At 51.3% G+C, this 243426-nt stretch overlaps 4 protein-coding genes, 1 long non-coding RNA gene and 1 pseudogene across 37 annotated transcripts; 3 read left to right on the top strand and 3 right to left on the bottom strand.

Moving 5' to 3' along the window:
- The first annotated feature begins 11232 nt into the window (after positions 1 to 11232).
- Positions 11233 to 41045, top strand: LOC129014548 (cholesterol side-chain cleavage enzyme, mitochondrial). Of its 2 annotated transcripts, XM_054452038.2 has the most exons (9): positions 11233 to 11632; positions 30797 to 30952; positions 33607 to 33806; positions 34856 to 35059; positions 35695 to 35855; positions 39053 to 39219; positions 39492 to 39570; positions 40039 to 40236; positions 40703 to 41045. In XM_054452038.2, the coding sequence occupies exons 1-9, from the start codon at positions 11364 to 11366 to the stop codon at positions 40832 to 40834; spliced, it is 1566 nt and encodes a 521-aa protein (XP_054308013.1). In that variant the 5' UTR covers positions 11233 to 11363; the 3' UTR covers positions 40835 to 41045. The 2 variants fall into 2 exon arrangements, with proteins under 2 accessions (XP_054308013.1, XP_054308014.1); XM_054452039.1 differs by lacking the exon at positions 30797 to 30952 and having other exon boundaries at positions 11265 to 11632.
- Positions 16724 to 17350, bottom strand: LOC129014550 (peptidyl-prolyl cis-trans isomerase A-like; annotated as a pseudogene).
- Positions 41046 to 42685: 1640 nt separating the features above from the next.
- Positions 42686 to 143119, bottom strand: CCDC33 (coiled-coil domain containing 33). 13 transcript variants are annotated; one of them, XM_054452027.1, is made up of 20 exons: positions 142674 to 143119; positions 135563 to 135726; positions 117073 to 117206; positions 112868 to 112977; positions 111199 to 111315; positions 106826 to 106917; positions 105732 to 105852; positions 98498 to 98627; positions 97791 to 97924; positions 96740 to 96811; positions 82618 to 82812; positions 48068 to 48233; positions 47671 to 47759; positions 47313 to 47444; positions 47129 to 47222; positions 45580 to 45746; positions 45103 to 45204; positions 44455 to 44541; positions 43742 to 43855; positions 42700 to 42902 (listed from the first exon to the last, which is right to left on the bottom strand). In XM_054452027.1, the coding sequence occupies exons 1-20, from the start codon at positions 142692 to 142694 to the stop codon at positions 42774 to 42776; spliced, it is 2370 nt and encodes a 789-aa protein (XP_054308002.1). In that variant the 5' UTR covers positions 142695 to 143119; the 3' UTR covers positions 42700 to 42773. The 13 variants fall into 13 exon arrangements, 11 of the variants coding, with proteins under 11 accessions (XP_054308004.1, XP_054308003.1, XP_054308006.1 ...); XM_054452030.1 differs by lacking the exon at positions 42700 to 42902 and adding an exon at positions 43210 to 43330 and having other exon boundaries at positions 142674 to 143089; XM_054452029.1 differs by lacking the exon at positions 45103 to 45204 and having other exon boundaries at positions 42686 to 42902; positions 142674 to 143101.
- A 24442-nt stretch (positions 143120 to 167561) lies between these two features.
- STRA6 (signaling receptor and transporter of retinol STRA6) lies at positions 167562 to 202057 on the top strand. 19 transcript variants are annotated; one of them, XM_063652752.1, is made up of 20 exons: positions 167563 to 167659; positions 169315 to 169445; positions 179268 to 179396; positions 183717 to 183783; positions 184112 to 184197; positions 185387 to 185526; positions 185860 to 185883; positions 186067 to 186233; positions 187612 to 187734; positions 190014 to 190081; positions 190264 to 190340; positions 190605 to 190666; positions 192239 to 192401; positions 196468 to 196543; positions 197537 to 197670; positions 199067 to 199184; positions 199265 to 199366; positions 200070 to 200233; positions 200591 to 200746; positions 201280 to 202048. In XM_063652752.1, the coding sequence occupies exons 3-20, from the start codon at positions 179284 to 179286 to the stop codon at positions 201441 to 201443; spliced, it is 2004 nt and encodes a 667-aa protein (XP_063508822.1). In that variant the 5' UTR covers positions 167563 to 167659; positions 169315 to 169445; positions 179268 to 179283; the 3' UTR covers positions 201444 to 202048. The 19 variants fall into 19 exon arrangements, with proteins under 19 accessions (XP_063508827.1, XP_063508822.1, XP_063508824.1 ...); XM_063652754.1 differs by having other exon boundaries at positions 167566 to 167659; positions 169335 to 169445; XM_063652753.1 differs by lacking the exon at positions 167563 to 167659 and adding an exon at positions 168271 to 168327.
- Positions 202058 to 204584: 2527 nt separating this feature from the next.
- On the bottom strand, positions 204585 to 207727 carry ISLR (immunoglobulin superfamily containing leucine rich repeat). 2 transcript variants are annotated; one of them, XM_054451452.2, is made up of 2 exons: positions 207418 to 207727; positions 204585 to 206586 (listed from the first exon to the last, which is right to left on the bottom strand). In XM_054451452.2, exon 2 carries the CDS (start codon positions 206576 to 206578, stop codon positions 205292 to 205294), a length of 1287 nt encoding a protein of 428 aa, XP_054307427.1. In that variant the 5' UTR covers positions 206579 to 206586; positions 207418 to 207727; the 3' UTR covers positions 204585 to 205291. The 2 variants fall into 2 exon arrangements, with proteins under 2 accessions (XP_054307427.1, XP_054307428.1); XM_054451453.2 differs by lacking the exon at positions 207418 to 207727 and adding an exon at positions 206783 to 206887.
- Positions 207728 to 226267: 18540 nt separating this feature from the next.
- Positions 226268 to 228583, top strand: LOC129014259 (uncharacterized). Its single transcript, XR_008494181.1, has 3 exons — positions 226268 to 226339; positions 227315 to 227798; positions 228180 to 228583. It is a non-coding gene; the product is annotated as an uncharacterized LOC129014259 (long non-coding RNA).
- Positions 228584 to 243426: the final 14843 nt, after the last annotated feature.

Here is a 243426-nt window from a genome sequence, read left to right as displayed (position 1 = left end):
GCCTTAGCCTCCCGAGTAGCTGGGGTCACTGGTATGCACCATCACGCCCGGCTAATTTTGTATTTTTAGTAGAGACGGAGTTTCTCCATGTTGGTCAGGCTGGTCTCAAACTCCTGCCCTCAGGTGATCTGCCTGCCTTGGCCTCCCAAAGTTCTGGGATTACAGGCATGAGCCACCAAGCCTGGCCTAGGAATCTTCTAATATGAAAGGCAGGGATCAAAACAAACAGAAAAAGGAATTCAGAGGAAACAGACTATGCAGAAAGTGAAAGAAAACTAAACGAACAAAGATAAAAACGATGTTTAATATCTTCAGAGAATTAAGAGAAGCTGTTACATCCATATTGTGTCCACATCCAGACATAAGAAAGGGCTGTAGGAAATTAAAGAACAGATTGTGGAAATAAAAATTGCAGTGGAAAGGCTGCAAGCAGCTGGGCGCGGTGGCTCATGCCTATAATCACAGCACTTTGGGAGGCTGAGGCAGGCAGACCACCTGAGGGCAGGAGTTCGAGACCAGCCTGACCAACATAGAGAAACCCTGTCTCTACTAAAAATACAAAAACTAGCCAGGCGTGGTGGTACACACCTGTAATCCCAGCTACTCAGGAGGCTGAGACAGGAGAACTGCTTGAACCCAGGAGGTGGAGGTTGCAGTGAGCTGAGATTGTGCACTCCAGCCTGGGCAACAGAGTACGACTCCATCTAAAAAAAAAGGTTGGAAGCTGAAGTTGAGAATTATTTGGTGGGACAAAGAAATGGAACATGGGAGAGAAAATAAAACAATAAAGATAAAATCAAGAGGTTCACGTATGAACCATAGGAATTCCAGAAGTAGGTAAGAGAGAAAGTAGAGGGGAGAAATTATGAAATAAATTATACAAGAACATTTATAGGGATTTGAGAACTTGCATTTCCAGACTGAAAAGACTCACGAAGTCTCTTGCCCAAGGACTGATGTGACAAGGTGCATTGTGAGATTTCAGAGCAGCCAGAAGTTCCTGGGAGCTACCAGATGGGAATAAAAAGGATAAATGCAGGGATACAGGAATCAGAATAGCCTTGGACTTCCCAATGGCAATTCCGGAAAGTGGAAGACAATGGAGCTATGCTTTCAAAAATTACTTTAAAAGATTGAAAATTATTTTCAACTTAGAATTTTATATCCAGCTAAACTCTTGATCAAGTGTGAGGGCAGAATAAATGCATTGTCAGATAAGCAAAGGCCTCAAAATGAAGCCTTTCATGCACTCTTTCTAAGCAAGTACTGAGAGGTACATTCAAGCAAAACAGGAGAGACATGGGGTAGGTAGAGAGGCAAGAAAAAAGAAATTTCCAAAATGATGGTGAAGGGAGGATAAAAGCTGTGCACAGGCTTAGAGATAAGCAGCATGAATCAGGGAACGCAATGGCTGGGAGATGCTTCTAAGAAAAAACAAATGGATGGGAACCTGATTGGTTAATTGTGGAGAAGAGATTTCCATTTCCCTCTGGGAACTGGCATCAGGAGTAGGGAGGGCTGGGGTTGGAGCGGGGGGTTGCTCTCTTTCCTTACAAGTTTAGTAATCCTGTTGATAGTCAGTTTTATGTGCAGTTTTATGTATATTCAGTAGCATTGACTGATAGTTTTGTGTGCCAACTAGACTATGGCCCCCAGTTATTCAATCAAACACAAATCCAGGTGTTGCTGTGAAGGTATTTTATAGATGTAATTAAAATCCAAAATCAGTTAACTTTAAGTAACGGAGATTGTCGTAAATGATCTGGGTGGGCCTGGTTCAATCAGTTGAAAGGCCTTCAGAGCAGGGCTGCAGCTTCCCTGAAGAAGAAATTCTGCCCGAGCAAAGTGGCTTCAGCCCATCCCTGAGAGTCCCAGCCTGCCCTTCCTGATGGGCTGCCCTACAGATTTTGGACTTGCCTAGCCAGTCTCATGATTTTATAAACCAATCAATGTCTTGATACATATCTCCTACTGGTCTGCTTTTCTGGTTGAGTCCAGACTGATACAAGAACTACTTGAATTTTTCAACCACCTACATGGATTATTTTGATAAAACTACACGACAAGGAAAAATGAGTAAATATTTTATTTATTTATTTATTTTTTGAGACGGAGTTTCACTTTTGTTGCCCAGGCTGGAGTGCAATGGCGTGATCTTGGCTCACTGCAACCTCCGCCTCCTGGGTTCAGCTGAACCTCCTGCTGCAGCCACCTGAGTAGCTGGGATTACAGGGGCCCGCCACCACACCTGGCTAATTTTTTTGTATTTTTAGTAGAGATGGGGTTTTACCATGTTGGCCAGGCTGTTCGCAAAGTCCTGACCTTAGATGATCCACCCACCTAGGCCTTCCAAAGTGCTGGGATTACAGGCGTGAGCCACCGTGTCCAGCCAGAGTAAATAAAATTTTAACCTCTCAGAAAATAAAGCAAAAAAATTAATAAGAATTAATTAGAAATGAGATTAGAAAAAGGACTAGAAGGAACCACACCAAAATATTTTTAACACTTACCTAAGGGGGTAAAACTACAAGGAATACAGTAGCAGTCCCTTTCACACGCGTCTCGCGTGTCCGTGTGAAGAGACCACCAAACAGGCTTTGTGTGAGAAATAAAGATTTTTAATCACCTGGGTGCAGGTGGGCTGAGTCCTAAAAGAGAGTCAGCGAAGGGAGATGGGGTGGGGCCGTTTTATAGGATTTGGGTAGGTAGTGGAAAATTATAGTCAAAGGGGGTTTTTCTCTGGCTGGCAGGGTGGAGGTCACAAGGTGCTCAGTGGGGGAGCTTTTGAGCCAGGAGAAGGAATTTCACAAGGTAATGTCATCAGTTAAGGCGGGGACTGATCATTTTCACTTCTTTTGTGATTCTTCACTTGCTTCGGGCCATCTGGATGTGTACCTGCAGGTCACGGGGATACCGTGGCTTAGTTTGGGCTCAGAGGCCTGACATTCCTGTCTTCTTATATTAATAAGAAAAATAAAATAAAATAGTGTTGAAGTGCTGGGGCAGCAAAATTTTTTTGGGGGTGGTATGGAGAGATAATGGGTGATGTTTCTCAGGGCTGCTTTGAGCGGGATTAGGGGCAGTGTGGGAACCTAGAGTGGGAGAGATTAAGCTGAAGGAAGATTTTGTGGTAAGGGGTGATATTTTGGGGTTGTTAGAAGAAACACTTGTATAGAATGATTGGTGATGGCCTGGATGCGGTTTTGTGTGAATTGAAAGACTAAATGGAAGACACAAGGTCCGAATAAGAGAAGGAGAAAAACAGGTATTAAAGGACTAAGAATTGGGAGGACCCAGGTACATCCAACTGGAGAGTGCCTAAGGAGGTTCAGCAGAGACCTGCCAGCAAAGATTATTTATTTACTTTAAGAGGGAGGTAAGAGTGGCGGTTTGGGGATAGCACCAGGAGATATCAGCTGTGATGGCTTGGAGAAACAGTGTAAACTGGCAGTGTAAACGAGCAGGGTGTAAACAAGAGAACGGTGACTAGGAGTATGACTAGACAGAAGATAGTAGGGATGACAAGTTTTTGGGGCACAGTCCAAGTTGAGCTGGTGTCTGGAATGAGACTGGGGCCTAATAAAAGGAACATCCATACAGGAGCTCAAATGGGCTGCACCCTGTAGCATTCTGAGGACAGGCCCAAATTCTGAGAAGGGCAAGTAGTAAAAGTATTGTCCAGTCCTTTTTAAATTGGTGGCTGAGCTTGGTGAGGTGTGTTTTTTAAAAGACCATTAGTCTGTTCTACCTTTCCTGAAGATTGAGGACGGTAAGGGGTATGAAGGTTTCACTGAAACTGCCTGGGTGATTTGATTAGTAAAGGCCGGTCCGTTATCAGACTGTATAAAGGTGGGAAGGCCAAACTGAGGAATTATGTCTGACAGAAGGGAAGAAATGACCACAGCGGCCTTCTCAGACCCTGTGGGAAAGGCCTCTACCCAACCAGTGAAAGTGTCTACCCAGACCAAGAGGTATTTTAGTTTCCTGACTCAGGGCACGTGAGTAAAGTCAATTTGCCAGTCCTGGGCAGGGGCAAATCCCTGAGCTTGATGTGTAGGAAAGGGAGCGGGCCGGAACAATCCCTGAGGGTAGTAGAATAGCAGATGGAACACTGAGAAGTGATTTCCTTGAGGATAGACTTCCATGATGGAAAGCAAATGAGAGGTTCTAAGAGACAGGCTAGCGGCTTATAACCTACATGGAAGAGGTTATGAAATGATGACAGAATAGAATGGGCCTGTGAGGCTGGAAGGAGACATTTTCCTTGGTCTAAGAACCATTTGCCCTTTGCCTTGTGTGGGGAGAGATTGTTAGGTGGAAGTTTCAGTGGGGGAGTAGGTTGGAGTGACCAATGAGGAGAAAACCTGGCCGTGAGGGACAGAATTTGGAAAGCTAGATGCTTCTTTAGCTATCTTATCAGCATAAGCGTTGCCCTGAGCAATGGGATCTGATGCCTTTTGATGGCCCTTGCAGTGAATGACTCCAGCTTCCTTTGGAAGTAAAGTGGCCTTGAGAAGAGTTTTTATTAAAGAGGGATTAAGATGGAGGACCCTTGTGTAGTGAGGAAACCTCTTTCAGCCCATATAACAGTATGGTGGTGCAGGATATGGAAGGCATATTTAGAATCAGTATAAATATTGACATGTAGTCCTTTTGCAAGACTGAGGGCTTAAGTTAAGGCAATGAGTTTGGCTAGCTGAGAGGTAGTGGTGGGGGGCAGAAAGCATATGCATCAGGTGTGAGGAAGAAAATAGATTTTGGAAGTTATGAGAACTGTAGAGAGTGAGTTGAGCACAGTTTGTGATTTTGAGGGCCTCTAAAAGCATTAAAGCAGTGACAGCCGCCACACGCAGACATGAGGGCTAGGCTAAAACAATAAGGTCAAGTTGTTTGGACAGAAAGGCTGCCGGGTGCGGTCCCAGCTCTTGTGTAAGAACTCTGACTGCACAGCCCTGTGCTTCAGCTGTGTGTAACAAAATGGGAGTGATGAGTTAGGGAGAGCTAGGTGGTAGCTCTTTGTAAGGAATGGAAAGGGGATTGGGAAAAGGATTTAGGATCTATGGGGTCAGCCAGATTTATTTAGAACAGAATAATGGGTTGTGGAGGGAGGTATTGAGGATAGGAGAGTATATGGGTTTGGCACCATGGGGTGGATAGGCAAAACAATTTGGTTGATAAGGCACAGATCCTGCACTAACCTGTAAGGCTTGTCCAGTTTTTGGACGGGTAAAATGGGGGAATTGTAAGGAGAGATTATAGGCTTTAAAAGACCATGCTCTAACAGGCAAGTGATAACAGGCTTTAATCTTTTTAAAGCATGCTGTGGGATGGGATATTAGCATTGAACAGGGTAAGGATGATTAGGTTTTAATGGGATGGTAAGGAGTGCATCATCAGTCACCAAGGAGGGGGTAGAGGTGTCCCATACCTGTGGATTAAGTTGGGGAGATACAAGGGGAGGATGTGAAGGAGGCTTTGAATTGGGGAAAAGGGCAGCAATGAGGTGTGGCTGTCCAGGAATAGCCGGGGAAGCAGATAATTTAGTTAAAATATCTTGACCTAATAAGGGAATTGGGCAGGTTGGGATAACTAAAAAGGAGTGTATAAAAGAATATTGTCCAAGTTGGCACCAGAGTTGGGGAGTTTTAAGAGGTTTGGAAGCCTGGCTGTCAATACCCACAACACTTATGGAGGCAAAGGAAACAGGCCTTTGAAAAGAAGGTAATGTGGAGTTGGTAGCCTCCATATTGATTAAGAAGGGGACGGACTTACCCTCCACTGTAAGAGTTACCTAAAGTATTTGTGATGATCCAGGAGGCTTCCGAGGTGATCAGACAGCATCAGTCTTCAGCTGCTAAGCTGAGAAGATCTGGGAAGGAGTCAGTCAGAGAGCCTTGGGCCAGAGTTCCAGGGGCTCTGGAAGTGGCTGCTGGGTGAGTTGGACAGTCCAATTTCCAGTGGGGTCCTGCACATATGGGACATGGCTTAGGAGAAATCCTGGGCTGCGGGCATTCCTTGGCCCAGTGACCAGATATCCAGCAGTTGAAGCAAGTTCCTGCTGGAGAAGTTCCTGTAGGAATGCTTGACTGCTGCGGCTTAGGCATGTGCAGCTTAGGCATTTTGAAGTTCTCATGTGCTGGAGGTGCGGCTGGGGTTTTGTCTCACAGTGGAGGCAAGTAATTGTAACTTTTCTCTATTATTGTACACCTTGAAGGTGAGGTTAATGAAGTCCTGTTGTGGGGTTTGAGGGCCGGAATCTAATTTTTGGAACTTTTTTTTTTTTTAATGTTAGGAGCTGACTGGGTGATAAAATGCATATTGAGAATAAGACGGCCTTCTGGTCTTTCTGGGTCTAGGGCTGTAATGCCTCTCAGGGCTGCTGCCAAAGGGGCCATGAACTGGGCTGGGTTTTTCATATTTGATGAAAAAGAGCCTAAACGCTGATTTGAGAGAGGTCGGATAAAGAAAAAGGAACATTAACCTTGACTATGCCTTTAGTTCTAGCCACCTCTTTAAGAGGAAATTGTTGGGCAGATGGAGGAGGGCTAGTCGTGGAACAAAACTGTAAGCCGGACTGGGTGTGAGGAGGGGAGGTGATAAAGGGATTATAGGCTGGGGGAGCAAAGGCTGAGGAAGAATTGGGACCTGGCTTGGCCTGGTAAGGAGCAGCCTGGGGAGGAGGGGAGAGGTCAGATGGGTCCGTAAAAGAGGAAGATTGGAAAGACTCAGCAACACTTGGGGTTGGGACTGAGGGGACAGGCGGGAGGGAAAGAAGGAAGATTTGGGACGAGTTGCATTGGGAACAGAGACTAGGGAGGGACCAATGTGTAAAAGAATGCCTGGACATCAGGCATCTCAGACCATTTGCCCATTTTACAAGAATTATCTAGATCTTATAAGATGGAGAAATCGAAAGTGCCATTTTCTGGCTATTTAGAACCATTGTTAAGTTTGTATTGGGGTTAAGTGGCATTGCAGAAGAAAATAAGGCATTTAGGTTTAGGTCAGGTGTGAGTTGAAGAGGTTTTAAGTTCTTGAGAACACAGGCTAAGGGAGAAGAGGCAGGAATGGAGGGTGGAAGGTTGCCCATAGTGAAGGAGGCAAGCCCAGAGAAAAGAGAGGATAGAGACACGGAGGGAAGGTGTGGGGGGTGCTTGCCCCCCAGGAAAGTGGAGAGAAAAGGGAGGGTAGAGACATGGAGAGAAGGGGTGGGAGGTGCTTGCTCCCCAGGTAAGTGGAGAGAAAAGAGAGGGTAGAGACATGGAGAGAAGGGGTGGCGGGTTGCTTGCCTCCGAGGAAAGTGGAGAATGGGTGGGGGGTGCTTGCCCCCCCAGGAAAGTGGAGAGAAAAGAGAGGGTAGAGACACGGAGAGAAAGGGTGGGTGGTGCTTGTCCCCCAAAATACTGGTACTTGACACTAAGGGTGAAGGATCAAGGCAGGCATTACCACGGTGATCAGACACCTCTGAAATGTGGGGGAATAATCAAGCAGGCGTCCCCGCAGTGATTAAACACCAAGGGAAAACTGTCTTGCTGAGTCCGTGACCAGCGCCAGAGTTTTGGGTTCACGGATAAAACGCATCTCCTCTGTCTCTGCCAGAAAAGGAAAGGAACTGAAATTAAGAGAATGGAGAGATTGAAAGATGCTGCCAAGATTGAAAAGAGAAAGAGGTTGAGGGATAGTGAGGGAGGTTGGAGAAGACAGTAAAAAGAGGCCACTTACCAGGTTTAAAATTGGTGAGATGTTCCTTGGGCTGGTTGGTCTGAGGACCCGAGATTTTAGGTGGATCTTTCTCACGGAGCAAAGAGCAGGACAGGGGATGGATCTCCCAAAGGAGGTCCCCCGATTCGAGTCATAGCACCAAGTTTCACGTGCATCCGTGTGAAGAGACCACTAAACAGGCTTTGTGTGAGCAATAAAGCTTTTTAATCACTTGGGTGCAGGTGGGCTGAGTCCTAAAAGAGAGTCAGCGAAGGGAGATGGGGTGCGGCTGTTTTATAGGATTTGGGTAGGTAGTGGAAAATTATACTCAAAGGGGGTTGTTCTCTGGCTGGCAGGGGTGGGGGTCACAAGGTGCTCAGTGGGGGAGCTTTGGAGCCAGGATGAGCCAGGAGAAGGAATTTCACAAGGTAATGTCATCAGTTAAGGCAGGGACTGACCATTTTCACTTCTTTTGTGGTGGAATGTCATCAGTTAAGGCAGGAACTGGCTATTTTCACTTCTTTTGTGATTCTTCACTTGCTTCGGGCCATCTGGACGTATATGTGCAGGTCACAGGGGATACGATGGCTTAGCTGGGGCTCAGAGGCCTGACAGTCCGCATAACAAACCTTTTGCCCTCCTTTCCATCAAGTGACAGTTTGCCGTGAGACTTTCTCACTTTGGTTCCTAGACTGTCCCCTTAAGGAGTTAAAGCCTGTAAATAAATTAAAAGTAGGATTATCTGAGCTGGAACAAAATGTTTGGAGTAAGTTTGGAATATAAGAGTTTGGATAAGTTTGGAATATAAGAGTATGACAGGCCAGGTGCAGTGGCTCACGCCTGTAATCCCCGAACTTTGGGAGGCCGAGGTTGGCGGATCACCTGAGGTCAGGAGTTCGAGACCATCCTGACCAACATGGAGAAACCTTGTCTCTACTAAAAATACAAAAAATGAGACGGGCGTGGTGGCACATGCCTGTGATCCCAGCTACTCGGGAGGCTGAGGCAGGAGAATCACTTGAACCTGGGAGGCAAAGATTGTGGTGAGCCAAGATCACACCATTGCACTCCAGCCTAGGCAACAAGAGTGAAACTCCGTCTAAAAAAAAAAAAAAAAAAAAAAGGAAAGAAAAAAAGAGTATGACAAACTCTTAGCAATATAGTTAGTTGTTTACTAGGGTATCACTCACAGTTCTTAGTTGTTAACAGCAGATGTAGTAGCTAACATGTAGTAGGAAAAAAATGTATCAAGGGGACTATGTCGCTCACCAAATCTCTAGGAGGGTCAATAATCAGGCTTGGATGCCAAGGTTTCAGGAATATCACTCAACTCACATCTCAGAGCTGCCCTGGTGCCCACCCACTGAGCCCCACAGGGCTCAGGTGCTGCAGCTGTCCCAGGGTGGAGGTCCCTGCCACCCCATATGTCAGACTGGGTTTCACATGGTGCCTGCTTCATCATGTTGCTACCTTCTCAACGAAGATTTCATGAGGGTGCATCTGATTGGTAGAGCCCAAGTCATCTGCCTGCATCCCAGTTGCAAGGGATGCTGGGAAAGAGAGTTTCTGGCTTTTTGCCTTGAGTTGAGGCATAGAGTCATTAGCTAGATAATTTCCAAAAATGCTTTGGGAATTTGTGCCTGGACAACCCAGCCCCAGATGCCCAGCTGTTTTGATAAAAGCCAGGACCACATTCATTGGCCTCATAAACAGAGAGAGTCCAATGGCCATCACCTGGGTTACCAGGATGACTGTTAGGTGTGATGCTGCCACCCTTGCTGGGACCCACTGAATGAACTGCTGCCCCTTCCTTACCAGATGGCAGTAAGCGCAGAGCTTCTCAGGGCCGCTGGCTTCTAGTACCCGTCTCCCTGTTCTCTTCACTGTGTCAGGGTGGCCCATGTTCTGCCTGCAGTGACAATTTGATCTCTCAGGAGTCAGGGACCTCCTTCTCCTTCCCACAGAATCTGAGGAGGAGGAAACCTGCACCAAAGCTTATTTGGGGCTTTTTCCTACTCAATGAGTCTGTGTCCTCTCTCTAAAGGTCATTGTTTTTAATACAGGAGAAAGGATTACCTAGGCAAAGATGCAGATTTTTTATTTACATTTTTATTGAAGTAACTTATATTTAATAAAATGAAACAAATCACAAATGTACAGTTCAGTGAATTTTTACATATGTAAACACTCAGCTTAAAAAGAACATTTCCAGCACTCCAGAAAGTTCTGTGGTACCTCCTTCCAGTCATTACCCCACAAGAGAAACACTTCTAACACCATAAATTAATTTTGCCAATTCTTGAACTTCATCAAAATGGAATCCAACAGTGTGTATTCTTTAGTGTCTGGTTTCTTTCATTCTAACATTAATGACCCACAGGATTTTAATTTTCTTATTTGGCCTTTTCCTCAGCGTTCTATAATGAACAAATACAACTGTAATTTAAAAAATAATAATAGCAACACTTGCCATTTACACAATATTTTCAGAAAATATATGGTATTTTAAAATCAGGGAACTATATAAAACAGTTTATAATCACATATATATACAATCACGTGCTGCATAATGGCATTTTGGTCAACTATGGAACACATATAAACTGTGGTCCCATAAGATTATAATACTTTATTTTTACTGTACCATGTCTGTGTTTCGCTATGTTTAAACAGATACTTGTGTTTGTGTTACAATTGCCCACAGTATTCAGCACAGTACGTGCCGTACAGGTTTGTACTATCCCATGTAGCTTAGGTGTGTAGTAAGCTATGCCATCCAGGTTTGTGTCAGTGAACTCTGGGTTGTTCACACCTCAACGAAATAGCCTAAGGAAGCCGGGCTCAGTGGCTCACACCTGTAATCCCAGCACTTTGGGAGGCCGAGGCGGGTGGATCACCTGAGGTCAGGAGTTTCGAGACCGGCCTGATCAATATGATGAAACCCCGTCTCTACTAAAAATACAAAAATTAGCTGGGCATGGTGGCATGTGCCTGTAATCCCAGCTACTCGGGAGGCTGAGACAGGAGAATCACTTGAACCCGGGAGGCAGAGGTTGCAGTGAGCCGAGATCGCGCCACTGCACTCCAGCCTGGGCAACAAGAGTGAAACTCTCTCAAAATAAAATAAAATAAAATAGCCTAAGGATGCATTTCTCAGAACTTATCCCTGTTGTTCAATGATGTGTGTCTATACAGTGGGGCCATAACTAAGATGTATGTCGCCCAAGCTGGCAAGATGGCTCTGACCTTCTCTTGGGCCCCTTATTTCCCCCAAACACAGGTTGTCTGCAGTCTTGACCAATGGCTGCCAGGGCATGGACTCCACTGCAGGGGCCAGCGGGAGGCCCCAGCTCAGGCAAAGGCACAGGCAGATATTTCAGGAGTCTTCTAGGGCTGGCACTGAGGGCAGAGACAGAGGGGTCTCCCTGTCCTTTGGAGAACCTCACGCTGCAGAAATTCCAGACTGAATCTTCATACCGAGTAGGGGAGGAGCTGTCTGTGGGGTGGAGCCTGCAGCAGGAGGAAGGACGTGAACGTTTTATCAGCTTCTGGTATGGCCTTGAGCTGGTAGTTATAATCTTGGCTCTGGTGGCTCAGGGCTACAGTCATCCTGGCAGTCCCCGCTGAAGTGGAGCAGGTACAGTCACAGCTGTGGGGACAGCATGCTGGCCAAGGGTCTTTCCCCACGCTCAGTCCTGGTCAAAGGCTGCCAGACCTTTCTGAGTGCCCCCAGGGAGGGGCTGGGGCGTCTCAGGGTGCCCACTGGCGAGAGAGCTGGCATCTCCACTCGCAGTCCTCGCCCCTTCAATGAGATCCCCTCTCCTGGTGACAATGGCTGGCTAAACCTGTACCATTTCTGGAGGGAGACGGGCACACACAAAGTCCACCTTCACCATGTCCAGAATTTCCAGAAGTATGGCCCGATTTACAGGTAAGCCTGGCAGAGGGTGGGAGCCGAAGGGACAGGGAGGAGGAGGGGCCCGGGTAGCCCTGCTGTGCTCCCCACTCCCCCAACAGGCTGTTCTCCAGTTCCAAACTCCTGTCTAACTTCTTTTTTTTTGGTAATACAATACAGAAATATATCAGGGATATTTCAAAATTCAACATTTGAATCTGTGAATGTCTTAAGTACTCTAAACCAGACATCTGCTTTTGAAACAATTGGTGGCAAGACCACCAGCCATCTGTAAGGAAGCTCTTTAATGGGTCCAAACCCCAGGTCTGGCCGGCCATGGTGGCTCACACCCATAATCCCAGCACTTTGGGAGGCCGAGGTGGGCGGATCACTTGAGATCAAGAGTTCGAGACCATCCCGGCCAACATGGTGAAACCCCGTCTCTACTAAAAATACAAAAATTAGCTAGGTGTGGTGGCAGGCGCCTGTAATCCCAGCTACTCGGGAGGCTGAAGCAGGAGAATGGCTTGAACCGGGGAGGCAGAGGTTGCAGTGAACCGAGATTACGCCATTGCAATCCGGCCTGGGCGACAGAGTGAGATTCTGTCTCAAACGAAACAAAACAACCTCCTCGGTCTGAGGAGGGGCGACTGGTGAGGCTAAGTTTTGAATTCCTGGCCCTGTAGCTGTCAGACCAGGCAGCGAGTTTTAAAAATTGGGGGAGGGCCGGGTGCGGTGGCTCACGCTTGTAATCCCAGCACTTTGGGAGGCTGAGGCAGGCGGATCACTTGAGGACAGGAGTTCGAGATCAACCTGGCCAACATGGTGAAACCCTGCATCTACTACAAAAATAAATAAATAAATAAATAAATAAATATAAAAAAAATTAGCCGGGCATGGTGGCGGGGGTCTGTAATCCCAGCTACTCAGGAGGCTGAGGCAGGACAACCGCTTGAACCCAGGAGGTGGAGGTTGCAGTGAGCCGAGATCATGTCACTGCACTCCAGCCCTGGGCAACAAAAGTGAAACTCCGTCTCAAAATAAAAATAAAAATAAAAAAAATTGGGGAGGGCGATTTGAAGTTCAGAGCACAGAGTGAAAAGGTCGCAGCGTGGTCGTTTGGCGCTAGCGACAGCCCCAGCATTCCTCCCAGCGCACGCCGCCGCCGGGGCCGCGCTATTCCGAAATTGGGTCCGCCCTCGCGTCGCCCCGGGCCTGCTCCTACGCTCTTCGCTGGTCCCTCACCTCCGCCTCCCCCCGACGCAGCCCGAGCCCATCCGCCCCCCAGGTCGACCCGCGTTGACCTCAGGGCGAGGTCTAGGCGCTCGGCCCCACCGCAGGTTCCTAGGTCCCCGTCACTCTGCCGCCAAGTTCCCCAACACGGACTCCGTGCGCTTTGAGGTGTTACGGGGGCGCTGGAGCACTGGCTCCGCTGGCCCTGCCAGGAGGCGGGGGCGAAGCAGGGAGCGACCCGGGATGCGTTCCTCTGGCCGGCCTGCGCCCCTGCAGCATCCACTCCTCGCCTCTGCTGGCCTCGGCCCTCCCTCACTGCGTTCACCTGAGCCCACCCGAGCCGACAGTGGCGCTCTAAGGTGACGCCCGCGCGGCCGGACCTCTCCTGTCCAACTTCTGATCTTACTTCTTCCAGGCCTGGATGGTGGTGGGTAAAAGGGAAAGTATTCTAGTTACCAGGCCTGAGGCCTCAACCTTCCCCAGATCCCACTCCCTTTGAAACTCTCGGAGAGAGGCTGTCAGAGAACAAGCCCTACTAAATGCCTCCCTACATCCGTTACCCTCCTCACACCTTGCAAGCGAAGTTTGTTGTCCCCACGGTCAGAGGAGGAGACTGAGGCTCAGAGAGGTGACCCAGCTAGATTCCTGTCCTGCTGGGGTGCTGATCTCACCCTTGGCCCTGAGGCTCTGAGTCTGTCCCTTCCCTTTCCCAAGAATCGGGCTCGCCTCCTGCTAGGCGGAAAGGCCTTTTTTTTTTTGTCTTTGGGCCTCTGAGCCCCCAGGGCTTGTGGCTTTTTCCTGGGAAAACTGCTAAAGCTGTTTCTACGGTGGGCAGCCTTTCAGCCACACCTGGGTTCTTTGCTAAGAGTCCGGTTGAGAGGGAAGGGAGGTGGCGTGGGGGTGGTTGGGGGCTGGGAGGGGAGACCAGGAGGGACAGTACGTTTTCCTTTAAGTGAAAGGTCCTTACAACTCAGAGCATTCCAATGGGTCAGTCACGAAGCATTCCAATGTGTTGGCCGGCTTGATGACTGGGCTGGGGGTGGGTGGGAGGGCAGGCTAATTTGTGTTGGGGCTTCAGCTGCTCCCTCCCTCCCTCTCTCACAACTCCTTTAAAGTCCAAACTGCCCCTTTTGATAGCTGGTTGGTGGCAGGGAGCTCCCCCTACCCCGCACCCCACCCTATTCAAGGTTGGGTGCTGGGCTTGGGAGGTTGCTCCCCGCTGGGTCTCTCCTTCCTCCCCCTCTCTCCTAGGCCTATTGGTGCTTCTGTCCCGTGCTCACTTCACATAGATCTCTAGTTATCCTTGCTTCCTCCTCTCTTCCCTTTTCACCACTTCATAGACCCTCAGTAGCAACTCCTTATTTTATTAAGCCCCTTTGTTACCAGTGGAGGGTGTCCAGGTTCTTGGCGTCTTGAACAAAGAATTGGACAAAGTAAGGAAGGAATGAAGGGATTTATTGAAAATGAATGTACATGCCACAGTGTGGGAGCAGGCGGGGCGTAGGGGCTCAAAGGCCGCGTTACAGAATTGTGGGGCGTTTACCCCCTAGAGGTTTCCATTGGTTACTTCAGATACACCTTATGTAAATGGAGAGGATGAAGTATTCAAGTTACATAGTCATACACCCTATGGAGAGGATATTTCCTGTTATAGCTGAAGTGTGAATCGATCTTATGTTCCCTGCCTCCAGACCCTATTTTCCTGCCTCATTTGCCCCTTCAAGAGATGTGATCCCCATAAATCTTTATGGGAGGCAGAGGGACCGATGGTCTTTTTTCTGTAACTGCTTCATGCCGGCTTGGGGCGTAGTCCCTACCTATTGGGGATCACGGAACTCTCACCCTGCTCTATCTAGTGGAGGAAGGGTAGCTTCTTGATGTCCAGGGGTGGTGTCTTCACTTGGAACTGGCTGGAACCTTTGTTACATGATCATCTGAAGCTTGATGGTCTCTAGGTGAGAGGAAATGAATTTGGTTAAAAGATTTAATGGAAACTTTAGGGGGTGGATACCTATACTGTCAGAAATGTTTGTTAGAGAGATTTGCAGAAGAAAAATCAAAACCTAGTCTTTTCTAGAATCTGTGTGTTTCCTTAAAGTCTTGGCATGAGTGGTCCCATTTTGGTTTTGTTTGGTTTGTGGGGGCCTAGTGCATAAGTTCAGTCCAAAACAACGGCCTCCCAGAATTTTGTTGAAAAAATTCCCTTTTTGATCAGGTTTTCACTTAGGTGGGAGTGTGACCAAAACCTAGGGCCTCAGTGCCACTCTCAGTTATCATCATTTTGGGTTTCTGGTCTCAGCATGTCATTTATAGGTTATGGTGCCCTCATGGTTGCATATTTCTTTGAGCTCCTGTTATTCCAGTTGAAGAGAGACCATATGACATTCTAGAAATGGCTCATGCAAGCATTTAAAACCTTTGAGAGCATACAGCGCATCAGGGAGACCATTATTATGGCTATTGGGAGGATAATACCAAGAATTTGGGATTATACTCCTTACCCAAGGTCCCCATAAACCAAACCTCCTAAAATCAAATGGATCAAAGAATGAGCTAGATACAGAATTTACTCACGGCCGGGTGAGGTGGCTCACTTGAGGTCAGGAGTTCAAGACAAGCCTGGCCAACGTGGTGAAACCCCATCTCTACTAAAATACAAAAATTAGCTGGGTGTGGTTGTGTGCACCTGTAATCCCAGCTACTTGGGAAGCCGAGGCAGAAGAATTGCTTGAACTTGGGAGTCAGAGGTTGCAGTGAGCCGAGATCACGCCACTTCAGCCTGGGCGACAGAGCGAGACTTGACTAATCAATTTCTTCATCAATCTCCTACCACTGAATTTCTATAATCTTCATTTGATGTATTTCTGTATAGGCCACAAGTGCCAGCAGCTGCACAGATACTTCTCTGTTTAGCCAATTCTATTATAACTTTCACAAGAGAATTTAGAGTCTGTAGCCTTTAGAGTAGAATTTGCTATAGAACCTATCATGAGGGATACATTTCTAATCATTGCTGCTTTTACTTTAAACCATGGAAAAAGGACCTAACAAATGATGCCCTTTTAGAAGAGTGAAGGACTTCTGGCAATGTTCTCTTTAACCCACTATGTGGGTTATGTGGAGTGAATCAATTTTTTGTTTTTGATTGATTATGAGCTAACACATCTACCATTAAAGTTTCTTACATACATTGGGCCTTTATCCATGTATAAGGCTGGCTGCAAACGCCTTCACAAATAAAAGTGTTCCCCATAAGTGCACATAACAGACCCCTTTTCCACTTCTATTGTTCATAGAAGGCATAAGCAAGAAAAAATATTCAAAGGTAAGAGTTTCATGATAGTAGAAGTCTTAATCTGTGAACTTGGGAAAAGATGTTCACATCAATGATGCCATCTTCTTCTTGGGAGAAATTTTCCTGGTCAGTTTTACCTTAAGTGTTCCAGTGGGTGCACAGCTCCAAGAGCATGGAGGGACCCTTCTCAGTTGTGAGATTATGAACCCAAAGTTCAAGGTCCTGAAGTTTTGTTATAGTGTAGATGGCAAGGACAGTCTTTCTCTGATGTTTCCAGCAGATTCAAACCATAAAAAACTTTTTTTTTAATCTGGTGAAAATACACTGTAGCGTAATAATCTACTGTTATAACATCAGCCCTCTTGCATGGGAAAGCTTTTCTACAACCAGAAAACATGCATGGAAAATAACAATGGAGTGAAATCCCTTTATAAAATGTTTAAATGGCTGACCAGATGACCAAATGTACCTGAAGCTTTAATTGTTTTCCCAGGAATATGGGATCAAGCACTGGTTATAAACAATTTTTTGTTGTTGTTATTTAGTTTTTATTTCATAATCATAAACTTTAACTCAACTTTGCAATCCAGCTAGGCATGGAAGGGAACTGCAGCGAGAGCACAAAGATTCTAGGATACTGCGAGCAAATGGGGTGGAGGGTGCTGTCCTGAGCTACAGAAGGAATGGTCTGGTGGTTAAGATAAAACACAAGTCAAACTTATTAGAGTCGTCCACAGTCAGCAATGGTGATCTTCTTCCTGGTCTTGCCATTCCTGGACCCAAAGCGCTCCATGGCCTCCACAATATTCATACCTTCTTTCACCTTGCCAAAGACCACATGCTTGCCATCCACCACTCAGTCTTGGCAGTGCAGATGAAAAACTGGGAACCATTTGTATTGAATCCAGCATTTGCCATGGACAAGATGCCAGGACCTGTATGCTTTAGGATGAAGTTCTCATCATCAAATTTCTCCCCATAGATGGACTTGCCACCAGTGCCATTATGGCATGTGAAGTCACCACCCTGACACATAAACTCTGGAATAATTCTGTGAAAGCAGGAACCCTTATAACCAAATCCTTTCTCTCCAGTGCTCAAAGCATGAAAGTTTTCTGCTGTTTTTGGAATCTTGTCCGCAAACAGCTCGAAGGAGACATGGCCCAAGGGCTCGCCATGACAGCGATGTCAAAGAACACGGTGGGGTTGACCATGGCTGATAGTAGAGGGCTCCTGGCGGCAGTGATGGCATCTGCAAAGTGACAGGTTATAAACTATTTTAAACAATTTCAGTATTCGCTGGTTTAACACGAAAATCTTTTCTTGATATGTAATTAACTTTTTGTTGTTGTTTTATGTGGGTTAGTAGCTTTATACAAGAAAATTTGGTCATTTTTTGTGGTTTACAATAACTTAACATAATTATAATTGTGACTGGTAACATATACTTAGACATTAGAATTTTAGAAATTCCATACAATTTTGGAATATATTATTCACAAAAATATAACCTAAAGAAGATTGAACATCATTTTGGCAATCCCATGTACCTTAATATGTCAAATAATCCTGTTTACCTCTTTTCTGGATGTTTTCAGGGGCCCTTTGATTCATCTAGAAAGCCAGGCATTAGGAAAGACAATTTTGAAATTGAAGTTTGATTTTGGAATTCCAGATTACCGTAAACTATTTATTTTGCCAAAATGATGACTCAGAAATTTTAAAGAAGCAAAAACCTTTTATAACCTTCCACACACACACACACACACAAAACCCAACACTTTCTACTGTTCTTATACACCTTGCATGTAAAACTGTTTCTAGTAGTCTTAATTGCATGTTATAATGATGAATTTGTTTTTTTTGAGACAAAGTTTCACTCTTGTTGCCCAGGCTGGAGTGCAATGGGATGATCTCGGCTCACTGCAACCTCTGCCTCCTGAGTTCAAATGATTCTCCTGCCTCAGCCTCCCCAGTAGCTGGGATTACAGGCATTCACCACCATACCCAGCTAATTTTGTATTTTTACTAGAGATGGGGTTTTACCATGTTGGTCAGGCTGGTCTTGAACTCCTGACCTTAGGTGATCCACCTGCCTTGGCCTCCCAAAATGCTGGGATTACAGGTGCGAGCCACTGCAACTGGCCTATAATGGTGAATTTTAACATAAAACCTGGTAAGTTAGGCCAGGCGCAGTGGCTCACACTTTTAATCTCAGCATTTTGGGAGGCTGAGGTGGGTGGATCATGAGGTCAGGAGTTCAAGACCAGCCTGGCCACGATGGTGAAACCCCATCTCTACTAAAAATAATAAAAGTTAACCAGGTGTGGTGGTGGACGTCTGTAATTCCAGCTACTCAGGAGGCTGGGGCAGAGAATTGCTTGAATCTGGGAGATGGAGATTGTGGGTGAGCCGAGATTGCGCCACTGCACTCCAGCCTTGGGGACAGAGCTGCACTCCAGCCTGGGGGACAGAGCGAGACTCTGTCAAAACAAAAACAAAAACGAAAAAAACTGGTAAGTTCTGATAAAGTTTCTGATAAGGTTTGACTACTTCCAGCACAGCTAGGGGCATGGCCAACTCCACATGTCCCCAGGCTTTACCTAGCTGGAAAGCAGGCAAGTTAAACAATTTTCAAAAGCCAAAGAAGCAGCTTATGACATTAAAGGATTTAGCAAACCTAGTATTTGAACATAATGTACACCACATGTTTACATTTTGAAGACAACTATTTTCCCAATAATCTTGAAAACTCTTTATTTCCCAAATATTGCTAAAGTCACATGAACCAAAAGGCGTTACACTTTCCACTTTTCTGACAAAATATTTGACTTAAGCTCTTATTATTATTAAACCAATTAATTAAAAATTTTACAGAGGAGATATACAGTGACTTTTACTTTATATTTAACCAGTTTGCACAGAGGGAAAGAGCTCAGAGACTGACTCATAAGAAATTCTTATCCTTTCACTGGCATGCCAGATTTCTGGGTTCTCTCTTTCATGCGTGTCCCTGTGAAGAGACCACCGAACAGGCTTTGTGTGAACAATAAAGCTTTTTAATCACCTGGGTGCAGGTGGGCTGAGTCCGTAAAGAGAGTCAGCGAAGGGAGACGGGGTGGGGCCATTTTATAGGATTTGGGTAGGTCGTGGAAAATTACAGTCAAAGGGGTTGTTCTTTGGTAGGCAGGGGTGGGGGACGCAAGGTGCTCAGTGGGGGAGCTTTTGAGCCAGGATGAGCCAGGAGAAGGAATTTCACAAGGTAATGTCATCAGTTAAGGCAGGAACAGGCCATTTTCACTTCTTTTGTGATTCTTCAGTTACTTCACGCCATCTGGATGTATACGTGCAGGTCACAGGGGACATGATGGCTTAGCTTGGGCTCAAAGGCCTGACATTCCTGTCTTCTTATATTAGTAAGAAAAATAACATAAAATAGTTTGAAGTGTAGGGGCAGCAAAAATTTTGGGGGTGGTAGGGAGAGATAATTGGCAATGTTTCTCAGGGCTGCTTCAAGCAGGATTAGGGGCAGTGTGGGAACCTAGAGTGGGAGAGATTAAGCTGAAGGAAGATTTTGTGGTAAGGGGTGATATTGTGGGGTGGTTAAAAGGAACATTTGTCATATAGAATGATTGGTGATGGCCTGGATGCAGTTTTGTATGAATTGAAAAACTAAACAGAAGACACAAGGTCTGAATAAGAGAAGGAGAAAAACAGGTATTAAGGGACTAAGAATTGGGAGGAGCCAGGACATCCAATTAGAGAGTGCCCAAGGGGATTCAGTGTAATTACTTGTTTGGTTGGTGAGTTTTTGGGCTCTATTGTTGACAGAGTCCTTTCTTTAAGTTGGAGGCTGAGTTTGGTGAGGTGTGTTTTTAAAAGACCATTAGTCTGTTTTACCTTTCCTGAAGATTGAGGACGGTAAGGGATATGAAAGTTTCACTGAATACCAAGAGCCTGAGAAATGGCTTGGGTGATTTGACTAGTAAAGGCTGGTCTGTTATCAGACTGTATAGAGGTAGGAAGGCCAAACCGAGGAATTATGTCTGACAGAAGGGAAGAAATGATCGTGGTGGCCTTTTCAGACCCTACGGGAAAGGTCTCTACCCATCCTGTGAATGTGTCTACCTAGACCAAGAGGTATTTTAGTTTCCTGACTTGGGGCATGTAAGTAAAGTCAATTTGCCAGTCCTGGGCAGAGAGGCAAATCCCTGAGCTTGATGTGTAGAGAAGGGAGGGGTCCTGAGGAGTAGCAGAATAGCAGATGGAACCCTGAGAAGTGATTTCCTTGCAGATAGATTTCCATGATGGAAAGGAAATGAGAAGTTCTAAGAGGCAGGCTAGTGGCTTGTAACCTACATGGAAGAGGTTATGAAATGACGACAGAATAGAATGGGCCTGTGAGGCTAGAAGGAGATATTTTCCTTGGTCTAAGAACCATTTGCCTTGTGTGGGAAGAGATTGATAAGTGGAAGTTTTAGTGGGGGAGTGGGTGGGAGGGACCGATGAGAAGGAGAAAAACTGGCCATGAGGGACAGAAGTTGGAATGCTAGCTGCTTTTTAGCTACCTTATCAGCATAAGCATTGCCCAGAGCAATGGGATCTGATGCCTTTTGATGGCCCTTGCAGTGAATGACTCCAGCTTCCTTTGGAAGTAAAGTGGCCTTGAGAAGAGTTTTTATTAAAGAGGCATTAAGATGGAGGACCCTTGTGTAGTGAGGAAACCTCTTTCAGCCCATACAACAGCATGGTGGTGCAGGATATGGAAGGCATATTTAGAGTCAGTATAAATATTGACGTGTAATTCATTTGCAAGAGTTAGGGCTCGAGTTAAGGCAATGAGTTTGGCTTGCTGAGAGGTAGTGGAGCGGGGCAGAAAGTATATGCATCAGGTGTGAGGAAGAAAGTAGATTTTGGAAGTTATGAGAACTGTAGAGAGTGAGTTGAGCACGGTTTGTGATTTTGAGGGCCTCTAAAAGTATTAAAGCAGCGACAGCCGCCGCACACAGACATGAGGGCTAGGCTAAAATAGTAGGGTCAAGTTGTTTGGACAGAAAGGCTGCCGGGCGCAGTCCTGGCTCTTGTGTAAGAATTCTGACCACACAGCCGTGCACTTCGGCTGTGTGTAATGAAAAAGGGTTGGATGAGTTAGAGAGAGTTAGTGTGGGAGCAGCTTCTAGGGCTGTTTTTAAGGAACAGAAAGAGGAGTGGTGAAATAATTTAGGATCTGTGGGGTCAGCTAAGTTTGCATTTTTAAGTTTATATAATGGTTTAGTCAGGATGGTAAAACTAGGTATCCGAAGGTGGAGTATCTAACCATGCCTAGGAAGGAACGGCATTATTGCTTTGTAGAAGGGGTTAGGATTTGCGAGATTAGCTGGACATGATCAGCAGGGAGAGCATGTGTGTTTTCATGAGGAATTATGTTGAGATAGGTAATGGATGAGGAAGAAATTGGGATTCACTGAAGTAATGGGGCCTGTCCATGAAGCCTTGCAGCAGTACAGCCCAGGTAATTTGCTGAGCCTGATGGGTGTCAGGGTCAGTCCAAATGAAAGCAAAGAGAGGCTGGGATGAAGGGTGCAAAGGAATAGTAGAGAAAGCATGTTTGAGATCCAGAACAGAGTAATGGGTTGTGGAGGGAGGTATGGAGGATAGGAGAGTATATGGGTTTGGCACCATGGGGTGGATAGGCAAAACAATTTGGTTGATAAGGCACAGATCCTGCACTAACCTGTAAGACCTGTCTGGTTTTTGAACAGGTAAAATGGGGGAATTGTAAGGAGAGATTATAGGCTTTAAAAGACCATGCTCTAACAGGCAAGTGATAACAGGCTTTAATCTTTTTAAAGCATGCTGTGGGATGGGATATTAGCATTGAACAGGGTAAGGATGATTAGGTTTTAATGGGATGGTAAGAGGTGCATCATCAGTCACCAAGGAGGGAGTAGAGGCATCCCATATATGTGGATTAAGGTGGGGAGATACAAGGGGAGAATTTGAAGGAGGCTTTAAACTGGCGAAAAGGGTGGCAATAAGGTGTGGCTATAGCCCAGGAATAGTCAGGGAAGCAGATAATTTAGTTAAAATGTCTCGACCTAATAAGGGAACTGGGAAGGTGGGGATAACTAAAAAGGAGTGCATAAAAGAATATTGTCCAAGTTGGCACCAGAGTTGGGGAGTTTTAAGAGGTTTAGAAGCCTGGCTGTCAATACCCACAACAGTTATGGAGGCAAAGGAAATAGGCCCTTGAAAAGAAGGTAATGTGGAGTTGGTAGCCTCCATATTGATTAAGAAGGGGACAGACTTACCCTCCACTGTAAGAGTTACCTAAAGCATCTGTGATGGTCCAGGAAGCTTCCAAGGTGATTGGGCAGCATCAGTCTTCAGCCGCTAAGCGGAGAAGATCTGGGAAGGAGTCAGTCAGATAGCCTTGGGCCAGAGTTCCAGGGGCTCTGGGAGTGGCTGCTGGGTGAGTTGGACAGTCCAATTTCCAGTGGGGTCCTGCACAGATGGGACATGGCTTAGGAGGAATCCCAGGCTGCGGGCAATACTTGGCCCAGTGACCAGATTTCCAGCACTTGAAGCAAGATCCTGGGGCAGGCGGTCCTAGAGGAATGCCTGGCCGCTGCGGTTCAGGCATTTTGAAGTTCTTGTATGCTGGAGATGCAGCTTGGTTTTGTCTCACAGCAGAGGCAAGTAATTGTAACTCAGAAATGTGTTGCTGTCTGGCTGCCTCCTCTCTATTATTGTACACCTTGAAGGCAAGGTTGATTAATTCCCATTGCGAGGTTTGAGGGCTGGATTCTAATTTTTGAAGATTTTTTCTAATGTCAGGGGCTGACTGGGTGATAAAATGCATATTGAGAATAAGACAGCCTTCTGACCCTTCAGGGTCTAGGGCTGTAAAGCGTCTCAGGGTTGCTGCCAAATGAGCCACGGACTGGGCTGGGTTTTTATATTTGAGGAAAAAGAGCCTAAACACTAACTGATTTGGGAGAGGTCGGATAAAGAAAAAGGAGCATTAACCTTGACTATGCCTTTAGCTCCAGCCACCTTTTTAAGAGGAAATTATTGGGCAGATGGGGGAGGGCTAGTTGCAGAACGAAACTGTAAGCTGGACTGGGTTTGGGGAGAGGAGGTGATAGAAGGATTATAGGGTGGAGGAGCAGAAGCTGAGGAAGAATTGGAGCCTGATTCAGCCTGGCTGGGGAGTGACCTGAGGAGCAGTCTGGGGATGAGGGGAGAGGTCAGATGGGTCGGTAGAAAAGGAAGATTGGAAAGACTCAACAACACTTGGGGTTGGGACTGAAGGGACAGGTGGGAGGGAAAAGAAGATTTGGGATGAATTGCATTGGGAACAGAGACTAGGGAGGGACCAAAGAATGCCTGGATGTCAGGTACCTCAGACCATTGGCCCATTTTACGACAAGAATTATCTAGATCTTGTAGGATGGAGAAATCAAAAGTGCCATTTTCTGGCTATTTGGAACTATTGTCAAGTTTGTATTGGGGTTAAGTGGCATTGCAGAAGAAAATAAGGTGTTTAGGTTTTAGGTCAGGTGTGAGTTGAAGAGGTTTTAAGTTCTTGAGAACACAGGCTAAGGGAGAAGAGAGAGGAATGGAGGGTGGAAATTTGCCCATAGTGAAAGAGGCAAGCCCAGAGAAAAGAGAGGGTAGAGACATGGAGAGAAGGTGTGGGGGGTGCCTGCCCCCCAGGAAAATGGAGAGAAAAGGGAGGGTAGAGACACAGAGAGAAGGGGGGTGCTTGCCCTCCAAATTAGTGGTGCTTGCCACTAAGGGTGAAGGATCAAGGCAGGTGTCCAGGCATCCCCGCAGTGATTAAACACCAAGGGAAGACTGTCTTCCCGAGTCTGTGACCGGCGCCGGAGTTTTGGGTTCACGGATAAACGCGTCTCCTCTGTCTCTGCCAGAAAAGGAAAGGAACTGAAATTAAGAGAAGGGAGAGATTGAAAGATGGCACCAAGATTGAAAGGAGAAAGAGGTTGAGAGATAGTGAGAGAGGTTGGAGAAGAGAGTGAAAAGAGGCCGCTTACCGGATTTAAAATTGGTGAGATGTTCCTTGGGCTGGTTGGTCTGAGGACCTGAGGTCATAGGTGGATCTTCCTCATGGAGCAAAGAGCAGGAGGACAGGGGATTGATCTCCCAAGGGAGGTCCCCCGACCCGAGTCATGGCACCAAATTTCACATGTGTCCGTGGGAAGAGACCGCCAAACAGGCTTTGTGTGAGCAATAAAGCTTTTTAATCACCTGGATGCAGGCAGGCTGAATCCAAAAAGAGTCAGCAAAGGGAGATAGGGGTGGGGCTGTTTTATAGAATTTGGGTAGGCAATGGAAAATTACAGTCAAAGGGGGTTGTTTTTTGGCTGGCAGGGGTGGGGTCACAAGGAGCTCAGTGGGGGAGCTTTTGTGCCAGGATGAGCCAGGAGAAGGAATTTCACAAGGTAATGTTATCAGTTAAGGCAGGAACAGGCCATTTTCACTTCTTTTGTGATTCTTCAGTTATTTCAGGCCATCTGGATGTATACGTGCAGGTCACAGGGGATATGATGGCTTAGCTTGGGCTCAGAGGCCTGACATTCTCTCCCTGAGTGGCCCCAGGGACCCTGCTTGACTGTGTGCAAACAAACACATTGCAATGAATTAAGAATATTCATAAATAGTTCACAAATTTTGGAGAAACTAGGCAGAGAGAGAAATATGACTAAAATTCTATTTGTGAGAGTATACTCAACACACTTAAAGTATCAGGAAGCCTAAAATCCAAAAAGTTAGTTTAAGGATAAAAAAGCTAGTATGCTCCATTAATTCCTGCAGGCCCAACAAAGGTAGCTTGGGAATTCCAGAAAAATGGAATGAATGATGACTTGCTAGAAATGCATAGGAACACAGAACTAAATGAAAACCTTCCACTAGGAACTAAGAAAAATCATGGTTTTTATATACATGCATACACAAGCAAAGTCAGAGGAGAACAAATGGCAAACAAATGAAAACTAGAAGCAAAAACAAATAAGCAGGAAACCAACCCTAAATTTTCCTATTCAATTTACCCTGGAGGCTACAGTGTTACACAGGGCCCCCAAAAACCCACATAATGAATATTTTATTCCTGATACACAATTCAGTATCCTTAAGTTCACTAATATTATCATACATCCTGTGCAATTAACAAATTCACTTTAGGCATATGATCAATAAGTACTCCAGCACTATCCATGCAAAACAGTAAACATAGTGTGAAGCAATGCAAGCATGTATGTGGAATTTGGTTCCACACTAAATCCAGCTTCATGCTTAACTATATTAAAAAAAGAGTTGCCAAACTGCCAATGCATTTTTACAATACTTCTTACTTTAATCAAGACTAAGAGCTTTAACTATAAAAATGTTAATTAGCCAAATGTTTCCAATTCTTTATCAGATTTTAAAGAATATTTTATTATTTAAACTGTTCCTCATCCTTCTCCCCTACTTAATGGTTCCTTACTACATTGTTTCATAAATAACCTTTTCAAAACTGTAACTTGAACTAACTTTTAGATAACTTCTGAATTAGACACAATTATTCTTTCCTTTTTTTACTAATAACCCTTTCAGGCACATTTTGTATACAGAATTACGTGTTAACTAGAAACCTTATCCTTAGTAATGTAAAATTTTAGTGAAACCCTAAGAAGCAAGAAATCCTGAAATATCAGATATGGGCATTTATAGATAAGAACAATTCCACAATTTTAGAAACATATTTCCCCATATCACAACCCTTTCTTACTTGGAAATGACCCAGATATTAAATGAGTGCCAAAAGTAACTTTAAGGTTTTAATTTACACAAAAAGTTTACCTAAAGCATTTATCCCATTCGCTGTACTCAATTTTTACTTTTAACAAGGGAGACATGAGACACTAATTAACATATGTAAAATGAACATTGGTTTGGTCCTGAAAGGTGGGACCACTCAAGGCAAGGAGTGGGCTTGGAGGCTTTCAGATCACAGGTGAGAGACAGATGTTTGCATTCTTTTGAGTTTCTGATTAGCCTTTCCAAAGGACCCAATCAGATATGCATTTATCTCAGTGAGACTTTGAATAGAAGGGGAGGCAGGCTTGCCCCAAGCAGCTCCCAGGTTGAATTCACTGACATTTAAAAATATCTAGTGGTGGCTCACGCCTGTAATCCCAGTGCTTTGGGAGGCTGAGGCAGGCAGATCACGAGGTCAAGAGTTTGAGACCAGCCTGGCCAATATGGTGAAACTTTGTCTCTATTAAAAAATTTAAAAATTAGCTGGGCGTGGTGGCACGTGCCTGTGGTCCCAGCTACTTAGGAGGCTGAGGCAGGAGAATTGTTTGAACCCAGAAGACGGAGGTTGCAGTGAGCCGAGATCGCACCACTGCACTCTAGCCTGGGTGACAGAGTGAGACTCCGTCTCAAAACAAACAAACAAACAAAAAATAGCAAAGGCAAACATAAAATTCAAACAAAATGTATACTGGTAATACTGAAGGCATTTCTATTTTTATTCCACCAATAATTTTAAAGCTAGCTTGTTTAGTAAAGTTATACTTTAAGCCACGTGAACTTGAAAATTGTTTAGACTTATTTACTTAATTTATGAGTGCTCATTTACTTATAAGGCAATTTGGTAGACACAACATATAACAATGTGTACATACAAATAAACACATCTAGACATGTATACACACACATAAACGAAGATTCAATAGCTTGGAACCTTACCCATGAGATAGCAATACAAGCTTGCCAGTTTTTGCCCCAATAGATAATCCAGTGAAGGCTGTGAACCAAAATTTTGGCTAAAGCAGTCTCCATGGCAGTTTGATTTTTAAAGACCAAACCTCCCAAGACTTCAAAGGAGGGTGTCACATGTTAACCAGGCCCCCTGCTTAGAGCTGCAGCACAAAAGCCTGGATACATGCAACTCTATTCCACTTTCCAATTCAACAGTAAACTTCAGATACCAAACAATGTTGGGGCCAAACAGCATTGCAACTGTGGAGAGAAAATTCTAAGGAGGGCTAGACCTCAGAACCTCTGCCAAGAGCATCCTCTTTGGAGTGGCTGGGGTCCGCAGGACCCACAGAGCTTCCTCCTGTGGGGTCCAATCTTAGGGTCCCAGATGTCTCTGGCTTTAGGTGGGCATCACATGCAGGTTTTCCCCTCCGGAGCATCCTATGAGCTTTATAAGAGTAGCCATGAACTGTAATGTGAACTGGATGCCGTGTGGGCTTTTTTTGTCCTTAGCTAGTTGAGTACTATAAGGGAAGAATTTAGCATAAGAAAAGAAGGTTTAAGCCCCCAGAAACATGTACGAGTTTGCTCCGAGCAGCACCGCATGTAGGGATCAGGAACCACAGGCAAAAAAGATTTTTAAAAAAAGTCCCTCCCGCTTTGGGGCAGTGCAATTATTCCCTTTCATTCCTAGACCTTCAGGCAGTACTGGTGACCCCAGCCTCAATTTCCAAGGAGCTACTAGGAAACAGCCACTGAAAGACTGAAATAGAAAGAGACGAAAAAAAGAAAAAAAACATAAAAAAGACCCAGGTCCCTTAAGCAAACCGGGCGGTGGCAGTCAGGCTGCTTCTCCACATGGAAACCCCTTAGTTTCACTGGCCATGGTCAGAAACCTGCAGTTGTCTCCGTGTTTAGGTGGGGCCCAGCAAGTGTCCCAAGTTGGAACAGAAAAGAGAAAGAGGGAGCCCCTGTATGGAGCAGAAAGGAAAGGGAGAAAAACGAATCCCAAACTTTGGGCTTACCTCTTCCTCCTGGCTGGCTGGCCAAAATATATGTTACTGGTGGAGGGTGTCCAGGTTCTTGGCGTCTTGAACAAAGAATTCGACAAAATGCACAAACAAAGCAAGGAAGGGATGAAGGAATTTATTGAACATGAAAATGCACACCACGGTGTGGGAGGGGCCTGAGTGTGGGAGCTCAAGGGCCCCGTTAACAGAATTTTTGGGAGTTTAAATACCCCTTAGAGCATTCCATTGCTTAATTCAATATGCCTTATGTAAATGGAGAGGATGAAGTAAAGTTACAAAGTCATTTACAGCATACGTCCTATGGAGAGGATATTTCCTGTCACAGCTCAAGTGTGAATTGGCCTTATGTTCCCTGCCTCCAGACCCTAATTACCTTTCTGTTTTCTGAGTCACTTCCATCTGAATCTTGCAACATATTCCTGTAGTTACAGATGGGGAAACCGAGGCCCAGTGAGAAGAAGGGTCTTGTCAATGTCACACAACTCATGAGAGCAAAGCCACGGTGGGAACTGGAATTGTCTGACTTCCAGATCTGTGTGTCATTATATTTGAACTTATAGCTAATAAACAATAAACTTGTGAATAAATGTGAGGAATTTAAGATACAACTTTTGTGGGTTTTTTTCCTAACACAAAGGCTGTTCTTGTTTTATATAGAGCAATTTAGATAATACAGAGAAACACAAATGAAAAATTGAAGTCAGATACAATCAATTCCAATTGATTTAACATTTAAGTATCATGAAGTATGTGAATATACTGTATATGCTGCTTATGTTGTCTCAAAACAATATATCAAGGACTTCTTTCCTTTTCTCTAATATAAGATTATTTTATATTTTAAGAGAAAGTGCTGTTCAGTGGTCCTCAGACTTTTCTGGGGAAAGATCTCATTTAGTTTATTTATGTCTTCTTCCTTTTTCTTGATCTATCTTATTAATATTTATTTTTTTTGAAGCAGGGTCTTGCTATGTCTCCCAGGGCGGAGTGCAGTGGTGCCATCATAGCTCACTGTAGCCTTGAATTCCTGGGCGCAAATGATCTTCTCTCTCCCTCCTCAGCCTCCCAAAGTACTGGGATTACAGGTGTGAGCCACTGTGCCCGGCCTGTAATATAATTTTAAAAGGCAGCATAGTAGTTTACAGTATGGATTTTTTTTTTTTTTTGCTGGTTCTTTAAAATGAACATACAACCTACTCTTGACTTTTTTTGCTGTTAAACATGAGGCTGTAACGGACATCCTCATCCATCAAGCATTGTTGCTGATGTCAGATCACTGCCTTGGGCTAGATTCCCAGAAGTGGAATTGATCATAATAGTAGTTCAAGGGCTTGGCTGAACTGGGTTAGGGGTATGGAGCTAGTTAGTGCAAAGACACATGGTAGCTGGAAAAACACTGAGGGGATTTTCTGGGAGGCCACAGAACAAGTGAAGGCCTGAAACTCGTCAAGGTAGGCCCAGGCTTTCTGGCTCAGTGGTTAAAGCAGCACTATGAGAGGAGAGAGAGAGAGAATGTGCACACACATGAGCACACTTGGCACACTTGGCTTGTATCTCCATGTTTTTATGACATTTTGCCTAAAAGTATATCTTAAATTAATTTTCTTACACAAAAGGCAGAGGCAAGCAAGAAGTGGAATTTTCTGTTGTTTTTTAGTAGTTGTATTTTTATTTCTTATTTTTTGCTTAAACAACAGAATTAATTTTCTGGCAGTTCTGGAAACTAGAAGTCAGAGATCAACATTTTGGCTGAGTTGCTTGCTTTCTTCTGAGGCCTCTCTCCTTGGAGTTAGATGCCATCTTTTCCCCGTGTGTTGACATGGTCTTTCCTCTTTGTGTATCTGTGTCCTCATCTCTTCATGTAAGAACACCGGTCATATGTAACAGTTGCATTTGGCTAGGCACAGTGGCTCACACCTGCTATCCCAGCAATTTGGGAGGCTGAGGTGGGAGGATCTCTTGAGCTCAGAAGTTTGAGACCAGCCTGGGCAATATGGCAAAACCTCATCTCTACAAAAAACACAAAAATTAGCAAGGCATGTTGGTGCCTATAGTGCCAGATACTTGGCCGGGCTGAGGTGAGAGGATCGCTTGAGCCTGGGAGGTCAGGGCTGCAGTGAGCCGTGATCACACCACTGCTCTCCAGCCTGGGTAACAGAGACCCTATCTCAAAACAACAATAACAACAAAAACCCAGTTGTATTTAATAGAGACTGTCTGCAAAGTGATTTGCAAGCCCGTCTCTCCTGCCTGTATGTTGCGGCTTGATGTTTCACCGAAGTTTTATTTTAATAGAGACAAAGTGTGTTGCTGGGTGGCCTCTGACTCTTAGGGGCAGGGTGGCCACTCCCAGAATTTCAGCTGTAGAGTCTGACAGGGATTTGGCCTGGAATATGTGGTACCTTGCAAGCTACAGTGAGTCACTCTAGCAGTGACATGAAAGTGTGCCATGATTCTGAGCTCCATGGACGGGTGAGAAGCTGGGGCTGCTGTGGTTGTGGACACAGGAAGAATGCGCGAGAAGCGGAGGACTTGCTGGTCCATGGAAGGCTGGGGGGTGGCTTTGGGCTGGCCCTGGGGATGTGCTGGGGATAGCAGCAACAGTGATCATAAAGCTGTCACTTGTAGAATGTTTAACAAAGGTCACATCCACATACTTCCTATCATATTGTCCTTCAGCAACGCTGCGAGACAGGTACTGTATTTGTCTCCATTTTACAGAAGAGGAAACTGAGACTCAGAGGGGTTAAGGGCCTCGACTCAGGTCCCACAGTCAGCAAGTTGTGGAACTGTGAGGCAGCTGTGCTGAGCCTGTATCCATAGCTCTCCTCGGATCCTTCCATCAGCCCCTCTCCCCCACCCCTCCAGGGAGAAGCTCGGCAACGTGGAGTCGGTTTATGTCATCGACCCTGAAGATGTGGCCCTTCTCTTTAAGTCCGAGGGCCCCAACCCAGAACGATTCCTCATCCCGCCCTGGGTCGCCTATCATCAGTATTACCAGAGACCCATAGGAGTCCTGTTGAAGTGAGTCCTGGGCCATCTCCCAGGGACTGGAGGGAGGTGGTGGGGAGCTGTGGAGAGGGCAGAGGCTGGGGGTGAGGGGCTGAGGCCAGGCTTGCTCTGTGCCTCCTAGCAGGGCCTCTAGGTGAATCCCCATCATTTTCCTGCCTCCCTAAAACAAATGATGGTGATGAAGGTGGTGATGATGATGATGATGATGATGATGAATTGCTCTGCCAGCCTTCAGGGAAGTGGTCATGCTGAAGATCCTAATGAATAATTAAAGATCTGGCAAAGTTCTCACTGATTGGTTTGCTCACTGAGTCCCACCTTACTGAGCATCCTCGATGAATCAGGACTTGTGCCAGGAACTGGAGATACAGTGACAAATAGAGCAGAGAGACCTGCCACCGTGAGTCCCATACAGGCTAAAGGGGCAGTGAGACATTTGTCCTACATGGGGACAGATCAGTGTATTTAAGTGTAGTGGATACTGTTTTCTACCAAATTGTTCATAAATTTTTTTTATTTTGAGATGGGATCTCATTGTGTCATCCAGGCTGGAGTGCAGTGGTTTGATCATGGCTCACAGCAGCCTCTGCCTCCCTGGCACAGGTGATCCTCCCACCTCAGCCTCCCAAGTAGCTGGGATTACAGGTGCGTGTCACCACACCCAGCCAATTTTTACATTTTTAGTATAGATGAGATTTCGCCATGTTGCCCAGGCTGGTCTCAAACTCCTGGGCTCAAGCAATCTTCCCGCTTCAGCCTCCCAAAGTGCTAGGATTCTAGGCATGAGCCACCACACCCACCCCATCAAAAATGTAAAATGCGGGGCAGGGCGCAATGGTTCATGCCTGTAATCCCAGCACTTTGGGAGGCCAAGGCGGACAGATTGCTTGAGCTCAGGAGTTCAAGACCACCGTGGGCAACACAGTGAGACCCCGTCTCTACAAAACATAAAAAATAAAAAATTAGCCGATGTGGTGGCACATGCCTGTGTTCCCAGCTACTTGGGAGGCTGAGGCCAGAGAACTACTTGAGCCTAGGAAGCAGAGGTTGCCGTGAGGAGAGAGCGCACCACTGCACTCCAGGCTGGGTGACAGAGCTGGATCCTGTCTCAAAAAAAAAAAAAAAAAAAAGAAAAGGTAAAACGTAACCATATCAAGTGTGGATGAAGCTACAGAGCAACTGGGGCTCTCATCTGTTACTGGTGGGAGTGTAAACTGGAGCCACTACTTTGGAAAATGGTTGGACATTTTCTCCTGAAATGGAATATTTGCATACCTGTGACATAGCAGTTTGATTTCAGGGATATACTCCAAAGAGTATCCCTGCTTTGGGGGAGGTGTAGTAGAGTGTTTGCAGTGGTACCGTTCATGGTATTAAAAACCAGAAAGCTACTGAAATGCCCAATAGGATTGTAAGTGAGTGAATTGTGGTACACACCAGTCAAAATGAAGGGACTCAGTCTCCCACAGCAATACAGGTGATACTTGGAATGGTACAACTAAGTGAAAAAAGCAAGTCTGACAAAGCATGACAGCTTTTCTTTCTCTTTTTTTTTTTTTTTTTCTTTTTTTGGAGGTGGAGTCTTGCTCTGCCACCCAGGCTGGAGTGCAATGGCGCGATCTTGGCTCACTCCAACCTCCACCTCCCGGGTTCAAGTGATTCTCTTGCCTCAGGCTCCCGAGTAGCTGGAATTATAGACGCCCGCCACCATGCCCAGCTAATTTTTGTATTTTCAGTAGAGATGGGGTTTCACCATGTTGGCCAGGCTGGTCTCGAACTCCTGACCTCAGGTGATCCACCTGCCTGGGCCTCCCAAAGTGCTGGGATTACAGGCGTGAGCCACCACGCCCGACTGACAGCTTTTTAAAAGAAGTTAAACACAAGTATATATTTTGTAATAGTACCTTTTGGGAATAAATGGAGATCAGATAAAATTAGACACAAATGAGAACAAGGGATTCTGGTGGGTGGTCTCCTTAGAAAGGAACGAAGGATGTGGAAGGACCAGGAGGGCAAATGTAAGTTACTGTCAAGTTCCTAGTTTCTATGGTGGGTGGTAAGTTTATGATAATATTCTTATCAACGAAAACACCCCCAAGTCACAAAGAGGACTTTGCATGGATTGATGAATTTCAAGAGTGTGCATGAATTAAGGTTTATTATGACCAGCCCAGTTCGGGGCACCTGAGGTACCCCGACAGAAGTGAGTAATGGGATGTGTTGGGGGTGCAGAGGAGGAGAGGCTGGTCAATTTTGTTTGTGCAAGAGTCAGAAAATGTTATATAGAGAGGCCCTGGAGTGTCAAAGGTGGAAGTGGGGGTGGCATGGAAGGCATGCCTGCAGCTGAGGCAAAGACTGGAGAGACTGAAAGTTATGCAAAGCGTTCTAAGAATATCAGTTCCTGGTCCTCAGCAGAGGGAGTGGAGGGGAGTTGAAGTTTTGTTCCCCTTCACTCTCTTTTTTCCTTTCTCTTCTCCCAGCCAGGCAGAGCAGGGAGGAGGTGAGAGGCAGAGGGTGCTTGGAGAGGTGAGGGCAGAGGCCCTGGTGGGAGTGCTGGATGCTGTGAGCTGTGACTCAGCTTCCTGGGAAAACTGAGTCAGTCCCCTCTGTGTTCGCCAGGCCTGGGGTCTGTGACCATGAGGGCTTGTGGGCCCATGTTTTCTCAGGAAGTCGGCGGCCTGGAAGAAAGACCGGGTGGCCCTGAACCAGGAGGTGATGGCTCCAGAGACCACTAAGAACTTTTTGCCTCTGTTGGATGCCGTGTCTCGGGACTTCGTCAGTGTCCTGCACAGGCGCATCAAGAAGGCGGGCTCCGGAAACTACTCAGGGGACATCAGTGATGACCTGTTCCGCTTTGCCTTTGAGTGTAAGGGGCTTGCACCAGGCTGGCAGCGGGCATGGGGTGGGAGGACTCAGTGTTCACTCTCTTACCTTTAGGTTCAGTACAGACCTTGCAGAGGCATTGAGACCGGCTTCTGAGATGAGCCGCTGGTCATATCCTCCACTGCCTGCTACTCAGAGGCAATTTAAGACCACCCTGGGCAACAGAGTGAGACCCCTTGCTCTGGGGTTCTCTCATCTGGCATTCTCTCTTATCTGGCATTTGTGCTGTAGGAGCAAGGGTCCCCAAAGTACAGGTCCCTATTGCCACCATCCTCCAAAGCCAGAGCTTGGCTTGGACCTTCATTCTGCAAGTCTCCACCTCCTGGGCCATAGACCTTTGGAGTGTGGTAGGGTAGAGGAGAGTTCAGTGGTTAATCTGAGGTAGGCATTGAAGAATCTGTAGGAGTTATCTGGATGGGGTAAGGAAGTCAGGCAGTATAGGTAGAGGAAACTGCACATACAAAGGCCCTGTGGCTTGATGAAGATTGTGTGGTCACAGCAAGAGATTTGGGGTGCCCAGAGCTTTGTATGAAATCAGTATTAAAATTACTCACCTGGTAGGTGGGGAAAACTTGAGGCTGTTGTAACTTCTTAGGTCCAGCAAGACTAGGTCCTGGATGGTTAATTATCCAGGGATTTATGATCTTCAGTCTCCTTTCTGACCTGTTTCAGAAAGTATTTAGCCAATTCAGCCAATTACAGATGAGGAATCTCTCTTGGTGGAAGCGTGGGCAGAGCAGTTGCATCTTGGGCTAGGCCCTCTCTCAGCTCTGCTGGAGACTCTGCTTCCCACCGTTCAGGTCCTCCACATGCCCCTCTGCAGGACCTGTGTGGTTGCCAGAGGTCAGCTTTCTCAGCCTTGCATCTTAGCCCTTTGGGACTCAGGCCTCAATTTATTTACTGAAGGAGGCTGAGGGTAGGGGCACGAGATCCTTTGTGCTGAGGGAGATGAGGGTGGAGGAGTCCCTAGGAGTTGTGGCTCTCAGATGGCCCTGTCAGAAATGGCTCCTCAGCCTCTGCCTCTTCCTGCAGCCATCACTAACGTCATTTTTGGGGAGCGCCAGGGGATGCTGGAAGAAGTAGTGAACCCCGAGGCCCAGCGATTCATTGATGCCATCTACCAGATGTTCCACACCAGCGTCCCCATGCTCAACCTTCCCCCAGACCTGTTCCGTCTGTTCAGGACCAAGACCTGGAAGGACCATGTGGCTGCATGGGACGTGATTTTCAGTAAAGGTGAGGGCTTCTCTGGCTGTGCTCTCCTCCTCGGAGCCCCAGGCCTAAGCCGGCTCCTTTGTCCCACGCTATGTCAATGGGCGCTGACTTGACTTGTAAGAAACCCACACTGTGGTGGGCAGGCGTGGGTGTCAGGAAGGCCCTGGGACCCCTGGAAATGGCGGATGGAAGGCTGGCTGTTGGGGAGGAAAAAGAGGAGCAAAGACGTCTGTGATCTTCTTCAAAGGAGCTCATGCTCCCCAGAGGGCAAAGGGCCAGTGTCTGAGCCACGGCTGTGCTGGATGACAGGGACTTGGATGGGAGAGATGGGGAAGGTTGGGTGGAGAAGGCTGGTCAGGGTATGGCAGAGTCAAATCCCACCTCTGCCCCTTACACCCAAGTGACCTTGGGCAAGTGACTATCTTTCTGCACCTCTGTTATCTGTAAAATGGGGATGATGTCACATACCCCAAGAATTCGATGAAAAAACAGATATGAAGGGCTTAGTACAGAGTAAGTGCTCAGTAAAACGGCAGCCTAAGAAGCACAGGGCTCTGGAATCCCTAGGCCCTTGGTGCCACCTTTCACCACAGACTGCCCTCCTTCCCACCCGCCTAAGGGAACCTCACTCTTTTTTCTTTCCTCATTCTGCACAGCTGACATATACACCCAGAACTTCTACTGGGAATTGAGACAGAAAGGAAGTGTTCACCATGATTACCGTGGCATCCTCTACAGACTCCTGGGAGACAGCAAGATGTCCTTCGAGGACATCAAGGCCAACGTCACGGAGATGCTGGCAGGAGGGGTGGACACGGTGAGGTGGCTGTAGGGGCAGCACCTTGTTGCCCCCGTGCCCACATGCCCCTTCCCCACCTGGCCCCTCGTCTGAAACCCTGTTGTTCAAGGCGTTCCTACTCATGTAGGATATGTCTTCCTCCTTGCCTCCATTTCCAAAGCGCTAATCTCCTAGGATGGTGAGGTCAAAGTCAAGTCACCCGGGGCATGATTTGAGGCTGATCAGCCATTTTTCTTTGCCTGTGAGAGAGGAGTGGCCGGGCATGGTGGTGAGGTCCAGGTTCCACGTGGAGTCTCCACAGGAGGAGGTCCCCTCTGGAGGCTTGCTCTGTCAGAGCCCTGCTGATGGAGGACAATGCCCCCAGCTCCTGGTGGAGAACACACTCACTCAAATCCAGGGAAGCAGGCAGGAGCCCGGAAACATTGGGAGGCCCAGGCATTTGCTGTGGGCTCTGCCTTCCAGGGTCTTTTTGTTGTCCTTCCTCCTCCCCTTTCCAGCCCTCAGTACCCTACGGTGCCCCCAACGCCCAGAGGCATCCCTAGTGCTCTTTCCATAGCAGCATGGCACCCTAGAAACTTCTTTCTTTGGATATTAAGAATGATCAGTCCTGGCCGGGCGCAGTGGCTCACGCCTGTAATCCCAGCACTTCGGGAGGCGGAGGTGGGCGGATCATGAGGTCAGAAGTTCGAGACCAGCCTGGCCAACATAGTAAAACCCCATCTCTACTAAAAATACAAAAAATTAGCTGGGCCTGGTGGTGGGCACCTGCAATCTCAGCTACTCAGGAGGCTGAGGCAGGAGAATCACTTGAACCTGTGAGGCAGATATTGTGGTGAGCCAAGATCACACCACTGCACTCCAGCCCAGGTGACAGTGCGAGACTCCACCTCAAAAAAAATATAGTAGACCTCAAATGTCCTCACATGGCTCAGAGGGGAGGGGTGTACTGGTTTGCTAGGGCCGCCGTAACAAAATCCCATTGACTGGGCGATTTAAACAACAGACATTTATTTTCTCACAGTTCCGGAGGCTGGAAGCTCAAGGTCAAGGGGTTGGCAGGGTTGGTGCGTTCTAAGGCCTCTTTCCTTGGCTTGTAGATGGCCGTCTTCTCCCTCTGTCTCACATGGGCTTCCCTCTGTGTCTGTGTCAGAATTGTCTCTCCTCATGAGGACACTAATCAGAACTGGATTAGGATCCTCCTCAAGGACTTCATTTTGCTTTAAAATCTTTAAAGGTTCTATCTCCAAATATAGTCACATTCTGAGGTTCTGAGGGTTAGGACTTCAGCAGGTGAATTTTGGGAGGGGGTCTACAGCTCAGCCTGTAACACGGAGGCAGCGATGTGAACGGAGGAATAGCACACTGCAGTGACGGAGGCAAGCACCCGCCACTGACAAAGCTGAGAGGCGGGGAGTGGCTGATGTGGCCGTGAAGGACACGGAGAAGGCTCCACAGAGGAGCTAAAATTCAACGTGCGTGTCTTGCAGGCTGTTGCCAGGAGGAGAGAGAAGGAATAGCATTTCAGGACTAGGGAGAGGCACATGTCAATCCCCCTGGGTGAATCACTTTCGTTCCCAGGTATTATATCTGTGTTACACTTTGATGAAGGAGTTTCCATCCCTGAGATAGGCTGCAGATGGAGCCTTTGAGCATACCTTAAACATAGTTCATTGCTATTACATAGAAGACATCTTCAAAAATCACTCACCGGCACCAAAGAAACGATTACTGTGAGGTCACATTTATTAAGCACATACTATATGGCAGGCAGGGTCCTAAGCTGTTTACGTATGTTACCTCATTTAACACTCACAAACAACACTCAACTTTTTCAGATGAGGAAACTAGAGCACAGAGAGGTTAAATAACTTGGTCAAGGTCACACAGCTAGTAACATAGTTAACCACCTTATTAAATCCCAAGTACATCTCTATGGCAGGCCTTGGCAGTACTGAGATGAATACACACATTTGATTAGAGTCTTGCAGAGGGAGCACATCCTTGCTTCTTAGGTGGGGAAGGGAATTCCAGGAAGAGGACCTAGCATAGGGAAGACTTCTGGGCTTCAGGGGCTGTGTGCCACTCCATGTAGCTGGAGCACTAGGTGTGTGTTGGAGAGAGGTGGGGAGTGGGGGATTGGACAGCAACAGGCAGGTGTTGAGGGGCCCTGTGGCTCAGGCCTGAGCCTCTGTATTTCATCTGGAGGCTCTAGGGAGCCAGGCAAGGATTTTAAGCTGAGAAGGAGCTGTGTGTTGTTTCAGTTTCCTCATCTGAAAAAGGGGGATGATGGTAACATACCTTAGATGGTTGTATGTGAGTATTAAACAAGGTAACATATGTAAACAGCTTAGCACCCTGCCTGCCATATAATATGTGCTTAATAAATGTGACCTCACAGCTTGTCATTGTTGCCCCTGCCAGGAGGAGGGAGGAGGGTGTCTAAGTCTGTTGGACAAAAATATGATCCTTGGTAAGATAATGTGTCAACAACCCATGTCCTAGTCCCCAGGAGGGAGGGCTGCTCCAGGCTAGAGTCCCAAACGGGCCTGGTTTGTCATCATTGAGGAATCTGGGACTGTGGGGTTTGATGAGGGTCACTCAGATCTCTGGTGAAGGGCTAGTGGTCACAGCCTCTGGCTTACGTTGAGATTAGCTGATTAATTTCAACACACACCACACCCTAATTGCAACACTGATAGGAAACATCCGGCTGGTCTGGTTTCAGCCTCTTTGAGCCTTACTTGAAGCCATGCTGCTATAGGTGAAGGCTAAGGTTTTAGGAAGTTCTACTGGAAAGAGGGGTGGTTGTTTAACAAGGCATTTCAAAAGGTATGGCAGTCATTCTGGAGTGCAATCATTACAGAAGGATTTGGCCTCTAAGGGCCTCTGGAATTCTTTGGAAGAAGGCATTGGCTGTGTAGCTGACACTCTACTCGCTGGGGACATGGGTGGGTTTTTGGTGACATGAGGGACGAGTGCAGGGACAAGTGCTGCCCTGAATGTTCCTGCCTGGCCGGCAAGAAAGCCTTCTTGGACATTTGCCTTTTAGACAATGGAATGTGTTTTGCTTTTGCAGAGGATGGTCTTGGAGACTGGGATGGAGGTGGGGGAGAAAGAGGTTCTTGGAAATGAAAATTTAGCATGGGGTCAAGGACCTCAAGGGGCCCCAGAGTGACAGGCCCTCCTGGTCTTCTGTATACCCTACTCCCCACCAGACGTCCATGACCCTGCAGTGGCACTTGTATGAGATGGCACGCAACCTGAAGGTGCAGGATATGCTGCGGGCAGAGGTCTTGGCTGCGCGGCGCCAGGCCCAGGGAGACATGGCCACGATGCTGCAGCTGGTCCCCCTCCTCAAAGCCAGCATCAAGGAGACACTAAGGCAAGCCCACATCCACCCATGCTGCCCCCAACTCCAATCCCTGGGCAGGGCCAGGGAAGTGCCCGGGGAAAGGGTTATGAGGATGGGCTGGTGGAGGAGGTTGAAAGCAGGAAGTGAAAAGTCTGGAGGAGAAAGAAATAGAGCCAGGGCCCTACCCCCAGATCCCCCCAGGCTGCTGCCACTGGGGCTGAGATGCCACACAAGGTATGGGGCTCTGGGGGGCTGTGTCCAGCCTTTGGGGCCATCAGTTTCTGAGGGTCCTCCTCCCACAGACTTCACCCCATCTCCGTGACCCTGCAGAGATATCTTGTAAATGACTTGGTTCTTCGAGATTACATGATTCCTGCCAAGGTAGGTGTAGCCAGCAGGCTGCAGGCTCTGCCAGTCAGAGAGGGCTGGGGCAGGCTGGAATTGCAGACAGAGGGTGGCGCTGGGGCCCTGGTGGGGCCCTTGATGGCAGCAGTCCAAGTCTGAGTGAAGGGCAGAGGTAGTGGGTATGGTGGGTGGTGACCTCTAGGATGTTATTGGAACCCAGGGTTAGGAGGGAGACTTTATGATTTGCCTGGGTCTGAGGAAAGGGTGAGACAATCATCCTGGCCTTGGGTCTTCAGCTATCCCCATTTGGTGGGTAAGGATCACAGAGGGGCGGGGCCTTGTTCAAGGCTGCACAGTGGGCAGAATGTCCTGCCCTGGAGAGCCGGGCAGCCATGCTGGGGAGTGGGAGTGGTGGTGAGAGGGCAGGGGACTGGGGAAGGGGGTTTTGTGCTCAGGGCTGTTGGGAAGTGGGGCTTACTCAGGCCTCTGATCACCTTGCCCCAGACACTGGTGCAGGTGGCCATCTATGCTCTGGGCCGAGAGCCCACCTTCTTCTTCAACCCGGAAAATTTTGACCCAACCCGATGGCTGAGCAAAGACAAGAACGTCACCTACTTCCGGAACTTGGGCTTTGGCTGGGGTGTGCGGCAGTGTCTGGGACGGCGGATCGCTGAGCTAGAGATGACCATCTTCCTCATCAATGTGAGTCAAACTGGGGACATGTAGGCACCGTGGGCTGGCCCTGGCCCTAATGGAGGCACCAACCTTCCTCCTCCCATCTCTGTCCAGAGCCCAAGGATGTCAGTGCTGGGGCACATCTACCTCCAGTTACTTGCTCTCGCTCTCTCCCACAATTCCCTGCTGCCCCCTCTTTCAGGCTCAACCACTCATCACCCACTGATGCCCCTGGCCATCCATTCCCATGGTGGTGATGGGATGGGATAGGACTGAGGTTTGTAGATGAGTTAAGGTCTAGGCCTAAATCAAGGGAATGCAGCACTAAGGATGCATTATCAGGCACTGTGCAGGGTTACACCAGGAGCTGGTGGTGAACTCCTTGGAACTCCTCAAATCACACTCCACAGGCACTGCCTATGGGTGAATGGGCCTGGCTAGGGGGACAGATCCTCCCCTTCCCTCCCCTAAACCTACCATCTGCCTTTCTCAGATGCTGGAGAACTTCAGAGTTGAAAGTCAACACCTCAGCGATGTGGGCACCACATTCAACCTCATCCTGATGCCTGAAAAGCCCATCTCCTTGACCTTCTGGCCCTTTAACCAGGAAGCAACCCAGGAGTGATCAGAGAGGATGGCCTGCAGACACATGGGAGGAAGGCCCAGGGGGTGGGGCCCATGGGGTCTCTGCATCTTCAGTCGTCTGTCCCCAGCCCTGCTCCTTTCTGCCCAGCCTGCTGAGCAGGTAGAATGGGTTCTCAGTGGTCACCTTCCTCAGCTCAGCTGGGCCACTCCTCTTCACCTACCCCATGGAGACAATAAACAGCTGAACCATGTGGTGTCTTATGTTCCATCAGACTCATTAGGTGTTCATCACTCTGGTGGAGATGCTTCCTGGGTTAAAGCAGGATCTGGGGCATGCTCGGGAGACCCCAGGCAGCCACACTTGAAGCCACCTCTGCTGGGACCCCCTAACCCATGGCAGTTCAGGAGCCAGCAGAATCAACTCCAGGCTCCCTGGGGCAAGGGGTGAGGCAGAATTGGGGCAGAGGAGGGGAGGCAACTGCCACTGTGCCAGGAGCTACAGAAGCATCAGGCAGAAGGACAAAGGAGAACTGGGGAGTTCTGTGGAGAGAACAGGGTGGCCCCAAGAAGTGTGGGCCAGTCCTGCCTTTCTGAGTGGACCTGCCCCACAGGAGTAAGGCTCGCACAGGGCTCTGCTTGGGTGAACTCTGGGTGGGAGTTCCCTGTGGGGCATGAGGACTTCCTGCCAAGGCCCAGCCAGAGTCCTGGGCATGGCAAAGGCTGAGAACTGTGGGTGAGAACCCCTGCTACTGAAGGGCTGGTGTGAGGTGGCTGACTGGGGATGAGAGGCCAGCCTGCTTCCTGTACCCTTCCCGGGCCTCCTCTGGGCTTGCTCCAGGCCTCATGTTCTTGCTCTGGGGGCTTGTGCCCCCTTGTCCAAGGGTGGGAGGTGGGGAGACTATTCTGCAGCAGAGCCGCTGGTTTGTTATTTGGACTGAACGACACTGGTCTCGACTTCTGCCCCCTAATCCCTTGGGGTCTCACAACTCCTGACCTGATTCCTCTTGGCCCTAGGCTATCCAAATCTAAGTCCTGCAGGCAGGTCGGGGAGCTAGTCCAGCTGAGGCCAGTGGTCCAGCTGGCCTGGCCTCTCCTGCCCGAAGCTGTGGGATCTGGATCCACTCTTGGAGCCCTTCTGCTTTCCCCACCACACAATCCTCTTCCCTGTTGTCTTTGTCTCTCCTTCCTGTGTCCTTTTTCTTGTCTGGTCCTGAGTCAACTTTGACTCAGAAATGTTATAGCTGGAAAGAGTCTTACAGCCAAAGAGGTGAAGCTCTGCATGGAATAGATGGGGAAACTGAAGCCCAGAGAGGTTGCTTGGGTCCCTTGAGGTCACACAGCATGCTTGCCCCCAGAACCCGGGCCTCCTGACTTCCCGTAGGTGCCTCCTTCCCCTGGCCCAATCTTCTCTCATGCCCCTGGCTACCTTTGGACACATCATTTCCAGCTCAGCCTAGTGGCTTAATAGAGTATTTCACAATGATACGTGACTGCCACAGGAAGGCTTCAAGGCTTCAAGTCTCCAAGTATTTCCCTTTCCAAGAGACAGACAAACCAAACTTGAAAGAAGGAATGTCAGACACGATAGATGTTTTGGGGCAGATGAAAAAGACAAGCCTCCCTCATATTTCCCAACAGAGCTGGTCTCTGGTGGCCTTGCTTCTTCTCTGGGTCTGGAAGGGGCCCGTCTCCCTGGCCCCTGCTTTGGAAGGCCTCTTCTCTCCACCCTCCTGGGTCCACTGTGGCCCTTGGCTTTCCAAAGATGCTGGCTCCTGGGGCAGGCGAGAGGCTGTAAGGCTGCAGCAGAAGGTCCAGGCCCAGGCCCAGAGTGAGGTCTAGGAGGAGGAAGCAGGGCCCCCAGGCTGCCCTGCTCCAGGAAAGAGGCAAATGCTCACAGAGCTACAACATTTAATAAAGTCATTTTTAGGGGGCGGGGATGAGACTCCCCAGCACACAGGGAAGGAGGCCTGCTCCGGGGCTCAGGTCTGCTGAGAGTTAGCGGTCTCCTTCTGGGGGTTCGAGGGCTTGTTGAGCTTAGTGTCTGAGCTGGGCAGCAGGGGCTCCAGGTTTAAGGGCTGCTTGAGGTCCGTGGAGTGAGTGAGGGCACTCTGTGGTGTGCAAAGCGGGGTGCATGAGTACCCCCCATTCCCAGGGGGTGACCTGCTCAAGGGCATATTGCCTGACAAACCAGGCCTCAGAGTATCCAGAACCCAGTGGGCCATGACCTCTCAGAGATTTGTAAACCCATTTTGCCACAGCAGGTGACATCTAATTTCTCCAAGAGTCCCCAGGGCTCAGGTGAGTGTGCAAAGGTTGCCTTTGTTCCTTGCCTGTTCCCTCATCCTTTCCAGGCCTTTCCCAGGAGCCGCTGCTGAGCCTCTGGCCGTGGGCAAAGCACAGCTGGCTCAAGAGCAGGAGAAGTCAGGGTCTTTGCTTTGCGGGGCTGGGCGGTCCTGGGGTTGAACTTGAGGGGCAGTTGTGAGCAGGCCTGTTTGTTCTCGGGAAGTTGGCAAAGTGGAGCCTACATCGTGGCCATCTAAGAAAGGTGTGCTAATTTGAGAATCTTAGGCTCTATGGAGTCAGGGGGTGGGGCCACAAGCTACTCTGCCCATGAGCGCAGCCAGTCCTAAAGCACACTCAGTGTCAGGGCATCCCAGAGATGCCTGCATGGCCCCCTCATCCACAGTCATCTCCTTGAGTTTCACAGCACCCCGTGGGGAAAAGGATAGTCTTGGCAGGGGTTTTCTGTTCCCCTCAGACAGGTGGGGGAATTAAGACCGAGCCTTCGGTTGGTAATGGAGCAGGAATGGGAGCCTAGGACTCCTGACCCCCAGCCCTGGAGTTGGCCCCACAATGGTTTTTCTCAGGGCCCGGTGACTTTGGGGGTGGGGTGGCTTCCTGCTCCACCACCTGAACTCCCGGGAGCGACTCCAGGGGGCTCACTCACGGGTTGTTCTATGACGATGGAGTTCGAGGGGTGCCTGAAACCTTTTTCTTGCTCCTGCAGCCGTGTGGCCAGATCCTGCTTCTCCCGTCCCCAGCGTCGAGCTGAGTCCTCTAACTGCAGACACAGAGAGGGACAATTGGAGGACCATGGACTGCAGGGCTAATCCCTGATGGCCAGGACAACCAGGGCCTGAGCCTGCTGTCCAGGCAGAAAGCAAAGCTCTGGGCCATGTGGGCTTGACACCTTCCTGAGACCTCAGGGGTGGCGGGGTGAGGGTGAGGGGGCCAAACAGTCAGGCAGCCTGACCAAGACACAGATGGACATTTCAACAACATACTGAGCTCTGATCCTGAGTCCACACTGATCACTGATTCTGGTCATAGACAGAGCCTGACCCTGGTCACACACTGAACCCTGACCCTGGTTGTACACTGAACCCTGATCCTGGTCATACACTGAACCCTAACCCTGGTCACATACTGAACCCTAATCTGGTTGTACACTGAACCCTGACTCTGGTTGCACACTGAACACTAACCCTGGTTGTACACTGAGCCCTTACCCTGGTTGCACACTGAACCCCGACCCTGGCCACACACTAAGCCTTGATCCTGGTCATAGATTGAGCCTAGACCCTGCTCACACACTGAGCCCAGGTTATAGGCTGGGTGGTGAGCCTGGTCCAGCCTCATCAACTCCTGCATCTCACCCACCTGGCTTTCCAGGGACAGGATCCGGCTCTGAGCATGTTCCAGCTTGGCCAGGAGGTTGAACTTGTCTGAAGTACCAGAGAGGAGATCCTGTGGGCAAAGCACAAACTCACATTTGGCCCCAGCTAGGGGCTGTGGCAGTGTGAGCTTGGGAAACCGTAAGGTATTGAGGAAGAAACCAGTCAGGCCTGAGTTCAGACTGAGCTCCCGAGGCAGAGCGTCAGACCTGGGCCGAACCGTCTTCTGGAAGTTCAGAACAGGGTCTGGCATGTGCTTTTTTCACAGCTGTTTCCCACACAGATTTTGAGAATATGAAGTTTTGACATAACTTTTTTTTTTTAATGTAAAATGCATTAGGGAGCCCCCTATAATTAATGCACTGGGAGTCTTTGAGTGAAGTGAAGAACCTGTGAGACAGTTGACCTCATCCCTCACACTTTACCTTGGATGTCCATGAGTCAGGTGTGCTTTCAACAGAACTCACCTCTGGCGAGTCCTGGGATGGAGAGAAAACTCTCCTGTGCCCCTGCCCTGCCCAATCTTCTGTGATTCCAAATGTTCTGCTTTGGGGTTTATGTAAAGCAAGGGGCCCCTGAAGCAGCTTCAGAGGTGGAGCAGGGCCTGGACATTTCTGGGCCCTGGGCCACCCACCTGTGCGGGCAGGGTCTCTGTGCACTCTGAGTGGCCTGGGCCATGCGTCTCTCGCAGCCTCTCTGACAAGTCTCCTCCTGCTCCCAACTCCCCGGGGTCCACCTGGGATGGAAAAGGGCTCTCCAAGGCTGCACCAAGACCAGGGAATGCTCCAGAAGGGAGTTTTGAGAGGCCTGTGTAGGGTCCAGGTGGAGGCCAGCCAGGTGAAAAAGGGGTCAGGGTTCAGGGGCCAAGGGTCAACAAGGGGCTTGCTTTCTCCTGGGATGCTAGATGAGGTTAAAGGTGAAGTGTTCAGGGACACACATTCCGCAGGAGAAAAAGACCAAGGCCTGAGAGCTGATTCCAGGAGCCTCCAGGCAGACTGGAGACCCTGGGAAGCTTAGCTCCTGGTCTTGATCTTCAACTTGGGTTGTACCATGGGTGATTTCTGGGCACCCAGTGACCGGCACAGGCAGGCCCAGGTCAAGGGCCTCTTACCGGCAGGGCCTGTTGCTGCAGAATGATGGGGGCCTGCTGGTGGCGGTTCTTATCCAGCTCTGTCCGCAGCTTCGCGTTTTCTGCCAGCAGCACCGAGTAAAGTTCAACCGGCAGGTTCTCTCCCATAGAACCCAAGGGAAGGCCAGAGGCTGAGAGCACAGGGAAGCCTACAGACATGGCCACAGATGTTGGTGAGATGGGCTCTCCTGCTTCCCATGTCCCTGTTCTGATCTGCTCCAGCATTTTGCTTCAGTCTGCCACCCCTCTCCTCTACTCACAAGCCTTCAATGGCTCCCTGCTGCCAGTGGGATCAGGTGCACACAGGCTGTCCTTCTAGGCTCTTTAGAACCTGACCCCAATGTTCTCTCTAACTCCTCATTTGTCTTCAGTGTATTTCAGCTCCTCACCTCTCTCTCTTCCTCCCTTCTCTGATCCTGGAATTCTTCTCACTCCCTGGGCCTTTGATCTGGCTGTTTCCCCTCCCTAGGTTGCCTTCTCAGTCTCATCCAGACTCCTGGATGACCTCAGGCTTCCTGAAAGGCCAGCCCAGCTTTCATTGCTTTCTAAAGGCCCCTAGAAACACCCTCCTGCCCCTGAGACCCTCAGTGGTGAAGGCCAGGCACAGGGCTGGGCGCACAGGGGCCCTGGGTGAGGTTGCACAGGCAGGCTCAGGGAAATCCCTTGCTTTGGGCTGGCCTGATATGGTGTTACCTGGTCCTTTCTGCTTATCAGAGGCTGATTGGCAGTTTTAGGTGGCTTTTGGTTAATATCAATGGGGAAGAAAACCTCCAAATCATTTATTTATTTATTTATTTCTAGATGGAGTCTCCCTCTGTCACCCAGGCTGGAGTACAGTGGCACAATCTTGGCTCACTGCAACCTCTGCCTCCTGGGCTCAAGTGATTCTCCTGCCTCAGCCTCCCAAGTAGCTGGGATTATAGGTGCCTGCCACCATGCCCAGCTAATTTTTGTATTTTTAGTAGAGATGGGGTTTTACCATGTTGGCCAGGCTGGTCTTGAACTCCTGACCTCAAGTGATCTGCCCGCCTTGGCCTCCCAAAGTGCTGGGATTATAGGCATGAACCATTGCGCCTGGCCCCAAATCATTGATTTAATCAAATTATTTTTGTTTGTTTGTTTTGCGGAGGCAGAATCTTTGGCAGTACGGGGAAATAATTCGATGGATCCTGGGGTTAGGAGCTGGGAAGTGTTGCCCCAGGTGGCCCTTCTTTTGGGGAAGGCCCTCTCTGCTGTGCTAGTCTGCAAGGCCCTCTTCTGGAGGTCCAGCCTCTTTCTAGCCTGGCTCACACTGCATCCTGATTGTGTTCTGAGGGGCTTCCAGGGAAGGAGGGAGCTCAGGGGATCTCTGGATGAGGCGCCTCAATGAGGAGGGGAGCAGGGCAATCCTGGGTCTCCCAGGCCCACAGACATAACTGAGTTCAGGGGACCTCTTCGCAGGTTCTCCTGAAGCTGAGAGGCTCCAAGAAGGCAGGGCCTCCAGGGGTGGAGCAGAAGCTGGGGAGCTGATCACATCAGGGTGTGGACCCACCCGTGTAGGGCTTTCCCTGCTGCCTGTTCAGAGGAGGGGGCTTGCTCCTGTCCTGTAGCCTGTCCTCCAGCACCCGCTCCATCTTCTCGATCACCTGGAGAGTAGAGCAGAGGCTGGGCTGGCCCAGGGGCTCCCTACTCTGCCATCATCAGTGGACCTCGGGGGCAGCCCCTCTGCCACCTGCCTTCTCCTGGTGCCGCACAGTCTCCTCCAGCGCCTTCATCTTCTGCAGCTTGCCCTGGTACTGCTTCAGCAGAGCAGCCGGTGGCTGCTGGGCCTGATACAGAAGGAGCAGCTCCTTCTCTCGATCATTCTTCTGTGAGATGGGGGAGGAGGGAAGGGGACAATGGGTGCCTGGGAGTCCACCTTGGCCCTGAGGGTCCACCTCGGCTCCTCTGCTGAGTCCTCCACTGGGCTGGTCCCCCTTTCTTCCTTGCTTTCATTCCCTCTGTGCCTGTTCTCCCTTCTTCTCCCAGACTCTTCTCACCCCAATGCTCCCCACCATAGCTCCCTCCCCTCTGCCCCCACAAGCCCCAGCTCACTCGAATCAGCTCATTCTGCAAATACTGCACCCTGTCCCTCAGTTTCTTCATATCCAGCTCACTCAGCAGCAGTTTCTGCTTCATGGACACTGTTAGGTGGGTTGGGGAGCCGGCTCAGGGAGGAAGCCTCTCCCAGCTCAAATCAGCATGGTCAGTAGCAGGAAGGCAGATATCCCTTGGCCCCAGGGCTTGGGACGGGACTGGATTCTCTGTTTCCCATCCCTGAGAGGACCCAGCTGGGCAGGGACTGTGTGAGCGTCTGTGGGCGAGGGGCTCCTATTTGCCAGAGTCCAGCAGCATGCACATCTGGGAGAAGCTCCCAGCCACCCTGTTGCACAACCTGGAGCCTGGGCCCAGGCAGGAGCCCGGGTGCCCTTGGTGGCCTGCACATCCTCACCCGTGTTCTGGGCCTCACTGGCTTTGCCCTGCCTCTCTTCCTCCTCCTGCTGGACCAGGCGGCTCCTCAGTATGTGGTTCTCTCCTTCCAGGATGTTGGTCTGTCTCCGCAGAGACAGGATGTCCTCTGCCATCTTCTGCATGGCCCGCCGGTAGTTGTTCATCTCCTGTGGATCCCAGAGTCCAGAGCTGAGCCCACTGTCCCATAGCAACCCTGGTCCCACATCCACATCTACACTTGAAAGTCAGTGGGTCTCCCCCAAGGCCAGTGAGCACCAGGAGCCCCAAGCCATGGCCCTAAGTCTTAGCAACTCCCTGGAGGGGTGGTTATGACTTGATCCTCACCCATCCTGGCCATGTGAGGGCAGCCACACTAATGTTCTCTCTCCGGGGCCGCATCACGTCCTGTGATACCAACTCAGGGGGAAACCCCAGGTGTGGACACAGGGGAGGAGGCCTATGGGCAATGGAGACTTGAGAAGATCCAGGGCCAGGTTTGCAGGGTCTGGCTCAATCATAGCTATTTCTTCACCTTTTTCCTCCTCCTTCCCCCTCTTCTAATTCCTCTCATCCCTCACGTCACTGAGAACCCAGGGAAGAACCTCTCAGAAATCCCACTGGATGCCACTTGAAAGGCGACTGGGCATCAGCCCTCCAGACAGCTCAGTAGTCAGATGACCCAAGGTCACCCTGGGAGACCCAGGTTAGAACTCGGTGGAGGCTAGGATCCAGCTACAGGATGTGGGGTACGAGGTGGGGGCTGGGGGGCTGGAGTCAGCCATGAGGTCAGGAACAACAGCAATCCTAATGTCTGATGCTCATTGAGAATTCAGTGTTCCAGGCCTTCTTCTAAGCTTTTTGTGTGCCCTCCCTCAGGCCTCTCATCAGACCTGCGTGGATAGGTACTATTATCCCCGTTCTACCAATGCAGAAACCAAGGCCCAGAGAGGTGAGTAACTTGCTCAGTTACAAGACTGATGAGTGATAGAGCCAGGGTCTGAAATCCAGGCCTGCAGGGACTTGAGTCTGTGTTCTGAAGAGCCGTGCAATTCTGCCATGAGGCCTCCATACATGGACACTTCACAATACGCTGAGAAGCGATAAAAGCAGGCTGCAAAAAGGAATGATCAGTGCAATCCCTAACCGAGAGAAAAATTCATGCCTGCCCATGTGCGTGTATATATATATATATATGAAAATTAATAGGCTATATTTATATGCATTTGTTTTATAAGCAGAAATTCCCTACTGTTATTTATAAAGTTTCACAAAGGGAGTTTCTTAAATCTGAACAGCACAAAATAGAAAAGGATCGTGCAGTGGCACCATCATAGCTCACTGCAACCTCGATGTGAAGCCAGAGAGGTCTGGATGGAGGAACAGCAGGTGGGAGCTGGGATGGGGGAGGAAATGGGCATGGGGAAGTGAGTTTGCTCCTGAGTTTGCTGAGCCCTCGTGGCTGTGGGCTTCCTGAAGTTGTGGGAGGCTGTGTACATACGAGTGGGGACTTACACCTCCGGGAAGCAGAGCTCGGCTCCCAGCTCCCACCTGGGCCTCATGCTGACTGTGGATATGGCCTGCCTTCTCAGCCACTGCCTCCCACCTGCTGCACGGCAGGCCATGGCTTTGAGAGCAGGGGTCTACTGGCAGCAGGGGCCCACCAGACACCACTTGTCACCTGCCACTGTCTAGCCTTCTGGCTAGGCTCCCTCTAATTGCACCAGTGCCAGGTCCATCTCCCCAGCACTTGCCCCTGTTGAGTTCCAGGTCTTGGCTCCTCCAGATCTGCCCATCTGGTGTCCTCGGACAGCATTGTTAATGGAGAGACTCTGTCTAGAGACCACACACACATAGGGCTTTGCAGTCAGGCCCAGATCAGCAGGCCAGCTTGGCCACTCACATGCAGTGTGAGTTCAGCCAGGCCCCTTCACCTTTCTGAGCCTCAGAGTCCTCACACAGAGATGCCTGGTGTTGCTGTGAGGCTCAGAGTTGGTGCGTGAAGCCCCTGCCCAGGCAGGTATAATTTGGAGGCCGCGGCTCTCCTCCACACCCATTTCTATTCTAATCACTGCTTTAATCAACAGGTCAGACTCCTTCCTCTTCCTCCTTGCTGCCCCCAGAGCTCCCAGGCCCCTCCTTTGCTGTGCTCTAAATCTTCAATTTACAGCAGCCCGTTACTGATGGGGGACTGACCAAAGGAAGCACATGATATTTTGGCAAAGGAAATTTGGCCCCTTCTTTCTTTGCCCAGCCTGGTTCAAGCTCTTAGCATGTCTGCCCTGGACAATTACAGCAGCATCCAATACAGTGCGTGTTGGCTTCCAGCAAAACACGCACACACACATCCAGGAAAATGCATGCAGGGTTGCTCACTGCAGCACAGCTTGTGGTCTTATATGAGGACATGCTCAGTCTCTGGACCACAGGCCGTGGTCACAAAGGATGACCTAGATTTTATTATACTGACACACAGAGATGGCCACGCTCTATTGTGAAAGGAAAGTGCATGTGGCAAATTAATATGATCCTGTCCATAACTGGGTTGTGAGCGTGCTCATAGAGTGAGTCCTGGGGGAAGGGGCTGCCAGCTCCTCGGCCCAACCCATGGGTCTGATCACCCACTCTTCTCATTCAGAGGGTCATCTTTTCTAAGATGCTCCTGTTTTCCAGCTCAGCTGTTTTGGGGCATAAGCAGAGCTCTGTTATTTTTATTTTTGTTTCGTGACGGAGTCTCACTCCATCACCCAGGCTGGAGTGCAGTGGCACAATCTTGGCTCACTGCGATCTCTGCCTCCCAGGTTCAAGCCATTCTCTGGCCTCAGCCTCCCAAGTAGCTGGGACTACAGGCACGCACCACCACGCCCAGCTAATTTGTGTCTTTTTACTAGAGATGGGTGGGGTTTCACCATGTTGGCCAGGCTAGTCTCGAACTCCTGACCTCAGGTAATCTGCCTGTCTCAGCCTCCCCAAATGCTGGGATTACAGGCATGAGCCACCACACCTGGCCCAGAGCTCTGTTATTAACACCCTGCTTTGACAGACAAAGAAAGCTGGGGCCTGGAGCAAGGAAGGAGATGGAGGGAGAGCATGGCTTCTGGTGAGGCCACGTCCCTGTCTCAGTCAGACAGTCCCTGCTGGACTCCACTCCTCGGAGACTAGTCCTGTAGGCCTCCACAGGTGCCTATCCCCCTCCTCCATTGAGCCTGGCTGCTCTCTGAGAGAGAGGGCTCCTCCAGGGCATGGAGAGGGATCTCAGCCCTGGTTTACTCCTCAGTCTGTATCTTCTCTTCCCTCTACATCTGTGGGAACCTGAAGGACCTGCTTTCCCTCTTCAGCTTCCCCCACCCGCACAGCAGGGACCTTGAGCAGCACAGCTGGTCTGGGAGGACACTGCCTGCAGATGAGCGGCCCTGACCGCTCCCCACAGCGTGGAGCTGGGCCTCCCCAACCCCCAGGGCCATGCTCTGCGTCACAGCCCAGCCTTGAGAACAGGAAGGACACCATGGCCCAGATTCCTGTTGTGGTCCTGCTACCTCCCCTGCTCCAATCCCTCCCCTCCAGCCCCCTCCCCACTTTCCAGTCTGCTGGGGGAGGGTCAGGCATCAGCCATTTCCCTGTCTTGTCTCTAGGCTGAACCTCCTCTAGAAGGACCGACTCCAAAGCCATTGTGCCTAACCCTAGTGCCCACTGCATTCTCCTCACCCACTGACACTGCGCTTTCCCCAACCAAGACCCAGCTCTCAGATCCTGCCCAGGTGAGAAATGTCAGGTGTCCCTGGGTTTGAATTGCCCCACTGCTACTGAGAGCTGGTGGCCTTTGCTGCACCGACACCTTCGCTTTGGCTCTGGAAGGGCGGCTGTTCTCTGAGCCTCAGCGTCCTCATCCGTGGAATGGGAAAATCACCCCACCTCAAGGGGGGTTGCTGTGGAGAGAGAGGGGGCATGAACAGCGCCAGCCCAGGCTCTGGCACCCAGGGTGCCTGGCAACAGCATCTCCCTTTCCTCCACCACCTTCTGAGTGCTTTCTTGTCTTCCAAGATGGAGTCTCACTCTGTCACCCAGGCTAGAGTGCAGTGGCATGATCATAGCTCACTGCAACCTCGAACTTCTGGGCTCAAGTGGTCCTCCTGACTCTCAGCCTCCCAAATAGCTGGGACTACAGGTGTGCGCCACCATGCCTGGCTAATTTTTAAATTTTTTGTAAAGATGGGGCCTTGCTATGTTGCCCAGGCTGGTCTTAAATTCCTGGTCTCAAGTGATCCTCCTACCTTGGCCTCCCAAAGTGCTGGGATTATAGGTGTGAGTCACTCTGCCTGCCCCCGCACTTTTAGTGGTTCTTATTATAACCCTGGGCAGTGGGCACAGAAGATACGATGATGTGACTACTTCCATTTTATAGAAACTGAGGAGCAGTTTCCACGAAGGAGGAGGAATGGCGATTGTCTTTGTTTTTATGCTAGGAGTGGGGAGAAGGAGGAGCTGGGTTAGGGAGGGTGTGTTGGGGGTAAGGTACCTGCAGGTCCTTGGGTGCAGGAGGCCTAAAGAGGGTAATGCTTTACACTTACACCCCCGCAAAAATAAGAAGTGCTTCTGGCAGAATCTGAGGCACTGCATCCAATGATACCTGTGGCTACTTAGGCTCCTTATAAACTCATTGTAAAATGGGGAAGCTGAGATTGGAAGTAGTGTTCCCAAGGTCATAGAGACTCAGTGTAAAGGCTGCACTGGAAGCAGCACAGTCACCAGCAGCTGCTAAAGGCCATGTCCACACTGGGGCCATGGAGCCCAGTCCAGCCCAGACCATCCCTGCTTGTGATGGTCTCCCATCTACACCAGGGAGATGGCAGTGACATCTGTGACAGAGGAGAGCTTACAGGAGGCTCTTTTCCTAGCCCCAGGTCTAGGAAGCCTTCCTGGAGGTGGTGATAACCTGAGCTGACTCTAGGAGGGTGAGCAGGTGTTACCCGGGGCAGGGGAGAGGGCTCTTGGCAGAGGAGACACTGTGGCAAAGGCGGGGAGGAGGCAGAATGTACGATCAGGAACAAAGCCGGCGACTTCCTGGAGGGCAGAGGGCGGGTTGGGAAGTGAGTAGGGGTGCGGCCAATCTCGGGAGCTTGGTTTCCATCCTGCAGGCCACTGAAGGGCCTAAGCTGGAGGGGGGTTGTGGCAAGACCCCTCAGGCCACTCATGATGGACAGAGAAATGAATGGAGGCCCAGAGCAGGAAGCCAGGGACCCTTGCTGGGTGGAGGCAGACCAAGGAGGACTCAGCATGACAGAGTGAAGTGAACAACGAAGAGGAGGGTTGGGGATGGCGGGGCAGGAGGTTGGTGGGGGGGCTAGGGTCTTTGGGTGGAGGAGGTGCATGCCTGCAGTGTGGAGAAGGAGGAGGAGGTGGGGGAGGAGGGGGAGGATTGGGAGGAGTCTGGGGCCTTTTGGTAGAGGTGGACGCCTGGAGTGGGAAGGAGGAAGGGGGGAGAAGGAGGAGGTGGGGGACGAGGAGAGGAAGAGCTGGGGTCTTTGGGGGGAGGAGGTGCAGGTCTGCAGTGGGAAGGAGGGGGAGCTGGGTTGGGGGAGGAGCGTGTTAGGGGTGAGGTATCTGCAGGGCCTCAGGGGCAGGAGGCCAGCAGTGGCTGATGGTGATCAAGTCTGGAGTGAATCCTGGTGGGAGACAGGTGGCAGGACAGCCCTGGTTCCATTGGAGACTTGGGAAGGGAGCAGATTTTCAGTGTCTGGGAAGTGTGGAGTGAGGAGGGGGTTCAAGGACAAGGGGTGGTAGGAGAGGAGCTCTCAGAACTAGGGCAACTGCCAGAGAGGTAGGGGGAAAAGCGGCAAGAGCAGGCTGGCAAGAGGGCTTCAAAAGGAGGACAACCACCTTCTGCTTGAGTCTTGCGGCTTAGATGATGGAGATGAACCCGCCGCTAGAGATGGTCTGAATGGGACACAAAGCAAAACCCACCTTCATAAAAACATTAAAGAACTGGCGGGCGAGTGAGGAATTATGGGGCAGAGATAGGGGTAGGTGGAGACCCACACAGCGGGATACTTCAGAGCAATGAGAAGAAACCATGATGTGGGTGAACCTCACATACATCAAGGTGAGCAAAAGAGCCGTGTGCAAAGCAATGCGTATGTCATGGTGCCCTCTCCATGAAGGTAAAAATAGAAAATTTAGGCCAGAGTGATTCAAGAGGCATGCTCAGGTAGCGACAGTATAAAGAAGCAAAGCAGGTCAGGCACAGTGGCTCACACTTTTTTTTTTTTTTTTTTTTTTTTTGAGATGGAGTCTCTCTATAGCCTAGGCTGGAGTGCAGTGGTGCGATCTTGGCTCACTGTAACCGCCTCCCGGGTTCAGGCAATTCTCCTGCCTCAGCCTCCTGAGTAGCTGGGATTACAGGCGCCTGCCACTACGCCGGGCTAACTTTTTTTGTATTTTTAGTAGAGACGGGGTTTCACCATGTTGGTCACGCTAGTCTCGAACTCCTGACCTCATGATCCGCCCACCTCGGCCTCCCAAAGTGCTGGGATTACAGGCGTGAGCCACCGGGCTGGCTTAACCCTTTAATCCCAGCACTTTGGGAGGCTGAGGCGGGCAGGTCACTTGAGGTCAGAAGTTTGAGACCAGCCTAACATGGTGAAACCCCGTTACTACACAAAAACCCAAAAATTAGCCGGGCGTGGTGGCGGGTGCCTGTAATCCCAGCTACTTGGCAGGCTGAGGCCTGAGAATCACTTGAACCCGGGAGGCGGAGGTTGCAGTGAGCCGAGATTATGCCACTGCACTCCAGCCTGGGTGATAGAGCAAGACTCTGTCCCAAAAATAAAAAAATAAATAAAAAATAAAAAAATAAAGAAGCAAAGCAAGGACAGAAAGCTGGCAGAGTGATTACATCCAGGAGAGGAGGGTTGTGGCTGGGAGGGGCATCAGGGGCGTGAGGATGCTGGTGATGCTGTTTCCTGACCTGGGTGGTGGTTTCATGGACATTTGCTATATAATCATTTATAATAATTATGTTCTATATGTTCAATGCAATTTTTCTTAAATTGTGAAATGGGTTACATTTCACAATTTAAAAGAGTTTTGGAAAAGGGGGAGAAGGCTCAGCAGTTTCCAGATCTGCAGAGGGAGCCTCCTGGTGTGGCCTGGAGGAAGAGACCTTGGCCAGTGCTCTGAATGCTGGGTGCTGTGGGTAAGGTCTGAGGGGACAGTGAGGTTGAGAAGGGTCAAAGGTAGCTAGGAACACAGGGTCAAGGAGAGGCATAGCGGTGGAGAGAGAGGATTTCCTGGAGAACTAGAAGGTAAGAGGGAGGGATGCATAGGGGAGGTATGGGCTAGAGCAGGGGTAGGAGTGGGGAGGGGCTTCACTCTCCCAGGGAAGGAGGCCTGAGACAGGTTGCTGGGTCTGAGGCAGTGTGGGTGGCAGTCTGGCTGGTGTTGAAGTGGGTGCAGAGGGTGGGTTTGCTGGCCCAGGCACACACCCTCTCCTTTGTCCCCTTCCTTGGGCAGCCACCTAATCTCAGGGTTCCCCGGATCCCCAGGATCCATCGCTGGCAGGCCCAGGCCATCTGCATGTGGTTTGCCTTTGCAGTCGGCAGAGGGCAGCCGCCTCCCACAGACACCCAGCTTCAGCCTGTGGTGGGATGAGGCCAACCTGAGTGGCCTGCAGCTCATATTGTGGGGAAGGTGTGTGCGGGGCTGTCTCTCTCCCCAGTTCTAGGAGCACATGTCCTTCCTCCAGGCGGTCCAGCCAGCCTTCCAAGACCTCTAGCCCTGGAACCCCCATCTCAGAAGTTCTGATATTGGGACCAGAGAGGTGCAGAGATTTGCTTGAAGTTACTCAGTGAATCTTGAACCTGGGGCCTCTATCCTGGGTTAGCTCCAGGGAAGATGTTGGGGCTGAGTGGTGAGGACAGGGGCTTGGGATGAGACCCATCTTGCAGTAACCCCAATTCTTCCCTGCTAGCTGCTAATTTCTTGCTGCCCTGAGACTGTGAGGAAGCCCAAACTAAGTATATAGGAGAGGGCAAGGCCCACCCAGCCCTGGCTGCTCCCGCCCCTGCCTGTAGGTCGTCCCAGCTGAGGACTCAGACCTGCTGTGCCGTGGCTGAGTTCCTGACCCACAAAGCTATGAGATGTGATACTAAAAGAAAAAAATATCGTTTTAAATGATAACATTTTGGGGTAGTTTGTTATTGCAGTAGGTAACTGGAACATCCTCTCTGGCCTCCAGACCCCTCCAACAGCTCCCACTGGCCCTCATGGTAAATTTCCAACTTTGAATTTCCACCTCTCCCAGCACAGCTAGACCCCCTTTCAGAATTTAGCCCTGGCCACTCCACCCATGGGCCCAGCCTTCTGGGCCCCTATCTTCAAAGCCTTCCCTACCTCTGCCCAGAAGCCGTTTCTCGCCCACACAAGCCTGGCACTCCCCATCTGCCAAGGGCCACCCACATGCTTCCCCCTTCAGCTCCTGAAGACCTGGATGGCAGGGAAGGGCTTCCCTGCCTCCCTGCCTCCCTGCCTCCCTGCCTCCCTGCCTCCCTGACTTTCTCAGGCAAATCCTTTGACCCAGACCCTGCTCCTGCCAGATTTGCCAAACAGAACTCCTGCAGGTGTCCTTTGAATGTCAGAGAGGCCTCTCTTGGCTAATCTAAATTTCCCAATACTTTTAAAGGGAATTAACCACATTTCTTGGCCCGGTGCGGTGGTTCACGCCTGTAATCCCAGCACTTTGGGAGCTGAGGGGGGCGGATCACTCGAGGTCAGGAGTTCAAGACCAGCCTGGCCAACATAGTGAAACCCCCTCTCTACTAAAAAGACAAAAAGTACGCCGGGCACAGTGGCTCATGCCTGTAATCTCAGCACTTTGGGAAGCCAAGGGAGGCGGATCACCTGAGGTCAGGAGTTTGAGACCAGCCTGGCCAACATGGTGAAACTCCATCTCTACTAAAAATACAAAAATTAGCCAGGCATGGTGGTGGGTGCCTGTAATCCCAGCTACTCGGGAGGATGAGGTGGGAGAATCGCTTGAACTGGGGGGGTGGGCGGGGGTGGGGCTGAGGTTGCAGTGAGCCGAGATCGTGCCACTGAACTCCAGCCTGGGCAACAGAGCAAGACTCCATCTCAAAAATAAATAAATAAATAAAATAAGATAAAAAAATAAAGCGAATTAACCACATTTCTTTAAAATACAATGGAAAATTCAGCTTGCAAATTGATGCTAGCCTCCTCCAGTTCCAGAGACCAGGGAGCAAAAGCCCAGTTCTGAGGGGCCGTCTCAGGGACAAGTCGGGGAGGATGGAGGTTGTGCCTGAAAATTTGCTGAAAGGGACTAGTGTTTTCCCAGGGGCCAGGGCTCACCATGGCTAAGAAGTCCCCTTACTCGCAGAAACACACGGGCCAATGCCACTGGGTCCCTGGCCTCTCAGTTCTTTGCCACTGCCCACCCAGCCAAGCTCCCTTCCCACCCACTGAAGGACAATAGAACCCACTGGCCACGAGAACAAGCTTCTTTCTTTCCCGCCATTCACTTTGGAACCTCATCACCACCAGAGGGCAGGAGAGGGAGGACTGAGAGCCTCATTGGCCGGGCGGGATATCGAAGCGGCAAGACCATAGCCCAGTGGGAGAGGCTGCGCTCCTGAGACACAGAGGGCAGGGTTAGGGAGGTGAGGGCAGGGTGGTCTGTGCAATGGGGCATTGCCCTGGGGGTGGGAGCCTGGAGGAGGCAACGGCACTGGTGGGTCCCCTTCTCCACCTGTCACCACCCCAGGGTGGCCCCAGCTTCCCAAGCCCCATTCTGGACTCTGGCATATATCTCCCTTCTACCTCCTTTGTACCCCTAAGCTCAGTTCTGCTGGGGGTGGGGAGACCCCTGCACTCAGAGAGTTCCCAGTGGGAGGGAGGCCTTGTGTGGGACATGGCTCACACCCTAGGAGTGCAAGTCAAGGCCAGGGGTGGGGTCGGGGAGAGGATCCTGCAGGGGAGGGGTGGAGCTGGGCCTTTGAGGTGCAGGTGAGATTTGACTGGATTGGGTGGGACTTGAGAGGTGGGGAACACTGAGGGAAGGTGTGGAGGCCCATGTGGGCTGGGCTCTTTGGAGGCAGCAAAGTACACTGATCTGTCTGGCTAGAGAGCTGGAGCAGGCCCACCTGTTTGCACCAGCCAGGCCCGGAAGCTCTGCTTCTGAACAGAGCGCAGTGGGGAGTCACAGGAGTTTCTAGAACCAGGGCCCTGCTCACCCCAGGTCTCTGCTCCTGGTTCCCCTCGAATGTCATCTGGGCCTCCCAACCACAACAAATCTGTGCAAATTGCTGTTTAAAACAGATTCCCTGCTCCACAGAAGCTGCCCTCCCAGGGAGGGGAGGCAGTTGCTTCTTTGTTCAGCCCAAGGTTATGGCAAAGAAACAAAAGGAGTGAATTTTCCCTTTCTTCTGTTCTTTCTTTCCCTTCCTGCTGCAGCAGAGATGGTGTCTAGAAAGCTTTTGTGCTTGGCTTGGTGAAGCTTGGAGGGGTGGCAGGGCCTTGGCCGGCAGCTGACCTCAGCCCTTGTCTAATTGGCCCCTGCAGGAGCCAGGTGCTAATTGGGCCTGGCCGGGACAATGGAGACCGGCTGGGCTGGTGTGGGGGCGGGGCTTCCTGGAAGATGCTGGCTTCCCATTCCTACTTCCCCTCTTAGGCTTTTCTGAACCCTGTCCTACCCTCAAGGCTCCATTCTGGGCCCTCCTCCTCCAGGAAGACCCCCGGGCTATCCCAAGACAGGCCATCAGTCACTACTCCTTGGGTACTGGGACAGAGTCCAGCCTCTGCTGACAGCAGATTGGGGCCAGTCCTTGCTCTCAGCCCAGGGAAGTACAGGGCTGGGCATTCAGCGGGTGTTGAGGGGCAGACCCCAGTCCTGGTCTCAGGCCCTGTTCACTCCTCTACAAAGAACCCTTCCCCACTGGTCACCTCCTGCCAGAATCCTCCCTGGTTAGAACTTTGCTGCCTCAGGAATGCCCCACAGGGGGTGGGGGAAGAGCCCTGGCTGGAACCCAGAACCTTGGGTTCTGATCCAGCCTCTGCCCACAGCTGTTGAACGACCTGAGGCGAGGCTCTTGCCCACTCTGTGCCTGCTTATCTGCACCCTGTGGGGAATGATCCTTGTTGGGGTTGTCCTCTGGGATTCTTGCCAAAGGGGAAGAAGAAATGCTTTGGCAACTGGGGCCCAAACCAGAAAGGTTAGCACTTACTGGGGCAGCCCCAGCCCCTGGTCTGAGCTGCTGCTTCCACTGGATGCACCATCTGCCACACCCACTCCTCCTCATAGCTTGGCACCACACATGCACTACCAGCAAGCCTTCCCAGGCTAGCCCAGGCTCAGCCACTTTCTAGGATCCAAGGCTGGACCTCCAAGACACCAGCGGTAGGGCCCAGACTAGCAGGAGGCAATAGTCACTTTAAGGGATTTTCCCAGAAGCCCTTCTGTCCTCCCTCTCTGGGTTACTATGTGGGCTCAGGTGGCTTAGGCTGGAGCTGGGGGCCCTGCAAAAGATTCCTGTGACCACGGGCATCTAAGGGCCAAAGCCCTGGTCCTCTCCACCGTGCCTCCCACTTAAGAGGCTCTGGGAACACCTCTACTGGTTGCTGGGCAACACACCCCAACACACCTGCTGTTAGGCAAGCCAACCCATCCTCCCAGAACTAGTGGGTGAGGGGGCGACTTACAGAGACGCTGTCAACGAGGCCTGGGGCAGCCTTGGGGGCTGGAGGGGATGGGGGCCCTGGCTCCCCCATCTTTACTGCTAGCAGTCCTGTTCCCCAGGATGGGTCCCCAGGGACTGTTGCTACAACAAGTGCCTGCCTGGTGACCAAGCCCAGCCCTGAGCTGGAAGCAGGCAGGCCCATGGGGCCACTTCCCCTTTGTTCCAGGGTGGGGGGTGTCTGGGTGGGGTGGCTGAAATCATGCAAGGTTCACTCCTTGGCCTTAGAATTGTATGGAGACAGCAGGGCCGGGGAGGGCTGTGGGGCCCTTCAGGGCTCCGGCCTTCTGACTCCCCTGGGCCAGGCTGAGAATCCCTCCTCCCTCACCTGCCCTTGGCTACACCTTGGTTCCTGCCTCCCCCTCAACTCCCCCCTCTCTTCTCCACTTTCTCTGCCTCCTGGTTACTCCCATACCCCATCTCCCTTTTCTCTCCCACTGAGCCTCACCCTCTGTCCCTGAGTCTCCTCCTCCCCCTCCCCCTTAGTCTCTCTGCTCCCCGATTCCCCCTTGTCCCCTCAGGAGTCCTCCCACCCCGCAGCAGCACAAGCTGGGCTCACTCTCCTCCCTGCAGCTGCAGTGTGGCTTAGGGCCCCACGCCTGGCCCCTGGGGACCTCCCCTGTCTGCTTTCCTGATGCTCTGGACAAATTCCTTTCTCTTTAGTTCAGCAGAGGCATGGGTGGATCTTTTTGAAAGAAACTCACTGGGAAGCAAAGAAAAAACAAACCCAAACAAGCCAGCCCGCCACCTAGAAACGGCCCTGGTCACAAAGGCAGAACATCTGATATAACTGGCTTCAGCCTGGGTTGTAGAGACCCCCTCCTGGGGCATGGAGGGGCCTGCCTGCCTTTCCGCAGCTGAACTGGGTTCAGCCTGTCTGTCCCAGACAAGCTTGGTCCCAAAGCCTTTCATGATAGGGCCCTCCACCTGGACCTAGCAAGATGCTGACCAGCATTGGGACTTCATAAATATTTGTTTACTTGTTTAACGAATGAATGGATGACTGACAGTGTTCTTTGGGGCCTCAATGGTGGCACAATAATAATCCCTGACTGGACAAGCCAAGACAGTCACCTCTACCCATTTCAAAATCTCCACCCCTGCTGCTGGGTGCCCAGCTCAGCACTCTACACAGGGTTGGGGGCCTCTGGCCTCTGTCAGTGTTGCGGGGGGGCCCTTCCTCTTCTCATTTGCAGGCCTCATGTTTCATTTACTCTTTTTCTTTTTTCCTTTTTTTTTTTTTTTTTTTGAGACAGAGTCTCGCTCTGTCTCTTGCTCTGTCTCCCAGGCTGGAGTACAGTGGCGCAATCTTGGCTCACTGCAAGCTCCACCTCCCGGGTTCACACCATTCTCCTGCCTCAGCCTCCCAAGTAGCTGGGACTACAGGCGCCTGCCACCACGCCCGGCTAATTTTTTGTATTTTTTTAGTAGAGATGGGGTTTCACCGTGTTAGCCAGGATGCTCTCGATCTCCTGACCTCGTGATCCACCTGCCTCAGCCTCCCAAAATGCTGGGATTACAGGCATGAGCCACCGCACCCGGCCCACTCCACTTTTTCTTAATGGGGACACTTCCTCTGAACAATAGGGACAAGCAGGGGAGTGGCACAAGACAATCCTCATACTCCTATTAGTTCTTATTTGAGTGGGCCTGGTGAAGTGGAAAGATAGTGGGCTCTGTTACTAAGCAGCTGTGTGACTTTGGACAGGTCACTTAACCTCTCTGAGCCTGTTTTCTCCTCTGTAAAATGGAGTGCATCACTGTGCCCATCTCATAACGCTGTTGGGGATTAAATGAGGCTGTGAGTGTACAGCTCCGAGCAGCGTCTGGCATATAAGAGTGGCTCCAGAAATATTACTCCCTCCTCTGTGCGACTCTCATGAGGGGCTCTGGAGGGTCTAGCACCCCTCCAGGTAAATGAAAGGGAGGCCCGTGGTGGAGTCGGCCATCCTCCCTGGATGGCACCAGTCACTGGCTGGCACTGAGATGTGGGCCTTAGATCTTCCTGCTCCTGCCCCTCAGCCTCCCCACCACGGAAATGGGTGTGTGCCCCCTGCTATCCCCAAGATCCTGGGGCAAGAAGCCTCCCAGACCAGGCTTCACCACCCCTCCATGCAAGGGGCCCTGTCCTCCCCTGCCTGCTGTGCGCCAATCGATTGAGTCTGCTCCCATCCTCGGGCGTGCCATGAATTTTTCATCAAAAGCCTGTAGACTTTGGGAAACGCACAATTAGAAGCCCCATCAATAATGTACTACGCAGAGGCATGCACTGAGCTCAGCCGGGCCCCAGACATGGCAGTCTTCCAGCCCTGCTCTGGCGGGAGGCTGGAGGGGCGCCCGAGTGGACCCTCAGGGACCCATCACCGGACATAGAACAAGTGTGGGCTGCTGAGAGGGAGGGAAGCCGCACCCTTGAGGGACTTGAGCCTGCCCCTTGAAGCCAGCGAGGCCCCAGGGGCTCCCGCCTGGTCTCAGGCATTTCATCTATAAAACCGGTGCTAAAGAGCCCCCACCCCCTGTCCCTTGCCCACCCCTTATCACTGGGTGAGACACACAAGACAATTACTATGTGAAGACTAGGGCAGGGCTCTCTGGGGAGCTAAGGGATGTCCTCCTTCAGGGGGTCCCAGGAAACAGGGCAGGTGCCTGGCTGGGGTGGGGAGGGAGAGGAGGGCAGTACAGAGATGCCTGGTGGCATTGGGGCTTTATTCACACTTTCTTCCCCCAGCTTGGCAGTCAAGGTCCCTGTGGTCCTGCTCCTGTCCCCCTCCCCCTCCACACTTAATAGTGCAGCTCCCCTTGGACCAGCCATTCCCGCACCAGCCACTTCCTGCAGCCTCAGAACCTCTGGGGGAACAAACAGGTTCAGTGCATCCGGCCTCTGGGCCTTTGCTCAAGCAGTTCCCCCACCTACAGGATGGAGTCGCCTTCCCCCATCTCTGCAGATCCATTCTGCAAAGCCCACCTCCTAACAAAAGGCTTTCCTACTCTTCTTGGCTTCCTTTCTGAATTTCTAGAGCCTGCACCAGGCAGGTAACAAGAGCTCACCACAGGCTGGGCACTGTTCTAACTGCCTTAAATAGATTGGCCTAACTTCACCACCAGTCACCTGATGAAGTAGCCTTCTCCATGTCCATTCCACCGAGGAGGAGAGTGAGGCATGAGGAGGCTAGGGAAGTTGTTGGAGTGGGTGACCTGCTCCCACAGTCTTCACCACCACTCCGGACCCTGGGGCTGGCTCTCCTGTCCTCAACTGGCCTTGGCCTTGGAGTCCGCAAGGGCAGGGCTCATGCTTCATCACTCACAAGGGCTGGGATCTCCCTATTGCAGGGCCAGAGGCTCAGCTGAACTCAGGGTGGCGCATGCAGGATGTTGATAGCCATGCTTAGCTGCTGGCAGGAGAGGCCTCCCCGCAACTCGAGTTTGAAGCTGGCCTAGCCAGAAGGTCCAGATGCCTCCCTGGTCCCCTGCAACGGCCTCCACTGAGCCCACATCCCATCTCCTGGAGTCGCACGGCTGCTCTGCTCCCCCTACCCCTGCTGGCTCCAGGTCTGGCTCATACATTCTGAGGCTGTCATGAACGCCCTCACTGCCCGCAATAAAACCACCGCATCAGACACATGGGGGTGGGGGATGGGAGGCTCCTGGGGCTGAGGTGGTTTTTGCCGTTGCTTCTGGCAGGCTGTCAGACTTCTCTGGGCCCTGCCTGGCTGCGGCAGAGGGCTCGTTGGCACCTGGGGTTCTGTGCCCCTGCACATGGGCCGTGTGAGAGCAGAGGTGCCAGCTCCCGGAGGCAGGACATGTGCTGAGGGAACACAGCCCTCCATTTCCATTTCTAAAACTCTCTTCTGGCAGGAATGCTGCTGAGCCTGAAATACACATGGAACTGTACCCCTTCCTAACCCCCAAATCCCCACCCCAGGTGCTCCACCACAGCTTGGAGCTGTCTGCAGGAAAGGGCTCGTCATGATGCCAGTGATGTTCACAGAGGGGCCCTGGGATGTGTCCAGATTAGGGGGCTGGCAGGGGGAGGGTGGGAAGGGAGCTTGGTTAAAGCCCCCTGCTCTGTGCCCCCCACCCCCGAAGTGTGTGTTTGCATTTTGTCCTAACTGAATCCACTGTCTGCCTTGAGGTCGCCATGATCCTATAAGTGGGCAGCCAGGGTGGCAAGAGTGTGTCTCCTTCCATCTCTAGGGGAAGGGGTGAGCACTGCCTTTCCCCCACGCAGGCCAAAGACTGAGGTCCTCCTAGTTCAGGATACACTCTTTGGCAGGCCCTGTGGTGGGCGCTGGAGACACAGATGTGGCCAAGGCTTGGGGTCTCTGTCCCCAAGGAGCTTGTATTCTAGTTGATGTGACAGCAGGCAGTGTGGCATAATAAATCAGTATGGCAAATGCAACAGCGGGAGAGCCCCTCAGCCAGCTCCCTCCTCACCCTGGGGTGCAGGCAGGGGTGTATTGGAGGGCATGTCAGAGCAGGAGATGGATTTTGAAGGATGAGTAGGAGTTTGTCAGGTGATACAGGCATAAGGAAGGGACACAGTCCTAGCACAGGGAACAGCAGGAACACAGGTGTGGAGGTGAGCAGCAGCCTGGCACACTGCGGGAGTGCAGACAGGACACACGGCGAGGAGGGGCTGGTAGGAGATGAGACTGGAGCGGCTGCAGGGTTCAGTCACGGGACCTTGGATGCAAGTCTAAGGCCCAGCTGAGCTGGCAAGCCTGTTATAGGCAGGCAAAGTGGACTGGGCTGGGCCTGTATGCTGGCACCAAGCACGCTTGTGAATTCCCAAAGACCCTTCCAGAATAGGGTCTGGTTGCGTTCTAAAGAAATCCAATGTGCTATGCAGGACCCAGAGCCCAGACAGGGTAAGAAGTTGCCTAGCACTTCTGTGGCAGGGCCAGCTCAGCATTCATAGCCCTCTGGGGTTAGAAATCTGTGCTAGGCAAATCACCTGAGGTCAGGAGTTCGAGACCATCCTGGCCAATATGGCGAAACCCTGTCTTTACTAAAAATATAAAAATTAGCTATGCATGGTGGCGGACACCTGTAATCCCAGATACTTGGGAGGCTGAGGCAGGAGAATCGCTTGAACCCGGGGAGGCGGAGGTTGCGGTGAGCTGAGATCATGCCACTGTACTCCAGCCTGGATGACAGAGCGAGACTCCATCCCAAAAAAAAAAAAAAAAAAAGAAAAGAAAAGAAAAGAAAAGAAAGAAATCTGTGCTGGGGTTGGAAGGGACTGAGAGGCCTTCTGGAAGACCCAGAGAAGAGTAGGCTGGGATGCTGGCTGCCCAAAACCTCGGGATGGGGAGAGAGCCAAGGGAAGGCATCCTTGAGGTGCTGCCTTTTCTCAGTTATCTGGGTGGGCCACCTGCCCTGGCATCCTGGAGCCACCAGGCCATGACCCACCCCACTCTAGGAGCTGTCCAAGCCTTGGCCCCTGTACCACCCTTAACCAATGCTGCTCAAGGGAAACAGAGACCTCCAAGTGGCTTCTCAGCCCCTTCGCACTCTTGTGACTCAAAGATGTCACTGTTCTCGTAAAAAGAACCTGCCAAAGCTCAGGCTATGGGAGCCAGAGCGGGGACCAGAACCAACGCCCTGCCTCCCAGCACCTAGAGGTAGCCAGCCTTCCAGGGCATGGTTTGGTTTGGGGTCTGGGGGGCTTCCTCTGGAGGGCTGAGTCCCTGCCTGGTGGGGTCAGACTCAGAGGGGTTTGCTAGGGTCCAGGCCAAGCTTGGCTCAGCAGAAACAGAGGCTGTGGGCGTTGAGGGGGAGATGAAGGAAGATGAAGACTTGGCCTTGCCTTCAGGGGTCCTAGACTGAGGGGGGAGACAGTGTCCCACCCTGAGGAGCCCAGTCTGAGAGGGGAGATGTGAGCCTGCCGAGGAAGCTCCTATATGCATGAGGAGGGTTGCACTGTCACATCTGAGCAGGAGGCAGGACGCACACACTCCTGATAAGGACACATGAAAAGAACAGATGGCGCCAACAAGTGCAAATTAATTGAGCGAAGTCTGTGTACATAGGCGCTGTGAACAGGCAGGCTGATGGCTCAGGAGGGGTGGTGCGGGGGCAGGGCAGGGAGCAGGAAGAAGCTGTAACGAGCACTTATCGATGTCTCGCTGGATCTGCAGCCGGTAGCACAATTATTGACAAAGCCTGTCTATAAATCTCCCAGCCATGTCTTCAGAAACCTTAATTACGGGGCCTCATTACCCTTCACACCTCTAGGCATGGGGGACCCTCCTGGGCTGGGGCGGCTGCTGACACTGTGGCTGGCCTGCCACGGACAGGCTGAACCCCTTCAGGGAGATGTGCCTAGCGGGGGTGTCCAAGGGACACAATTCAGGACCACGTGGCTCCGAGGAGCGAGCAGAGGCTCAGCCTCTAGGCAAGGGCAAGGGGGTGAAAGGGACTTTGGAACCAAGGGGAACATAAGCTGGGTTTACATTCTAGTTTTGCCAGTCATTCTGGACTCTGATGAGCACCTTCCCTCTCTGAGCCTCAGTTTTCTCATCTGTACAATGAGGAGAGGGCTGTGGTGAAGATTACGTGAGCAAGGTCTGTCTAGTGTTGAGCACAGTGCCTGGCATGTGCTGTGTGAGCAACATCTGTCCCTTTCATCTCTTCTCGGTCACTGTCTGAAGCTACCAAGAAAGAAAAGCGGCCCCTGGTGGCCAGGAGCTGGCGGCCACAGCTGGACCCTGGTGTCATTCACGACATCATACCAGGCCACTCTCTGACCACTCTGTACAGTGTGTGAACACAGATAAAACACAGTCATTGTCCAAACCACAAAAATGACCAAACTCCCTTTCCTGGCTAATATGAGTGACTGCTGCTTCTTTATTAGTGACCATCATTCCTGCCTTCTAGATGAGAACTCCTATGATACCGACTCTTAGAATGCTGATTCTAAGCCAGCCTCCTGATATCATCTAACCCAGAGCAAAGCCTGTTTCCTCAAACCCTTCCCCAAATCCCCTAACACCAGCTTGAATCTGTGAAGTCCTTTCCAACACACTCTTTCCCAGATGCTCCGCAACTCCCATGGTTGCATCCCCCTTACTACAATGAGTCAATAAACCCACAATAACTCCAACTTTGTTAAACTGCATGTGTGTTCCTGGTTGTCTTCAGCTGGAGGGGTTGAGATCCTGCTATTAGAGCCTCGTCTCTTTAGATGACTGTGCTCTGCAAGCCTGAATCCTAGGCTCTCATTTTCACATTCTTCCCTCTCATTATTTTTGTGAAGCGTGTGCCCACTGTGTCCCATTTGTTGTCCTCACCCAGGCCAGGAGAGAACACACTTGGGTAGGGGGTGTGGAGGGGAGAGATACTGGGGGCACCTGCCACGTCTCTGCCTGGGGGAAGGAGCCCTGTCTGGACATTTGGGGCTCTTGGGGGATCCAAGGAGGCCTAGACCATCTTGAGCCTTGGGAGGGACCGTGGTTAGGGGAAGGGACTAGGGTGATGGGAGCTCAGTGTCACAGGGGAGCAGGAGGTGGGGTGAGACCACCCGTCCTGCCTCCAGGCCTGTGCTACAGGCCCCGTGCGCCCTGTCCAGGCAGATCACATTCCTGCCTCCAGCCCAGGCCACAAGCCTCCTCCCCAGCCCTGTGCTGCGGAAAACCACCTCACTGCTGCCAGGCTCCAGGCCACCCCAGAGCTTCACAAAGTGCTTCAGCCATCAAAACCCCAGTAATCCCTGTGTTCAGCTTTGCCTCTAGAGGCTTGAGCCTCAAGGCAGTTGGTCCTTTCAGAGCCCCCACCTCCCCTGCCTGTCACCCAGCCTCTTTTGGCCTCGGTTCCTCTCACGCCTCACTCTCCCTATCCCTGAGAGTCCCCCATGGGAACCTTCTCTACAGCCTGCTCAGCCTTGCCCACTGCCCAGGTAACGGAAATCCAGGGCCCAGACCTCACAGATGCAGGTGGCAATGAAGGGAGGGGGGCTTCCTGGGGGCAGCACTCCCACTGCTGGTGGGTACCCTCCCTACTGGCTCTCTCAGGATGCCCCCTGACCACCTCAGGCCCCTCAGAGTCAGTCTTAAAATTCAAATTCCGCCCCCCCCCTTTTTTTTTTTTGAGGTGGAGTCTCCTCTGTCGCCCAGGCTAGAGTGCAGTGGCTTGATCTCGGCTCACTGCAACCTCTGTCTCCTGGGTTCAAGCTATTTTCCTGCTTCAGCCTCTCAAGTAGCTGGGACTACAGGCATGCACCACCACGCTCAACTGATTTTTGTATTTTTAGTAGAAACGAGGTTTCACCATGTTGTTCAGGATGGTCTCAATCTCTTGACCTCGTGATCTGCCCGCCTCGGCATTCCAAAGTGCTGGGATTACAAGCATGAGCCACTGTGCCCAGCCTCAGAATTCAAATTCTGATGAGCCAGACCTTCTGCACCAAGTACATCTCCAGTCCTGCCTCCTAACCATCTTCCCAGAGTTGTTTTTTGTTTTTATTTTGTTTGAGTCAGGTTCTTACTCTGTCATCCGGGCTGGAGTGCAGTGGCGGGAACATGGCTCACTGCCTGCAGCCTCAACCTCTTAGGCTCAAGCAGTTCTCCCACCTCAGTCTCCCAAGTAGCTAGTATTACAGGCACATGTCACCATGCTTGGTTAATTTTAAAAAATTTTTGTGGAGATGGCATCTCGCTATGTTACCTAGGCTGGTCTCAAGCTCCTGGTCTCAAGTGATCCTCCTGCCTCAGCCTCCCAAAGTGCTGGGATTACAGGTGTGAACCACTGCGCCGGCTTCCCTCAGAGTTTTTAAGTTCCCCTCATACTTGAAGTCCAGGCTGTTCTGTTGAGATGGCTGGTGGAGGACTTGGGGGGTCTGGAATGGGTGGGGCACAGATCCATTTGTAGTGGATAGATTCCCTGAGGGAATGGCCAATAGTGGTGTAAGATGCGGGTCTTGGAGGGACCGAGAGAGATGGAATCTTATTCCCAGACCCTCTGCAATCTCCTACACTGTCCTCTTCGCTCCCCACTATGGAAAAACAAGGCGCCAGAAGCTCTTCATGGCTCACAGAGCCGCTCCAGGCACTGTGAGGTTTTCACAGCCAGCCTGGGGGTAAGGGCTAGCGCTGTCCCCCTTTCCCAGCTAAAGAGACTGAGGTTCCTGTAGCTGCTGGCCGGGAGCTGAGTAGAAGGCAAACACGTCTGTGATCCAGACCACCCCTGGTCCACCAAGCTGCTCAGGAAGGGGACTCTATGCACTCAGTGGACACACACTTACTGAGCACCCACTGCAAGCCAGGCACCTGGGGTGGAGGTGGGGCAGAGGTACAAGGTGGAGTGAGCCGGGAACACAGGCCTGGAGCTGGGAGGAGGCACCACTGCCATTGAGCTTGGGTAGAATATTCTGGGTTCAGGTAAAGGCTTGAGGCAGGGGCTTCAGAAGCCCCAGGGCCCATCAGGCTGAGGGACTCCTGTTGCAGGCAAGGGAACTATGTGTGGGTTCAGGGCGGGGGGTAGCATGTCTAGATTTGGGCTTGGGACAGGTCACCTGGTGGCTGTGTCCTAGGAGGAGGGAGGCTGAGGTGGGCAGGAGGGCCCCATCTGGACGGTCAGCTCCCAGATCCTGAGCCAGCTGTCTGAGTGAGCCCACTGGCCCTCCACAGGAGCCCCCCACCCACATACAGGAGAAGGCAGGAGGGTGGGGTCTTCATCTTAGCCTCCACAGGACCCTCCCTACCAGCGTGGCAGCTCCCTACTGAATGGCTCCCTACCCAGCCTGAGGAGGAAGAGTGAGATGTCTCCAGTCCCAAACTAGTCCTCTGAGAGGGTCCAGCTGTCATTGCCCTTCCTGGCCCTTCCAAATCCCTGAGCCCCTCTGCAGCCCAACCCCAGGGTCCACCCTGTGGAGGTGGATTTGCATATCTGAGAGTGAAAAAAATTCTGCTGCAGAGGCTCAGCGCCACCAGAGATGCTGAGCCCCCTTTTGTCTGTTTGAGTAAGAGCTGGCTAAAGGCTGAAGGATAATTAGTCCCCCGTGGGCAACACTGTCCCCCCTCCTTGAAGATTTAAAGGCACAGCCCACATGCTCAAGCCACTCGGGTCTCAGCCCCTTCCCCCACAGGCCCTCCCCGCCCCCTCGACTCCGCCCTAAGGAGGGGACGGCAGCCGCTGGCAGGAGCCGATGAATGAGCATTTTATCTGATTAAACTGGGAGTGAACTGGCTGGTCTCTATTATCTGCGGACTTGATTGGATATTTAGCACCAAATGTGTGTGTGTGTGTGTGTGTGTGTGTGTGTCTGCACACATGGACTGGGCTTTTCTAGCCCGTGTGTCAGGAGGAAATTGGATTGTTCTGAAAAACATTTAATCTGAACTCAGAAGTGCACCCTGATAGAGTCACCAAGTTAGGGGTGAGGGTTGGGGGAGGGACAGTTCTGCCTTTAGCCCTGGACAAGAGGGGCTCCAGCCCTGGGCCCCGTGGGTTGGAAGGTCCTGTTCTGGCCCTCATCGGGGCACAACCCTTCCCATGGGGTGAGGAGTTGGTGGTCCCAAGGGGGACATGCCCACCCAGAGCCTGTGCCCGCTTTAGACTTCACCCTGGGTAACTGGGATCCTGGCACTCCTCTGCTTCCAGGGCCTGTCCTCCTGAAGGTGGCAGTATACCCTTAAGCACTCGAAAGAGCCCGCAAATTCTCATAGGCGTGGGACTGAAATTGAGCTGTGTGAGAAGAAAAGGGGGCGGGTGGGGTTGAGGGGTGGGGGCCTGGGAGTGGCTCTCCCCACGCTGCCAGGGGCCAGTGTGGAAGCTGAGAATTCTTTGAGGTTCTTAATAAGGTGTATTTATTGAGGTAGAGGAATGGAACATATTTAGGAGTTTGCTAGCTTCTGCTTGATTTATATTTTGATTACCTGGGGTTTGGACATACGGTATGTAGGCCTTGCTTGTACTCTCAAATGTTCCAGGTGGGCCTCAGTAGGGGGTGGCCTGCGGCCACAGAGCTTGTCTTGGTGTTTACTAGGAAACTGAGGCAGCTCTTCCTCCCGGATAGGCTGGGAAGATGGTGAGTCAAGCTCACCAGGTTCCTGACTTCCGAGTCACCAGGCTCGGCCAAGGCTCAGGTGCTAGGCTGGAGACCCCCGACATGTGTTGGACCAAGACTCCCCCTCGGTCTCGTCTGGTGGCCCTGGGAGGGTTATTGTGCTATCAGCAGGTTCCTCTCCTATAAAGTGGGGATGATAATTGTATGTTCCTTTTCAGTCTGGAGCGAGGATTACATGAGATTATGACCAAAGTTCTGGGTGCAGAGTAAGAGCTCAGTGAATCTTGATGGGAACACTTAGTGTTATTAAAATGAGTGCTCAGGTTGGGCTGGTGCTTGCAGAGTGCAGAAGGGACAAGCCCCATTTCCCAGGTTAGCAACTCTTTCTCCCAGTCGCTCCTGGTTCTATAGTCCACCTCACCCTCACCAATCGATGATTCAAGCCCTCAGCAATTTATGGCCTCATCATCTTGGCTTTGGTTACCGAGAGCGCTCCACTCCTGCCTCGCTCACCCACCATTTAATTAAGGATGGACAGCAAGACCTGGCAGCACCGGCCATCTCACTAAGGAGCAGCGCCAGGAGGCTGTCCCGCCTCTGCCTGCCTTGTTTGCTGGGATGAAAGAGGAAATTGTCAAGACCAGGCTCCCCACTCCACAGGAGGGGAGACGGAGGCCGAGGAGAGGAGGAGTCAGTCAGACTGACTCCCCAAGTCAGAACTGACTCCATGTCTCCTGATGCTCCTCCTGCCCAACCCTCTCTGGGCAGTAAATTTTCTCTCTCTCTGGGTGGCCTCTGCCCGGAGTGACCTCGTTCTCATCTCCTCTGAGCCTGATCTTCTGGGTACTTAGGGCAGGCCCTGATTTGACCAGTCCACTACTCCACCCATCCCATCCGTTCTTTCCTCCACACCGCTAAGACTTTCTCATCCCTCACTGGAGGGAGGCATTCACTCCATTAATACAGATAGAGAAACTGAGGTCCAGACAGGGAAGGGACTAGCCCTGGGGCCCTACAATGCCTTTTGGTGAGACCCCAGCCAGGCCTGAGAGAGACAGGCACACATACACTAACTAGTAATTCCCACTCAACAGATCAACAGATTCCTCTTGCAGGAACAAGAGGAATTTCATTTCCCTTCCACCAACAAATCAAAGATCTGTTATGGTTTCATGCTAACCACCACTGATGCTTGGTTGGCTTTTCTCTCTTGCTTATCACAGTGACATCTGCAGACTACCCTGGCATTCTGTAGAAAGTGTGCCCTGCCTGGGGTGGGAGTTGATGGGGGTTAGGATTAGGTAGACCCCCTCTGTGCTCCCACAATCCCCTGAGGACCCTGAGCCCCAGTCCTGACCACATCCTCCTCCAGCCATTCTTGATGTGTCTCCCTGCTGAATTGGGACTTCTTGAGGACAGGGACCCTTGTACGGAATTATCTTTATGTGACTGTCACATATCTTGGAGGTGAACTTCTGGAGAGGGGGTCAGAGGGAGAGGCCTTGGGTGAGTTGTGCTGCCTCCTGTCATCCCCCTCAGTCTCAAGGGATCCCACGAACCCAATGACTATTAGTAAGCCTCCTGCAAAGTGCCAAAGTGGACAGCCCTTTACAGTTTCCAATGCATTGCCGTTCACTCTCCTGTTAGTCCTCTGAAAAGCCTCAAGAGGCGGGGAGAGTATTTCCTCTACTTAATAATGAAGAGACAGGATCAGAGAGGTCGAGTGATTTTTTCAAGGCCACACAGCTCTTGGGTGGTGGAAATGGGACTCATACCTGCTGGGGCTGCACAAGTGAGTGGAGGAATCTGTGGGGCGAGATAACCAGATTTGGCACAGAGTAGATGCTCAAAACCCTGGTCGAACAAATGAATGAATGCATGAATGAATGAGTAGGTGCATGTGCCAGAATACAAAGTCAACAGGGAAGGGAGAGACAGCTGGGGGTCTGAGGAGGTTGGGGGCACCAGACACTTTTGCTTCCTGTGCTCACGTGGCCCCTTCTTGGCTCTTGAAGCACTGCTCATCCTTGGGGTTTGAGTACTTCCCCCTTAGCCCCTGGGTGATGCTCCTTTTTATGCTGTCTCACTTCCCTTGGCCTTTGCAGACTTCTCCCCAGTTAGGCTGGGGGGCTTTCTCTATGGAAGCCTCCCCTCTCCAAGCCCACCCCTAATATCTGTAGTGCCCAGTACAAGAACAGAAATGGAGGCTTCCAGCATGTTCCCTCTGCAAATAGCCGTCGCTTCTTGGGCCTCAGGGTGCACCCCTGCAAAAGTATTCAACCCTTAGAAGTGTAGATTTAAGCTTGCATAGTCCTCAGAAGCAGGTTCAGGCCAGGCATGGTGGCTCACGCCTGTAATCCCAGCACTTTGGGAGGGCGAGGTGGGTGGATCACTTGAGGTCAGGAGTTTGAGACCAGCCTCGCCAACATGGTGAAATCTTGTCTCTACTAAAAATACAAAAGTTAGCCGGGTATAGTGGTGGGTGCCTGCAATCCCAGCTACTTGGGAGGCTGAAACAGAAGAATCACTTGAACCTGGGAGCGGAGGTTGCAGTGAGTCGAGATCACGCCATTGCACTGCTCCCTCCTGGGTGACAGAGCAAGACTCCGTCTAAAAAAAAAAAAAAAAAAAGAAGAAGAAGAAGAAGCAGAAGCAGGTTCAGGCCCATTTGGGGGTCTTGGGTACCGACAGAGTGTTCTAGAAGCTTGGAGCTTGGGATCTGGGGCACATTTACCTAGCCAGGTGGGGAGGGACAAGGTGGAGGAGTGCAAGTGGGCCCTCTAAATCAGCTTAGGTACCTGGCCAAGTCGGTTAGGAAGACAGGCCCACCCGAGTGGCCCATAGCTTTGCCTGGCAGAGCAGCACCAGGCTCCCCACCAGCTCCAGGGCCAGGGGCTGGGGATGGGAGGCGAGGCGCCCACACACATGTGCAGGGCGTGTGGAGTGGGGGAGGGGACTGGCCTGCAGGGGGCCTTGCTCAGCCGCTAGCACACACCAAGAGACAATAAATCGACAAACACTTAATCTCTCTGCAAATTGAAACGGAGCTGTAAATATCTGCTGCATCCCAGCAGCTGAGTTATGAGTCTCGTTTATTAATCTCTTTAGTCTCAGGTGATGGATGGAGGAGGAGAATGGCCCGCTGAGACTCGGAGGGATGGGGGAAGGAGGGAGGAGAAGTGGGTCAGGGGTCTGGGAACAGCCCTGCTGGAGAAAGGGTCAGAGGGAGAGGCCTGGGGGATTTTTGCTTCCTTTTTATTCTCAGCCTTGATCGCAGGGCCCCATGAACACATTGCAGTGACTATTAAGTCTCCTGCAAAGTGGACAGCCCTTTACAGTTTCCAACACATTGCCCCTCATTCTCTTGTTAATCCTCCCAATAGTCTCAAGAGGTGGACAGGGTGACAGTGTTCCCTCCACTTAACAATGAGGAGACAGGATCAGAGAGGTGGAGTGATTTATCCAAGGTCACACAGCTCCAGAGTGGTGGAGATGGAACACAAACCTGCAAGAGCTACGCAGATGAGAGGAGGGTTCTGTAGATGGAGGTAACAGACACATGTGAGATGTGATCCTTATTTCTTCCTTTCTACCCTTCTCCTCTCCCTCCCTCCCTTCTTTGCTAAAATGCTTGGTAAGCACTGTGTGCGATTGTGTTTAGGAATTGGAGAGAAAAAGGTCAGAGTTGGGGGAGGGACAGGAAGGGGAGAAGAGTTGGTGAGTGTTCTCAGCCATGGCTCAGGTCTGTTGCCCTGTCTTAAGTATTTATTTGTAGGACCCCCTCCAGCCCCTGTCAGCATGCAGTGCTTCCAGCTCAGGGCCTGCAGGAGTGCAGGGGAGGAGCTGAGGAGGGCTGGGGCCCTGAGAAGCCTTCCTGCCTGTGGGGAGCTGGGCCTGGGCGGGAGTGTGCTGCACAGAACAAGGATGCTTGGAGGGGTGACTGGGAGAGAGGACAAACCCAGCAAACGGGGCAGTCACGCTGGGCAGTAAAGTCAGGGGCTACGGAGACTGAGGGGGGACAGCAGGAAGGCTGAGGTGGCCAGTGTTTTGGGAACATGTCTTGTGGCTGGTGTGGGATGGCCTGAAGGGGACACTGAGTCAAGGGCGTCTGTTTGGAGGCTGTTGGGTGGGCCCTGGTTGGCTCTGCTCTCTTTGTCTCTGTCTCACTCTCTGTTTCTCTTGTAGTTCCTCAGCCTCTCTTGGTTCCAAAGGATCTGGGGCTTGGGTCCTCTTTTACTCCCAGGCCCTGGGTGACCCTGCTCCCAGGCTGGGCTTGGTGCCTGAACTAGTGGCCCTGGGGGGCCTGCTTATTCCTGCTCCTGGGGGCCAATCCCAGGCTCCCGGGGCTTTGCAATGTCACCACCCTAGGCTGATGTTCCTGCTGCTTGTTGCCACCAACGTGGGCAGTGTGCAGGGGTGCTCCAAGTCCCTTCCCTGGTGACTGCTGCTGGCAGCCTCAAAAGACTCCTGCTCAGAGTTCATCACCTGCCACCAGGTGGTGCTGAGGAGTAGAGGCTGGGTCTGACTGCTCTGCTGTCGGCCTCACCAGGCTGCAGACCCCATCCTGGGTGTGGGTCTCGGGGCAGGACCAAGGCTTCAGCCACAGTGCAGGAGCCTCAGGGCACTCAGGAACATCTGCTCCAACCTCCTGTGCTGTCAGAGGCAGGAACTGGGGCCCAGAGAGGGGAAGGAAGTTCAAGGTCGCTTGCAGGAGCAGTGGGGGCACTGTGAGTGCAGGGACAGCATGGAGCCGGGCCAGACTGGGCAGGGGGAGTGTGCCCTGTGGATGAGGGAGGCTGACAGGGTAGAGAGTGTGGCAACCTCCAGTGGGGCAGACCTGGGGCAGGGGAGGTTTCTGTGCCACGTAGGGTGGCCCCCATCCAGGTTTGCCTAGGACTGTCTTGGTTTAAGCACTGAACACCTCATAGTCTGGAAACCCCTCAGTCCTGGACAGGCAGCGATGGGTGGTCACCCCAGGGCCATGCCAGCCGGACAGAAAGGACTAGGCTCAGGTTGTCTCTGCTACACGGCCAGCTGCCCTTTCTAGGGGGCCTCACCTCTCCCATCTGATCTTGAGGGGCAGGTAGGGTAGGGTAAGCAGCATGCTAAGATGGAGAAACCAAGGCACATGGTCACCCAGCGTCCCCAGAGCACCTCTCTGCCTGCCTGCAAGGAAAGGGGTCCCTGTGCTGGGAGGCTTGCCTTTCTGAGGACCGAGCCCACCTCTGGCACACTGGGACTTGGGAGAGGCCACAGCTTCCCTGGTCCTCCTTCCTCTCTGCACTCATGATTTGGGGCTATCTCCGCTGAAGTCAACCTACACCTCCGGAGCAGGGTAAGTGGGGTGGGGACAGCTGGGGAAGGGGATTTAGAGAAACTGAGGGATTAAGGCTGAATCATTCTAGGGTCCAGCAGACTCAAGAAAGGAAGAGAAACAAAAGCGGTATGCTCAGAGGGGGAGGGGATGTGGAGGAGACAGGTGGAGGGAGGGGGAAATGCTTTCAAAGACAGAATGAAAGAAATGAGTTATTCCAGTGTAAGGAGGCTGGAAAAACTCCACTGAATCTTTTAACAAGCCTTGTCAATTATTCATCTCCTGGTATGAGGGCCCTCTGGTCTGCCACAAATCTCCTCTGAGCAAGGCAGAAGGAGGGAGGGAAACAGAGGAGGCAGAGAGAGAGAGAAGGAGAGAGAGGTAGAGAGAGAGAGGGGGGAGGGAGAAAAAGAGAGAGAAAGAGAGCGAGAGAGACAGGAAGAGAAGGGAAGCAACCCTGTGCTTGAATTTCTGTGCTGGAAACAACACTGAATACACACTTCTTGCATAGTAAATGAGCACATCTGCCTTTCTTTAATCAAAGCATAGCCTGCCTCCTCCAGGAAGACTTCCTTGCCTGCCTCTCCCCCTATCCACCACCTCCCCAACTCTCTCTCATTCACTGAGGGCTCACTAGGTGTGTCCAGGAGTGCTGGGTAAGTGTGGCAGTTAAAAAGCTACATTGTCCCAACCATGCCCCTCCTTTGCCTGTCCATCCCCCACCAAATATTTACTGTGTGCCTACTCTGTGCCACTAATCGTCTCCCTGGGTATGGCTTGCTCCTGTCCACTGGGGAATTCTCAGAGCTGAGGTCCTTGGCCTCTTTGTCCCCATGTCCCTGCCCCAGCTGGACACAGTGCTGGGCACATGGCAGGGTGGAGAGTTCTGGTTTTCTGACAGGCTGGAGGAATGGGGAGTCCAGGCACAGGGCAGGTGTTTCAGAAGCCCTTTGTGGAGGAAGTCGGTCCATCTAGAGGTGGCATGGAGCCCCCTCGCTTTACCTGCTCCCCTCCTGGCATCAGGAGACATGGCCTGGCTCCATGTGAGATGGGCTCAGGGTGCCCAGAGAGTGGAGGGCAGATGCTCGCAGGTTGTTGACTATTTGGAGAGTTGCCATGTTCAGGATAAACCTTAACACCTCACTCTTCACACTCACTTAAAGGCTCACCTTTTCCCAATGGCTTCCTGAGCTGCTCAGACGGGAGATAACGCTTCCTCTACCTCTGCCTGAGGCCCTACACTTGACCCAAGACCATACCCATGGGACCTTGACCTTGATGGGCCCACCCAGGACCAGAGTTTTGCACCATGTTGACCAAATGGAACTTGAAAGGCCTGCATCAAAACTAAGTGTTCCAAGGTGAGAAGAAGTGGTTGGGTTGCAGTCTGGGAATGGGGTAGATCAAGGGCACATCCAGGGCAGGGAACCACAGTGGGCTCAGTGAGCCATGGGGATGGGACAGGCAGGGCCAGGGGCAGCAGGCAGCATCACACAGAGAGGCATAGACCTCCTTTTCTCCACTCTCATCTATTCCCAAGGTGCTTTTCTCTCCAGAAAATGTTCAATTTCCTATTAAGCTGAAGTAGGATCTGAAGGGAATCAGAGATAAAATTGTTTTTCGGGCTCTGGAGAACGCATGATGAGACTGGATATAGACAAACACACTCTGGAAATCAGGGGAGGCCAAGAGGCTCAGCCGGAGACAACGGCCCAGCGTGAGGGAGGCGGTTCTTCATTTGACTACAACACAACCACTGCCATGTCGCTGGCGCCTGCTGCTCCAGCCCTGGGACCTGCTGCCGGCCACCGCTCCCTGGCCGCATGTCCAGGAGCCACACACACTGTGACCGTGCCATTGCTACTCAGTTGTGTCCCAGTGCTACTACTCTGTACGTCTGCCTACGTCTTCCACACTGTGCTCCGTACTCATTCCTATGATTGCGCCCTCCTGCAGTGCAGGGCTGTGTGACATGATTCTACGGCTTGGGTCTATTGTTATGCAACGACACTCCACTGCTCCACGGCCACGTTCGATTGCTTGTCACTGTGTCTCATGGTCGCTTGAGTTCATCCATTGCTATGTAATTTTGTTTGGTTGCTATGGAACAGTGACCCGTTGCTACACAGCTAGGCTACCTGTGCTTGTCATGGAGCCGTACACTGTTGCTACCCACCCCACATTCTATTGCCTGTAACTGGGATCTACCGGCCACGTGAACATGTGTGTCTGGGTCCTGCCATGATCCTTCTGGGCCCTGGCCAGTGGGTAGGAGCTGGGGCTGGGGGCTGGGTCTCTAGGCCCCAACTAGGGCAAAGTGTCAGAGGTAGAAATAGCCAGCCTGGTAAATCTGAGGAAAGTGAGAGAGTGAGAGCGAGAAGGCGAGTGAGAGAGGGAGTGAGAGAGAGAAATGATGAGTTGGGGGGCTGAACCAGGGGTGAGAGGATAAACAAGGATGTAGCCAAGAGTCAGGAACAAGGAGGGACGGGGTGCCTGGAACAGAGTGGGATGGGTAAGGGAGAGGGGCATACCCACTGCCCTGGATACTCTATGAGTCTCTGGGGGACCCGATGGTGCCAAGTCGACTGAGCATGCAGGCCTCTGTAGTGTCCAGTATTTCCTTGGCTGGATGCAAGGCAGCATGAGATTGCCATGTCGGGAAGCCTCGGGCAGGCCCATTCCTGCCCATCCCTGGGCCACCTCATTGCCACCCTTTGTAAAACGAGAGGATCAGTCTAGATACTTTCCAAGGTTCTTTCTGATTCTCTTGTTGTCCAGCCAGGGGTTCTAGTCCATTGCCCAACAAGCATTTACCAACATCTGTCTTGGACCAGGCCTGGGCAGGGCTCTGGAGCCCAGAGGCGAATAAGTCAGTGTGTTCTTTAGTTCAAGGGCTGGATGGTGGTGGCTGAGTGGCCCTAACCCGACAGCAAACCAGGGCTAGCCAGTCCTTAAAGCCTCACCAGGTGTCCAGCAAGAGGGAGGGTAGAGGGACCAGGAACACTCTCTCTGGGTGAATGAGCTACTGATGGGAGTGCTGGGGGTGATGCCCAGGGTGGGCATGCTTGAGTGAGTTCTCCATCAGACCCAGCTCACAACACCTCTGCAGTCTGTGGGTATGGGGTATCACTCAGAGCCTCCCAGAATCCCGGCCTAGCATGCTCAGGCTGCTTCTTTCTCTCCCTACTCCTCTGTCGCTCACAATGGTTACTGTTGCTCAAAAACACTTCATCCTGGCTGGGTGTGGTGGCTCACATCTCTAATCTCAGCACTTTGGGAGGCTGAGGCAGGTGGATAACCTGAGGTTGGGAGTTCAAGACCAGCCTGACCAACATGGAGAAGCCCCGTCTCTACTGAAAATACAAGGCGGGTGCAGTGGCTCACGCCTGTAATCCCAGCACTTTGGGAGGCAGAGGCGGGCAGATCACAAGGTCAAGAGCTCGGGACCATCCTGGCCAACATGGTGAAACCCCATCTCTACTAAAAATACAAAAATTAGCCAGGTGTGGTGGCGCCTGCCTGTAATCCCAGCTACTCAAGAGGCTGAGGAAGGAGAATCGCTTGAACCCGGGAGGTGGAGGTTGCAATGAGCTGAGATAGTACCACTGCACTCCAGCCTGGTGACAGAGTGAGACTCAGTCCCAAAAAAAAAAAAAAAAAAAAAAAAGCAAAATTAGCCAGGGTGTCGAATGCCTGTAATCCCAGCTACTCGAGAGACTGAGGCAGGAGAATCTCTTGAACCCGGGAGGCAGATGTTGTGGTGAGCTGAGATTGCACCATTGCACTCCAGCCTGGACAACAAGAGAGAAACTCCATCTCAAAAACAAACAAACAAACAAAAAAACCAAAAAACACTTCCTCCTAATGGCTAACCTTGACTTCTCAAGCTGCAGTCTGGTCCCATCTCTTTTGGTTTAATTCTTAAGAGAAAATCAAGACTGGCCCTCTACCCATGTTATTCTAATATTCTTTCAGATGTTGAAAACATTGTTTATATTGCCCACCTCTTAGATCCATTCTACATTTAAAGGCCATTTCTTCCTCCACTCTATTTTTTCCTCTCTGCTCCTCCTCCACCATCATCATCACCATCATCATCATCATCACCATCATCACCATCATCATCATCATCATCATCATCACCATCATCACCATCATCATCATCATCATCATCATCATCATCAAGTTTTATAAGTACAGTGCAAACTCCAACCCACCCCACCCCAGCAATTTGTGTCTCACTTCCCACAAACAAATCCATGGTATTAAGACATCTGTATCTGCTTTCTCTCAAAGACTCTCAGACCTAATGACCTCAGTTCAGACGTTGGATGCTTTACCCAGCAGACTCCAAATGAAGGACTGCCTGCCATGCCCAGTACTAGGAGCGGGGCTGGGTACTTTCCCTTCCTTGGTTGTGCTATGTCAGTGCCCAGGTGGCTGATGTGAGAGGCTTGTCCAGCCAGGAGGTGCTTGAGGTTCCTGCTCCCAGAGGTGGTATGAGTCAGGGGCTGAGGTCTGCATCCTTGGGGGAAGGTGGAGGCTTAGCCTGGGGAGGGCAGAGGGTTGGCTGGTTGGCCCCTCCTGGGCAGCTGAGCAGGAGAGGTTGCTCTGAGCCCTCCAAGGGCTGAGACCAGGGAGGGATGCCTTCTTTCTCCTCCATTCCCATGTGCCTTTCCCCGTGATGGCACCTTCCCTTTTCTTTCTTTCCTGGCCTGTTTTTTCTTTTATTTTGTTTTTCTCTCGAGACAGGGTCTTGCTCTGTCACCCAAGCTGGAGTACAGTGGCACGATCATAGCTCACTGCAGCCTTGACCTCCCAGGCTCAAGTGATCCTCCTGCCTCAGGTTCCTGAGTAGCTGAGACTACAGACATCACCAACATGTCCAGCTAATTTTTTGAATTTTTTGTAGAGACAGGATCTCACTATGTTGACAGGGCTGGTCTCAAATTTCTGGGCTCAAGCGATCCTCCCACCTTGGCCTGCCCACGTGGTGAGATTACAGATGGAGGCCATGCACCTAGCCTCTCTTTCCTTTACTACCTCTGCTTAGAGGCACAAGAAGGGGGAACCATGTGGCCAGGATGTGGAGAGGGCAGGAGGAAGTGGTTTATTCATGCTGCCCCAAATCTCCAAAGACAGGGTTTCTTTATTTTCAATGCAGTTTATGACTGAGCTGGATGTTGATCCCAAGGGCTGTTTCCCCAAGGGCCAGAGGTGACGGGAGGAAATTGTAAAGATGGCCTATGAGTGCTGTGGTGCCTGAGCAGGATGGCCCTGCTCCAGGGTGGGCAGGGGTGCTCATGTGGAAGAAACCTGGGCATGCCCAGCAGACAGCCAGCCTTCCTACTCGTCCGATGGGACATGTTCCAGAAAGGTGCAGAAGTGCCAGGGGAAGATGAGGAGGCTGTTGGTGGAGGAGGTCAGGTCCTGGGAGGAGGATGGCTTGGACTTCCCTATGGACTGGTGGCCCTGTCTGGGGCCTTTTCTCAAGATCTTCCAGAGCAGCGTTCCCCATGGGACCCGCTGTAGAAGAAGGGAGCAAGCCACCCAATAATTCAGTCATGGTTACTGGGTAGCACCTCCCTGGACTGTCTCTTTGGTAGCCCATTCTTTAGCTCTCTGCATCAAGGGCTGAAACCCAGCACTGACTCCTCAGCAAATTAGGATGTCACTTTGGCCACCTCCACCAGCCCTTCCGGAGCATCTGCTCAACCGGCAACAGGAAGACACAGCAGCTCCCATGATCAAGGACACAGACTCTGTCACCAAAATTGGTGTCCTCTTTTATTATTATTATTATTATTTTTAGAGATGGAGTTTCACTCTTGTTGCCCAGGCTGGAGTGCAATGGCACAATCTTGGCTCACCGCAACCTCCACCTCCTGGGTTCAAGTGATTCTCCTGCCTCAGCCTCCTGAGTAGCTGGAATTACAGCCATGCACCACCACGTCCGGCTAATTTTGTATTTTTTAGTAGAGATGGGGTTTCTCCATGTAGGTCAGGCTGGTATCGAACTCCCGACCTCAGGTGATCCGCCCCCCTTGGCCTCCCAAAGTGCTGAGATTACAGGCGTGAGCCACCGTGCCCAGCTGGAGTCCTCTTTTTTTGAGCCCCAGTTTCTCCTGTTATAAGCTAAAATGAATCTCTTAAAGGTGCTTCCCACTACCCAGTGGCCATGCACCTCAGGAAGTTCTGAGTTGATGCCTACACACGTAAATGGAACCCTGGCTTACAAGTGTTGCATGGGTTTGTTTTGAAAGAAATTACATGGGAGTTCCACTCAAAAGGTGAAGAGACCCTGCAAATGAAGAAGCCACAGCACCCAGCAGTTTGACTTTGGGGTAACTCACATGCAGAGTGTGCCTAAGGGGAGGAAGGTCTACTGGCCTCCTGAGGCATGAAGCAGTCCTGCAGATGGCAGTCAAGTCCCCTTCCCAAGGCCTCATCACTGCCCCGGCCCTTCCCACCTGGGGAGAGACACTCACTGTGTCGCGGGACATCTCAGGCACCAGAGGTTCCTCCTCTGCTTCCCGTGGAGTGGACGTGCTCAAGTCCACTGTGGAGCTCACTGTGTCCTTGGACCAGGACTCTTGGATGGTTCCCAGCTTCTCATCCAGGATCTTGGGGTCCAAGGTAGGAAGAGCCTTGCTGTTGTTTGGTGTCAAGAAGTTTTCTGGTCTCTGAGAAGAGACGGTGCAGAGAAACTTCAGGACAAGCCCCTTCTCTGTGCCCATCTACCATAAGCACACCTTCTACACCCCAAGCCTCTCCTCCTCATGGCTCAGGAGGTCCTGCATGGCTGGCCCGTGCACACCTCCTACCATCTGCCCCTTGCTCACCGGGCCCCCAATACACGACCCTTGCTGTTCCTCCAACAAGCCAAGCTCACTCCTGCCTCAGGGCCTTGGCATTTGCTGTTCTCTTCCTGGAGGTCCTCAGGGATCCTTACACAGCTGTCTCCTTCTTATCATTCAAGTCTCAGCCCAGATGTGATCTGCTCAGAGGGTCCCTGCCCTTTGAGATAGAGGCCCACTCTATCTAAAGTGATCCCACTTCCAAGGTACTCTCTATTCATTTATCCCATTTTACTGTGTTCATAGCACTTACTCTACCAGAAAATTTAAAAATGCATTTACTTCTTAACTGCCTCCCTTCTGCAAATGCCCATGCTAGGATGTGAGTCCCATGTCAGCAAGGAACCTTGTCTATCCCTAGTGTCTGGCTCATTGTAGGCACTCAATACATTTTTGGTGGAAGAATAAATGAATTATGCCATCTCTGACACCCACACTTGGTGCAGTAACAACAGCTTCTAAAATCCTACACTCTTTTGACACCCTTTGCTATGTAGACCTATTTTCCATTTCATCTCCTCTATCATCCTTCAATCTTACCACCCATTAAGCAGAGAGTCTCTCCTCTCTGTATATTCTGATGAGCCTTCGTCTCCCTCCATGTTATTTTCCTGTTCTCCTCCTTCTCCCTTGGCAGGATTATCACTCTCATGTGCCTAAAGTCTGATGCCACTCAAATACCTCCTGCACCCGCACCGCCCAAGGATGCCTTGATGTCTCGGCTCACACTGACTTGTAGGTTTTCTGGGTTCTTCTGGTCTAGCAGTTGGCTGTCTGTGCTTTCATGTTGCTCTCTAATTCCAGACTTGCCTGCTATTTTTGTTTTTCTTTTTCTTCTTTTTATTTATTTATTTTTTTTGAGATGGAGTCTCGCTCTCTCGCCTGGGCTGGAGTGCAGTGCCATGATATCGGCTCACTGCAACCTCCACCTCCCAGGTTCAAGTAATTCTCCTGCCTTAGCCTCCTGAGTAGCTGGGACTACGGGCATCCGCCACCACACCTGGCTAATTTTTTGTGTTTTTAGTAGAGATGGGGTTTCACCATATTGGCCAGGCTGGTCTCGAACTCCTGACCCTGTGATCTGCCCACCTCGGCCTCCCAAAATGCTGGGATTACAGGCGTGAGCCACTGTGCCTGGCTGCTATTTTTGTTTTTTTAATAAAATTTTAAGTTCCTTGGGCTTAGGGACATGTCTGTGCTCCCTTTGGGGAAGGGTTACTTTAAAGCCCTGTTGGAAATTCATGGTTATCTCTAAAACATACTCATTGTTCAAAGAATCATGCACTCCTAGGGTTTTCAGGGACCTCAAAAGTGAGCCAGTTCCACCCTGCACCAGCTGTTGGAATCCTCTCTTGGCTGCATAGCAGACAAATTATTCCGCTGTCTGGAGTCTTGTGCTAGAAATAAATAGAGCAATGGGCACACTGCCAACCAGTACAGATGCGCTCAGAGTTAGAGGTGCCCAGGTGTTTGACCCTGAACAACCAGAGAGGGAATGAGTGCAGGTGGGCCTCTTTTTAAGTGGTTCTTCTATAGGAAAGTCCATGCATACTAATTCAATGAATTGAGACAAGGACCCTTCACTTTACCACTGAAATTCTTTAAGTAATTATTCCTTTATGCCCCTTTCAAATAAAATTTGCTGTGCAGAAATTCATTAATGCAAAGACATTTCTGGCCATGTCTATAGAGTAAGGGACAGTCACATAAGTACACAGAGGCATTTGGCTAAGTCTGGGCTCTATATCCCCCGACTCCCCATCAAATGGGTGCAAAATAGACAACACCAAAGAAAAAGCAGCTATAACAAGACTCTTGGAATGGGAAGAGTGGGACACTGGGGGACCCCGAGGCTGACTTTGGCAGGCCACCTACTGCGCTTCATGACCAAGACTCATGGGCCTGTTTTGTCTGTGGGCATAAGGCCTGGCTCTCTCTCCCACCTGGTCCTCTCAGTAGCTATGGCTCACAGAGGGCAGGCTTCACTTGGAGGCTCCCCACTGACATGAAGGCACCCAGGGTAGCATCTGAGTGAGATGGTTTAGGGTTTTCTGGCCATGTGTTTTAGATAGGAAAAATTACCACATCTTTCTCCTTCTCAGAACAGCTGAACACTAGATTGACTGCAGAGGAAGAGCTACAAAATGCATATTGGATGGATGGATGGATGGATGGATGGATGGATGGGTGGGTGGGTGGATGAATGGATGGATGAATGCAGGAGAGAATGAAGGAAAGCATAAATACAGGGCAAAGACCACCTTCCCGTTGACCAGGTGGCCCCTGGGGCTGCGGTGAGATGCTGATTCAGGACTTATAATGACATTTCTGCTCATTTCCAGGCAGAAAGCCAATCTCCATGCCCTGGATTTCATAGACTGCCATCTAATCCAGTTAGGAGAGGAAGTAGAAGTAATGAAATCAAGGGAGAGGTCTCCAGAGGTGCCCCCATCAGTACTGAAAGCAGGGACAATTGCAAGGGAGTTCCCTCCCCCACAGCCTGTCTCCCTGACATCCACTCAGTGTGGCCCCAGCACCAGATGGGTCAATGCAATAACCCAGAGCTGACATTTACTGAGCCCCAGGTCAGAGCTGGGCACTCACTAGGTACTTTTATGTGGATTCTGAAATTTACCATGTATAATCCATTTAATTTCATCACAAAGTTAAAATAAAGGTGAGAACAACCCCTTAGTCCAGACAAGTGCCTTTACCCCAACAGTCTCTTATGGGGTGAGGTGGAGGTGGGCTCTGGGAAGGAGGGCAGGCAAGGCAGAGTACCTATGGACTTTAAGTCTATCCTGCCCGTCCCTGCTCCAGCCACCCTTCCTGTAGTGCCTTCCAGGCTCAATGATTTTGTCCTGCCCTACCCTGGAGCTGGCACTGGCCAGGATCTGTTCCCATGGCTGCTCCATGCCTGTACCTCCCCACCCTGCAGGTCTCTGCCCACCTTCCCATTCCCCTGTCCCATTCAACTTTGCCAGGACCCATCCTGGCCTGGGATTTGGAGGCAAGGTGGAGAGGTAACTTTTATAGTGAAATCTTTAGACCTCCAAACAGCACAGATCCTGCAGGGCACATCAGAGGGAGTTGCTTTTGTCACGTGAGGTGAGGGGCACCAAGAGATCCATCATGTCTAAATTCTCCCTAATAGTTCTCCCTTCTTTAGGGTCAGCATTGCCTCTCCAGACTCCACAGCTTCAATCAGCTTACATTTGGGGAAGGAAATTATGCCCTCACCCCCTTGCTTCTCAAGGAAGGGAGCTTGCCTGAGACCATAGAGAGGGCCAGGCTGCTCGAGACCATAGAAAGAGCCAACCCATAGGAGATGGTGAGTCAGGGTGGAGGATGGGAAGGGCCTTGGAGACTAACTCCTCCCAAGACTAGCTCCTCCTAATCAAGTCCAGCCTTGCCTCACTCTCCTTTCCTCCAGGTAAGGTGGGGGCTGCTGGCCCACCCCACAAGCCTACTTATTTGCTTCTGTATTTGACAAGCCTTGCCCTGCCTGCTGGGGCAGCTTGGGGCTGACAAGTGGCCCCTGTCCCCATGGCTTCGTGGCTGCAGCACATCCTGGTTCATTAAGACTATAATCGGAGATTGACTTTGAAAGCTCAAAGAGATGCATGGCCACGCACTAGCTCAGACCCAGCATTCAGCTCACTGCTCCCTGTGTTGTTGCAGCTGCGCACACCACATGTGAGTGCCATGGTTGGGGAGAAGCCACCCCTTCCTCACTCCTCCCAGCACTCACTGTTGCTAGCAGAGTTGGGTCTGTTGAGACAGACAAGGCCAATGGCATCACAGGCTTGAGGCTTCTTAGGTCACCTGTCTCCCTCCTCCCCACAACATCCTCTGCCTTCCTTCTACCCATTCCATCCCCTAGACCCCCAATCATGCAAAATGCAACAGTTCCAGCCTGCCCCGCAATTACAGACTAGCCAGGCTGCAGCTGCTGTCCTTGGTGCTGAAAGTGCCCGCCTTCCGGCCTGCCTGCCTCTCGCCCCTCCCTGAGCCTTCTTGCTGGAGCGCACATGCTCTTAATTCAATTAGCTGGCCCTGAACCCTCCCCAGGGGGCCTGAAGCGGAAACTGACAAATTCTGTTTAACAAAGACATTTGTCCCTCACCCCGCCGGCTTTGGGCTCTGCCCGCCTGTATCCCGCTCATTAGGTATCTAACAAAGTGAGTCCCAAGAAATCTGCTTCCAATCGCCAGTAATTCAGGAGGCCTGATGCAATTTTCTCCCTGATAAGGGTGTCTCGCCCACTGGCAAGCGCCATAATGAGCCCTGTGCAGCAGTTCCCCGATCAGTCACTGCTTTGTCATTTCCTGTGGCTGCAGTTGTAGGTTCTTATCTCTTCAGCTGTAGGCGAAGCTCAGACAACAGGCCCCTTCAAGAGGGCTTGCTGCCTCCCCTGCATATAGTGAGCCTCATTTATGGCATCCTGCGTGCTCTTGCAGCTGCAGTGGGGTTTGAAGCTCTGGGTCTGTCTCCCAGCCAAGAAGAGCCCCAGTGTTAATCCTTGGTGGGGCCATGATTCATTTGCCAGAAAGTGGTGTTACAGGGTTAATCCCAAAGCAAGTTGTGAGGCCAGAGGAGGGGAGCCACTGATAAGAATTTTTAAAAATTCTGTTGGGGATTTTAGTATGAAAGTCCTGCCTGTGGCTCAGTGATTTGACTGTGGGCTCACTCTTGTTACCCTGAAACCCGGCTTTCTGAATTTAATTTTTTCCCTTGGGGTTCCCCTATTCTCATGCAGAGAGACCTTTCCAACACAGATGAGATCACATCTTACTGCCGCTCCAAGACGTTTCTTAGTTTCCTACCACTTTATGATAAAGCCCTCACCCTGCACCCTAGCACCCAGGTCCTCTACAATCTAGACTTCATCTAGCTTTCTAGTCTCACTGCCCATTACAATTCCCATATGTCATGTGCTCCAGACACTGTCATGCCTCCATGCGTTTGCACATGGGGGTCCCTTTGCCTGAAGCACCCTTGCTTTGCCAGTTTCCAACCCACTATTTGGAACAGAGCTCAAACCATGCCTTTCTGTGATGCTTGCCCTGACCTCTGTATATTCAATGCACCAATCTCTCTGTATATTCAATGCGCCAATCTCAACCAGGACCCTTAGTAAGATGGGTCCTTAGTAAGATGGGTGGTAGTGATCTGTTGGGGTGCTTTACTGCTTGGCACAGGTTAGAAATCTAATAAACAGCTTTGGGAGGCCAAGGCAGGTGGATCATGAGGTCAGGAGTTTGAGACCAGCCTGGCCAACATGGTGAAACCCCATCTCTACTAAAAATACAAAAATTAGCTGGGCGTGGTGGCAGGCACCTGTAATCCCAGCTACTGGGGAGACTAAGGCAGGAGAATCGTTTGAACCCAGGAGGCAGAGGTTGAAGTGAGCCGAGATCATGCTATTGTGCTCCAGCCTGGGCAACAGGTTGAGACTCCATCTCAAAAAAAAAAAAAAGGAAAAGTAATAAATGGTTAATGAATGAATGACCTTGGCTGGGCCAGAGATACATCTTGGCTGAAGGCACTGAAGGGAGGTCTATGCTAAGGTGGTTGGATTTTCAGAAGGGGGGAGTCCCAAGACCAACTCTAATTTTCTGGGAAGTTTTGTCTAGAAGCTTCTGCCATGTCTCTCTCTATTCCTTCCCTCCCCCTTCTTCAACCTACCAATTATGCACTGGGCTCACAGGGAGAGCAGAGCAGGGGAGAGGAGTGTTCAATGTCCAGTTTCCTCAGTCATCTCTGCATTCTGACTTAATACATGCCATCTGCAGCCGGGAGTTGTAGGCTCACATTCTCAAGGCAACATTGGGTTCTGTGGTTGGTGAGGCATTTAAAAAAATAAATAAATTGAGACAGGGTCTCACTCTGTTGCCCAGGCTGGGGTGTAATGGCACCATCTCAGCTCACTGCAGCCTCAACCTCCCAGGTTCAAGCAATCCTCCTGCCTCAGCGCCCCCAAGTAGCTAGGACTACAGGTGCACACCATGCCTGGCTAATTTTTGCATTTTTAGTAGAGATGGGGTTTTGCCATGTTGTCCGGGCTGGTCTCGAATCCCTGAGCTCAAGTGATCTGCCCATCTTGGCCTCCCAAAGTGTTGGGATTATGGGCATGAGCCACTACACCCAGCCTGGTGAGGCATTTGAGATGAGCTAAAGCAGGTCTTCTGAATGACTAGCAATTGGAAGCAGTATGCCTCTCCATCCAGCCCTTCCCACTCTGCCCTGGGAGCTCCTAGGCTCCACAGCCCCCAACTCAGGGCAGGGTACATTGAGGACTTCAGCAAGTCTGGCTTCTGGAGAGATGGTTGTCTGTCTCTTCCCCCATTTCTTTATTCTCAGAAAATTGCAGCGAGACCAAATGTGGTGCTGGCGATGTTTATCTTCAGCACTTGACAAGGCCTCCTGATGTCCTTATGGATGCGAAGCTGGTGAAGCAGCTGTTATAAGGAGCAGGCACCGAGTGATGGGTTCGCAGGGCTCTACCACCTCCCCTCCCCCAGGAGCCCTGTCCTCATCCCTGATGAGTTCAGCATGTTTGTCAGAAACCTGGGTGAAAGACACTAAGAGATCCCTTTACTGAGCATCTGCAGGACACTGTGCTATGCACCTGCACGTGCTTCCTCATTCAATCTTCACTATGTTCCTGGCTGGTAGGGATTACAATCCCCTTTTATGGATGAGAACAGTGAAACTCAGGATGGCTAAGATCAAATGGAAGATCCAGATTCAAGCCCAGGTCTACAGGCTTACAAGGTGGACATTGTAGCACTTCAAGTGTCTTGGCCACCTCCACAGATGACCTGGAGCTTGGGGTTGGGGGTACAGATGGGGCTGTGAGTGTGTTGCATGATAAAATCAGGGTCCAGAATGATCTCAAGCTTAGAAGATGGGCTGAGATGAAAAAGGTGAAATACCACAGGGGAGAGAAACCCTGTCTAAGTTCAATATAGGACAGCAGGGAGGCAAGATGCAGACATGCTGCTTACTGATGTGCCAGAGTCAGACTCTGGCTCTAAACAGACCCTCACTGCTTTGATAAATACTAAAATAGAACCAAAGCTAGGCTGCAGCTGCACCAAAGGGGAGAATGTATTCAGAGAGAGGGAGTGATGTTCCTACTCTACCTCTAATGCTGATTGGGCCCCACAGTTTTGGGGGATACTTTAACAGGAATGTTGTCAAGAGGAGACAACCAGCAGGACGAGAATCAGAAACCAAGTGCTACAAAGAAGAAGAGGAACGAGAGTGGGTTCAGGCTGGAGATGCCATAAAAAGTTTGCAAATGTCAGTAGGGCTGACATGGTTATAGGCCCTGACTTCTCTGGAGCTGGCCTCTGGAAGGAAAAGGCAGGGCCAGGGGCAGGAAATTGAAGAGAGACAGAAGGAAGTTTAGAAGGGAGCTAGTAGAGTATGGAGAGGGCATCCTGGATGGTAATGAGCTCTCTGTCATGGGAAGTGACCAAGTAGAGTCTGTCAAACTCTGTGTGTGTTCCGGAGGGACTGTTTAGCTCCTTCTCTCTGAAGTGGGCAGCATGGGAGTTGCACGATCACCAAGGGAGGCCATTATTGTCCCCAAGGCAGGGAACACTATATGGGGATTCAGGCATTGTGGAAAGCAGGTAGGAGCCTCTGTCATGGCAGCGCAGGAGGAGAGGTGGGATGGCCAGCCCTGCTCCCACACACAGTCTGTGACCTGGGGGCCAGGTTGGCCTTGTGAAAGCATAGACTCTCATGTCTCTCCTGCCCCATCCTAAGCTTCCTTTGATTTGTTTGTTTGTTTTCTGTTTTTTGAGACAGTCTTGCTCTGTCACCCAGGCTGGAGTGCAGTGGTGTGATCTCGGCTCACTGCAACCTCTGCCTCCTAGTAACTGGGATTACAGGCTCCTGCCACCAAGCCCAGTTAATTTTTGTATTTTTAGTAAAGACGGGGTTTCTCCATGTTGGCCAAGCTGGTCTCAAACTCCTGACCTCAGGTGATCCGCCCACCTCGGCCTCCCAAAGTGTTGGGATTACAGGTGTACAGATTTTAATTTCTCCACAGCCACCATGCCCAGCTCTAAGTTTCCTTTGGATGGGATGGGAAGAGCTCTACACTGGACCTAGAACCTAAGCAGGTGAGGGAAAAGGCACCTGTGGGCAAGGGGTGGATCTGTCTCCTCTGCCTCCTGCCAAATGACCTGAGGCAATGAGAGGATAGGAGGGAGAGGCTTTAGGTGTGGGAGGGAGGGCAGTGAGGGATGGTGTGAGATGGTGGCAGGGAAAGGGTCTCTCTTTCTGGATCCATCCTTATGGTAGTGTTTTCAGAGATGGAGTCTTGGGGGTGGGAACAGAGCCTTCAGAGGGCAGAACCAGTGGAGGAGACTGCTGTGCTGCCCTGGGCACTGGCCCATTCAGGCCGCTGTGCTTGGGGAAGAAATGGAGGGAGGTTTGTGTTGCGGTTTCTCTAAGGACCAGCCCAGGGGTGTCAGGTGTGGCTTACAAAAAATCTATAAAAATTCTTCAAAAGCCAGCATGATGCTGCCTGTCCCCTGCCCTCTCCTCTATATTTGCTAAGTGGCCACTTGTCCTCACTCTGGGCTGGTCTCCAGAGAGATCTTTGTAACTAGTCTGAAAAGAAGCCACCAGAGTAGCATCAAAGACTTGCCCCACTCCCTCCCTATGAGGGGGAGAGGGAGGGGGAAGGTCAGATGGGACCGTGGCAGCTGCCCCTCCCTTTAGTGGTGACAGCAGGTACCACTGCCACCTCTCCTCAAATGCACCCTCTCTATACTCCCAGGAAGCCAGGGGGTTTCAAGTCATCCCAGCATCTCTGGGGTCTGTGGGCTGAGGAGGGTGTGGCCACCCATCTGAGAGGCCCTACTTCTGCCTGGTGCCCCATCTGGGCAAGGCGATGGATCCCAAATCTTAAACCCAAGAGGAGAAATGTTGCTGTATACCCAGATGATGATATGAACTTGTCCCACCTCATGGGGAGGTGCATTTCCAGGCAGAGAGGCAGGAACTGATGCAGTGAGCACCTACTGTGTGCATGCCAGGCTCCAATCCACAAGATCAGCCCAGAAAACCTGGGCAGTGTGGTCCTCACTTCAAAGAGGCTGGCTGCAAGCTGGAGGGCACCCAGGATGCTGTGGGATCTTGAAACCAGTTCATTAAGACAGCCAAGCTGCTTTGCCTGGGGAAGTGTAGACTCCCCAGGGACCACATCACACTCTTCAAAGAGAAGAGGCTGAGATCAGAGGGGGAATGGACAAGACCAAAGGTTTATGTGTGTGTGTATGTGGAGTAGCCATAGGCTCATGGAGTTTTTTTTGTTTTTGTTTTTGTTTTTGAGACACAGTCTTTCTCTGTTGTCCAGGCTGGAGTGCAGTGGCATGATCCTGGCTCACTGCAACCTCCACCTCCCAGGTTCAAGTTATTCTCCTGCCTCAGCCTCCCAGGTAGCTGGGATTACAGGCGCCCACCACCACACCCAACTAATTTTTGTATTTTTAGTAGAGACAGGGTTTCACCATGTTGGCCAGGCTGGTCTTGAATTCCTGACCTCATGATCCGCCCACCTCGGCCTCCTAAAGTCTTGGGATTGCAGGCGTGAGCCACCGCACCCAGCCAGACTCATGGATTTTTAGAGCCTAATGGACCTCAAAGGCCAGTCCCCACTTAATGTGCAATAAAGGGAAGTTTTCTGTGTATGTGTTTTTGTATATGAGTGTACATGTTTTTCTAGTTTTTGTGTGATCTGTGTGTGTTCATATATGTACTCACCTACACACACAAACCATCTTAAGGCAGATCACTTTAAGCAGCAAATGACTAGAGAAGTCCCACCAGAGGGTAAAAAATGAACCCATCACCAACCAACTACCTTCAAGTGCAATATTCCAAACCAGAGACCACCACCTCTTGCCATTCACTGAGACTGCAGGCTTTGTTATCTAGTCTGCCCTCAAAAGTGTTGGCTGACTATGTGATCTATGTAGGAGGCTTGCTGGGGTTGCCCTGCAGCCTCGGGGGCAAAGCCAGGAGCTTGGGGCAGAGGGAGGTCCCCAGGAGGCAGGTTGAGCTCAATGTGGGGTGGCCATTTCTATCACTCAGCCATGGGAAGGCCTGCTTCTGGAGGTAGTGAGCTCTCTGTCTTGGCAGCACAGGAGAAGAGACTGGGATGACCATGTGCTGCCAGGGAGATTGTTGTCCAGGGTGGGCTGTTGAGAGAGACCACTGCTGTCTCTGCCTATTTGCAAATTTCACCATGCTGGTTCTGAAAGCTCTGAGACTGGGTGATGTGGAAGTGGTGGGTGTGGGGAAGCTGTGTTCACCAAAATGTCCAATTATCCAGGACAGACTGTGCCCGAAACTCCTGGACATGGAGGCTCATGGGAAAGAGCCTATGTCCTCAGGCTGGGGCTGGGCCCCAAATAGGGCACGCGCATTCATTTCTTCTGAAGCGTTTCTGCTCTGTGACAGCACTGACCATGTCTGACCACATGCAAAGAGCTACCCCTAGGATGGAGTTGTTGACCATGTGAACGAGGGGCCTGAGAGGCCCACTATCACAAGCCTCGGCAGCTGGAGTGTCCACAGGACTCTAAGACCTCCAGGTGTCAGGTGGTGGCTTCTGGACCCATTATGCAACATTTGATTTAAAGGGTGGAAGAGTTGATGGCCCCAGCCCTGCTGCTGCCTTCCCAAAGTCTAGGATGCAGAGATGAATACCAGGTACCTTCCATGATGAAGTCGCAGGCAACACCTTAGGTGCAACAATAAGGGGGCAGGAACCTGATCTCTTTGTTGTAGCAGCTTAGCTCATCACTGTACTCAGCTACCACGAGGAGTCCAAATAGCCCCTTCAAGGACTCTGTATCATGTCACCTTGTTGGAGTTTCCTTAGACCCCTTATCATTAGCTGATATGAATTATTTGTTTATTGTGTGTTCCATACTCCCTGCTAAGAATGCAAGCTTTACAAAGACAGGGCCTGATTGGTTTTTTTTTTCTTCTTCTTCAATGTAATATTCCTAAAATCCAGAACAGCAATTGCTCATAGTGGGTGCTTCATAAATGTTTGCAGTTGCATAGAGAACAAGGATGGTATTGCAGTGAAGGTGGTGATGAGGGATGGAGAAGGGGATGGGCCCCTTTAGACTTAGCTGCAATGCCATCTGACCTGTTCATGAATTCTCAACGCTTTCCTGCCATTCCTTAGGGAGAAGGATGCCAAAAGGGCTCAGACACTAGAGAGCCATATCCAAGCCCAATGAAGGTGTGAGCTCAAATCAGAATGAGGTCCCTGCCAACCCCTCCTTCTCCCCATTTCAATCCACAATGGCAGTCAAAATTCTACTTCTTGCCTTGCATGGTACCTGACATGCAGTGACTCCTCATCAAATATACATGGAATAAAAGAATAAATGAATGGGTGCTGTGGCTGCAAGGACTTCATGGTGAATTTAACCACATTAGCACTTTATACTTAGGCTCCTAAATTGGTCTTCAAGATTCTAGAATCAAAGGGAGTCAGTTATTGGCCAATTCTCAGATAGTTTACGAAGAAATAGTTCCACTACAAAGAGATTTAGCTTCTGTGTGTGCCACTGCAGGTGTGAAAATGTCTGTGTGTCAGTTTGCATATATGTGAGAGCGTGTACATATGCATTAAGAGTGTGCATCCTTCTTGCCAAGGTATGTGCGCACACATCTGTGTGTCTGTGACCGTGTGTAGATATTCACACGTGATTAATGACAGCGTATATGTAGAGTGTGTGTGTGTGTGTGTGTGTGTGTGTGTGTGAATTCTTGGCTGCAGAATCTGAATTTCTGCTAGTACTATTTTCTTGGTACACACCCAATCCTGATCCCCTTTCTTTTCCTTTCTTCTCAGAAATCCATTACTAAAAGGTTTTTTACCCGCCTCCAGGGGGAGGGGGTTGGGGGAAGGAGACGCTAAAATCACAAGGCCCAGATCAAAACACTCAGCAGCTAAATGAATTCGGCAGCATTTTCCCGCATGACTTAGAGGGATAATTTAGCGAGGCCGCCAGCTGGAAGGAAAGGGATTAATTCTGCACTTAGCACAGCTCCAGTGAATAATTCATTACTGGAGACCTTTGTGCCCAGCCCCTGGGCAATGGGGAAACTGTTCTGCCCACCTGCCTGTTGCCTGCCTGGGCCCACTAGTCAGTCCCCTGACCAGGGGCACCTGACGCTCCTTTTAGTCCCAGGATACACATGCCCAGTGGAAGCAGCAGGAGGCAGAGGGAGGTGGGGAGGGGTTGGCAGTGGCCAGTGGCCACAGGCAGACTCTATACCTTGGGAAGAGGCCCCGGAGGGTTGGGCTCCAAACTGGGAAGTTTGTGACCTTTTTCTCCAAGATTCTGGTGCCTCTTTCTTGGGGTTTGTTGCTTCTACCCTTGAGAGGGCAATCTTGAACACCTATAGCAGGGAGTGCTAATAGGGTCTCAGGCCCTCTCCAGAGGCCTTGTAAAGGCACTTTCAGGCTGGTACCAGCCCAGATATACTCCTCATACCCCACACCATAGGATTCCCTGTGTTCTTCATGAGTGAGGTCACAGAGCCAAGTGCTACCCCAGAGCTGGTGGATATTTTTCCTGCATGGGAAGAAGGCAGGAGTGGGCTGGCGCGGACATTATTCCCTGCAAACACTTTCTGGGTTCATGGTCCTAAACTACCCACATCCCAGCACCACTGAGAGGAAAGGGGAAAAGTCCAGCGGGTGCCTGGCATGTGCGCTGCAGCCAAATGAGCGGGTTCTAATATGGGCTGAGGCCAGGTGTAGCTAGCTAGAGGGATCGAGGCTCATCCAGCAGGCAGGGTTTAGCCCTGGGTGTCTTCACATTTGGACCAACTCAGCTGTGGTAGACAGAATTCCAAAAACGGGCCTCCAAGATTTTACACCCTCATTCTTGGAACTCGTGAATATGATGATTGATCACTCCTGGGATTATGTTTGTTATATGGCACCGTTGACTTTAAGATAGGGAGATGATTAGAATGGCCTGACCTTATCACACCAGCCCCTCTAAAATCCCTCTAAAAGCACCTCTAAAAGTTTTCTGTGGCTGCTGACAGAAGAGGAAGTCAGAGTTTTGAGGTGTGACGGGGACTGGACATGCCTGCTGGCTTAAGATGAACGGGGCCATTGTGAGGGGGCATGTGGGCGTCCTTCAGGAGCTGAGAGCCGCCCCGGCTGACAGCCTGCAAGGAGACCGGGATGTGAGTCTGGCACTGCAGGGAACTGGATTGTGGCGGCTATCTGAATGAATTTGGAAGCGGATTCCTCCCCAGAACCCCAGAAAGGAATGCGACCCTGCCAACATCTTGATTCCAGCCACCCTGTGTCATGGGACCTACATATAGAAGTGTCAGCTAATAAATGGGCATTGTTTTAAGCTGCTAAGTTGGTTATAAAGCAATAGAAAACTGATATCCTATTTCACCCTTGCAGAACCTCGATCCCAGTGAGCCAGACTTGGCTTGGGCTTGGTCAGAGGCTGACTCCCAGGTCTGGGTGGCCCTCTGCTCACAACTCTCCTCTTCCTAATCCCAGCTCTCTCTATGTTTTTCTGGAGTCTCAAATCACCCTTAGACGTTTCTATCCAAAGTAGTAGTCCCATCCTCCCGGAAGTCCCTGAACAAAGCCAGCAATTGTGAAGGAAGTTGGATCTCACTGACATGTGCCTGCTGGCCCTGACCCTCCCCTGGCCCACAGCCTTACCTCAGAGGAAAGCAGCTGGAAGGAGAGATCCACTGTGGGGGCCTCACCATTGATAGTTTTCAGGCTGGTGTCCTGGGGAGGAAAAGGGAGCACTCAGACCACGCTGGCCAGGGCAGCTTCCGCCTCTGCCCCACCTACTGTTCCGGATTTCTCTGGAAGGTGTCACCTGGGGGCTGCACCCAGGAGGGTGGGAGGGAGGTGGGAGCTGGCCTCCTGCTTCTGCCTCCACAAACTGCCTCCACACCACCCCTTCTAACCCCTCTAGAGACCTGTGTGGTACTACCAGGCTCATCTGACAGAGAGATTCTCATTCATTGAGGTCTATTATGTCAGGATGGCCAGAAGTATTTTGGGAGAAATGATGGCATAGGAATAGAGAATGATAGTAACAATATTATTTATTCTTGTTGAGAACTTATTCTAAGTGCTTTCCATGGGTTTTCTCATGAAATCTCACAGCAACCCTATGAAAAAAGTGCTATCGCCATGTACCCATTTTATAGGCAAGGAAACTGAGGCATTGACACTTTCAGTAGTTTTCCCATGGTCATGTTAGCTGGTATGTGGTAGAACCAGAATTTAGACCCAGACAGTCTGGCTCTAGAGCCTGAGCTCTGAACTCTCTTGTTATACACAGAGATTTTGTACTTGGCATGCTGCTCCTGTGCTACAGATGAGGACTCTCGTGGTTCAGTAATGTGCCTGAATTTCCACAGTGAGGATGGGGCCAAGACAGGATTTGAACCTGGGTCTGGCTGGTTGGAAGCCTGAGATCTTGCACTGTCTCACAGGGTCACCCTGTACTTGTCTCCCAAGTTGCTCAGGGGCAATTTCTCTGGCTTGGTTCGTCATAGTCCCAGAGGCAAGACTGGCTTCTGGGATTCCAGGGAGCTCCTCACTCCTAGACTGGGTGGCTTCCCTGGTGGGTGCCTTGACAGAAGCTTCTGGAGAACCCAAATTCTCCTATGGAGGTGCGGTGAGGTGGGGCAGGGTGAGGCAGGGTGGGGCCAGGTGGGATTGCCAGGTGCCAAGCTCAGGGCAGGGGGCTCACCATGATGGGGAGTCGCTCCACGTGAAGCCCATCCAAGCCTTTCCCTGTCAGCATCTTCCGGTACAAACGGCTCTTTAGCGGCAACACAGAGATGCCCAGGGGCTGGTCGAGGGTCCACGGCTGGCTGCCTTTCACTGTGGGTGAGGGATCAACTGGGACTCCTGCCAAAGTCCCCACCTCAGCCCCATCCTTTAATATCTGACATCCAGTCCTCCTGTCTCCCGCTACCTGCTTTCCTGCCTCCTGGCCTTTCCCTGCACATACATCCTCTTCTCATCTTCAGGGCTTTGTGAACTCAAAGCCAACTCTAAATGTACTCTGTGTGTCAGAATTTATATACATCAGCCTCGTCTCCACCCTTTGGGGGCTTCAATCCCACAGTGCAGAAGACTGTGGATCAGCTGGTCTCTGAAGCCCATCTCCCTCACCCCTCTCTGTGAGTTCCGAGGGCTCCAGCCCTCCCCCATCACTGATGGGTGCAATAAAACAAAGCTTGAGGCTAAGACCTAGTATGGGACAGGCCCACGTGTCCTGGCCTGTGAACAAGGAATGCAGCCAGCTCTCCTCTGCCTGCACTAGGAAGCTGCCTGGGCACCTGGGAACCATCCATCCCTGTGGGAGGCAGAGGTGGGATGGTCTGAACACCCTTTCATAATACAAATCTCCTGAGGCATGGCCACCCTGGCGAGGCACCAGGGGTCACGTACTTGAAGTTGAGGAGTAGTACTCCAGCACCAGGGCTGTGTCTTCTGAGAAGTTGGTAGCTCCATCTCGGCCTTGGAAGAGGAAGGATTGATTCCATAGGGGCTGCTCTGGGGGTCCCCCAGGCTTGGACAGCTGGAGGGAGAGGGTAGGAGCAGGTGGTGGGGGCCACAGCTTCTCCCAAATCAAGGCATACTCAGATATTTGGTTGTGTGTATCTATATTTGTCACAAATCTTTCTCCCAATATAAAAGCAAGCTGGCCGGGCGCGGTGGCTCACACCTGTAATCCCAGCACTTTGGTAGGCCAAGGCAAGTGGATCACTTGAAGTCAGGAGTTCAAGACCAACCTGGCCAACATGGCAAAACCCCGTCTCTACTAAAAATACAAAAATTAGCTAGGCGTGATGGGGGACTCCTATAATCCCAGCTACCCAGGAGGCTGAGGCAGGAGAACTGCCTGAACCCCTGGGGGCAGAGGTTGCAGTGAGCTGAGATCGCACCACTGCACTCCAGCCTGGGTGACAGAGTGAAACTCCATCTCTAAATAAATAAATAAATAAATGCAACACACATGTAATAAATACATTTGGGAAAATGCAGAAAAATAGGAAGAAGAAAAACACCTCCTGTGTTCCTATGATAAACACAATAATTCATAAAACTGTGCTTCTTCCTAGTTTTTTTCTGTCTATATTTTGTGTATAATCACTATTCTAGCATCCTGCATTTTTCATCTGCCGGTAAAACCTAAGCATATCCACAACAGAAAACTCGTTACCCATGACTTGAGTAACTTCAGGATATTCTGTCATGTCCAAGTGCCCTGATTTCTTCCTTCCCATTTTTCCCTATAATAACACTGCATTGAACGTTCTCTGCTACATATCTTCATGTCGCAAATTACTTCCTTAGTACAACTACCTAAAATAGAATTGCTGGGTTATAGGACATGTGTATTTTAGGACACCTCATTCATTATTGGTAAACTGTTTTCCTAAAGTGTTGTACCCGTGTTCACACCCATGGCTGGTGGTGTCACAGATGCCAAGTTAGACATGACCTCTGTCTGTGTCACCAGCGCCTCTCTTTCCCACACAGTTTCCCCAGCCCCTCTCTTTCCCACACAGTTTCCCCAGCCCCTTGCAGAGGCCAAGACATCTCTGCAGACTACAGAGCCTCCGTGTGCCCGCAGTGTGGGCCAGTGGGCACTCGGGGGACTTGATGGCACCCTAGGCCAGCAGTTAGGGCACACACATGGGTATGATTTAAACAATGAAACAAGACAGTATTAACTGTAGCACTGCCCAATAAGAGAGCTATATGAAATATTCCCATGGGTGGTCAGAAAAGCCTCCTTAAAGGAAGCAGAACCAGAGAAAGGCTCTGAAGGAAGGTCTGGCTGGGTGAAGACAGGGATAAAGGTCTTCAGGATGGGAAAACAGCACAAGCAAAAATGTGGAGTGGCACTGAGCACACCCTGTGCAGAGGACGCCTGGAATGAGGAGAGACTCCAGGGGGAGGCCCAGCATCTGCCAAGGCCAGAAGGTGGGAGATGGGAGATGGCCATCGGCCTGTAACTCCCAGCCGGCAGCCCTGCAGGGTCCCAGCACAGGGCGGGGCTGTGGGTCGTTGCTACAGACCCACCAAGTGGCTGCGTTGCCTCTGTTCCCCAGCCAGGGGCTGTCAGCAACGGTAGCAGCCGCTCCCACCTCCTGCTCCCCCGCAGGAATCAGTCATTGCTCGAAAAGGTCAGCACAAATGCACTGCGGCTCCAGGAGTTATTGATGCAGGATCATGAAATATCAGCGTAGGTCCACTTCCCCACAGTGGCAGGGTGCTGACGACCGTCACACTAATGGGCCTGGTTTGTCCAGGCCCAGCCCGAGGCTCAGCTGTGTCTGCCCCTGCCCCTGGGGAGATGGGTTGCAATCACTGCAGGGCTAGGGTGCCCTGGACACCTGAACAGAGACTGCAATGATGGGAGCATACCACTTCTTATGGGAGCTTGGCCAACAGGTCTGGTGAGAGAAGTTGGTTGTGAGTTCTGTGGGGCTTGGGAGTGATCTTTCAAGATTGATCCCCAAACCATGTCCCTCCCAGAGTCACCCCATTCTCCTGGGTGCAGAAAACTCCACGTGGCTAGGACTGTCTGCCAGGCATTGGGGCACCTGTGACTCAGTCCCCTGCCGCCCATACCTTGCTCCTACCCTGGAAGAGGGTTATTTAGTAGATGCTAGCTGCCCTTTCTGGGACCTATTCATGTGTCTAAATGGAGCCTATGAAGCCAGAGGTGGTGAGTGGCTGCCTGCCCAATAAGGAACAGCCCTTTCCCTGAGTAGTTTCCCAGGGCAAGTCACCTAGGAAAGATCCCTTCAGACCTAGGACTGGGGAGGGAGGGTCAGCCTCTCTTGTGCATGTTCAGGCAGGAGTGGTGGGAACTCAAAGTTAGAAGACCTGCAGTCTGAGGCCAGAGCCCTGGTGAGAGTGCTGTGGCTGATGTGTGTGCAGGGTGGGGGCGGGGAGAGGCAGGCATCTCCTGCAGATGCTAATGGGAAGGGCCACAGCGGTAGTGGAATTACAGAATGTCATTAACCCTCAGCTGTGATCTTCAGCAAAGCCATTAACCCCCAGCCATGGAGGCAGACCTGCTTCCCCTGGGGACAGAGCCTTCATTCCATGGCCCCTCCAAGCCCGAAACCTCATTTCCCCTGGGCCCACCCACATCCACCTCTGCCTGCTCTGCCCAGGCATAGTGGCCGCCATCTGGAGGAGTAGCTGCTGGGAGCAGATGCTGGGCTGGGGTCTCTAGGGAGCTAGAACTCCCTGGCTCTGGGCCTGGGTCTGCCTCAACCTTGCCGTGTGGCCTTCAAGTCCCTTCTCCTCTTTGGGACCTACTTTTCCCATCATCCCATGGGGATATGCCTCAAACTCCTCACTTTGAAAGCCTGTTGTAAGGTTAAAGGAGACAATGGATGTTTTGCTATTAAGATGAAAGTTCAGCTTCACTGAACTCAGCAAATGTTGACTCTGGGGGACTTCTCCATGCCAGATGCCGGTGGGGTGCTGCTAGAGCCAGACTCTGCTCCCGACCCTGTAGCCCACTATCATCCAGGAGGATAGGGGACAGACAGACACACACACACAAACATGTAGAGTCCTAAGCAAGCTGTGGTTGTGGGAGCTGGGGTGTGCGAGGAGAAAGCCATGACTTCTGACCCCATTTCTCAGGGAGGACCTGAAGGACAAGGGCAGCAGGTAAGGAAGAAGAAGGCCATTCCAGGCTGCGAGTGCAACAGAGGTGGAGGCTGGAGGTGGGAAGAGGCAGTGTGGGTGTGGAGAACAGCAAGTCGTCCAGTGGGGCTGCAGAATGCCTGTAAGAGCTGGAGCCATAAGCCAGGAGGCTGGAGGGCACAGGGCCTGTGGACCTGGCTGAGAGTGGGACTTTGCCTTGTCGTGATAGCGACGGGGGGCCCAGGGGAAAGGCTAGGCAGGGGATGCCCTGGCTGCTCCTCAGAGAATGGATGGCAGGGGTCTGAGGGGAGGCCAGCAGTAGGGCAGGGTCTGTGGGGATGGAAGGGGCCCCAGGAGAGGTTGGGGACAGGCCAGCTGTGGGGCTGAGAGAGGAGGGGATGGTGGTGGGCACACATGGCTCCGGAGCTCCACTCCAGCTCTGTAGGAGACCAGAACAACAGGAGCAGCTTGTTGGGCAATGGGCCCCTTCCAAGGTGCTGGGGTAGGAGTAACTTACACGGCCCACCCTATGTTGGTTCCAGCAGGCTGGACCAGGTGAAGTCCGACAGGCCATCTACCCCTTAACTCACCAGTTCAGGCTTTGCCATCATCACCAGGCTCTACTGAGGGCCACCAAACCTACCACCATGCCCCTCCTTGCCTCATCGCCAGCAGATGGCCCTTGGGTTCGGGTGGCTCCGCCTCCATAACCTTCCACATTTATACCGGCAAGGCAGAGCCACACCCCTCCTTAGTGATTGGCTCAGGGAAGTGCATGTAACCCAATCCTGGCCAATCAGACAGGAAGGAGGTCTGCTGAGGGATGGCTGGGTAAGGTTGGTTTCCAGTTGCTCTTTAAAACCACCTGCAAGAACAGAGGCTGCGGCTGAGCACGGTGCCTCAGGCCCGTAATTCCAGCACTTCGGGAGGCCAAGGCAGGCGGATCACCAGAGGTCGGGAGTTCAAGATCAGCCTGGCTAACATGGTGAAACCCTATCTCTACTAAATATACAAAATTAGCTGGGCGTGGTGGCGCTCGCCTGTAATCCCAGATACTTGGGAGGCTGAGGCAGGAGAATTGCTTGAACCCGGGAGGCAGAGGTTGCAGTGTGAGCCAGGATCGCGCCACTGCACTCCAGCCTGGGGGACAGAGACTTGGTCGCAAAAAAAAAAAAAAAAGAGAGAGGCTGCCTCTTATCTGCTGGTCTTTCATTCTATCTGGGTGAAGTGCCCCCATGAGCCGTTAGCCAGCTGAAGATGGTAATTCGGGGTGTTGGAAAGATCCTGCGACCTCGAGGACGCTTCTGAACCTGAGCATCCACCAATTCTGGCAGCATTCTATGTCATGAGTTGATGTGGTGTGTGACAATAAATATACTTAGTATTTAGCCGATCCAAGTTGGGGTTTCTGTTACTTGGAGCCAGATGTGAAAAGGGCCGTGGTGAGGCTGGCCTCAGAGGGGACACTGGCACTAGGGGAGGTACAGCTCTGTTAAGAGTGGAACCCATTTACCTTGGACCCTGGGCCTGGACACTTTGCAAAGATTATCCTTTGAGTTCTCCTAACAGATTGGAATCAATGAGTCTGGAGAAAGGAGCAGCTTACGAAAGGTCATGCAACCAGTAAGTCACAGAGCTGGGGTCAAACCCAGGTCAAACAGTGCTTTTGCACGGTGACAGTTGGTAAGAAATCACAGCCCCCCAAGATGTCAGAGAGGGCAGGCCCTAGAAATTACCAAGTCCAATCCCACTCCCTCAACTGTAGAGATGAGGGGACTGACACTCAAAGGGGACAGGGCAGGGGTCTGTGTGAAGTCTGAGCTCAGGCTGCTGACTGGTGCCCCTCCAGGTAGGGCTCTGCCTGGGCAATCCCTACCCCTCCTTACCACAGCAGCCTGCTCCTGTTCTCTCACTGCTGAACCTGGGCACCTCTGTGCCGGCTGACAGCAAATTCCCAACCTGGACCAGCTGCCATGGGGTTGGGTGATGTTCAACAGGTGTCCTGCCATTGCTGGACCGGGTCCCACACATGCAAAAGGCATTGGGAACAAGTCTCCGTAGTGAGTGGCACCTCTCCCACCCAGACTAGTTAGGCAGCAAAGGCAGCCAGAGAAAGCCTGGGGGTGGGAGGGGGCGCACTCATTAAAGCAGGCAGTGCCTCTTGCCCCTTGGGACAGCCTGCTGATTGGTTCTTAATTTTCTGGGCAAATGCAGGGCCATGTGTGAGGTAACTCTGGGGAAATCAGGCAAAGGATTGGTTTGGGTTTGAAGCCTCTGTCCCCAGGGTCCCCCTTTGTCCCACTCCTCCCCACCACCATCACTCTACCCCATGTCTGAGCCTTCTTCAAATGTCTTTGCCTTTAAATGAAGCCTGGGTTCCAAAGGGGTGTCTTGTTCTATTTTTGCTATGCCAGACATGAGCACTGGTGGGCAGACAATAGGAGGGACCTCCAAAAATCCCTCTGTCCTCCAAGGCCCCTAGGAATGTTGGGACCATTGTGTAGGGCAAGTTGGCAGTGAAGCGCAGATAATGAGAAGAGACCAATCTGGCTATTCCCCTGAACCTAGCCATGGTCTGTGCGTGCACCCGCCCCCAACCTCATACTCAAACACATGGCCCTCCTGTCCGCCCTGACATGCGTCACAGCCTGCATGTCTCCACCTCACACTTGTGCTATTGCTGTGCCCAACCTGTACCAACCCTTCCTCTGTCAAAAATTCAAGACTACCCGCCGAGTGCGGTGGCTCACTCCTGTAATTCCAGCACTTTGGGAGGCCGAGGTGGGCAGGTCACAAGGTCAGGAGTTCGAGACCAGCCTGGCCAACATGGTGAAACTCCATCTCTACTAAAAATACAAAAATTAGCTGAGCATGGTGGCGGGTGCCAGTAATCCCAGCTACTTGGGAGGCTGAGGCAGGAGAATCGCTTGAACCTGGGAGGCGGAGGTTGCAGTGAGCCAAGATGGTGCCACTGCACTCCAGCCTGGGCAACAAGAGCAAGACTCTCTCAAAAAAAAAAAAAAAAAAAAAAAAAAAAAAATTCAAGACTGCCTTCCCTAATCCAGGCTTTACATCCCTCTCCTCTGATTAAAAGGAGGGTTTTTTTTTTTTTTTTTTTTTTTTTTTTTGCTGGGCGCAGTGGCTCATGCCTGTAATCCCAGCCTTTTGGGAGGCCAAAGCGGGTGGATCACCTGAGGTCAGGAGTTCGAGACCAGCCTGGCCGACATGATGAAACCCCGTCTCTACTGAAAAGATAAAAATTAGTCAGGCATGGTGGCATGTGCCTATAAGCCCAGCTACTTGAGAGGCTGAGGCAGGAGAATTGCTTGAACCCGGGAGGCAGAGGTTGCAGTGAGCCAAGATTGTGCCACTGCACTCCAGCCTGGGAGACAAGAGCAAAGCTCTGTCTCAAAAAAAATTTTTTTTACTGGGTTAAAATATACATAACACAACATCCACCATCGTAGCCATTTTTAAGTGTACAGTTCAGTGATGTTAAATGCATTCATTTGTTTATATTGTTGTGTAACCATCACCACTATCTATTTCCAGGACTCTTCATCACTCGAAACAGAAACTATGTACTCATGACCTGTAACTCCCCATTCTTCCCTTTCCCCAGCCCCTGTAGCCATTGTTCTACATTGACTCTGAATTTTCCTATTCTAGGTATCCCATATAAGTGGAATCATACATTTGTCCTTTTGTAACTTCTCTCCTCTGATGTGATAGCCCTGACAGGCCCCCCCAGTTTGTTATTAGATTATACATTATCTTGTGTTGATGTTCAACTTTTTCACCCACGTGACTCCCATCTTCACCAGACCAAGAGTTCCTGGAGGGCAGTTTCTCTGCCACACAGGCGAGCGCAGCCATGGGTATGCCGTGGGATTCAGTCAACTCTTACTCAATAGTCAAGGGAACTGCTGACTGACTCACTGAGTGAGTGAACAGTGACTGTGTGTGGGAGTTACAGGAAGCTGGAACCACTGGGGAGGAGACATACCTGAGGGCATCCATTCTGGCTGACGCGAGGCACATCAAAGTTCATCACGGACGGGATAGGGAAGGAGAGTGGGGTGATGGGCAGCCCCACGGAGGCCAGGTCCCTGTTGGCCTGGCTGACCCTGGGGAGGCAGGGAGACAGGGTCAGTGCTCTGGGTTCTGCACCTGAGCCTGGCAGCCCAGGGTCCCCGCTTTGACTCTGGGTTGATGCAGGAGAAGGGAGTTGCAGGGACCCTGCTTAGTTTGGGCCTGGACCACATGACCAGTGGGGACCACTGGGCTGGGCGTGCATCAGTCATCTTCCTTCCTCCAACAAGCAAGGGGGCTTCATAAGTCATAAAAACTCAATAGGAGATACAGAGAAGTAGGGGAGTCATCTTGGGCCATCAGGGCCAGTTGAAAGTGACCGAGACAGACCCTGACTGCCAGGAGTCGGTGCTATGGCAGACAGCACACGTTCATAGGGAATTTCCCACTGTGTGGCAAAGTTTGAATCTCCTCCTGAGGACTGTGACTCCAACAGACTCAAAAGGAGGTCTAGGGGAGGAGGGGATGAGTTGTGGCTGGGGCCAGGGAGACCTTCAGGATGAGGAGGAAGTAGACTCCGCCCAGCAGGGCTAAAGGCTGTGAAGTTCCAAGATGGCCTTTGGGGCCAACCACTGGCTGGAGCCTGTGGCCCTGAGCTAGAGTGGGAGGGGGAGTGGAGAGGTGATGGGTGTGAGGCAGGGAGGCCGGTTGGAGGGGCTGAGGTGCCCTGAGCAGGGAATGAGGACCCCTCTTGTTGTCATACCCACACTCTCTAGCTGTTAGGCCTGGTATCGGCACTCATCCCCACCACTGCCCTCCAGCCTGCTCTCAGGAGAGGACTGAGCTGCCCCTTTCCAGGGGCCTGGGCTCTCCCTGGGGAAAGAAAGGCATGGTCTGCTGCAGGAAGCTTACTGGGACCTCAGACCCAGTGGAGAGGCTTGAAGGGCCTTAGGGGAAGAGGGGTTGCCGGAGGTCCTGGAATCAGCCCATGGCAGCAATGCCAGCCTCACCCCCTCCTCTGCCCTCTGCTCTGCCCTCCTCACCCAGGTCCTCCTGGGCCCCACTCACTTGAATTCCTTGTAGTTGGGAACCACCCGGGCAATCACCACTATGGGGTTGGGGTTGTTGGCCAGGGGCTCATTGACTCGCCGGAGAAAGATCTGGAAAGGAGAAGAGAGGAGGCAGGTGAACACCATGTGGCCTTGGGACCTTCCAGAGACAGCCAGCCAGACTGCCCACCCTCTTTTTCCCCATCCGTGATCTCACGGCTGCCTCCACACTTGACACCTTCTCCTCCCTGTTCCCTGCCTTACTCGGTTCTTGCTTTGCACCAGGCTGCCCTCCCTCAGGAAGCCTTCTCTGCCTAGCTGAGGCAACTGCTCCTGCTTTCTGTCCTGGGATTTACCAATGGATCTCTTACACTAGTTTCTTTGGGGAGAAAGGGTGCGATGAGAGTTGGGGCCTGGGAAGGGAGGTTGTGTTCTAACCTCAGCCCCTCCACTGGCTCCTGGGGAGGGGTAGGGCCAGGGGTAGGGCTAGGTGTTCCAGCTCCTTGGTTTTTGTCAGTCAAATGAGGCTCCTCCCAGGGCTGTGAGGGGTCTCTGATTAGATCATTTGTGAGACAGCACTTTATAAACTGAAGACAGGAAGCCCAGGTCTAGTTTCTCCGACCATGCTGAACTTCCTGAGATCAGTGGCCACAGCCAGTCTCCCCTTGCCTCCCTGGTACCCATCACCCTGGTGCCTGCTCCACTGCTCACCCTGGTGCCTGCTCTCCTGCCTTGCTGGTTTCCCCAGGAAGTACTGGTTTGGAACAGGATCATAGCATCCGCATCTCTGGGCTCCTCTGTCTTCATCAGATCCCAGTTGTCACTCCCCTGACCGCCCTTGGTTGTTCCCTCCTAAGTCCTCTCTCACCCCCTAAGGGCTTCCCTGCCTCCCAGTCCTGACTGCCCTCTCCTCTCCTCCAGGCTTCTATTGGCGCAGCTTTCAGAGAGCAGAGCGGGGTCCCAACAGGAGGCTACAAAGCAAGAGTGGACAGCGTCACCTTGCTCCAACCCTCGCTGACCCCCTGCTTAGCCTGGGCCTGGGGGACACTGGAAGGCAGACAGGGGAGACAGAGAGTCTGTCCCCATGCACCTCTGCTGCCAGCCTAAGAGGCCCGGGTCTCCCGGACCCTGACCCTCACCCCATATCCACCAATGGCTCCCACTCTCCCTCAGCCCTCACCCACCTTCCACTCAGCTCTCATTCCTCTTGCACCTTTGATTCCTCTGCCTCCTCACTAGTCTCTCTGCTTCTGTTCCTTTCCCTAATCCATCCTCTTTCCCAGGCAATTTGACACATGATGGCAAAAGTGCTCTTGTTAAAAATGAATGGGGTCATGTTACCTCCCTGCCCGACACCCCGCAAGCCCCTCTGCCTCGTCTCCCGGCAGGCCCCCAGTCCCTGTCTTCTTGCTCCAGACTCTTTTACTCCTGCCACACACCTCTCTTATTTCTGCCACAGGGTCTTTGCATATGCTGATCCCTCTACCCAGACTCCCCGCAGCTCCCACCAACCCATCGTGGCTGGCTCCTTCTCATCCTGTAGCTTAAACGTCACCATCTCTGAGAAACTTCCCGTGACCATTCTTAATAAAGTAGCCCACCCTGTCCTCCCGATCTCAGTTGCTGGATTCCCTTTGCCATAGCACTCATCATAGCTTATGTTTATTCTAATTTATTTCTTGTTTATTTTCTGTCTATTTGGCTAGATCCCAAGCTCCACATGAGCAGGGACCATGTCTGTCTCATTCACGGTTGTCATCCTAGGTTTTAACAAAAGTGCCTGGCATGGAAAAGAGCTCAATATCTGTTTGTGGATAAATGAGGATCATATGAGCCAGGCGTGATAGCTCACACCTGTAATCCCAGCACTTTGGGAGGCCGAGGCTGGCGGATCACAAGGCCAGGAGTTCGAGACCAGCCTGGCCAATATGGTGAAACCCTGTCTCTACTCAAAATACAAAAAAATTAGCTGGGCGTGGTGGCACATGCCTGTAATCCCAGCTACTTGGGAGGCTGAGGCAGGAGAATTGCTTGAACCTGGGAGGCAGAGGTTGCAGTGAGTTGAGGTCACGCCACTGCACTCTAGCCTGGGTGACAGAGCAAGACTCCATCTCAAAAAAAAAAAAAAAAGAGGATCATATGAGTGAAGGAGAAAAGAGGGGAACAGTGGAGGAAAAGGTTTACCCTTCTTGTGTTTGTGAGCATGAAAGAAGAAGAGACAGAGAAACAGAAAGACCCAAGAGGAAGAAGGGGAGAAGGCAGGCAGTGGTTTGGGTGAGGGTCTTAGGGGATGTGTGGGATCCTAGTTCTATGGTGCTGATGGGAAGAGAAGCAGGAAGAGGAAGGGGCTCTGGACACAGCTGACGGACTCTGCCTCAGGTACAGCTTAGGGTGGGAAGAGGTCCTCACTGGTATATTCCAGCTCAGCCATTCACTCCAGCCGGGTCACATTGGCCAGTTCCTGCTCCACTCTGGGCCTGTTTCCCCACTTGTGCGTGGAAGAGTTGAACTATAATCTCCCCTGAGTTTCTAGCTCTGACTTTCAATGGGAGGAGAGGGCCCAGGAGTGAGGCTTGTTCTGGATCATTCTCCCTTTTCTCCCTCCGCACCCTCCTTTTAGGCTCCTCTTTCAATACCCATCTCAGCTGGTTGTCCCACCTCTAACCCCACACAGGTGTGAGCTGATGGGCACGTATAATAGTCCTTAGGGCCTCGCAGCTCTCACTGAGGGCTCTGGAACAGAATCCCTTCACCACATTCAAAGGATTGAATCTCTGATGGTACATTTCACACATTGGATGGGTCTGGGGTCTGGGGCTGAGGGATTTCACTGGTGGCTGGCAGGCCCTATTGCTCACAGGCTCCCCAGCAGGTGTAAAGCTGAAAAGGGGGTGGTGGCAGCTAATTTGCACCTGTTCTGTGTGGAGTCTGATCAGGTGTGAATGAGACAGCTGCCCAAGTACACCGCTCATGACAGCCTGGGAAACAGCAGAAGTTCCTGCTCCCGCCACGCACTCATCATCAGGAGCAGGCAGCTGCTCTGTGGCCATACCCATTGCACAGATGGAGAGGGCATCTGTGCTGGGGCAGAAGAGTGGGCAGGGTGCTGTGGGCCAGAGAAGGCCCCCACTCTACCACTCTACCACTCTACCAGGCAAGTCAGAGGGCTGGGTGGGGTGGGGCAGCTCCACAGCAGCCCTGAAGTTCTGCCTGTGTCTTGGGGATGTGGCCCCCTCCCTGTGGGATGCGGCCTGGGGACAGCAAGGCCAGGCTGTTGCCCCTCTTCCTTGTTCTTTGTGTGTGAATTGCTGGCTGTCCTCATGAAAGGGCATGATAGAAGGTGGCAGGGAGCAGAGGACGCCTGTAGGTCTGACGTGCTGGCATCAGAGGGGTGGCTGTGGGGGAGTAGAAATGTGGGTTAGGAGTTTTGGCTCCCATACCATACTCCCCTTGGGTCTCAGTGTCCCTGGCTGTGAAAGAAGGCAAAAGAATGCTTCCTTCCCTGCCAGGCTCACGGTGCTGGTGGGAAGTAGGGGGGGTGGGAAGGATAGGAACAGATCAGCCATGTTTGGGTAGGTGGAAGCTCAGAGCTTGGGTCCTGTGGCTCCCACCCTGATCATACTCAGGCCATAGCTGAATTTGAATCTGTCACCCATGGGCAGTTTGAAAGCGGGGAGGAATGGGAGAGGGGCCAGGTCCCTGCATCCTGTCTGCTTTGAGCATCAAGAGTTCCTCCCAAAGCTGCTAATTGGCCTAGGGGCTGGATGGTGATGGGTCAAGGGGCAGTGGCCAGGCCCAAGGTGGGCCCAGCCCTGTCCTGGCTAATGGAAGAGGCTCTGTAAATAGTTGCTGGATGAATAAATGAATGAATAAACTAAATACCTGATCTCCAGACCAGTCAAACTCTTTAGACATGGTACTGAAGGAAAGCTCAAGGAGGCCCTAAGCTTTTGCTTGGGGGCCAAGGCACTATCCCAGGAGGGGAAGAATAGAACAGGAAGCTGCTGGGCTGTGGGCAAAAGGGGAGCACGGGGCTTCTCCCCTACCCCTAGCATAAGATTCGGGGAGACAGGCTCTGGGAGGCTCTCCCCACTGCAGCACAGAGACGGTACATCAGGAGCAGCGGTGTGGCTGAGCCCCTGCCCCCACCTCCAAGGCAGAGAGGGAAGAAGAGGCTTGAGCATCTTCATCCTTGTCATCCCTGCCAAAGGGCTTGTCTTCACAAACTCCTTTTGCTATTTTTGAAAGGCCTGGTTGCTTTTTCCATTCTTGACATCTCTGCTCCACACCCTCAGGTCAGCCAGAGGGGGCTACGGGCAAGGAGTGGGGCATGCTCAAAGCTTGACCCTTTCCCACCCCACCCACCACCCCAGAGGGCCCCAGCCCTGGTACCTCCAGAGCCATGTGGTTGCAGCCGATGTAGCGGGGGATGAAGCTGCTCTTCCGAACGACTGTTGCGTACAATTGGGTCTTGGCAGTTGCTTCATCGGCTTTCCCAGACTCGGTGGGCTGGAGACAGGGTTGGGGCAGAAGACACAGAGGAAGGAGAGTGTCTAAGGGGCAGATCCTGGCCATAAATCCAGCCCTCTGCAGACAATCACTTGGCATTGCTCCGCTGGGGCTCCGAGCTGATAATTAAAGCTCATGGTCCCTGTGAGCCCTTCCAAGGAGATCAATATAATAAATCTTCCCTTTTCCATTTGAATATTTCATCACCCTTACAAGGACCACTGCCTGTCTGCTTTCCAGTAAAGATGTGATAACAAGGCCTGGGTTGTAAGTGAACAGACAGCCAGGGGGCCTGGGTGATGCCCCAGAATTACAGCTCAAGTGCTGAGTCTCCCAGGGTGAGTAGCGCATCTCTCTTTTACTTCCCTGCATGGCCCATCCTGAAGCCCTGGGATTGGGGTTCCTCATGGGGCCTAAGGGAAGGTAAAGCCCCCTGGTGCCACGATTGAAGAATTGCTTAGAAGAAAGTTCAGTGCTAGCCCGGAGGAGGGATGGGGGAGGGGAACTGACCAAACTGAGTACATACTGTGTGCCAGGAACCTTGCCTATCATTGCATGGGATCCTCAAAACGACTGTGCCAGCTTTGCCAGTGAGGATGCAGGCCTGGGGGTTAAGTGGCTTCCATGGGTATCCAGCTAAGAGGCAACAAACTTGGGCTAGGACCCCCAACAGTCTGGCTCCACATTGTTCTTTACTCTCAACCACTATCAGGGTCTGGAATGCACACTGGGGAGGGGAATGTGATGCTTCTGCTCATCTCTGGCTCACTACCTGGCACATAGTAGGTGCTTCATAAGTCCTTGAGCAATGAGAGAGTGAATTCTACCCCTTACCTCTCAGCAGTAGGAGGGAGGACAGGCAGGGGTCTGGCCTGGGAGGCCCAACCTTGGAGTGAGGAGCCTCAGGCCCCTCAGTCAATGGCTTGGACCCAGTTGCTCATTCCAGGGGTGCATTCTAGGGAATGCTTTATTCCGTGTACCCCCCAACTCTCCTGGGCCTTCTGGCCAAGGCAGCATGTGGAGGCAGCTCAGAAGGAACTGGCTTGGGAGACAGCATGACCTGGGCTCACCCTCAACTCTGCCGCTCACTTGCTCTGTGACCCAGGAGGAGGAGATTTTTCTCCCCAGGTCCCAGTCTCATGTCTGCAAAATGTAATTTACCTTAAGGATCTGAGAGGGGGTGTGAAATGTCTAGCACAGGGCCTGGAAGCAGCAGGTAGTCTGTAAATATCGTGTTTCTTTGATTTTTAGATCCGCTCTTTTAACATTTATGTAATCAAAATCTATCTTTAATTGGTATATCCACTTAATGTGGCAGTTGTCCTATAATAATCAGCTGTTTTACAGAGATGAATTTGGAGAATTCCAAATTCTTGTAGACATCATTCCTGTGTATGTACCAGGAGCTATGTTTCCTGAGCCCCACATGGTCCTAGACTTGTCATGCTGTGGGTGGGTGTGGGATGCTCAGGGCTGCTCCGAGGGAATAGCTGGGGACATTCAAGGTGGTTCCCACCTGCTTTCCCCATGCTTCCCCAGGCCTCTGACTCACCTTCACCAGCTCAAAGTGGTAGGGGTGGAAGACACGCAGGTACTTGATGGGGATTTTGTAGGACAACAACTCCTGTTTCTTTCTGTTGTCCACCACCTTGAGGATCACATCTGGAAAGAGAAAAAATGAGCACAGGTTCATTTTTAAACGGATCCCTTTCTCTCCCACTAAGGAGAGACAGTGAGAGGTGAGAGACATTGCTGAGAGTAGGGTGCAGGGGCCACACTGAGGAATCAACATCCACACACATGTGTGGATTACCCCCGTGCACACAAACCCACAAGAACAGTCTGAGCCCCTGCACAGGGCAAAGCTCCATGCCGGCAGCTGTTAGGACCCCAACATGCAATTTTCTCCCATGGTCTAGAAACTCCCAGGTCAGAGATAGACACACACAAAACTGAGTCCAGTCCCCTGTGACAACAGACACACATGTGCACACACTGAGATACACAGGCAAGCAGGCATAGCACCTCTTTCCAGGAATAAGACTCCTTCCCTTGGTCACAAACACTTATGCCAGCTCTTGAGGCAGGATGCGGAGAGATTATCTCACACATGTTGCAGGCGAAGAAACTGAATTTCAGTAAGAAAAAGTGATTTGCTCAAGAAATCCTTTAATACAGTTATCAATAAAAGTCTACTACAAGTAAGGGAAAACTAGTCCAAATACTAAGAATAATGCACCACTTAGTAAACACCCTCCAAAGAGACTATATTTTCTCATAAAATGGCATGAATATTGGTATAAACTTTCTTTTTGAGACAGAGTCTCACTTTGTCACCCAGGCTGGAGTGTGGTGGCATGATGTCAGCTCACTACAACCTCTGCCTTCCAGGTCCAAGAGAGTCTCCTGCCTCAGCCTCCCAAGTAGCTGGGATTACAGGCGCCCGCCACCACACCCAGCCAAATTTTGTATTTTCAGTAGAGACAAGGTTTTGCCATGTTGGCCAGGCTGGTCTCAAACTCCTGACTTCAAGTGATCCACGTGCCCCAGTCTCCCAAAGTGCTGGGATTACAGGCATGAGCCACCGCGCCCGGCCGGTATAAACTTTAAGAAGAACACCAATGTCCTATAAATAATCATGACAGTCCTGTTTAGTGAGTGGGACTGTCATGATTATTTAGTGAGTATCTACTATGTGCCAGGCATGGGGATGGGCATGTCTCAGCCATGATTCCAACAAATTCTCACCACAACCCCCCAGGTAGGTATCATCATCTCTGTTCTTAAAATATGAACAATGGAGCTCAGAGAGTTATACAACTTGATCAACATAACACATCTAGAAAGTAGATGATGGGAAGGGTTGAATTTGATGACACTTGAGGCATCTTTCTATTCTGGAAATCTATGATTTGAGGAGGAAGAAGAGACGGGGAGGGAGAGAAGGAGGAGAAAGATAGAGGATGGATGGAGAAAGAATGAGAGAGATGGGGTAAGAAAGGATACAAAACAGAGAAGAACAGGAAAGGGAGGATGGGGTGGAGGGGTGTGCCTGAGGGAGACACTTGGGGAGACCCTTGCCCCCTGCTTCTCTTGAGACAAGGGGTTTCAGCACCAGGGACAGCAGCTGGCCCTTGAGGGCTCACCAGGTTCAGTGGGCTCAGCGGCTGGGTCATTTGAAACTGGATGGGTCATTTGAAACTGGATGGGTCATTTGGATGTGGGGGTGGAGAAGGAAGCTGAGGGCTTTACTAAGTATTCTTCTTTCTCTGTCTTCCCCACAGCAACCCTGAACACTTGCCAAGGTATCTCAAGAGCTTGTCATATGGGATCCATGCTCAAAGGAAAGATGGGGGAGAGGGCACTGAAGGTGTTGAGGTTGGCTTGAAGAAGGGAGATTGAGGCAAGGGATATGAAGTCAGCAGACCTGGGTTCTAGTACCAGAACACTAACTTGCTCTGTGACTGTTAGCAAGTAATTTAACCTCTCTGAGCTTCATGTTTCTGCTCTTCAAAATGTCAACACTTTAATAAAAAGCCTTGTCTCTCCCCTTGGGTTGTTGTAAGGAGAAGAGTGTGTTTTCAAGCTGCAACATTCTGTGCAAATGCTCCTCGTGGCTGTCACTATTTTCCTTCTCTTTAGGCATCTGCAGCTCTCCATACACAAACCCTGCTGTAGGCAGACCTGAGGAAACTCAGCTGGGGGATTCCAGTGCTCCCAGCCAAAGCACCACCAGGAGCTGTGCAGACTGAAGCCCCTTATGCCAACTCACCATGGACCAGGAGTCCCCAGATCCATTTGGGATTTGCCAGGGTTGAACGAGAGGTGAGTGCCGTGCATTTTCCCCACCCACTATTCCTGGAGCTCTGTGTGGGCAGCCAGCAGATGAGCTGGAATTGGGGGTAATGGACAGCCACTCCTCCCTGCTCCTGTCTCCATGCTACAAACACGCTTCGTCAGCTTCCTCTCTGGGCATTGTGCCCTTCCGGCCTCCCACCGCTCCCTTTGTGTGGCCAACAAGCTATTTCTGCCACCCGCCTGCTTTGGCCCTGACACAGGGTCTGAAACTCCCCTTTGCTTTTCATTAACACATCCTTGAGCTACCTCCCACCCTTCCCCCGCCTCTTGGCCTGGCCTCCATCTCCCCCATCCCCACTGCAGACATCACCACAGCAACCGGTTCCAACAAGCATCCAGCTACTTCAATCTGCAATGAGGTGCCTGCCAATATTCCCTGCCTGCCCATGATGCCTCCCCACTCTCTTGTCCCTCCTGCAGTTAGTCCTGCCCCTCTCTCTGCTGCACAGATGGGCCCTGGGGTCACTGACCTTATTACATTTTTTCCTCTGTTACCCCAAGTATGTAGAGCCCAGGGCAGGATCCCAGCTCAGGTCCACTCACCACAACCTCTAACTTCCCACCAGCCACATAAATACATGCATGCATACACACAGAGCCACACACACAAACTACACATACTCATGCACTGCAAGATTCATCCAGACACACATACACCACACTGTTGCAGCTAGATACACCCACGCACACACACACATAAGACACACAGACATGCATGCCTACAAGTACAGACACAGCACACACCACATTCACACATGCGCATGAACCAGCATGCAGGCATTCACAAAGACATGCACACACAGGCACGCATGTGCCTCTGCATGAAATCCTAGGCCAATTTTTCCTCCTCTTTTGCATCTTCTTAAAGCATCCCAACAGCTCCACCTATCCCTTTACAGGCAGAAAAGAAAAATTATCTGGCTTGACCTAGAACTAGCTCCTTTCCCTTTTACGGAGGCTCCCCTTCCTGTTTCCTTTCTCCTCTCCCATAGTCTTCAGCTGGCTTTCTGTTCTGTGTGAGGAGAACAAGCAGTTCTGTCTAGGTTCTGGCAAGATTTCAAGGGGAAGAGGCAAAGCCTGTCCTCTCAGGGAGAGACCACCTGCAAGAAGCAAGTCTGAGGTCCTGACTAGATAAGATCAGAGACATCGCCAGGCACCTCTGGTCTGTGCTGACAGTGCCCGATGCGATGCCCCCCTATCCAGGTATCAGTCAATCAGTATTCCCTTGTGTCCAGCCTGAGCTCCCCCAGGAGAATGGAAATCCAGCAGACACACAGTGTGAAAGTAAATACAAGTGTGCACATGCATGTGTGTACGTGGGCACCTGGTGGCTCAGGCTGACACCTGGGGAGGACTAAGCAGGAATAGGGATCCATTCTAGGGACATTTCAAATATTTTTTAAAAAATCAAATGGAAGCAGCAAGAACCCTGGAGCTGCAGTAAGAACATGCAATGCTGAGTCCTTGGTCCTCGGTCCTGAGCTTAAGCCAGTTAAATACCCTGAACCTCGATGTTCTCTTAAGCAATGGGAGCAGCATTGCTCTTCCTGGGAGGTGGTGACTCCAATGAGCGATGTGTGGGGACGTGCCAGGAAGCTGTAATGTCCTGTTTCAGCGAGAGACGGCGGTAATAACAGCCATGAAAATAATAACAACAGTCATAAAAAAGATAAGCTTGCATTGTCTGGAAAATTCATTTATGTGGAACTCATTTCTCGAGCAGGATGGGGAGATGAGGCGTGACAGTATTATGATTTTTTCTAAGTGCTTTTAACTGAGCCCAAGGAGGTGTTCAGGTGGCTACCAGCTGCGGTGAGAGGGAGCCTGCTTCTGCTCTAAGTCCTTGGCTGTGTTCACACCCTGCCTGCACATGCCAGCCCTGCCCAGCCCCTGCCTTACCTTCTTGCCCTGCATCCTCAGCTTGGATCTCCACGTTCACTGTGTCCCCCCAGATAGGGGCTCTGGTGGGCTCTGAGGTCACAGATGTGACTGCCTTGGAGCTCTGGTTGTTCTTTTCCTCAGATGTGCTTTTCCTGGGGAGATCAGGGGCAGGGTGAGTCAGAGGGAGGGGTTCTGTCTGCTGCTTGTCCCCCTCCCGGGCTCCACTGTCCATAAATCTGAGTGGAAGGTGGACAGGATATGGAGAGCTCTGTCCCAAGCATAGACACTTGTGTCATCCCAGGCCTCTCCCCAGGCTCCCCTGCCAGCCCGGGTGACCACACTGTCTCGCTGGCCACTACTGAGGTCTTCACTTAGTCACAGGCCTCTCACTTAGAGAGGCTCAGGGCAGGGGTGGGGATGGGGGTAGAGGGTAGATGCCTTGCCCGCCTGACTTCCTAGCCCTTGCCAGGGAGGGCTGTCCAGCAGGAGCCCGTGTGCATGGCCTCCCTCTTCTCTCGGTTCTGTTTGGTGGGAGGAAGCCTCCGGGCATGGTGGCTGTGCGATGCCCCACCTGGCTGTCCTCTCTTCTTCACCTTATTTCCCTAAACTTCTGGCCCAGATTTCTAGGCTCCGCCTGGTAATCCCAGTTCTAAATGCTTGCAATGAAGCATGCACATGCTGCTGTCTTCTGAGATGCCTGCTGTGTGCAGGGCCTTGGGCTGGGCCCCTGGAGCTGGGCACCTGGAGCTGGGTCCAGGCCTGGGGGCAGGGGGAGGTGGAAAGGGCTTTCCAGCCCTCAAGCACTCAGATTGTTCAGGACCAGGCGGTCTAAGGTGAGAGGTAAGCTTGGGCCCTCTGCATCCCAGTGTGCCCCACAGATATCGGAGATCCAGAGCTGTCAAACGGCTCAGGGAGAGAGTGAATACTACTTCTGCAGAAGAGGTTACTAGGCCAGGGCCATCCCCAGCCCTGCTCCATTAACTGCAGCAGTCATGGGCTGAGGAATCATCCCAGAGATCCTGTAGCAGGGGGAGCCACACCGCACACCTTGCGGAGCGAGGCAAGGCGCACAAATGGTATCCCAGGATGGGAACAAAGATGTCATCCCCATCAGCCCTTGTTTCACCCTCAAGTCCCCCAAAGGGAGTGTAGGGCAGGCCATTTGGCTCAGATCTCACCTGCTCTGTGCATTAGCAATACCAACATGGTTCTTCCCAGCCCAGCATGTTCCTCTCCTCCAAGAAGCCCTCTGGAGCTCCCTGGCCCTCACTGCTCCCTCTGCCCTTTAGACTTAAGTGACGCTGTGACCTGGCTCTTTGCTCCCACTCATCACAGCCCTGCTCCTGTGGGTAACCATGCTTGCAGGAGCCCTGCTTCTGTGGGTAACCATGCTTGCAGGAGCCCTGCTCCTGTGGGTAACCATGCTTGCAGGAGCCCTGCTTCTGTGGGTGACCATGCTTGCAGGAGTTCCATCTCCAAGTTCCAGGGGTCAACTGAGGACTCCTGCTGTGCTTTGACTGAGGCAGTGTGACACAGTGATTGTAAGAAGGACCCTGCAGCCGGGCATTTTGGGTTCTAAATCCCAGCTCTACCCCCTGCCAGCTGTGTGATGTTAGGCAAGGTACAGAACCTGTGGTGCCTTATTTTCTTCATCTATAAAACAGAGATGGTAACGGTGCCCAGCTTGCAGGGCAGTTGTGGGAAGGAAATGAATGAATATGTGTAGTGCCTGGCACATTGCTAAGTACCAAGAAAGTGTTAATAATTCTTAGTACCTTAAATTATTAAAATATAAATATAATTCCTGTTATTACCCCATAGCACCAGAGAGCTTAGCCTTATTGACTCTCCTGTGACCAGCCCCTTTGTGGTGGGGTGATTCTTCCCCATCATGCCCCCAATTCTGGGTCTACAATTGGGGATGTCTGGCTGCTCTGGCCAAGATGTGGAATCCTGGAAAGAGCACAGGCTCGGGAGTGATTCAGAGCTGGGTTTGGAGCTCGTGTTTATCCTGGCAGGATCATTTCCCCTCTGCACCCAAGTTCCTCCTTTTTCAATAGTACCCCCCTCAGAGAGTGGTTATAAGGACTGGAAAGAAAGCATGTTCAGCTCCCGGCACCCAGAAAGCCCCAGTTCATGTTATTCCCTCATTTGTGATACAAAACAGCCTGGGTGTTTTCGCAAGAGGACCTGCCTGAGGGCAGCATGAAGGGGAAGGAGCACTGAGTACAAGCTGGGGTGAGAAGGGGCATCTCCCAGAGAGCTGGAGTCCTTCTCAGATGAGCGTCCATCCAGACACATCACCCCTGCAGGCTCTGCAGAATGGACTCCTCACACCCGCAAAGGGGTGTGTGGGAGGCTGCCAGGCTAGACAGGGAAAGCAGAAGCCTGGCAGGAATGTGGCACTCAGCTTGCTCCCTCCACCATCGGGTCCCTTTTTCCCTCCGGCTCTGTGACCATGCTTGACCGAGGGGTGCAATCTAAGTACCTCCCATGATGCTCTGTGCCCCGGCTCCCACTCCTGACAGCTGCCCCAGCAAAGTCAGAGACCTCAGGCTGTCAGCAGCCTCCCTGTGCTACCCAGCCACCCGATCTGCTACTTATAGATATATAGTTAGTGCACAATAAGGCCTCACAGCCTCCCTCCTCGGGGACCTGCACAGAAACAGCAGAAAGGCAGAAGCGCCGAGGGTGTGTCAGGAAGAAGTCAGTCCTTCTGCACCCAGATGTCAACCCCAGAGCTGGACACAAAACTGCACCTGCATGGACACATTCCTGGGGAATTCCCAGGGATCTTCATGTGGCTCTGTGCGCACAGAGAAGACACAAATGAAGGTGTGAAGTCACTGGCAGCATAGTGACAGGTTTCAGGTTTGACCCCATGCCAGCCTGTCTTCTACAGTACTCGTATCCTCCCAACCCTCCTGGGAGGGTGACAGGAGGAATTCCCAGGTACAAGGAGGTGGGGAAAGGCGATGGGGCAAGGCAAGGGAGCAGGTGCTGACTTTCCTCCAGCATAGAAAGAGTTAAGCAACTATTTTCCCCACCTCCCTGCCCCATCTAATATGAAGGTCATCAGGACTAGGTGAGTGCAGATAAAGCAACTGGGTGGAAGGGGGAGGCCCCAGGGGAAGGGGGAGGCTTTTAGCAGGTGGAGGGAGGCTGTCAGGGTAATGGCTTTTCCTGGCACAGCTGACTCCTCTGGGCCTTGATGCTATTCTAGAATCTGGAGAGCAAGAAGGGCCTCTGATTCTTCACAGAATAGGAGCAGGGCATGAGCTCACTCCCTGCTCCCAGCCCCATTCTGCACCCCGCAGATGGGCACGTGGCTGAGTTCCAGGTCCCCAGGCTCCCTCGGGGCTCCTAATGCAGTCTTAGAGCCCAGGGGGCCTCGCCAAGGCCTGCCTCCCTAGGCCTCTCCACAGGCTGTCTGCAAGGAGAGACCTCCCTCCCTGTCCCCCCAAAGACTTGCCCTGTTGACTTGGACCCGTTGGCTCCAGGCATCCAGGGCCAGGAGGAGCTAGTGGGTGGTGCCTGCTGTCTTGGGGCCAGATTTAATCCAGTCACAGCATGGGCAGCCATGCCAGGATAGGACTGGAGTTGGGTTTAGAGTGCAGCAGCCCTGAGACCAAGCTGCAGGAAAATGTAAACCCCCCTCAACCTGGCCTACCCTCCAGGCTGCTGGAAGGGTGTGTGTGTCTGACAAACTCCAGTCCGCAGCTAGGCATTCCTGGGGCCCCCACCCCAGCAGGGTGTGAGGGGGCCAGGCCCAAGCGCAGCTGTGAGTGGGAGGGAACAAGGACTTTGCTTTCCTTCTGCAAGGTCATGACTAAGGGAAAATGTGTCATCTGGTTCCCGGGGGCTGCAGCTGTGAGTGGAAGAAGTGAGCATCAGAAAAGCATGGGATTTGATGGACAGAAAGCAAGAGTGCTCATGAGCCGCTTTCCCCCTCACTCCAGGAGACACACACACACATCCACACATACATACATACACATGCACACACACGCACACAAATGCATGCACACACACATACATGCACACATGCACGTGCACAAAGGCTGCCCAGAGAGGTGTGAGTACCATACTGTACCCACTCTTGTTACCCAGTCCTCAAGCTGCCTCTGGGGTCTTCTATTCACACCTGAGCCCACCTCCCCCACCTGCCCTGCCTATCCTCTTGGCCTCTGGCTCCCCTCAAAGCCTCAAAGCATGAACAATAGTCAAGGCCTGGCCTCCTCCTGGGCAGAGCTTTAGAAGCTGGGGCACAGGTGGCCTGGCTTGTTTTGAGTGCCAATCCCAGGACAGCCACCAAGAGGGCAAAGGAAAGGGGAGGGCCCTGACTCAGATCTGCTGTGGCTGCTGGGGTCCTGGCTGGGCAGGCTTGTAAATCCTGAAAGACTAAAGGATGTTCCCAGAAGCCCCTGGCACTGGGGAAGTCAGGCAGCATTGGGAATAACGGATAAGGAGCAGACTTTAAGTGGATGGATGGTGGAATAGGAGGTATTGGGTGGCTTTGACCTGGCCCATCACAACCCATTGCTGGCTCACCTGGGAAACTGAGAGGGAGGTGAGGGAACTGGCAGTCCTGCAGGCCAGCTGTCAAGGTGTCATGGTTGGGTCTCAATCTTTCCTGAGAAGGTAGGGCAATTCCCCTCCACCTGCTTCCTCCATGCCAACTTCTGAGCCAGGGAGGCCTACCTCCCCCATCCTCCAGAAGTCCAAGAGGCTGCCAGACTCCCAGGCCATAGGCTAGGCCTGCCTCTACCCCTGGAAGGCTCTGAAAAACTCAGTGACCTCTTCCCAATCCAGGAGCCCAGTCTTATGCAACAGGAGGTGGGGAGTTGGCTTCTGCAGAGACAGTCATCTGAATGGGGTGGCCAAAGTCTGGGTTCCTGTGTTTCTGACCCTAAACCTGGAGAAGGCAGGACAGACAGATGGAGGATCTTTCCACTTGGAGGAGAGAACGTGAGGCTTGAGAGGGGCTGTCTGGCTGATGCAAGTGCTGGCTTGGGAGCATGGGTTGGGGGAGTCAGGAGAGGGAGGCCGTGGTTCTCCCGAGTCCCTCTCAAGGCCCCTTTTTGCCATGGCCACAATCAGTGTCCTCTGAGGCCAGGCAGGCAGCGGGGAAGAGCCCCGGCCCTCACACCTCTGGCCTTAGCCAAGCTCCCCTGGGATTGCTGGGCAGGGAGTTGTGCCCAGGGACTCCTCAAAGGAGGAGATCTGAGGCAGGGAGTCAGTGCTGAAGCTCCCTTCTCTCCTCACCCCCGCTTCGCCAGACAACAGCCTTGACAAGGCCCCCAGTCCGTGCTGCCACCTCCCCCAGCCCCATGCTGAAGGCAGGGCAGCTGGTCCTTGTGGGTTTTGAGCCCCAGGAGGCTGCCACTTAAGGCATGAACGGGGCTGTTATTCTCAGCAACGCAAGGGACTCTCATCCTGGGTTTCATTTATTAATTGGACTCTAATGAAGCATTACTAATTGCTGATGGTGCTACAACACTGCAGGTGGGCCTCAGTTTACAGAATAACTGACTCTGGAGCAAGGAGGGCACCAACTGGAGGCCAGCAGCTCCCAGTCCATGAGAGCCCGGCTCTTCCCCTGTCCTTGCCTGCAGGGGGTGGGGGCTGCTCTGGGAAAAAGAAAGGGCACCTTCCGAGAAACTCGGAGAGAAGCACTCTAGCAAAGGCAAAGATCTTCCTGTCAAACAAGGATGCTGCTCCTCCACCCCACCACTACTCACAATTCATCCAAAAGTGTGGGTACCCCTCCTTTCCACCCGTGGCGGACAAGGAGAAAACCACAGCCCACAGAGCTTTGTGATGGCCCAAAGTCAGGCTCAAGTGCCAGTGTTCTGGGCATTGTTGCACCTTCTACCCTCTTCTGGGAAGGAGATTTCCTTGTTTTCCAGAGATACTTTTTTGCTCTTTTTGAGGCTGCAGGCGATGCAGGGCCAGGAAGGGCCACTGTCTGCACCATCTGTCAGCCTTTGGAGTGTCATGCTGTGTCCTGTCCTGTGGCATAGCTGGTGAGGGGCCCTGGGAGCCACCTTCTTAGGCCGCAATGGGTGGACCTGTCAGTCAACACCACAGTCCTACGGGGAGGCAACGACAGTCCCCTTCGAAGGCGTGGGCCTGGATGAAACAACCCAGCAGGACTTGCCACAATGTGGAATCCTCTCAATGTTTCAGTCACTCTGAACAGCCACTCTTCTGAGTACCCCCTTTCTCACATATGCAGCCTTAGGGCAGGAGGAACGTGGGCCAGACATAAAGTCGAACTTCCTGACCTCACAGAAATCACCGAACTCTTCTGATTCCTGTCATTCTGATTCTCATTCCCTGCTTAACTTGTGTGGTGTTCAGTCCATGTTTTGAGGTCTGGGGCCGCTCCCTGGCTCAGACACAGAGCCCAGCCTCCTGAGGGGCTCCGATACCCTAGTGCTGGCGACTGGAGCCTGGTTGGCCGCCTTCCTGGGAGACTGTGGGCAAAGGATGAGTGAGTGAGGACAGCATTATGATTCCTGGCCCCTCCCCACCCTCACAACCGCTACTAGACTGTTCACCCCTCAAGGGCAGGGACCTGTCTTGTCGCTGCTGGAGCTCAGTTCCCACTGCCTGGGCAAAGTGGGGCCAAGCAGGTGTTTGCTGAAAGAAGGAAGAGGGGACAGACCATTGGAAAATCAGGTGGGACAGTGGCAGCCCCTCCTTTCCAGCTCTGCCAGGCCAACTCACTGGCCCAGGCTGCTGAGCCAGTGGCAGCTCCTCAGGACTGTCCTGGAAATAGCTCTTGGCTGGGAGGAGGGTTCAGATCCCAAGTCCTGTCCCAAGAGTGTGTCTCCAAGTGGGGAAGCAGAACCCAGCTGTGGGGGGGAAGTGGGGGAACTGGGCTCCCTCCGGGCCCAGGGGGCACTGAGCGCCTTGGTCCAGCCTGGCCCCTGGTCTCTCTGTCTCATTCCAGGATGCTGTGGAGGGATTGAGGTCTGGTTTCGTTAGCCACACTGACCATCCTGAGAGTCCCCGCCACAGTCCCCGGCTAGTCCCTAGGTCCCACTCCTCCAGCACCACAGGGCACTGCAGGAGCACACAGCTGAGACGTCGACAGGAGAGGGAGGGGCCCATGCCCACCAGCTCCTCTCCTCACTCAGGGCCAGTCGCTCCTCTGTCCCCACCTTTGTATGGGAACAGGGAAGGGGGAGGCCACAGCCTGCCCTCCCAGGGATAAAACCCCAGGGCCTCCTGAGCATTCCCAGGCCAGGCTTGCTGAAGACCAGAGAGACAGCTTTGTGTCCAGGCTCACGGGTCATGGTCTTGAGTCCTGGCTCCTGGCTCACCGCTGCTGACCGTGTGGCACATCGCCTAAGCATCTCTGAGCTCAGCTGCTCCCTGATAACAGCGCTCAGTATCTCACAGGTTTCTGGGTGGACCGTGGGGCCTCAGAGAAGGAGGGAGGATGAGGAGATCAGTGGGGAAGGCTGAGTCTGAGTGGAGACGTATATTGGCAGGTGGGTCTATGGAGCTGGAGCTCAGGAGAGAGGCTGGATCCAGGGATTCTGGGGCTTTCAGGATGGGGGAAAGGGGGATGCCTAGGTGAGGAGGGATCTCCTAAAAAGTGTAGAGGCTGGCCGTGATGGCTCACACCTGTACTTCCAGCATTTTGGGAGGCTGAGGCAGGTGGATCACCTGCAATCAGGAGTTCGAGAGCAGCTTGGCCAACATGGCAAAACCCCGTCTCTACTAAAAATACAAAAATTAGCCGGGCGTGTTGGCACATGCCTGTAATCCCAGCTACTCAGGAGGCTGAGGCAGGAGAATTGCTTGAGCCCCAGAGGTGGAGGTTGCAGTGAGCTGAGATCACATCATTGCATTCCAGCCTGGTGACAAGAGCAAAACTCCGTCTCAAAAAAAAAAAAAAAAAAAAGGGAGGGTAGAGATGCAGAGTAGAGGCCAAGGACTGAGCCAGGACTATTGACTTTCACAGGGTACTGGGACAAAATGTATCCCACAGTGAAGTGGCCAGAGACAGGGGAGAAAATCAGGAGAGGGGGTTGTCCTGGAGGCGAGGAAAGAGGGGGCTTCAAGAAAGGAGGATGCCTACTTATACAGGCGTGGAGGATGCACAGCCATTGGGAAGTCTCTCCCTTGGCAGAGGGGGACCAGTCAGCCAAGCTGGAGGCAGCGGTGGCGTCCCAGTTGGGTTGAGGGTTCAGGAGAGGAACAATGAGGGGCCCAGAGATCCTCACTGACCAGAGGTGTTTGGCCTGAAAGTAAAACTTGGCTGATTTTACACAAACATTTGGATTTCTGGTTTCTCTTTAAAAATTGAGAGAGGCATCCGGGCGCGGTGGCTCACACCTGTAATCCCAGCACTTTGGGAGGCTGAGGTGGGCAGATCACGAGGTCAGGAATTCGAGACCAGCCTGACAAACATGGTGAAACCCCACCTCTACTAAAAATACAAAAATTAGCTGGGTGTGGTGGCTGCTGTGCGCTTGTAATCCCAGCTACTCAGGAGGCTGAGGCAGGAGAGTCTCTTGAACCTGGGAGGCAGAGGTTGCAGTGAGCTGAGATCGCACCACTGCACTCTAGCCCAGGCGACAGAATGAGACTCCATCTCAAAAAATAAAAAAATAAAATAAATAAAATTGAGAGAGCCTGGCCGTGGTGGCTCACACCTGTAATCTCAGCACTTTGTGAGGCCAAGGTGGGAGGATCACTTAAGGCTGGGAGTTTGAACCAGCCTGGGCAACAAGTGAGACCCCATCTCTACACATAAAAAATACCTAATATTTAAACATAAATAAAAATGAAGAGGGTTGACAACCCATGCCCTCGTTCTTCCATGTAGAGATCAGTGGGAGGAACAGGGGCTGCTCCTCTGAATGAGCCAGGCGCTCTCTGGTTTGCCACAGTCGCTTCCGCTCTCTATTGCATCACATGCCAGGAACCACAGGATTTGCATAAGTAGCTTGGCCCTGAAGACATTGACTTTGAATTCTGGCTCCCGGCTCCACTGCTGCTGACTGTGTGGCACATCCCTTAAGCATCTTTGAGCTCAGCTCCTCCCTGACAATGGTGTTCAGTATCTCACAGGTTTCTGGATGGATAGGTGGAGGCTCAGAGAAGGAGGGGGGAATGAGGAGATCAACGGGATTCCAGGGCAGCTCCTTCTGCTGGAAACTTAAGTGTGTGCATGGAGGGATGACAGAATCAGGGAGCACAGAGGGGTAGGAGGAGCCTAATCAGTGCCCAGAGCCCCAGCCCCTGCTCAATGGCCTCCCTCACTCCACTACAAGCTAGACCCTGTGGCATGTGACCCTGTGACCCAAGGGGGCCAGGCTAGGGAGAGGGAAGCTGCATAAAGCCTGGAGGGATCACCAAGCCTCCTGGCTGCTCATGATGATCAGGGAGGGAGGAGGAGGCTGTCAGCCGCTCTGCCCATGCAAAGGAGCAAGCAGAGGAGACAGCCCATGCAGGATGCAATGAGGACCCCAGGAAGGCCCCCTCTGGCCTGCCTCATGGCCTCAAATCTCCCCCATGAATGCCCTCTGAGGCTGTTCTGCAGGATTCCAGAAGAAGCCTGTGGGGGAGAACTCATGCTTCTTGAGTCTGAATGGGGGTTTCAGGCATGAGAACACCTTAGGGGCCCCAGGTGGCAGAGATGGGAGAACATCTGGAAAGAATCCTTATGGCTTCAGTCTGGCTGGGGATGGGTCTCAGGCCAACCATCCTTCAACCACTGATACCAGCTGTGTTTATAACCCTGGGACAAAGGGAAGTTCTCACTGAACAAAAATTCCGAGGTTCTGAGTCTCCGGGAACTGATGTCATGGGGGGCAGGTGTGGGTGGAAAATCAAACCATGGTGTGGCGGCCCTGCAGGGAAGATGAAGACCCTGGTTCCCAGGCCTCACCCCGGGCCTGCTCCCCACCCTTGTCTCTTTTCCCATGGGGATCCTGCTGGAAGAGAAGGAGCCTTGGCCTCTGTAGGAGCCAGCGGCCAGATGGGAATAGTCATCTTCATCTGCTCCACTCCCACTGGCCAGCCATGTGACCTCAGACACATCCACATTCTCCCCTGGGCCTTGGCCTCCTCCACTATCACATGGGAATAATGCAGCCTGCTTCCAGGACTGCACCGTTAGAACCAGAGGGTTTAATAGCCGAGCTCGCAGTGAGCTTCGAGTGGGACATCATCAGCAAGTGGGAGCTGCCTTATTCCTGGAACTATCCCATGATCACTGTCACTGTGTTATTGTTATTTTTGCTGAGCCCAACCTTCTGGCTGCTGCGACAAGCCCATGGGTCACCTGTGAGTCATTCTGAGCCTCCCCCCACTCTGCCCAGATCCCTGCCTTCAGGGGTCCTTGACCGAAGGCCCCCAGCCAGACAGGGAGGAAGGAGAACTCCAGATCCCAGGATGGGTCTCCACACTAGTCACTGCATCTTCTCTGGAAGTCTGGGTTAGCGTCCTGTCCCAACAACCCCCCTTCCAAGAGGGGCAACCATGGCGTGAAAGATGAAGGCAGAGATTGAGGTGGAGGGAGCTTTTAGATTTTGAAATCCTGGATCCTGCATCCTCCTTTGGGTACTAACTAGTTCTGTGACCTTGGGCAAGTCATGGAAATGCTTTGAGCCTCAGGAACCTCATCTGTAAAATGAGTTTTAATGATAATATTATACCTCAATTATAGGACTGGGTGGCAATTAAACTGTATGAGACACACAATACACTCCCAGCTTATTTCTCAAGGGTATGGTGGGTATTTGATAACTGTAACCTTCTTTAACCCCCCTCTTGCCAGGATTTCAAACAATTGTCCTACTTTTAATACCTTCTTCAATTAGTCACCAGAGTCAGAGCTCATCCTGTGACCAAGGCCAGCCTCAGTCTGTGACCAGGGTCAGGGCTGGGCTCAGTCTACAATCAAGGTCAAGCTCAGTGTAGGGCCAGGGTCAGGGCTCTCAGGCTTATCTAAGAAAACCAAGGATCCTCTGAGTATGACTTTAGCTGGCCCTGATCTGTGCCTCCTCCCCTGTGCCACCTCCCCTGTGCCATCCCAAGCCTGCCCCACATGCACAGAGAAAGCAGCGCCTTCCCCTTCGAGTCCTGGCTCTGTCCCCACTCATTAGCTCTGGGCAGCAGGCAGCCGAAGAAGCAGCTGCCAACGCTGGCAGCCCTGCCATGCAGCCTTTGGCCAAGGGTCAGAACCCTACAGGCCATCTCCTGGCTAGCCCCTTTTCCACATCTCATCCTGCCCACTGGGGCACCCCGTGCCTGTCAGTGCCACTGTCTTCCTGGTCCCGGCTGTGCTCTGACTGGCAGGTCTCTCTGTGCCAGGCTGGGTGACAGGTGCTGGGTACTATTCAAGCCCCAGGGCACTGAGCCAGGCCTAGACCAGTCATGGGACACCGTGGGCCTGGAGACTGGCCCGGTAGACCTGGGCATGGAATCTGTCTCGGGTGGCAGAGCTGGGGTGGTTGTTGCCTCTAAAGAACTGAGAGTGTTTCCCAGGCCAGAACACAAGCCAGCCAAGCAGGCCTGCAGCAGCATGCAGGCCAAAGCTTACATCCTGGCCATGGGAAGACTGAGGCTCAGAAAAGGCAAGGACTGGCCTGAGTTCACAAAGGGAGTCAGGGGCAGTGGGCCAGATGCTAGGTCTTCCTGTACCCAGCCTGGCTTCTTTCCACTGTCCCGTGGCTTTCTTCTGATAGGTCTCAGTGCCCACTGTGAGCCTGCTCAGGACTCCCCCTTCCCCCTGTAGAGCTTTAGACCTGCAGCATCTCACACTGTCTAGCACCACCATCTCTATAGCCCTTTGAGACAGGTTCCCAGTGAGGTTTTCAGGCATTGAAAGACAAAGTAACTTTCCCACAGTCATACAGCAAGCTAGAAACAGGGATAGATTCATTCGACGATTATTTAGCGACAGCTTCCTATGTTCCAGATACTGTGTTTCATGATAGGAACATAATGGTGAGCAAAGCAGACCTGGTGGTTGTCCATGGAACTAGTGGGGCACAGTGGAGGCGGGGTGGGGGGGGCCACTGGCAAAGAGCACGCGCATAATCACATAAAGTGCATAAGCACATATCCTGGTACAGAGTTGCATGAAAACATGTAATGAGGGAGGATTTGGCCTCATCTGGGAGATCAGTGAGGACAGCTGAGATGGGAAAAGGGGAAGGGAGAATGTTTTTGGGAAGGGAGCATGAAGAGGTCTAGGGTGGGAGGGAACAGGGTTTGCTCAGAGAACTGAGAGATGTTCAGTGTGGCTGGAGCAAAGAGAGGTAGGTGGTGGTCCTGTTGCTGGGGAGCTGGAGGGGCCAGCAAAGACCCAACCGTGCTGAGCCTGGAATCCTCTTTACTTTGGGAACAATGGGAAGCCACTGAGTTCCTTCAGTACTATGGCACCACAATACCAAATGGTAACATGCCTTTGAAGGGATCTTCAGGGAGCAAGAGAAGAGGAACCAAGAGCAGTTGGAGAAATAGTGCGGTGGCCTAAGTCGGTGGTGGAGCTGGTGGAGAGAAGCAGCTCAATCCGAGAGACGGAGAGACACGGGCACGACTTGGTGATGGATTGGAGGAGGGAAGAATGTGATTCCTGACACCAGGATGGGGTGGGATCACACGGAGAAAGAGTACAGGCTACAGAAAGAAGAGCCACATAGGGCGGAAACCTGAGACAGGCTAACATTTAAGGTCAGGTAGAAGAGATCAAGAAATGTGGCCACAGGGGAAGGTGGGAGAGTGGGGTAACTTGGAAGGGGAGAAAGGGCTTCAAAGAGACTGAGTGATCATGAGGGGCTGCTGCCCCTGTGTAAAACACAAACTCACCCGTCCAAACCCAAAGAATGGACTCAGAGACCCAGGGAACAACGAAAGTGAGACTTTTAATGCCGGTCTTGCAAGATTGGGTGTCTGATAGGCAGGCACACTCAGCACAGTTTCAATAAGCAATTTATCCCCTAGTGCACAGGTCTCTCCCCCGGTTCCTCATAGGCTGAATACTGCGGGGTCACAGTTTTCCCAGATGTCACCTATTGATTGTTAGCTTTAAGTTTGTTTTTTTTGTTTTTTTTTTTAGAGTTGTCTTACTGCATTTTGTTGCAGCCCACATGCACTGCAATCCTAGTTAGCTCAGGGTCTATTCAAGTTGTTTTTTAATTTTTTAATTTTTCACTTTTTAAATTTTTTTTTAGATGGAGTCTTGCTCTGTCACCCAGGCTGGAGAGCAGTGGCGTGATCTTAGCTCACTGCAAGCTCCGCCTCCTGGGTTCACGCCATTCTCCTGTCTCAGCCTCCCGAATAGCTGGGACTACAAGCACCCGCCACCATGCTCGGCTAATTTTTTTTGTATTTTTAGTAGAGACAGGGTTTCACTGTGTTGGCTAGGATGATCTCGATCTCCTGACCTCATGATCCATCTGCCTCGGCCTCCCAAAGTGCTGGGATTACAGGCGTGAGCCACCGCGCCCGGCCTCAAGTATTTGACTTATGACCTAAGCAGCTGGGCAAGCTGATAAAAACAGACAAAACGAGCTATTTTGCAGACTAACAAACTTTCATTTTAGACTAAACTTCTTGTTCTGGTGAGGGCAACTAAGCAGGGAGGGTGGGGGGCTGCTGACAAGCAGGCGTTGCTATCTAAGCAGGGGCCTAGTATATCCGGTTTCTTCTGTAGTTTGCTGATCTAAGCTGATTGAAGGCACTTTGTCTTGGCAATGGACTACTGCATACATTATTTCCTTTATCTGAGAGACCACAAAAGATGAGATGCCCGTTGGATGCAGGGTCAGGGATGGTGGTTACTGGTGACTACAGAGTAGCTATATTGGTGAAGAAGTGGGGTCAGATTGGAAGTCAACCAGTGGCTTAGACGAAGATAGGCTGACCCACAAGATAAGCCAAGGGCCTGCTGGTCTGGAATAGTTTTGGCTGGAGGATGTGCCTATTACTAGATGGGCTCAAGCCTGGTGCCTCCTTAAGGGGTGAAGTGGCCATGCCCCAAACAAGAGAAGCACCATCTTTGGGCCTGAACCCTCTTCAGCTCCCTACTAAGGGGATGAACGAGTGAACAGCTCTGGGGTGCTCTCAGGTCTGTGCTTCACTACTCCCCCTGCCCCGACCCCTGCAACTGTGGTCCTGCCTGCTGGGGATGCAACAAACCCAGAGAGAAGGACAGAATCCAGGCTGAGACAGGGATTCTCAGCATCCCCATTTACAACCTCAGGTGAGAGAAGATGGGATGGCAGAGGGCAGGAAACCAAGCCAGGGGACTAAGCTCAGGGTATCAAAAAACAGGGGCAGCAAAAAGATGAGAAAAAATGCTTGGAAAGAATGTAAAAAAATATATATATATACATATATATATATACACACATATTTTCCCAGTTTTATTGAGGTATAATTGACAAATAAAAATAAAATTTATATGTATTTAAAATGTACAAAGTGATGATTTCATACACATATACTTTCTGCAGTGATCATCATGATCAAGTTAATTAACACATCTATCACCTCACAGTTACCTTTCGTGTATGTGGTGAAAACACTTAAAATCTACTCAGCACATTTCAAATACATAATATAGTCTCTTTTTTTCTTTTTTCAGATGGAGTCTCACTCTGTCGCCCAGGCTGGAGTGCACTGGCACAGTCTCGGCTCACCGTAACCTCCGCCTCCCAGGTTCAAGTGATTCTCCTGTCTCAGCCTCCCAGGTAGCTGGGATTACAGGCACCCACCACCACGCCAAGCTAATTTTTGTATTTTTAGTAGAGATGGGGTTTCACCATGTTGGTGAGGCTGGTCTCGAACTCCTGACTTGAGGTAATCCACCTGTCTTGGCCTCCCAAAATGCTGGGATTACAGGTGTGAGCCACCATGCCCAGCCACAATATAGTATCATTAACTAGAGTCACCTGCTGCATATTAGATCCCCAGAATTACTCATCCCAAAACTGAGAGTTTGTATCCTTTGGCCAACATCTCCTCATTTCCCTCATCCCCAGCCCCTGACAGCCACCATTCTACTCTCTGCATCTATGAGTTTATCTTAGATTCTGTTAAGTGAGATTATGCAGTATTTGTCTTTCTGTGTCTAGCTTATTTCATCTAGCATAATGTCCTCCAGGCTCATCTGCATTGTCACAAATGGCAGGATATCCTCCCTTTTATGGCTGAATAATATTCCATTGTGTATGTGTTGTACATATGTGGATATATATGTATACAATATATAATTGTGTGTGTGTATATATGACATAAGTATATACAAATATATGTATATGGCATTTTCTTTATCCATTCATTCATCAACAAACACTCAGGTTGATCCTATATCTTGGCTATTGTGAATGATTCTGCAATGAATATAGGGGTACTCTTGACCTCAGATGATCCACCTGCCTCAGCCTTCCAAAGTTCTGGGATTACAGGCATGAGCCACTGCACCAGGCCCAGATATCTTTTTCTTTTCTTTTTTCTTTTACTTTTTTTTTTTTTGAGATGGAGTCTTGCTCTGTTGCCCAGGCTGGAGTGCAGTGGTACAATCTTGGCTCACTGCAACCTCTGCCTCCCAGGTTCAAGTGATTCTCCTGCCTCAGCCTCCCTAGTAGCTGGGATTACAGGTGCCTGCCACCGCGCCCGGCTAATTTTTGTATTTTTAGTGGAGACGGGGTTTCACCATATTGGCCAGGGTGGTCTTGAACTCCTGACCTTGTGATCCGCCCACCTCAGCTCTGCAAAGTGCTGGGATTACAGGCGTGAGCCACCGCGCCTGGCCAGATATCTTTTCAAAATACTGATTTTGTTTCCTTTGGATATATACCCAGTAGTGAGATTGCTGGATCATATGGTAGTTTTATTTTCAATTTTTTGAGGAACCTCCATGCTGTGTTCCTTAATGGCTGCACCATTTTACTGCACATTCCCACCAACAGTGTACAAAGGTTCTCTTTTCTCCACACCCTCGCCAACACTTATCTCTTGTGTTTTTGAGAACAGCCATCCTAACAGGTGTGAGGTGCTATCTCCCTGTGGTTTTGATTTGCATTTCCCTGATGATTAGTGATGTGCACCTTTTCATGTGCCTGTTGGCCATTTGTATTTCTTTGTTGGAAAAATGTCTATTCAGGTCTTTTTCTCATTTTTTAAATTTGGTTACTTGTCTTTTTGCTATTGAGTTGTATGAGTTACTCATATATTTTGGATATTAACTCCTTATCAGATACATGTTTTGCAAATATTTTCTCCCATACCATAGGCTGCCTTTTTGTTTTGTGGATTATTCCCTTTGCTGTGCAGAAGCTTTTCAGTTTGATGCAGTCTCACTTATTTTTGATTCTGTTGCCTGTACTTCCGGTGTCATATCCGAAGATTAATTGCCAAGACCAATGTAAAGGAGCCTTTCCCCTATGTTTTCTTCTAGGGGTGTTACAGTTGCAGGTCTTACATTGAAGTCTTTACAAATAAATACATATTTTTAAAAACCATTGAAATATTCATCATGAACAAAACGAAAACTTTCGTGAACTTTCTTATGCCTATTTTGTGCTTTGTTACTTGTTTATTTGTAATCAGATGTGCAGGGATATAAAATTCTTTCCAGGTTCTATGGCCTCTGAGGGTCTGGATCCTCCCTCTTGGGGTTCCTGCCTGGGGCTGGGGGCGAGCACTGAAAGCCCCCTTCAGGTCCTGACAGCTGGGCCTTCATTCTCAGAAGCCCTTCCTTCTCCCTTCATTTGCATCTCATTAGCACCACCTCGAGCTGGTGGCAGCTCCGCCTGTCTGGAGCCCTGGGACGCAGGCTGCAGCCTGGCCAGGCGCTGCTCCCAGCTGGAGAGGGGTGCAGTGAAGTGCTTTCCCCTCCCCCCTCCCAGTGTTCTGTGTCCCCACCCTGTCTCCCGCCCCACGTGCCGCAGCCACACGGAGGGTGCAGGAGGACTCGGGGTGTGCCCGGCTCTCCGCACCCCCACCCAGGCTCGTGTCGCCTAGGCTCCTGCCGCGCGTTCCCATGGCAACCGGGTGATGGCGCGGGTCGCGGTGCCTGCCTAGGAGCCACACAGCCACCCAGCTCCCCGCCCCGCCGCCCAGGCCGGATTGGTGACAGTCAGGGCCTCAATCTCCCGAGATAATTGGTTTATGGAAATAGCTGAGCGGAGAAGGCGAGCTCTTCGCTAGAAACCAGCCTCCCTGCCAAGCCTGCTCCCACCACCTGTCCTTCCCTCACCACGGAAATGGAGTTGGGGGAGGGAGGACCGAGGAGCTGGGTGGCTGGCACAAATGGGGCTTTTGAGGCAAGTGTTTCACCTGTTGCTCTCGGCACAGCTTCTATCCCCCTTTCACAGTGGGGGCAGGCTGGCGGGGCAGGGACTTGTCATAGTAACCAGGTGTTGGCCTCAGTCACTCCTTGGCTCCTAAGTTTGGGCTCAGGCCTATGTTGGGTGCATTGTTGGGGGAAATGGAGGAGGATCCGTCCTCAAGGAGCCCCAGAGGAGTGCATAAACCATGTTGATATAAAGTACTTCAGACCAGGGTCACCACTGCTGTGGAGCTCCAGAGGAGGGAGAGCTCAACTCTGGTGGCTGCCTGGAGGAGGAGGCTTTGAAGGCGGGATTTCAGCAGACATTGGTGAGAGGGCTGGGGCAGGCACTCCCCAAAAGGAAATGTGGGCAACAGACTCTTGGCAGGAACTGAATGGTGTCAGTATCGGTGGGGGAGGGGAAGTATAGGGTGGCTTGGTGGGAGGCCACCAAGGCTCCCACCGTCTGTCTATAGAAGGTCTAGGGGTGACATTCTCCTTGGAGGGTGCTTTATAATAAAGATTGAGCAAATGTCCAGTGTCCCCAGCAAAGGTTGGCTGGATGGAGATTGTGTTGCCCCTTGGCACCTTTCTGGAAGAAGTGAGACCCGGGAGGTGGGCATAGATGTGGCGTGGCAGGCCTTGGTGCCGGGCTGGGGAAGTGTGTACCCTGACAGCAGCTGGCTGGAGGGGGTGTGTGGGGTGCATTAAAGGCCCAGAACTAGGGGAGTCCCCATAATAGAAGTGACTGGAGAAGGAGGGGAGGGGAGGGTGGTTATGAGGACCCTACCCCAGGGCTGGGTATGGTGGGGTGGGGCACCCAGAAGTCAGGAGAGGCAGGCCCCAAATCTTCCCCTTCCCCAATCTGACCATCATGCCCATGAGCCCAGCCCAGGCTTCTGCATACAAGGGCCCTGCCCCACTGGAGCTGACTGGAGCTGAGCTGTGACCAATCCCTGCCCCGCTGGTGTGGGGTGGGGAGAGGTGACTCTCTGGACCCGTTGGTACCCTGCCTTCCCCAGCCCTGGTGAGCAGCTTCCCATGCAGCAGCGGAGATGCCAGGCAGTGCCCACAGCGGCTCTTCCCCTCTGGGTATGACAGCCCCAGTCCTGGGCCTTTGAGTGCTCGTATTCCAAATAGCTGTCCCCTGGTTTCTGCTCACAGCCCAACCCATCCCCTGCCCCCACTCTCACAGCTACTTACACCACCACATAGGGCCACGGCTCGGAGCCATCCTTGCAGGCAGGCAGGTTGGTAGCCCCATGGAGGGTGACCATGATGGTCTCCTTCTTAGAGGGAGACAGGTGACCGATCTCAGGTTCCGTGCTCTGGGAAGTGACCAGGGGCTCCTCTGGGTCTTCAGTGTTCTGTGGGGAGAGCCAGGGCTGAGTGGCTTTTTTTTTTTTTTTTTTTTTTTGAGACAGAGTCTTGCTCTGTTGCCCAGGCTGGAGTGCAGTGGTGCCATCTTGGCTCACTGCAGCCTCTAACTCCTGGGTTCAAGCAATTCTCCTACCTCAGCCTCCCCAGTAGCTGGGATTACAGGCATGTGCCACCACGTCCAGCTAATTTTTGTGTTTTTAGTAGAGACGGGGTTTCCCCATGGTCTCGAACTCCTGACCTCAGGTGATCTGCCTGCCTTGGCCTCCCAGAGTGCTGGGATTATAGGCATGAGTTACTGCACCTGGCCCTGAGTGGCCTCCTCTGCTGTGGCACCTCCCTTCACTGCCACCCTCTAGCATCTAGCCCCTCACAGCTTCCGTCAAGTGCCTGCCTCCCTCTGTCACCCTTCCGCCCACTCTGCAAGGCAGTCGCCTTGGCCCCATTTTCTCCCTACTTCTGTCCCCATCCCACATCTCTCTCAGTGCCTCTCAGCCTCTCCCCCAGTCCTGGATCCTACCCTTCCTGCAGGACGAGACAGGCCACCTCACCTTTCAAGGCTGGTCCCACTTCTAAGCCTTAGCTTTCGCAGGTGTCCTCATCTGTAATTCCTAAATGCCACCTGCTTTTGCAGTCCTAACAATGGGCCACCTTCTTCAGTCTATCTTGTATCCTCACCTCAGCTCATCCATCACCTCAGGTCCCTCCTGTGCACAGCACTTTACAGCTGACAAAGCTTCTCCATGTCCACGGGGGCACTCAGTGCATTACATGGAGGTGAATGCGTGTGTCTGTCCCAGATGCCCCACCTGTCTTCTACCCAGGAACCTTGCGGACTGGGGAGGAAGAGGTGCCTGCCCACACAGGGGGCTTCCTACGCCAGTTGCCCCAAGCAGGGACTCAACAGCTTAGTAACTCGTGGATTCATGGCCCAAAGGACCATCGTAATGAGCTGAGAGGAGACAAAGCCTTGGCCGGCTGAGGCAGTCAGGGAAGACAGCAGGGAGGAGGAGGCCTTAAAGGGTTGGGAGAAGGTGCAGGAGTGGAGTCAGGGAGGACAGGCCAGGAGCGGAACACTGGAGAGAAGGCAGCAAGCGGGAAGGGGCAGAGCTTTCCAAGGCCCAAAGGTGGCTCAGTTTGACTGGGGAGGCAGTGGGGACTCAAAGAAGATGGCAGAGCTGGGCATATAAACGCAGTGGGGTGGGGAGGGGTGTGGCCATGAGGCTGCTATGGCTCAGAGGTGTCCTCGTCCTCCCTGGCCCTGGTCCTCCACTGGCCGGCTGGCTGACTCTCCACTTGCAGTTAATCTGAGCCAGATTAACCCTTGATAGGCCTCCCGTGGTAGGAGGTCTCGCCTATGCTTTGTCCCTCCAGCTGATATGAGGGGCCACAGAGGGGCACTCCTGGCTCTGGGAGAGGAGCAACGGACCTCCTCAGGGTGGAGGCAGGGCCCTGAGGGGCCACTGGCAGGCTGTTCCTCATCTCTGGAAAGCTCAGCCTGTCAGACCCTGCATTCCAGGGCAGGCCCTGGTTGCGTGGGGTTGAGATCAATGTCTTATTACACAGAGGGGAAATTGAGGCCCAGACAGGAGCAAGGACCTGGGTCCTGGACGGGCTCTGGTTTTGGTGGCAGCCTCGGCAGTCTGGGTCCTTGGCTCAGAATGGCTGGCTCCTGAGGAGCCCTGAGTGTCAGGAGGCAGGTTTAAACCAGCTCTGCCTCTCACCATGCTGGGCCCCAAAGCCAGCCATGTTCTGAGAGTCAGTTTCCCCGGTGGGGAGATGAGGACTTGGACCGGCCTATCTGGAACCTGCTCTGCTCCTACCTTGAGCCTTGGCTCCTGGAAGCCTCAGGCGGAGGAAAAGAAAAGGGCACAGTGCCTGAGGCTCTGCTCTGCCCTGAGGAGTTTTAGGAACATTATTTCATCCATTTCTCACGATAGCGTGGGGTGCCCACCAATCGGAGCCACACACCCCCTCAACAGCTCCCCTTGGGGGTCTACTGGCCTCTCAAAGCTAACGAGCTCTGGACTCCTCTTCAAACCCCTCCTCCTGCTGTCTGCCCCAACTCATTAATGAGTTAATGGCGATGCTGTTGTTCTAGTTGTTCAAGCCCCACATCTTGGAGTCCTTCCTGATTCTTCCCTCTCTCCCTCTACATCACTTATCCAGTTCTTCAGCAGATCCTGTCAGCTCCACCTTCAAACTATATCTGGACTCTGACCCTTCTCAGCATCCTCAGGTCAGCACTCAGGTCCCAGACACCTGCATGTCCCGACTCGCCTCTGATGGAGTTCTGTTTCCTCTCCGGCTCTCCCTCCACCCCATCCAATCGCCAGAGTGAGCCTTTACAGATTGGACCCAGACCCTCTCTCTCCTCTGCTCAGAACCCTGAAGTAGCTTGCTGCTTCTCTCAGAGCCTTGCAATGGCCCGTGGGGCCCTCCACGAGCTGGCCCAGAAAACTGACCTCATCTTGTCCCACGGGCTCTGTGGGTCACTCCACTCCAGCCACACTGGCCTCCTGGCTGTTTCTCACACCCACCAAGCTCCCTCCTGCCTCCCTGCCTCTGCCCTAGCTGTTTCCTCTCCTCCTCCCTGGGTGTTGCTCCAGAACTGTCATCCCTGTGCCTTGCTCCCCCACTTCCTTTGGCTTGCCTGGTGCAGGCTGTGGTCCTTGCCTAGCAAGATGGCTAATTAGGAGGTGAGAATACATGCCCCCCAGATCAGAAGTACCAGTCCTGCAGAGAGACCCTCCTCTCCTTCCTCTGACTGAGGAGGCCACCCCCACCCTCTTCCAGGACCCAGCAGGGCCTGTCACCATCTGCAGAGGTGTTGATGAGGGTTGCCCCTCCTTCTCTCCCCCATGCTCCTGTCAGGGGAGAATGAGGGAAGGGGAAGATGCCCCTGCCTGGAGGTGAGGGAGAAGGAGCAGCCAGAGTCCCTCTCCCTGCCCTCCTGGGTAGGCAGCTTCCTCCCATATCCACCCTCATGCAGGCCACCATGACCCCCCACTCCCCAGCAGCCTTGCTCTCCTGGTTTAGTGGCACAGGAGTAAGGCTGGCAGCCTCAGGGCAAAAAGACCTAGGTTTCAACTTGGCCGGGCGTGGTGGCTCATGCCTGTAATCCCAGCACTTTGGGCAAATCACTGGAGGCTGGGAGTTCGAGACCAGCCTGGCCAACATGGTGAAACTCCATCTCTACTAAAAATACAAAAATTAGCCGGGCGTGGTGGCACAAGGCTGTAATCCCAGCTACTCAGGAGGTTGAGGCAGAAGAATTGCTTGAACCTAGGAGGCGGAGGTTGCAGTGAGCCAAGATGGTACTCCAGCCTGGGTGATAGAGTGAGACTCCATCAAAAAAAAAAAAAAAGACCTAGGTTTCAGCTCAGCTCTGGCCCTAACTCTCTGTACCATCTCCCTGAGCCTTGATTTTCCCACCTGGCCAATGGGAATGTCTGGAATAGTTTGTGATTCAGCCTTTCCAGTGGTTACTGTGCCTGAAGTTCCTGCAGGGAGGCTGGGAGGGGTGATTCATGTTCCTAGATGGATTCACCTTGCTGTGAGGGCACAGGGCCTCTCATGAGCTCCCTAGGGCCATGCAAGGGAGGGCCCAGGAGCAAGATCATCATCCAGGGGCTCTCACTGGCTCCCTGGCAGCCCTAGAGCCCAACTAGGCATCTGCAGACCTGGCCAGGAGTCACAGCGGCTCCTCCTCTATCTCCCCTGCGCCTCCCCTCGGGGACAGCCTTCCCGTCTGGGAATAAAGCTTGCAGGAAGTTTGGCGAGAACTGCTGTGCTTCAGCTCTGGGCATGAGGCCAACTGCCAGGCTGGCGCCTCCTGGTGAGGCCTGCAGGCATGTGCCTGCTAGGCAGGCTGGGCCCAGGGCCAGGGAGGCCTGGGGCCAAGGGTGAGGCCAGGAGGGGGATGGTGGGCCAGGGCTGCTAACCTCCTGCTATCCCTTTTTTATTCCCACGTCTGGATGGGAATATGCAGGCTTCCCTCAGAGATGTCCTGCAACAGAACCAATGTCCTCGACCCATCTGTTACCCCTGGCCTGCACTAGAGGATTGATGAGGGAACAGAAAATGCACATACTGGGTTACACGAGTGGTAGTGAACTGGGGGTGATGGGGCACCCTCCCGTAAGTCTCAGGTCGCACAAACCCATCTGTAGGGGTGTGGTGAGCCCTGGGGAGGGAATTCATGCCTCCTCTTGGCTGGGAGCAGAGTCGGATGCTCACCATCAGCTTCTCAGGCTCACTCTCAACCCACCCAACACTGCTAGGGTGCAGAGATCAGCAGGCAGCTTTTCCAGGCAGGGGTTTGGTCAGTTTACCTGCCCAAGGCCACACAGCCAGTGGATGGGAGGCTGGGCTGTGAGCACCGAAGCCCGCCTGATTCCAAAGCTCAGCACTCTCAGCTACTCCGCTGGGCCTGGCAAGATTGGAAGCTGCTAACTCCAGTGCCCTTATCCAGACAGGCGGCCTTGCCCTCACGAGGCCAGGATTAGCCAGCAGATGTTGCAGGGGAACTAGGACTGCCCATCACTTAGGGCATTTTTGGATCCATGTGCTGGGGGGAAGGGCTGGGGTGAGAGGAGGAAGTAGGAACAACAGGGAGTTAATGGTCCTTGAATTCAGCTCCTGCGGGTGGGGTGGGGGGTGCTTAACTTGGTTCTGGTGGGGAGAGAGATGGAAGGAGACAAACTCTTCCAACCACTCCTCCCTCTCCTCCAGCAGCCTGGGAGGCCTGACGAGCTGAGCCCAGTTCTGCCCTCTAGAAGGACCCTGCATCTGAAAAGTCACACCAGCTGGAGAGGGGCTGGGCTGGGAGGCAGGGTGCCTGGCTGCCCGGATCTGTCATTTGGGCAAGTTGTTTGACTGCAGTGGGGCTATTTCCCAGCAGTTTCATAAGGTCTTTCAGTTAAAAATGGTCCCCCATTTTCCTTCTAGTTTCAGCATCTAAACTTGCCTGGGTGTTATGGTGGCCAGGAGAAAGCTCTTTTACAGGTGAGGAAGCACACTTAGAGAAAGTAAACCTCTTGCATGAAAGCACACAGCTTAGCTAGTGGGGCCAGGGCTGGAACTGGAAGCAGGGTCTGTCTGACCCCACACTCTTGCTGTCTCTGCTGTGCTCTAACCATGCTTCCTTGGATGTGGATCCCTCCTCTGCTCCACAGTGGATGTCCCCTTGAACTCATAACCTGAGTAACCATTGGTGGCAGCAAGAGGAATTGTGTTCTTTGGAGCAGAGAAGCATTCCAAAAGATGACACAAAAGTCAGAAATCATTAAAGACGGATAGGTTTGATTACATTTTAAAAATCTATACTAACTTCTATAATGGTCCAAAATGCCCTGCAATACAAAGAAAAGAAAAAAAGGAGAAAATGTTTGCTATATATTTTAAAAAAGGATTAATATCCATAGTATACAAAGAGCACTGAAACCTATAAACATTACCCAATTTAAAAAACATGAACTGGGGTTTCACAAAAGAAGAAACACAAATATGTATTTTATATACATGATGAGCATCCTTTTTTTTTTTTTTTTTTTTTGAGACAGAGTTTCGCTCTTTGTTGCCCAGGCTGGAGGGCAGTGGCGTGATCTCGGCTCACTGCAACATCTACCTCCCGGGTTCAAGCAATTCTCCTGCCTCAGCCTCCTGAGTAACTGGGATTACAGATGTGCACCACCACACCCAGCTAATTTTTGTATTTTTAGTAGAGATGGGGTTTCACCATGTTGGCCACGCTGGTCTCAAACTCCTGCCTCAGCCTCGCCAAGTGCTGGGATTACAGGTGTGAGCCACCACCCCCGGCCATGATGAGCATCCTTATAGGCGATTCTACCCAGCTATCAAAAGTGCTTCTCAAACCTACCAATCAAAGCAATCTTAGCTCCTCCTCAGGACTCCCACGCACACTCCCTGGATCCCCAAATCCAGCTCTGTGGGGCAGGTGGGGACCAGCTGGCAGCTTAGGGTGCCAGGTCAACCTGGTGCCTGGTCCTGAGTGTGTGGCATTACAGAAAGAGGCTTAATGGGGAGGGTGGAATCTGTGGGGGGTTGGGGGCAGCTGTGGGCAGAGAACATCAGGAAGAGAACATCAGAGAACATCAAAATCAAGAGTAATAAAGTGGAAATCACACTAGGGCCTGGGCACCCCCAGCTATTTGGCTTATTCAACCTGAGTGTAACTACAAAGAGGGTATCCCCCGTTTGCAAGTACCTGTGTGCCTTTGGTCTCAGCTCCTTTTGCTATCCCTGTGGGTAACACCATCTAGGGCAGGGGCTCAGCCTTGCTAGTGAGAGGAAGGTAAGGGGTCCCTTGCATTGAACTGTTTACATCTCATCACACTGAGATTCTAGTCCCTTCCTGGCAGAGCCCTGCTGCTGGGCCACAGCTTTTTATTAAGCACCCACTATGTGCCAGGCACTGTTCTGAGTGCTGGGGATACAGCAATGAACAAAACACACAAAAATCCCTTCTCTCCAGAGACCCAACATCTGTGTTCCAGGGCAGGGGCCTAGGCCCCAGAAAATCAGGGCCAGGGCTTGGACAGCATGGGGGCAGTGGGGACATCAGGGCTGCCAAGCCAGCAGCCTGGGAATCTCCTGGGAGATCTTGGACGGGGGTAATGAACCATCTCAGTGGGCTCTCAGACTGTGTGACCCCAGCAACAAGAGGGCAGAAACAACCAGGTAAGGGTGGTCAGCAAGCACACTGCATTCCAGTTCCCGTGTGGCCCAAGAGTATAGGGCAGCTAACCTGGGACAGGCACAGAGACCACCTCACTCCCCATTTCACAGCTGTGAAAACTGAGACCCAGGGAAGGGAAGCTTTTGTCATGATTAAGGAGCAAACAAAACTTTGAAGGAAGGACTTTGAAGGATGGACGGATTCATGCAGGTGCATGGCCCATGCCCCTGGCCTTACCTTTTTGTTTTTCAGTCCCATCCTCTTGAGGCCAGGAGTGTCTGGCCTTGTTTAACAATCTAGGGGATGAGTACTTGGTATTAGTGGGTGATCAGGCATCAGTCCTGCCCAGACAGCTGGCCTGGGTGTCTTGGAGTCCTTATGGGTAGTAGACAGTATGGAGGTCAATGTGGTCTCAGGGGTGCCACACACCAGCCCTGGGGCCTGGATGTGGGGGGAGGGGGAGGGTGGCCAGGTGGGAGCAGGTCCTGGATCTCTCAGTAGCGAGATGGTCTATGGGTGGAAGGGCCCTGGGGGTTGAGGGCCATGGCCAGCTGGACAGGGTCAGCAATGAGGCAATTGACTCTTGGCACCCCTAGGACGGTGGAGAGATGGGGCCGGCGGGGGGCCCTGTCTCTGCCCAGGCCTAGAAAAGCAGTGAGCTCTTCCACTTAGCTGGGTCACCTGGGCAACATTGTGTGATGTCACAGGCAGGGCCGAAGTCATACAGGCACCTGTCCGGGTGCAGTGAGCTAGAATGCGAAGCCCTTTTCCCTATTCCTGGAGCTGTGTTCCACCTGCCGCCTGGCACTCAGGTCTCACCCTTCCTGCTCTTGGTGCCTCAAGTCGTCTCCACCGACCCTGTGGTGTGGCCAGCCCCATGCTGCTCAAGCTGCAGCAAAAGAGGAAGCCAGACACTGCTCTCAAGAGCGTTGCAGCTTGATCGGTAAAACAGCTACTTCTGTTGAAGAATCTACCAGCCATCATGCCTCTTTGGGTACCTATAGTCTTCCATTTATTTGATAATAATAAACACAAACTTCAAGAGGATGGTTTCTTCTTGGAGGGTAGGTGGGAAGATCAGGGAGAGAAGAGGGTAAGAGCATACATTCTAAACCTTTGGTTTTTAGATTGGGTGGTCAGTTAATGGAAGTTCATTATATTACTGAAAATAAATTACAATTAAACAAAGAAAGCCATGATGGGCCAGGGATGGCACTAGAGTATGAACCAAAGATTATGGTTCATTTCTGAGCACTTCAAGAAATTATTACAAAGACAAAGTATGTCTTTTAATGGAGCATTTGCTGCACGCCAGGCAGGGTCCTAAGTGCTTTTGGTGAGGTGAGATGGCAGAATGAGGAGAGACTAGTCCTTGGCCTGGGGTGGGGGGTTGCTCTATAGAGAGGTGAGGCCTGAACTGGGCTTTGAAGGATGATCAGAAATCCTGGGCTAGAAAAGGAGGGATTTGGGGTGCTGGGCAGTGTTCAGAAGTGTTTGGAAGGCCCCTGTGGCCTGCCTCATTTCTACCTATTTTGGGCCCCATGTTGGAGATTCTTTTAATCTGGCGGAAGAGCAGGACCAGCCTGGCAGCTAGGAGGCAGGAGACTCCCGCTTTGCAGAGGCCTCCCAGCCTCCCTCTCTACCCCCACTCCAGAGAGAGCAGCAGCGAGGATGTGGTTCTCCCCAGTTTACAGACAGAAAAACTGAGGCTTTGCTTTTGATTAGAACTGAAAGGACCAGCCAAGGTCACCCAGACACTGGTGGGGGACGGTAGTCAGGAACCCCACTCCTAATTTTCTCCCCGTCTAGGCCTGCCAAGAGTGGTACTCCTGGGGCTCTGGGGCTGGGGCCCTGACCAGGAATGGCCTGGCTATGAGCACTGTGCTTTATCTCCCTTGTGGGCCAACATGTCCCAGCACAGTGTGTACGTGTGGAAGGGTCTCAGTGGCTGCTCCCCCAGTCTCTCTAGAGCGTGTCTCCCCAACCTCTCAGGCCCGCTTAGTCTAGGAGGCTAGGGCAGCAGGTTCAGGGGGCGGGGAGCCATTGCTCCTTCTCCAGCAGCAGGACTGAAGACGCAAGCCAGGTGCCTAGGAAGCAAACTTTAAGGAAGCACTCACTCTCAGGGCTATGCGAGCGCTCTGCTCCCGACACAGAGCCTCACATTTTGCGCCCTGGCCACCTTGCCTGCCTCACTGTGGTCCTTGCCCCGCCCTGCAGCTCTGCCTCAGTCCCCGGGGCTCTGGGCTCTCACCCATCCTCCCTGGCATCTGAGCTTTCTGCTTCTGCAGCCACGCCCCTGCCATCTTCCTGCCTGGGAAGAAGATAATGCAATTGGACACTGGTTCCAGGCCATCTGGCTGCAGGGTGCAAGCGGGCCCTGTGCACTCAGCAGCCACCAGGAGGGCCCTTCTACTCCCTGACTTGCTGGTTGTTCACCTCCCCAGACCAAGGACCCCTGAGACACCAGCTCCTGTGCCTGCCCTAACCTCCCCCGAGAGCTGCTTCCTCCTTACCTGTGAGAAGGCCTTAACGGCAGCATGAGCCCAGCTGCTCTACCTTCTCCTTCCCTTCCTCCAGCAAGGTGAGCTCTACATCCCCAGCCCAGAGAAGTGGGCTTGCTCCTCAAATGTCCAGGGGCCAGCCCCAAGCTGTGATGATTCAGGGAGATTCCAGGGTGAGGGAGAGCAGGGAATGATTAATCTCATAGCTAATAGATAACTGCGCCCACCCCCTACCCCCAGGAGAGAGCACTTGGAGCTGTATCACTAGGAAGGGCCAGGGGTTAAGTGTGGCCACTAGGGAGCCCATAGTTCTGGGAGGGGCAAGCCCCTGAGGCTGGAACTGGGGCTGGCTCTTGGGGAAGGAGGGATCTTGCTGGCTGGACAGCAAGAAGAATCTGGGTAGACAGATGTGGCTCATAGTCAGCCCTGCTTCCTCATGCCATGTCTGGGGCCTGGAGTCTGAGGAAGCAGCCTGTGAGGACAAACTACCCATGCAATGAGACTCAGGGGACTGTGTCTGTCTTCCAGAGACCCCCCACCTCCGCCTCCTTACTTGGCCTTTCCTTCCCTCTGAGTCCTGTCTCACCTCCACATTTGGGCAGCTGAGTTGGATGAGGTGGGAAATGTAGGCAGTGTGATTTTGTAGCAAATGGCAGCTCAAAGCTGTGTGATCTTGGGCAAAATGTTAACCCTTTCTGAGCTTTGGTTCCCATCGTTATCCAGTGAGGGAATCAGGGCTGCTCTGTGGGCTGAATGAGACCATGCAGGTAAAGCTCTTAACACAGATGGTTATGAGCTCCAGGCATGCTTGCTTTTCCCTGCTAACCAACCTTGGGCTTGGCAAGTTCTCTCTAGTGCAGCTCTGGGTGGCAGTGACTTCAGTTTAAACCCAGCCCAGCACCTTAAGGGGTGGGGTGTGAACTGGCCTCAAGGGGCCCAGTTAGAGCCCTCGTGGAAGCACAGGGCAAAGCCAGCCCCCCAGTCTCTCTGCAGAAACTCCTGAGGCTGAGCCTCATAACTTGTATGAGGTCAGAGCAGCCCCTGAAGGTCCTGGCCAGCAACCAGTGGATTCAGAGTCGGGGACCCTCTCAGAGTTTTCCATCCTTCAGCCAACAAGTGAGGACCTGCTGTCTACACCACTGGGGCTGAGGGTGTGTGGCAGTGGGAGCATAGAGACCCTCTAAGGGAAATGCTTCAGTAGACAACAGTCAAAATAACCAAACGAGGGGCAGGGATTTGCCCTGGTCTCACGCCCCTGCCTCATGTTTCTTACATACCAGGAGTGAACTTGCAGCTCCAGAAGCAGCACACACACAGGAGGTGTTGCTGTGGACCAGGAGGACTGCACACGTTGAGAGCAGGAGATAAAGGGGTCGAGGAAGGCCTCTGGGATGAAGGGCCTTGAGCAGGATCCTGAGAACACATTGGATTTAGGTAGGAAAGGGGACATTTCTGGTGAAGGGCTACCTGAGAAAGGTGCGGCCATGGGCGTGGGCCTGGAAGCCGGGAACAGAGCGGGGATAGAGAAGAGGGCAAGTGGGCCTGGGATGATATCTGGTCTGGGTGGGTGTGAAGGCTCAAGCGCTGGTGGAGACATGCAGACTTCACCCCATGGCCATTTCTCACTTCTCTGGCCCATTCCAGTGGGGGAGAACTCACCAAGTCCAAGGTTGGTTAGCAGGGAAAAAAGCAAGCACGTCTGGGGGACTTCACTGTCTGCATTAAGAGCTTTACCTTCATGGTCTCATTCAGCCCTCAGAGCAGTCCTGATTCTCCCACTGGATAAGGACGGGAACCAAAGCTCAGAGAGGGTTAACATTTTGTCCAAGATCACACAGCTATGAGCTGCCATTTGCTATAAAATCACACTGCCTACATTTCCCACCTCATCCAACTCAGCTGCCCAAAAGCAATGGAGAAAGAGTGATGGGGAGATATGGGGGAAGGGGCAAGAGTCAGGAAAAGAGAAGGCCAAGTGTGGGGGCTCTGGGAGAGAGGCACACTTTCCTGGACTCTGCCTGGCAGCCAACTCTCTCCATACAAGTGCCTTTCCAGGTTATGGTCATTGTTCCCTCTTGTCTCTTCAAACCTAGGAGTCAGGGAAGGCTTCTCACAGGTTCCAGCCCCCAGGGCGCTGTAGTCTTCCTCTCGTTTTTCCTAAACCCCACCCTCAGTATTGTAAATAGTCCCTTTATTAAACTCCCCTCAAGCTCCTGAATTTGAATGCCTTCTTTTTCCTAGCAGGACCCTGGCTGATGTACCTGCTGTGTGAGCCCCTCTCCATGGCCCAATCTCTCGCCTGATGTCCTGGTATCACTGCTGTCATCATCACCACCAGCCCCTTCACACCCCCAACTTTTAGCGAGCACTTACTGTGCGCCAGGTCTCATGCCAAGAGTTGACCTGCGCCATCTCATTTCATCCTCACGTTTACGCTCCTGGGAGTTATTGCTGTGAGTCTTTTTTTTTTTCTTTTTGAGACAGGGTCTCATTCTGTCTCCCAGGCTGGAGTGCAGTGGCATAATCTCAGCTAACTGCAACCTCCGCCTCCCGGGTTCAAGTGATTCTCCTGTCTCAGCCTCCCCAGTAGCTGGGATTACAGGCATGCCACCACACCCAGCAAATTTTTTTTATTTTTAGTAAAGACAAGGTTTCACATGTTGATCAGGCTGGTCTCGAACTCCTGACCTCAAGTGATCCACCCACCTCGGCCTCCCAAATTGCTGGGATTACAGGCGTGAACCACCGCACCTGGCCAGAGTCCATTTTTAAGGTGAGGACACAAATGCTCTGAGGGAATGGACTTGCCCAAGGTCACACAGCTTTGAGGCAGCACAGCTGGGATTTGACTCCAGGCCTGCTGGCTCCAAAGTCCGAGATCATAACCACCAAACCGCTCTGCCTTTTCCTTTCACTCTGGGAAAGGAGTCGCAGCTGTCCTTTCCTCTCTCCAGAAACTGGGGCAACATGAAAAATTCAAGACCAGGGATGAAAACACCTGGCCTTTTGAATGAGGCCAGACCGATGGCTCTGCGGCAGTGCAGCCTGCAGACACTGGTGTCAAAGGAGATTGAGGTGGTGTGTCCCAGAGGCTCAGCTGGGCATGGCTGGCCGGGCCCCCATAAGCAAGGGCAGAGCCAGGGGGCCTGGAGGACATCACTTCTATCCAGCACAGAGGGGCTGCAGGGCTGTTTGATTACAAGGGCTGGTGGGGTCATAACACTGTGACTCTATCACTAATGTAGCTAGCTCGCATTTCCAGCTAAGCCTGTTAGATGCAGGCTGCTGTCTTTAGGGTCTGCTTGCTGAGTGGACCAGGGTGGGATCCTGGAGGCTCTGGGGGCCTGCCCTTCTGACCTTCTCCTGGTTCCTTGCTGTGCAGAGGTGACTTTTATCAGCTCAGTAAAGGGCTACTGGGCTAAACCTCTGTGTATCTGTGTTTTGTCTCAGAGCAGACTTTGAGATAGTCCTGACCCTGTCTTGCTGCACCTAGTTCTTGTGGGCTCTGGGCACCACCAAATAGGCAAAAAGATTTGGCAGCAAACAAAAAAAGCATGATGACTTGGAATCTGTCAGGCCTGGCTCTAACCCTGGTTCTGCCAGGCACCGGAGTGAGGGTTTGGGCAAACCTCCTGATCCCTCGGAGCCTCCCAGTCCTCATCTGCAGAGCAGATCTACCAGCAGGCTCTGTGCAGGGTGGTGGCGAGGATTAGATAAGAGAATGGATGCCTTCACACGGTAGGCAGCCCCACAGTGGGCTTTCCCTCACACTTACACCAATGTATGCCAAGATGGAGCACCTCTGGCCCAAGCTTTGGCAACAGGAGACTTGGGGGTGACGAGTAGAGTGTGATGTTCTCGTTGTTGGACAATGCGGCTTCCATTTGCTTAGCAGGCACGTTTATGGATTGCCGTGTTGAAGGATTCCTCTTGGCGTTTGGCAACCAAAGCTCTCATTTGGGGCAGCCCAGCTCCCTCCATCATGTCATAAATCACTTTGCTAAAGATGCAACGTTGCTTTTGGGCATTTTTCTTTTGAAAAATCAATAACTCGTTTAACAATGGACTGAATAAAGGAGTGAGCAATGAAGCTGCCTGCCATTTCCTTCCATCAGGAGGGGCAGAAGCAGTGCCCTGCCAAGGTTGGGTGGGGGGGTCTACTCAGAGGGCAGAGAGGCCTTGGGGTGGGGATAATAGGCTCAACCTGTTCCCAGCAAACCTGTGTCCCCTCACCCCAACTCTTCCAACCTCCAAATCTGACCAAGGCCCTCCTCTGCTTCAAAAAACACCTTAGTAGGACCCCATCACTGTAGGGGACCCCTGCCAGCCTCCTGGTCTGCTCACCCCAGGCCCTGCACCCAATCCCAGCCTCACACCCACACTCCAGCCTCATGACATGCCTGTAGTCCCTGTGAAGGAGCAGTGGTCTCTCCAGCCTTCAGGCCTTCACCTTTACTGTTTCATGTGCCTGGGCCTCTTCCCCAGCCAGCCTGAATAATTCAAGACACAACTGAATTGTGCACAACCTGCACAAAGATTTGCTGCAACCTTCCCGCACCCCCACCTCAGGGACATCAGATCCATAGCCCATGGGCCTCCCCTGCCCTGGCTCATGATCCACTGTGGGCTTCTCTGGGACAGGATCTATCTTCCTCAAGGGCGGGGACCATGTCCCCACGGCCCAGCATGTTGCCTGGCGAAGAACTGGCACCAGGTGGGTGCTTGATGTATGAGTGAGGGATAACATTTGTGTAAAGTATCTTCCTCCTTACTGCTACTTCAGCCTGGGACAATGATGCCTGCTCCCCCAAACCCTCCCTCTCCACAGTCCAAGCCCCCAGTGCCTTCTACCCTTGCTAGGGCATGCGTGGGTATGTATAGGAACCTCGTAATAATAGCTAACGGTGAGCACTATTCTGTGTGTTTTACATACGTTAACTCAGTCCTCACAATGATATATGAGGTAGGTGCTACTATTGTCCCCATTTTATTTTATTTTTATTTCTATTTTTTGAGACAGTGTCTCAATTGTCACCCAGGCTGGAGTGCAGTGGTGGGATCTTGGCTCATTACAACCTCCGCTTCCCAAGTTCAAGCGATTCCCCTGCTTCGGCCTCCCAAGTAGCTGGGATTACAGGCGCCTGCCACTACGCCTGGCTAATTTTTGTATTTTTAGTAGAGACGGGGTTTCACCATGTTGGCCAGGCTGGTCTCAAACTCCTGACCTCAAGCGATCTGCCTGCCTCGGCCTCCCAAAGTGCTGGGATTACAGACATGAGCCACCGCCCCCAGCTTGTCCCCATTTTAAAGATAAGAAAATGGAGGCAAGCTTTAGACTTACGCCACCTAGCTGCTGAGATTGTGGCCTTAATCACAGCACTCTCCTTATGAGGTGCTTGTGGGGAGCCTGGGGGTGGGGGTGACAGCCCTGGGTACCTCGCCCACTGGACAGGGCCTCAGGGTTGGCTCTGCAGCCGGGATGCGCCAGCAAGTCCGAGGGGCTCCAATTACAGGAAACTGCTCACTCAGGCCAAGTCAGCCCGGGCTCCCTCCCTCTCAGATTCCGTGCTCAGCGCCCACCACCCTTCGCTCACACCACCCGCCATCTCTACCAGAGAGCAGAGCCTCTGGCCCTAATCTCATTTGAGGCCATGAAATCGCATTTGCAGCGTATTAATGCAGCGTGGAGCTGGCCCGGCCCCTGCCTGTCTCCTGGAAGAGAGGAGCCTGGAAAGCAATCCCACGGGGAGACGTCTCCAGGAACACCCGCCGACAAAAAGCAATTATGCTTTAAGAGGAAGATTAAAATAATGTCTACATCCTCCCCGCTCCCATGCCCATCCGTGAGCCCCACTGGCCCAATAGTGACTCAAGACCAGGTGGGGTAAGGAGTGGGGGCCCCCACAATCATTGGCTCCCACGAGAGCTTCCAAGTTCCCCAAAGAAGCCACACTCTCTCCAGCCCCTGGGTCTTTATTCAAGTTTTTCCGTTCAACTCTTGCCTACCTGGCAAGCTGCCATTCACCCGGTGTCATGAGAATGGCCAGCATTTTGTGAGCATTGGCTATAGTCTTTAAATTGACTACACATTGAATTCAACAGTCCCGCTGGCGAGTGTTGTTATCATCCTCATTTTACACATGAGGAAAGGAGGTGCAGGGAGGTGAAGTCCCACAGCTGGAGGGGGCAGAGCAGGATTGAAACCAGAGCCCATCACTACTCTCTTCACTGCCTTTCGCCCCTCCACTGCGCCTTCAGCCTCCACAAGGTGGGTCCAGCTGCTTCCCCTTCTATACCCAGGGACTGCAGTGCCCTCCCCGTGGTGCTCCTGTCTTTCCAAGAACTCTGAGAGGCCAGGCCTGGCATAGAATCAGGGTTCAACAAATGCTTCCTGCATGGAGGAATCAGTAACACCTCCCTGCAGAGGTAATGGGGTGGAGATGGGTGGCCCACCCCCCAACCCCCGCCTCCAAGGCTGTGAATCAGGGTGGCTTCCAGGCTGCCTGTGTTCTGGAAGTCTTTGGAACCCCCTCTCCTCCGAGACCTCTTGGACTGCAGTGAGGCTGGAATGTTATTTAATTGTCACAACGACATTGCCAAGTAGGCATCATTATCCCCCTTTTACAGATGAGAAAACAGTCAGAGAAGTAAAATGACTTGCTCAGGAACACCAACTGCAAGGCAGACCAGGAACCTGAACTCAAGCCTGAGTCCAAAGTTTGTCTACTGAAACTTCTTGACTGTAATTCACTGTCACTTCTCAGATAGGGTGGAAAGGGCTTAATTATGGGCCAGGGCTACTTATGCAACACTTTTTTCTAAGTGTCATTAGCCAACAGCAGTGGTTCAGGGAGTTTGCTCTGGGACTCTGAGCCATTGACAGCCCCAACTCCATCCCCAGCCTTGCTCCCAAACCATTCAGTGCAATAAATGAGCACTCATTGTTGGGGCCAACATAATACCAAGTCACCTGTCTTGGCAGGACTCGGTGTGATTTGGGGCCACCAGGAAGAAATCTCCTCCCTCAAACTGCTTCCCCGTGATTCTGTCACATGCCCAGAAAGCCCAGCATTAGTGCTGCATGGGCTGAGGAACAGCTTGCAAATGGGCTAAGGAACAGCTTGCAAAGTGTGAGTCTCCCTGGGAAAGGATGCTGTTAGTCATTCCCACCTGTGTGCTGACTACTGGCTCAGAAAGACCAAAATATATGGTGGAGATCTGGATTCCAGTTTGACCTTGCTACTGATTGCCTTGGGCAAGCTGTCTATCTCCTCTAGGGGCTCCGTTTCTTGCTTCAGAAAATGGGCTCTATCAAGTTTACCCTGCCTACCTCCCAAGACCAGTATGATGCTCCAATGGGCTCTGCAGGCTGCCAAGTGTGATATAAGTTCCACCTCTGCCAGCCTGGCCCAGAGCAGCCTCTGGTACAGAGGGGATAGTACAGAGCTCGAAGTGCTCAGAGATGGCGCCTGCTGTGCATTCCATTGGCATCCCCTGCAACTCCCTACCACCCCCATCCTACGGACCGGCTCTCTCCACCTCCTGTTTTCCCCCTACTTGCTTGTCCCTCAAATACCTCCACGCCTTTGCTCACACTGTCCTCCACCTTTTTTTTTTTTTTTTTTTTGAGATGGAGTCTCACTCTATTGCCCAGGCTAGAGTGCAGTGGTGTGACCTTGGCTCACCGCAACCTCTGCCTCCCAGGTTCAAGAGATTCTCCTGCCTCAGCCTCCCGAGTAGCTGGGACTACAGGCACATGCCACCACCCCCGGCTAATTTTTGTATTCTTTAGTAGAGACACGGTTTCACCATGTTGGTCAGGCTGGTCTGGAACTCTTGACCTTGTGATCCGCCTGCCTCAGCCTCCCAAAGTGCTGGGATTACAGGCGAGACCCACTGTGCCTGGCTCACCCTTGAAAACCATTCTCCCCATTCTCTGCTGGAATCCCACCCCACCATAGAGGCAGGGTGCAACTGTCTCCCTGACATTTGTGGGATGGGTTATTAGCACCACCCAATTTCCCAATCTCTTCCTCACTTGAGCCTCATAACTTCCTTGTTAGTAGGTAGGACTCTGTCCATCGTACAGATGAGGAATTTGAGGCCCAGGGAGGTAAGGGACCTGCTCCAAGTCATAACTGCTCATATGCAACTGGGAAATGAGGTTCTAAACAAAGTCTTCTGACTGCCAGCAGAACTGTCTTCCTCCAACAGACTGAGTCCTTGATGCCCACCCAGCTCATGCCCACCACTTCCTCCACAATCGGCTTGGAAAGTGATTGTTCCTCAACTCCTCATATTTCCTCTCCCTGCCCAGCCTGGCAGCTCCCTGAAGGCTGGACATACAGCAACCCAGTTTACTGCTTGGGAAAGTGAACGAATGAATGAATGAATGATCGTCACCTCAGGCTGAGGGAGGTTGGACCTTTGGAGCTCAGGGCAGGCTGTCAGGTCCAGACGGAGGAAGGACATCCCACACGCATTCTCCATCTTCCCTGGGAAGGGGCCTGGTACCCGCTGGCCTCAGCTGCTCCTGACCCCCAGGACTCTGCAGAACTAGCCCAGGACCCAGGCTAGGGGTGGCTGGGCTGGCCCGACAGCCCCACCCCTCACCAGGGCCAGGGTGGGCTCACTGGGTGCTGTCAGCCTTCCTGCCCTGCTGCTCCCCACCCTAATCCGCTGTCAGAGGTATATTAAAGATGGGTTTCACGCAGGGTTTTAATCTCACCTCATATATCACATATGCCATGTCCCCAAGTCCCTTTCTCACCTGGTGCTGCACTTGGGGTTGTTGTACAGAGATGGAACCAGGGAGATGCAGGAGATTCAGGGAGGTGCAGGAGATCCAGGGAGGTGTGAGTCTGCGTGTGGGAGGATGTACGCTTCCCAGGCATGCCCATTGGTGTCTCAGTGTGAATCTCTCAATGGGATGGAGGTGGGGGGTGGGGGGGGGTCCCTGCATGTTGAGGATGTTGGAGGTCTGCATATACTCATGTATGTGTGTGTGCATATGTGTCCTTGTGTGTCTCAGCATCCATGAGGGTGGATGGAGTTGGGGGTGGGTGGAGGGTGTTCGGGAGTTAGGGGCACATCCACTTTCCATGGGTGTAAGGCTAAGAAAAGGCCACCATCACTGGGCCTTCCTGCATCTTATCCCTGCTTCCTTCACTGTGAAGATAATTTGTGGAGATGAGAAGGCCACCATATTTCCCTTCCCTGGAGCCCATCAGCTGCTCACTGGGGCTGGGGCTGGTCTGGTTGGGAAGACATCAGAGGCAGGCACCCCCTTCCTCTCCATCTCCCCCCATATCACTCTCTCTCTCTCTCTCTCTCTCTCTCTCTCACACACACACACACACACACACACACACACGCCTCCAGGAGGTGTGAGTCAGCGTCAGCCCCTGGCTGGGGTGAGGAAAGGCAGAGATGAAGGAGGACAGCAGGGCCATCTGGTGTGTTCGGTTACAACAATCTGCTAATGGAGGCTCTTCCCAGACTAGCACCCAGGCTGGGCTGGCCTTCTCCACCCTGCAACCTGGAATCTGGGCCCAGACACAGTGAGACTCACAAGCTCCTAACACCCCTCCCTTGGGATACTGGCTGAGCAAGAAGGAGCAATCCTATTTTCTAGGTGCAGAAACCGAGGCCCAGACACATCCTCTTTGCCCAATACAGACATCCCAAGTCATTACTAGAACAGCAGGAATTTATTAACCACTTACTTCAGGGCAAGGCTAACTGTACACTAGCTCATTTCATCTTGCCAGCAATAAAGGGCACAGGAATTGCTCTCTCCCATTTTACAGACGTGGAAGTGGAGGCTGAGGGAATTATATAACCTGCATCAGTCAAACGCTACTAAATCAGTGCCAGAGCCCAATCAGCATCCAGGTCCTCCTGACTTCCATGCACCTGCCTCTCACCCTAAGCTGATTGAATCCCAAATCTTTCCCATCCCCTACTCTGCTGAGTTCCAGGCACAGACCCTGTTAGGACCCCAAAAGCATATATAGATGACACGGAAATCTGGAAGCACAGGGGTGGAGGGACAGGTTTGGGCAAGGACACAAATATGGGACTCCCCCAAACTGTGCAATTTGGAGTCTCATCCATGCTGCCCAGGACCTCTGGGCTCTCCTTCAGGGACCCCATGAATGGAGAGTGTTTCAGTGCACCCAGAGGAGGAATGGGAGCCAGCAGGCTGCCTGCAGGGTGATCACGATGTATTTAGCCCCTAGCCTCTCTCCCTGACAGGGTGGGAGGTTCAGGGGTGAAGTGGGGGCTGGAAGTGCCCCCCACCCCAGCCTCCCCAGGGCCAGCACCTGCCTGCCCCACCTCTCTCTCTGCCATGGTGCCGGTCTGCACCCCTCCCTGCGTGGGTGACACCATTCTCTGAGAACGCCGTGACAGTGCCTTTGTTCCCCTGAAATAAAAGAAAATCGAGCTACAAAGGGAAACCTCAGGTAGCTTTTAACGGGGCTCAGCTGCCTGGGGCAGAGTGTGTTTAAGCTGGAGGCAATTGTCAAAGAAGGAGAAGGGGGAGCTGCCTGCAGTCCCCCTCCCACCCCCTATTCAAGGGGGAGCCCCCATGATCGTGTTTACTCAAGGAAAAGGCTCTTCCAAATAGTGGCAGAGGAGAAAATCAATGTAAATTGATGGAGAAATGTAAAGCAGCTGTCTGCTGTCTGCTGTGTGTGTGTGTGTGTGTGTGTGTGTGTGTGTGTGTGTGTGTGCGCGCTGGCGGTGGGCACAGCCTCAGCAGAAGCATGCTGCCTGGACGGGGCTGACCTGCTCGGGCCTGAGGCCCAGAGGGTGGGGGCTGGGAGTCAATCTCTGGCACGTGCCTATAGAGGGGCACTGGCGGCTGGGGGAGGGGCGGCAGCAGAGTCTCTAACTCGAGTTAAGAGAGAGATTAATATATTCAATCTGCTCCAGGGTAATTGAGGGAACAATTGGAGTGCTTTTCTAAAGCCCATAAAACTGCCTCATTTGCAAGGAGGAGCTGACTGGCCTCCAGTCCTCTATGTTTGGTGAAGCGCAGGAAAGGAGGAGGAGGGGGAACCCCAGTGCCCAAGGGCTGGGACATCAGCCTGGGACGGGCTGGCAGTCCTGATCTAACCTGTTCTCACCTTCCCCACCTCCCACCACTCTGTTGGTAGCAGCCCAAGCATTGCTTTCTAGAGCCTCTCTTTCCCCACCTGTGAAATGGGCCAGTGACAATTCCCCTCACCAGGAGAGCAGGGGAGTGGCAGAAGGGGAGGCTTCAGATGATGAGGGAAACCAGCTAACCCAAGGGTCCAGCACTGAGGGGATGGGGCATGAACGAAGAGGTGCCCAGTTCCCCAGCCACACCACCCCCACTCACACCCCCGTGCCACACCTCTGAGATTAAACGGGCAGTAAAGAGTAAAGTTAATGAAATCCACATTGTGTGCCTCTCCCCGCTTGAACCATTCCAGTCTCCAGGGCAATAGAAATAGTGTAGGCAATCGCAAGCAATAAAAGGCATAATGAATTTAAAAGCAGGCCACAGGGGTTGGGGGAGTGAGGACGGAATGCTTGGGCCTTAAAGGCAAGAGGACGCCTGGAGCTGGGAGAGCGCCGGCCTGGAGCTCCAACTAGAACTGGGACCAGAGACACGCAGGCGGCGGGGGTTGGGGGAGTGGGTGGGATAGGGGTAGGGGTGGCCGAGGGGACACTAGGAAAGCCGTTCACAACAGCTCCGTGGCCGCTCTCCTTTCCCCTCCACTTCTCCTTAATGAAAGCCCCCTAGCCAGTGGGTGCCAAATTCACAATCAGAATCCACAGGCTTAGAGCCAGGTACTCGGCATTTGGTGATTGCTTTATTAGCTTTTCTTCTCCTTTTTTCCCCTCGGGGGGAAAAAAGGTGTTTTAAACGGAAGGAATTGAAAAAAAAAGAAAAGAAAAAGAAAAAGAAAAAAACAACCTTGAAAGCGTCATTTAAAAGGCTCCTGGGAAACGAAATCGTTTCTATGAAACAAAACTGCGATTGTTGGGAAGAGGTAAATGCTGGGGGAGGGAGCCCACTGCACCCCTCCTTCTCCTTCCAGAGCTCAGAGCTGTGTGGGAGGGAGTTCCCGGCCTTCTAGCGAGGGAGCCCCCAGGATGGCTCCCAGAGCTACAAACAAGGAACCCTAAAATTTGCGTTTCCAGAAATTTCATCCCTGGGAATTTCCAAAGTTTCCCTCTTGAACAGCTATGTCAGTGGGAGATTGTCAGTAGACTTTCAGGGATCTCTTGGAGAGGGCAGTGAGGCACCAGGAGCGTAGTGGCCTCTGAGAGCCCAGTTCCAGGCCCACAGCTGTTGTGGTCTCCCCCGCCCTTCACAGCCCTCCAAGAGGCATCATTTTCCCCTAAAAATGTCCAGTCGAGTCACATCTGATGGCCTTTTTGCCGTCTTTGGGTTGCACCTTGCTGCTTTCCTCACCCCGGGGTGCTCTGTCCAGCACCGAACAGGCCACCCTCATCTGGTCTGATGAACTCCCCCTTACCCCAGGAAGGAGAGGCTCTGGGAGCTGGAGTGGCATAGCTCTATGCTCTCAAACCTGCCAAGAGGCGACAGGAGGCAGCGCTGAGGGGGTGGGACGAGTCTAGTGGAGCTCTACCCAGAAAGGAAGCACCCTGAGCCTCTGGGAAGGGCTGTTGCTCTGGCTGGCAGGAACCTGGAAATAGTTAGCCCTCCAGGTGGGTAAATTCCCTCTGCAGCCCCTGCCTGCATGCTCCCAGCATCCCCATCCTTGGGTCAAGGGCTCAGGGACTGACCTCTCTCTTGGAGCCTGTGATTGTGCATGCTGGAAATATTCATGGAGGACAGTCCCTCCCACCATCACCTCCCCACCCACACAGAGGAGGAAGCTTGGGGACTGGAGAAGGGAAAGTGTTCACTGTCCCATAATTTTATTGTTCAGAGGAATTGATTGTTTTAGTTCCCGAGACTCCAGGACTAGGGAATGCTGTGACCAGCATTGGCAGGGCCATTTAAGGCTGTGTAACCCATGGGCCGTGGCTGAGAAGCAAAATGATTCTGATTCAAAGCCAGTCGTGGAAGTTTGCTGAGCCCTGACCCTGGTCTCACACTGAGCCTTGTCTTCTGCTTCCTTCTCATTCTGGATCATCTTGATCATTGCATTCCTGCTCACCCTGCTCTCCAGCCCCTGCTCCACTGCCCCCGTGACCATCATCAGTTTTGGTGAAAAAAAAAAAAAAACCAGTGCCACACACTACACAAACTGGAGAACAACTTGTGAGCCTACAACCAAGTTCTGAATTGAATAGATTCAATTGTTGAAATGCCTGATCACAGTCAGGACTGAGGATAACTTGGGAGGGATAAAATCAATGCTGGGAAGGCTTCCTGGAAGATTGACCTTGAGCCTAGACATTTGCATCTGGAGCCAGAAATCCATCTGTAGCTTTGATCTGAATATTGCTCGCTGACAGCCCGCTCTTGCTGCTGTCCTTCCAGCTGTGCCTTTGAGCCTCCAAGTAGCAGCACCAGAAAGGTGCCTGCCTTCCTTAGCCTGAACTGCTAGAGCGAGTTATCTGCAGCTGAAACAGCCCCTGTATTCTCTGAAGGACCTGTCTTCATTGTCTGCTCCCTTGTGCTTCCTGGCCCTGTCGTCAGGTTTATGATTGCTGACTCTCCCCCTACTCTCCCCCAGGGAAGCGATTTTCCTCTCCCTTGAAAGCCATTTTCTTGTCTTGGCAGAAGCAGACATCTGACACTTTAAGAGGGAGCATGGCGGGGAGATGATGGCTTTAAATAACAGAAATTAGAGCTGCCGAGTTCGACTCAGCCATCTCGCCAGTCCCCTTTCCCCTCCCTCGCACACATTCAGAACTGCAGCCTGAAGAGCATCGTCCACGTGGCTTGTGGCTCAGGTGGCCAGGGCATTCTGGGACCTGGAGAGCAGGGGATAGCTTCTCCCGAGTTCACACCTTTTGTGTGCCTAGTCCTGTGACAAACTGTAGGACACCAGGCCCTGAAGTCAGGGAGCTTGCAGTCTAAGGGAACAGAATGTCACCTAGGAATGCAGGTGACATGCATTTCATTTTACAAGCTCAGCACCCAGCACAGAGCTGGGTGTGCAGGAAGTGGTCAAAAGTACGTGTTGATTGACTGACGAATGAATTAATGGACAGAGGCCATAGTGGGCCATGTCAACAGGCTGAGTGACTGGGCAAGAGAAGCTGGTCCCTGGGTCCCTGGGTCCTTGGTCATCCCTGTAGTTATCCTGGTACATGCTGCCCTATCACTTGGCCTAAACCACAGCTCAGATCTGGTCTTTCTCCCACACAAACCCTGCACAAACCCCTCTGGTGTTCCCCACTGCCTCCTGAAATGAACATCCACCTCTGCTCTTCCTGGTGCCCTCGACTCCCTCCACTTTCTCCCATCCCCAGGCCCTCTCCCAGCCTGACAGTCCACCACCTGGGCTCCACTTCAGCACCAGACCAATGCACTGCAGGGAGAGAGGCACCGCAGATGGGCCAAGCGCCTTTGGTTGTCAACTTCTGGCTCCAACCTCAGCTCATCTTCTACTGCCAGCGGAACCTCTCCCTTCTTCTTAGCCAGTGTATCGTGGTCCCTCCTCCTGGAATACCCTCCCCAAAGCCCAGGATTGCTCTCCCTAAGTCTTACCCACCTGGCATGCAGTCGGCAGAGTTGGCATTTAACAAATGTTTGATGGATTAATGAAGGGATAAAAGGGTAAATGAAGGAATTAATGGGAAGATTCACCTCAAATAACCCCTCTTCCAAGAAGCCGTTCCTAGGCACCAAAATCTGACATGCACACTCCCTCACCAGAACTCTCCTGCCAGCCATGCCCTACAGGACCATGGATGATACCCTCACTATACCCAACTGTCTTCAAGCCAGGCGACACCCTGAGCTTAGGTGCTGTCACTTTTGGATTCTGTGCACTATTAGACACTAAGGTTTCCAGGAAATGTTGTTGACATTAAATGGTGTCAAGCATACCTTGGGCCTGTTTCTCCACCTGTCAAATGGGCTACTACTTGCTCTACCAGCTTCTATCTGTGCTGGCGTGAGGCCTACTAGACACGCTGTCTGGTCACAGAACATGGCCATAGGGGAGAAGCCTCCTATATTTCGGATAAGGACTAGACTCTCTCCTGGGTCCTGGGTTGGGGTTGAGCCCCTCCTGGTCAGGGTGGATGCTGGATGGGTTTGAGGGTGGGCACACAGAGGAGGCTTCTGTCCCCTGGTCACTCGGGGCCTCCCACAAAATCTGGTGAGAACGAGGTTGGGAACTGAAGGGTCTCAGGGGACACTAACACACAGGGCAAAAGAAACCCCACTCAGTTGGCTCCCTGTTCTGTGTGGCCTTTGCCCCATTTTCTGTCTGCCCGTTCTAACTGGGACTCCCATGTCCATCCTCAGACTGCACATTCCTCAGACTGAACGTGGCAGCCTTGGGAGCTCTGCTGCTCTGCTCAGCTCAGCTCAGGACAGGGGGTAGCCTGGCTTATCAGGGAGGCCGGGTCCTGTGCCTGGTGAGCCCAGAACCTGAACTGGGACCCGGGAAGCACCCACCTGCAGCCTGGGGAGTTGGGGCTCTGGGCATGGTGACATCAGTTCTGGCTGGCCAGCCCCGGGAGGGCTGTCTGAGATTGGAGGCTGAGGGTCCCGGTGGACGTGGAAGGCCACACTGTAGGCCAGGCTCCCACAGTGTCGGGCTGTGGGGTCCACGCTAGCCCGGAGCAGAGCCAGGTTGCCACAGTAGCGATACAGGTCCTCGTGATCCTGAGCCTTTGGGTTCATGCGGGGTTGGTCCGGCCTCGGGTAGATGGGGAAGATGGCCTCACCCACCCGCTGGGCTGCCCGTCCCGAGGGTTCGTCCAGCCTCAGTGCCTCCACATGCAGCTGAGCATCATGCTGCCCGTCATTCTTGCAGAAACCTGGATGAGGGAACACGGGGTTCAGAGATGGTCTCAGGTTTCTCTGCATCTGCCAGGGGACTAGGAGGACAGGCAGGGCCCTGGGGAAACCTGGGCTGCCCAGACTTTGAGTCAAAGCCAAGCAGTCTTGGCTAAGCTTTCCCTGGTAGGCGACTCCCTCCTAGGCCCCACCCATGGCTCCCTCCCTTTGCTGATGCCCAATCCAAGCCCACCGGGCAGGGGTGAGGAAGGGAGGGCTTAGCCTGTGGGATGATCCTAGGTCCTGCCACCACCATAGACTCCTAGACTGGGGAAGAGTTCAGCCTGCCCCTGATTTATGGCCATTTAAAGTCTGGGACTTGGTTTCCCCATTCCCTCACATCCCTCCTTCTCCAGGCAGCCTGCCAGGGTGGCCTCAGTCCAGGCATGGATTTCCTTCTCATTCCAGCTCACTTTACTTTTCTCTGCTTGGAGTTCCTTCCTCTCCACCTGCTCTGGAAGTTCCAGAAGGCAGGGCCCAGGTCCCCTCATTTCTGTCCACCCCAACATACCCACAATCTAGTGGGGCTCAGGGACAGGCACACAGGGCTGAGTATAATATTACTTGGTGTAATATCGACTGCTCAGGACTGGCCCCCAAACCCGCTGTGTGCTCAGCACTTTTACATTTACAAAGCCATCTCTCATCTCCCCTTCTATTTCCTTCTCACCTGACCTTGCGTGACAGGCACCAGTGTCCCCATGCCACACTGAAGGAGGCACGGGTCACAAAGGTCCAGAATTTGCCCAAGGTCACACCGGCAGAGTTTTGGGATGCAGTCTGGAGCTCTGACCCCGCCCTCCCAGTTCTCCTGAGGCTCTCTGGGGTCCCAGAGAGGGACTCAGGCAGGAGTTCTAGGGTCTTTCTCTCCCCCAAACCCCACCCCTACTTCATACCTTTGGGCAAAGTAAAGATAAACTTGCTCCTGGTGAGGGTGAGGCTCTGGCCAGGCTCCTGCTGCTCAATGACATCAGTGACAGCAGAGCAGGCAGGGAAGGGGTCCCCATCATTCACTTGCAACTGCACCCCAGCCCCAGAGCCCACCTGCAGGGGGTTCTCTGCTGACAGTCTCAGGGCGTATCTACCCGCCTCATTAAACCCCACGCTCAAAACTTCGAATTCCAGATCCAGCGTCTTCTCCTCGGCCTTCAGCCTCTGGCTCAGCAGGGATGCAGAGACCCAGGGTTCAGGCCCCCTGAATGCCATGGCCACTGAGAGACCAACTGCCAGGCTGAGCACTGCACCCTCTCACCCACAGCCCAGCCTGGACCCAGTCTGAAAGCCTGCAGGCTGGGTGCTCAGGGACACTCCCCACCCACCTCTGTTTGTTTGAGGAGAAACCAGGTAACAAGGCAGGAAGCTGGGTCTGACCCAGGGAAGTTTTGTTCCATCGATCCCTTCCTTTTAGCATTTGTTCCTTCAACAAATATTTCTTGAACACCTACTGTGTGCCAGACACTATTTTAGGCATTTGGAATCCAGCAGTGAACCAAACAATAACTCCAGCCCTCTGAAGCTTATCTTCTAGTGGGGGAGGTGGGTAGAGACAGACAAAAATAAACACTAAATATAGAAAATAAGTAAATTATAATGTATGCTAGAAGATGTTAAATTCTATGGAAAAAATTAGAGCAGGGTCAAGGATGAAGATTCTGGTGTGGGGAGCTCATGGATATGCGGTATCCAGAACTTCCCATTCTGGGAGAGCCTGTTCATATGCCTATTCTTTCTCAAGAGTTCTTGACTTGGGGTGTGGGGGAGTCTCAACGGAAGGGAGACAGTGTCTATTCTCAGGGAGCAAGCCCTTAGTTTATCTTCTTTTTTTTTTTTTGAGATGGAGTCTTACTTTGTCACCCAGGCTGGAGTGCAGTGGCAGGATCTTGGCTCACCGCAACCTCTGCCTCCCAGGTTCAAGCCATTCTCCTGCATCAGCCTCCCAAGTAGCTGGGACTACAGGCATGCGCCACCATGCCCAGCTAATTTTTGTATGTTTAGTGGAGGCAGGGTTTCACCATGTTGGGCAGGCTGGTCTCGAACTCCTGACCTCAAGTGATCCACCTGCCTTGGCCTCCCAAAGCGTTAGGATTACAGGCGTGAGCCACTCACCCAGCCTAGTTTACCTTCTTAATCAAGACTCACAATGTGAGGCACAGCTTCACTTTGCAGACAGCCCAGAGCCTCTTACACCAAAGAGTTATCAAGCTGGAATCCATTCTCCCTGACTCTGGGTCTTGGTGTTACCCAAAGGGAGATGGGAGATTCAGGACTTCCCTCAGTAAGAACTATCTCTACCATCACCACCACCACCATCACCATCATCACTACTGTCACCACCACCATAGTCACCACCACCATCACCACCATCACCACCATCATCACCATCACCACCACAGTCACCACCACCACATTCACCATCATCACCACCATCATCACCATCACCACCATAGTCACCACCACCATCACCACCATCATCACCATCACCACCACAGTCACCACCACCACATTCACCATCATCACCACCACCTCTATCACCACCATCACCACAGTCACCACCACCACCACATTCACCATCATCACCACCACCTCCATCACCACCATCACCACCATCACCATCATCACCACCACCATCACCACCACCATCACCATCATCACCACCACCTCTATCACCACCACCACCACAGTCACCACCACCACCACATTCACCATCATCACCACCTCCATCACCACCATCACCACCATCATCACCATCACCACCACCACCATCACCATCATCACCACCATCACCATCACCACCACCACCACAGTCACCACCACCATCACCATCATCACCACAGTCACCACCACCATCACCATCATCACCACAGTCACCACCACCATCACCATCACCACCACAGTCACCACCACCATCACCATCACTACCACAGTCACCACCACCATCACCATCACCACCACAGTCACCACCACCATCACCATCACCACCACCACCTCTATCACCACCACCACCACAGTCACCACCACCACCACATTCACCATCATCACCACCACCTCCATCACCACCATCACCACCATCACCACCACCATCACCACCACCACCATCACCATCATCACCACCACCTCCATCACCACCATCACCACCACCTCTATCACCACCATCACCACAGCCACCACCACCATCACCATCATCACCACCACCACCACTGTCATCACCATTATCACCACCACCACCATCACGATCACCACCACCACTACTGTCACCACCACCACCAGCACAGTCATCACCACCATCATCACCACCATCACCACCACCACTACTGTCATCACCACCATCACTATAACCACCATCATCAGAATCACCACCACCACCGCCAGCAGCAGCAGCATCACCAACATCACCATCATTACCCACATCACCATCATCATTACGCCCATCACCGTTACTCAATATCATCATCATCAGCCTCAATTCTTTGTTGAGCAGCCACTGGATACCAGGCACTCTACACGGCTCTGTGAGTAGATATAATTATTCCCCCTTTTACAAATGAAGAATCCAAGGCTGAGAGAATGTCAGGAAATTCATACAAGATCACATGGCTAGTGAGTAGGTGTCGAGATCTGAACCTCAGAATTCTATCTACACTTACCCCTACTAAACATGTCCTGGGGCTGGCTCAAAGATTTAAATGTATTATATTAGGGAACTAGGGAATTCTGTACCCTAAAACTGTAGTACAGTTCTGAGTCTAAAGAGAACATTTATAGACGGCATTGATTTCATTCAAAAAAAAGCTCACTTGAAGTTTCACTGACTGAAATGCATCACTTTCATAAAGTAAAAGATACCAAGTCTAAAAGTGGTATTGGCCAGGCGTGGTGGCTCACATCCGTAATCCCAGCACTTTGGGAGGCCGAGGTGGATGGATCACCTGAGGTCAGGAGTTCGAGACCAGCCTGACCAACATGGTGAAACCCTGTCTCTAGTAAGTACAAAAAGTTAGCCGGGCGTGGTGGCACATGCCTGTAATCCCAGCTACTTGGGAGGCTGAGGCAGGAGAATCACTTGAACCCGGGAGGCAGAGGTTGTAGTGAGCCAAGACTGCACCATTGCACTCCAGCCTGGGCAACAAGAGCGAAACTCCATTGCAAAAAAAAAAAAAAAAGTGGTATTGGCCAGCCCAGCTACGGGTCCCAATGTATATAGCAGGCTTCCTCTGCAATGATTAAAATTCAGTTTCTTCAGATCCCCCAGGGAGAAGCTGAGGCAAAGAGTTCTAGTCGCCTGACTTGTAAGTGAAATTCAGGAGATCCCTTCTGTTTGGGTGTCAGTGTGCCCATCTGTATGATTGGGGTAGTGGGGCAGATAAGTCATCTCTCAGCTCTGATAGTCTGAAATTCTATAATTCATGTCGGGAAAGACCACAGTATGGCCATTTTGGGGAGAGGGTAGGTGGCAGAGACTACCTGGAAACCTTTGCCTCAGCGGCTGGGCACGGCCAGCCAGTGTGGGTCTGGAGGCGGTGGTGTGCCTCTGCCAGGTCTGAGGTCTTGAAGCTTAGTGACTCAGTAATAGCAGCTCTCTTCCCTTGCATATTTGAAGTGACCCGCAGAAATGTTACAAGATAGGAGTCCAGTTGCTTCTGCCCCAGGGCCAACCTTTGTGCACGTATCCTGGCCCCATCCCCTGCAAGCAGGGCCCACGCTCAGAATCACGCTGGTTTATCCTGAGTCCCTTCAATACTTCCCTCATACCCCTCGTTCTCCCTTCTTTCCCTCCCTCCAACTTTTTTTCCTTTTTTTTTTTTTTTTTTCTTGAGACCGAGTTTTGCTCTTGTTGCCCAGGCTGGAGTGCAGTGGCGAGATCTCAGCTCACTGCAAACTGCCCCCAAGGTTCAAGCGATTCTCCTGCCTCAGCCTTCTTGAGTAGCTGGGATTACAGGCAAGCGCCACCATGCCCAGCTAACCTCCCTCCAACTTTCTACAAAATCTGAGGTGGCTCTGTTGGCCTTAGCAAGGTTTTAGGATCCTCCACCACCTAATGTCCACACCCACTCCTATTTCTTGCCTCCCCTCACCCACTATCTCTCGGGAAGGCTTACTTTTTTTTGGTGTATGTGTACGGTTACTTTTTACAAAAAATTGTAGTCAAATACACATAACATAAAATGTACCATCCTAACCACTTTGAAATGTGCAGCTCAGTGGTGTTAAATAAATTTACATTGTTGTGCAACCAATCTCCAGAACTCTTTTCATCTTGCAAAACTGAAACTCTACACCCATTAAACAACAACTACTTCTTCCACCTCCCCCCAGCTCCTGGCAACCACCATTCTACTTTCTGTCTCTGTGAATTTGAATACTCAGTGCTTCATAGAATTGGAATCTTACAGTATTTGTCTTTTCACAAGTGGCTTATTTCACTTAACATAATGTCCTGGGGAAGGTTCCCTTTTGTTCCAGGCCAGGTCTGCCCTTTCTCACCTCCCTACCCTTGCTGGTGCGATTTCCACTACCCAAACTGCCCAGTTCCACCCGACAGCAGCCCTACTCATCCTGCAGACTGGCTAAAAGCCTCCTCCCCTGTGACCCGGGTTAGTGACTCCCTCCTCCATCCCATTTTGCATTTTCCTCTCCTGTCTCAAATGATGACTTGCCCATACAAGTCATCATTCATTGCCCTGAATGTTGTTTCAGGAATCATGTTTGTGTGCCCAGGCTGGGCGAGGGATAGGTGCCTGGGAAATGGTTAAAGCATTATGGATGAATAAATGAATGAATGCATGAATGAATGAAGTGATGAAGAAATCTAACCCAGCTTCTACTTATGCAGAAAGGAATAAGAGTTCTTTTGGCTATTTCATTTGGATTCCATCTGTGACAAACAAAGACCATTTGGGCTTTTGAGTCAAATTTAGACTCGGAGACGCAACCTGGTGCCTCAGTGGGCAAGCAGGTGGTGAGGGGGGAGGGTAGCAGTGTTGGAGGGTGGGAAGCAGGACAGGAGGCAGAAACCCTGATGCTCAGGCATCTCTGGGTCTGGCCTCAGTTCTATGTAGAAATCTGGAAACGTCAGTGAATTTCAGCAAGTCAGGGCCGGATGGCACGCCCATTTTACAGATGAAGCAACTGAGCCCAGGGCCGCAGGGCAGCACCAGATCCCTCCTTCCTTCCCAGGGTTCTCTCTACTCCTGGCTGCCTCCCTGATTCAGCCTCCCACGGTTTTCAAAAAGTTTAAACTCCACGTGAGACTGTCTCTGTGGGGCAGGGCCTGGTTCCCCAGAGTGGGTCAAGAAGGGGTAGGGCATGTAGGCTGGGGTGAGGGAAGGGAGGCAGGAAGGGAGCAGCCTTGGAAGGCGAACTTCCAAGCCACCTTCCAAGGTCCCAGCGTGAAAGACCTTAATGGGGCCCTCCAGTCTTCTTTCTTCCCCCAAAGAATGGCCACTCAGAGGCCGCTGGCTTTGTTTGGAAGAGCCAGGGCCTATAATTAGCTCACCCCAGAGGGCCCCCTTCCTGCTTCCCACAATGGCTCCTTTCAACCTCTCCCACTGACACACCCCCATGGCCCCTGAGGGCTCTGAGACCCCTGTCTTCAACGATCCACCTCCAACTCCCTCCCCACCCCCACTTTACTTCCTTCCTCTAGGCAGAGCTGAATCCTGGCAAGCAGGGAGCCCGTGAGTTCTCTGGAGCGAAGGACCTGGGGCTGGGACTCATCTCCTTCCACAGGCACAGAATCCGAGGTGCAGAGAGAGCAGGTGGGTAGTGAAGGGATAGACCTCAGGTCTCCTGACTCCTGGGCCACTGCGATCATGCGATCATCACTGCTCCACCCTGGGCCTTCAGCACCCAGCCCCCTGCAGCAGCCTCCCTTCCCCTGCAGGGGAACGTCACCCCAGGCCCACCTCCCACTCCCTTCCCCTCAAGTCCACAGTGCCAGAGGCCCACAGGGTGACAGGATCACAGGCTCAGACCAGCAAAGGGAAGGATGGCAGCCAGTCTCCCTCCGTCGCACAAATGGGAAAACTGGAACCCCGAGCATGGAGGGGCCTGCAGGGGCCAGGGGAAAGCTTCCCCACCGCCCTCTGAAGGTTGGCTAGAAATCACCAACAAGAGGCAGGTGAATAGGAGGAAAGGTGTACACCTTTATTAACATGTACACAGGAACCTTCAGAACGAGGACCCAGAGATACAGGGAAAATTGTCCATTTTTATGCTGAGTTTCAAGGACATATGGACAGCTGTGTAGCGATATGATTGGACAAAAAGGGCAATGATCGAATGTGAATAGACTGAGTGGGAACACCCAGCAAGGCCTGTCTGTCTGGATTTCTTCCTGGCCCCTCCAAGCATGCATTTCTTCCTTCTGGATGTGGGTATGGGGCAGGACTTTCTGGAATGGAGGTCTGACCCACAATCAAACAAGGTAGGCCTGAGACTTTTTTTTTTTTTTTAGAGACAGGGTCTCACTCTCTCGCCCAGATTGGTGTGCAGTGGAGCGTTCTCGGCTCACTGTAACCTCCGTCTTCCAGGTTGAAGCGATTCTCCTGCCTCAGCCTCCCAAGTAGCTGGGATTACAGGTGTGCACCACTACCGCCTGGCTAATTTTTGTATTTTTAATAGAGACGGGGTTTCTTCATGTCAGCCATGCTGGTCTTGAACTCCTGACCTCAAATGATACACCCCACTCGGCCTCCCAAAGTGCTGAGATTATAGGTGTGAGCCACCATGCCCCACCTAGGCCTGAGAATTTATTTGTGGCCAGCTTTTACACAGAAATTGGGGAAAGTTAGAGTTTGTAGGCTTTATGGCTAGCTTTGGGGAAAAGGGGTTTTGATTTCTATGACCCGCCTTGAGGAGGAGGGATTCTCTTTTCTACGTCCATCCTTGGGGGACAACGGGCCTGAGACACAGGAGGGCAGGAGAAGGCTAGAAGGTCACTTTTGCTTCTGAGGCTTTCATTTTGGGGTGTTATTTTCTGAGTTCCAACAGACTGCATTTGTGGTCACTCAGCTAGTAAGTAGTAAAGACAAAATTAGAAGCCTCGTCTCTTCCTTCCACCGAGGGGCCTGGCTACTTTGAAGCTTTCTGCCATGAGTAGTAACTGTGATCCTGTCTGCCACGCCAGTGCCATCGGATGGCACACCTTTCCTCTCCTGGCCTCCTGCTCCGGGCTCCAGCACCAAGCACTGTCAGGAGAGTCTTGGGCCATCCCTCAAGCCCTTTTGCTCTGACCTCCAGCTGAGCAGGAGCTGGAGGAGGGGAGCTAGGGCAGCATCAGTGATCCCTGGGCTTGCCCTGACAGCCCCCCTCTGCCAGACTTGCCTTGGAGGGGCTAAAGTTCCTGGTCTGGCGGGAGGGAGAGGGTAGCCTTACTGCTCAGCAGCACTGACCTTTGCCTTCATGTGCCCAGTTGCTTGTCTGCTCCACCAGGCTCTGAAGGCGCAAACCCCTGAGACAGTGTCCAAGCCCAGGGCCCTGTAGACTCTGCGGATCCCGAGACCAGTGCCACTCATCCTGCAGCACTGGGGACAGACAGAGCAGGTAAGGCGGGAAAGAGGGCAGGAGATGGCAGGGGCAGCACCGAGTCAGCACAAGACAAGGCCCAAGATCAGAGATTTAGGCATGGCCTGGGCTAGCTTAGAAAAGGTACTGCCTAAAACCTTCAGGAGGAGAGACACAAACTTCACAGCCAGACTGGGGAGTGGGGAGCAAAACAAAGAGCAGGAGAGAGAAACAAAAAGGAAACAACAGAGAGAGTGATAGAGAGAAACACAGAGTTAGACAGAGAAGGAAGGAGGAGAAGAAACAGAAGGAAAGTAGACAGAGACAGAAGGAAAGGAGGGAGACTGAGTCAGACACAGAGAGGGTGAAACAGAGAGTGGCATACCAGGGACAGGCAGAGAGACTGATGATGGACAGGGGCGGAAAGGCAGACAGGAGGACAACCAGATAGAAAGAGAGAAAGGGGCCGAGCACTGTGGCTCACGCCTGTAATCCCAGCACTTTGGGAGGCCGAGGTGGGCAGATCACCTGAGGTTAGGAGTTCGAGACCAGCCTGACCAACATGGAGAAACCCCGTCTCTACTAAAAATACAAAAAAATTCAGCCGGGCATGGTGGTGCATGCCCGTAATCCGAGCTACTCGGGAGGCCGAAGCAGAAGAATTGCTTGAACCCAGGAGGTGGAGGTTGCAGTGGGCCGAGATAGTGCCAGTGCACTCCAGCCTGGGCAACAAGAGCCAAACTCCATCTCAAAAAAAAAAAAAAAAAAGCCAGGAGCAGATATTGACAGACAGACCCAGCAGTGGGCAGGGGTTCTGCTGTGTTATCAGAGTATTGAGAGGTATGTCCCAATCCTGCCATTCGGCTTAATCAGCACTTGGGGCCTTCCCTCAATCCCAGAAGGAGTCTCCCAGCCATAGAATGAAATGGAGTCCAAGCTCTAGGAAGGAATGTTCTTGGGGGGAAAAGCAGTGAGGTGTAGGGGTGTGTGTGTGTGTGTGTGTGTGTGTGTGTTAGTAGTGGTGGTGGGGAATCTCTGGCAAAACTTCCCCTAGGTCAGTCACGGACCCTGGCACATCATGTGGCCTCTCTGGGCTTAAGTTTCTTTTGGATGTGTTGGAGTCTGGGGTACAGCAGGAGTCTCCTTCAGCCTTATAATCTGGCCTTAGCTAAGGCTCTGTCTTTGCCGCTAACTTACTGCTTTATTCTACTTAACTCATGACTTCTATCTCATAGTCCAAGATTTGGCTGCCTGAGATCCAGCTATCACAACTGTTTTTCACCCAGCTAGAAGGAGGAAGGGGTAAAGAGAACACCTCTCTTTTTAAGAACACAACCTGGGAATTATGCTCAACACTCTTTTTCCAAGTCACTGGCCAATACCTAGTCTAAGGGCTACATCTAGCTTCAAGGGAGACTGGGAAGTGTGCAATATTGGGCTGGGGACGGAATCAATTTCACACAGCTCAGTGATGCCTTCACAGCTCCTTACTCACAGCAGGCTTATTTAAAAAGAATTACACATGCAGTATGAGTTTTAAAATATGCATTTCAAACAAGTGAAAAATCCTCCTTCATTCTCCAAAATTCACCCCTCCCCCAAGTGTGACCACTGTGAACAGTTTGCTGTGTGTCTGCCAGATTCACTTTTTATGTATACACACATACATACACATATGTCTACCTAGTTAAAGAAGCATAAAATGAGATCACGATTTATGTATTGTTCAGCAACTTGCTTTCTTGGTTACTGTTACTTGGCAATATGTCTTGGAGGTTCTGCCACGTCAGTCCACAGAGAATTACCTCATTCTTTTTATCAGCAAAATAGTACTTCAGTGTGTCAACTTATCAGCATTGATGGATGGATATTGGGGTTGTTGCCAATTATTTTTGCCATTACAAACGGCCTTGGGAATTTTGTCTCCATATATATGCACGCAGGCATTCCTTGGGAATGGATTCCTAAAAGTATGCCAAAGGTTAATTTTCTCTTTATGTGGGTTTAACCCTTCGGAACTAAAAATCCTCTTCTCCACGGACAAGATGGTGATCAGATCCAAGCTGGCTGGCTGCTTCCGTCTCAGCTTGAGCTGCTCTCTCTCTCCCTCTCTCCCTGCCTCCCCTGGGCAGGCCTGGCTCTGGCATTGTCCTGCTCTCTTCCAGGTTCTTTTACTATCATTGGAAGCCAATCTCACATACAAAAGCCTGTGGTCCCACCTTTTTATAGATGGCACTCCCTTTCTCCTTCAAGGAACAGATTGCCTCTCCAGGGCCCTTCTCCTGAGAATTTAGGGCCCCGCTTCTTGGCCCGGCCTTTATCTACTCTCTGCCTGCCCTGCTTGCCACAGCACCTAGTCGGAGCACCCTCTGAGCACCATTTCCTTCCCCAGTCTCGTCTGCATCCCTGCAGGACGCCCCCTCTAGGAAAGGGAGGGAGGGGCAGGGAGAGCCTGGGCTCAGGTGAGGGGGGATGCAGCCGACTGTCCTGCAGCGTTGGAGGTTGCAGGCATGTACTTGGGGTGAAGAGCAGGACTCCAGAACCCCAGCCTGTCTGTGAGAAGTGAGAAATAGAAGAGAAAGCTCCGAGGGGGCCTTTTTCACTTCCCCCGGGAATAGATCATACCTGGAATTCCAGCCCTGAAGCCCTGTGATGACTCCCCTTAGCCATGGTCAGGGCCCTCAGCCCAGCTGGGCAGCAGCAGGATGCAGATCCGGTTATTAAAAGCCGAGCTGGTGGTTCCCCTCTGGCAATTCATCAGGCAGTGGCCCCCTGGGAGTGATGGATGGGGACAAATGGAGGTAAGTAGGGGGTTCCTCAGCTTCTCTAAGGCCACATCTGGGGAAACTCAGCCATCAAAGCCCTGTGCAGGCTTCTCCACTGAGGTGACTCTGAGGGCCAAGGAGATCAAGTTTCGAGCAAATGGTTTGGGGGTGTGGAGAGGCTCTACTGCTGGAGACAAGCCGCCCTGTGTGTTGTGTGGGGCCCCAGCCCCTGCTCTGCGCCTGAGCTGGAGATGGGGGTGGGGTGGGTTCCTCTGATCCTGGAATCAAGGGTGGGAGGTCTGTGAGGGCAGGAGGAGGGGCAGAGCCAGACTGGAGAAGGGGGGAGCTGCCTTCCGGGAGGAGCAGATCAAACACCTTTTAAAGCAGGTGCTGGGGACACTGCTTAGGGCCAACTGCCACACAACCAGCCACCCCTCTAGGATCCCAGCCCAGCTGGTGCTGGGCTCAGAGGAGAAGGTCTCGTGTTGGGAGCACCCTGCTTGCCTGGAGGGACAAGTTTCCGGGAGTGATCAATAAAGGAAAGGAAAGAGACAAGGAAGGCAGAGGTCAGGAGAGCGCTTGGTTGGAGGTAGGCTGGAGCCAAGTCTGGGAGGCCAGGTGGGATTGGAACAGGTGGGGGAACAGCGATAAGGCACATGGGGTGAGCGGTGGGAAGTGAGCAGGAGTCGGAGCCTAGGGGCAGGAAGTGAGCAGAGCCATGGGCTGGAGCAATTCTGATGAGTAAGTTTGGAGACCTGGGGAGGGCTGCCCTCAGGGGACACTGGGGGGCTAGCAGGAGCTCCAAAAGGCAGGAGACATTCGCAGAGTCCTGTCTGAGTTGCATCTGACTGCCTGTGGGCAAGAGGTTGGTGGAGAGCCCTGTCCTGTGGTCAGCAAGGGAACAAGGAGAGAGAAGTCAGGGGATCTGCCCAGCAGTCAATGTCCTCAGTGAGGAAGGAGGGCAGCACAAAGCCTACATCTCAAGGCCACACCATGGTGACCACCCCAGGGAGGAGCGTGCTGGGAACGGAGAATGTGGGGCTCTTATAGCTGGGGAATCTTCATGGCCTTGTGTCTAGTCCTCTGAAGGCAGGAAGCCCTCTGTTGCATCTTGATGTTAACACCCTCTTCTTGATTGCCTCCCTTGATGGGGGCCTCACTACTCTAGAAGGCTACCTTTGTTCTGAGCTGAAATCCGCCGTCCCTCCTCCAGGTCAGTACTAGCCTAGCCCTCTGGGAGGGAAAGAACATGCTGCTCCCCTGGAACAGCCGGCTACCCTCCTCCTCCTCACCAGTGTCCACCCTCATACCAGAGCAGCCTGGTCTAAATCCTTTATGTGATGATGATGCTGTTGGTGAGGGGGGCATGAGAATTACAGGAAGGGCACATCAGATGGTGCTTCTGACCCTCCCACATGGCAGGGGAGGTAGGAGGTAGAGAGACAGGAGGTGGAGAGTCACCCATACTCTTCCTGCCGTGAGCACGGCAGCCAATGACATTGCCTTCCAGCCCACTGCGTGGAGTCAGAATTGGTCTGGTGCCAGAATTAAGCACGTGTGTGTGCGAAGGGCAGTTGGATGTGTGTGTGAGTGTGCTGCGCCACTGAGGGCACACCCCAAGCTCATGGGCCCGCATGAGGTTGACTCTCTTGGCTGCTTATTCATGGACTCTGAAGGGGACTGGGCTGCACAGCTGGGCACAGTGGCCATCCCCCCACTCCTGGAACGCCTCTCTTGGGTGTTCTCTTCTGTGCTATGGAAGTTGGGAGTGTTCCTGAGGTTTGAGTGTTGTAAATTATTGGGTTTGCTGCTGGACTCAGAGTCAAGGGCTGAGATGGGAGGGTGGAGAGCAACGGGGGTCTCTGGCCTTTCTGCAAATGCTCACAGGCTTTTGAACATCTTGTTCCAATCTGTGGTTGATTTGCCAGAGTTTGAGTGTCCTGAGGTGTTGCAGTGGTTCTGATGTGTTACTGAAGGTCTGGGGGTTCTTGGGGGCAATACTGAGGTTGCAGGGGTTCTTACGGCATTACTGAAACTCAGAAATGTTGCTGAGATTCTGGAGGTTCTCTGGGAGATCTGGAAGTCCTTGAGGGGATGTTTCTGAGGTTCTGGGGATGCTGCCGGCCTTCCCCATTCCTTTTGGCCTGCTGTTAGCTTCTTCTAAGCTTAGCACTTTGCCCTTTGAGGATTTGATAATCACAGGCTCCCGCAGAAATGCACGTGGGCCTCTGCTCCTGGATGCAAAAATTCCTCAGGTTTAATCAACTTGAACAAAAACATGAGAGGAAGGAAGCCCTGTCCCAAGGCCTTCATGGGCCAGCTCCAACCTGAGGGGCATAGCAGCTCTGTGCCAAGCCCAAATGGCAGATGGCCTTCATTGGCTCAGAGTCCAGAAGCTTTTTAGGACCTCTTCCCATAGTGAGCAGGGCTTAGCCACCCACCAATCTGTGCCCAGTTGGGAGTCCTGCTGGCTTGAGTTGCTCCTTGGATACTGGCATCAGCCTCATCTGAGTGCCCACGTGGGTTCATGCTGGCCACAGCGAGGCAGCCCTGCTCTGACCCCTACGCTGCTCTCTCCTTGTCTCTCAGACTTCCCTTCTTGGCACTCCTGAGACACGTATGAATTCATTCTTGCTACCATTCCAGATCTTCCATGGCTTCAGGGCCCTGCTCCAGGCCCCCTCCTCCAGGGAGCCTGCAAGACTGCCCAAGCCATCTCCTCCTTTCCCTCCCCGCTCCTCAGGCTTTGGCAGTTCTGTCTTTGGAGCACTTTTGCTCTCCTGAGGGCAGGGCTGGACCTTCCTGGGTATCAGTGACCCCTTTAAAGCCAGCTCCAGAGGGCAGGCCCTTGACTCTGCTGCCCAGGCCTTTGGAGAAATTCTTCAGGGGCACATCATTACCATCCTTCTCTTCCTAACACTTCTTGCCTCCTGCCATCTGCCCAGGTAACATCTTTCTTAACAACTCAGAGCCAAGCCTCCCGTTTTGCAGATGGGAGCTCCAAGCGATTCTAGCCCCAAGCTGAGGAGGTACCTTGGGCTCAAGAAGTGGGCTCACCTTGCAGCTTGAGCCACGCGGCCACCTGCTATCCATGGATCTTCAACCCAGCCTGCCCACCCTGCCCGCACCAGACTGGACAGGGCAGCTGGGGGCCAGGAGGGGGCAGGTGAGAGGCAATGGGGGCACCTAGGAAGTCACAACCACTCTCTGTGACTTTCTTGTTACAACTGGTTACTGGTGTGCAGGGAGGGGGGCCTTGCGGGGAGAGTTCACAACTGGAGAATCTCCAGGCCGGATTTGAGAGAGGACAGTGAGACCCATAGAGGGGAAAAGACTCACTCAAGGCCACATAGCCAGTCCCAGGGTTCAAATCCAGCTAGGCGGCCTCCCCAGCCAGGCATTCTCCACTGCCATGCAGAAACCTGGCCCTTACCTCTGGACCTTCCAGCTATGCCCTGGCCAAAGTACCGGGCACAAGGCTGCCCTCTGCTTGCTAGGCCCACACCAGGGGAAAAGGACAAAGCTCACCATTTCCTCTCCTCTGCTTAGGGCCTCCCTTGGTGGCCTCTGTGTCTCCCCATGAGGAGGGAGGTGGTATTATTGGCACTGAGCTCTCCGTGGGGGGTGGGGAAGGGACTGTGCCTGGGCTCGGCTGGGGTCCCTTTCTGCCAGCCTGGCTGCAGCCCCTGGGCAGATGGAGGCTCCTTCAGGTAACCTGATTGCCTTTCCTCAGTGCCCGATATGGTTTGGATGTGTGTCCCCTCCAAATCTCATGTTGAAATGTGACCCCCAGTGTTGGAAGTGGGGCTTGGTGTGTGGTGTTTGGGTCATTGCGGGGTATCCCTCCTGAATGGCTTGGTGCCCTCCCCGCAGTAATGAGTGAGTTCTTGCTCTATCAGTTCATGTGAGAGCTGGCTATTTGTAAGCGCCTGGCATCTCTCTTGCTCCCTCTCTCGCCAAGTGTCCTGCCTGACCCCCCTTCACCTTCCATCACGATTGTGGGTTTCCTGAGGCCCTCCCCAGAAGCCGATGCTGGTGCCGTGCTGCTTCCTGCACAGCCTGCAGAACTGTGAGCCACATAAACCCCCTTTCCTTGTAAGTTACCCACAGTCAGGTTTTCCTTTAGAGCAATGCGAAACAGATGAACACAGTGCCCAACTGGTACCTCCCTCTCTCCCCTCAGGTATCAGCGACATACCACCTTCTCAGTGAGGCCTTCCCTGACCACCTTGTCTTAAACAGCCAACTCCCGTCTGTCTCTCTTCTCTTCCCCCACTTCACTTCCCCTCTGGTGTTGTCTCCCCTAAGCCCTACCATACATCAGGTTCCATTTGGTGCAGCGCTTGACTCATCTTGCTTGCTGCCAAACCAGCCTGGGGAAGGCAGAGTTAGGCTTCCTCCAAGGAAGAGGATGGTTTCTTTTCTTTCTTCTTCTTTTTTTTTTTTTTTTTGAGACGGAGTTTGCCTCTTTTGTCCAGGCTGGAATGCAGTGGCACGATCTCGGCTCACTGCAACCTCTGCCCCCCGGGTTCAAGCGATTCTCCTGCCTCAGCCTCCCTAGTAACTGGGATTACAGGTGTGCACCACCACGCCCGGCTAATTTTTTGTATTTTTAGTAGAGATGGGATTTCGCCTTGTTGGCCAGGCTGGGTCTCTAACTCCTGACCTCAGGTGATCCACCTGCCTCGGCCTCCCAAAGTGCTAGGATTACAAGTGTAAGCCACCACACCCGGCCAAAGGGCATGGTTTCTGATAGGCAAGGATGTCTAACCCCTGACATCGCTGCCTTGTAGAGGGAGGGGGCTCCCTGTCTGGAACTGGACTCCAATGGTTGGAGGTGGATTTAAAATCAGATGGGAGTTGGTTGCTCCCTAAGGTAACAGTCTGAGACCCCTGAGCAGGGAAGGGCTTGCTGGGCTCTGGTGTGGGCACCGGGACTCTGGGAAGCCCAGCTGGTGAACCTCAGGGCACAGCAGCCGCCTGTATAGGACAGGCCCACAAATGAATACTGGCCGCCAGAACAAGCAATGGCTTTGCCAAGCTCAATTTCTAAAGTACCTCTTACCCGAGGGCCAGGCGCTGAGCATCAGGGGAAGGTAGGAGGAGGGACGGGAGGGATAGAGTCTCGCCCTCCGGGAGCTCACACCCGCGCCTGGAAGGCAAGTTTCCCGCATCCCTGGGATCAGAAGGGCCAGTGTGGGCTCCTGCATTACGTCAAATAAAGCTCGGGTTCAGCTCTGAGTCAGCAGATGCTGATATCTCTGTGGAGTGGTGGAGAGCAACAGAGCCCTCTTCCTGCGAGAAGGGCCATTTGGGAAGAAGGGGGAGGAACTCAGGCTAGCAGGCTGCTCAGCCTCTAATCCTGCCCTGTAGGCTTGGGAATTTGAATGAGAGCCTCCAGGATTCCAAGCCCCGTCTACTCTGAGACTTCACCCTTGCTGTTTCCTCTATGGGGAACACACTTCCCCCCACCCCCATCCCTATCCTGAGCCTGCCACCCTCTGCTCAGCGGACTTTCCCCTGCCCTTCAGATCACCACGGAAAGGTTATTTTCTTCAGGAATCTCCCCCCCATCCCCAAATACTCTTGGACTAAATTTGGTTTCCCATGGTACAGACCAGCTCAACCTGTGCTTCCCTTCGTAACCCTCAGACTTTGGAGGGGATTTAGTTATTTGGCCGTGTCCCCCCTGAACTGTAATCTCTCCTGCCTCAGGGCTCAGAACAGTGCTGGCACATAGTGTGTGTTCAATAAATTTAAGTTAAAAGACTAAGTGAATAATGTGTTTTTAAAAAAGCTGTTGAATGACTGTCTTAGCTGATAGGGTCAAAGCTGAAGCCCCTTGTAGGGTATTGGAAGGACAGAGACCCTCACAGTTTCAGGGGCCTAAACCTCCACCAGGGACAGTGGCCTGAGAACTGCTTTCTACCTTCTTCTGCCTCTCGCCCCTACCTCCAGGCTGGGGCAGGGTCCTGCTCCTGGGGAGGGAGAATGGGGAGGAGCCCTCCTCCCTGGCCCAGACCTTACCTTGCTCACCCTCAACCTCACTCCAGGAGGAGCAGGAGGCAGGCGGGGCTCCTCTTGCCTACCCGTGGGTCTGGTTTGTGTTTAAAGAGCTAATTTCCGCCTTGTGGGGGTGAGTTATCTCCTTGTGAAATCAACTTGTAGGAACAAAAAGGGTTTAGCAATGAGACACATGTTGCCTCCTTCATGGAAACCCTAGGAGAAGGAACGGACAGATTCCCCTTCCCTGCCTCCGCCCCAGCCCAGCCCAGCCCCAGCGGTCCGTCTCACTCGGTTGCTGCTGTAATGCTGGCCTCCTGTCTGTGTGCGGCACTGCAGATGTGGCGGGCAGGGGCGTGGGAGCTCTGGGGCAGGCGCTGAAGGCAGGTATGTGTGTGAAGTCAGGTGCGGGGGTGGGGGTGGCTCCTGGCCACACCCTTGCAGGGCTCAGGCCGCCAATGGTGCTGGGGCCTCCTCCCCCAGGAGGGGGGCTTTGTCAAGGATTATGGTGTGTTTCCATCACCGAGGCCCAAAGGGGCCAGAAAGGGGCAGGCTGAGGCTGGGGGAGGGGCTCAAGGGAGGGCCCAGGCAGGCAGTGCGGAGCTGGCCGTGGGCTGCCTGCCCTTTCATCTCTGCAACTCCTTCCTCCCTGGGCCTCCCTTCTGGTGTGTCTGTGGGTCTGTCTAGGTGGGCTTGGGAAAGGGGAAGGAAGGGGCGTCTCTTTAGGCAGCTCAGACTGGACAAGCCTTCTTTGAAAATGGTCCTTTGAACAAACGCCTGCTGGTGGTTGGTCAGACAGATGCGCCAGTGGGAGCCCCGGGGCCCCAAGGCGACAGCTATCTCTGCAGGACCGGTGCGATGGGCGGGAAGGGAGGAGGGGACACGAGAGGCCCTATCCTCCTCCCGTGCCAGCTTGCTCAGGCCCTCAGTCCCAGACGGGCTTTTCCCAGAGAGCTAAAAGTAAGAAAGTAACCTTCAGGATTAAAGAGAAATGTTTCTTTGTTTGGGTTTTCCGTCTTTCTTTCTTTTTTTTCTCTTCTAAGCCTCTTTTCACATCTGTAGTGGCTTTTTTTTTCTCTCGTCTGGGGTCAAGGGAGAAGGGCCAGAGAATGTCGTCCCAGCCAGCAGGGAACCAGACCTCCCCCGGGCCCACAGAGGACTACTCCTATGGCAGCTGGTACATCGATGAGCCGCAGGGGGGCGAGGAGCTCCAGCCAGAGGGGTAAGTGTGGAACCCCTCCCACCTCACTCTGTCGGCCATCAGAATGGGGTGATGGCAGAGGTTGCAATTAGCCAGGGAGCAGCTCCTGGGCAGGGGCCGCTAGGTCTGGCTCTGCCACTCATTTGCTGTGTGACCTTGGGCAAGTCACAGCCTCTCTGGGGTTCATTCAGTCTCTGCCTCTGTTACATGAGAAGAACACCCCTCACCCTGCTGTTAAGATGCCTGAGGCTGGTCACCTAAAAAGCACCTGTGTGATGTGTTAAAAATACAGATGATTCAGATCTGCAGGGATGGCTCCCTGGGTGATTCTGGCCCATAGCCAGGATGGGGAAGCTGCTGAGAGCAGTTGAGGCAAGCAGACCTCCCTTCAAGGGGTTATTGGTCTCTGCGTGAACATTTGGGTGTGGTGTTTCTAAGTGTCAGGTTCTCTGGGCAGGCTAGGGGATTCGGGGAAGGCAGAGAACCAAAGGGAGAAAGACTGGTGAGAAGTCACAGAGGAAACAAGCACCCTTGTTGTCTTTGGATGGTCTCAGAAGATGAGGAGAGCCTATTCCCTTTAGCAGGAGTGCTCAGGCCAGCCCAGGTGAGGGTGGGAGCAGGAAGGCAGCCTACCCCAGGGTGGACTGAGAACCCAGCCACAGCTGCTTTGCCTGGGTCCATTCTACCGGGGTTTAGTCTGGGCACCCTGGTGGAGGAGCTGGGCCCCTTCTGTGTCCCCCACCTCCTGCCAGGATGCCTTGCCTGTGTAAGACCCAGAGCCAGTTCTGCCCTGTTGTTCCCAGGCCTGGCCCCATCCCCTATCTCCCTGCTCTGTCTGACGGTTTGGAAAAGTAGAAAGGTGAGGCTGGGGGTTGCTGAGCCAGATGTGCGCACATCTGTTCTCCATCAAAACCTGAAACTTGAGAAGGAAAAAATCCTTGTGTGCCTCCCCAGGGGCTGGGGCTGCAGCCTGGCTGGGCTTGGGTCATCCAGCAGGGACAGAGGCTCCACCCAGGCCTCAGGGAAGGAGCTGTTGTTTGGAGGACTCAGGGTTCTGACCACCTGGAAAATATCCTGCAGTCAGCAAGGGCGTGCTCCCCACTGATCTTGCCTGACTGACTGAGAGCCTGTGGGCTCCACATATCCTGCTGTGTATGTGTGGGCTGCAAGGGACCAAAATGAGGACAGGCCCAGAAACCCATGAGGATGGTTTCTGACCTAGGTGAAGGCTGTAATCTGAAGCTGTGTCCTTGGGAGCCTCAGGGCCTGGGCACTGGCTGGGGGCCAGGTGCCTGTAAATGTAGCTGTGGTCTATAGCTGTGGTCTCAGAATAAAGTTGTGTGTATGTCAGGCACTGGGTGATGGGGAGTCCAGTCCCTCATGTGGGTGACATCTAGAAGATTCAGCTCCTTTCTCCCACTGCAGGGCATGACACCCGTAAGAATAAAGAGATTTGTTTGAATCTACTTAACTTAGGCAAACCAATTGAGCTGCCTGCCATCCCCCTGCCCCCAAAGTGGGAGCAGAAAATTGGGAGCTCAGGGGAATCCCAAGGAAATGAACTTGGGTTCACCTCTGTCTGTGTGAGTCAGACACCCTGGGGACATGTTGCATCAGAGCTTTGAAGAACTCTGGATTGCCCAGTGCCCCAGCACTCTCAGGCTGGAGTTGGGGTGGATGAACACTGATGGCAGTGGAGTCAGCCACAGAAATTTCCTAAAATCCAGAATATTCAATGGCTCAAACACCCTCAGTGGCTTCCCGGGGCCTCCCATGCTTGCTGTAGCCTCATCTCACCTGACCTCTGGGCTGCAATCAAACTGGAAGGCCTGCCCAGCCCCAGCCACGCTGCCTGTCGCCTGCCCCTCTCCTTCCTCATGCACTTCCCTCCACCTGGAGCTGCCTCTCCCCTTCTTTGCCTAAAGAGATGCTAACCATCTTTTATTTATTTTTTGAGATGGAGTCTCGCTCTTGTTGCCCGGGTTGGAGTGCTGTGGCGCGATCTTGGCTCACTGCAACCTCCGCTTCCCCAGTTCAAGTGATTCTCCTGCCTCAGCCTCCCGAGTAGCTGGGATTACAGGTGCGTCCCGCCATGCCCAGCTAATTTTTTTGTATTTTTAGCGGAGACAGGGTTTCATCATGTTGGCCAGGCTGGTCTCAAACTCTTGACCTTGGTTGATCTGCCTGCCTCAGTCTCCCAAAGTGCTGGGATTACAGGTGTGAGCCACTGCACCCAGCCACTAACCATTTTTTAAACTCCAATCAGATACCACCTCCTTTTGCCCAAAGTTCTCCCTCCTCTGCATCCTTTAGCACCTGCTGTGCCTGTCCCAGGATCAAACTCACCACCCTTTCCAAGGTCTTTATGTCTGTGCCATCGTGCCTGTCCCATGGCACAAAACATGGGGCCACAAGCCACTAGCCAAACATTTGCTCATTTCTGTGCCACCTGAGATCTCCATCTGACCCCTCACGTTGAGCTGAGAGGTCAGATAGGGACCTCAGGTGATACAGAAAGGGCCAGAGGCTCCCCCAGGCAGGGCCCTGGAGGGCATTTCGGGTGGTAGGGGTGGTTTGGGGTAAGGTCCATAGGAAAATGGTCAAACTACTCCAGGGACAGTTTTCCAAGTCCCTGCCGGGCCCAGGTGTACAGGTGGAGCAGGACCTAGTCATGCAGAGAGATGCCGGCTGAGAGGGAGGGCTGCCCTACACACCGGAGTGAGAGGCCTTGGAGCTGGAGGTGGGGAGCTGACACTGGAGCGCCAATGGTGGGAACCTGCTCCCTGCGTGGCAGCTACTCACGAGCCCAGTTCTACTTTGGGAAGAGGCTGGTCTCCTGGCCAAGCAGCTGCCCAGAGCTGACTTACTCTGCCTCTCCACCAAGTGACTGGTTTCTTTCCCACCGCTCACCCACTGGGATTTCCTGAGAGAAAGCGAGCAGGACAGACCGAGCTGACCCAGCAGAGGGTCCCAGGGCTCTGCACTACCCTGGGTAGTGCAGCCTTGATGCCTCTTCATACAGTGGAGGGTGTTTTGGCGGGCGGCTGAGCCCTCTGGGTAGGCAGGGACTGGGGGCAGCCCAGGCTCCATCTCAGGCCCTCGCCCACCAGACCCCACTGGCCTCACCCATGTTGCCATCCTCCCTCTGGCTCTCCCAGGCCCAAGCTGGGAAAACCTGGAGCTCTACTGCTCCCCAGGGACCCAGTCCTGCCTACTCTCCCAGGACCAGGGCCAGCCCTGAGCTCAGGACTCCTGCCTCACTCCCTTTCTCTGCCACATGATTCCGCTGGGGAAGTGGAGGGTTTCATTGTCCTCAGTGACCCCTATCTCCACTGTGGGTCTACCTCTGTGCTCAGCCAGGGTGAGTGCAGGACCATTGCCAGGCCATAGGGAGCCTCTGTGGAATTAGAGAAAGGGATCCCCAGTTAGGTGCATTCAGCTCAGCAGGTGCTGCTGGGTTTGGTGAGCAGGGTGGCCTGCTCGTTCCTTGGCTGAGCATCTTTGTGCAGTGGGCAACCTGCATGGCTGTCCATGGAGGCTGTCAGTGAGAGGGAGGCAGGAAAAGAGAGGGACCAGGGGAGATCATTTTAGTCACAGACCAACCTCAGATGGCAGTGAGTAGAGGGTGAATCATAGGGCCAAGCCCTTGACCGCTTGACCCAGGTAGTGTGCTCAACCGCAGTTCTGAGAAGAGGTCTGTGAGACCAGGAGCAGTCAGAGGGGCCTCCTGGAGAGGGGAGGCCTTGAAGAACAGGAAGCATCTGAGTGAGCAAGAATAAGTGCTCAGCCGGGCACAGTGGCTCACACTTGTAATCCCAGCACTTTGGGAGGCTGAGGCATGAGGATTGCTTGAGCTCAGGAATCCAAGACCAGCCTGGGCGACATGGTAAGGCCCTGTCTCTACTAAAAATACAGAAAAAAAAAAAAAGCCAGGCATGGTGGTGCACACCTGTGGTCCCAGCTACTCAGGAGGCTGAGGCTGCGGTAAGCCAAGATCGAGCCACTGCACTCCAACCTGGGTGACAGAGCAAGACCCTGTCTCGAAAAAAAAAAAAAAAAAAAAGTGATCAGGCCGAGCCGGTCCACTCTGCTTCCCCTGGGAGGCTCCCATCTCCTTTAGTCCTATAACCCCAGAGCTTGGCATGGGGCCAGCACATCACAGGGACACAAGGGCCCCAGAATGACCCTGAGAAGGTGGGACTGGGAAGGCTTGTGTAGGGATCAGAGGGTTGAGGGAGGTAGTGGGTAAAGCCTCAGTGTGAACAGTCTTGAACCCCAGACCCGTCTGCACACCCAGGGGGGCCTGACGCAGGCCTGAGCCAGCCTTCATTTGTTCTGCAGGGAAGTGCCCTCCTGCCACACCAGCATACCACCCAGCCTGTACCACGCCTGCCTGGCCTCGCTGTCAGTGAGTCCAACCCAAGTTGAACCTGGCTTGCAAGCTGCTGCCAGCCTGGGCAGTGGGACCTGTGTTCCCCGCTGGGGCTGGTGAAGGGGGGCCCTGGAAGATCCTGGGTGGGTGGAGCTATCTGGGAGTTCTCCCAGCTTGGGGGCCCAAACCAGGATGCAAGTCCAACCTCCCAGATGTCTGTCACCCGTTGACCAGTCCTCAAGATGCCACATGAGTATGCACTGGGCAGGTAGGGGATATCCTGGGGCCTGAGTCCAAGCCCTCAAACTCAGACCCTCAGGGGATACCTGGGTACCCCAAGCCCTCCTCTGCACTCTCCTTTCAGATCCTTGTGCTGCTGCTCCTGGCCATGCTGGTGAGGCGCCGCCAGCTCTGGCCTGACTGTGTGCGTGGCAGGCCCGGCCTGCCCAGGTTGGTGCCATGGCCTGGGCACCCCCACTCAGGGGGCCCAGCTGACAGGGTCACTCTGGGAGGGTGGGTGATTTGTTAGGTACCTAAAAGGCAGCTCTGGCTTCAATGACATCCCTGTCGCCCTCAGCCTGGGGCTTTCCTCACCCCCACCCAGGTCTCCAGGTTCAGTCAGGAACCACAGAGGAAGGGGGAGGGACTTGCTCAAGCCCACCTGGGAGAAAGGACTCCAACCCAGACCCTAGGGAAACAAGCCTGACAGGACCCAGCTTCAGAGTGTACCTTCTCAGGCAGCCCTCCATGTGTGGATTGACGTGACCATCCCAATGCCATCTTGACCGTCATCTTCCCTGAGGGTATCACCTGGACCCTAATGCTTGAAGGCAGATTTATGGGGACTGATATCTAGCCCCTATAGCTGGAGCTTTCTTCTCCTATCTCCTTCAGCCCTGTGAACCCAGAGCCTGGACAGGCATGATCCTGAGGAGATGGGGCTGGGCAAGCTAGTGTGCGAGAGACCAAAGGGTTGGGGCAGGTGATGGGTGGCTCCCTGGTGTAGACAGCTTCGCATCCCAGACCCAGACTGTGCACCGAAGCAGGTCTTGCTGTGCTGGTTTTGTGGGGAACCAGCCTGGGGTCTCCGGTTGGCCCCAGAAAGAGCTTGCCCTGGCTGGGGCGGTGTTTGAGGGAGAATGAACCTCTCAGAGCATGAATGCAAGCTGCAGTGCAGAAGCTGAGGGTCTGAGTGGCTTGCCCTGAGCCCAGAGGGGTGATGCCTGGGACAGCTATGCCCGCTGTCTGCCCTCTGCCCCGGGTCCACACCCAGCCCAGGGCGGCGGCTGTTGTACAAGGATGTTGTGACTCGCTGAGTTCTCTGAAGGTTTGCCAGCTCAGACAGACCAATTAGTGTGGAGGTGGCTGCTTCCTGGAGCTTCCAGGGTGGGCGGAGGAAGCAGTCTTAGGGCTTCTTCCCACTGTATGTGTGTCCCAAGTCCCTTTGGCACAGAGCCCAGAGCTTGGTAGATAAGGCACTCCACAAATATCTATGGAATGAATGAATGAAGGGGCCTTATTCCCCCATCGAGAAAGTGGGACTGACTCCACCTCCTTGATTTATGGAATACAGCTGGGAGGTAATGGGGGTGCAAGGGCTGAGCAACTCCCTCCTTCCCTGTCCTTGCCTCTGTGCTAGCCCTGTGGATTTCCTGGCTGGGGACAGGCCCCAGGCAGTGCCTGCTGCTGTCTTCGTGGTCCTCTTCAGCTCCCTGTGTTTGCTGCTCCCCGACGAGGACCCATTGCCTTTCCTGACTCTCGCCTCGGCACCCAGCCAAGGTACCCACTGACCCCCAGGCCCTGGGGTTGGTGTGATGGGATGGGGATAGGGTGGGGTCTCGGAGTTTTAAGCTTGGCTCAAGGAGATGAGGGTAACAGGAACAGCTGTCAATGAGATGGGCTGCTATCCTGAGACATGACCTTTTTAGACCGTCCAGTCTTTACAACGATGCCACAGAGTACGCATTTTAGCCCCATTTTGCAGTGGAGGAACTGAGAGCCAGGGAAGTAGCATCTTACATTGAATATTTGCTCAGGCACCATGCTAAGCATTGTATATACACCTTCTCATTTTGCCCTTGCTAATATACTGTGATTATTTCCATTTTACAGATGGGAAAACTGAGGCTCCAAGAGGTAACTTGCCCAAGATCACAGAGTTGAGACTAGTCAGAGCCTGGATTTGAACCTAGAGTTCTTGCCCACTGAACGTGCTAAAGGGCTTGGAAGCTGGAGACAGGAGAGAGGCCTGGGTGGGCTCACTGCAGGCCCCATGTCTGCCCCTCCAGCATGGGTCTCTCTGCTTGTTTCACCTTCCAGGGGCCTGGAAGATACTGGGACTGTTCTATTACGCTGCCCTCTGCTACCCTCTGGCCGCCTGTGCCACGGCTGGCCACACAGCTGCACACCTGCTCGGCAGCACGCTGTCCTGGGCTCACCTTGGGGTCCAGGTCTGGCAGAGGGCAGAGTGTCCCCAGGTGCCCAAGGTAACCGCTGATCACAATGGCTTAGGGCAGAGGGGTGCACAGAGCAACCTACTCAAACCACAGTGCCTCCTTTGAGCTCTGATTCTGTGATGGGCCACCCTGCAGCCTTCCGTTGTGCATGGGATTCCATGCCTTCAAACACGTGCCCCTTCCAAGCTTGGCTGCTCTGCAGGAGAGGCAGGGAACAAGGTGGCTGGGCCCAGCCCTCGGGAACTTTAAGTCTAGGAGGTGGCGGAGAAGGGGAAGTGGGCAGAGTAGGGGGAAGAGAAAGCCTGAAATGGCCCCCACCCCCAGTGGCTGTGTTAGTGATTCCCCAGCTTCCCTTTGGTCAGGCTGGAGAGGGAATGGAAGTGCAGCGTGATGGAGACCAGCAAGTGCGAAGTCAGGGATGGTCTAAGGGGGCTGAGAGGAGAATTCCGGAACCTCAGGACCTTGCTCACTGGCTGCTGGCTGGGGCTGTGAAGCCGTCCAGTCTAGAACTCAAAGAGTGATGATACAGGCTTTAGAGCCAGACAACCTGAGTGTGAATCCAGCTTCACCACTTCAGTCATTCACCCACCCATTCATTCAGCAACATATTTGAAGCACATGCTTTGTACCAGGGATATTTCCAGGCACTGGACTATAGCTGTGAACAAGACAAACACAGTCCCTAGCCTGCCAAGAGCCGTCATTTCAGAAGGGGAGACACGACACACAAACAGAATGATGCCAGGTGGTACCAAGTGCCTTGGAGAAACAGTGCCACCTTTCTGAGACCGTTTCTCTATCCGTCCATGGAGCTGATAACACCAGTTCCTCAGGGTGGAGGTGGAGACCAAGAGGTTGCTTTGAGAGGGGGGAGCTGGTGGCTTTTTTCCACCACCTAGAACCTGGCACATACTAAGCTCTCAATAAAAGTATATTGAACCAACAAATAAATGAATGAGTATTAAAAAAGCCCACCCCCAGGAAGGCCTCAGCCCTGGAAAGTAGGGCATAGACTTTCCTGATGCTCAGGTTGAAAACTATATGTAGGCAAAGGTAGGCTTTCGTGTGATTTTCAGAACTGTTCCTAATGCTCTGGGAACACAGAAACAGAAAGAGGTGTCCTTTCCAGTGGGGGGCAGGAGGTAATCAAGTGATCTCCTCTTGGCTCCTCTCAGGCCCGTGGGGGTCCAGGAACCTGGGGGAGGAGTGAGCGTCTCTGCAGGGCTCAAGAAGGGGAAGCGGGCAGGTTTGCGCTGGGTGGCCGGATGGGAACCATAGAGCTGAAGCCTTCCCATCGTCCCCCAGACCATCCTCAGGGCGCAGTGTGAGGTGGGAAGGGCAATGGATTCTGGTTCTTGGCTGGGGGAAGAAGGTGGAAAGTAGTCTGTCTGGGTGTTTGTCTGTCCAGATCTACAAGTACTACTCCCTGCTGGCCTCCCTGCCTCTCCTGCTGGGCCTCGGATTCCTGAGCCTTTGGTACCCTGTGCAGCTGGTGAGAAGCTTCAGCCGTAGGACAGGAGCAGGCTCCAAGGTAAAGGGGCAGGCCTGAGATGAGCTCTTCCTCAGCACCCAAGACAGCCCTTCTCCCCTATATCTGTGGTCCCAGATACATGGCCGTGCTTGGTGTAGGGCCCAGCACAGAATAGATGCTCAGAAAATGTTTGCCGAGTGGCTGCTTAGTCCTCCCTCCCTAGGCAAAGGCTGGGCTGGGCCCTTGACAGGCACCCAGGATACCTGCGGCACTGGGCTGTGTGAATAGTAGGGACTTAACAAAGCAGAACTGAGTCAGAAGCCAGGAGAGTCATAGCTCTGTCTGTGAAACACTGAGATCTGGCTGGAGAGACAGCCTGGAGCCTTGTGCCTAATCCGAGTTCTGCACATACTGAGATGATTCAGGAAGCACCCAGGGCAGAAATGCGTTATGAATCAACTCTAGGTTGGATGTGGTTGAATAATTTCAGATAAAGGGGAGGGCTGGGGGTGCTGCTAGAGGAGGTAGACTTTACAAGGGCCTGAAGGACAGGGAGATCTAGAGTGAGGAGAGAATAAGGAGCAGGCATTGTAGGCACAAGAGAGAGCATGAGTAAAGGGGAAGAGATGGTTTTGTGTCTGTTTTGTTCATTATATTTGCAGCACTGGGTGGGTCTTAGCCCTTAATAGATACTCAGCAAATATTTTTGAATAGATGGATGAATGGATGTATGGATCGAAGGAAAGATATATGGAAGGAAGGATGGATGGATGAATGCATCATGGTAAAAGAGAATTCTTAGAAGATACTTCGATCTTATTAAAAAGCCTTCTAGGCACCTACCATATGTCAGGCCCTGGGCTCAGTGCTTTGGACTTGGAGCTGATGGACTTGTGTCTGATCTCCAGGAGCTCCCAGTGTGGTGGGGGAGACAGATGCAGCACCAAATACCTATAACGCAATGTGAAACTTGCAGCGGGTGTTGGGACTGCGGGTGCAGGGGTGGTCCAGTACTTGTTTCTGGTGAAAGAGGAGGAGGAGGAAAGCTCTGCAGAGGCCCTGAAAGGGGAAAGAAGGACAGACTCAGGAGAAAGGCTTAGGACATAGAGGCCAAAGGGCTTGGCTTCTCTTCAGACAGGGCAGGGGACGGAAAGGCTTGATGGGAGGCACCTGGGCAGCCAGCAGGTAAGTAAGTGGTGCCAGCTGCCAGGGAAGGTGGAGGGAGGAGCAGGTGCTCCTGGGACAATGCTTGGTCCTAAGTGTGTGCTGCTCAAAGTCTGGAGCTCAGCAGAGGGGCTGGGACTGGGTGTTAACTCGGCAAGGTCAGACTGAATCCAGAGAATGAGTGAGATCCCTAGGCAGAGTGGAGACCCTACTGTGGTCCGAGAAGGCCCACGGACTCTGGGCTCGGCTTCCACGTGACAGGCAGGGTGTTCTGAGCACTTGTAGCTCCTGCCCTGCTGAGGCTAACACTCCTCGAGGAAGCCCATGTCCCCTCCTGTTTACAGCTGGCTCTGAAGTGGGAGCGGCCCCCCAGGGCCACACAGTGCCTGAGGCATGCCCCTTTACCTTCTCTTCCAGGGTTTCCACCACCCCACCTCTCTCTCCATTGCCAGCCTTTCCTCCCAGGCTTGAGAGGTGTAAAATCCTCTTTGGACTTTGGTCAAAGAGGTTTAAGTCTCAAAGGACCCCCATCAAGCTTTGAGCTGACCCACTCCTGCCCTGGATCCCAGGGTTGTCATGGCAACAAGTGACAATTGCTTGTGTTCTCCCAGTGATTCAGGGCAGGGGCTCACCCCATCTTCCCATGGGCCTCTGCCACTTCACGGGCAGCTTAAGGCCTGGAATGTGGCTTAGACAAATCTGGTCACCCTGTGATCTCCCTTGCGCAGTAGCTGGAGGAGAAGCCTGAGGGGGTCTGACCTGGAATGACCCTCTCCTGGGTCCTGGTCTAGGATGTGCCCGTGGGACACAAGCTTCCCTTTGCCCCAGTTTCAGCTAGCAGAGGCCAGAGGGCTAGGGGTGGGAAGAAACGGTGATGAGATGTGACTGAGTAAAGCAGGTGAGAGTTGGAGACAGATCTTAGGAAGAACTTCTGGCATTGATGGTTCTTTGATAGGAGACTGGCCTTGTATTTGTGAGGGAGAAAAGGGAAGCTTTGGAGGGCACGGACCTCATCCCCACGGGTCAGCCCCCTCCGCACTCACCACCACTACTATGGCCAAGAGGTTTTTATGGAGCACCTGCTTGGTGAACACTCTAGTTCCCTGAGCCAGGGACCCACGAATGGGTCGAGGCAGGTCTCATCTGCTTGTTCAATTGTCTGTCTGTCTCCACAGGGGCTGCAGAGCAGCTACTCTGAGGAATATCTGAGGAACCTCCTTTGCAGGAAGAAGCTGGGAAGCAGGTGGGGTCTCTGACACACCCTCTGTGGGCCAGTGGATTGGGCTGGTTATAGCAGCCGTGCTTGGGAAGCTGGCGCTGGGCAGCATGGCAGGGGCAGAGGGGCAGAATGACCAGCCTCTGGGGCTGGCCCCCAGGGTAGGGGCTTCCCCTGAGGACCCCGCACCTGCCTGGGTCTTTCTGCAGCTCCCACACCTCCAAGCATGGCTTCCTGTCCTGGGCCTGGGTCTGCTTGAGACACTGCATCTACACTCCACAGCCAGGTACGGGGTTGGGAGCTGAGGCTGAGCGTGACAGGGGACGTTACCCTCCCTTGCACAGAATGGCTGCAGTGGAGGACTGGCTCCTGCTCCCCAGAATCCTTGTCATCAAGAGGGACAACTACCAGCTTGGGACAGCGGGAAGACCCTGGCCTGGCCTTGGTCATTCAGGGTCCTGCTGGCCTTTTCCTGGGCCCCTTGGGAGGGAGGAGGGCTCCCGGGCCTGAGTGGTGCTGTTCACCACACTCCTTCCTTTGAGGACTACAGGATTCCGTCTCCCGCTGAAGCTGGTGCTTTCAGCTACACTGACAGGGACGGCCATTTACCAGGTATGTCCCTCACCCTGTACTGCCATCTGCCTCTGGAGCCCTGCCCTCAACCCCCAAGCCTGGAGCAGTTCCGGCCCAACCCAGCTCTCCAGGTACCCCATGCAGAACCCTGACCAGGTGCTGCAGGCCATCTTGGGAATTCTGGCCTACCCAGAAGGGCAGGGGTGTTCACTCTCGGACTCACAAAGTGACTCGGAGCATTAATTTTGGAGGCTAAATAAACATGAATTTAAATCCTAGCTCCACTATTTACCTTCTCTGTGGCCTTGGGCAAGTTATTTAACCTCTCTGAACCTGTTAGCTCATCTGTAAAAAGGAGGAAATAGAATAATTTTCTTCTTTGAGTAATTGGGAAGATTTAGCGAGATAACATGTTTGATAAACTGCCTCACCACCTCCAAAAAAAAAAAAAAAAAAAAAATCCCGGAAAAACCACCAACAACAATTAAAATCCGGGGAGGTGGGTGTGATTATTCTCTCCTTTACAGATGGAGAGAATGGAAGCTCAGAGAGGTGAATTTGACTTGGCCAAGTTTCTGCACAGCTAATATCTCAGTGTAGCCTAAGTTTGAATCCAAGTCTGTCCAGCTTTAATTCCTGTGCTCATTTACTTTCACAACATAGAAAAACTGGAAATTTTACATTCCAAAGTTTAGATAAATAGATGATGGGTAAATTGATAGAGGTGCAGACACAGTCATCCCTCAGTATCTGAGGTGGATTGGTTCCAGGAACACCCCTCCATACCAAAATCCAAAGGCTCAAATTTCTCATATACGATGGTGTAGTATTTGCATATAGCCCACACACATTCTCCAGTATACCTCGTTATCTCTAGATTACTTATAATATCGAACATAAGTGCTATGTAAATAGTTGTCCTACGTCTGGGTGTGGTGGCTCACACCTGTAATCCCAGCACTGTGGGAGGCTAAGGTGGGCGGATCACGAGGTCAAGAGATTGAGACTATCCTGGCCAACGTAGTGAAACCCTGTCTCTACTAAAAATGCAAAAATTAGCTGGATGTGGTGGCGAGGGCCTGTAGTCCCAGCTACTCGGGAGGCTGAGGCAGGAGAATGGTGTGAACCTGGGAGGTGGAGGTTGCAGTGAGCCGAGATCGTGCCACTGCACTGCAGCCTGGCCACAGAGCAGACTCCATCTCAAAAAAAAAAAAAAAAAAAAAAAAGTTGTCGTACTGTATTATTTTTTATTTGTATTATTTGTATTGAATTTTGTTGTTTTTTATTGAGGGTTTTTCCCCAAATATTTTTGATCAGCGCTTGATTGAATTGGTTGGTTGTGGATGTGGAACCCACAGATACGCAGGGCTGACCGTATGAAGTTATGGTGCTCGAAGGCATGCCTTTGGCCTATTAGGTTGTAATTGCACCTGTCTGTAATGTCCTTGTTTAGAGGCATGAGATCCCTGCTCTAAGGGGCAGATAAGAACACTGATGGGCAATGGGCATGTGGCTGGAGCCTGTGTGCTGCCAGTTTCTTCCCCAGCGTCTCCCCTGTTAGCACAGAAAACCCTTTCCTGGGATGGGGCCCTCACTGTGGGGCTCTTCCAGGTGGCCCTGCTGCTGCTGGTGGGCATGGTACCCAACATCCAGAAGGTGAGGGCAGGGGTCACCACGGATGTCTCCTACCTGCTGGCCGGCTTTGGGATCGTGCTCTCCGAGGACAAGCAGGAGGTGGTGGAGCTGGTGAAGCACCATCTGTGGGCTCTGGAAGGTGAGGCCTCCAGGGAGCCCCTGAGGGCTGCAGTGGGGAATGAAAGCGGGGAGACCCAAGGTCTATGCCCTAGTCGGCCATGGACACACTGGGGGCCCTTGGACACATTCCTTCCTCTCTCTGGGTCTCGATTGCCTCATCTCCAAATTGGGGCAGTTGGTGCTTCCAGTTCTGAGCTTCCATGAAACCTGAAGGGACATCTCAGCAGCTCCTGTCCCTTGCCTGCTTCTGTGGCATCTTCCCCCACCACCCCCAGTGTCTCTGACCAACTCTCCAGGCATGGAGATGAGGAAGGCCACGGGATGGGGGAGCTGAGGGTGGGGAAGGAGGGAGGAGACGGCGATGGGGGACGGTGAGGATTTCTGAGCGAATCCTCAAGGCAGGGGTCTGGTGTTGGGCAGGGCGCAGGCTTTCTCTTCCCCCATTCCCTGTCTTTTGGGGCCATCTCCTTTCTCCTTCCCTCCTCTGACAATGAGCTCCTGAACCAGGGAACCATCTCGGCTTCCCCTTCTGTGGTCTGATGCCTCCTGCAGCCACCTACTACTCTGCCTCCTGGGCGCTCCCAACAGCCCTGTGGAAGGGACTGAGAAGTGTCCCCACTTGACACATGGGGAAGGATTTGCCTGAGGCCATCCAGCAGGGCAGAGTGCAGCCAAGAGAACGCTTCAGGGCTCCTGAAGCCTAGGCGGGGGCTTTCTCCATCACCTTGGGACAAAGCCCGGTGCTGAGGACTCAGGAGGCATGCGCCTTCTGCTGACTTGGGGGCCCCAGGCTGGGACGGACGGGCCCCCGGCTTCTGAGGAGTAACATGTGATGGTCAGAGCGTGGGCTGCCAGCGTTGCAGGTGGAGGTGTGGCTGCTCCGCAGCTGTACCTGACCATTAACATCCTTATCCTACAGACCTGGGCATGCAGGCCATGGTGGGGCAGGGAGTGGGGGGTGGACAGAGGTGCACAGAGTGACCACTTCCTTCCCTGACCACCTCCGCCGTCTCCCTGAGCACCTCAGTTCCCGTACTAGAGGCTGCCCTGGAACTGCTGCTGAGGCCCACAAACTGGACAGGTGACAAGTTCCGGGTGAGCTGAAAATAACCTCTCCCGGGAGATTTTCTGAGCTGGTTGCAACCTGGGTCATAGGCAGGTGCAGACGTGGTCCAGGTCAGCCCACGACCAACCTCAGACCTTTGCTCACAGTGACCCTGTGGGTCAGCATCATTGATCCCAGCTCACAGAGCAGGACATTGAGGCTCAAAGACAAAATGAGACACGTCCAGGGCAAAGGACTCTGCTTCCACTCATCACGTCTTATATTTTTAATTGCATGTTGCAGTTTCCAAGCTCAAAGGCTCCCACTTTGGATCTTCTTGGGCCAAACAGAGCAACATTTACTCTCTAAATTTGCAGATGAGGAATACTGAGGCCCAGGAGGATTAGAGATACGGCCAAAGCCACCCCACAACCTGGGCTTCAGTGTCCCCTGGTCTGTCCTTCGCCTAAGGGCTAATGTCTTCTGAGCTCAGAGCTTCTGTTAGGACTGCCACTCAGCACTTGGACCATAAGCCTGGCATCACTCACAGAGAGCTCAGACTGAGTCAGACAAACTAGATTAGAATCTCTGTTCCATCACTTACAAGCTGAGTGACCTTGGGCAAAGTGCTTTACCTCTCCTGACCTCAATTTCCCCACCTGCAAAATGAGTGCTGGAGTGAAAAAGGAACACTTGCCCTTGAGGCCCTCAGTCACATGAGAGAAGACAGATCTATCCCCCAAAGCAGGGCCCAGAAGAAGGCAGGCACAGGATCCCAGAGGTGGCAAAGAGCAGGAAGATTGTGTGAGTGCTGGGGTTTGGTGGTACCCAAGTTGGGAACCAATGGAGGGAGAGAGAGGTAGGAGGTAGATGGATGGAGATCAAAGGCCAGGCCTGCAGCCAAGGGGGCTGCTAACCCTTCACCCCTGTGTTAGCCTGTACACTCACCAGGCCAGGCTCAGCAGGTGGGCTGTTCACCTCCTGGCAGCAAATGGTCCAGAATGTGCCCACGCTGCAGCCCAGCTGGCTCCAGAAGGGGAACCACAGAGGCTGGAGCTATGCATGCGCAGTGCTTTCTCCCAACCTTGCTTCTGAGAAAAGTGTCCCTGCGAGGGCCCTGGAGGAGGGAGCTAGGGACCGGCAGAAGGGCCTAGGTTTCTGTAGCATCATTCTTAGCCCTGGCTGAATCTGGGAAGCACCTGGTGACTTTAACGTTCCCGATGCCCAAGCCCTATGCCACACCTACTGAATCAGAAACTCTCAGAGTGGGGCCCAGCCTCTATGATTGAACAGCCTTCCCAGTGATTTTTTTTTTTTGAGTTGGAGTCGTGCTCTGTCGCCCAGGCTGGAGTGCAGTGGCGCAATCTCGCCTCACTGCAACCTCCACCTCCTGGGTTCAAGCAATTCTCCTGTCTCAGCCTCCCAAGTAGCTGGGATTACAGGCACATACCACCAGGCCCGGCTAATTTTTTTTTTTTTTTTTGACATGGACTCTCACTCTGTCTCCCAGGCTGGAGTGCAGTGGCACGATCTCGGCTCACTGCAACCTCCGTCTCTCGGGTTCAACTGATTCTCCCATCTCAGCCTCCCGAGTAGCTGGGATCACGGGTGCCCGCCACCAGGCCTGGCTAATTTTTGTATTTTTAGTAGAGATGGAGTTTCACCATATTGGTCAGGCTGGTCTCGAACTCCTGACCTCAGGTGATCCACCGCCTCAGCCTTCCAAAGTGCTGGGATCACAGTCCCAGTGATTCTCATGCAAGCAAAGTTTGAGCGCCACTGTAGTAGGCACCCAATAAATACTGGTTGGTTGGTTGATTTCAATTCATTGCTGATGGAAATAAATCATGAAGGCTCTGCCTTTGGAAAGCCCCCAGAGCAGTGGCTGTCAGTCCTGACTGCACACTGAATCACCAGTGTTGCTTTCACAGGCTAAGGCTGGGTCCCACCCACAGAAATTCTGATTTAACTGGTTTGGGTGCAGGCTGGGCTATGGGCGAGTTTTAGCAGCTCCAGGTAATCCTAAAGGCGCTATCAGTGCTGAGACCCACCGCTCTAATCCCTGTGGCTGTGTGGAACTAGCACTCACCTTTTCTGTGTTTGCTGTCCCCGTGCTTGAGATTCTGGTGGTGACATGGGCACCAGGAAAACTTCCCTGGGCTGACTGATGAGATCAGGGTGCAGGCATCTCAGGCTCATTCTGGATCTGCTTGGAAATGGTTGCATACCTCACTCTATCATTCCTAGTAGCATGGCTGGCTGGGCAAAGCCCTCTCTCTGAGCCTCAGGTTCCTCTTCAGCCCAGTGGGAACAGTTCTTCTGTCTAACCTTGTGGGGTTGCTGTGACAGTCCAGAGCAAGGCTGGATGTGGATGTAAGGTGGGAGAGTTGCAGCCTGCACCCCTGATATTCTTAAACACCCAGGCTTGTTCATGACACACCATCATGCACACACGCATTGTGTGCATGGCCAGGGAGGGGGTGAGGGAGCTGGGTGACAGCGGCTGCCTCCCTATTCTGCTGGACTCAGGCCACACTGATGTGGACTCACACCCTCTATGCCCTGAACGAAGACCATTAGTGCAGACATGGATGGGGCCTTATGGCTCACATTATCCTGGGAGCTGGGCAGCATAACGGCGTGCCCAGCAGTGTGTTCACGAGCAAATGGGGGCCTGGGGAGATGGAGTGCCCTCCTGAAGGCCACATGGCCAAGAAGCAGTGAAGCTGGAGGCAGATGCCAGGTTGGATGGAGGTCTCACAGCAATAGAAGGAGCAACAGCAGGGTGAGGACCAGGTCTGCAGACTCAGAGCTAGTTTCATCTCTTGGCCACTGTATGTCACTGGGAAGAATGGGGTGGCTGAAGTCATTGGCTTACACTGGATCTGAGAACCGGGGGTGGGGCCAAGAGGCCTCCACACAGAGTTCAGTTTGGGGCAGGGGGAACTCCCCACAAGGCACCACCCTGGCAAGGGTTCTGAGGCCCCCAGAAGACTCTCCAGGCCCTGACCTCTCACTTTGCTCCCTCTCTGCCCACCAGTGTGCTACATCTCGGCCTTGGTCTTGTCCTGCTCACTCACCTTCCTGGTCCTGATGCGCTCACTGGTGACACACAGGTGAGTGGCAGACTCTGGCTCATCCAGCGCTGAGGTGGGGAAGGAGTGGGAGTCCTGTGGGCCTGCAGGGAGGCCCTGGGCCTGGAGGGAGGGAAGGGCTCTGCCAGCCCAGGCTGTCATGGAGCCCACCTGTGCATGGCTGTGCTGCAGTGGGAGAAGGTGGGGCCGGGTCCTGCCCTTGGGCCTTCCTGTCTGGTTGGGGAAACATCTGTGAGTGTGAGGGAAATAAGGCACCACCAACTCAGGGCAGCTGGTGGAGCTTGCCCCCTGAGTAGGGGCCACCGGATGGGCTGGATGAGAGGGAAGGCTGCCTGGGGAAGCTGCACCTGCCCGGGAATGGAAGAAAGAGATAGGAGGTGAGGACTGTGTGGATGAGAGCAGAGGCTGGGGTGGCCCTGCCATGTGAGAGTGTAGGTGAGGGGTGGCCTGGCGGCATAGCACACTGGAGAGGTGGTACGGGTCTCGCCATGCCACCTCGCTTGCCCTGCAGCGGTGAGTGGTGAGGAGCACTGAAGGCCCTGGGCAGGTGGAAGGGGCAGCCTGAGTACTTACCCATGTCAGAGAACTGGCCCATGTCTCCTGCGCACTTGCCAGGCCTCAGAGCTTCTCCCAGGGATCTTTTTCCACAGGTCACCCCTCCTTCTTCTGGCATTCAAGGCTCCTCAGCCTGTGCTTGCCTTGCCTCTTTACCTGGTGACTGTGCTGTGTGTCCCTTCCATTCTCACTGTTGTTTCCCACTTTTCTGACTTGGCTCAGGTTGAGCCTTCTGCCTGGTTTTGTATTCCTCGTTCACTGTTTAAGACTGCCCAGATATCACCTCTTCCAGATATCTTGGGTTAGTGGCCTCCTCCCGGCTCCCGCAGTTCTGGGCTTCCCAGCTGATGGCTGTGAGTTGAAATTGTATTGGGAGTTTGGCCAGTTGCTGGCCCAGAGGAGGATTTAGGAAGAGTGTGTTGCCCCCTGAGGTCTCTGCCTCCCTGGCTCCCACCCCAGGACCAACCTTCGAGCTCTGCACCGAGGAGCTGCCCTGGACTTGAGTCCCTTGCACCGGAGTCCCCATCCCTCCCGCCACGCCATATTCTGTTGGATGAGCTTCAGTGCCTACCAGACAGCCTTTATCTGCCTTGGTGAGCCTCCCTTGCCTGCCACACCCAGCCTTGGCCTGGGCCTCCCCTCAGACACTGGCCCCAGTGGGGGAGAAGAGTGCTCAGCAAGTACTGCCCTCAGGGTTTGTCTGGGAATGCTCTGGGGCAACAGCAAGAGGAGGGAACCCCCTGCCTTCCCTGCCCTTAAGAAGCTTACTCAGGATGGGGGTACAGGAGCTCTCGGGAAATTGGGTGTGTACCCTCCACATGGTGATGAACCCTGGGTGCCACCAGGTGTTCACATGGGGGTGGACCCAGGTCTGGAGGTGTCAAATTCAAAATGGTAACATTCCTGGCTGGGCTCAGTGGCTCACGCCTGTAATCCCAGCAACTTTGGGAAGCTGAGGCAGGTGGATCATGAGGTCGGGAGATGGAGACCAGCCTGGCCAACATGGTGAGACCCCGTCTCTACTAAAAATACAAAAATTAGCCGGGTGTGGTGGTGTGCACCTGTAGTTCCAGCTATTCAGGAGGATGAGGCAGGAGAATCTCCTGAACCCAGGAGGTGGAGGTTGCAGTGAGCCGAGATCGCGCCACTGCACTCCAGCTTAAGAAAGGGCTGTGTCACAATTGGCTACCTACAAAGGTAATGAGATCCCTGTCACTGGGGGTATGCAAGCAGAGTTCCATGGATGTTGTTGCAGTCTGCAAAGGGGGTCCTGCCCTGAGAGAGCTGGACCAGATAACCTTCCAGGACCCCTACCAGCCCCAAGTTTCTGACTCTCCCCTTGGGTACTGCAGTGAGAAAAGCACTCTGAATGGTGAGGGGCTGTGGCCTGGGTTGCACATCCGAGGGCCTTGTATCTCTCCCTCCAGGTCCTTCCATTCTCACCTCCTTGGGGGAGGAGAAGGATGGTAAAGGAGTGGAGGAATTACTAGGACAAAAGTCACAGTGTCTCTTCTTGGTAGCCCTTATGCCTCCAGGCCCTTTTGTAGGCATCATTCTCTAATCAGTTGGCCAGATTATTTCAATAGACAGTCCTTGGGCACCTACCGTATGCCAGGCTCTGGCTTGAAGGAATGCAAACATCAGTTTAATATGTAGCCTTATGCCCCAGTAACTCAAACTCAGGAGAAACTGGAGGGAAATAACATTTGCAAAGTATTTTGTGATTTTAAGAGTTTCCACAGACATTATCTCATTGGATCCTTACAACAGCCTCTGAGGTAGGGACTATTATCCCCATTTTACAGAGGAAGAAACTGAGGCTCAATGAGGTAAAGTGACTTGTTCAAGGCAGCATAGCTAGGCAGTGGCAGAGCAGAGATCTAAAACCAGGCCTGCCCAATCCCAAAGCCCTTGGTTCTGGGGGCGGCGGGGATGGCCAGTTTTCATAGAACCTGTTGTCTGTCCCCCTGCCACTCCCACCCCTGGCAGGGCTCCTGGTGCAGCAGATCATCTTCTTCCTGGGAACCACGGCCCTGGCCTTCCTGGTGCTCATGCCTGTGCTCCATGGCAGGAACCTCCTGCTCTTCCGTTCCCTGGAGTCCTCGTGGTGAGTGAAGCAAGACATGGAGGGCTCAGGGACTCCTTAGAGGTCCCCTAACAGCGACCACCTCCCCACCCCACTGGCAGGCCCTTCTGGCTGACTTTGGCCCTGGCTGTGATCCTGCAGAACATGGCAGCCCATTGGGTCTTCCTGGAGACTCATGATGGACACCCACAGCTGACCAACCGGTGAGGTGGCATCTGGGCTTGTGGCTCCCTCAGGCCCTCAGCCTCTTCTTTGGCGTCTCTCTCTTTTTGTGTCCTCCCTCCACTGCCACCTATCCCCTCTCTCTATCAAGGAACCCAGATGATAGTAGAAAGAGCTTGCCTTACCCATAGAGAAAAGGGACAATGGCTCAGCCCACTCCAAAGTACCTCTCTACATACCTGGCATGGGGCTGGAAGTACCCCTGTGAACCTTTCTTGCTTTGGGAATCGGTACTGCTCTCCCTTGGATCCTCTGTTTCCTTGAAACCATGCCTCTCTCCACTTTGTAGCAAGGGAGTTCGCTGTCAGATGACAAGTCTGTGGGAGAACCTTGGCTCCCGAGAGAACTTGGAATTAGCAGACAGGGTACCCAGAAAAGGGAGGTGGGCGGCATCAGGGTCATAGAAAGACTTAGATGGACCTAGAGTTAAAGCCCAGCTCTGCCACTGAATAGCTGACAGCCTTGGCTAAGTCGCCCAGTCTCTCCGGGCCTCAGTTTCTCATCTCCCAGCGTGGCGGGTTGAAAAAGAGAAGGCCTTGCCCAGGGTGGGGTGCACAGAAGACATAGCAATAAATGGTAGGCCCTCAGTAAATACACAGCTGTTCTGGGCATCCAGATCTGACACTGACCCTGGGGAGGGGGCTCTGGGGAACGGCCTGCCTCAGCTTTCTTCTCCCATCCTAGGCGAGTGCTCTATGCAGCCACCTTTCTTCTCTTCCCCCTCAATGTGCTGGTGGGTGCCATGGTGGCCACCTGGCGAGTGCTCCTCTCTGCCCTCTACAACGCCATCCACCTCGGCCAGATGGACCTCAGCCTGCTGCCACCGAGAGCTGCCACTCTCGACCCCGGTAAGGTCACTGGGCAGGGCTGGAGGGTTGCTCAGGCTACTCAAGCAGTGAGGAAGGCATCTGCCCTGCCCCAGGCCTGTGCCAGCTGATCAGTTCACACCGATGTCTGTAGCTGCATGTGCCACCTATGTGCCCCTGTGCTGTGCCTCGTGTGGCCCTGCAGCATGTGCAGTGGATGTGGGGTGTTCTAGCAGGTCCACATGTGCCCATGCGGCAGATGTGCCACATGCCTGGTGTGTCTGCATGCTTGGATGCAGGGAGTGCATGCGCACTCCCTGTGTGTGTGTTAGGGGATGTCTGGATGCCTCCTGTCTGGCCCCTGCTACCCCAGCACTGCCATCCGCCACCCCATCCCAGGCTACTACACGTACCGAAACTTCCTGAAGATTGAAGTCAGCCAGTCGCATCCAGCCATGACAGCCTTCTGCTCCCTGCTCCTGCAAGCGCGGAGCCTCCTACCCAGGACCATGGCAACCCCCCAGGACAGCCTCAGACCAGGGGAGGAAGACGAAGGTGCGCCCTCCCACTGGGAATTGGGGAATAGAGCCTACCCAGCTTCTCTCAGGAAGGATGTGTGCCCCTCCCCAGCACACGGAGTGAGCGCCAGGAAAATTCTCACTTCCTCTCTTCCTTGGCTGCCTTTGGTCACCCCTCCTGGTCTGATCTCAGGGTAATTTTTTCCATGATATGAACACACACATACACACACCATATGTGTGAACACAGAGAGAAACAGCTGCCTTGCTAAGGGGCTCCGTCATTGCCCCCACTTCTCCCTTGGGGCGGGGAGTATGACCTCCTTTCCTTCTGCCCAGAAGTGTGTGTAGGAAGGGGACACTAAACCAGCTCCAGACCCTTGTCCCACCCAGCTTCCAGTCCATCCACAGAACTCACCCCCCACTTCCATGTGCTGCCTGCAGGGGACATCCTAAGCCTCACGACCTGCACTACGCCTGGGATTTTCAGGCTCTCTGATCAGGTCTGAGGGCCAGGGAGGGTTGGCTGGGTGTTTGTTGAGTGACTCACAGAAAGTCCGTCTCTCTCAGGGATGCAGCTGCTACAGACAAAGGACTCCATGGCCAAGGGAGCAAGGCCCAGGGCCAACCGCGGCAGGGCTCGCTGGGGTCTGGCCTACACGCTGCTGCACAACCCAACTCTGCAGGTCTTCCGCAAGACGGCCCTGTTGGGTGCCAATGGTGCCCAGCCCTGAGGGCAAGGAAGGTCAACCCACCTGCCCATCTGTGCTGAGGCACGTTCCTGCCTACCATCCTCCTCCCTCCCCGGCACTCCTCCCAGCATCATGCCAGCCATGCAGCCAGCAGGTCCTCTGGATCACCATGGTTGGGTGGAGGTCTGTCTGCACTGGGAACCTCAGGAGGGCTCTGCTCCGCCCACTTGGCCATGGGAGAGCCAGCAGGGGTTTTGAAGAAAGAAACTGGTGAGTTAGGGCCTTGGTCCAGGAGCCAGTCGAGCCAAGGCAGCCACATCCAGGCCTCTCCCTGCTCTCGCTCTGCCATCAGCCTCGAAGGGCCTCGATGAAGCCTTCTCTGGAACCACGCCAGCCCAGCTCCACCTCAGCCTTGGCCTTCGCGCTGTGGAAGCAGCCAAGGCACTTCCTCACCCCCTCAGCGCCACGGACCTCTCTGGGGAGTGGCTGGAAAGCTCCCGGGCCTCTGGCCTGCAGGGCAGCCCAAGTCATGACTCAGACCGGGTCCCACACCGAGCTGCCCACACTCGAGAGCCAGATATTTTTGTAGTTTTTATGCCTTTGGCTATTATGAAAGAGGTTAGTGTATTCCCTGCAATAAACTTGTTCCTGAGAAACTGTCCTCATAGCGGGAGGGGTATGCAGGGAAAACCCCGCCTACACTGTCAGGAACACTGTGCATTGATGGGGATGGGGCTCGGGGTGTTCTGGTCACATGCTGGGCCAGACACTGGGTGGAAGGCAGAGAGAACCCATAGCTGCATCCCTTTGGGTGGCAAAGAGACTGGGGACCCTATGACGCCACCCCTGAGCCATGTGGATGCTGGCTTTGGAAGTGGGACTTATTCTGGGTCTTGAAGAAGGGGCAGGATCTGGGGAGGAGAAGCGACTTCAGGAATGCTGGGGAAGCAGTGTGACTCCAGGTGTGGAGGTAGGGAGGGGCGTGTCACATGGGGGGACAGAGCGTAGGCTGTCCTGATGGGAGGAGAATGAGAATACGGAGGGGAAAGGAGGGTGGAGACAGACTGGGGTCTTTTCCCTGCTGGGGGCTTGGTGGGGGTGAGGGGCGGGGTATCTGAATAAAGAAGATGCCCTGGGTCCACTGAGGGGCTGGGGGCTACAGAGGGTAGGAAGACGTGGCCACCCTACAGATCTAGGTCAGCAGGGCCTTGAGAAATGCCTGCACAGTTAGTGGAGATCAACAGTCCCCTGCCCCACGCCCAGGTTCCTGCTACAGCCTCAAATACCTATAAAGCTAGGGGTGGGGTCAGGGACCTGAAACCCACTTTCAAGGCTGCCCCGAGGAGGCCAAAGAGGGCACACTGTGACCCCACTGCAGCCCATTGAAAAAGGCTTCCTGACCTTGTTTCAGCAACTAATAGGGTCTCAGGGGAGGAGAATCCAGGTTCCCAGAGAAGGGAGCCCTGTTCACATTGGGGATGGGGGAACATCCAGGAAGGCTTTCTGGAGGTAGTGATGCCAGAGCCCACTCTCAAAGACTGACTTAGCCAAATGAAGAACAGGGAAAGGGTGCCTGGGCGGAGGGAACAGTGTAAGCAAATGTGCAGAGGATGGCACACCATGGAACATTAAGGGAACAATAAAATAGCTGTTCCAAAAAGAGGAAGGAAGGGTGTGCTTGTTGGAGGAGCAGGTCAGAGAGGCTCTAAGTAGGGAATTCAGGCTTCACCTGGAGGGCAGTGGGGACCACGGAAGACCTTAAAGCAGGGGAGTAGCTAGTCCACTCAAGGCACAGCCATTCCCTGTGCTGCCCCTGACCCAGGTCTTAGGTCCAGGTCCTACTCCAAGAAGCCAAGCCGCTCAGCTGGGAATGGAGCCAGGGATGTCCAAGTCAGGCTGGGAATATCAAGCCTTAGGCAATCAGAGTCTATTGGACCATGAAGCAGCACCCAGTCCTACCATGTCATTTGGTTTTTGAGGCAACTGAAGCCCAGACGTGGGCAAGGACTTACCCAAGGTGGCCCAGCGCATGGAATTTGGCTCCATCCTGCTGTTTTCCACCAGACGTGAGTCATTTTTTTCAACTTTTATTTTAGATTAGGAGTCATTCTTGATACATGCTGCTGGTGACATCAGCTCAGCAGGAGCTGCAAGTTGATGAGGGGAGAGTAGGCAGGGGGGAGGTGCTGTATGTGGACCAGGAGGGAGGGAATGGGGCTGGCCAGCAGCCAGTGCTCACAGCTGCTACCCCAGACTCCTTAGCCTCCTGCCTCCACTTTGCTGAGCTCAGCAGTTCTGGGAGCTCTGGACAGAGGCCACAGAGCCTCTCCCCCGGGCCATTGTCTCTGCATGCAGCATCCTCGATCTTGAAAGGGATGGGATAGAGGCAGTAGGAAGACATATATCCTACGTGGCACAGATCGGAGGTTGTGCAGAGTCTCCAGGTTAGGACCTCATCCTTAGGCTCCTCATCTGGAGAGGCTGAAGTTTGCTGTACACACACACACACACACACACACACACACACACACACACACGGCCCAGGCCAGTTACTGATCCACCTGCTCCGTGGGGAAAGATTCCTACGGGGAATCTGCAGTCCTCATTTGGACTTTCCTCTTGGAATACCATTTCTTCTTTGGGAGAAAGATAAGTACGATTTGTTTCCCCCTGGTTTCTCCCTCAAATATGTTCTCTTGTTCCCAGTCTCTCTGGGGCTTTCTCCTCCTCTGTCCTGTGTCCCCTTCTCCTCATCTGTCTCCTCCATCTTGCCCCACCTGTCCCCTCTTTCCTCTTCATTCCTAACATCTCTTCCAGGAGCAGGACAGGGAAGAGGAGCTACCACCCAGGCACTTCCATTTCCTTGCGCCTTTCCAAAATGCCTCTCTTGAAGCCACTGCTGATATCAGGCGCTGCTCAGGGTCACCAGCCACCCCAGGCTCCTGCCCCCACCTGTCCTGTGGGATGGTTTGGAGGAAGGGAACAGCTGCAGCTCAGCTCACCTCAAGACCCAGCCTCTGACACAGCACCGGGCCAGCCCTCCTGTGCCTCCACAGTCTGTTGGGGTCTCAGAGGCCCCTGCCACTGTGGGCAGGCAGGCTGGCTGCCCTGACTCTTCAGCTCCTGATACTGTCTCCCAGCAGGGGCTCCTAGATCCAGACAAAATTCCAGGCAGACACGGAGGGGCATCAGAAATGCTGTTTATTTCTCTGCTGCTCCCAAGCTGGCTGGCCTTTGCAGAGGAGCAGACAACAGATGCATAGTTGGGGAGAAAGAGAGGACAGGTTCCAGGATAGAGGGTGCAGGCTGAGGGAGGAAGGGTAAGAGGAAGGAAGGCCATCCTGGATCCCCACATTTCAGTCTCCCAAGCCCCCAAGTCATCAGAAAACACCAAGGAGCAGGAGGAGCTTGAGCAGGCCCCAGGGAGCCTCAGAGCCATACCAGCCACTGTCTACATCCCATCCTCCTCTCCCATTCCCTGTCTGCTTCAGACCACCTCCCAGCCAAGCCCCAGCTCCATTCCCCCAATCCTGGCCCTGGCCAGCTTGACAGTCACAGTGCCTGGAATTCCACCACTGAGGCTTCTCCCAGTTGGATTAGGGCATCGCCCTGTTAGCATGCTGCCCCTGAGAGGAGAGCACGGGCAACGCTGTTAGCAGCAATGAGCACCGCAGACAGTGAGTCAGGGGATCAAATTCTATCCTAGTCACTAGTTTGGAGCAGGTCTAGAAGTTGGGGGTAGCAGGTGCTCTAGAAGAGATTAGAAGGAGAGGTAGGAAAATGTGAAGTCACCCATGCAGGCCTCAGGAGTTGCCAACCCCAGACCCCTGCAGCACTTAAAGGGGCATTGGCAGGGGCAAGGGGAGGAGTTAGGGAAGCACTGGGTGGGGCTAGAAGGAGGTGAGGAAGAAGAGGAGGAGGAGGCTTTGGCCCAGCAGGAGCAGACCTGGGGGCAGCTGCCCAGGGACCCCTTCTGCGACTGCAGCCTCAGGGTTCCCAGCACGGCTGAGGTAGATGATGACCACATTGTCCTCTGGCCCTGATGGCTGCACCTCATTGTCAACCGTATAGCAGCCCTTTCCCTCAACCGCTTTGCCATGGAACCTGCGCCCCAGCGTGTCCTCACCACCCTCGCCGGGCGTGGCCAGTGCCACGTCCACTGAGCTCTCAGCACTGCCCAGCTCATTGGTGGCCAGGCAGCTGTAGGTGCCTTCCTCCAGCTTGCCAAAGTCGGGGATAAGCAGGCTGCCATTGGCAAAGGCCTGGAAGCGCGGCTGGGAGCTGGCCACAGGGGTGCCAGGCAGGGCACGCCCATCAGTGCCCACATTGGGGCTGGTGATCTCCACAATGCCACTGGGTATCTGGATGTGCCAGTGAAGCTGAGGGGCCGGCTGCCCGTCCACATCACAGTGCAGCGCCAGCACAAAGCCAGGTCGCAGCTCGGCACCATCCTGGCTGGGTTGGTAGCTGAGCTGCACTGAGGGCGCCGAGCATGGCAGCGGCGGCAGGCGGCTCAGGGGCGTGCCTTTGAGCACATGGGGTGAGGTGCAGGCGATGTTGTCCTGCTCCGGGATGGACACGGCCGTGGCCAGGGCCCATGTCTTGAGCCACACGATGCCGCAGGTGCAGTCGAAGGGGTTGTCGTTGATCTGCAGGTGGGACAGCGCGGTGAGCGGGGTGAAGGTGCCCTCAGCCAATGTGTGCAAGCGGTTGTGGTTGAGTTGCAGCGAGCGCAGAGCATGGAGGCTGCGGAAGGCGTCACGGGGGATGAAGGTCAGCTCATTGCTGTCCATCTTGAGCAATTGGAGGGCACTGAGGTTGTGCAGGTCGCTCCAGGCAAAGTCAGAGATGAGATTGTGGCTTAGGTCCAGGCTCTTGAGATGGCTCAGAGAGGCCAGGGCTCCGGCGGCCACCATGCGGATCTCATTGTGTGCCAGCCACAGTGACTGCAGCAGGGGCACCTCCCTGAAGGCACCCTCCGGCAAGCCTGGCAGCCGGTTGGCTGACAGGCTCAGTGTAGTCACATTGGCTGGGAAGCCAGGTGGCACGGCCTCTAGGTCGCGGTAGGCACAGTCGGCGATCTGGAAGCCATACTTTTCCCCACAGTCGCAGGGCTCAGGGCAGGCCTGCGCCAGGCCTAGGAGAAGTGCCCACCAGAGCAGATGCAGCTCCTGCATGGTGCCTCCTGCAGAGAAAGACATGTCACCCAGGGGATCCTGAGAAGCCGCCAGAGGGACTCATTCCTCCCACAAGCCCAGCCAGAGTTCTTTCCCATCAGGAGGCCCTGTCACACATAACCCAGCTAAAGCCCAACACCACCTAGCCCACCGCCCCATCCTACAGAAGGAGAAACTGAGGCCCAGAGAAGGGCGGAGACTTGCCCGAGGTCACGCAGCCAGGCAGGAAGAAGACGGGATGGAAGAGGACCCCAGCTCCTCCTCTGAGTGGAGAGTTCTCCCTGCCTCGGCCTGTTCCTAGCTGACTTTGTGACTTGAAATCTGTTTTCCAGCCACCCCCCTCCCCCAGCACTTTGCAGAACCTCCCCCTGCCCTCCCACATCCTGGCCGCAGTCCCTCCCACCGGAGCCCCCCATAGGTATGCTTTGCCCTGGCCCAGACAAGGCCCCTCGTGCAGTGCGCACCACCCCCATCCACTCCACCCGCCCTCTCCCGCTCCTCCGGCCATGACCGCAGCAGACACCAGGCCCTTTTCTGTGGAATCACACCCGTGGCCTGTTCTGTTCAAACTTACCCAGGCAGCTGCCCAAATAAACCCCTGCCAGGACCTCTCGGCTGACTTGGGTGAGGCCAGGGGCTCAGCCCAAACGCAGCTGGGATTTCTGGGGCCTCAGTTGTGGGTTGTGGAAGAAGCAGATGCCCCCTGGACGGCTCCAAGCTAGAGATTGTCCCACGCACCTCAGACCAGCAGGGATGGACCAAGAGGGAACCAGCCCCTATGTCCAACAGGCCTCCCGCTCCCGCCGCTGGCCCTGGAGCCCTCCTTCCCACTGGCTTACCTTCAAGCTACTCTTAGTCAAGCGGAGCCTCTTCTAAGGTGGAACCAAAAAGCAACAGAGGACCTTAGCCCTGAGAGTCTGCAGGGCCACGGGCGCCCAAGGGAGGACTTGGATGCTGGGGCGAGGGGCAGCCTGGTCCCACCCCACCTTCAGTGTGCAGGCCTGTGCCCTCCCTGCCCCAGACAGGGTGCCTGGGACCATCCACTGAAAGGAGGTGGCAGGGAGGAGCCTGGGGCAGCCCGCGCACTCCCTCCTTCCAGCAAAACAACTGCTTCTCTGCAGCAACAAGGACCTGTGTTTCATAAGTGACACCAGAAACTTGAGGGGGGAAGAGATGCCAAATTTTTTTGGGTTGTGTTTTTTCTCTCTCTCTCACTCACTTTTAGCAGCTTCAACTTCCTTAAAGACACAGCACTGTCTGGAAAGGACCCAAGAAATGATGGGGCCAGGAGGATTTTAGCAGGGGAAGGGCGAGAAATTGAATCTCATGGAAGGTGGGAGATTTCCATTTCAAACAAGAAAAAAGGGGAAGCCTTTGTCCAAGCCAGGGTTGTATGTGTGTTGGTGTGTATACGTGTGTGTGTGTACAAGTTTGTGGGTGTGAGGGTGTGTATTTCTGTGTGTGCCTGGATTTGTATGTGTGTTTGCGTGGATGTGGGTATGAAACCATGTACATGAGTTTATGTGTGAGTGTGTGTGAGTGTGTGTGAGTGTGTGTGTTTGTATGGGTGTGTCTGTCTTGGTGTGGGTTTGTGTGTGGAAGTGAGTGTGCATCCATGTGTGTGTGTTTCAGTGAAAAGCCAAGAAGGCCAAAGTATACAAAGCAGATACCAACCCTTCAGTGAAAGCCAAGATGTTAGGCGTGTTTTTTTTTTTTTTTAAGAAAACATATCCTACTGGCTCTGAGACTGAGCTGCGCTAAATGCACGTTGTTGTCCAGGGAGCTCCCAAGACTCCAGGCCCCGCCCCTCACTGCACTCCCCACTGGCTGGGGAGGAAACAGGGAGGCCTGGCTCAGAAAACTCAGGATGGGAGCCTGTTGGCCTTCGGTGCTCCTGGCCGGGATTCTGAGCCACCCAGGCCCACTGCCCACTGGGCACCCAGAGGGGAGGCCAAGGGGCCGCACCCCTGGAGAGTTCTCTCTGTGTCCCCCACAGGGCCCAAAATCCCACTGTTGGTGCTGGACATCTACGCGGTCAGCATCGGCCTCTCTGAGCTCCACTGTTCCAACACCAACTGTGTGGAAGGGGCAGATGCCTCCAGGGTGAGGATATTTGACCCCTTTTCCAAATGGGAAGGCCCAGGGGAGGGGAATGGGGAAACAAAACAGGCCCAAAACAAGGGAGCTGGAAGAGAAACCGAAAGATGAAGGAGCCCCAGAAAAGAACTTTGTAGACTGAAGAATTTTGCCCTCCACAGAACAAGCCTACCATATCCCCTCAGTAGCCCTCCCCAAGCTTCCTTAGCCTTCCGTCTGATAACTGGCTGAATTCTGCTCATGACTCAACTTATCCTCTCAGCAGGGCCAAGGGCAGACAGGGATCGCCTTTGGCTGAAAGCATCCCCAGGAAGCCTGCCCCAGCTCATCACGCCCCATTCCCTGTCACCAAGCAAGGCCACAGAAGTCCCCAGCATGCTGCCTGCAAAACACCTGAGTCTGATGCTGAGGATATTATTATGGTCCAATGGAGAGCCCCCTCTCTTTCCCCTGCAGAGGAAACCCTCTCTTGCATCATCCTGACTGTGCTGGAGAATTTCTAGGAAAGTCCTGAATTTGGTGGGTCAACCAGAGGCTTCAAGAATACACATCCAGGGTTCAGTAAACCAGAGGGGAGATTCAGTGACCTCAGTGTCAGTCAGGGAGGGCTTCCTGGTGGAGGGGGCTTCACTACGCTCTGCACAACCCATACCCTCACCCTCACCTGCACAAAGTCTATGCCACCAGCTTTACCTCCAGGGTGCGCTGAGGAGCTCATAGTTCCCACCCCACCTCCCTCCTTGCAAGCACACCAGGGTCAGAGCGCAAGCACCTCCTCAGCCCTCAGTTCCCAGTGACTGTTCTCTCGGACATTCCTGACTTTTCTTCATAGCTCTTCCTATAAGCTGTGATTATTTATTCATGCATGCTTAATGTGTGACCCCTTACTAGAGAGGAAGCCCACTGAGGGCAGAGGCCTTACCTTCCCAGGTGCTATTGATCTCCAGCACGGGGAAGACACTCAGTAAGCGCCCCCTTCACGGCATGATGGACAAGTTGGGTGGTCATCAGAATGAAGCATTTTAGAGCTCACCCACTTCACCTCCTCATCAACTTACAGATAGGGCCTTTGGGCCCAGGCTAGGGAAGGGGCATGCCCAAGACATTTTAGAGAATATTTCATACAGTGTAGGAGACCCATGCTCTGTTGGGTGGGTGAGGATGTCAGCAGCCTTCTGGGGGCAAGGAGTCTGTCCCCTCATTCCCGACCTAAGACCTTAATGACAGCCAAACACTAAGCTCAGACTCCCGCCTCAAAACAGATGTGGGGGGCTGAGGGCGGGAAAAGTGGGAGGGACCAGCCCACCTGGGCAGAAATGAGACTGCGCGTGCCGGTCACTGATGCATCTTCCTGGGCTGCTGAGGTCCTGCCACTGCCTGCAAGGTGTGGCCATACCCACTTCTACCAGGAAGGACAATAGGGCCGCCAGGATCTCAGCCAAGGAGCATTGACTCTCCAAGGTGTCTCACAGTGGGACAGGTGGGCCCGCCCCTCAGCAGAGCCCAGGAGCAGTTGTGCAGGCCTCTGAGGATGGGGCGTATGACCTCCTGGGTTGCCCCTCTGCTCTTCTCTTGCTGTCACAGCTCAAGTTCTTTCTGTAAAGCCTACCTCACAGGAGATCATGTCAGCAGGCAGGGAGACAAGCCAGAAGTCGGGCTCCCTCATCTTTTCAGCCTGGGAGCTTCCTGTGGGCTGTCTGGTCTGCCATCTCCCCTCTCCTGGCCTCCTCTAAATTGGGCTCAGGCCTGAGATGGGGACCCTTGGTGAGTATGTGAGGCCCTGACCGTCCCCAGAACTAGGAGGCCAAGCTTGGGAGCCCCTCCTGTGAGTCCTGGCCCTGTCTCCTGTGGGTCCCTGGCAGCTTGTAGGGTGACCAGCCAACAGTCCTGGTTCACCTGGAACTGATGGGTTTTCTGGGACGTGGGACTTTCCATGCTAAAATCCAGACAGTCTCAGCAAACCAGTACAGTTGGTCAACCCCAGCAGGGGAGGGGGGCTCACTTCCTCCCACAGTTTTTCTTTCCCCCTGCTCCCCTTCCTGCCTGCAGAGGTCCGGCCCTCTCTCCTCCCATTCCGCTGCCTCTCGCTCCGCTCCTGCTCCTGCTGCCCCCAACCAGGGCGCCAGCCGCACCCCAGCTGCGGCTGCTCGACCAGGACTCCCCCACCCCAGAAGGCCTCACTCCCACTGACCAGAGGCGCCACGTCAGCTTTTCCTGGAAGGCAAAAAAAGATCCTGATGAGAAGACGGAGCAAGAGGGACAAGCCCAGCAGAGACAGAGAACTGGAGAGAAACAGAAATGAGAGAGACACCAGGAGAAAGAGAGGGAAAAACAGAGAATCACAGCCTCCTTTCTGGAGGTAGAGAAAGGAAGCAAGGGAGAAAGACCCAGAAAGAGAGATGGAGAAAGAAGGTCTGAACCCGGAAACAGGCTCTGAGAGGAGAGAGGCAGCGGGGGGCTGCTGTGGTCAGCTGTGGTTGTGGGCTGTTGCCATCCCACCGAGAGGGGCAGAGTCTGTCTTGGTCCCAATACTGTATTCCCCCCAGCAGCCTGCTGGAATAGCTGGGAGGAAGCTTGGCGCACTCCGGGTGGGACTTGGTTAAGCCTGTAGGTGTTCTGGGAGAGAGAGGCTGTTGAGAAGATAGGGTTATGGAAGGATCTTTGGCCAGCTGGTGGGACTGCGTGCATGTGTGTGTGTGTGTGCACAACACGCACATGCATGGGGAGACATAGAGTGATCTGTCTAGGTCACCAAGTTATGAAGCTTCCTTTTTCTAGGCCTTAGTGCCTCTGTCATACGTGAGAGTTGGTCTAAAGTCCTTTGGCCCCTATATTCTGCCTGTCTAGAATTCTCAAAAATGTCTATGCTGACACGAGGGGCCCGTATGTGTGCGTGTGTTCACGCACAATTTCTGTGTGCACGCATGTGAAAGGTGAGCCTGTGCCTATTTTCCATGTGTGTGTGTTGTTCATGCATGAGTGTGGGGATGTGAGGTGGAGTGAGCAGGAGCTCGTGGCATGTACACCCAGGGCTGTGGATAGGGGAGAGGCCCTGCAGGCCCCGTCTTCTCTTCTGGCATCACCCTAGCCCAGAGGTTGCAGCTGACCTTACCTGGGGTGGCCTCACTCCTGTTTCCTCCCCATTCTCCTCCACCCCTTCCCACCACTTGGGCATGAGGGCCTCTCCCCTCTTCTCGGGATCTCTGACCTAGGAACCCAGGCGAGCCTTGGTGGGCAACCTGGCTGCTTTCTCTGGCCTCACCCTGCTTTGCTCTGGCCCTGCTCACTGTGTGCAGCCCCACGTGTGCCCTGCTCCCACCTTGGGGCTGCTGCTCCTACTATTTCCTCTAACTGGACAAAGTCCATCCATACTTGCAGGGCTCCCTTCCTCTTGTCTTTTGAGATTTGTTCAAATGCCAGCTCCCCAGAAGGCCTTCCCAGGCCACTCTATATAAACAGTCTTTGTCCCTCGCTGTCTCCTCACCTTGCCTTATTTGTCCTTCTTCCCTACCCTCCCCTGACATCTCTGTTAGTGTGTTTCCTGTCTATCTCCACAATCTGAATGTGAGCTCCACACAGGTGGGTACTTGGTTCTGTCCACTGCTATCCCCCCCAGTGCCCAGCAAAGGGCCTGCCACTTAGTAGGTGCTCAACAAATAGTTGCTGAACAAAGGAATGAATGAACAATAACCTTGGCCTTCCAGCTGGAGCATTTTCCCCCCTCTCTCCTCCCTCCTCCATCTGCCCAGGGCCTCCTAAGCCCTCCCTGCTGACTGTCACTGCCCTTCCACTCAGGGCCATCTCCAGCCACTTTTCTGGTCTCCTCTCTTGGCACCATTCCCACTGCTCTCTCCTGACCTTCATCTTCGTCCTCAGGGACTATTTTCAGCAGTAGCACTAATTGAAGCATACTTCATAGGAATTATTTTTGTTTTTCCCCAAGCCAGTCCCAGTTTCCAGGAATGCAGAACTTGGCTGCACCCCCAGGATACATTGCAGATCTCGAGTTTTCAGCCCCAGCCCTTCCCAAAGGGTAGGGGTGGGACTGGGGAGTGTTATGAATGACAGTGAGCGTTCAGATTAAGGTTCTAGATTGGAACCAGTGCTATAGGGTCAGGATCACGTCCCTCTGTTAGCTGTGGGGCACTAGGAATGGGCCAAGGGCCATTTGTTAGGGGTCAGCATGAAGGGCCTGGATTAGATACGGGTGCAGGTTGAGTGGGTGGGGCAGGGGTAGTTTAACCCTGAGGATGAAGCAGGATCTTCATCCTGCTTCAGATTGCGACTTCAGAGTTGCAATAATCCCTCTGCTCCATGGGAAGATGGAATTGAGGGTAAAGGACTTGGAGGGTAATGCAGAGAGAGAGAAAAGGAGAAACAGGGCGACCCAGCAGAAAGCAAGGGCGAGGGAGAGGGGAGGGAGGGAGACTGAGACATAAAGAGAACAGTGGTGGCAAAGGCCTGGGCCAGTCAGGAGGAAGGTGGAGCCTCTCACTGACAGCAGAAAGCCATTTGGCTTGGCAGACACCTGCTTCTCACGAAGAGGTGAGGCTGCAGCGCTGTTCCATGCAACACCTCCCCGCCCACCCCCAGCCACCAGACAGAGACTGTGGGCAGAGCTTGGGCGTCTCCCAACCCTGAGGGGCTACCGTGAGGTGCAGGTGGGAGCACCAGGCTAGAGATGGAGGGAGGAGAGAAGCTCCGGCAGAGAATGCTGACCAAGAGGAGGCAGGGCAAGCAGGCTGTGCTGACCTCAGCCCAGGGAACCTCTCAGGGGGAGACAAGAAGACAGGCGGCCAGTGGGCCTGGGGAGGTGGTATTGTCTTCAGGGGCCTCTGGGAGAGCAGGCCAGGCAGGGCAGAAGGCGGCACAGCCGCTGAGGGTTGTAGAAGCTCAGAGAAGAGAGATGAGAGCTGGGGATCAGGAAGACTCAAGGGAGGAGGTGAGAACTTGGATAATTTTCTTAAGTTTTATTGAAGTGAAGCATGCAAATGGCAAAACAGTATCACATTGACAGAGAGGCCTCTAACAAAACACTACAATCCTCTTTCTCCCACCCTCGCCTTCTCCTGTGCACTCTCCAGTGCAACAACTGATGGTTTCTGGTTCTTCTGCTGTGGTTACACACGTCAGGCCTGCCCATAACATTTGCAGGGCCTGTGACAAGAGTATAATCGGAGGCCCATATACCATATGTGTAAATACTTTATTTATTTATTTTTGAGATGGAGTTTTACTCTTCTTGCCCAGGCTGGAGTGCAATGGCGCGATCTCGACTCACTGCAATCTTTGCCTCCCAGGTTCAAGTGATTCTTCTGCCTCAGCCTCCTGAGCAGCTGGGATTACAGGCACGCACCACCACGCCCAGCTAATTTTGTATTTTTAGTAGATACAGGGTTTCTCCATGTTGGTCAGGCTGGTCTCGAACTCCTGACCTCATGTGATCCACCCGCCTCAGCCTCCCAAAGTGCTGGGATTATAGGCATGGGCCACCTTGCCTGGCCTATTTTCTTTTCTTTTCTTCTTTTTTTTTTTTTTTTTTTTGAGACAGAGTCTCACTCTTGTCTTGCTATAACAAAACACCTGAGATTAGGTCTGTCGCCCAGGCTGGAGTGCAGTGGCATGATCTTGGCTCATTGCAACCTCCGCCTCCTGGGTTCAAGTGATTCTCTTGCCTCAGCCTCCCAAGTAGCTGGTATTACAGGCGCCCACCACCACGCCTGGTTAATTTTTGTATTTTTGTAGAGACGGGGTTTCACCATGTTGGCCAGGCTGGCCTTGAACTCCTGACCGCAGGTGATCCATTTGCCTTGGCATCCCAAAGTGCTGGGATTACAGGCATGAGACACCACATCTGGCCATATGTGTAAATATTTTAAAGTTATAAATTCTACAAAAGATTTAATATGTTCTATTCTCCAATCCATGACAAATGTGTCTTGATAACTACCTGGAAGGCCAAATTCAAATTTAGAATTCTTGGTGTCCTCATAAAGAGGGGAAATTTGGATACAGAAGGAAGACAAGGTGAAGACAATAAAATGGAGATGAAAGCAACTGGTGGAGCCGTGCATCTGCAAGCACCAGAGATCGCCAGCAAGCAACAGATACTAGCTGAGAGGCCTGGAAGAGATCCTCCCCTGCAGAAACTAACCCTGCTGACACCTTGATTTCAGCCTCAGCCTCCAGAACCGTGGGATGGTAAATTTTTGTTGTTTGAGTCACACTGTTTTTTTTTGTTGTTGTTGTTGTTTTAATGAAGTCTTGCTTTGCCGCCCAGGCTGGAACACAGTGGCGCGATCTTGGCTCACTGCAACCTCCACCTCCCAAGTTCAAACGATTCTCCTGCCTCAGCCTCCTGAGTAGTTGGTATTACAGGTTCCTGCCACCAAGCCTGGCTAATTTTTGTATTTTTAGTGGAGACAGGGTTTCACCACATTGACCAGGCTGGTCTTGAACTCTTGATCTCAGATGATTTGCCTGCCTTGGCCTCCAAAAATGCTGGGATTACAGGCATGAGCCACTGCGCCCGGCCAAGTCACACTATTTTTGATACTTTGTTATGGCAGTCCTAGGAAACTCATTCACTCTGCTGTGAAAAACAAGGTTTTAGTTCATACGCATGGCTCCCTTTCATCACTCTTCAATCCTCCTGGTTTTTGTGAGTTAAAATATTCTTGGTTCTTCTACTGGTTACCTTTGAGCTCTAACTAACAGACCTACTTCCTACTCCATACAGTGAAGATACAATCGAATGACTTCCCACTATGTAAAATGAGAAACCAACTCCTATCTCTCCTCTATCTCTCAAGTCTTTAATAGTCTTACTTTTACATTTTAAATGATGATAACATTTAGATACTATTCTGAAGTCATTATTATAACGGATGCGTTTTGTCCATAAATTGACTCTAAAAAAATCAATAAACCAATATTACATTCTCATGCCTGTGTGAGTACAGTTCACTGTCACCGCTGAGCCAAGGCATATCCAAGAATTACATTTCTTTCCCTTCTGATCCAATGTCATGATGCCCAGGCTGCTCAGAAGGGGTTCTTAGCGTCAAGGTCAAATGTATTCAGTTTTCTTATGCTCCATCAGCTGCTCAAAGACATGCCACATTTCATTTGCTTTATATTTGGGCTACAGCTTTTTCTGCACATCTTTTCATTTTCCTGGAGTTTCTAATTGCTTTCTTTATTCTAATTGTCAAAAGAATAATGTGCCTTCACCCAATACTAAAAATAACCCAGCTTTGTATACATATTCTTATGCTGACATTACCTGGTATTAAAATCACCTACTTTCTTAATGACTTGCCTTATTGACATATGAGCTTCTTATTTTTGCTTTTCAAGCAACTGGAAGCCCTTTGATACCCTAAAGCCTCTTCAGTTGCAGAACCCAGAATGAGGCTGGGCTTTAGAGAGCATCTAATCAGAGCCCATTTGAAGCTTCACTCTCTTCCCTGATATGTGATCATAATGTTCCCTCTAGAATCTCATTGATGGGGAGCTTTCTACTCCAAGGAGACCCATCTGCTTTGGAGAGGTTTTAAGTGTCTTATTCTTGGAACAACTCTGTCTTAGTTCATTTTTGTTGCTAGAACAAAATACCTGAGATTGGGTCATTTATAAAAAAGAGAAATTAATTTTCTCGCAGTTCTGGAGGCTGGAAAGTCCAAGAGCAAGGCACTAGCAGGTTTGGTTATGTCTGCTGAGGACTGTTCCCTGCTTCCAAGATGGCACTTGTTGCTGCATCCTCCAGAGGGGAGGAATGCCATGGTCTCAAGTAGCAGAAGGGATGGAAGGGCAGTAAAAGAGTGAACTCCATCTGTCAAGTCTTTTTTTTTTTTTTTTTTTGAGATGGTGTTTCACTCTTGTTGCCCAGGCTGGAGTGCAGTGGCGTGATCGCTGCTCACTGCAACCTCTGCCTCCCGGGTTCAAGTGATTCTCCTGCCTCAGCCTCCCAAGTAGCTGGAATTACAGGCATGTGCCACCATGCCTGGCTAATTTTTGTATTTTTAGTAGAGACGGTTTCACCATGTTGGCCAGGCTGGTCTCAAACTCCTGACCTCAGGTGATCCACCTGCCCCGGCCTCCCAAAGTGCTGGGATTACAGGCATAAGCCACTGTGCCTGGCCTGTCGCGTCTTTTTATAAGAGCCCTAACCCCCTAACCCTATCCGTTAATGAGTATGGAGCCCTCATGACTCAATCACGTCCTCAAGGCCACACTTCTTAATACTGTTGCACGGGGGATTCCGTTTCAACATGAATTTCAGAGGAGACACTATTATACAAACCATAGCAAACTCCAATCGTCATCAGGCTCATGCCTCTCCCTCAGGGAGCACCCAGTCAGGAGGACCACTTTCTGTTTGTCTTTGTCTTCCTTGTTCATGATGTTCACGCATGAAATGACCCCATATGTCCATGGGAAAGGATGAAAAAGTTCTCCCTCATTGGCTATTTTCTCTATTGTGTCCTGTTGTTGTTTGGTTGGTCTTTTAACCCATAAGGCCTCTATCCCAAGGTAGAGAGGAGCTGGAGGGAGTATTGTGACTGACCAGCTTCTCTTTAGGGCATGTGACCCATTAGGCTGGGGGCAGCAGCACCCACACTTAAAACTCAATCTCTACCCAGGTAGTTCCCTCCCTAGGGAAGCAACCTCCAGTGTTATGGCTGGGAAAGAATTAGAAAACAATTAATTAATTATACCCCTATTTTTAGCCTTTTTTTCTTTAGGCAGGAATTACCAAAAATCATATCTACCATTTTTTAAATTCCTACATTGTTAGTATATGCTAGGCCTCCTTTATACATACCATCTCCTTACACAAACCCAGGGTAGGTACTTTTTTGTTTTGTTTTGTTTTAGAGATGAGGTCTCCCTTTGTCACTCGGGTTGGAGCATAGTGGCGCTTCATAGCTCACTGCAGCCTCAACTTCCTGGACCCAAAGGATCCTCCTGTCTCAGCCTCCCAAGTAAAGGTAGGTACTTTTTATTGCCCATTCTAGAGAAAAGAGCACTGAGACTCAGGTTAAGGAATTTTTCAATGTCCCCTTGGTTAGGAAATAGGTGACTGGAGTTTGAACCCACGTCTCTCTGATCCCGAAGCCCTGGTTCTTTCATTCTTTTGAGAGGCCACGCAGACAGGATAGGTTCGGTTTCAGCAGGAAAGGGCAGTTTTAAAAACATGAAGGCAGCTGGGCATGGTGGCTCGTGCCTGTAATCCCAGCACTTTGGGAGGCCGAGGCGGGAGGATCATGAGGTCAGGAGTTCAAGACCAGCCTGGCCAACATGGTGAAACCCCATGTCTACTAAAGATACAAAAAGTTAGCAGAGTGTGGTGGCACACACCTGTAATCCCAGCTACACAGGAGGCTGAGGCAGAAGAATCGCTTGAAGCTGGGAGGTGGAGGTTGCTGTGAGCCAAGATTGGGCCATTGCACTCCAGCCCGGGCATCTGGGCGAGATTCCGTCTCAAAAAACAAACAAACAAACAAAAAACAACAACAAACATGAAGGTAGACTTTGACCAAAATCAAGAGCCCTCCAGAGGGCCAGTGGGAGCTGGGATATAGGAAGGGAGCTGGGGCCAGTTTCCTGTTGGCTCTTCTTTTGTGGATATCAGGAGCCAGTACAGGGGCTTTGATATGACAGGTCAGGATAAGAGCAACGTTTCTGAATCCAACATCTGGCAAAGATAAGACAGATTAGAAACTGGGGGACAGAAAAGGACTGGGGAAGCTGTGAGAGTTGTAAGGAGGCTATGTCAACAGCCCAGAGAAGAAGCAGTGGTGAGGGAAGGGGTAGTAAAGTGAACAGGTATGAGAGGTGGTGAAGAAATGACCAGATGGGCCATAAACTGGGCCTAGGGTGAGCAAAGGGGGCTTTCCCTAGACTGGCAGAAAGAGTGCAGTCACTGTTCTGTGTGATGTTCACTAAAGCAGCTTCAGCGGTCTAGAGATATTCATTATTCCATCCACTCCATACGTACCTCCTGGGCTCCATCCATGAGACAGGCAGTGAGCCAAGTGTGGGAACAGAGCAGGGGACAAGAGTGATGATCGGTTGCCTTCAGGGAGCTCACAGTACGGTGACATGGACACTGCCCATCAAAAATAAGCTTTCTGGGTCAGGTGTGGTGGCTCACACCTGTAATCCCAGTACTTTGGGAGGCTGAGGCAGGAGGATTGCTCGAGCCTAGGAGTTCAAGATTGGTCTAGGCAACATGGCAAAACCCCATCTCTACAAAAAATAAAAAATTTGCTGGGCATGGTGGCACATGCCTGTAGTCCCAGCTACTTAGGAGGCTGAGGTGGGAGGATCGATTGAGCCAGGGAGTTTCAGGCAGCAGTGAGCCATGATCATGCCTCTGCACTCCAGCCTGGGCAACAGAGCAAGACCCTGTCTCAAATAAATAAATAAATAAATAAATAAATAAATAAAAAATAATAAAGGGCAGAACTCTTTCTGCCCTTCCCCCACCCCAACTCCTTCTTTCCTCTTGAGACACGAAGACCTGAGGACTCTCAGAGCCCTGGGTCTGAGCTCTGGGAGAGGGGGCAGTCTGGTTGACATAACCCCCCACCTCCCTGGGGCACTTTTCCTCAGCCAAAGCTGATTTTTTACCCGGAATATGCTCAATGTCACACTCATTCCCGGGACCCTTTCCGCACCTGTTCCCATTCTTCGGCTCCACAGGCAGAATTTTCTTTCTTTATGTTTTCTTTTTGTCTCGGTTCCCTCTGAGGCAGTTGTGAATGCCAATCAAAATAACTGCTATAAAATTTTAAAATAAGAAAATACCACTACACATCTATTAGAATAGCTGAAAAATTTTTAAAATGTAACTGAAATTATCAAGTGCTAGCTAGCATGCAAAGCAGCTCATACGCTGCTGGTGGGAATGCAAAAACGGTTCAGCCACTTGGGAAGATAATTGGGAGTTCCTCACATAGTAAAACATACATTCATACTATAACCCATGAATTCTGCACTTAGGCCGTTACCCAAGAAAAATAAAAATGTGCACACAAGAACCTTTATGCACATGTTTATAATCACCAAGAACTGGAAACAACCCAAATATCCATCAGCTATTGAATGGATAAAAACACCACCACCACCACCAGGGGTGCATCGTATCCATACAATGGAACACCACTCAGCAATCTAAAGGATTGAGCTACTAATATGCACGACAGCCACATGGACGGAACCATAGATACATGATGCCAGGCCAGGCGTGGTGGCTCACACCTGTAATCCCAGCACTTTGGGAGGCCAAGGTGGGTGGATCACCTGAGGTCAGGAGTTTGAGACCAGCCTGGCCAATATGACAAAACCCCGTCTCTACTAAAAATACAAAAATTAGCCAGGAATAGTGGGGGATGCTTGTAATCCCAGCTACTTGGGAGGCTGAGGCAGGAGAATTGTTGAACCTGGGAGGCGGAGGTTGCAGTGAGCTGAGATGGCACCATTGCCTCCAAACTGGGCTCAGAGAGAGACTCCGTCTCAAAAAAAAGAAGAAGAAGAAGAAAGAAACGTGACGCGAGTGACAGACAGGATCACCAATATTTTAGAAAGACAACCCAGGACACAGCCATGCCATGCCATGCCAGACCAATACAAAAGCCATAATACCATATATAATAAATAATTATACACGGGTGTGCCATTGCTTTTAAAATATTACCATAAAATATGGAAGATAGGTGCTTATTTGAAATTATATATTCTGATTTATTTACATTTCTGTTATATAAATGTTATTTAAACCAGACAATAGGACTAGCTAATAACAAGTAGTGACAATTAATAGTAAGACCAATTAAATATGTGTGAAAAAATAAAACAATATTTTTACACTGTTTTTATCCTCGTATATGGCAATTTGTTTTTAACTTTTTAAAAGTCCTTATTGAATATTTAAGGTTTATAGGCTATTTATTTTATATTATTAAGATATATAAACATAAGACTTCTAAAAAGGAAAACGTAACTATTCACAATAGCAAAGACATGGAATCAACCTAAATACCCATCAATGATAGACTGGCTAAAGAAAATGTGGCACATATAGACCATGGAATACTATGCAGCCATAAAAAGGAACAAGATCATGTCCTTTGCAGGGTCATGGATAATATTGGAAGCCATTATCCTCAGCAAACTAACACAGCAGCAGAAAACCAAACACTGCATGTTCTCGCTTATAAGTGGGAGCTGAATGATGCGAACACATGGAAACATCGGAGGAACAACACACAATGGGGCCTGTCAGAGGGTAGGGGGTGGGGGAAAGGAGAACATCAGGAAGAATAGCTAATAGATGCTGGGCTGGCTTAATACTGAGATGATGGGATGATCAGTTCAGCAAACCACCATGACAAATGTTCACCTGTGTAACAAACCTGAACATCCTGCACATGAACCCCTGAACTTAAAAGTTGCAAAAGAATTAAAAAAAAGGAAGGCAAAAAATTAAAAAGGAAAATGAAAATAGAATAGGAATGATGAAACAGGTATTTCATATATTTGATTTTTTAAAAATGTCAGTTTCCTTCTGTCCCATGCGACAGTAAGATGCCTTAATGTCAGTTTCCATCTGTCCCATGCTACAGTAAGATGCCTTTTATTCTTTCAGCTTCCTTTCCTAATAATATTTGTCTGAATTGCCTGTGGCGTTTAGGACACCCATCCTTTCTTTTATGCAATGATAAAACTGAATCAAGATAAGTATAACATTCACTTTGGCCTGCGGCTCTGCTCTTCTCAAGCCCACATTACACTGATTTCTAGTGTCAGTCTGATGTGATGACACAAGGCTAAATATCTTCTCAGCAATACTGTGTGAGGGCATGGAGTACCTAGGCTTTTATTTACTAGCAACAGCAGGTTTTTAGACTTGTAGGAATTAATTTCCATCTCTCCATAAATGTCCATCCCCTGTATCTATGGGCTTGTTTCGGTAGGCCAGCTGTTCGTCAATCAGTTCTTTTGCTTCCATAAATTAATCACACAGGCTATCGATATCTAAAATGTCTGTCATTCTAAAACACTTCAAAGCACATTGGATGTCATCATAAGGTAAGCCTCTTTTCTCTGGAAAAATGGTTTCAAAGCAGGGAGGTACTTTGAACTTGTGAAATTGAAGCTGGATTCCAAATAAGTTACAGTTTTAGTAAAGAAATTGAGAAAATCCTGTTTAACTTGGCTGTCCTTTCCTAGTGATAATTTTTTAAGTTTCAAAGCAGTCTTATTTCCAAGAAATGAGTCATTTGTTCACTAGATGAGTTTTTGTCACAACCTACACCTAAATGGAACGAGTTAGATGCACTTAGTTCATCCTTTTCTGTAGCTTTTTTAAAGATTATGAAACAGTCTTGGAGAAACGGCATATAAATTTCCATTTTACAGTAATCCTTTTCTCCGTTCTCATCCTCAATGTATTTCCAAAGTAGTGAAGGACATTCTTCTCATCCTACACTTTGAAAATATGATTTTATAGTAGGCCAACATGCTAACATCTTTTCTGCAAGACATCTTGTAGGCATGTCTAAGAAGGCTATCTCCTTCCACTTCCATAAAAATAAAAAATCTCATAAAGCGCCTCTGCATGCTTTGAGGAAACTGAAAAGTAACCAAAAATGTCATTATGAAACTGTCAATGTCACAGTTAGGCAAATCATACCTCTTTTTAGCAGTGTTATGTAAAAGGTACAGAGGGGTCAGGACGTTTAGCAGGAAAGTTTTAAAATTTCCTTTGGTAAGTTTATAGACTGAATGGAATTTTCCAATATTTACATTTGCACCATTTGCCAAATATGCAGATAGATGAGCAGAGTCTAGTTTGCATTTGAACACAATATCAACAATCTTTTGTTTTATATATTCTGTGATTTCATCACAATCTTCATAGAAGTCAGGAAAACAACTTGAAACTCCATTTTCCAAATAAAAAATACCTAAGAGCTAGGAAGAACATGTTTTTGTTGCCGTGGTTCCACACATTGCTTGATGGAGTTTAGAATGCATGCTTGTTGGAGTAGTTTTCAGAATCAGCTCTATACCATAAAGGGTCAACCCATCTGTTATCAAAATTTCCCCTTTTGTTCCCACTTGGGCCATTTCAGTTGCAACTTCTGAATCAGGAAATGTAACTTCACTCAGTTTCATACAGCATCAAGGAAAAAATATGATAACGAGAGTTTGTTTGTGTGATAAGCCCAGGTGAATTGAGTGGCTACTACTTTCAACTGGGCATTAGTGTCTTTTTGGAAGATGAGAAAACTTGAAAGATTGATTGATTGATTGATTGATTTAGAAGTACCTGTCCCCTCCTAGACTGGTGAGATTCAGATCTATATTAGTGAACAGCTCTCTCCTACCTCAGGCAGGGCTGCTGCACACAGCCCAGGAGGTACTCCCTGCACTGCAAGGACAACAGAAGAACATCTCTGGGGACAAAGCAACAGCATGTCACCTCCCCAAACTAGAGCCAGTTTTCAGGGTGACTTTTCTAGACTGATGCACAGCTGTTCAACTGTGTAGATGGAAAGGTGGGAGGTGATGCTGTAATCATTGTAACTGCTTCTGGGCCTGACACATGATGGAGAGAAGTTGGGGAGTGTTCTGCGCTGTGAGTGATCTGAGGATTTCACTAACATAACATCCTCAATTCTCTGCCCTGGGCAGGGAGGCAGGTAGAGTGAGCAGGTGCAGATCTTCGGGTGCAGCCAGCATTCATGGAAGAGGGAGCACGTCGCGTGTGCAGGTTGGATGCATCTTTGTCATCAGTTATCCAGGAGAAGGACAGTGCTCCATTTGGCACCCCAGGAACAAACAGGTGCTCTGTCAAACTAAGAAGGACCAGGCAGAGGTCAACTGGTTGAAAGAGATTCCCAGGAAAGACAGAGGGCTAGGCTATCGGGTCACGGGTTAGCCAGCAATAAGGCCAGTGGGAGGAGATAAGCGACCCTCGGCCTGCAGCCTGAGCATCAAAGAGCACACAAAGTGGAGGAAAATAGTCTTTTATTGTTGGATAATTACCTTGTTTCTAGCTTGTTGCTATTACAAACAGAAAAAAAGGAATAATCAGCTGAAAATGGATTCAAATTATATTTTTAGGTAAAGAAAAAAAGAAAAATCCATCAAAATTAAGAAAATCAGACCATTAAAATGCTTAAAGATGCATAAATGTTTGCAAAACCTCTCTATGGGGAATAAATTAATCAGATGGGGGAAACCAGTGATTGGGGATGTTCAGTGCTGGGGACATTCGTGTGTGCCCAGATTGCTTTGGATGAGTCTATTTTTTGCCATAGTGAGATGCTGGTTCTGTTGGGCAATGTCGTTTTCCCATGCCTCTCAGAGTGACAGATTCCAGAAAGCTGGCAGAGATGCAGGTTTGTCAGAGGACAGACATGAGATCCAGAAATAGGCCAGAGCCAGTCAAGAGTGATGAAAAGATAAACAAGGCCCAGCGAAGCTGCGGGGGATGGGGACTGGCCTCAGCAGCAGTGTCAGGGAAAGGGTGAACAGATTTTAGTAGACTCAGCTTCCTCAAGAGCAGCTGCAACCCGCAGATCAACTTCCTGCCTCAGTCAATAGGGTGGGCCAGGCTGCTGTAGAGACACGTCTGTATATCCAGTTGCAAGCTGGAGAAAGTAAATATGGAGAGAGCAAGGCAAGGGCTAGCAGAGAGCTCAAGCAACTAGCAATCATTTGTGCGTTTCCAACCCGTTATTTGAGCTTCATGTGACACTGTCATAGTTAACCATGTGAACACAATTACTGCCACTCAGTCACCAACTCCTGCAGGAGCAAGGACTTTTAGAGATCTGCTTCTAAATGATGTAACTCTCTCAGAAAAGTAACTTAACTGTTCCCACTCTGTGACTGCATTCATTTCCATGGCAGCAGGATGTGTTTCCAGAATCCCTGGCAGCTATAGCTGTGAACGGGGAGAACATAGCTCCTGGAGCAAGCAGAGGCCAGACACCAGCTCTCCCAGCTTCCTTCTCTGTCTCCTGAGTTCAGCATCTGTTCGTTCATTCATTCATTCATAAAACACATAAAGAAGTACCCACTATGCCTCAAGCACAGTCTAAGTTCTAGAGAAGAAAGGTGAATGAGCTCTATTCCTGACGGCAGTCAGGTTTCTGATATTGACTAAGTTTTCATCCCCAGAAAATGGTGACTATATTTTGTCAAATAAAAACAAATCCAGAATTAGAGAGGGAGGGAGAGGCTTTAATTAGAAAGACGATTGCAATATGGAGAACTCTCCCATCTCAGAAATCTGTGAGTGTCTCAAAATCAAACAGAAATAACTTTTTCTTTCACAGGGTAAAGAGAGGACAAGCAGAGGTAAGCAAACGTTTGGAAGGGGAGCTGGGCACACAAGGGGTGGGGTCTGGTGGGAATGTGCCTAGGAAAGACAGAGGGTCAGCCGATTCCTAGGAGGAGCTGATAAGGGGTCACAATCCATTTTCTGTTACGCTTGCTCAGGCTTGGAGGAAAGCAGACCTCAGAAGCCTGGAGGAAAGAGAGAAGCTGCCTAAACCTTGGCCAAGCCAAAGCAGAGGGTAAGAAACAGGCCACTGTGGACACCTGGTCAATCTCCAGCAACCGATGCTTTCGATGAGTGTCAGATGGGTGGCTGATGAGCACCGGGACTCAGCTGATGAGCTGCATTCCTCAACCATTTTCTAATAACCATCCGCTCACACGTCCACACACAGACAGACCCACAGGGCTCCTTTCCTGTGGTGATTTTGATTGCCTTACTCTATATTTTATCATTTTCTAGGCCACAAACAGTAGCTTCCTTCTGATGGGTAAAATTCAACCTAATTAAACCCGAAGCACACCCAATCGCCAAAGAAAGATGAAGAAACAGATATATTCCTTTGTTTCTTGAATAGAAAAGCCCGAAGAATGGAAATAGGATTTATAACTTCCTGACTGAAAGAGGAAAAATACCATAAATAAAACCTGACCTATCTAACAAAGGGCACAAAAGTGGGTGGGAGGCAAAAAAGCATGGCTGATAGAAAACTCAAAAGTGTCAGGAATCAACCCAAACATATCATTAAGTATAAGAAATTGTGAATAAGTTGTTATAAATTAAAGGAAAGACATTCAAATTGGGTTTTTGAAAATCCAGTTAGATGATTTACAAGTGTTCAGTTATCTATTGCTACATGACAAACCTCTCTAAAACTTAGTGGTTTAAGATGAAAATGATTGATCATTTTTCACAGTCCTGTAGGCTGGTATCTGTGTGGTTCTTCTGCTGATCTTGCTGGGAGGGCTCATGTGGTTGCTGTCAGCTGACAGCTCAGCCAGAGCTAGAGACTCCAGGATGTCCCCTGTGCATGTCTGGGGGTCGGTAATGGTCTTGACTGCGGCGCCTCAGTTCTCTTCCATGCGGTAGTTGTCCTATTGTAAAAATGACCATTTAGGAATACTCCTGCTGTCCACTGGGCTGACTCACAGGCATTGTGACATGAAAGGTCAGGGTCAAATGTTGTATCACAATATGAACTTGGGCTGGCATGGTGGCTCACATCTATAATCCCAGCACTTTGGGAGGCCAAGGTGGGAGGATCACTTGAGGCCAGGCGTTAAGAAACCAGCCTGGACAACATAGTAAGACCTCATCTCTATAAAAAATACAAAAATCAGGTAGGCGTGGTGGCGTGCACCTGTAGTCCTAGCTACTTGGAAGGCTGAGGCAGGAGGATTGCTTGAGACTGGGAGATCGAGGCTGCAGTCAGCTGTGTTCATGTCACTGTACTCCAGCCAGGGCAACAGAGCAAGAGCTTGTCTCAAAAACAAAACAAAACAAAAATGAACTTGTTCTAAGGCATTTGGCAATGAAGCAGCTGGGTAGTAGAGAAAAAACAAATTTTGAGACGTACAGACCCAAAAAGCTTGGCTAGGGAAAACCCTTCCCATTAGATATAGAAATTTGTGAGGAGAGTACTCAGTTCTCATTAAAGTTTAGTCAAAGCCAGCAGTCTCTCCTGTCAATAATATATTCAACATTGCAAAATAGACCAACACCTTCAAAATTCTAAGGGAGAATAATTTCAAACCTAGAATTCTACATCCAGCAAAACAATTAATTGTCAGGGCACACTTTTTTTTTATTTTTGAGTGAGAATCACATGAAATCAAATTTATCAGAATCCCTATGTCTGTGGGACACAAAACTGCAATAGTATTATAACTTCAAGATCACCAATAATAAAAAACAAATTTTGATCAAACATGCTGAAGAAAAGACTGAATTGTCTTTTTATTTTTCTCCCTGGAAATTATTACAAACCATTACCGTTAAGAAGAAGCACAGTGGCTTTGTACTATGTTAACTTGGCTAGGCTGAACTGTTTTTTTCAGAATTCCCTTTCTGGAATGTTTCCAAGTAGGGTGGCCACACGAGATTTTTTTATTTTTTTGAGATGGAGTCTCATCCTGTGGCTCAGGCTGGAGTGCAGGGCTTGATCTTGGCTCACTGCAACCTCCGCCTCCCAGGTTCGAGCAATTCTTGTGCCTCAGCCTCCTGAGTAGCTGGGACTACAGGTGTGCATCACCATGCCTGGCTAATTTTTGTATTTTTAGCAGAGACGGGGTTTCGCCATGTTGGCCGGGCTGGTCTCAAACTCCTGACCTCAAGCAATCCACCCTCCTCGGCCTCCCAAGGTGTTGGGATTACAAGCGTGAGCCACCGTGCCCAGCCACAGAGACATTTTTGAAGGTGATTTGGAGGGTGGAAGACAGGCAGCAGCCATCTGGTTGCTTACCTGCTGGCTGACCTCTTGGGCATGGGGCAGCAGCTGGGCTTGTACCTCCTCCAGCTTCTCCTGATCCTCTTTCAAGTTTCTCTGACTCCTGGCCCAGGTGTGTGTTAAGCTCTGCGAGGGCACCAGCTTCTCCCACAAGACACCCACATCATCAAGGCTGGAGACAGTTCTGCTCTGTCCTTATGGGTTCCACCTCATGTTCTTGGACTCTAGCTTGTTCTTGCTCTCCCTGGAGTTTTATTTCCCTCTTCCTTTCCACCCTGCCTGCCCTGCAGACTTCAAACTCCAGCATCAGATGCAAGGTAACAACCTTACAAAGCATGCTTAGTCAGCTTCCACAATTGTGTAAGGTTGAAGCCCTACAGCAAATCCATTTAAAGAGAGGGAGAGAGAGAGAGAGAGAGATAGAGAGAGAGAGAAACATATCCTTCTAGCAGGATCTGCTTCTGCTTTTGATTGAAGGTCAACTGATACAAAGGTCTTCAGAGATACAACTAAAAGTTCAGGAGAAAATTATTATAAAGCAATGTCATGTAGTTTAATGTTAGACTACTTTCCTGGATTTTGTGGTTTGTGGTAATTGTCACCATTTTCAAAAACTACAGTTTGTTGTGATTTCTTTTCCCACATTTCTTTGATGTCTAATTTTCCATTTGTGATTCTGTATAATTGCATAATTTTAGGCCTCACATGATCAAGATCCTCTCCTGCTTCTTTAGAGAATGTGCTCCATCAAAAAGAGAGAATAAACCAAGAAGAGGAAGACAGAGGATCCGGAAACAGGGGTGATGAGGCACGGAAGTCCCAAGATGACAGCTGTGCATCAGGCCTTCAGCAGGCAGGATGGGAGCAGAAGGATGGGGGGCTCTGGGAGTGTCTCCAAGAAAGAAAAAGAAACTGATCAAATATCTAATTTTTAAAATATGTTGAGGGGAAATTTATACTTCTGCAACAAATTTTAGGATATCGTAATAGAAACTAAGAAAATAAACAAATAAAAAAAAACAAAAAAAACAAAAAACAAGGTAATTATCAACCCCGGGAGAACAAAGATTGTATGAGAAAAGAAATAAAAACAGAATTCAGTACATGGATCAGCTGTGAACTGTGTTTGCATAATTATTACAATGTAAACATTGGAACAATCATTTCAGCAAAAGTTGCAATTTAATCATATTGGAAGGATGAAAGGAAAGTTGAGTGTGTGTGTGTCTTTGTGAAAGAATGAATTTATTCAACCTCCATAGGAAGTCAATAGGTAATACATAAAATTGAAAAAATAACAGGAAAGCATGTTATTTTTTAATATGGTAGGAAATAGCAGAAAAAACTGAAAAAGTTGAAAGTGGAAGGGAAAGCACTAGGAACTGGAATCAGGGATAAAGTATGGGACTGTTTTCTCATTATAAACCTTAGAGAATTATTAATTAAAAATGAATTCTAACACTAGAAAAAGATATATTAGGAATATATTTTTAAAAAGAAAGTGGGAGTGAGAATATTAATATTAGAAAAATAAATTCAGGACCAGGTGTGGTGGCTTAGGCCTGTAACCCCAGCACTTTGGGAGACTGAGGCGGGAGGATCACTTGAGTCTGGGAGTTCAAGACCAGCCTGGACAACATGGTGAAACCTCATCTCTACAAAAACCACAACAAAATTTAGCCAGGCATGGTGGTGCATGTCTGTACTCCTAACTACTTGAGAGGTTGAGGCAGGAGGATCAAATGAGCCTGTGAGGCAGAGGTTGTAGTGAGCCGAGATTGTGCCACTATACTCCAGCCTGGGTGACAGAGTGAGACCCTGTCTCAAAAAAAAAAAAAAAAAAAAGAAAAAAGAGAAAGAAAGGAAGGAAAAAAGAGAAAGTCAAGACAAAACATAATAAAGAGAACAAGAACAAGGAGGCTACTCATTAAAAGATAGGCTAGTTCACCAAGAAGATATAATAGGCACAAACATTCATGCATCTACTAATATAGCTTTGACAGAAATATAAAGAGAAAACAAATCTACAATCAAATTAGGAGATTTCTAATACACCTCTCAGAAGTCCACAGGTCAGATAGAAAATAAGTAAGGATATGAATGGTTTGATAAAAATTAAGCAACTTGATCTTAAAAGTAATCTAAAATATCTTACCCAATAATTGGAAAATACATATTCTCTTCAAGCACACATAAAATTTTCAAAAAAAATTAAACATGTACTAGCTCACAAAAGAAATCAATAAAACTCAAAAACAGAAGTCATACATGACACCTTCACAAACCACATGTAATAAAATTAGGGCTAAAAAAAAAAGAATACGCCAGGTGCAGAGGCTCACTCCTATAATCCCAGCACTTTGGGAGGCCGAGGCGGGTGGATCATGAGGTCAGGAGTTCGAGATCAGCCTAGCCAACAGAGTGAAACCCCGACTCTACTAGAAATACAAAAATTAGCTGGGCATGGTGGCACGCTCCTGTACTCCCAGCTACTTAGGAGGCTGAGGCAGGAGAATTGCTTGAACCCAGGAGGTGGAGGTTGCAGTGAGCCAAAATCACACCACTGCACTCCAGCCTGAGCAACAGAGCGAGACTCCGTCAAAAACAACAACAACAAAAACAAAACAAAACAAAAAAAGAATAGTCAAATAAAACAAGAGCAACAGCAACAACAAACACAAAATGATCCTGAAAAGTTTTAAATATGTATATAAATATTATTGGGTTAAAGAGATAATTCAAACAAGAATTACAAACTTTTCATTGTGGTAAAATATACACAACATAACATTTTCACCACTTTTAAGTGTACAGTTCAGTGGCATTACATTCATTCATATTGTAGTGTAATCATCCATCCATCCATCTCCAGAACTTTTTCATCATCATACTGAGATGCAAACTTTTACAAGAACACTTAAAACATTACATAGTAAAACTTGCAGTATTTATCCAAAACAATATGCAGAGAATCTATAACCAATGGATTCACCCAAAAGCAATAAATGCTTAAAAAATTAACTAAGATCTCAACTCAAAAAGCTAGAAAAAAGAAAAATAAATAAATCTAAAGAAAGTAGAAATAAAAATACTGGTAAAGATAAAAATCAGAAATTAATGAACTAGGATGGATGCAGTGGCTCACACCCATAATCCCAGCACTTTGGGAGGCTGAGGCGATTGGATCAATTGAGGTCAGGAGTTCAAGACCAGCCTGGCCAACAGGGTGAAACCCCATCTCTACTAAAAATACAAAAATTAGCTGGATGTAGAGGTGCACCTGTAATCCTAGGTACTTGGGAGGCTGAATGAGGCAGGAGAATCGCTTGAACCTGGGAGGCGGAGGTTGCAGTGAGCCGCGATTGTGCCACTGCACTCCAGCCTGGGTGACCGAGCAAGACTAGTCTCAAAAATAAAAAAAATAAAAAAAAAAAAATTTAATGAACTAGACAGAAAAAGACGTAGAGTTGATTAATAAAAATAAAAGTTAGGTGTTTTTTGAAAAGGACACAGCCTGGGAATCTTAACAGAAAAAAAGAGAGGAGACATAAAAAACAACATTAGGAGCGATAATGAGGACATGATCATGTGAATAAATAAAAATAAGGATTGGTTATAAAAATAACATTTAAAACATCTAGCTTGCTGTGGTGCCTCTCACTTGTAATCCCAGCACTTTGGGAGGCCAAAGTGGGAGGATAACTTGAGCCCAGGAGTTCGAGACCAGCCTGGTCTCAACATAGTGAGACCCTGTGTCAAATAAAATAAAATAAAATAAAATAAAATAATTCACCTAGAGAATCCCAAGGAAAATACTAAAAATTCTTAAAACCAATAGTTCAGCAAGGTTGCAGATATAAGATCAACACAAAAATCATCACTTTTTATATACTAATAATGAACACCCCCAAAGAAATTGGGACATAACAATTTTTTTTTCTTTTTTTTTTTGAGACGGAGCGTCGCTCTGTCTCCCAGGCTGGAGTGCAGTGGCGTAATCTCGGCTCACTGCAAGCTCTGCCTCCCAGGTTCATGCCATTCTCCTGCCTCAGCCTCCTGAGTAGCTGGGACTAAAGGCACCCGCCACCATGCCCGGCTAATTTTTTTGGTATTTTTAGTAGAGACGGGGTTTCACTGTGTTAGCCAGGATGGTCTCGATCTCCTGACCTCGTGATCCACCCACCTCGGCCTCCCAAAGTGCTGGGATTACAGGCGTGAGTCACCGCGCCCGGCCAAACATGACAAAATTCATACAGGATCTGCAAGTTGAAAATTACAAAATGCTGATTAAAAAAGTCAAAGACAACCTAAAGAAGTAGAGAGACAATATGATGTGCTCACGGATTAAAAGGTTCAACATTGTAAAAATGTTTATGGGTTTAATGCAATGTCTTTGTCTTTCTTTTGTAAACATAGATTTGCTTATTCTAAAATTTATATGGAAAGACATAGCCCCTAGAATAACTAAAACAATCTTACAAAAAAAAAAAAAAAGTGGGTGGAACCACTCTACCTGATATTAAGTCCTACTATGTGGTTACAATAATCAACACAGTGTGTTATTGGTGGAGGCACAGATACAAAAATCAATGGAATTGAATAGAGAACCCAGAAATAGACCCATCCAAATATGTCCAACTGATTTTTTAACAAAGGTGCAATAGCAATTCAACAAAGGAAGGATAGTCTTAACAAATGGTGCTGGAAAGATTGGACATCCACAGACAATGGGTTCATCTAAACCTCACACCTTATACAAAAATTAACTGAAAAAGTATAACTTGCAACTATAAAACTTTTAGACAAAAACATAGGGGAAAATCTTCAGGATCTGGGACTAGGCAAAGAGTTCTTAGACTTGACGTCAAATGTATGATCCATAAAAGGAAAACTTGATAAATTTGACCTCATCAAAAAGTTTTTTAAAGTCTTCCTCTGTGAAAGACCCTGCTGAGGATGAAAATACAGGCTACAGAATAGAAGAAAATATTTGCAAATCACATATCCAGCAAAGGACTAGTATCTAGAATGTATAAAGAACTCTCGACCAGGCACAGTGACTCATGCCTGTAATCCAGCACTCTGTGGGGGCTGAAGCGGGCAGATCACCTGAGGTCAGGAGTTCAAGATCAGCCTGACCAATATGGTGAAACCCCGACTCTACTAAAAATACAAAATTAGCCAGGTGTGGTGGCGTGCACCTGTAATCCCAGCTACTCAGGAGACTGAGGCAGGAGAACTGCTTGAACCTTGGAGGTGGAGGTTGCAGTGAGCTGAGATCATGCCATTGCACTCCAGCCTGGGCAACAAGAGTGAAAAAAAAAAAAAAAGAGAATATATAAAGAACTCTCTAGTATCTAGAATACATAAAGAACTCTCAAAAATCAACGGTAAAAAAATCCCCCAAACCTGAGAATATGTTAGGTTACATGGAAAAAGAGAATTCAGGCTTCAGACAGAATTAAAGTTGTTATTCAGCTGGCTTTAAAACGGGGAAATTTTCCTGGCTTATCTGGGCGGACTCAATGTGATCACTAGGATCCTTAAAAGTGGAAGAGGGACACAGCAAAGAGAGTCAGACAAAGAGATGTGATGACAGAAGCCGAGTCTGGAGTGCAAGGGGAAAAACAATGCATACATATATGGTCACCTCACTGATAACAAAGGTGCTAAGGTCTTACTTATAGTGGGGGAAAAGATAATCTTTTCAATAAAAGGTGTTAGGTCAACTGGATATTCACATGGGAAAAAAATGAATCTTGACCCCACCTCACTCCTTATACAAAAGTAACTTCTACATGCATTGTAGATCTAAATAAAAAAGGTAAAATAATAATATTTTTTACAAGAAATCATAGGAGAATATTTTCATCATCTTGGGGTGGGCAAAGATTTCTTAAATATGGTCCCAAAGAGTTCTAACCATAAAGAAAAAATTGATAAATTGGAGCACATTATAACTAAAAACAGCTCTTCATAAAAAGACACTACAAAAAGTGTGAAAAGAGAAGCCAAAGAGAGAGGGAAGACATTCTGTACAGAAAGCTCATACCCAGAATATATGAAGAATTTCTACAAATCAATAAGAAAAAGACAACCCAATGAAAAAGAGAGAAAGACAGTTTACATAAGAGGATTTTCAAATGGACAGGAAACAACAGTATTCATCTTAATTAATTGTCAGGGTAATGCCAATTAAAAACACAATGCAATACCACTACACACCCAACAGAATGTCTAAAACCAAAAACAGACAATACTGAGTTTGATGAGGACTCTCACGGCTGGTGCAAGTGTAAATTGGTACATGTTGAAAAACTATTTGGCAGTATCTACCAAAGCTGAGCATATGACAAGACTTCAAACCATTTGTGGAAAAATGGAATTAAAAGATAAAAATAAGAAATATAAACTTTATTTCTCAACATAAGCACCATGAAGTTCTAGACACTTTTGTAACTGATGATACCAGCTATTTAGTCCATCTTTAAAGAACTGAGGGTCCTGGGAATTTAACCATGTTGATGCTGTCTTTTAAATATTGTTAACTAAATAAAAATGGGTGTTTTTAAATATTTTTCTTAAGGTTAGGAAACAAAAAGAAGTCAGAAGGAGCCAAATCAGAACTGTAAGGTGGATGGCTAATGATTTCCCATTGAAACTCTTGCAAATTGCCCACTTTGATGAGGGGAATGAGCAGGAGCACTGTGGTGGAGAACAACTCTCTAGTGAGGCTTTCCTGGGCATTTTTCTGCCAAAGCTTTGACCAACTTTCTCAAAACACTCTCATAATAAGCAGATGTCATTATTCTTTGGCCCTCCAGAAAGTCACCAAGCAAAATGCCTTGAGCATCCCAAAAATCTGTTGCCATTGTCTGGACCGCTTCCACCTCTTGGTAGCCATTGCTTTGATTGTGCTTTGTCTTCAGGATGGTACTGGTAAAGCCATGTTTCATCTCCTGTTGCAATTCTTTGAAGAAATGCAACAGGGATCTTAATCCCACTTGTTTAAAATTTCCATTGAAAGCTCTGCTCTTGTCTGCAGCTGATCTAGGAGCAATGGTTTCAGTACCCATTGAGAAGAAAGTTTGCTCAACTTTAATTTTTCAGTAAGAAGTGTATAAGCTGAACCAGTTGATATGTCTACGGCATTGGATAGTTTTTGTGCTATTGTCAGTCCTCTTCAATTAGGGAACAAACAAGATTAATTTTTGGCCAGCACAGTGACTCATGCCTGTAATCCTAGCATCTTGGGAGGCTGAGGCAGATGGATCGCTTGACACCAGGAAGTTGAGACCAGCCTGGGCAACATGGTGAAATCCCACCTCTACTAAAAATACAAAAAATTAGCCAGGCATGGTGGCATGCACCGGCAGTCCCAGCTACTTGGAGGCTGAGGTAGAAGGATCACCTGAGCTCGGGAAGTCGAGGGAGCAGTGAGCTGAGATCACATCATTGCACTCCAGCCTGGACAATACGAGTGAGACCCTGTCTCAAAAAAAAAAAAAAAGATTTTTTTTTTCAAAAATTGACATGGATGGTCTGCTGCTGTGGGCTCAATATATTCTTATTCCTTCTTAAGAAAAGTTATCCATTTGTAAACTGCTGATTTCTTTGGGGCATTGTCTCCATAAGCTTTTCCTAAGGTATCAATGATTTCATCATTCTTCCACCCAAGCTTCACCATAAATTTGATTTTCGTTCTTGCTTTGATTTTAGCAGAACTCATGTTGCTGTGATGGAGGCTCTTTTCAAACTCATATCTTATCCTTCTTAAAGCTTCAAACTAGATCCTGTTCAGACATGTTATAACAAGTTAGTACAAGTTAGTGAAAACATTTTGAAATCATGGTTAGTTTTTTCATAATATGCATTTTTCATGTCCATTTCGAAGACTCCTGGAATATATGAGGTTCCAATACAGGCAAAACTAATCTATGATATTAGAAGTCAGGAGAGTGGGGATGGAGGAGTGACTCCGAGGGAGCATGAAGACGCTGCAGGAGTGCTGGTAATTTTCTTTTCTTGATATGGGTACTGGTCATAAGAGGTATTTTCTCTTTATGAAAGTACTTTCCTGAATGTGTGTTAGACTTCAACAAAAATTTAACCAAAAAGGTATACACCTTATGACATGGCCTCAAAAAAAAAATGTAGTTCTGCAATATGAGCAGAATTACAAGAAATAATTGACAAGTCTGAAATCATAAGAGATTTTTAACATGCCTCTCTCAGAAATTAATAAAACAAGCAAACAAAAAATTAAGTGAGGAAATAGAAAATATGTAATCAATAAAATTAACAAGCCTTATCTAATTAAAATATAAAAATCATAACCCAATAATTCAAGAATAAATATTCTTTTCAAACTTATATAAACATTTACAAAAAATTGACTACATCCTATTCCTCCAAGCAAGTTTTAATAATTACCATAATCAGCATCACCCAGTCTGTATTCTGACAACAATGTAATGCAAGTGGTATCAAAAACAAAAGTGTCAGAAAAAAAACCACATACATTTGAAAATGTAAAAGCCCATGTCTAAATAATTCATGAGTCAAGGAACAAATCTCATGGAAATAAAATATTTAAAACTAAATGGCAATGTAAACACTACCTATCAAAACTTGGGGAATGCTGTTAAAGCAGTACTTAGGAGGACATTAATAGCTGTAAATGCATACATTAAAATGAAGAAAGTTTAAAAATTCATGAATTCAGAATTGAACTCAAAAGGTAAACACTGAGAGGTGCATTGGTCTGAGTCAAACGGAGCCTGTGCCTTATTCCATTGCAGTGGCACCAGAGAGAAAATGATGATGTTGGTACCAAGGGGATCTGGGGCAGCTTCACAAAAGGGTTCCATGCTCCAGTGTGGCGTTCATGAAAGCAGCAAAGGACCTCCGCGAGAGGACCCAGAGGGAGCTGAGTCATGCCTGCAGACCTCCTAGACTCTACCCTAGGAAGCACCACCTTCAGGCTGGAGAGCTGCACCACAGGCTAGCTCTTCATACAGACAGTGTGGAGTGATGGCTCCCCTGGATTTACAGTTACATCTTGCCCTAGGAACACCCAACAGGAGTGGCATTGCCAGTTCTGCAGTGAGACTGTACCTAGTGACCATCTGACTTGCCCCATGTGACGTCCCCTCTCACAATATCCCAGGACCACTGCAGCTCGAGATGAACAGGAAGAGAGCCCTAGACACCGGGTGGGATGTGGATGATGGGGATAACACCCTTCCTGTGCACTTGGGGAGACTGAACTGAACCAGGTGGAAGCTCTTTGAGTCAGGGTGATGTTAATGGCTCTGCTGTATATTTCCATACACAGACATGCATGTTTATAAGTACCTGTGAAAATGGTCTGAAAAGATACATGGTACCAGGTGGGGTGTGGTGGCTCACACCTGTAATCCCAGCCCTTTGGGAGGCCGAGGCGAGCGCATCATCTGAGGTTGGGAGTTCGAGACCAGCTGGCCAACATGGAGAAAACCCGTCTCTACTAAAAATACAAAAAATTAGCTGGGCTTGGTGGCGCATGCCTGTAATCCCAGCTACTCAGGAGGCTGAGACAGGAGGATCGCTTGAACCCGGGGGGCGGAGGTTGCAGTGAGCTGAGAGAGCGCGATTGCACTCCAGCCTGGGCGAGAGAGCGAAATTCCATCTCAAAAAAAAAAAAAAAAAGATACATAGTACCCTAGTAAGAGTGGTTACCACTGGGGAGAGCTCTAGGATTGCAGGCAATGATCAAAGAGAGTTTCAGTTTATCAGTATTTAATTATCTTAGGACAAGAATGCATTCATATGTTACTCTTGTAATTTAATAAAATTTATTTTAGAAAGAAACTAGAAGTTAACATAAAATGTTACTACAGTATTTTTTGGATGAGGGAATTATAAATAATAAATGGTTTTTTCTATACACTTCTATATTTTTCAATTTCCTATAACAACACTAGCAATAGAACTTTCCATTAGGATGGAAATTTTCTATAGCTTTGCTGTCCAAATAAACAATTGCTGTTAGCAATGTGTCGAGTACTTAAAATGTGGCTAGTGGGATTGAGGAATGAGTTTTAAAATTTATTTCACCTTAATTAAAAGTAAAATATAAATAACCACATGTGGCTAGTGGCTAGTATTGGACAGTGCTGTTCAATAAGGAGCACGTATTACTTTGGTGCCTTATTTCCAAGAGTTATTTTTCCATTTTTAAAAATTGAGGTATAATAAGGGCTGGGCATGGTGGCTCATGCCTGTAATCTCAGCACTTTGGTAGGCCGAGGCAGTTGGATCACCTGAGGTCAGGGGTTTGAGACCAGCCTGACTAACATGGCGAAAGCCCGTCTCTACTAAACATACAAAAATTAGCCGGGTGTGGTGGCAGGTGCCTGTAATCCCAGCTACTCAGGAGGCTGAGGCAGGAGAATGACTTGAACCAGGGAGCTGGAGGTTGCAGTGAGCCGAGATCACACCATTGCACTCCAGCCTGGGCGACAAGAGTGAAACTCCATCTCACACACACACACACACACACAAACACATAAACTGAGGTATAACAAATTCAATAAAGTATACAACTCAAGTGTGTAGCTAATGGATTTCTACATATGCATACACCCATGTAGCCACCATCCAGATCAAGGTATAGAACATTTCTAGCATCTCAGAAGGCTCCCTTGAGCCCTCTCCTAATCCCAGTTAGTACCTTCCAACTTTTTCCACCAAAAATTAGTCTTGCCTGTATGTGAACTTCCTTTAAATTAAATCACTCATTCCATAATCTTTTGTGTCTTCCTTCTTTCAGTCACCGTGATGACATCCATGTTGTGTGTAGCTGCAGTTTGTTCTTCATTGCTCTGTAGTATTCCAGGGTATGAATATACTACAGGTTACTTCCTCCATTCTACTGTTGAATATTTAGGTTGTTTCCAATTTGGGGCTATTACAAATAAAACTGCTATGAACATCATTACACTTGCATCCACCAAAGGACTCTTCTGTCTTTTGATGGATGTAAACATTCATTTCTATTGGGTATATACCCAAGAGTAAGATTACCGAGTCAGACGTATGTGTATCTTTAATGTTCCCAGATTGCCAAATAATTCTCCAAAGTGGCTATACCCATTTACATTCCCAACAGCAACCAAAGACAATTCTAGTTGAAGCATGCATTACTTTTATTTTTATTTTTGTTTCTTTTCTTTCTTTCTTTTCTTTTTTTTTTTTTTTTTTTGAGACAGAGTCTTTTTCTGTTCCCAGGTTGGAATGCAGTGACGTGATCTCGGCTCACTGCAACCTCCGACTCCTGGGTTCACGCAATTCTCCTGCCTCAACCTCCGGAGTAGCTAGGATTACAGGCGCATGTCACTACACCTGACTAATTTTTTTGTATTTTTAGTAGAGACAGGGTTTCGCCATGTTGGCCAAGCTGGTCTCAAACTCCTGATCACAAGTGACCTGCCCGCCTTGGCCTCCCAAAGTGCTGGGATTATAGGCATGAGCCACTGCGCCCAGCCTGCATTACTTTTATAATCAGAAAAAAAAAATGCTATTTTGAGAAATAACAGAAACAGCAAGAGAAATCCTTTTTCTAGACAAACTCTGTAATCAGCAGCAAATTTAACCATATAGAAAATATATTATTCTATACTTCACTGGTTTGTAGAGGCTTCAGGAGGAGGTTTGGCTTGGCGACTAAGAGCTCTGGCATTGGAGTCAGATAACAAAAGGACAAACTTCAGCCCTGCAAATTGCCAGCTGTGTGATCTTCAACAAACTACTAACCCTCTGTGCTCTTTGGTTTCTTTGCCTGTAAATTAGAATAATAATATTACCTCAGAGGATCACTATAAGGAATGACAAAATAATGCTTGTAAGATCCACAGTATGTGCCTGAAATATAGTAAGAGTTCAATAAATGTTAGCTACTATTGGTATTATTAGTATTTACACTAATATTAGGTGATGACTATTAGCATTCTTAGTCTAGATGTGTGACAAGCCTAGATTATTAAGAAGCATTTGATAATTAATTCTCCATTCCCATTCTCTCCCCATTTCGACACTGATCAATTCTTATGAAGTTCCTCGGTAATTTATATAATCATAGAAATTTTTCTCTCAAATGGTTGGATGCCTTGAATGGCTTTTAGACTCAATTTAAGAAACAGTTTGTAAATGTTGCTGGGAGAAAATGCATTTAATTTGCCAAAACCAAATTAACTCCGAATACACAAGGGAATACATATAAGCAGTAAACAGTTGATAAAAATATAAACACTTTTTCTCTCCTTGTTCCATGTGGACTTAAACTTAATTATTAAACTTACATTCACATGTCCAAACAAAGCACACACAATTAGTGCAATTTTCAAAATCATACTGTCTTTAAATCACATAAATTACTTATTTAACCATGGAATGATACAAATGATACAAATCCAACTAATTTAACCCAACAAGTTGGTTTTGTTTTTGTGCCCATCATGGGGTTTTGGATGGCTTTTTAAAAAATCCATATCAAGTCTCATTAGGAATACTTGTCATATTTTGAACAAAATGTTAATATTGTAAAACATTTTAAAATTTAATCTATTCTATATGCCAGTCACAGTAGATCTTTCATTTTCAATATAATGTTATTCTCTATTGAGTCCTAAGGCAAAATCTTATCATTGAACAGATAGGTGTGAGTGGCTACATTTCAAATGCAATCAATTAATTGACACATTACAATTGAAATGGCTCCACTTGCTTCCTCCCAACTGCCAGCAGAATTTCTCTTGTCTATACCTTTATGTTGGTATAAAGTAAAGGTATTTGTTAGGTCAGACTTAGCAATTTATAGCCTCAACAAGGGGCCTTTCTTATGTCCTGGTACTAGGGCTTGGCTGTCTGCAGAGTACAGGCTTGGATTTCTGCAGAGAAAGATCCCCCAGTTTTCCTTGCTCTGTGCTTACATAGCCATGGTCCTTTCTTTGCAGGCGACGCCTCCTGTTGTGCAGACAGCAGGTCCCTTTTTCCCTATGGAGTGTCTCATAACTGGGGCTCTGTTAACAAATGTGGAGCAGGGTAGTCATAGCAAGATGCCACTCCTTTCCCTCTACCTACCAAAACGTATTCCCCTGAGATCCAGGAGGAAAAACTGAGATGACCACCAGGGAGTCACAGGCCATGTATGTACTGACAACGAATCTTTGGAGATGTTAGCTTTAGTTGTGGTTGTTATTTGGATGTCATGGGTGGAGGGCTGAATTCCAGACACAAGATCTGGGACCAGAGGACCCTACCCCAGCTGCTTCTTTCTCAAAGAAGCCCTGCCTTCCTTTGTTCTTTTATATTAATGGACTTTAATGATCTTCAAGATGGTTCTCATTTCAGCTGATCTTTAGGAAACATTTGGGGGGAGGAGGCACTCCTTTCAAATAACCTTTCTTTAGACAGGTTTCTGATCTGATTCAAGGCCACATCCTGGCCATCTGGTTTCTGTAGCTCAGAGAATTACTGCTCCTGATAAATTGCTCTGAGTTCTGAGGCTACTGCTGTCATATTGCATTCTCTGACCATTTTCCAGGTCTCTGAAGACACACACACACACACACACACTCCTCAAGCCGTTAGACTCCATTCCCGTGTAGTATCCAAATAAGTTTTACAGCAAGACACACTGGAGAGAGTGAAGCTAGCACAGCACATGAAGCATACCGGAAAGGCTCAAAAAAGTTGCATTGAATGGAAAGCCTTGGAGCCAGGAAGAGAGGGTCAGAGGTGGAGATTACACTCCACACCTGGTAGGTTCTCCCAGAGAACTTGCCAGTGGCAATCAGGCCTGAGGGGTGGAACCCAGGCAGAGACACATTTTAAACTGCTAAACAACTGATTCCCTGGAAAGGGGGAGTGGAATGTGAGCTCCCCATCTCTGGATAAGTATAAGCCAAAGTTTTACAACCACCTGATGGGGACACTGTGAAAAAGAATTCAACCTCAAATTGGTAGTTGAATTGGAACAACTCAAAAAAGAACAGAGAGGAATGAGGGAGAGGAAATGAAAGGAAGACATTTTATTTTAATGTAATTAAATAAGTTAAATTAATTACATTTAAAAAGAGGTAGGAAGGAAGGCCAGAGGCTGAGGACCATTCTGTGCATTGGCCAAACCTTTGGACAGAAACTAGAGCGTTCCTGAGAGGGCTGGGATTTCAATGGGCAGTTGGCAGAGTGTCCCAGCACCCTGATCCTTGGCCTCCAACACCTATTCATTCCCTCCTGTGGATGGAGCCTCTGGGCCTGGCCATGCCCAGAAGGCACAAGGTCTAGCTGAGTAGTGTTTGCTCATCCATTAGGATGCGTGGCCCTGGACAAAGAGGGGCAGAGCTTTCAGCTCCTCTCCACCTGCCCTAGTGGCACTCAGGTGGCCCAAGAGGGTCTCGAGGAGGCCCCCAATTCTTAGGACGGGGAGGGAAAGGAAGGGGCCTGTCTTCCCACAAGAGACCCATGACCAGATGATTGAGTTGCACCAAAACTGCAGAGCACTCACTGGCCCAGCCAGGCCTGTTCCCAGAAGCAATCACGTGGCTGGATTCCTAAATAGGCCCTAGGAATTGGGCCAGTCCTTGCCCCCTGCTCACAGGTAGGATTTGCAGGTAGAACAAAACAGGCGTCTTCCTAAAAGATAATATTCTTGAGTTGTGTCCCAGGCAGTGGGGTGGACTGCAGTGTTGGGCTGTGACCAGGGACAGGGCTCAGGCTGTGGCCCTCAGAAGGGAATTTTTCTTGAAAACAGCTTTGCTATGAGATCGGGCTGTTGACAGTTCCTGGTTGGCCCACAGCTACCCATGTCAGTTATCTCCACTAACATTTCCAAGAATCTTTGTAGGACAATTTCTCCACCTGCAAGCTCTTTCAAGTAGAACTCTTCTTTCCTTTAAGGCAATTAGCCCATTGCCTAAAGGTTTTACTGTCTTAAAGCTGGAACTGTCTTTCTGAGATCTAATTCCAAGGACTTCTCCACAGCTAAGTGAGATGCCTCACACCAGTATTAGGTGATTCTTTGTGTGGACAGAACAGAGCATTTTCATCTTGTGTTTAAAGCAATTTCTTGTCTTTGGCTCCTCACCACTTTCTATACCAGTCTCCCATTCACGTCCCTAGTAATGCCTATGCAAAAAAAAAAAAAAAAAAAGAAAGAAAAGAAAAAGCTGACGGTGAAACCTACAGGTTTAAGGGCTTAAATCTCAGACTTTGTGTTAGGAGTAGCAGGAGTGTGCTGAGAGGGCAAGCAATAAAACAAATCATACCAAAAAGCCACATTGCTCTCTCCTAAGCCCCAACCCCACTCCACTCCTATGGCCAGTGGTCCAAACAGAAAATAACTGGAGAAGACGAGGAGGTCAAAGGATCAGGGAACTAAGCATTATGTGAATTCACCAGCAAGATGTACAGAACGCTTGTGTTTACATTGTTTTTATGGAACTAGCAGAATAAAACTGATCTATTTTAAAAATAAAAAAATAAAAAAGAAAACAGCTTTGCTGGTCTGGGAAGGGAACCTGGGCTCAGGCCCCAAGAAGTGTCACAGCCACCACCTATGCCAGAGGACAGACCTGAGGCTGTGGTAGAACCCTGAGCATTGGAACTTGGGCCTGTTGCCAACCTGGACTGGTCCAATTAGGAAGACCCCCAGAGACAGCAAAAGAGGACAAGAAATTGGAAGCAGGAAGAAGGGAGGGGAGAGATAGAATCTTTATCTGCTTCCCATTTCTGTTGCTTTCCTCCTCCACCTCTGTTCCCCGCCTCTTCCCATTTTAGGGGGATTCAGCTGAAACACACAGCAGCCCAACCCCTGTGTTTTAGGCTGGGCAGGAGCACAGCCTCCTTTCTTGATCCCCCTGTCTCTCCTGTTCCTCACCCAAGAAACCCCCTTTCTAGGACTAC

This window comes from Pongo pygmaeus, chromosome 16 (assembly GCF_028885625.2).
Source record: "Pongo pygmaeus isolate AG05252 chromosome 16, NHGRI_mPonPyg2-v2.0_pri, whole genome shotgun sequence".
In the NCBI taxonomy this organism is placed as follows: domain Eukaryota; kingdom Metazoa; phylum Chordata; class Mammalia; order Primates; family Hominidae; genus Pongo; species Pongo pygmaeus.
The sequence above is the reverse complement of the archived record's forward strand: the minus strand, read 5'-3'. Positions and strand labels throughout refer to the sequence as shown.

Excerpts from the sequence above, each read along its gene's own strand:
- LOC129014548 (XM_054452038.2), top strand. The coding sequence starts at position 11,364 with ATGCTGGCCAAGGGTCTTTCCCCACGCTCAGTCCTGGTCAAAGGCTGC. Across the intron at positions 33,807-34,855 it reads GTTCCGCTTTGCCTTTGAGT|CCATCACTAACGTCATTTTT; the intron begins GTAAGGGGCTTG and ends CTCTTCCTGCAG. Across the intron at positions 35,060-35,694 it reads GGACGTGATTTTCAGTAAAG|CTGACATATACACCCAGAAC; the intron begins GTGAGGGCTTCT and ends CATTCTGCACAG.
- CCDC33 (XM_054452027.1), bottom strand. The coding sequence starts at position 142,694 with ATGGGACTGAAAAACAAAAAG. Across the intron at positions 112,978-117,072 it reads TGAGGATGCAGGGCAAGAAG|ATGTGATCCTCAAGGTGGTG; the intron begins GTAAGGCAGGGG and ends TTCTCTTTCCAG. Across the intron at positions 47,445-47,670 it reads TGCAGAATGAGCTGATTCGA|AAGAATGATCGAGAGAAGGA; the intron begins GTGAGCTGGGGC and ends CCCATCTCACAG.
- STRA6 (XM_054452025.2), top strand. The coding sequence starts at position 179,033 with ATGGGCGGGAAGGGAGGAGGGGACACGAGAGGCCCTATCCTCCTCCCG. Across the intron at positions 184,198-185,386 it reads GGCAGGCCCGGCCTGCCCAG|CCCTGTGGATTTCCTGGCTG; the intron begins GTTGGTGCCATG and ends CCTCTGTGCTAG. Across the intron at positions 186,234-187,611 it reads AGTGTCCCCAGGTGCCCAAG|ATCTACAAGTACTACTCCCT; the intron begins GTAACCGCTGAT and ends TTGTCTGTCCAG.
- ISLR (XM_054451452.2), bottom strand. The coding sequence starts at position 206,578 with ATGCAGGAGCTGCATCTGCTCTGGTGGGCACTTCTCCTAGGCCTGGCG.